The following is a 288358-nucleotide window of genomic DNA, read 5'->3' on the forward strand; positions in this document are numbered from 1 at the left end:
ACACAGACACACACAAGGTCAAGGGCTGTAAAGCTGAACCAGCTTTAGTGAAATACTGTGTCGTGAAGTGTGAGAGGCTGAGCCCCATCACTCTGAGTGTCACCCTGTCTCCCTCAATAGCGGCTCCTGTCTCCTGACAGTTATTTTAATCTGCACCCAGCGTGAAGCCGAGCTCGAGGCTGTCTTCGTTTTACCTCCTCAAAGCCAAGCACACGGGAGACTACGTAGCAGTTACTTCTCCTCCAAAAACCCCAGAACATTTGCTTTTGATTTTCAAATAGTGCTGATGTCTTCTTGCCTTTTTTTTTTCTCCTTTTCAGCGCTTCTACACCAAACTCCAGGAGTGCTGAACTTCTCTGTGTCCCAGAGAAAGAGAAGAGCAGGCAGCAAAACCACATAACCCAAGCAGAGGTGCAAACTGCTGGCTGGACGTTCAAACGCAGGGCTTGGCTCGGCGAAGCATTGCTCAGATCATCTTGGTGAAGGTGATGTTGGTATTAAAATGTTCTGTGAAGCTGGTATTCGGCTGTCAGAAGCTGGCACTCCATCACCAAGCCCTGGAGCTCCAGACAATCAGCCAGTGGACCTGGCATGTGAGAGGCCTTCAAAGGACCATAAACTCAAACCTCCTCTAGTCTGTCTGAGATTTAAAGTCCAGGCCTGCAATACACGCAAATACCTGAATCACATTTGATACTATTGCTTGATTGAAAGTGGATAATTTTCTTTCCAGTTTGGCATTTAATGTGCTGTTAAGGGTTCTTAAGGGCATTCGGACCATGCATGTGAACCTTTACAACCTCTGCTAAAATGTGTTTTTTTTTTCTGTGTGTCCCTAAGAAGCTTGAGCATGAAAGAATTCCAAGCATATTTCTGGTGAAAATTAAATGTCTAAAACAGATTTAGAAAGGATATGGGTGACCTATTCTTAGGGGAAAAAAATGTGCATACAGGAAGTGGAGAAGTAAGGTACAAAAATATAGTCCAATAAACAAAAAATAGAAGAGATTCTCATGTAATTCACTTACATCACACTGAAATGAGTCTCGGTCATTGCTATACGGGCAAAATCTTACATTTCTTCTTTTCTATGTGTCTTTCTTATAATTTGCTGATAGATTTTTATGTTTTGACTTTCACATATTTCCCAACACAATGCAGCTCAGATAACTGGTTTGTTTGAGATCAAAACAGTTGCTTGGTTTGGGACACAAGAATGAAATGAAGCCCACCTTAACTTATTTAACTGTCCTTAAATCTACTTTTTTGTTCAATGAAACATCTGATTGTGACATGAAGAAGCTCCATTCATCTGTACTGCAGCAGTTTTCTTATTCGTCGCAAAACCCTGCAGGTGAAACTTGCAGCGTTGCACTTCTTCTTTCAGATCTGTTTTTACTGAGCCAGCTGTGATACCGAGTTAAAATGAAGAAAACACGATGTTACAGATTTTATTTCAGGAACGCTTATCCACTTTTTTTTTTTTTTTTACAGGTGTGCAATATTACAAGCCCTTTTTATTACAAGATAAAATCACAGCTATCACTTACAATCCGTGTGCATTTTATTTGAATGAGCGTGTTTTTTATTTGTCATTAGTAATGTATCTCAGGTCAGTGGCAGTTATTTCAGTTGTAACCTACTGTGCTCATTTCCTGACTTATCATTGGTGCTATATTGTATAAAACTGATAAATTCCATTCATCAGTCAATCCAATATATATATATATATATATATATTTTGTTGATGTATTTTATTCATTTGTGGTTTTGTTTTGATAGGAAAGGAAAGAAAGCCATGAACCAAATAAATAACACATCCATGGACATCTTGCTTTTAACCGTCTATTTGTTGACGTGTGTGCTCTGAATGCAGCGTTGCATGGTATTGATTTCTGCGGTCCCTGACTGGGGGGGAGGGGAGCGGTAAGGTGTGGATGTGGAGAAGGGGGGCCGAGAGGTTCCAGCTGTCATGGAGAACTATGGGGTCCTGTGTGCATATTTGTGCGAGGCTACTACCAGGCATCTCTCATCAGCCGGGGAAGGGTCAAGCATTAAGGGCTCCCTGATGGAAGTGTGTGTGTGTGTGTGTGGGGGGGGGTGGGAGGTGTGGAGGGGCACCTGAGCAGGCTGCCACGGTGTTGTAAGGTGTGTGTGTTGGGTGTCGGCATCACAGTGCACTCTCCCCGAGGCATTTTTCAAGTGCACTGGAGCGTTTTTCCATCCTATTGGCCAAAGGCGGCCGTGGTCCGGCAGAGGCAGGCAGGTGCCTGGACCAAACTTGCACCCCCCATATTCCAGCATCCCTGGGGTGAGTGATGGGTGAGTGGGCTCACCAGCGGAGGACAGAGCCCCCTCCACCCCCACATACACACCCACTCTCCGGTGTGGCTGATGGATGGAGGAGCGCTCCGGCTCGCCCTGTGTTGTGACAAGCAGCAGATGTTCTCCAATAATGTTTATCGGCCGGGCCTTCATCTTCAGATGACACACACCTGTTTCCAGTCAAACAGGCCCAGAGAGGCCATTCATCCACCGAGCTCTGGGTGGCCACTGCACCGCTGTATCAGCCCGGCACACTAATGCTGGGTGCCACAAATGAGGAGCTGGCATGACCGAATGTATCCGAATGTGAAGATCAATAGTTAGTGGAAGCCAAACGTTCTGCCTCTTCACCACAATGCTGCACCGTTGGTCCAGTCTTCTTTGAGTTCACATAGTCATTCAAAAAGGAGCTGATTCAGATGTAATTTCGGTTGACTTGATGTGATCTCAGGACCTCAAAAGCCACATTTGTTTTATTGCAGTGAGTGAATAAAGATGGTCTTTGTGCTAAAAGACTCCTGGAAGGGAAGAAAATACTGTTAAATGCCTGCTGGCTTATCGGGAGAGAGAGAGGGCTGCAGGAAACTGCCGATGAAATAGCCCGTAAAAGGTGAGATCGCATCATGGGTACTTTTTCTCTGTAATTAAGCATACGCCACTCTTTGCGAAAGAGATTCTATCACTTTACTGCCACGGCGTCACGTTTTAGAGATAATTTCTGCCCCTCTGCGTTGAACCAGATCTCCCAGAAGGCCGCAGTGTTTTGAACTCCAGCTGACAAAGCTGTCTGTGCAGATAAAAGCAACGAGGGGGGAAATCATTTCAACACGTCCTGCACCATTTGTCTGGTTGTTGCCTGAAAAAATAAATGTTAAAATGTCCAGGCTGCAGAAAAGATGTGTATCGAGAAACTCTCCCACACTCTGAGCGTATCTTTGGTTTGAACGTGTCAGCTTGTTTGACTGCAGAAAAGCTGCCTGCATCATTTAGCAGAAGTTATCCTTGTTCTGACCAGAAACTGTATTTGAGGTTTGTTTTATTTAATTGGTGAGCTCTTCAAACCTACATGTGCAGGTAGGTGCATGTTTTTATTTCTACCACTAGGTGGAGCTCAGTGCAGAAAAGAGAAACCTCCTGAGCAGGAGTGCACATGAATGATTGCTTCACAATAATTCATTTTGATAGTCAAATTGTGTCGCACTGAAGCATATATTTTATGTAAAAGTTGGGCCAAAAGCACGAGAAGCTTCATCTTTGCACCACTCCTTTAAAAATTGAGCTGACGGCCCAATGAGTTATTTTCTAATCTACTCCAAGAGCAAAGAAAGAGATGATTTCAATAGCAGGCTCCGAGTGGTTCTGCCACCACGCCTATCCTGATTAGACTCGTCATATTAAAAACATGTGCACGGCTGCTCTGCTCTGTTCCCTGGGACTGTAGCGACTGTCCATCAATAACACTAATGACCCGTAGCCTCCAGGGAGAAAAACAAACAGTGTAATGAAGCCGCAGCCTTAAACTCTACTGCTTTCTACGAGGGAGCGGACAGAAAAAGACACAAAGATAAGCAGGGAAGAAGAAGAGGAAGAAGTTGGTCTGTTTGTCCTGTAAACACACAGGAGGCCACAAACAGAGTAGATGCTGCTGTCCAACATGATGTGGTGATTTGTGGAGTCTCCCCACCCAAACACTCTCTGCCAGCTGTTAGCGAGCACCCTCACCATGCACCATAGCAGCCCCCTCGAAGGATGCACCCCCACGCCCTCCGATGCCTCCCTCTTCGAAATGTTTCCCCTGGTGTCTGAGTCAGCAAGGGTGCCAAGTCAATCAGCGTGAGAGCTGCCAGCTGTAAAGGCCTCTTTCTCTCTGGGGGTGTGATGTATGTTCCTGCAAGCGGCCTGGTGGCAGTTACATGCCACACAGGGTTGGCTGGGTGGCAGAGGAAAGGAAGGAAGGAAGGGTTGGGGTGAGGAGGATGAAGAAGAAGAAGAAGAAGAAGAAGGAGGAGAGGGAAAAAAGTGGACGGTGGCTGAACAGGAGCTGTAATGAGGCCTGATGGATTCTGAGGCTGTGCCAGCTGCCCCATTAGCTGAGTGGCTCCGAGCCCCACCAAGCGCTGCCCACAGTGCCCACCACCACACACACACACACACACACACGCACACACACACACACACACACACTGCACGGAGATGGCAGCTTGGGGATCCAGCTCCCCTTTGAAACACACACGTTTCACATTTAACTAAAGCAGATTGCATTGACTAATGTATGCTCTCCTGTCCGACTTCCTCAGCTCTTTAAACACACACTTAGACACACGTCCGCGGCCCTGCCAGCCACACTTGGATACACACTGAGCCCTTTATGAAAGGCTGCGGGTTAATGATGGCAGCAACTCGTCCCAACGTGTTGATTAAGTGTGAGAGGATACATGGGTGACATTGGCATGTGCTAATCAACACTGATCAAACCAGCGTGCGCGCACACACACACACACACACACACACACACACACACACACACACACACACACACATGAGCTGCCAAACCCACCGCCTGCCCAGGCACAATGACTTTACACACCCTGCTGTCTATTCATAATATTTATATTTTGGTGTTCTTTCAAGATACAGAGGCCTTAGACTTTTGTCTAGGAGAAGCTTTTTTTTTTTATATATAGGTGATGTAATTACGTGGGCAATTTGAATTACTGTGGGGGTAAGGTCACTGAGAACTTGGCGGCTGCAGAAAAGCTAGTTAGTAGTCAAGGTGTAATTCCTGTCTGTTAAAACATTGTTTTACAGTTGCACCTGCGAAAGGATGCATTTTCTCCAAGTGCATAATCAATCTGTACCAGTACAGGGTGGTTGGAATTATCTCTGTGCTTGTTCCAGTTATTTAAAATGGAACATAGACAATCTAAAATATAGTTGAAGTTAAAGCACTGTTCCTTCACTGCTTTCTTCTCGGTTGCTTAAGTGACTCCATTAAAATGAGACAAAGACATATACTACAGTTGTTGAAGCTGCTTCAGTCAATACATACATACATACATACATACATACATACATACATACATACATACATACATACATATATATATAAAACAAAGGATTCAATGACTATGTGCAGTGTAAAAGAAGTAGGCTGTAGTTAAAAAACCGCTGAGAATTTAAATCCTAGTCTGCAGCTCCTCTCAGGCCCACAGAGTTTTATAGTGTCTTTCAGGTCATTGTTTTGGTTTTGCGGCCTGCAGCTTTACTGTTTTGGTTCACTCTCACTGATCCTACAGAGTTGGTTTTGGCAGCAGCATGTAACTATTGTCAATGAGAAACTTCTAAAAAACAATCCAACGATTGACTGATGAAAGTGTAGCATTTACCTGCTAAAGAGCCACAAATTTCCATCAGCAATAAGTGGAGACCAAAAACAAAGCGATTAAGCAGAGTGATTTCAGTTTGTCAAAAGCCTTGCAAGAACAGGACACAACATAGAGGTTGATGTTTCATAACAGCTGAAATTGTGACTAAGAAACTGTATGCTAATGCTATGTTCACAATATCAACTTAACAGGCATGTAATGTCAGCGTTGCCAAAATAATCCGTTCTTTCAGGATAGTGTAGGTACTGAATTAGCAGATACAAATCTTAAAGAGATGCAGCTGCTTTACTGCTAAGTCCCATAATCATATAAACTTAATTTGTCCAGTATAGGTGGCAAAATCCATACTCAGGACCAATATTGCTGCCACTTCATTCTGACTCCGGCCTACGCCATCACGACCATCACTGCAGCTGACCTCATCAAAGCTGGACGACCCATGCTGACCTCATCAACACTGCATGACCCTCTGTGACCTCATCAAAGCTGGACGCCCCACGGAGCCCTGAGGGCCGACGACAGGCCTTAAGAAAACAACCCATCCATTAGGGTGCCAAGAGCACTGTAAATGCGGAGCGTCAGCGCCAGCCATCTTCACTGTCATGCCCAATTCTGCAACCCCCCACTCCAGCTACTCGCCGGACAATGGAGCTGCTAAACCTCCAACCCTCCCAGCCACAATGTCCGCCCACGTTGGCTGGCAGCAGTGACAGAGGGGGGTGCCGGATGGGGAGGCCTGCTGCAGGATGGGACTCTTATTGAGTGTTTGAGCGATGAGCCAGGTCATCACATCTACCCACCTCATCCATCATGCCCCACAAACGGACACAAATAAAGAGGACACATTCCTGCCTCCGCTCCCACTACCACATTCAAGCCCTCTCCAGCCTTTTCTCTGCTTCCCTCTCTCTATGTGAGCCAAGGCCTCGAGAAAAAAACAAGAGGACCAGAGTTCAGGCTCTCCCTCGCTCTTGGAGGCCATGGGAGCGCCAGAAGAAAGCGCCAGGTGGTGTTCTGACTCATGTCTCTTAGTATAAATTTCAATTTGGGCTAAAATGATGGGCAGCCAGAAGGACTATATGGAGCGGGGAGGTGTGAGGGAGACGGAAGACAAAAGGTTGAGTGAAACATCTGAGGAGAAATAAAGAAAGAATGGAAAACATGTCAATCCACATTGTAATCCTTTATTTCTTAGTTGTTCCTCCCACAGTATTGAATTGAAATGCATAACAGTTACATTGTAGAAAGCATTAAAACAAAGTACCTCAACTTGCTGATTACTTTTTAAAATCGATTATAAACAAAACAACGACAGAAACAAACAGAAAAATCTGGTCCCTCAAAACGGGAGAATAAATGAAAGTAATCTGTTATTTATCATAAGTTTGGCACAAGGGATTAACATGAACCGAACATCACACAAGCTTGCAGACAACCGTAGAAAAGGTCAGATACAGATCTTACCAGACCAATCATGCGCTTATGAAGAAATTATACCTGGCTTTTTTATTATTCATTCTTTATAATGTTTTTCATTTTTTACAATTGAATCATTAAATTGTCATAGAAAAAAAACCCTAAGTAATATCTATTCATCGACCGGTTTCATTAGTAGAATAAGGGGTGAATTGTATGTTTAATACTATCCGGCACTCAAATGTAATCTACAAACCCCATTGAACTCTGGGATAGGCCCGGTTTTAGGAATCTCCCCTTCACCTGGGCTAAGAGCAGTGCTATTCAGTAAACAAACTACAGTTTGCCAAGAAATAAATACAATTCTCAAAATACAACAGCAAATAACAACAACAACACCAACGAAAAAAATGAAAACAAAAATCATGATTGTCTAAAAATGAAAGACACACGAGCATGGAGTAGCTAACGACTAGCATTCAGGCTATTTAGTGGTATTGTTGGTGGACTAGGATGGATTCAAGGGTTTTGAAAAAGACATATGCCCTTTACAGAACAACAATTAACTTCAGCACTGGCTACTTATCTCAGTAAAAAAAAAAACATTGTGTTTTTCTTCTCTTCCACTAAAAAGACAATCTATTTATATCCTTTCACAGATAGCGCAGGCGGGCAGGATGGAGTGCAGTGGAGAACAGTTGTTAGACACTTGTGTACAGTGCTATGATTGTGCAGACACACGCAGCTATGAAACGCAGATAGGAAACTGGCCTGATTTCAGTTTAACAATTACTTTTTTCCCCCCATTTGTTCTTCAATGACTTCAGTGATACTAAAGCGCTGCTAGTGCTGTCCTTACATGGAGCGGTTTTTCATTTGAACCAAGGCTGCTCACCCCACCTTTCAATTTTTATCATCAAGTACATGTATTTATGAGAAACACCTGTGGATCTCCGGGGGTTAAAGGGAATTCTTGTTCTGGTTCTTCTGCTTTACACACAGTGAAACATTCTAGGCTGAAACCAGCTGTCTTAGAGACACGACCAAACTCACTCTCAGCGTAAAATGTTCTCCTCGCCTTCTATGTGCTGGCCAGTCTAGCAGCGACAAATCAGCACCTCCACCTTCCAAATCTATCAGCTGCCGTTGCTGTGCAAAACACAGAAATTCAGAAGAATAAATACAGCTATTATTACTTTAGAATTATTATTTTCACCACATCCTGGTTGGTGTAAGAAATCAATTTTAAGGTCTCAGTGGGACGTTTTGCTCTCTATCTGCTGGAGGTTTTAGGGGCTGGGTGTGGGTCTGGGTTCTGCTTGGACAGTGACCCTGCTTTTGTGTGTAAGGCAGTCAGATGGGCCGTGGTTCTGCTCAGCAGTCACTCTGTGGACGATCGGGGGCCCCTGCAGATTAGCCCCCGCCATGGACTCCCAGTGCCATAGGTAGATCAGGGTCAGGAGGGGGGAGGTGAGAGGTGTAGGCGCAAATAGGGCATCATCATACATGGCTGAGGGATTGGATGGCACTGGATTCAGCAGCAGCCCGTGCCAGACTGTGCCACATGGTAGCGGGGGTGTGGGTGGCCGGGTGGAGAGAGTCCTTTTCAGCCAGAGACAGCATCATGGCATACGCCTGAGGAAGCAGAAGACGGATTACACTTAACTTTCAGGCTTAACTGTTGACATATATACACGTGGAGGTAAACAGGTGTGCATGCATGTGAAGTGAGACTTTTGTTTTTTTTAACCTGAGACTTAGATTTCCTAAAGAGGGGCTGTTTGACTGCCTCGGTCAGAGAGGGGGAGCCAAATGATCCATCGTCCTCGTCTCCGTCGCTCAGCTCACTCTCCTCCAGCTTGCGCATTTCAGAGAAACGATGAATATGATCCAAGGCTGAGTAGCTGCGCTGCTCCTCCTCGTCCTTATACCTGCAGGTCAAGCACAACATTAAAATGAGCCATTTTCACAGCAAAACATGATGCTGACAGAAAGATGTGTGTTTTAGATGTGTGTCCTTGTATCAAACTTACCTCCTAGGAGAGGTTTTACAGCTGAGGTTCAAGTCGTTTTGCTCACTGAAGTCCATTTCATCTTGCATTATGTCATCACCGAGGTTACCAGGAAGCACCTTTCCTTCCGGTTTCTCAGGGGTGTTGCTATTTTCTTCTCCTTCTTCTTCATCAGCTCCCAGCTCCTCCGCTTCCTCGTCTTCCAGGTCACGTGACCCGTGGCTGGCCATCAGGGGCTTCTCCTCTTCAAACGGACCACCGTTTAACCTGCAGACCAGGAACATGAATTAAATCAATAGACGAAGATATAGCCAAAGAAATGACCAAACAAGTGACAGCAGCCCTGTTAGCTGTACATTTTTGAAAAATGCTCCTCTAATGTTTCAGAAAACATCTTCTTCTGGTGCTTCTTTAATTAGTAACATAAAGAACAATACAAAAGAGTGAACACTGTACATATAGGATTTTGGTTTAGTTTTTGGTTTCTAACATGCTCTTCTAAAAGCCCTTCCCAGCTATATACAAAACAGCGGAACATATGGGACAAAAGGCAAGAAGAGATGGATCTGAGGCAGAACATGGCAGCTGGGATTGAGCAGAGCCGGAATCCCGTTTGTCATCGAGGCTTTGGGGCCCCTTTGGGCACAGCAGCACTGGGCTGATCAGCACAACACTTAAATGGAGTGCTCTGCCTCTCTCCTTGTTTATTTTCCCGACTATCTCGTATTCATCTAATAGGCAAAATATTTAGCTGACAGCCCCATTTGGTGGGAGAGTTATGAGAGTGCTGCCAACCGGCCCATTCCTCCATCCCTGTGGAGGGAGAGAGGGCCAGCTATCCAAACTGCCTGAGTCTTAATCTGTCCCTCTGTCTCAGCGCCACAGGAAACCACCATTTGGTAAATCATCTGGAACCACATTAAGACTGATTCACTAATTACACTCTGGGACATCTTTCGTCAGCTCCCAAAAATGCTGTTTCTTGCACAAAGGGTTCGAGGACTGAAAAGGGGACGGGGAGAAGTAGATGGACAAGGAACAAAACACATCAAGCACAACACCACATAATTATGGAATGTTTATAAGCGAGATACCTGCATTTGAAAGGGGCACATTTGAGCGTGCAGAAAACACAAAAGAGGGAATTCTTGCAGATTACATTTTCGCACATGAAGGATTTGCATCGTTTTGCCTCGTTTATCAGCAGCTGATAATACTGCGCTTTCAACAAAGTCCCCACAGGAGTGGAGAGTTCGGAGCAGGAAAGGTTGGTATTCGTGCCGTGTTCAGCTTTGCAGAGCGCGCTGGAGGAACTAGCTCCAAAAGAGAGAGCGAGAACTCTGTGATTAAGAAAACAGATTCGCTAATTACGCTTTCAAACGTGGTAATTTGCTGGGGATAAAGTATCTATCAGAAGTAGTCAGGAGCGCAGCACTTTGAAAGGAAACACAGGACGACCCTTTGACCCCACCCCCTCTACCCTCTTCCTGTAGGCAGACATGTTGGTTCCAGATGTGTTGGTGTAACTGCAGCACTCCCCCCGCCTCCCTCTGACGCTCTGCTCCCCCCCGGTCCTGCTCTCACAGGCCTTCTTCTGCACAATCACCAGTCAGTCTGCGAGATCTCTATCTGGCTTTTACAATCTGTCCTGTGATCACACCAACATGAGGCGCAAGAAAACAAACTTGGAGACCTGAGCAGACCTCTCAGCTGCTATCTGATCTGATCACAGCTACAAGAATTTATTTGCATAATGCTCAGACAAAGTTGCATGGATATCTTTTCTTACATGTGGCCGAAAGGCAACTGATATAAAGAGCTCCTTCACGTTTCCAAAACCTGCGATTATCTTAAGTGTCGGTACAGATGATTGCTCTCTACTCAAGACTTTGAGACCTGATGCGATTATTGGCGAAGGCTCACTGGGTGGTATGAAAAGTCAAAAGTGGGCTCATCGTCCCTGACCCATGGTACATGTATTCAAGTTCTCTCAGTCCATTTTAAATCCAGTGTTGGCAATAAAGTCACAGTCTGTAGTCATTTAATGTACATTAGTAAATATAGTTTCATGAACAGTCATCTGTATCTAATTTTCTGACACTGGTGGTCGAGAAACAATGATTATTAATGATAAGCATCTTCTTGATTGGCTCGCTAGATAGAGATCTGATCAGGAAAACAGACATGACCACATTTAAACTGCGCTTACCCTTCTTCAGAGGGATCCGGTGATGCCTGGTTCTGGCTCGTGTTGCTGATGAAATTTCTTATTTCATTAAAATAAGAGTCTTCTTTGTCATCCAATATGGCGCTGCCACTGTCCAGTTCAGACTGTGGGGACGACATTGCAGTTCCTGCAGAAAGACAGAATATTCCAGTTTTTATTTGTTGGGAGATTTCACCATGATTCTCTAAAACATTTCTGTACAATGATTGTTTGCTTATTTTAAATATCTCATATCCTGTATCTTCAAATAAAAAATAGATTATCCTCACATTGTACTGCAGTGTGATGCCTGTATCTGCTGGTTAAAGTGATAAAATAAATTCACAGTACGTGAAATCCAGTTTTTCCCTACTGATGTAATCCCATTACATCACAGGAAAAAACCTGGATTGTGCATCTTGTTATGCACATTTCCACTGAATTCTCCATGAAATATTTGGTATCTTTGGAGACCTCAGGACCCTGGCTACAATTGGAAATAAAGTTAAGTGAGATCTGAAAATGTTTGGCTGCACCAAAAGCATTTGTAATGATACACTTACCAAAGTGTCTGCGAGGTTGAAGAGGCCACAATTTTATTACGTTAGAGAAACAGCTGTTCTGCCTGACATTTTTCAGTCTATTATTTCTGTGTTGTGTGTTAGGGAACGCATTGTTTATTGCTTAAAAGCGAAAGCTTGGTCTGATAATTGATTTTGTATTTGATTGATTGCACATCGCGTCTGACTGAGTGGCAGCCTCCTGCTGCTGTCGGCTTGTGGCCAGGTGTCACCGCTCATTTTGCTGATTCAGAGCCAGAGTGATGCAACCTATCAAACCCGTGAGCTGTGAGCTGTGCTGCTGATGAAAGCAACTCATTCAAAAAATATTTTGCATGGTTGCAGAGGTTGATGACAGATTTATATAATTTAATTTCTCAGCCTCTAAGATCATCTCCAATCATGAGTAAATTATGTTTTATATTATTCAGCAGAAGGATTTATGAATCTGACCAACTAGCAAAGCAGCTCTTGTTTTTGCTGATAAAATATGGGGGAAAAAAACGGTGGAGAAAAGCAAATTTTTCTGTTATCTATTAAAGATTCCACAATCTGCAAAACCTGCCCCTCACCTGACAGGTTGCCATTCTCGTGCTTTTTGAGGTGACGGTCCAGGTTGGTTTGCTGACCGAAGCAACGGTCACACAGGTGGCACTTGAAGGGCTTCTCCTTATTGTGGATGTTGCGAATGTGACGCTGCAGGTTGGAGGAGATGCTGAAGGAACGGTCGCAGTATTTACACCTGCAGAAAAAGCGGAGGCTACTTTACTTAAACTATTTTAAATATCAAACAGAAGAAAAACAGCAAAATTCAACAAAAGCTGCAAGTCATAAATACAACTGCAGTGCATAATGAATCAGGAACCTGCGGTTTGTTCTGTGGGAAACATAATGGGATGCATAATGTATGACACACATAAACACACTCATACAGACAGTCCCAGAAGTCCCGCAGTCCCAGACATGATGGAGGAGCTTGTTTAAGGTGAAACAGCTCTGCCTCTTATCTCCAGCCAGCACAATAAAATTGCATTCTTCTCTCACAAAATAAGCACGCAACAGATTTGGTTCTAGCCCTGCAAAATTAGGGGCTCTTGCCAAGTTTCTTCATGCAAAATTATACGAGAAGATTACATCTTTTCTTCTGGTGGAATTAGCTCGCCCGATTGGCTGTCCCTCAGGAACCCCTCGGTTATCTCCACAAAAAATTACAATAAACAGCGGCGATCTTTAATGGCATGCCAGCGTGTAGAGTGCAGGCTATCAGACTGGGGCAGTAGAGGCCTGCATCTGTCTTTCTCTCTCCCCTGTGGTCAACAGGCCTCCACCAAACTTTGGGCCAACATTCCTCTACCTTAGTAACTACAAAGCTGAGCAGTGCTAGCCAGGGTACACTCATTATCCAAATGTAGTAAATGTACAAAATTCACTTTTGCATGTGTGCCGAAAATCTATTGCATTGTTACTTTTGCTTCTACCTCAGAAGCACCTGGAACAAAGTGCTGTGCTGACGTGGTGTGGAGCAGAGCAGGGAGACTTTGACAATGGTTACCAAAGTTCCCCAAACACAAAACAAAATTAGTAAGATTAGTGTTATTACCATAATTCCTAAACAAAAAGAACTTAATCTTATGATGGCAAGAAAGCTTTCCTTGGTGGGGCAAGTAGCCAAATGTTTGCAGATCACTTTGAGTCTGGCCTCATAAGCACAAGAGAAATGACCACAGCTGCCGGGTCTGGACATCTGCCCATGCTCCTCATCACCCCAATTTTTACCAAACTTCCTCCCTTCCTCTCGGCTCTTTTACTCCAAGCCCCCTCCCACCCCTCCTGTCGCCCAGGCAACGGACACCATTTTTCATCAGGCAAATTATTTAGCAGTAGAATAATTATTCCAGGCTTTAATGGCATAAGAAAACATACATAAACTCCGTTCTAAATGTAGACGAGTAATCCCTGGGAAAACATCCACAAGCTGTTAACAAATGAACGACGTCTATATGTCGGCTTCAGAATGCGCTGTGTGAAAGTGTGTTTGCTGCTTTCACTCATATTTGTGAGGAGAGAAAAGCAGTTCTTCATGGAGGAGTTAATGTGCTATTGCACAAATCAAATGTGTCTCTAGAGTTTTGTATCGAGTGAGGAGGACAGATGGAGGGATGCTGGCAGAACGCAAGAGAGGAGGATGATACTCAGGCAGCATATTTCTACAGGACTCTTTATAACAGCCCAGCGACATGAACCAAAAATAAACACCACAACAAACAGACACACACAACTCCAAAAGACAGTATAAAGAGCAATATATACTCTTGTAGAAATAGCCTGACCTATAGGGCTGCTCTCCCGTGTGAGTCCTGAGGTGGCGGGTCAGGTTGGCAGAGCGAGGGAATATTTTTCCACAGTATCTATAAAGGAGTAAAAAGACATTGTGAAGTGATTCACTGTCGCATTCCAAAAAGATCAGGAATAGGAATTCTTACTGTAAGTTGCTTTAGATACCATAAAAAAGCAACCACAAAAACACACACCAGTTTTAGAAAAGATTCACAAGAAAGCAATCAGAGAAAAGAGAGCAATATCTAAACTATTTTCAAAAGAGGAATGGTAAATTATTATTGATATGAGATTAAAAATGAGATAATATGTGCCAAAGGAGTTGCCGTAGTTACCTGCATGTGTAGCGCTCCTTGCCTTTGCGCAGCAGCGTCTCTGGAAGTGCAGAGGGTGGAGCTCTGAAGTCAAACATGGAGGGAACGGAGCGCAGCAGGTCACCAGACTCTGGCTTCAAGGAATTGAATGTTTCCAGCTTCTCTGCCATGTTCTCGATAGCCGTCATCTGAGGAGACAGCAGAGAGGAAGGACAGAGTGAGTTCAAATGTTCAACAGGCAAATCAAACAAATCGATGTTTTTTCAGTTTTGAAAGCAGCATTATTCATCATAATCATGCCGCTCATGAAGCTTTATCATGATTTTTTTTTTTAGGATTTTAAGGCAAAATACAACATTCAGTAGACACCTGGAGCCAGCAGATAGCCATGCTGTTATGCTGCAGGATGTGTTGGAAAGGTTTTTTTTGGTTTCTGATTGCAAGTTGCAATAAAAAGCAAAGAGCAAAATAAATGTAATAGTTCAGGCCATTATACAAATAGGGGTGGATGTTATTCACTTAAAGAAGTACAGAAATCACACATTTTTGCATTTGCTGTGAATTTCTTGGCATTAGGCGCAAATGTCAAATATTTATGTATATGATTCTGATTTACTGTTAAAAGTTTCTTACTGGAGATACGACTAATACTTGCTAAACAGGTTTGTTCATATTTTGTGTGATTGAGGATTCTTGTTTACAGGCATCGTACCAGTTGAAAAGAAGTGAAACAGGTATTGGGCGAATTCTTATTATGACGTTCATCAATGATTCATGCATCACAAGGTCAAATCCCTGGTATATGTGCATGACAGGTCCATTTGACACTGATTCATAACTTTGTTATTAAACAAAAACCAGTATGCTCACATTCACGGTCATTGGTGAACAGGTGTGGAGCTGTGAATGTTAAATGCAGCCAAGTCTCATATATACACATGTAAAGTAAGATAAACACAAACAAACACACAGACACACACATAGCATTAAGCACTGCAGCCAATCTGCTAATGAAGCTGAACATTTACTTTCATCAGATACTCTCAGAGGAGATATGTGTGTGTGTATGGATATGAGAAACCATGAGCTGCATGGTGGTCGTAGTTGATTAACTGCCTTCAATGCGTGTAAAAGGGAAAATATATGTATGTGTGTGAGAGAGAAGAATGTATTTGTAATGCATTTTTATGTGCTGGAGTGCGTGTGTGTCCAAAACGCCTGTGCTTACAGGGCATGTGCATTGTATGCGAGCGTGATTGTACGTGCTTAGTGTGTATCTGTGTGTTGTCAGATACGTGTCCGCGTGTGTGTGTTTGTATGTGTGTGTGTGTGGCAGAGGAGTGATTCATGTCCACTGCTGGGCTGTAAACCATTCTGTGCACAATGCGGGCAGACAGCACATTCGTCAATATGAAAGATGTTGACATTACTGATCAAGGGCCAGACACGGGTAATAATGATATCGCTGTGCTGAGAGGGGCGGGATGGGGGAGGAGCGGGGGAGTGAAGGGAGAACTAGAGGGAGGGGCGGGGGTCTCGGTAGGCCGCAGGGCCTGTCAGCCCATCTCACACACACACACACACACACACACACACACACACACACACACACACACACACACACACACACACACACACACACACACACACACACACACACACACACACACACACACACACACACACACACACAGACAGAGGAGTTTCTTTCCTTTTTTTTTAAAGGGGCCACACAAATTTGCATTATTTTGCGTGTATTGAATTTTCAGCCTGTTTCTTATTCTTATTTCAATAAGGCGACAAATCAATGGTGATTCGGGTCCTCCACCAGAGCCCTGCTCCGACTCTGACATTCCATCTCCTGCTTTCACCCTCTGTCACTCTCAGGCTTCACGCCAAGATTGAGCAGATGGAGGGAAAAGAAACAGAGGAGAAGAATTGGAGAAGAAGCACGATGAAGGACGAGATGATAGGGGAGAAAATAAGGAAGAGTGAGGAAAGAAGAAAGAAAAATATAAGAAGGAAAAGCATGCAAACAAGAAAGAAAGAAAGAAAGCCTGAACAGAGTCCGGAGAGAGAAGCACTGATGGATGGTGGTGGAGTCTGGTGTTGGGATCGGCTGATTAGGAGTGACGGCCGAGTGTAAAGTTCCTGCCGCAGCCGTCGACGTTCCCACTGAGGGAGGATGTGGAGTGTCAGGTCTGTTTGATTATGAATATGCCGTTGCTACACGCCATGAATCAAAGGCGAGTGAGGGACAGAGGTGGAGAGAAAGTAAGGAAGTGAGAAAAAGAAGGAGGGGAACGCATTGAAAGATAGGCGAGGGGTTGCGAAGATGACTGAGGTGAAACGCTTCTCATATTTCTTTTCAATATGCACTGTGTATTTCATTGGGTTTCTTTTCAGACACTGGAGTGAACGCTCAGTTTGTCTGCCGTGCTCAATGAGAAGCCATAACTCTTGGGAACACTGGGGCCCCTAAAGCTGTCAGCAGTATCGAACCTGTTCGATAAGACATTTTTAGAGCTGAAAACTACTCCATCTTGGCTCCATCTACTGGGGAATTCTGTTCCCACCTTAACCTACTCATTCTGCTGTTCAGGGTTTCTCCTGCATAGTTCTTGTTATAAAACTATGCACGATGAAACAAACAATTGTCTTTCGTTTTTTGAAGCATATCAGCTTTGTGCATGATTTAAATAAATATTTAATTTTTTTTAGGTAGTTCAAACCTGCTTTTATAATCCACTGTTGCATGTGAGAACAAAATAAGCCTTATAAATCTTTCATTATCTGGTCTCACACTTTGTTGCCTAAGTGTTCCAAAACAATTGAAAGTGACTTGGCAGTTTTTCTAAACCAGTTAAATGCTTTGTTTGCGATCACGCGGTAAATGATTCACACATCCAGTCCAATAGATTAGACCAGTAACCCTCAGTCTGCCACAGATTACACTTCAAAAACCTTCAGCTATTGAACTGTTTTTATGGATGGTGAGTCAGGTTCATTAGGCCACTGTTTGACAGTGCTGTGTGTGAAATGTTCGAATTAAAGGACGTGAGGATAAACGGCTCCACGTTTTGATCTAAAGTGATTTTTCAATGGTTTTATAGCCCTCCTACTCCTTTGTGTTAGAAACACTCCAAACCCACCCACACACATGTACATTCAGACACACACACACCTCCCGAAACCCCCTTGTCCTTCCCCGTGGGCAGTGTGTGTGCATCTGTAAACTTGCTTGTTGCTGTAGCGCCGCTCTGGGACCAGCAGTTGATTGGCTATCTTCAGATGTCAGTGATGCTGTTAGGGCCTTAATTAGCGAGATGCATTCTCAATTGTTGATCTTTATCGGGAACCAGATGTTTGGAGGGAGGAACTAACCTCCCACTCCCCCCGCCAGTGTCCCAAAGAGACTGTTACCCTTTCGCTGATGTAAAGCAGCTCCCCCCAAACGCCACCCACCACCCCACCTTCCACTCATCTCTCCCCCCGTGCCCATTTGCAAAAGCTCTGCTTCATTCTCCAAATAAGCAAACGTATATTCTGAGCTGCTGCACGGACAGGGTGTAGCTCAGCTGGAAATCCCCACCTAAACTCTTTCATGTGAAACAGAGAAGGGATAAGTGAAGATGTAAAGATAGGATGAAATAAAAGGCTCAGATGCTCATAATGTAATATGAGGTACAATATAATCATTGATATGGAATTTCTTTATCTTAATATACAGGGTAGTAAGTAGTAAGTGCTTCTATGACCAGTCTCATCAGTGCGTGATGGTGCCAGGTTAAAGCCATGCGAATGCTGGGTGATGTCAGTTATAAACTGTTATGCAGCCCATGCATTAATTATGGGATGAAGTCTGTTTGGTAGAGGTACAGACACATGGCAGTACTGTAGGTTAAAGAGGAACTTACCCAAGTTCTCTGATCTGGCAAACGAAACTGAAGGGCGGAAGAGAAGGAAAAGAAAAAGCAGTCAGAACCAGGAAGTGGTGCATGAATCAACAGCTTTTGATTGGACACATATGGGGGTGCAGAGGGGAATGATAGGTCTTGGTGCAATTAACTCTGAATGAGCAATGAGCTGCCTATCTGCAGAGTTATGGTACTGGAATTATAAGAGGCTCTAATAGTTCCCAAACACTTCCTGGTGTTCAATAAGCTCATTATAGAAGGCTACAAATACAATTCCAGTATGTAATCTAAGCCAGTATTGCCTAGCAGTAAAATTTCCTGCCAGGAAATAAAAAGCTGAATCACTAAAGGTTGAAAAGAAGTTCCAGTCCCCTCAGCTTTGCAGCCTCTTTTTTGATATATTGCTCAAGAGTGAGTCAGGTGACTGAAAACAAACCCCCTCAAAAGTATACAGAAGGGGCCCTGGCCTGGTGTGGCTTAGACCTACCCTGGTCTGGTATTTGTGGGAATGATTTGTGTGTCCAGACATCATAAAGTCATAAAGATGGCCTAAGCACTCTGTTAGTGTTTCTACTGATAGGACACCTCATTAGGGCGTGTGGGACGGCCATGTGGCTGCTGCAGGCAGGGCCCATGCAGCAGTCTGGACAGGGGACATAAATCAGACAAATGAAACAGCCTGTAAAAACCAGACCTGAAACGGCCCGAAAAGAGGGAAAAAAATCATATGCCTGAGAAAGTGGTGTTTTCACTTTCCGACGGACCGTTCTCACCCGCGGGGGAAGATTGAACAAATGAACGTCAATGCAACATGTCATCGACACACATACACATAGACTCGCGTGCATGCACGCACACACACACAGACATTATGTGGAACCTCACCCTGGAAATACTGGCACAGAAAACCCAGGGGCAGAAATCATTGCTTTAAGAGCATATCATTTTTTATATTGTAATCAAAGACACATTATGGGAAGACGTGTCACAATGTGCCCTTTCTTTCTGCCACATCTGTTTCAGATAGCCAACAATGGGCTTAACAGGCAGTAGCTTGGGTAAGACTGGAGCCGCATGCTAATCCTCATTAATCCAGTTTGGTCAGCCTGGCACAACCACTGTGAATAACTGAGCTGCCTATAGAACGAGTCATGATATACACTGACTGGTTAAATGTCAGGCTGCTGTCACATCTGTATACGGCCATCATGAATTCACAGTGATAGGATGCAACTAGAAATTGTGCTTGTCCTGTCAAATTAAGGCCTTACCTAAGAACAATCCACTGGAGAGGAAATATGTGCAGATGCACTTCTGACAATGCACAATTTAGTCATTCTTGCAAACAATGTACATGCCACCTTCTTATGTTCCCTTTAAATATCCCAGGTTCCCACAAACACCACAATCAGAACCTACCTGTGGATGGAAGAGGAAGCCTGGGGTTGGTCGCATGTACTTGTCTTTCAGAGTCTCAAACGGATCGCTCATTCTCCTCTTCTCAACCCTGCTAATAGTAGATTTCTATTAGCTCTTAATGCACGCACAGCAGAAAATACTGGTAGACCTATATTCAGTCACTACATGACAGTATCATACATCATACATGCAAAGTTCAACACACACATGGTTCTTAGTACAGTTTAAGTATATGAGACTGTTCACACATTATTTAAAACTACAGTAGTAACTTCAATTAAAGGTAAATGAGGTACTGGGAATAACAATACCTATAGATGGGGTCCATGAAGAAAGGTGTGGGCCTGGCATGCTGTAAGGAGGTGTCCGCTTTTGGGATCTCCATCACCCCCTTCTCATCTTCATAATTCAGGTTCTTCTTGGTGTCCTCCTCTCTCGCACTACGTCTACGGCCCCTGGATCCCAGACTCAGGTCTAGCGGCTGATCCTGACCAATAGCATGTGAGACCTCTGGTTTAGAGGGAGAAAATGGGGCCAACTTTTCTTCCTTTCGCTTGGTCGTGAGGTCAAATGGTGACTCAGACGAAGATTTGCCTTGGGCTTTCTTGCCGTCATCTGCTGGCGACTGTGGTTCACCCTTCAGGCCTGCAGGTCTGAGGTCCCTGTCTGGGAAGGGGTAAACAGGAGGAGAGAAAGCTGGGAAGAAAGGCAGTGGAAACATAGAAGGGTAGGGCAGAGACCCAACCTTCTTGTCCTGCAGGCCAGCTAGCCCTGTGGAGCCAAAGTACTTCTCAGCAATGGAGGCAATGGCCTTAATAGAGTCATTCACAGCCCCCGTTACAGCTGTGTGCTCGTCCAGTGAGGATGGAATGAGGGAAGGGCCTGGAAAGTCTTTTGCAGCACCGCTGCCCATCAGGCTGGGGCTTTGGGAGCCTCCTTCAGTGGCCTTCCTCTTGGGACCTTTGCCATTTTCTCGAGCTGCCCCCCTCTCCCTCTCACTGTCCATGTCGCTCTCAAGCTCGGAGCCTGATGTGCTCTCCAGATCACTGCCGCTGGGCGTGCTGACATCATCCAGGTCGCTGCTCTCAGACTGGTCACTTTGCTTGTTCTGCTGCTTGGTGGAGGATGAGGAGCCCTGGATGTGGAGCTCTGATCCTGGTATCTGATTTCCTGGCGAACCGCCGTCTTTACGGAGAGCTTTGAGGAGCTCTCGAGACTCCTGAGCACCAGGGCTTGGAGGCAGCAGTGGACTCTTACTCAGCTCTGCACCAGGCCCAGCCACAGGTGTGTGGGCTGGTTGTCTAACAGGAGAGGTGGTGGCAGGGATGAGCGGTGGCCGGTGATAGAGTCCAGAGGGGAACAGGCCAGGGAAGCTGAAAGGAAATGCTGGGGCAGCAGGGAATGTAAGTCCACTATGGTGGCGGCTTGCCCCAAAATAATCAGCCAGTCCAGCACTGCTGTGACCCATCGTAAGAGCTGATTTGTCCAAGCCAGGGGCGCCAGGGAGTGGCATTCCCTGAGCAAACAAACCCCCTGCTGTGAAATGGTTCTTTCCTTCACAGAAACGCCGGTGCTTGTTGAGGGAAGAGGTGGTGCTGAACATTTGCCCACAGTCTTTACACTTGATCTGTGTGCGGCAGTCAGCATGCATGCGTTTGTGGCGGCAAAGGTTAGAGAACTGGGTGTAGGACTTGTGGCAGACCTCACCTGCAGGGACATGGAGACAGATATGAAACATATCAGTATCCAACACACACTAATCTACCCGTACACACACAAAAATGACATCACATGATATGACATCTCTGGTTAGTCACTAAAGCTAAGGCAGGGGAAATACAGTATGAGTGATATGCTTGTGTTCCCATCAATACACTGACAATAGCTTTCCAGCAAAATAAAAAAGAAGAGGTGTGTCCAGATCCTGGCATTGTAAAGGAATCTGTTTGGTTGACGGTGTGAGTCACTTGCTGCCACTCATCACCTGCACATCAAACCAGATTCCCAGGCATCTCCAGCCCCATTGTCCTCCCAGGGACGCTCCCAGGGAGTCCATAAACAATCACACACAGACACACACATGGACATGCAGGCACATTCAGAAAATATTCACACAGCACAAAGAAATTGAATCACACACACACACACACGCACACAATCATGCAGACATGAAGATACACACACACGCATTCTCAGCCGCGTGCAGTACAATGGCTCTATTTTAAGTTTGTGAAGGAAGCGGAGTTGAATGAATCCTATCCTGCAGTCCGGTTCCCAGGGACAGGTCTCACGTCCTCTACTGCCCCTCTTCCCCCTTCCCCCCCATGCCTCTCCAGTCACCCCCTCGCAGCCCTCCCTCACCTTGCCCCCATAGCTAAGGCCCTGTCGTCCTGCCCTAAGTGACCTTCCCACAGTCAACCCCTGATGCTTGTCTGTCACTCTGTCTGACCCGGGGAGACGTACAGTGACAGCACTCGACCCCGAAACAAAACCTCAGCGTCTGATGTTATCTATCGTTATTATTAGTCTGTCAACTTTATCTGCTACAAATGGCTGATTTTGAAAGGGGAGTAGTAGTAGTATTGTTTTCCTGTGCTCTTGTCTCGTTTCTTTTTTACTCTTGTAGGAGTCAAAAATGCAGTTGATGTAATCATAGAGATATCCTTCTTTGTTTCCCACTCTCAGATTGGCACCACTACAACTTACGTTTCAATAAGACTTTGACTGTATAATACAAGAAAACAGTCAGAAGCATCTCTGGATGATTGATTTCACTCACATTGTTATTAGATCTTCAAAATGAGGATAAGGAAGTGGTTAGGCTTGCACTGTGATTACACTTCTGCATACTTTGGATGCCTTCCAGGCACAAGGTGCACAAGAGGCAATTCAAATAGATGGAGAGGAAGAGCAGGAAAAAGTATTTTGGAAACAGATTTGAATAAACAGCCCAGAGGAACTCCAAATGAGAAACCTCGAGCCAAAAGTGAATGTCATCGGGTAATTTTAATGAATAGAAATTAAATTGAACTGTATTTGTGGTTTGGCTTTGGTAGACACAATCAGGGCAGGACAGTAGTACAGAACATTTTGCAAACATCTGGAAAAAGAAACGAGTCTAATCCTAAGATTTTACAGGTGATGTTTCCTCTCTATAAATTGTGCATGTGTCTTGCAGCATGTTTCAGTTGTTTAAAATTAATCTAATCGAGTTTATGTTTCAGACACTGACAGTGAGGTAGGTAGTATATCAACTTGAAAACTAAAGTCAGAAATTCTGTCAAACAAAAACTCTAGCTGCCTCTTTTGCTCTGTCTTTGTGTGTCTTTTTACAAGCGGAGCCACATGGCCTCAGCAAACTACAAGAAAAAGCCCTTCACCATAAATCATGTAGTTGTGACATTTATAGACTAACAACACACATGTATTACACACTGAGCGTGAGATCTGATGCATTACACGCGTGTGTTCGTCAGCTCTTAATAAACTGAAACAAAATATTATAAACACATTCCTGAGAGGAGAGCGGCGGATAAGTAATAGTGAGTTAAGTGTAGGAATTAATAACTCAGCAGGTCTGAGTGCTTTCCTTTCACAGAGAAGCTCATACGCACACATCCTCGACACAGTGCCTGCACCAACATACAAACAGAATCATGTGTGCATTTCGTGCAGTACAGCAGTACTGTCCAAAACACATACATGTCCTTCAAGAGCACTTACACAAACATACACATAAGACACACACATGATCTCTCCTGAGCAGATGTCATGTTTGAAGCTGCTGTCTTTTTTTTTTTTTAACACAGCCATTAGTTGTTTTTAAACCTGCATATTTTCTGCTAATTACAGCAAATGAACTCCTATTCAGAGGTAGTGTGGGGAAGAAAGCTGTACATGTGGTTGCTATTTGTGAGGAATGGTGCATGTGGTGGAGGCAGAGAGGAGAGAGTGGTGAATCTGAGGTCTTCAGTGGAGATGCAATCTCTCCTCCTCATGTATATATACGTGTGTGTGTGTGTGTGTGTGTGTGTGTGTGTGTGTGTGTTTGCTTGAGAAGGAGAAGTACGGTGTGTATTTGGTGTGCAGACAGGTCTGTGTGAGCTCACATGTGTGAAATGGGGAAAGAGAGAAAGGTCAGAGGGTGAAGGTCAGAATGCTTTAGGGAAAGGAGATCAGATCTCTTGTGTGAGGTAGTGAAAGTGCGAAAGGTCAAAATGTGTCTTGCAGGAATTAGCGTTTTACTGAGAAGCAGGGACAGAAAAAGTGTGTGTGCAAGAGAGAAAAGGCAAAAGAAAAGTCTGTTGGCTGTAGCATCAACAGTAGATCAGGCTGGCGCACTGTGACAGGCAACAGTGAGGTTAGACCAACTGGGATTGAATGAAATTGCATGCTAGTTTAAATGTTGTTATTACCACATCAGCAGTGTGTGAGAGTGCTGATGCAGAAAAAACTGCATGACTCTTGTCTTAAAAGAAATTGTTTTGCTACACAGCCACTATATAATCTCATGTGAAAATCCTGTAGAACATAAAAAGCTCAATTCTCAAGAAGTGTATTTTTTGCAAAAACATCAGTTTTTCTATTAAAGGCAAGTCAAAGCATGTTATTATTATTATTATTATTATTATTATTATAATGTACTGAAGAGACTTACATAGGTAGGGTCTTAGTGACTTACACATGAAGGGCTTGACACTGCTGTGGATGTGCTTATGCTGCTTGAGGCCCGAAGACGTTGCGAACGTCTTGCCACAGTCAGAGCAGGCATGGGCACGAGCCCCAACGTGCTGAGAGCGAATGTGCCTCTGTAGGTTACTGGGGTCTGTGAACACCTGCTGGGGGAAGGAACCACACAGACACACGGGGGAGTTACTATCTGCTTCTAAAAAATATGCAATTTTTGAAAAAGCACACAAAAATGCTAATTTGTTAAGTAGCCCCCTTCAAAAGTCATCACTTTACCTTTGAGCAGTTTTCACATTCGTAGTGCTTGCCACTGTCGTGCGACATCTGATGTCGGATTAGGTTTGATTTCCAGTTGAAGGCCTTGGGACACTGGTCACATTTGTATTCCCGCTCCTCAGAGTGAGACAGTGTGTGGGCCTCCAGGCTGCAGGACATACAGAAAATAAAGCAACAATGAGGATTTATCACTTCATGGTAAGATTTGTTTGTGTCATACAGCTGTTAGTCTGCACTATTTCTCTGCATGCATCAATTAAAAACTTAGATTTATGCAGAAAAAAAAAAAATCCCCCAATACAGATTACGTGATTGAATTTGTCTGCCGTCCTCTTACCTCTGGACATCGGGGAAGACCTGATCACACTCCTTACAATCATGTAGTCCATGGGACATGTGGAGGGGTCGCAAGTCTTGAGGTTCTTGGGCCTTCAGGTCATTATCTCCTCCTAGATACACGAGAAAGGCTGTAAGCAATTTATACACCAAGGAAATTGTTTGATTTACCCTCCAAAAAAATCCAAAAATGTTGTAGGGGGTGTGCTGATATTGTATTGGTTGGGGCACATATCACAAGGTCACAGCATGCCTGGTTCAGATCCTGCTTTCAGGACCCTTGCTGTATATCATGCTTCTCTCTCCCTCCCCTCCTTTTCCGTCTGTCTCTGCACTGTATGCTGTCAAATAAAGGTCAAAATGTCCACGTCTTGAGGAATGTTTGCAGTCTTTAAGAGCTGCCTGTTACATTACTTAAATCATATTTGCATTGCTGCAGGCTCTGGTCAGTTACTGATTCCTCTCTAACAGAAATCACACTGCACGTCTTGTTGCACATAATGCATACATAATATTGCTTATTATATTAACGGGGGCGTAGTAGTGGTCAATCTGGCTCTGTGGCCTCAGGTACAGACAATGATCCACTGCCAGTCTGGATTGTAACTTCTTTTTTTTTTTTTTTTTTAAATCCCATTATTTTATTTTTTGCTCTCTCTTTGCATAAAATAAAACACAACGTAAGTCTGTTTGTAGACTCATCTTTCCACAGTGCATTACTGTATGATCTTATTTTCAGTGACTCCTCTGGGAAACAAAGCCCTCACATGATTAGTGTCAAGTTCTCCCGGTTCAGCTACACATCCTTCTCGTCACTCCTCACTACCCATAGTTTACAATGGCATAAAAAAAGCACATCTATTTAAAAATTTAAGTCTGACCTGGGTTCAGGAAGGAGGTGGGGGGCATCCCACATGGCTGCTTCTGGTGGTCCAGCAGCTGGTTGCGGGACTCAAAGTGCTGGTCACAATCCTCACAGCGGTACTGCCTCTCCTCTGCATGGTGGAAGGGAGGAAAATTATCATGCTGTGCATTTAAGTGAGGTGTACATGTTGACATATCTTAACAATGGACAGAGGTGTGTGTGTGTGTGTGTGTGTGTGTGTCTGGTGCAGACCATGAATATCAGGAGCCATCGTGTCACATGAATACTCCTCAGCCTTCATGAAAAGTAGCAGCTCCTGACCGGGAAAGATCTCTCTGGTGACTTTGTAGAAGATCTGCAACACACACAATAAATTAAAGGATTTAAAATGTGATTTTAGATCAAAGTTTATCACACAGATACAGATCAACACAGAGAATTTGGCTGTTTTGAATTAGTCCAGTTATGCAGTAGTTAGCTCTCCAAAGACACGCATGACCGGCTTAGTTTTAATTCTCCAGCCCAAGTCAGCTGGGAGAGGCTCCAGCGCCGTACAACCCTCAATAGGATAAAGCTGGTATAGCTGATGCAATTTTTGGTGTCCTGTAAGGATATTGCAACTGTTTGTTTTTAATCTGTATTTTCGTCTTACTTTTTCCTTAAACTGCATTACAATGTGTGCCAGGTTACCAAATTTTGAAACCAGCAGAGGTCACTTAGGGTAGCTCTTGGAAATGCACAAACATACACACACACACACATGCAAATCGGCACAGCATCGCACATGATTTTCATACCACTGCCATATATACAGGGAGGAGCCATATACATGAAAATACACACAGTCATTAACTTGTAATTAATCATCATTTAAGACATCCATCTTCCTGAATGCAAAATGAAAACACAAACAATCATATTGCAGAATAAATATACCGTCACCTAAAGAAGGCACTCGGAGAAAAGCTTGGAGTGGGCAGGAGGTGGTAAACGAATATCTGGAGAGCGTTCTCACTTTTTCAACAGCAAGCAAAACAAGCAAGTGGTTAAAAAAAGCAATGTGGTAATTTAGTATCTCAATGATTAAAGAAACTTATAATATTGACTTCAGTTTAAAAGCATGACCCACTTCTAGGTGTTCAACTCCATCTAAATTCACTTGCTTTTATTGCATTTCTACAAGCAATACAGGCAGATAATGAAAAGGTTCCCCTGCTAAGTATCATCATCATATTAAAGACTCAGCTGAGAGACCCTGGGACTGTGGTGCTTCCCATGGACACACAATAGTCTTTCTCTGTGAAACAATCGGACGTGGGGTTATTTCTGGCATGCTTTGGAGGTTTAACATATTACCTTCCTTTGCAGCGTCAACATGACAATGATTATAGAGGAATTATTAGAAATGCAACTGGGGGTCGAGGGGGTTGCTTCTGGGAAGGCCTGGGTCACAGACACTTCGCTTATGAATGGAATTCTTCCACCTTTGTAGAGCCACTACGGCTCCACAGACGGTTATGATAAATATCTTGGCCCCATTTAGGATCATGAGGTATTCTGTCGACTATTCTATAATTGTTTGTTTCATTGTTTTACTTCTGGCAAATGATGTAATGACTAAATATGACACGATTGAGTCACTGGAATAAAGGGAGCTTAGGACTAATGAAGAGTGACTGGTGCACAGTATCTGATGTAGTTTTGTGGTAGCATAAAAGCATGATTTAAATTCAGGCATTAGAAAATGTAAGCCGCCTATAAAATCAGTGATGGCAATGGCACTGCAAGTCTGACTCCCATTACAGGCCTAAACCAGTCATTACACTTATCTAGACCAGGAGAGACATATTACACATTAACCACTAAACTTAATCCACCAGTTTCTTTTGAGCATTTGAGCAATATTTTCAATTGCCTTCATTTAAACAGGAAAGTCTGTTGAAAAAAAGTTGGCCAACTGTTTTACTCATTTGTCAAAGAGAAATACAGTCCTGGTCAGCAGCAACACTGCTGTATGCAACCCCATTGTTTTTAAAAAATAATTAAGGGAACTGAACTGTGAGGGACAAGGGCTTTAATCCGTGACATACTCTACTTTAACCTCTTTGTATGCTATAAACACACACGCAGGAACATGGATTGCCCTCATAGAGCGGACATGCCCGTACAGACAAACACAAACAGGCTCTCACAGGCCGTCACCTCTGCAAGGCCACAAAAATATTGTGACTTAGAAACAATCAGACAGCAGTTTAAACAGACATGTGAGTCTGCAGGGATTCCGCTCTGAGAGACTGATACTGATGCTCTTTGGAAAGCTACCAGGGTGCCGACTAAGGCCTCGGAACATAAAAATTAATGGACACAGTCAAACCCACTTTGTTCATGAAAACAAGAGGTAAAATGCTATATAATTAAGAAACAAACAGCGAGAGGAAAATGCAGTTCGGCTTTCAAAACATCCAACTTATTTAAGTGCAACACACTCTTCTGGCTTTGAGTCTTATCTTTCAGGAATCAATCTGTATTCTTTCCACACAAAAAGATGCGTTTTGAGGTTACGTACAAGCAGGGTGGTTACGAACATGAGGGAAATTCCCCCAACTGCTCCACCTCTTCCCTGAGGGTCGCCACAGATAAACAGTGAAAACACACACACACAAACAAACAAACAGGGAGCGACTCATTCCAAAGACACAGTGTTTGTCACAGACAGACTAACAAGTACCTCAACACAGCAGTCTAACAGCAGCTTACAATAACGCTGTAGATAACACAGCCGGGGTGTCTGAGTTCACACTGTGAAATCCTGCAGCCTCAGTATCAAAGCTACCTCTTATTCACAATTCAGAAGAGATTATTGGAGAAAACATTCCATAAACATGAGCTTTTTAGAGGCATTTCATTAAAATTTTACTGTAGGATATGTGAATTCATTATGTTCTATCTGAGCATGATTATTTTCACCCGTGTATGTTAGTTTATCAGGTCACCACTTATCTTTCTCCCTCTCATTCACTCTCTGTCAAAGGTTACAACCACAGGAGGATCAGAGGCTATAATCTGACAACTTTGTTACCTTGACACCATTAGTCATTAGCAGAGTAAACAGTCACATTTTCCCCGGTCACACCCTGTTGGCCGACTCCTCGCTCACACAGAGCTCATTCAACAGGTATGCCATTCACTTGTGCTGTCCGGCCACAATGAACTCTCAGTCTCCACGCTGGTCTTGGTGCAACAACCTAAAATCGCACGCTACCTTAATATCTAAATGTTATGAAATAGAAGGATGCCCCGAGTCCACAATCTAATCTATCTCTGAAAGCAACAACAACAGATCTAAGAATCCAGTTCAAAAACTCCCCACAATGTTTATTTTTAAGCAAAAAGATTGCAAACTATCATTAAATTTAAGAAAAATGACCGCTGCATTGTTTACTTGTGCTCGCTCAGCAGTTGTGTAACAGCAACAGTAGATGTCCACGTTTTGCGACCTCCCTGTAGCTTCCAGGGTCATGCAACATGTACAGTATGTTTGGCAGTCACCATCCTTTGGCTCCCAAACAAAACCATTTCGTGACTTAGATAGCAATAAAGAGTATGAGCGCACAATGTGCAGCTGCTTCCAGCAAATTGGATGAACATGTAAGGAAGCCAGCATGGCTCTGTTCATGTTAGACTGAGCCAGCTGTGAGAGAGCAGCCTTAGAAGAAGAAGAACAACAACAAACTTTCTGGTGTCTCATTAATCATCAATGTAAGGTAAAAACTTTGCAAATTAAAGAGATTTTTAAATTGTTTTAATTTCCTAAAATTTTGAAAACTAGCATGAAATCTTGAGGAAAATGGAGGTGGAATAAAAATATGTAAATGTTTAATGTTGGAATTACGTTGTTTTCAAGTTTATACATGTGCAAGCTCAAATTTTTTGTCTGATTTGTTTTGACAACAAATTGCTGTTCATTCATCACAGTGGAATAAGCTTCAGGCTGTTATCTCAGAGAGTTACAATCACTTCATGACTTCAGCCTCCAGTGTCTCTACACGGTGAATGACCGTCAGTGTTTTGCTAATATGCCCCTGAGCCACTTCATCCCACTCAATACTGAGTGAGAATCAATAGAGCGAACGAGATTAACGCTCATATCCCTCTGCACTGTCTTATGAAAGGCTCTTCAGGGCCTCGTGGATGATGTTAATTACACTTTTAATCAATTTTCCCTTCAATTGAATCCTTAGAGTGAGGAGCTCAGTGGAGGGGTTTTAAGCACTAATTGCCCTAATTATCTTAACGACAAAACATGCTGATCACGGATGGATCTGTGCAAGGAGCGCCCAGACTGTGTTGTTCAGTGCATTAGCAAACAAATGAGGATATCAGGAGAGCTTGAGCACTGTGGCCTGGATGGTCAAAGGCTAAATTTGAACTCAAACACCAGGCTGCCAGTCACAGTTAAAGATATAATAATTACCAATTAACTTTAGTATGATTATTTGCCTTTGAATACTTTTAAAAAACTACCTATATGAGTTTGATTTTTAAAATGAAATAAAAACAACCACGGATACCATTTGGTTCTCTTCACAGAGCTGCTTTTATTGTGTAAAGGTCCTAATTTAAACCTGTGACTTGTAGCACGTTGAAGTAATTACTAATTTTGGTGTGACTCACAAAACTGCGACACCTGCCATCTCTTTCCTCTCCAGTCTTTCCTGTTGCTTTCCCCTCAGCAGTGTCAAATATATAAAGCAATAAAACAGAAAGGTCATAAAAAATGAAAGCTGTCCTTGTTACATTTTCTTAAAATACTGAATGCTAGTATCACATAAACACAAACTGAATCTATGACTTAAGTCCTGCTAAATTTAAACAGCAGGACATGCAGTGACATCTGGGCCACTGAAGTCACTAAATATCTGTTTCTTTTCCATTTTGGAATGGAAGAATCTCTGTTGTTAAATGCCAGATATGTGACAAATAAAAAAAAATAAAGCTAGAAATAAAGCCATTCTCATGTCCTCCATCATTATTATTTGTTTACATGACAGGTTTGTTTGTTCTCTGTAGATGCATTCACAACACAGACAGCAAATGTAGTAGAACAGATGAGAAAGAAAGAGGAAAAGGAGAGGTAGGATCCTAAACAGTTCTTCCAGTAAGAAAAAAAACAGGCCTTTTCTCTCTCTTGTTGCTCACTCATTCATTCCTCTCTCACTCCCTCGTTCTCCTGTGATTGCTCATAAACTTTTATGATAAACAGAACTGGGTCAGAAATGAGAGGATGGAGGCCAGTTTAACTATCACACACTGGCAGGGCTAAATTGGTGCTTGAAAAGAACCAGGACCGAAAAACGACCAACACACCTAGAAATTGCTGTCATTGTATGACATTGTCTTAAAATAAATCACAAAACAAATCATGTCTGTTCAAGGCATGGCATGAGCAGATTTATTTAAATTTGTTTCTGAGGGGAAGATTTAGCAGGAGGAGAAATATGTGGGCCCTGGGTAACTCAGTCAGGCAGTTCTATGGAAATGTGGTGATGGTACGCGTTCTGTGGCAAATGTGTAATATGCGGTTTGAGGCTGGGTTTAGACTCAGCACTTCTCCGTGGCAGTAAAAACCTGTTGGAATCAGGTACTGTGCACTTTAACGCTTCCAGCTCCGAATGAGGAGCGTGGGGAGTCATCTGAACCGCAATGAACGATTTGCGGTCCTGTAGAGTGTGTGCGTACACACAAACTAAAGTTCATGCATGCATACATGCAGAAACAACGGGCACTTGCAGGTGTGTGCACACACTTCAGGGACACAATGAAACACTTGACACACTCACAAGTCAATGCACATAAACGTCTGTGCACACAGACACAAAAAGCCTTCATAAGCAGAAGCACACATAGACAGACAGTACCCAAATCTGAGAGCGGCTTTACAAGACCACCCCATTTAGTCCATTCATTTTAAACACACAGACAGGCATTGTGAGACGCTACAGTGTGTTTTCAAAAACACCAGTGTTGGCCGGAAGGCTTAAAGACAGCACATTGTGCCGTGTTGTGACAGTGTGTAATACTTAACAATCACCTCATCATAGCCATGTCCGTGACCTGTCGGAGCCTTACACAGGCAGCCAAGCAGAACCACAGTGTTGACAGCGAGTCACACCTCGCATAGAGGGCAGCTCAGGAAAGCTCTCTCTGCTTGTTTGTCTCTCTGTGTCTTTTATAAGAGAGCGGGTAAGTACTTTTGGAAGGCTTCTCTTCTTTCTTCCCTCATTTTTTTTATGTAAAGTGCCTCAGCTATCCACTTTTGCTTTCTTGTTTACTGAAACCACAAGAGGAATGTAAGAGAACATACATGTGTGAAGGAAGAGCAGGAGATTTGTTTCTGGGAAGTTGCTTACTAAAACATTTCTAAAAGCAAACTAAATGCAACTTTAAAATTACAGTTTTTACAGAGTATGTTACTGAAAAGTAATTTTTGCTGAACTTTCAACGGGTGACACTCAACCAGTAATCCAAAAGGACCACCAGTGAGAAGTGATGACAAACATGCGCGCTAGATGATGTTTTTTATTCGGGTCAAGTGATGGTATGCTCCACACACGCGTCAAATAAAGTTGAGCCTCTTGTCTTCCTGCCCCACTGTGTGTTTTCACTGTGTTTCTGTGTAGGAGGAGCCCCTGGCTGTGGGATTACTGAGGTGAACGGGCCCCCATGTGTACAGCATGCACCTCTGTACAGCCAGGTGAGCAGCAAAAGGACTGCGGCATTCCTGGCATATCTAAGAGTTTATATCGCAAGCGTGACTGGGAAGTGTGTGGAACTATCATCCCGGCCGGCCGCCTCTGATCCTGCCGTGTGGTCTTTGCACGGCAGAAGCCAGTGCACAATTACAGAAGGAAAACACACGCAGATAGCGAGGAGTCTCTGCGGTGCGGCGTGGGAGAAGATCAGTGTGTGCGTAAAGCGAAGGCAGGGTGGGCCAGCCGCTCATGGGACTATCTGACTTGGATCACAATAACACCTTTTAACACAACAGCATGCAGACAGGACAGCCTACGGAAAATACAGGGAAACCTTCTGGCATTGGAGTTGTGTTTAGGGCTGAGTATAGTTTAAAAGCTTGATTCATCTTGCCAGACTGCAAGATCACCATTTGGGAGTTCAAAATCATGTTATCCACATGTTTTTTTTTTTCTCTTTTCTTTCTCCTCAGATCATATTCATCTTTTACTTTGTTGAGGCTGCTTTGCCAGGTGGGCTGCGAGTGTCATGTCATCACATACGTACCTGATCATCTATCTGGCACGCTCTCAGGTTATGCTGCCTGGCCGCAGGGGCAAACTGAATGTGCTTCAGCCAGCTCCCAATATCTGGTTTGCTGGCATCCACGCAGAATTTTACATGGCCTGACCCATCCAAGATCTGCAAAGAGTCAGAGAGACAGAAGAAAAAAAGAGAGATCAGACTTTGATCAGTATCAGTCTAGGTTACTGTGTCCAAACACTGACTAACCACATACCTCCCACAGAGAAATAAGACTCAAATGTGAACTGTGGTGCAACACACACACACACACACACACACACACACACACACACACACACACACACACAAAATGATTTATATATATATATGTATATATATATATATATATATATATATATATATATATATATATATATATACACACACACAGTATTTCATAGGAAGATTAGTGTATTTTTAAAACAAAATAACATAAAACATAATAAAATGCATTTTATATATATATATGTATATATATATATATATATATATTATATATATTTTTAAGAATTACATGGGTTCAATTTCAGTAAAAATAGTATCAATTATATAAATGTTATTTCATGATGTTAACTGACAACAATAAATCATTGTCCTCCCTAAATAAATCAAATAGAAAGAATAACATAAAATTCCAAATACAACTGTAAAAAAAGGACTGCAAAAATTTAAATTTGATTTTATTTTTTAGCTCAAATTCTGACTCTTTCTCACACATTAATTATTTTGATTTACTGAAAATAAAAATTTACAATGAAAAGACAAAGAAAAAACGAATTTTAAATCTACTACTAAATTATATTGGATTTAAACCGACTTCATCTGACGTTTAATTTCGTTTCTGAAAATGTAGTTTTAACGAATAAATGAACAAAACTACACTCGTTTTAATTATAATAATAATAAGCAATAATTAACGAAGAAAATTGCTCTGTTGTTGTCATTCACAATATCAACACACTTCTAAAGCAAACATCTCAAGAGCAAAATAACAATAAATTCAAAAGGACTGGATTAGTATGCAAATCATCACATCAGTCAGCTTCCATCGTTTACAAAATATTTGCACAGCGTGTCTTTTCAACGAATCGTAAACGATATGACGTTGTTTTAAGATGTTAATATTTATTATGCAGCAGCTGTAAACTTTGCTGGGAAACAAATCAATTGCAGGAAACCGCGAGTGATAAGAATTATGAAGACAAGCCGATTGTTGGGATGCAAAACGGAATCTCTCTCAGGGTCACAAATCTGTCTTTCTGCCTTTGTATAAGCTGCCACTGAATAAATATTTAGGTTGCATAAAGCTCTTTGTCTGGATCTACCCAAGTATCCTGCAAATTACCCTGCAGCCCTTTCAATTATTTAACCGGCAAACAGTTTATAACGACGACTGAGGAGTTGATTTTTACGTTTCTGCTTTAAATATAAACCGATTTTCCAAACAAAAGTTGAGTTTTTATCCATACAATCAGCTTCCTCTTACCGTTCAAACGCGGCAGTTAAACCCTCTTGGGATAATAACTGTGTGGGAAAAAAAGTGATGAAAACTCCGGTAAAAGATAAAAAATAAAAAAAATGAATGAGCAAAACTCGACTGCCAAATAAACAAAGCGACTAGTTTTTGCTGCGGTTTGTTCTCCAGGTTTTTGTCATGGTTAAAAAAAAAGAAGAAGAAGCAGCAGTGTGTTTCTGTCTATCGGTGTCTCTTCAGGTCTCCAAGCCGCAGGACGACTTTCCTCGCCGGTACGCTCTCGCTTCGCTGTCTCTAAGACACCAGCGTCGGTGGCTGGAAGTAAAAATCCTCTCACCGCTAGATTGTCTCTCAGACTCCGTTTCTCCTCCTCGCTGTCCTACAGACACCGCGGCTCGGAGCTGAATCCCCTCCGGTACGTTCAACTTGCTCCCAACTTTTCGCTGTGCGCGCTTCGTTTGGCTCGTCCGCTCCTCTCTTGTCACCCCTCCTGTCCTGACGCACCCAGGTGTCCTCTAGTAGCCATTCAACTTTTCATTTTTCTCTTCCTCTCAACACCCCCCCCCCCTCCCCCATTCTCCCCCCCAGCCCCCTCCTCAAGCCAGTCGGGATGTGTCGTCTATATGATAGCAGAGACATTCAAGTCAAAGAGGGGGGGCTTTCGTGTCTGGCATCGCCCCTCTTGTTTCTTTTTTTTTTTTTTTTTTTTTTTTTGCGCGTCGCGGACACTTTCTGTGATGTTTCTCATTCACGCGGTTTTCTCATACAGAAATATCCGGCGCGTCCATCCATGTAGCTGGCCCGAAAAGAGACTCCACAACACGGGACTGTCTTCGGCCGTGTCCCCCCGGTCGGAAGGGACTCCTCTCCGCAGTAAATTTTAAAGTGACAGGGGCCCGGGGTTGGAGAGGGTGAGCGGGGTCAGGGAGAGGTCGGGATGGGACTTCTACGGGGATGAACTGCACTCACACACACACACACACACACACACACACACACACACACACACACACACACACACACACACACACACACACACACACACACACACACACACACTCACACACGCAGGCAGCACGGTTTAATGAAGCAACACAAGCATCAAAGCGGCGCGTTATTATCCACGTGTTTCCAAACTTTTTCGCAACATGCCGCGCCAGCACGAACCGTTTTATGACATTATTAACCCGGAGATCAGAACTGAGAAAAAAGTTATGTTTTCATTTTATTTTATCTTTTACCCCGATTTGTAGATTTGAGTTGCATATGCGAGAGGAAGCGCGCGTAAAAGCAGCAAGAAAAGTGAGAGCTACAATTTAAAAAAAAAAAAAAAAACTGATTCACTAATTGTTTTTTGCGTTGAGTGAGTAAAGCAACTTCTGGAGTTAAGTGTTCCTCCTGAGGACCTCCAGGAAACTCCATATGGACCATTAGTAGTCCCCGTGCCACATTTTGAGACATTGACCTAATCACCTGCTTTTCTCTGACTTGAACATTAAAAAAGGCTGTAAAGTAGGCAGCTATAGGCTACTGCTCTCTTCCCCCCTTGTGCGTAAAAACGCAAAATATTTTCAAATGTTCATAATAAAACGGTTAAAAAAAAAATAAAACAACACAGATCGTTGGAGAAGATTCAATCTTGGAATTAAACTATTTAATCTGTGAGGGTTTCCTGCTCTCTCCTCTGTGCACCTGCCCACAAGAGGACACAAAATGTTGGAGATTTTATTCCCAGAGTGTTTTTTATCTAAATTTGGGAGTTTCAAAGCTGAAGCAGACACTGTGATCAAACGGACAAAGGGAGAGACTAATAAAGAAACGTCCTTGTTGTCAGTGAGCGGAGTTTATTAGGCAGATTATAAAGCCAGAGAGGACAGGGCTTTGGCTGATGAGAGCAGATGATGATGGATAACTCCTCACACTGTGACATTGACCTTCCATCCCAGATAATGCCCATTGTTTTACGAAATCGCGGCACAAATGTGCAGGAAGGACAGGAAAAATCATGTGTAAATAAGGCAGGACCCCGCCACCGATTCCCATCGTCTTTGCGCTCCTTGAGAACCGCGGAGAGACCCCGGTCCGCCCGGTCATTGATTTCCTGCCTCTCCTCGACTTGTCCATTGTTGGAACCCTTTTTAATTTAGCCATAAATTGGGAAAGCTCAAGTCGAATGAGCTGTTCTATTTTCTTCCTGTCAGGATGAGGGATTTGTTTTATGATGCATTGTGTATTAAATACAAGTAATCTGGGAAAGTGATTGCTTCATGGCCTCTCCGGGTCTGATCGAGGATCCTGATAGAGAGCGGTGTGAGGGGCTGTTTTTTTCGTTTTAACCGAAAAGGAGGAAATGTCTGAAAAACACGAGGATAAACGAGAAGAGGCTTTGTGGTATCAGCGGGGGTAAATTGGGGGTAAGAGTGGCTGCTGGACCCCCTTAAACGTGGCCACATGATGGGGAAACTGCAATTCTTTCCCCTGTCAGGAGATGGCGTGCTTAACTGAACTGAACTTTTTTTTTTTTTTTTTAAATTCTGATGCATTTGAACGTTTCAGATGACAGGGATTATTATGGGATTCCATTTGCTGCTGCTGTTGAGGAAACTAAACCGAATCTTGGTAGTTTCTCTTCATCACATAAAAAAAAACTTAAAAACTGCGCATCTGTGAAATATAAATGACTTAAATATCTGTTAGTGACTGATCAGAAATAAACTGTTGTACTATTTTATCTCCAGAGATGTAATAAATCCAAGCAGTTTTGTGTGTTATGGGGGTGTATTTTGGCACACGCAGCCAAAAACACTAAATAATAAATTGTAAAAATCGGGTTTTTGTCTATGGATCACGTTTTTTTTTTTTAATCTCGGTTTCTCTATCAGCCAGCTTTTTGACTCAAGATAGGGGCCATTTCTTTTATTGTGAACTGCAGCACCAAACATCTACATTAAGGCGTCAAACTGCTAGATGGGACATGAAAGATTCAGCTGTATGCGTTTGAATATATAATCACCTGAAGTAGGAGGCTATAAAGCTCCTGAATCCACGATGGGGGTGAATTTAAAACACTTGTTCATTTAATAAAGCACGAGAATGATCTGCAAGGCGTACAGCTCCAATTTATATTTGTTTGAGCAAAGCGCCATAAACAGCATTCTGATGTGCTCAGATTAAATAGATGTGTTTTATCTGAATTATGCCATGCCTTTGTCATAATGATTGTGACATACTAAACGGCGAGTGTGGAAAAGCTGTTTATCAACAAATTACAAACCAAACAGGCTTCGGGGGATGTTAGTTCCGACTATATCATGCTACACAGCGTTTCATACTTATTTAAGGGGACCCTAAAAACATACAGCATCCGGATAATGTTGCTTTAAAGTGCTGTGAAATTCTTTGAAAGGAGGTTAAATTGCTTTAAATGGGTCCCTGCTTATTTTGCTTGCGGCTTTCTTGTTTGTTTTGAGAGTTCAGTCACGCAAAAAGCAATTCATACATGAAGAATTTTTATGATCAAATGGCCCTCATATTATCTGAGGTTCACGGGATAACACTGCTCCGTTTTAATCATGTCGTCTTTTTTATCCGTTGGGTAACTTTGCAGCGATAGTTCTCAGCGTCTAAAAAAGTGATTTGGGTTTTGCTGTTCCGTCTAGAGAAGTCAGATGGGACAGGGCAGGAGAAGAGGGGGGGATTCCCGTGTGGGTTTGCAAACTGACTCCAAGCAGGCAGGCATGGAGCTGCAGAGCGGAGTCTGCACCGCTGCAGCCGAGGGGCCACATGGAAAACACTGTGGAAGGCCTGTGTGGCGCATTCCAGCACATCCTCCAGGAGAGCGCAAAAAAAAGAGAGGAGAGAAAGAAAATATCGCAGCCAAATCCACATGAAATAGCTCCACCATTCATTGCAAGACCTCCTATTGACACCGGCAAGAAAAAAAAAAAGCTGCGCCAAGTCTCCAAACCATGACTCTGTCTTTACGCACGACCCCCTGCGCATTCTGGTTTTGGCTCGATTCAATCAAGTGGTAAAAAACTCAAACGAAACGGTTGGCACAACTTTTTTCTTTAATCAAACGCACCCATCAAGAGATATTAGCGACACAATACAATAAGTGGCACAAAGTCTAAGCCCTAATATTGTAAGGACAGACTTCCATATATCCCAATTACCATTAAAACACAGCGAAGGAAATGAAAGGAGAAAATGTAAATAAAAAATTTCCTTGGGTCTGGAAGTAGGCCCGTTGTGAGCAGGCGTGTTAATCTCCACCTCAGTAATTTGGTTCTGCGGGAGAAGACAGAAGCCCTGCTGCTGTGCCCTGCACTTCATAAATCACTGCTTTATGTGGACAAGGTCAGCACCCTCCCTGCCTCCCCTCTCCTCACCCACCTCTCTCTCTCTCTCTGCTGGCCCCTCCCGGACCCTCCGCCATGTTTACCCGGCCGCCCGGGGGCTCTCAGGACCAGACCAGCTCACTTCTAATTACTTTGGATTATTTTCATTTGCCGGGGGTCAGCCAGGCATTCCGGCACAGAGAGAAAGAAAGAGAGGGAGAGAGAGAGAGGGATGATTTCTTGACAAATTCTGTGGCCTGTAAGGGAACAAGCCCTGCGTGTTTGCTGAATTAGCACCATGGTCATTTTGTTTTGGCACTGTCTCTTCCTCTCTCTCTGACAGCTCCTTGCACAGCATTGCATCTTAATGCTGTATTTTATCCCTGCACCAGATTGTTTTTTTGAGGGGGGGAGTAGAGGCCTCTTAATTCAATTTGCACTCATGCATTTGTTTGATCTGCTGTAAAGAGACAAGTGTCAATACTGGAACAAGGCAGGGCATCAGAGGACATGACGCTGGATTGACAGGATTTATGAGAAGACAAATTATCTCTGTTCAGTGAAGCAGGCTGTGAGAGAGTCCTGTTGCAATTTCTTAAATTAAGTATGCAAATTAATGAGAAAGAAAAAGAAAGAGAGAAGCAAACGAACAAAATTCCCAGAAAATACGACAAAACTGGGAAGAAAACTGTGCTGCAGAAACAGAAACACAAGACTGCACACGTGTGTCCAAAAAGTGCATGTATATCTGTATAATCCAATCTGCATAAAGGTAATATTTAATGCTTCCATAGTGTGAGCAACATGCAGTTTCTTGCGCTAAAATCCACACTGCCAGCAGCAGTGACACTGACTGGACTGTCAGGGCTCTATTTTTTAAAAATTATTTGAGGAGAGTGGGTGAGTTAATGTAAAGATAATTGGGTTTAAAGCAATCTGTGCAGAGGAGCAGTGGCTGGAATGTGGCTGATGGAGCGGGCTGCACGGGGGTCTTTGAGAGGCGCGAGAAGGTGGGGATGTGGGGTGGCAGCGATGTACACAAAGTAGTACAGGCTGTGGTAATCACAGACACTTCCTCCACAGAGCCTCAGCATATAGGGCCACACTGTATGTGGGCTATTGGGTGCGATAAAGCTGCACAGGAGTCAAAGGTCACGTTTTTGAAGCATAAATTCAGCGGGCACACAGCTCCTATATGCATGGGGCAGACTGGAAACTTAAACAACTCACTCCTCTCTCTCTCTCCGGCCCAGAGGAGAGAGGGGAGGGAGGTAATTAGAGCATGTTGCCTTTTGCCACAGGGAGAACAAATTGGCTCTAAAACGCTCATAGATATCATCTTTAAAAGACCTTTTTATGTACAAGAGGTAAAGTGGTATGGAACTGAACACGGCACTTCAGATGTTCAAGTGTCACACATTCATTACATTTATTGAGCTCTCGTCTCACGTTTAAAGTCGGGACTCGGCTGAAATGCTGCAACAATCTGCTTTTCATATACCATGTCCAATTGGAAGGCTAATATTTTAATGTTGGTGGATATCAGGCAAAGTCGTGCTCACTGGGACAGAAAGGAGTCACCGCAGAAAAAATGGACAGCTGATATCATATTAATGAAGGATGAAAACAAAGTTGTACAAAAGCTGGATGGAGGTTATTTTTATAACACATCTGAACAGGAAACCAGCTGAAAACTAGTTAAAACAACAGCTGATTGCTCACAGATACACTGACCCTTCTGTTTATTTATTTTTATTGGGTGTTTTCTTTTTTCTAAAGCAAAGAAAAAAGATTGTATTGTTGTGCCAAGTAGAAAAAAAAAGAAACATGAGTGGAACTAATGGCTATTTCTATATCCCACATTTACAAGTGGTCAAAGCTACAATGTGAGAAAGTGGGAAAATGTTATCATGAAAGCAGATTGTGAAAGTGTTTTCAGCGTGTCCATCATGACATATATTGAGACCCCTCACCACACACAACACACAGAGGTCAGCACGGCGTACGTGGACACGATTAAAGTCACAATTAACTCGCAAAACAACAAATCAGTTGCAACAACCCTAAAATGGAGCAAAGCCGAGCGGCTCACACATAACACAGGGACGTGGAGTGGCTCCCATTAAAGGCTTCACTGGCTTTCAGTAGCATCAAAGAGGCCCCTGAGTTAGACTGGGATTATATTTAACCCGGGAGCTTGTTGCGCTGCCGAGCACAGGGCACATGCCGATGCCGCTGCCAGTACACCATGCTTCTGGCATCGCTCTCATCCAAAGCTCTCATTAAAATGTGGCTTGGGCACAATTTCCTACAGGAACACACACATGGAATAATGTGCGGACACACACGAAAACACATAAACAAGAAAACAAAAGAAATCGGTGTCGTATGATCGTGCAATCTTCATATTTGAAACTCTTGACTCGTACTTTGCATCTTTCTAAAATGCATCATAGAGTACTAGTTGATTTAGCATCAAATTGAAAATGTGTGCAGACTGATGCTCAAAGCAATGAACTATGGTTTTCTGTGACACACTGCAGAAGAACAAATGTTAAAGATTATTTTGGGATAACTCAGTTTTGAGATGATATGCGGTTCTGTTGAAAGTTGTTAAATGTTCAAACTGACACATGCAGACTTGTAAAGTTCAAGAACAGATGCAAACAATCCAAGAAAAGTTCTCTGTCTATATGTCTCCAGAAGGCCCTGTGCTGAGACAATGCAATCTCACTGGGCACATTTCAGCAGTCAGACTTGATATGAACCATCAGACATGTCCGTCGATACTCCCCAGGTTTATTCAATTCCAAACCAATCATTCTAGTGTCATACACTTTTGGGTTAATATTCTAACCGTGAGGCCCAGCGCTAGGTGAAGATAAATCTGCTTTTATGATGGGTTGTTATGGTTTTTATGGCACTGGGGTTGTGAGGGACTGATTTGGGGATCAATCACCTGCAGGTGTCTGCTGGGGGCTGGGGTGCTGTGAGGATCGATTGAGGATCTAGAGCTGTGGTGATGGAATAGAGGTGTATTTCTGTGTGTGTGTGTGTGTGTGTGTGTGTGTGTGTGTGTGTGTGTGTGTGTGTGTGTGTGTATTGAGATTGTTGTTGGGTATGTGTATGAGTTTGTGAAGGCGAGAGAGAGACAAAGTGATGAAGGTGTGTATGTGAGTGCTTCAGAGACAGAGAGGAGATATATCTGGGGCTGCAGCAGTGATGAAGGGCTACTGGACTATGACCAGACCATCTTATCAGAGTCTCCCTCCTCCTCCTTCTCCCTCTCTCTCAATCCACTTCTTTATCTAGGTGGCACTTTGGAAAATCTCATTGTCACACAACATTTAACAAAGACAAAAGTCTCAGGCGGGCAGCTGGAGATGACTGGCCTGACAGCTAGTGTGCACAGTATCCCTCACACAGCCTCTTTCACTCACGTCTCGCGTGCTTTCCCCTGGGAGAGGCCGGCGATGTGGGCAAAACAGCGCCAAGACACACAAACAAGTGTGTGCATCAATGTGCACAGATGGCACGAGCGCCCATCAACACACAGACACATTCGAGGTTTGTCAGTTTCTGTCTCTCTGCATGGACACAGTGTTTATACACATTCAACGTCTCCCCTGACCGTCAGACGGCTGCTTCCTCCGTGCTGTCAGCGGAGCCCAGCTGAAACAAAAGAGATGGAGAGCGAGGCCTTACGGTTTCTGAATCAGAGGAAGCTGGGGCTGATTACGCTGCCACTGAAGAAGCATTCCGATCCTGTTAACCCGCGTGCCGGCTGCCAACTCTAAACCATGCAGCAAAGTGCCGGGACAGTGAACCACACACAGCCCCACCCTGAGTGCCCTCTCTCTGCCCAGGACAAACTCATTTGCTCCACATTTTCCCTTCCATAATGCTCTTCTTTCTCCTCTTATCCTAGATCTGTTGGCTTCCTTTCCTGTCTTCTCCAACCTCTGAGCCACCTTTTTTTTTTTTTTTTTTGCTTCTCCTCTCCTCTATCATCCCCTCCATGCAGGAATACAGCAGCAGGCTCTTGCAGGAGGAGAGCACATTCCACCTTCACACCCTTACCTCTCTATCCCTGATAAATGCCTTCACTCCACTTGTTTATAAGATAGAGGGGGTTATTCATAATCAAGCCCAAGAGAGTATGTACACACAGTGGACATCCTGATAGAAAGCAACGTATTAAATTTCTGTTTGTTTGACAGGAGCGCTGTCTCTCTCCTTCTCCTTGACAGGAAGACCCCCATCCATCCAAGCGGGGGCGCGACCCCAGCAGCACTCCCCTCTCTTTCTCTCTCTTCAAGTGCTAACACATATTAAGTAAATGAAGAGTCTCTTCAGGCCGGCAGGAGACAAACGAGCTCCTTAAACATTGCAGGAGTGGCAGTTTGATCTGGTGTCGGTGGGTGTTTACGACGTAACTGCGGCACAGTCGTGTTTGCGATGTTACCCATCTAAGTGTGTTTATACTGTAGCGGAGATTGTCCCGGTCTCCCAGCCAGGTGCTGAAGCTCTATGTCTGTTTGAGATGGAGAGCATGCTTATGATTTTGGTGTGTGTGTGTGCATTCGTTCCCTGTAGCTCTGTGTGTGTGTGGCAGCGTTTCTAGGCCAAATCCTGTCCACTCAGGCAGACAGTGTGCTTGTCCACATCCCAACCAGGAGCAGGTTCATGTTGTAGTGTCTGGTCTCATTCTCCTGCAAGGTTTTCCTCCTGTCTTTCTGTCTCATTCTCTTTTTCTATCTTTCTCTCAGTGATTATTGTCATTCTGGTTGTTTGGGGGGGGGTAAAAAAAAAAAGAAGAGGGGTGAAGCGGAGGAAAGCACGACTGAGCAGTGGTGGGCTGGTGGTGGCAGCGTTGAGGGGGGCTATAAGGCCCCCAGGGTGGGTATAGGGTTTTGGTGAGGGCTCGGGGGTTGGTGGTGAGGTGTGCTCGGAGAGAGGGCCCTGGTGTAATCTCGGTGCTGAATAGACGGAGCTCTTAATAGAATCCCGTCGTCCGGCTGCCACCGAGAGAAACAAGAGCTGTAATGGATGGGCTCAGCTCTGGCTCCCACTTTCCCCCCCGTGACCCCTGCGTTGGTCAGAAGTAAGAGCTAAAGAAGCATTGTAGCCCCGGGCCTGATTGAATGGGGAGGGAGGGAGGTGGCGGTGGTAGTGGTGGTAGTGGGGGTGGAGGGGTAGCCGCGCTGATAGACCAATTTCCCACTACTGCGAGCAGCAGGGCTTGATTGATGAGGGCTGGTGCTGGTGAGAGGAGGCCCATCACATGCGATCACATAAATACTTATTCAGCTCGAATTGGGCCTGACAAGCCTTACGACAGCTTTGTGCTGTCACAGATATCATTGGAAGGAAAACGCTCCATTAATCATGCGTAATTAACTTTTCCAAAGGGAGGTTCTGCTTGGAACCAGTGGTAACCCACTCAGTACTCAGATAAAAAATTCCAGCATCTTAACTGGGATTGGAGAGGGCCTTATTAAAAGCTAGAGCCAGTTTCCCCTGAGCCGCTCCGTTTGTACAGGAAACGGCTTCATTAGTATCGGTTTAGGGCTCTAATGGGCTCAATACAAAGCCTCCTCTCTCCAACCCAGCCGTGTTCAGTGGCCTTACAGTGCAATATCCTGTGAGCACGCACGCCCATAATGTTCCCTGTTTGAAGTCAGAGCAGAACCCATCTGAACGCCTGCCACTAGTTAACTACCTTGACCCTCCCATAAAGTAGTGTGGAGGAGTGAGTGTTGGAGAGCCCAACAAGCTACGTGGTGTCATTTTCTCTCTCCCTGTCTCTCTCTCTCTCCAGGCTAAAGGTAGTCTCCCCACGGGAGTAAACTGGACCAGAGCCCTTTTGTTTTAAAGCAGCAGACCAAATGATCTGCCACACATTCAGAATAACACAAACACACATACTCGCAAACTGACGAATGCACCGACCTACCACCAAATCTCATCTGACCAGCATTCCTCCTTCAGCTCTCTATTGCTGCTGTGCTGGTGGATACAATGCAAGCAGCTGGTACAGAGGAAGACAGAAAACAATGTGAACAAAACAACTGTTTACCTTATAGTGAAACCAAATTCCAAGGAAATCAAATATCATCTCCGAGTACACTGAATGACTACAGCGGCATTAGAAAGTACAGTATGTTCTACAACAAAGAACATGAGACAAATCCTACAGAAACAATCTAGTAAGCCATGTCATTACATGACATCCAGAATCAGTTTTCACAAAGTACAGAATGTGTAGCACAAACAGTGCAGCAAAAAAGTTGTTTTGAAAAAAACTGAGGCTGTTGAATTCAGGTGAAATGACAGCTGCAATAGCGTAAAAGAACTGTCTTTTGTAAAAATGTATAAGTCCCGCTGGTGTAGTGCTCAAATTGCAAGCATGGTCTATCATTCCACAACAGCCGCAGATCCCATTTTCTCAGCTGCAGCGTTGGTTCATGTGGGCATGCAAATTTCTCTGAGTCATTTCAGACCTAAGTTCAGACTTATTCATGACAACCTTTACTCTACACTGTTACAAGAAATTATATCATACGTCTGAGAGGAGAAGGCTGCACTGCAAATTTTCCATTTTGCCATACATGGTTGGCAATCAACATGGTGGATCACAGACACGTACACATGCCCACCCGGGTTCAGTCAGCTCGCCTCTTCAGTTGGTCATCCGCGGTCATTTCCTCTGAACATCATCCTCACTATTGCAGGGACTTGACTCATTTCCTGACTGTTAATTAGCTCTGTCTGGTCTGAGAGAGGAAAGATGACCCGCTGAAACAGAACAGTCATACTCCACACATAAACACAGTGACAGGGATGAATACAAGTACACATAATTCTTGAAGTGACTGTGTAAAAGATACAACAATAGCTTTGTGTGAGCTGAGGTGAAAAAGCTACAGGTCAAGTCTTTATCCAAGTTTTACTGAATCTGTTTTGTAGTTATTGCACGGCAGCCTGGCTGGCAACACATTTTAAGAAAGAACAACAAAAACAAAGTGACAGGTTTGCTGAAAACAGTCATAACGGTGGTTAATGGTATGAGCAGGGCACAGAAGATTGCAATCTTTGTCAAACACTTGGTGAGGAAAACGCCTGCCACTGTTGGCTGCTGAGGTCACCCCTGCAGAGGACAACTGAAATTGAAGTCCTTAAAGTAACTCAGAGTCAAAACCATAGAGAAAGGACCAATGATAGATGCATTTATCATTATGGACTATTACTTTTTTTATTCAGTCTCTTTGGGATAGTAAATTGCATTTTCTTTATGCTTGACTGCACAAAGAGTTCTACAACATGTTCATTTGTTATATGTTTGTAATCTGCACCGACAGAACTCAATAAAAAAAATACATAACAGAGCGTAGTTTGGATAAATTCAGCTTTAGAGAAAAGTGTGTAATAAATTTGGATGAAATGGATTGTACACTTACACTCAAATCTCTGCAGGGATAAACAGCTCAGGCCAGTAAAGCAGTCAAGAAACAGACCAGGTGTCGGGGAAACAAGGTTGTATTCATGTTAAGATGAGGGATGTCGAGAAGACTTGAGTCACCAACTCACAGGCCTAAATAATAGCAAAATTAATTCCCCAGTCTTGGGGAGAAACACACTTGAGTTGGTTCAAGTACGTGAAATCACATTCAATTATATACTAGCTAAGATATGGTCCAATCCAACAGACAGGTGGTTAAAGTGAGACCACACGCAGACAAGGAGAGAAGTGAAGAAGAGGAAGAGTGGAGGAGTGTGAGAGAAAAGAGGGAGTGGGTGAAGGGTCAAGTACATCCAGTCAGCTTAGTTTGACTTATATGCAGAGGGGAGAAAACAATAAGTGCTTGTGCTTTGGGGCCTTGAAGGCAGCACATCATTTCTGCTCTCACAATCGCCTGCTTCTCACTTCAGCATGGCCGGGCCTAAGCTCAGTTATTACTAACATCGCTCCTCTTTCTCCCAAAACTATATTTAATTGATGATTGTGATAACATGTCTGCTAAAACTCTTTAAAAACTGGTTAAATGATTCAAATTGCCAAATAACACCAACTATTTCCCATTGTAAACATCTGGACTTGGCCTTGGTTCTTGTAAGCCTTACTTGGCACAGTTGAAGAAAAGTGGCTATTGTGAAAAAGCCCTTAAAAATAAGCTGTCTGCTCTCAGCTTGGATCAGTTGCTGGAACTGATGATCGGCTGACAGGGATGTTGTTTTTGGTCTCATTCACAGATAGCATATTTTAAAGCAGCATATTGGCTATCTAGGTTTGTCGAACAACAGGTCACTGACCAAATTTAGAATTTAAGAGGAAACAACAATGAGCTCATGAAGAGCATTAAGCATTTAAAAAGTACACAAATTTTTTTAAAAAAGTCTTTTTAGAATCAAAACAAATCAGCAATCCACTAAACTAAGATTATGCTGACATTTTGCTGCTGAATCCGTTCAAACACAACTTGAATGTTGTGTCCTTTGTACGACCTAAATTTACTTCTATGGTCTTTAATTCTGGGTTCAAAGCCATGACTGCCACAAGATGATGGACATTCAGTAAGCAAAGGGCTGTTGAAGTTGAATAATGTTCGTCATCATCACGCATTTTTGTACAACAGAGAGTCTATCTCGGGTCCTCCTCCTGAGCCAGGCAGAACCCCCTCCAGAGGTCTGACTGATGCTAGCCAAACCTCAGGGGCATGTTGAACGCTAGAGAGAAGAGAGGAAAGGGAGGGAAAAGAGGGCCTTCTAAAAAAGGCCTCAGTGTTAATCAGAGATTTCCCAGAAGAGCCAGAGTCATCGCCTCAGGACAGAAGGAGCGAGAGAACGAGGGGTAGGCACAGAGGTGAGGAAACGAGAGATGACTTGCATGAGAGATAGACGGGGAGACGGAGTGGGAAGGAAGGAGGCAAGGAGGGCAGGCTGCATTCCTGTGGCCACAGCTGTGGGAGCTGCAATCACTAAAATGTAGCGCTGTCTCAATACCGGCAATTTCTGGCCATGTTACAAACGAAATAAAACAGCACGACATGTCTGTTTTTTGAATCAAAGAAGAGACTAGCAATCAACATGCTAGGGTTTACACTACCTCCCTCCCTCCTTCATTCTCGTCCTCCCTCCATCCTTCTCTCTGGCTGACTGTCATTCCCTCTGTGGCAGGGATGACCCCTTCTCTGTCTCTATATTTGCCCCTCTTTGTTCACCACTGGCCAGTTGAGGCAGGCATCTGAGACTGAGACCATCGATCATAGGCCTGACAGCGGGCCCCAGGCGGGGATGGCCCTGTTATTTGGGCTCTGTGATGACTTCCTCAAAAAGGGGCCCCTCCTTCCCTCATAGGCCTGGCATGGCTGAGGTTTGGTTTGGATACTCCATACCTTCCCTGTATGTCCACAGAAAACACATTGAATTCACTGGCCGCATGTTTGGGTCACGCTAGGGTGAGCAAGACAGATAGAGTGTGGAGTGGGAGTAAAATAGGTTGAAGGAGCACAAGCTGTGGTCCTGGAAGTTTCTCGGTAGCTTCTCCAGTCCCAAAGAGCGCTGCGATGAAGACTTTGGCAGTGGTAATAATAGAAGTAGGGGTTAACGGAGTACATGTGAAATAAGAAAACAGAAAGGAACAGCTGGAGTGCTTGATTTATCGACTTGATCTGTCTGCGATCTGTCAGACAAGATATAGCAACAGTACATTATAAAAGCTATCATTGGGATCTATGTGTTTATTTTATCTTGGTTTGCACCCCTACGTCTTCCCACACAATAGTGTGTGAACATCATTGGAAAAGATGAGCCTTAAATGTTTTTCTTCCTCCCATTCACTGTCTCCCTTTACTACTCTACTCCTCCAGTTCATCTCTTCACCTCATTCTGCATCGTTTCACTTTTCAGCTCAACACCTCCTCCCCTCTTTTCTCCCTCGTCTCTCCTCCTCACTCCCTCTCATGCACCAGACTGGGATTTAGTAAATGGGCAGTTGCACTATTGTCTTGCTGCTCACATCGCATTATCATTACAGCTGGCTATAATTGGAAACAGGAGTCTTTCTATTAGGCTACATGGTGACACGGGTATCTGTCTCTTCTGATATTCCCACACTGGCTAATTTCCTCCCTCATCTGCATTCAACAGAGCGCATGACGGCAGATATGGACTCTGATATCTCTATGCAGACATATCCCACACAGTGGTTTACACACACATACCAAGATATTTATTTTACAATGCAGACAATGTACGAAACTTACCATAGACATTTAAAACTGCCATACAAAAATCTTCTAACTCTCCCAACCCTTCTAGTTCTAAGAGGCTTAATTGTTGTTTGTGGTCTAAAAAAAGCACCAATACCATGTGACAGGATCAAATATATTTTATGGCCTGTGCTGTGGTTCATCCCTTCTATGTCTCTTGGCTGTCTCTTTGTGAAATATCTATCAAAAGACCTAAAATAACAACTTTCTGGCAAGATATCTATGCAATAAATGCTTGATGTAACCCTAAGTTGTTTGTGTAAAATCAGTCAAATCTGGAGTGTCTGTAAGAGAGCTTGGCCCAGTCTGAGGAGTCTGTCTAACAAAGGGTGCACACACTTCATTAGCACTGTCCGTGAGAAGGAAGGAATCTTACACATGGAATCACTCCTGATCTGCCGTCTCAGGCTACTGCTGTGCAGAGCCTGGACTCGCTGGCTTCCTTCCTTCGAAATCCTTCTGGCCCCTGCCTAAACACAATGCACAATTTGTTCATATCCAGCGCCAAAGAAAAGGGAGGCATACAATGCGTGGGAGATAAGGTTACAAACTGTCCTCACACCCACAGGTGTGGAACTCTCAAAGCCTTCAAAACATGGCCGACTCCCCCGCCCCATGCCACTACCTTCGCCACTGCCACCTCCTCCTGCTCTTCAGCTTTCTGGCAATGAAAAAAACTGGTTTGAAGGATGGACAGATGATGATGAGGAGGATGGTGAGGGATGAGTGTGCATTAATAATGGAGGGAGAGTTATAATAGAGCGGCTGGTGCTATTACAGAGAATTCAGTAATTTCTCCACACACTCATGTAAGTCCACACATGCAGAGAGAGAGAGAGCTCAGCTGCTATCTCACATTGCATCACGCTGCTCTGCACCTTCACACCAACGCTGGCCTTCGCTCTCACAAACTCTCCCTCTTGCTCGGTTTCAATGGCATCAAATGGCTGGAGTTGACAAAAGAAGAGAGGGAGTACTGCCAGCTGCCCCACTGAGGTCATGGAGGTTCATCCCACTACCATGAACATGGCATTGACCCCATCCCCTTCACAACAATTACTTTATTCTGCTAATTTGCACAAAGTAACTCCACTTGTCTTTTTAGAATCGCCCACTAGACACATCCAAAGCCATGCATTTAATCAACCTTTGTCCTTTGAAGCACATGGGGCTTTGGTGTCTTTTAAATGTATCTCGGAACATGGCATGCATCTGCTGTTCCCACCAAAACTGACAGTCAGATATTATAATCAGTCTTTTGATTTCGTTGAATCTGACATTGTTTTCCACTCTTAGTTTGGTTTTAGAAACACTCAACTTTAACTGCATTTATATAAAATACTGAAATACAAAGCAGTGAAAAAAAACCCCAGCAACGCATATTTGACTACTATATCTTACTATTGAAATATTTTTGTCAAAATGATTTGAGGTACAGAGTATAGATCTCAGACTAGAGAGCAATTTTCTATCGAGTTCCACATGGACTGATCACAAGACCTTGACTTTTTTTTATTATGATTATGGACTTTAATAGTATTTTTCTTTGTGTTTTTAGTGGTTTTATGTTCATTTGATCAGTGTTAGTTACTAAAATAAACTAGTGACTTCTGTTTTTTTTATTAATTTATCCTGTCTCTGTCATCTCAGTGTTGACTGACAATCTCATTTAAATCTGGTTCGACAGCTGAGTTGATTTTTACCACACAAGTAGTTGTTCTTATGTTTTTTGCAGCACAGTTTATGGTAGAAGCAATCAATTTTCTCTGACACAGTACTGTTCCTTCCTTACTTTCTGCCTGCCTCCTTTTTGGGTTCACCCCATCCATCTATCCATCCACTTGCTCATCTGTCCATCCATCTTTACCAACATGAAGGGCTCTAATATGATGAGTCCTTAGAGTGCCAGCAAGACTCTGTCATTTGCTGTCTCTTTCTCCATCACTCTTAGCTATTGGTCCCCTGGGTTGTCACAGTGGCTGCAGAAAGACTTTAATTGGTCGGCTGGGACGATTTTTTTCCTTCTTGTGAATAACTTGCTGTCAGTGGGGTGTGGAGAGTGTGCTGTTGTTTCTGTTTTCTCCTCTGCTGTTGTCATATAAGCCTTTTTTTACATTTGCACTGTAATTACACACAAGTGAGGTAAGTGTGTTGGAATGATCGCCATAGACTAAGTAAATAAAAAAACGCGTGAGTTCACTCCATCTCTTTCTCATAAAACCGCACATAATTTTGGCTAACGGGCACACCTGCTTTCCCCTTGACTAGGTCACTAAGTCCATATCTCTCCTCGGTGGTGTGAACCGTAGGTGAATCACTGTCAAATATTGTCTCAGGATTTTCTCCCTTTCTTTCCTCATCTTTCTGTGTCTTTTTCACTGAAAGACTCTTATCACTCTGCCATGAAGGTCTTTTCTTCCCCCGCTCATGTCCAAAAGAGAAGAAGAAAGAGAGCAGAGTGCCTTTCAAAAAACAGAACAATGACACTTCATTGAGCCTTCCTTGGCCTGTGTACATTCCACAAACTTGCACAATAACTTATCAGAGGTGAAAGGAGGAAGGGCAAAAAGAAAGATAGCTCATATGAAAGAAAGGATAAAAGCCAGAGGAGATAGGGGTAGGGAGGTGAAGAGGTGATCTGTGTGTATAAGAGATCCACTGAGTTTGCTTCCTAAAACCCTCTCAGTCCCTGAGGTCACCGTGAGGTTTCTTGAAAGGTGGGTGGGATGCAGATGTCAACAAACTTGGTGTGTGTGTCTGTGATGATTAAACATCACATACTTCCACACATATGAATGGATGCATGTGCTAATTGTTTGAAAATAAGAAGCCATCATGCATGGAGCCACCTGAAGTCTTTATTTTATGCCATCTTGGTGCCATTCAAAGATTCCCTCTATGGCAAAGGGCTATAAATTCACAAAAGCTACATGCAACTTAATCTGAAAGTAGAGCTTGTCAGCAAACTTGATATTACAATTTAAGGCTGCTTCTATTGGGTTGCAGTTCAAAAGAGATTAGGTATGCACCATTTAGTCATGCAGCTCTTGAGCCGGAATCAGTGGTGAGGGAGATCAGTCCAAAGGAAACAGGATCTCATCTGAGGAGATCCAGATCTGAGACCAGCTCGTAAAACTGTCCCTCCTAATGGATCACCTCATTGGAACACATACACTCACGCAGCACGTACATACATGCAAAGAAGTAGATCCACATTCGTACAGTACATCTGAATACACGTAAATCCGGGTGCAGACACAAACCAACACACTCCCCCGCCTCCATGTAAACCCACATACACACTTTAACACCCTTTCATCAACACAGCTGTCCTTCTTAGAAGACAAGTTGAAATTTAAGCTCATGAATCCATAATACACAAATTCATGTAAATTGTTTGCCTGAACCCTGTCATATTTGCATGTGTGTTTCAGGGCAAACAGAGCAGTGTGCACCGCTCCTATGATGTGGACTGGCTCTCTCAGGAGAGCACACACACACATTCACACCCACACACACACACACACACACACACACACACACACACCACAGCATTCCCTCCTGCCCCCTCCAGCCAAGCCTCCAGCTTGACCTCTCCGTGTCACTCAATCCAACAGGCAATATTTGCTTTCGTCATCATAAATATTAAATATGCGCAGAGGCAAATATTTGGGTTTGGCGACCTCGAAGTGGTAAATGAATTAATGTATTCACATGAGCGGAGCAGGGGAGTCAGGGTGTTCTTGCACACACACGGCCTTTCAGCTTCTCCAGCTCTTTACCGTAAAGGCCTGTCAGTGGTCACGCAGGGGAAGACCCACAACTCCAAAGGAATGGCACAAAAAAAAAAAAAAAGCCACGGTACATGACTGAAACTGAGAGGTCAAGGAGTGGTAAAATCTTTCTTTTGGACTTTTCTGCTGTAATACTGTGTGACAACCTACAGTGCATGCAAACAGAAAATTAACTTAAGAAACAGAAATACAACATAGCTCCACGTTTCCATGTAATAGCTTTAAATCATCTTGCACGGATGGCAAGGATAGATTGCCTGGGGAAGAGCTGTCATCCACAGTGCCGAGCCTATAACAACAATTAAACTCGGCCAAAAATTAGAAAGAACAGCAATTTTGTTCCTGACTCTACTTTTAAAAGCATAAAATTTGTCCCTATTCATACTGAAGGCACCAGTGTTCTCCCAAATCCTCTTAAAAAATTAAAAGTGAATAGGGATTATCAATTACAAATGATATCAATCCGTCAAATGTTTGCTGAGGAGGTGAAACGAGAACATACATTTTGCATGAAAAATTAAAATGATGGCATTTCTGTTTGTATGATGTTTATGTGCTGCTGGTTTAAAGACATCTGTTGATAGAGACATGGAGATGGGATGTGTGATTTTGTAGCCAGATACGACTTCCATTATATTGTCCAGTAGAATTCATAGTCCCAGAGCATTGATGTTGCATTACCAGTCAGTTATTGTGTTTATTACCTACATGTCTTCAGAAGTTAGACAACAAAATCTCTCTGGGTAACCATTACTGCACATATTATGAAAAAGTTCATTCGTGAGTTGTTAAAAAAACAATTCATACTTCGTATACACTTCTTTAAAACGACCCCGTTCTCCTGAGTTTTGCGAATATGAACAATATCCCGATCAGATCAATGCAAATCCTCACATGCACTGTGGGTGTATAATATGCAGAGTGTGATTGAGAAGGAAGGTGGGGGCCGAGCATCATGGGTAATCTGAGAGGAGTTGTCAGAAAGCCAATCCATAGCTGACCCCGGCCTCTGTGTATAATTGTGCCCCCTGACCCAGTGAACATCCTAAATCACCAATCCAAACAGTCAGACTCTCAAGTAAATACCCAGGGAGAAGCCCTGCACAGCACACTGCCCTACTGCTGGCCCGGTTCTCAGGCCTGTGCAGTCCCTCTGAAACGTTCACACACATGGCCTCGGGCATACGAACTGCTCTTGAGCTGCTCCCCTGTTCAGAGAAGATGTGCCATCAATCCATGCTTGATGTGATCATTTAGAAATGTAGAGTGCTGAATTACAAACTGATGCCAAGGTGTTTATTCTTCTTTCTCCTCATTTATTCCATCCATGCTACAACAGAATCCCGGTAAGGAAGAGAGAAACTAAAAGAAGTGAAGAAGGGATCTGAGATTTATTTCAGTAAAATGAAACACAGAATTTCAGGATGGTTTTCTGATTTATCTATCTACTCTCTGTTAGAATAAGATGCCCACTTTAATAGAATGAATGAATGGGCATTTGAGGCGTATGCAGAACGAATCACCTGGCCATCTCTAGTTTTCCTCTCTCTGAGGATCTCTGTGGATAGAAGGATGCATGCCAATTGTCTCTAATGACAAACAGGAGATTTGGGGGACACTCACTTCCCCTCTTGGTCTCCCCATGGGCAGGAGAGGATAGTAGCACTCAGAGGATGAGGAGGTTTTAAGGAGGCTGGGAGGCTCAAACATTGTTGTTGGAAGGGTCTGAAGTAATGGACCTCCTGGAGTGCCTGACAAAGAACCCAACAACAGAGAGATGCACTGCATCAAACCAGGGGGACAAGAGGGGTTCAAAAAGTGTTCTTCCCTGGGGCTTTTCAGCCTGGCATCCCTGCACCCTGGCCCAGCAGGGGAACAAGCTTCTTCATACAAACACAGTGGGAGGATGAGAGGATGGGACAGGGGAGTGCTACAATAGAGGGAATAAAGGGAAGCTCTGAAGGACAGTGTGAAAATGAGAAAACATGAGACACTGAATACTTTAGTTATTGTGCTGAAGAGCGTCCGTTGTCACTAACTGATAATGGTGTCAGCAGCTGCTCTACTTGAGTTCGCTGGGTTTGAAAGACGTACCTTTAATAACAATGTGCTGTGCTCATCAAACAGACTTTTATTTGTGCATAACATTATCTTGTGTTCTTCATCTCTGAATCGGTATCAAACTATATCAGTGAGCATTTCTGTGGTCGATTTTTTTCTGCTCAAAGATCATCATCACTGTAGCCACTGATGAGCACTGTGAATGTAGCTGCCATTCATTAAAATTCTGTATTGATGGAAACGCCAATCTGAGCAGCGCCAAGCCAAGCTGCGCTCTGCCAAGCCAAAAACTGCCTGCCGTTGTAACCCTTCCTGGCACGACATAGGAGAGCTTAATGTGAGTCAGGTCCAACCTCTCCTTTGGGTGCCAAGAAGAACTGCATGTAACCCAAAACACTGAAAAGGAGCCAGTCCAAATGTGAATGTCCTCAAAGAAAACCAATAAAACAAGACTGTCATTGTGGCATCCCAGAGACCAGACAGTGCACGAAGGACTTGAAAAATCCACTTTGTAGTGTATGCATCTGTCTTCGACTGAATTAGATGGCTTCCAACACATGCAATGATAATCTAAAAATACAACCAACAAGCAAATAAACTCTTGTTTATCTGTACTGTCAATGTGTTTCCTGTCATTCTGTCTTTTTGGTGTATCCGCTTGTCCGACTTACCATCTACCTGTAAATATTCACCAACCAAATACTGTGAAATTATTTAATGAAAACTTAAACAGATTCCCTTTCGTGCTCCTCTGATAAATAAAGATCTAACTTTCACTGGTGGTTGTGTGTCTGTGGAGCCCGACATGCTGTCATTGAGTTTATAGCCAAGCAGAAAAGTCTCTACATAAAACCAAACACACAAACGCATATCTCAGTCCCATGTGGGCAATGGACCTCATCTGGATCAGCTAGTTTTATGACATTTGCTCATCCACAAGAAATGGGAGACTAAGAAACACTGAGAGAGAAAATGAGTGAGAGAGTGAGATGAGTAGTTAAGTGTAAGCGTTTCTGCTTTAGCTTTTTAAATGACAGCATTTGGAGGAAACATAATCTGCTTTTTGTTTTAATAGAAACATTTAATTAAGCAAAATGATCCTAACAGGTTACAGCTGTGTTTCCCCTCCTCTTGCTTTCGCCTTTATTGCGTGTGGGAAATCCATTTCCACTTTATTCAGGCCGTCTCAGATTTATAGATTTTACAATTGTCTCCTCATACACTCAGCCCTTCCTATGACTTCTATCTTCTGCCAGTAGTCTGGCTGACAGTTGCAGAGCTTAACAGCAACAGTCTGAACTGTAACTCTTAATCAGCTAGTTAGATTTATAGTTGATTCTGAAAAATGACAGGAAAAATATACGTTCTAATTAATTCTGATGTGGGTATAAGCTGAACTCTGCATAAACTGCCTTTGGAAATATTGCATCATTGAGTAAATAGTAAACAAGTATGATTTTGATATTTTAAAGTAGTGCAGAATACTTTACAAAGAACATGCCTCACCTGCTTTTTAATTTATATCGATAATGACAGCTGTAACATGAGGAGGATATTAAATAATACAACAGCATATTTTAAAACACGTTTTAGATAAAGTGATCTACTTAAAAACCACAAACATGGCACATATTTACTGAGCACAAACACTGTAAAGCAGAATTTTTCTGTGTCTGTGTGTGTAAATCTTGATTTTACACCAGGCAAGACAGTACATTCTCCATCATAGTGGATTTGTGTGCTTCTAACCAGCACACACACACCAGCTCAGCTCAGCTCAGCTCAGCTCAGCTCAGCCTGGCCTGCTAGCCTCATGGCTGTAATTGAGAGTTAATGACGCAGTTGGATCTGTTCTTTACTTCATATTAAACAGAGCCTGCTGCTGCTGCCCGGCTGTAAAAGCAGCCCACCTCCCGTCCTCTTCTTCCTCCTCCTCTCAGCGTTCTCCCCAACCCCTTTATAACCCGACCTGCAGCCCTCCACACTCCCCAATATTTAAGCATCTGATTTAAGAAGTGATTGGATTGTTCAGCTTTAAGCTACTGTGTGTGCGCCCACTTGTCCGATCACATCTAACAAAAAAAGAACTAACTACACACACGGCCAAATGGCACATCAGCGAACAAAGACACCTATGTACAGCTGGATGACAAGAGCACGACCCACTCCACAGCTACCTGATAACAGATCAACTCCTTATTTTAGGTTTTTCCTCTCCCCTCTGTAAAAGACACTGCCGAAAGAGAAGCAGCAGAACCACCCCCTCCCAAATCTCCAGCGAGAGGGGGGCTCCTGCGACTGGCTGGCGCCAAGAACGGTGTACTGCCCACAGTGAGCAGGTCGCTCTGGGCCCTTCCTCTATCACTGACCAGAGCAGAGAGAGAGAGAGAGAGAGATGGGGAGAGGGGAAGAGGGGAAGAGGGGACCAATTGCGGAGATGTTAGAAAGAGAGAAGGAAAAGGGTGAGAGAGAGCCAGGCAGAGAAAACAAACAGGACAGAGGCTGCAGTGTGTGTCAGGTCAGCGGGGAGTTTCAGAATGTTCTCCACTGCTGTTCTCCAGAGCGAAAACTCCTGGAGGGTTATCTGCTCCTGGCGCTGTCATTTATCATCAGTCTGGAGAAGCTGGGCCACCTCTCTGGCCAGTGCAGCACACACACATACACACTAACAGATGTGCAAGGAGTATGCAAACACTAACCACCCATAGACATCCCAGAAATTACATGTGTGTCCTGGCACACATTCAAACATGCAAGGTCGACAGTAGCATTAAAAAAAAAGAGATGGGCAGCTATAAAATACATGTGGTGGATATATGCATGTCATTAAAAGTGACACACAAAAAAAGTCATAAAACGCATGTGGAATGAAATATAGGCTCATGAGGACATGCAAACAAAGTTGTGATCGTCAGGACCTCCCTGTGTTGGCCCAACAGACCAGCAGTGTCTTAATGGCCTCTCTTGTTCTCTGAAGCATGCTCTAACCATTAAAATATAAGCTGTGTTTTTGGATGTGCATGTGTGTGTAACCCTAAACCGGTCTCTGCACCCCACTGCCTATGTGGTGCGCACTGTTTCAACCAATTAACCTTGGAGATCGAGAAATGTGCACTCTGCCAGTAACAAGTAAGACACAAATTCCTGCATATGACAGCATGCTGAAGTGTGGGTTTTTTTGTATATTTTTTACATATTACAGTATGTCTCTGGTAAAAGTTGAACAAACTAATCAAGTTATACCAGAAAGTGTAACTAGAATTTGCAGCCACAAGATGAAGCCCTCTATTCAAGCTGTCTTTTTCACCCTTTCCTTAAAAAATGTCAATGGGTGCTTTCTCCTGCCTTCCTGTTGTTTTTTCGGGGAGGCAGAGTGCTGTGGAGTATTGCTCTTGTCAGCCACCGTGAAGGCATCCCCAAGGTGTCAGTAGGGCCACTGATTTGTGTGCTTCACTGTCCTAATAGCCTCTGTCTCTCGTTCTCTCTTTATCTGTCTCTCTCTGTTTTTCTCAAACCCCTGTCTCAGCAGGCTGGCCTTGCATAACCATTTATTTTACAGATTTTCTTCCCTCTAAAGTGCCTGAAGGGTTTAATTATGTACATAGACAACCCCTATAAACTTCTATTCTGAGGACTTTTTATTGACTTTCGAGCCAGGCTACCCTCCGGCATTTCAATTAACCATTTATAAGAGAAGAAACTACAATTAAATTAAAAGTTTCTATAAAGAGGCTGTCACATCATTTCCATTCTTTTTTGGAAGATGGCAGGCTTTATCTAAATGAGATGGTGTGGATATGTGAAACAGCTGGAGCAGGGTGCCTCATTTAAGGGGAAAACAGAAGGGAGAGATGAAGAGAAGGAAGGAGGAGAAGATAGAGAAAGAGGCAAGGAGAGAAAAAGGGAAGGAGCATGGGAGGAAAAAAGGAGACGTAATTAAAAAGTGAATGGGAAGGAAAGATTGAGAGCGAGATATAGCTGTAGCAGGGCAGGGCAGGAGGGGTGAGAGGGCCGGCCGCAGGGCCAGCCAACACTGACCTTGCTACTTAGGCCCTAATTACATGTTGTGAAACTTTAGTCGGTGCACAGTCATCTGGCCGCAATGGGCCTCCCGGACCATAGACAGACAGAGAAATTACAACACCATTACACACACTTTAAAAGAGACACAGAAGAGAGCAGGAGAGTGAAAGAGTGAAGGAGAAGTGTGGGGCGGGGGAAATTAAAGAGAGAGTGAGGGAGAGAGAAGGAAGGGAGGTTGATGTCATTTGGCGTTTTTGAGAGAGAGTAACAAAGCGCAAGGGCTCTCCTTTGTACGCTGCTTCTGAGTAGAGCCCTGGTATTTTTACAGGCCTAAAGATCTGTGCACTCATAACAATGTGGGTACACAGCACTCAGCAGGGGTGCCTCTGTGAAATATGCCCCTCTGCACCCTCCCTTCTTTTCTCTTAATATCCTCCATCCACAGTACTGCTAAACTCCCCCCTCCAACACACACAGACACTGAGCTTCTGTAGCCGTGAGGCTGCATTAAACAAGGCCTACAACCCCGAGCCATTTCAAACGCACACTTGCCACACACGTACAGTACATGCACGTGCACATGCGGCTCTTTAACACACAGACGCTTCGCAGCTCTGAAGTCACTGACTCACCTTTGAGCCCGGTGGGGGATTGTATGTGCTTTTGGGTGTCTGTTGACTTGGTGGTTGGAAAAGGTGACATCTGGGAGTCAGATTTGCCCCAAACTTTCATCGAGCTGCCCCATCTCCCTCCTCCTTCCACATCACCCACACAGTTTCATGTACTTGCCCTGTGACCTTCAGTCTCGCTAGCTGTGCCAACACACTGAAAACTCTGTCATCCTTTCTCCGTCTGTCTCACCTCTTCTACTTTCCCCTAGCACTCCTGACTGCTTTTCCCCTTCCCTCTGTTTTACCTTGACACAGTATGAGGGAATTGTTCCCCCTCAAGCAGTGCATTGTGGGAAATCTAGGTGGACCTCGAGGTGCAGAGGTGGGAAATCCAGCACGCAGCAGAAAACCATGGGGGGTGTAACCAGAGAACAAAAGTGTTTTACTCCACAGATTTTCACTTTTATTGGTTCAGCGTGCAGTGGGCTAGTCACACACACAGACATCTAAAAGCACACACACACATGTACAGAGTACTGCACACACATGCACACACTTGGTGCAGATTAGTTTACTGTAACAAACGAATGATACACTTCAATATTGTGGATTTCCCAAAAACCGCATTCATCAGGAAAACTTAGCGGTACTGGACTGTCCCGCTTTCTTTCCAGCACCTCAGTGTTCACATATGTTTTCACAAATACAGTCATTAAATTGTTAGTTTTAATGATGCTTTATATGCTGCAGTATGTGGTTTGTACTGCTGCTGCTGAGGCACCAAGGTGCTAATCTAACTGTTGACCTGCTCCATTCAGGCAAGTATGAAGGAAAATGTTTAAGATACTGTGGATGGAAATTGCTGCTTTCAAATATGCAAAACTAATGCTGTACACTCAGACGCTTTAATATCAAACGTGTGTTTACCTTCTCGGCAAATAAAGGCGAAGTAAGATAAAAAAAAAAGAATTAGATTGTTAATGTACACAGTCATTACTGACTGGAGAAATTCTCATAGGTGGGGCACTGATACTGAGTGCTTCAGGCAAATGGGTTCCTCTGTTGAAATGTCTTTAAGAACCAAAAGTTCAGTTGACTTCTGAAGCACTCAGGATTAAAATGACCTGGATGACTGAGAATCTACACCAACATACGAAAGTGATTATGATTACCACTGCTGCCAGCAAATGAAATCATTCAAAGCAGAAATTATGAAGTAATTAATTAAATGTCTAAACAAATTGTGAACTGGTTTGTCTTGAAATAACTGTAATCAGCTAGTTCTTTAAAATTGCAATATTTTTCAGCAGATACGATGTGAAAGAAAAAGTCAACTAAAAGTTATCAGTATCATTGCTGTCTTGGGAAAAGACCCTTAAATTTTAAGGTAATCATTGTTTAAATAAATGCACCATAGAAAGTTTTTCACTCAAGTTCTAAAAACACTGCGAGCCATTCCTCAAATCAAAGACATTCCCTTGACCAAACAGGCAAAAGAGTAACTGTGTGTTCATGAGTGTGCATTGATTAGCGCTTTACCGCTTGTACTCATTTCCTCTTATTAATTGGTGGGGTAGGGTCTTATCTCTGGCTGATTGCCTGTCTGGAGGCAAAGTGAAGCAGAGACACAAGCGGCAGAGTGCGAGACAAGACGAGTCACTGGAGTGGGCAGAACTGCTATCTGTAATCTGTGATCAATCTTGGCCGAAGTGGCTGGTATGAGAGGGAAGTGGGGTCGACCTCTGTGCCCCCACCTCCCCACCCCACCCTTCCACCCCCTCCCAGCTCCACCTCCCTCCTTTCTCAGCACCCCGTTCATCCCAGGGGTGGTTTGGTCAGCCCCGGGGGGAGAACATGCTGCAGAGCAGGCAGACAATTTTCAGGCTGACTGCTTTTACTTTCGTCCCGTCCATGGCCTCATGAAAACAAACTGACAAAACAAAGGACAGCAAATTAATGACCCATGCCCCCCTCAAACCCCCAATCCCTGACGATTGACTCCTGGCTTGGCACGTCCCTTCCTTCCCTTCTCCTCTCCCCTCCTTCCCTGACTTCTGATCCCCCTTCAAATCACGCATGCACAGACACATATCTGGACATTGACACACTGACACGCACACACATGCACACATTGCTACCACCATCGCCCTCTTCTTTAACTCCCTGACCCATAGCATCTGGTTTAGATTGTCACAGGAAGAGAGAGACAGAGACGTACAGGGGGAAAGAGTGAGTGTGAGTGCGAGAGAGAAAAGGCCTCTCTGTCTGTGTCTGGACCTTCATTATCATGTGTTAATATTAATGCAATTTGAAAAAGAAACAGACATGGAGACACACTGGGTGAAGAGGGGCTTGTCTGTGCTGAGTGGAACAGCATGCCCTCACAGGCCAGACATGCTTCCAACCCACAACTCTCGTGCAAGACTGCATTCCCTCAGACAGGCCTTCTTCATACATTGTCACGTCACCACAAGGCTTCAATCTACTATTAATGCACAGGATCTCATTTTGTATCGGCCTGCAGTTGCATTGGCCTTACAATGTCATTTAATATACTGTATTTGGAAAGCCACTATTTCATAAACATTTTCACTGAATTTGCTATTGGCCTTCCAAACCAGGTGCCTTTATTTAAAATTTTTGGATCTTTTTTGAGATCTGATGTGCTTTGAATAAAAATCGGCCATACTTTTAAAAACAGTGTCCACTGCACAAAAAGTGTGTGCTAAAACAAGGATTTGGTCTGCTAATGAAAATCATCTGATACTGAATTCATTAAGATTGGACAAAACGTTATTGATCCCTCACCGGGGCAGTTCACACATTACAGCAGCTAGATACAAATGAAGCATCGTAAGAAACAAGACAACAAATGCAAAAGTACAATACAGACAAAAATAATGATAGAATAAAGACTATTTACATTGACGGTTTAAGGTTCAAGTCAAAGAGCGTACAGTTGTGCCGTCTTACACTTGATGCTGCTGTTGTAAACTGCAGCTATACTTTCTATTGTCAACATGAATGCATAAACAATTCAAAAAAATAAGTATCTTGAGGATTAAGAAAACTAATTCCAACTTCAATGTTTGCACAGTTAAAGAGGCTGCAATACTGTGCATGTTGAGGTCACAGCAGACAAAAAACAAAACAAACAAAAAAAACCAGAAGTTTCTAAGCCAGCCAAAATGTATGAGTTTCTCTTCAAAATTCCTGCCCAAATGTGGTAACACAAAACTGCAGCTGATTTGCTTTCTGTAACATAACCCTGATCTTGTGCTGATCTGCATCTTGTGGATGTGACTCATTAATGTCTCAGGACATGCAAGAGCTGTTGCTCCTGAGGAACGGAAGACATATGAGGCAACCATCATGGTGTGCATGCATTTAAAAGCAAGAACACTGATACCAAAGCATTCAAGTATCGTGACATTAAATCTATCTTTTTTGTTAATGCGTTAAATCATGCAAGATACGACTAACACACTAATAACTGTGGTGGTATGATATAAATTGAGATCTGATAAAAGTAAAATTTAATTGAGATTCCTGGCTTGCCTAAATGACATGTGGTGAACTCGGTGGGAGTATCTTCAGGCCTTTCTCTGGGTTCACCGGAGCGAAGCCAGTGTCTGAATGCTAAGGTCAAACTGTCTGCTCATAGTTCTCATCATCGCCTCCCTTGTGTCGACAGAAAACAAATCTACAACGTTTTAAAACGAAGAGCTACAATCCCAAATAGGGTGCTCACCACTGTCTAGAAGTTGCTGACATATGTTGGGTGTTTTGCACATACTTGCACCTTCTTGTGAATTTGCAGAGCTACTTAGGGAACTCGTCCATATAGGTCAATCCACAATTGCACATAATTTGAATGCTGGCCCTTTCTGTGTAGAGTTTGGACACTCTCCCCACTTTCACAGGGGTTTTCCTCTGGGTGCTTTACTTTCCTCCCACAGTCCAAAGAAGTGTCAGTCACTTGATATTTGAAATTGTTCATTGTGATGCATGTGAGTATGGGTCAGAGGACAGAAATATTGATTAATCACTCATTTGCTTTGATTGATTGATTAATCATTTAGCCAATGGAATGTCGTAAAACAAACAGTAGCAAGTTATCAGTGAATGATGTGACGACTTGCATGATTTATTTCTTAACCATCAGTCCAAAAACCAGTGGGATCTGATTTACATTTCATTGCCCATGTTTGTTAAATACATTTAATGCAATCACATTTATATATTATCTGTGTCCAGTGGTAATCTTGCAATACAAATTGCTCTTATGGTTGTAGTTGATTAATTTAACTAGTTAGAAACATGTAAGAAATGAGTAACTTGTGTACAGATACTAAGGTTTTATTAGAAATATGTGAGAAGTGCACAGTGGAAATTTATAAATCACACGACAGCAATCACAATTTACTATACAAAAGTGTAATTATGGATTGTAAATAACTCTGCCATTTTCTATAATAAATTCTTGCTGATGGTATGTTAACTTTGGTGTGGACTACAAAACAGTATACTTAAGTTAATGATGTTGACAGATCTGATTCTGTGTGAGGAGGTGACAGGAGCAGAAAGAGTAAGGGCACACTCATGCACACACACACAAACACACACATTGACGTACACACGCATTCCTGTGGGATTAGTCAAAAGACTATGAGCATTTCATCAAGTGTTTCCCATTCAAACAGGCTCGAGAGCAGATCCCTGGAAAAGCTCAGGTCATCGCCCTGGCTTTTGGTTATGGCTTAATATTTAAACTGGGTGCTAGATGGATTGAAAGTGAGTGTTATCAGTCATCGCAGTATTAATAAGGCCTGGTAAGTCAGACTGTTCTGCCTCTGCTGTATCCACACACGGCCAAACACAAATACATTCATTCACTCAGCCTCCTCTCATGTCTGTCTTTCTGTCTGTCTGACCCCTATGAGGTAACTGGTCACTGAAGCAAGATTTATAGTTAATCAGTCTGTATCGGCAGCGGTCTGCCATGGACTAAGCCAACTTTAGAACATTACACATTACCACACAGAGAGAGAATGATGTCAGTATGAAGGGAGGGATAAGAAAGGGGGAGGAAAGGGAAGAAAGAAGTCACAAGGAGGAGAGGAATGAAAATACAGAGAAAAGGAAATGAGAATGAAGTGAAGATAAAAACGAGGGAGCTTTAAAAGAGATTTAAGGAGCAAAAGAAGGAGGTGGAGAATAGCGTATAGGTGACATGGAGGGGAACTTCCTCTGCCCCCCTCTTTCCTTACCATTAGACCCCTTGCTCATTACTCAGTCCTCGTCGCTGAGGCATTGACATCTCCCTCCATTCCATATAGAGCTATTGATCTCTCACAGTACTCACATAGGCAATTTAAATCACAACAAATATATTCCTTTAGCACTACTTATCTTACTCAGTGTGTGAGTGTGTGTGTGTTCATGTGTGTGCAGCAGTGAGACAGAGAGGAAAGGCAGGTGGATTTGCCTTCTTGGTGAATGAAGCTTATTCTTAAAAATTTCCACAGCACATGCATTTGAATTTGAATGTAGGATTGTGTCCTCTGTGGGTTGGTGCATGTCTTTATGTTCAACCCATAATGTTTCTCTTAAACTCATTGATATGTGCTGATACATCTGTCAATATTATTGACTATTAGCGTGAGAAAGAGGTCAAAGCTTTTGTCAAGTTGAGGTCACTGACCTCACAGCTCAGTTAATGAAAACATGACACAAGAAACGTGAGCAACACATGGGCATGATATTGCAACCAAGAAGGAAATCTGTCATTATTTTTGAATTTTTCTTTTTTCTTGCTAAACATACTGTGTCATTATTTTAGCCAATTTGGGGGAAAAAATTACAAACTGCATGATTTAATGCACCAAGCAGAGACTAAAATGTAGTTACAAATGGGATGATTCTTGTATACTGAAACGTAAAATTCTATTAATGAAGCTGCTTGAAAAAACAAACAAACAAAAAACTTACTGTCAATACTTTGACAGTAAGTGAAGAATCTGTTCTGTCCTTTGGTGACCAAAGTAATTAATAGTAATTGAGGAAACTCCTGATTTGTTTCTATTTGGCCACAATTCCTCTCATCTGTAATCACTTGCATTAACCCCTTTCCCCAGAGTAACTTCCAGTCACCCTAAAACCTCCTCAAACCAGCCTCCAGCTATCCCGACTACATTTCCATGCAAATTCTTCTGCAGAGTTGGACAAGCGGAGTCGCCACCATATATGCTACCGTATCTGCGCTGCCATGACGGCCTATGGTGACCGTGTCCCATTCTTTCATCTCGAATACCACTCTAACGCCACCGCAGCAGGCCAGTCTGCACGTCTGACTAAACCACAACCACACGGTCACAGCTGAATTCCTCTAAAGCCCCTACAGAACAGCCACCAACCGCCAGCTATCAACTTCCATCACCACATAACCACAAGCCAACCACTGAAAATGAAGGAGAGAGGGAAAATTGAAGAAGAAAGAGAAGAAACATGGAGGAAAGGGATAAAAAGATAGAAATGGGAAACAATCGCAATGCGATTACCAGAAGTGAGGATTTCTCCTCTCAGATTTGTATCTTTCTTTTTTCTCATATTTGAATTCAGTCTCTATTTCCCTCTTTCTGTTTTGCCTCTTGAACACATTCACAACTGCCACGATAAAAAGACAGAGCGAGCCTCAGAGAGCAGCACCGTCATCCCCATCCAAACAGCCAAACACCCAGGCAATATGCTAATGAGCTTCCTAATGATCGCCACCACTTAGGAACTGCTAATTAAAACCCATTTGATTCAGAGACACTTATCAGGCGCTAAGAAAAAAAAATGCTAAAATTTCCCAGGAAGACAAGCAGAGTTATGGCCACCTTTGGTATTTGTCAAAGCCCTCCCACTCCTTCCCCTCCTTTTCTGCCCTCCTGTCTGTCTCTGTCACTCTGTCCCCCGGCTCGATTGCCTCTAATGGACGTGCTTTATCTAGGCTGACCTAACCATTGTCACAGGGAGCAGAATTTGTGAGCTTTTAGAGTGGGTACACTCATCAATGCGCTGGGGGTTGGAGGGGAGAGGAGGCGGCCATGACTGGGAGTAAGCGGGTGGGGTGTTGCTTGGCAAGTGTCCATCCATGCACTCTCCAGGCCACTTCGTTAGCCTCCACATATACACCTCCCCGTCCCCCCTCATCTGTTCTCAGCTATGCAAATAGGATGCCAGTTAAACAGTGAATGAGGAGTGAGATATGAGCTTTTTACTCATCTGTGGAATGGACAGGACAGACGACAGAGGCAAATGCCCCTCTTTGGCCCCTTTGAAGCTCTCAGTGAAACAACTTTCAATTGGGATACATTCTAAAACGAGGGCATATTGTCTGTTTTTTCCCCTTCGTTGCTGCTTTGTCATTTTAATTCCTCAATTTAATAAAAGAAAAAAAAAAGGAAGAACGCGAGAGAGAGAGAGAGAAGCCCGGAATTGACCAAAGGAAAAACAATCTGGGAGAAAGTTAGAGATAGAGTGAGTTAGTGAGACTTTGCCCCCTCGGCCCAGAGGAGAAACCGGATAGGGCCACTTTAAAAATCGCTTAACATGCTCGACACAAAAGACAGCTGAGAAACTTGAGCCGTGTTTGATTTGAGTGTCAGGGTGGGAGGCACTAATCTGTGGACATGGCGGGCACAGGTGGTGAAACAATCAAACAGCCTTACACTTATATCACCCACACAGACACACAAAGGCGCGCACACACACACATATATATCTCACACATATGCAATATGCCAGATTGCCAGGGCATGAAAACAAAAATGGCAACAAGTAGAACTGTTTACATTAACACACTTTCATGCTCATAAATGCACTCAGGCATGTATGGAAATATACATATGGGCAATCACATGCACATACACACAGTCGTACACTAGAAGGAACACACAGAAGCCTACACGTGCATGTCCACAGCCAGCTGAATTGCTATGGAGCGTGGTGTTATTTTACTAGGCCAGATAAAGACAAGGTGGATCATATTCCCAGCTCCTGTTTCCCTTCTCTGCCTTTCACCTTCCTTTTTATGTGTCAGTGGCACACGCCCTGCCTCAGTGATGGAGCACTGATTGGAAAGGTGCATATATCTGAAAAGGGAAAGGGTCTTCAGGGTATATCATGGTGTTTTAAAAAGCTCATGGCATCACAGGGTTGTTCCTGTTCATCCTGTTCCGCCTATCTGATATTTACTGAAGCAGAAATTAATTTAACAGTTGGCACATGAGGTCTTTACATATTTCCCCACACATTTATAAGCATTTATTCTTAGAGAAACATCACCTACTTCTACCTACATCCTCCTCACCTCTGAACAGGCCCAGAGAACAAACACAAGCAAATGCACAACCAGTTAACACATCTCAGCCTGACTGTAATACATGCCTCTGCAATTCACGCAACTCGAAACCTATCATAGATTGTTAGGTGCAGTAACTCGAACGGCAGGTATTATTCGCTAATCTTACTTACCCTCTGAAAGTGAGCAGTGGAGTGTAAATCTTTAGTTGTATCTGAGCAGGCCTCCGCTTCACACGTAAGATTGTTGCTGCTAACACACTGACTTCGCTCAATAAAACGGAGCCAGCGATTTGCATTTCCGTTTGCTTTTTTAAGCAAATTGAGCTTGACATATTGGAAATGCACTGTGGTGCGCTGTGTAATGACCACACAAATCACAGTACATGATGTCCGATTCTCTAAAAAATTGATTGACTTAAATTTTTTGATTGATTACAGCTTTATCGTTATTTCTCACAGTGTGCCATTGAGAGAGATTGGATGTTGCACAAGAAGAGAAGGGGGTCTTCCCCAGAGGACCTACCCCCAACTCATACATTTACACTCACCATACTCACATATACACACACATTCTGCCCTTAGGCCAGTCTCTGTAATGGGATCCTCACTGTTATTTCTGCTGAATAAAATAAATCCCACTAATTAACATGTTAACATGATTGATGGGCTCTGATTCTGCAGGGAGCAGGGAACGTCTGTCTGCACTCAAGCTGCCCTGCTGCTGCCTGCACACAGACTGACACACAAAGAAAGATTCAGGGAATGAGACACACTAAGGAGGAAATGGAAATATGAAACATTTCAGACTTTCACAGGAAATCTAAAAAAAAAAGTGGACCCAGGTCCATATGAGTTATTATGAATGATTGATTACAATTTCTGTTTGCTCTTTCTTTGCAAAGTTTATAAAGTTGTAGCAGGACGTCGCTCAAAATACAGAATTAATACAATTTCCTGTGGTTAAACAGTTTTTGTTAAATATATTGCACAACATGTAAAAACAGTAGATCAACTGTTATTCGAGGAGCATGAGAAAAGGAAATAAATAACGACAAAGTGAAAGCTTAGCCCTGTTCACATGTTCGAGAACCAAACAAGGAAGTAAGATGTAACATTGTTCAGTACAGGGATGTGACGCGAGGAGCTTAACACGGGGGGAGCAATCAGAATCTAATCTGTCCACAAGACAACACAAACACTGAGGATACATACAAATGACCTGATAAAAAACATTCAATAGATGTTCAACATTCAAAGTCACCTTAAGAGGAAGTCGGTAATGGAAATGCGTGAATGTTAAATAACTGTGAGTCACAAGACATACATGTGCGCACCAGACAGCACAGGAAAACCATGTGAAAAAGAAAGAAAAGTTTCTTTTACTTTACTTGTGGGATGAAACTAAAAATATTGAAAAGTACTGCTATACAATTATGTCCAATCATGCTGGAGATTGTTGTCACTTACTTAAATTTGACTTCAGACTGATACCATCTGGGTGTCTTTGCCCACCATATATTTGACCTAATAGGTGAACAATCCATTGTGAGTTTCTGGGGCTAACTGGGTAGGTGAATAGAGCACTGTGTTGACAGTTGAGTACCGTACAATGTACCTGTCTGTCTGCCTCTGTTTCCCGCCAGCCTCCTTTTCTTTGAGCAGTTCTGGGAACACTGTGAAGTGGAAGGGCTGTCAGGGGGCTACGCCCGCTGTGCCCGCCCGTTCTTTATGAATGAATTAATCAGTAGTGACACTGCACTACATGCTTTTTCCTTCCTCATTATTTTAATTAGCCGTTTATATGGATGCCCCCCCTCCCTCCTCTTTTGCATTTCATTAATACATTAACATGCACTTGACAAAAAGAGCAAGGACGCAGACACAGTGGCGGTCGCTTGGCTGGTCACTTTGTAGTCTCCCACTCGTCTTGCCCGCTTCGCCTGCCCCGTCAACACTTTTCCTTCTTCTGTCCTACCTCAGGCTCTGCGAAATAACTTCTAGGAAAGTCATCAGTAATTACTGTTTTATTATGGTAATGAGCATCGGCTGAGACTTGCACGAAATGAGACACGGTACTTGGAGAGTGTTTCTAAAAACAGATGCACACATGGAGAGTTTGCAGTGGCCAAACAAAATGAAAAGTGTCTCCTGTTTTGCTATCGTACTGAGTCACTCAATCACACTGTTTTCACACACACAGTGAGTCGGTGTCATTAGTGTCAATTCCTTCACACAGCTCTTCTGCTGCAGCATGGGAAAAATGCGAAAGGAAAACAAATTTCCATCCTTTCCACTGGTCGCGGAGGAGAAAGGGGGCACAGAGGGTGTTAAGTGTGTGTGCGTGCTGTGAGCGCGCACCTGTGTGTATGAATGACAGGGTATGTGGAGGAGGAAAGCGTGGACGTGTGAGGGTGTGTGTTAGAGAGTGGGTACATGTGTGAGCGTGCAGTCGCTACGGTGATGAGGTGAGAATGATGAAGCCCATTCCTCAAACAAGGCACCATGTGCAGCTCATATGTTGGGTCTTTGTTAAAGAGTTGCTCATCAAAACCCCTAAACTAAACTAACACATACACACACAGTTTCTATACTTACTCCCTTCCCACTCTACACACACATGCACACAAGCACCCACCTCGGTCTGGTAACGCCTGCAGGCATGGAGTGATTGACAGTATCCAGATTGCCAGATTGTTTTCAGGAGCGTGGAGAAATGACATCACACTCATTACAACTTCTAAATATAAACAGTCCCACTGCTTGACTGACAAGTCCGTATACACGCATGTGTGCCCGTGTGTGTGTGTGTGTGTGTGTGTGTGTGTGTGTGTGTGTGTGTGTGTGTGTGTGTGTTTGCGAGTCTCCTATAACATGATTAGAGTGTCAAATTGTGTGTAGGCATGTGTCCTCTATACTAATCAATAATCACCCTCTACCTGCTGGTGACAGCTTTGATTGAGCATGTTCCTTGTGCATTATTGTTACCCTGTTCTGTTAATTACTTGGTTTCTGTTTTTGATTTTTAAGTTTCTGCTGGTTTATTGTATCTACTAACAGGTATGCAACCTTGCCTGTGTAAATAAAGGATACAAATTACACCTAGTATTCACCATAGCCTTAGGAATTAAACTCTGCTATGTGCTTTAAACATGTAATACAAAGTGGCTTTACAAAGACGTGCTGTTTAAAATCATCTAGTGGGTGTTAACACAGGCCTGAAAAGAGGAGGCGCAGTCAGAAGGAGTGGGTTGGGTGATCCGATGGCAAGGCTGAGGGAAGTTTTTACTGAAAAGAGTGGATTGGTGGTTTAGGAAAGGGGGAAGGGAAGCTTACATTACTGTAATAACTCAAGCTGGCACAGATGTTTTGGTAACTTTTCAGAGCCATATCAAGGAATAGAAAAGCATGAATAATAACGATGCGCAAAGAGCACTTGCAAATAGTAAGACTGGCCAACTGCATGCATAAACACGCAGTGGGATGCACGTAGACACATACACAATCGCAAACTCGCATACCATATGTTTGTGGGACTGCTGCTTAGTTCAAGGCTTCTCTAGCTTGTCTGGCTAGCACATTGTAATTTACAAGCACTCAGTGTCACGTTGAGATCTCAATTAAGCAGCTCGGCTACACACTCGGGCCCTCGGGGCTGGGTTGAGCTGGGCCCACATTCTGCCTCTCTGGCCAAGGCACACTGCAGAGTTGTGCGCTCCTCCAACCCTCCACCCGCCTGCTCCCTTGCCCGCCGCCAACAGACAACGCCAACAGTAAATATTTGAGGTTAGAGACAAAGAGGGGAGAAGGGATTCATTTAGCTCATTTGAAAACATGACATTGTGATTAAAAGTCAGGCGGTCTGGAAAGCAAGACGATTTCATTCTTTACTTTAGATGCTTCTCCATGAAGCTGCAGATGTTCTCCAAAACATTAAGCTCAGGTCTGCAAACAACTTATACAAGTTGTGTAATACATAAAATATTGACAAAATGATGGTTTTATATAGTTGTAAAATAGAAACCGAACCCGAAGGGAATGGATATAAAAAGAAATATTAGTATTATAGGAAAATAATATAGAGGAAGGGAGTAGAGAAACAGGAAGACAGATGTGTACACACTCACACTGAGGCACAACAGAAAAGAGAGGCAAGAGGACATATCCAGACATGCACGAAAACAGAGCTACTGACTTTAGGAACTAGAGAGACACCATGTGCTGGAATAAAGCAACAAAACCCCATAAGCTGCCACTACTGTTCTGTGATCAGATCCATATGGACCTTGGCCTTGGCCCTCCACCACCTGCCTCAAACATTCCCAGCACCTAACAAGCCAGCCAGCCTCCAACTGGTCTCAGACACATTTTACAAGCGGCCATATTGATGGCTATTGAGCTAAAGTGCCATTTAACTCACCAGAAATCTTAAATTATACACTAGCCATGTGCAGCTATATGCACCCCCACACAGGGACAGACGCCACATCAGAGCTTCCACTTCCAGGCCCGGATAAACCTGGCTCTGACTCAAACTCTACAACATGACACGCTGGGCATAAAGTGATGCCAGCCCAAACACAAATTTTATTTGAAAAGAAATGAATAAGCAATTTTCATCAATTTTTAGAGCTGAGGATATTTAAATCTATCAAAGAATGTGGCCTGTTACCACATTTTTCACCCTCAGTGTGAAAGAAATATGTTTTTTATTTGGCTGTAACTAGTAAGTAAAGCTAACTATTATTAAATAAAGCAAATACACTAAAATTCCTCTTTGACGCTAAAGAGTTAATTGAAATTGTGGTATTTTGCTAAATGGGCCAATAAAGCAAAATTCTAAGTCTCCTAACAACTGGGAAATAAAAGCAGCAAGTCAAACGATTGTGAAATGTCACTTAAACCTCAAAAATGGCTTCTTATAAATCAAAACATCATGCTGTATAAAATGTGTCCACTGAAGGGTTTTGTTTAACAGAAGATGTTACTGTTGCTGCACAAAGGGCCTGCAAGGAGGCCTTCAGGAACTCCAGGCCACAGTGAGTACACATGGGCGTTGAGTCAGGCCAAAGCTCCTGATTGGCATTATCCTAACAAGCTACAATTACAGCCCTGAAATTCACTCTTACTGCAGTGGCTTTAACGAGCAAGCCATCACGCAGCCCACAATTATCATCACCAGAACTATTAAACACGACGGCTACAGCCTTGTTAAATGCTTTCATATGTGGAGGCTGCACATTTTTCTCAGGACACTGTCTGACTGACGGACACAAACATGGGCAACACAAACAGGGATGAGGGACAGACAGTGAGCAAACAGGTAGAATGAGTTGATGTACAGTCATATATAGTAGCAGGCCGCTAGAGAAAGCCACAAATGGTAGCAGGATAGCTGCACTGTGCAGAATTTCATTTTACGGATGCACAACAATAAACCGCACTCTGAATTTCTCTGCGTTCACCTGTCCCTACTTCTTTTTATCTTCTTTTTCGTCCTTCTCTCGTTTTGAATGGCCTGCTCTATATGCTTCTTGACTGTGAGCAGGGACTAAGATCCCTCCTGTGAGTGACCACAGTAACTTAGTGGTCTCCTGAAGCTAAACAGCTTAGCTGTTGCGGCAACAGCTCCAGCAGCAGGCTGCTCCCTGGTGGGCATATCCCAGTCGGGGTTTACCCACTCTGGGCTTACTGTTGCTTCTGTGATCTCACAATATGAGAGGAAAGAAGGGGAAAGAAGAACGGGGAGGGTGGCACATCAAAAAGAACTTGGCTGGTTGGAGGAGTTGTATTTAGTGGAGCCTAACTGGGATGCAGGGTTAGATATCTAACTAACTAAACTAAGGTTAGAAGAATAATAGTTGTCACATTTACATTAATGTCTCTCACAGGTAGTATCTAAAAACATTTTAAAAGACTGAAACATTGTGGACAGGTGATAAAAAAGACTAAGTTCTCCTTAAATAAGTTATAAAAAGGCGAAAAAATAACAGAGACTACAAAGTGTTACCAGATTTGAAGCTGCTCAAGTGCTTTATCCAATATAACAATTGAACCAATTAGCAGACTAATATATGTAAAAAAAGGAAAGAGATTTATTTAATACAAGAGGGACAAAAATGTATTTCTCACAGTTCATTCTGATGTAATCAGACAGAAAGGGAAAAAAAGGAAAACGAAATATGGGAAAGGTGGGACCTTTGCCTCAGCAAATGAAAGAGCTCTCTTCACTTACTGGGACACGAAGAAAAAAGGAGTCTTAGAGAGTTGTAAATGAGGAGTGTAAAAGAGTTCACTATGACAACATGCAACACAACATAAAGTCATTTGTTCTGTTATTGGCATGAGTGTAGATGAGAGGGCTGCCAGTGTCAAATGACTTTGGATTGAATTTGTATGTAAAGCAGTGTCAGAAAAAGCAGCAGATAGAGAGAAATAAAAATATCAGCATCTGGCCTTGAAATGTAAGAAGAAGAAGAAGGTCACAGGGGGAGGTGGGTTGTGTTTGGGGTTAGCCTCTGCTTACAGTCAGGGCAGTGTGCCTGTCAGGTCATGCCTGGATTTGGTTGGGCAGTTGGAGTGTGTACTTGGCAAAACACAGCAGAGTGGTGCAGATCAGAGATGCAGTGATGCTCCTCGGGGATGTGGTGGTAGGTTTGGCAGGGCTCGGGACAAGCAGGCCCAGACCGAGGCCAAACTGAGGCCAGAGGGAAGGACCAGGGCCAAGAGCCAACTCAGAGAGTAGAGCCTCTGTGTAGGATACCAGTTCTGTAGGCCAACAGCTCAGTCTGAGGTTGCCAAGACCTATCATAGCAAGCTACTTAGACCTCCCTTCAAGCAATTTGATTTAGTAAAGAATTTTATGTAGCTTGTACTTACTGTGTATAGGTGGTATAGGGTAGATGTTTTGTGGCTGTAGCACAAAGAATGCTTAGACATTTTGGTAAAAATAAATTGCAAATAAATCAGAATGAGCACATTTCCTCCAAGCTACAGTTTGGGCCTTTTCCAGCAGCTCTTTGTATTTACTTGTGGTTGTACTAGATTTAATCTGGCAATCACTGCTGTTCTCCACAGGAGATGTGAAGTATGTCTCTGAGCGGGGCAGGTGAATTAGAGAGCAATACAAACACCAACACACATGCGCACACACACACACACACACACACACACACACACACACACACACACACACACACACACACACACACACACACACACACACACACACACACACACACACACACACACACACACACACACACACACACACACACACACACACACACACACACAAACGGGCACCTACGCACTTTGTGTGACATGGTTGTACGTCCTTGTGTATGATGTGAGTGTGTCTGTGTATGAGTGTATGCTTGGCTGCCAAGTGTGTGATTCTTGGTCACTGTGTATTTTGTCAGGATCGTGATTAATGACTCACCATCATGATAACATTGGAGGGTGAGACGCATTCATTCACACAAAGGCCCTCCTCGGGCCCTCTCTCCCTCTGCCACCTCATGTACTGAGAGGGCTAACAACTGGTCCTCACACCAGCCCTTTGTGCCTGTTAACCTCCACATTTATTTACCCTCCCACTTGTCCCTCTTTCACTTTCTCTAAATCCTTGCTTTCTAAATGCTCAATTCTTCTTTCCCCCACTAACATCTCAGAGTCTATTTTACTTTATTCAAATCTACTCTATCGTATTACTCACACTGCACTGCACACAGCTTGAAGGTGAACCAAATTTTTAAACAAGCCCTTCAGCGAATAAGTGAATGTCCTTCATCTTTATCTATAGCCAGATCAGCAAGGTGTGTGTGCATGTGTCTGTGTGTGCATGTTTGCATTTCTTCCTTGTACAAATACCAGAAAGGCACATGCTCTGTATTCACCTCTATCCTCCATTTTTCCACCCATGCACACTCACTCACACACACATGCACACTGGGTGGACTCTCTGATTAATGACAGTCATTTGTCAGGCAGAGGTGGATAAAACAGTGAATATTATCTTTGTGCTAAGGGCCAGAGAACATCACACTCTCCCCCTTGTGTCTTTCATAAGTGGTTGAACACAGCGGCACGCAGGGACACGCAGACAGCCAGGCAGCCAGCAGATCTATTCTCATTACTTCTCTATTAGGACATCAGCTTCCACTGATCAGGCCCTACGTCTTTATACCGACATGAGAGAGAAAGAAAGGTGGGTGAAGGGTAAAGAGGAGAAGAGGAATGGCATAGATGGAAGAAAATAGAAATGGGGGGAAAAAAGAGGGGGACTCTATAAAGTAGAGCTAAACTTGACATTTCTGAATTTGATTAATACAAGTCTAAATCATCCTATTTGGGGAGTCATACTGCAGTGCTCCCGTGGTAAATGGCATTTATCTGCCCTTATGCTGTCCTTCGGTGAGGAGATTAACGGATTTGCTTTGCAGATTGTTTAAGAGAACATGACATTCTGAATCAGAGGCAGAAAAGAGTGTGCTTAGGATTTTTTTAAAGCTAATTTGGAAAGAAATCTATCATTCAGATGATAAGATGACATTCTAGTGATATTTCTAAGCCCGAGAGTGAAGTTCAGCTAAAAATACACTTAGCATACAGCCTGCAAATTTTTTTTGGGAATGCAAGAAAAACCAATGCATCATTGGGTAAAGGCTTAAATATAAGCTTAGCACCGCAGGACGCTGCTGCCTGGTGATTGTCCTGCCTTTCTGAGACAAGTTCAACACAAATCAAAACATCGCTCATTTCCATGACAGCATTATCAATATCCTTTGTGTCCGAGATTACGATGACACACAGTGCACTTTCTATCTGACGTCCCAGCCTTAGCATACGCTGCATGAATGTTTGAACAGGACAAACATGATACTGAGTAAGTGAAGGCCCTATCACTGATAGAAAGCACAGAAAAATCTGGAAACAAATATTTAATGTTCCCCATCGTAAGTGGATCCATAATAAATGCCTCAAGGTGACAGAGTGTGACTTATTTAATCTGGCAAATAATAAGGTGAAGTGATTACAGCAAGGTCAGAGTATGAGGCAGATTTGTATGCATCAGTGTATCACCTGCGGAACAATATATTATTATAATGGTGATAAGTTAAGGGGAAAATGTTTCCAAGAGCCAGTTATTAGCCAAATATGAAGTGTCTAGTCCACATAAAACAAAGACCAGGCAACCAGAGCGATATAGTCAGTATGCATGGAATGATGTAGGACACAGATGCACTGAATAATGTCTCACAAAGTGATTTCTCTGCAAGGCAGCTTCATAATGTTACTGGATTTTGTTAACAGAACCATTTCATGCCATGTTGTATGAAAGTAAATCACTGAAAAATCATTTAAAATCAGCGCAGTGAAAGCAAGAAAGAAGCCAGAATCACAGTTTCATGTTTCAGCCAGTGAGGGTCAGTCAGCCTCCTGATCTGACCTCTACCCTCTGAGCCCTCTACTGATGTGAAAGACACAGGTATGATTTCTTGCTCCTATTCAGAGTAGGACAAAAAGAAACAAGAGCTGAAAAAAACACCACTCTTGTCTGCCTCCCATTCTCTGAACCCCTCTTTCTCTGTGTGTGTCTCCCAACTATGCAGACAATAAATAGCACAGCATGCTTAGTTATTTCCTCATTGGGGCAGACAGAGAATGAGAGGTGGGGCTGAATGCCACCGCCGATATATGCACCTGACTGCCGTAAATCACCGCCACAGCGGTCCCATCTTCATGCTGGAGATTTAATGAACTACTGCGGGCTTTTTATACCTCTTAAGGCTCGCTGAGTGACCACTTTGTACTTGTTCAGAAGAGAGGCGACGCTGCTTCTGCCCACTAAATCTTCCCTGTGCCACTGAGGATAAAATCTCCCTTTATTCATGGGCTATTTACCAGATCCAGATTTATTACGGGGGGTACTCTAACAAAAGGGTGGGGGGACGAGAGACAAAACCCTGACTTCCCTCTTCTCTCTCTACCCCAAGGCACGCTTTGATAAAAACCTCGGAGCCCGCCGACTCATCCGCACTGGCCTTGTTTGATGGCGAGGGGGTGCCTGTTATTTAAAGGGTAAAAGTGCAGGAGGGATGATGTGGCTTCTCTGCAGAGGCTGACACACAGATACAGATACTGTACTTGAAACACTCATTTTTACTATTATGGGGTACACAGCACATAGTGTATGCACATGCTACCTATACCCCATCTGGCCCTTCACTGACCCACTGCTATTATTACCATGGTAACACCGCTCCCTTGTTGCATTGGCTGGCTGAGGGGTCATGGGTGAAAGGTGAAAGTGATGCTGAAAGATACATGACCTTTGTGATGGCTTTGTCAAAAAGCCCTTAACAAACCTTTTCACGTCAAAAACTCACTCTGAGTGACTCGTGTATGCAAGCACAAATACACAAAGACAGTGTTTTGTGAAGTGGATTTACAATTAAATACGTGGCAGAGGATGGGCCTATGTTTTGCTGCCCTTAATCGGACACCTTTCTGCACTGAATTCCTCAGGCATTAGAGATGCTAATGGATAATGCTAACAGTTAACCTGTCTGTTCTGCAGAGTTAATGCTGCCTGCCACTACTTGTACCGTGCAGTTCATGGACTTTGTTGACCCAGCTTTGACCCTGATGCATTGTGTCTCCCTATTCGTTGTGAATGGATCCTTGCATTCTCCTCCTCCTCCCCAAGAAGGGAGGTGCTCTTTCCAGTTTTACAAACTCCAACTCCAGTGTTGTGCTACTGTGGTTCAACTCTGCCTCTGGCTGTTGGTAGCTCTCACCTGAAGCTCTATCCTGATTATAATTATTCACCATGTTTTTCTTTTTTTTAACTCTGTAATTTTTTTCCCCCTTACTCAATAAAATCAATTCCTTTTCCTCTCCAATAGAACTAAAATTGGTGGCCAATCTGCTTTTATTCACATGAGACTATGTTCAATCTGGAACTTAAACCCTAGAGGCAAGAAGACAACTAAACAACACTACCTCATTTTAGGACAAACACACAAATCAGTATACACTTCCTCACTGGTAATCCAAGAACAACAACATAACTTGAATGTTTCGAAGTGAAATAAGTCCTTACGGAGTTCAGCAGACCTTTCAAGGCTTCTCTGCCACTTTCTCATTAGTAGCATGAAAGAAGCCTGCCAGAACCTCCAATGGCGCATGGACACAGCTGTGAGCTTTTGAGTTTGAGGAAAAGTTTTTCTCAATAATAATTCATAAAAAAAGGCAAGCAGATTAATTACTGAATTTGATCTCACTGCAGAAACTCTCTGAGAATTTAAAGTTAGGAGAGATAAGGGGGACATCAAACAGCCACATGTGTTTGCTTATTTTTAAAAAGCTGGGACTTGTTATCAGGGCTGGGCAGGACTTTAGGCTCCACACATCTTGTTGTTGTGGAGCCTTTCTACTCTTGAGTGCTCTGAGGAGATGGGGGGGTAGTGGTGGTGGTTAATGGCAGCAGTGGTGTGTGTGCTGTGTGTGTGTATATATGATGGGGCTCGAACCCTGCTGCTAAACCCCCCCTGCACAGGCAGAGGCCGGTGTCTGGATGGGTGCCAAAAGTTCTGAACTAATATTCACAATAATGTTCCTGCTCCGAGGGCCCAGCGACAAAAAACACTGTGGAGTCGTGCCAGCTTTTGCCCCCCTCCTGTTCTCCTCTTTCCACTGGCCCACCACACCTCCCTCAGCACTGGGAGTCTCTTTCTGTAGTTTTACCCTTCTTACTCCCTCGATTTAACCATTTTTAAAGCTTATAGCAGACTGAAGTATGTTTGTACATGTTCTCTGTGTGTGTGCACGACTAACGGTCTAAGTATGACAGAACATTTAAGTCCATTTGTGTTTCTACATCCTGAGTCATTGGCATCCTGTGACTGACTGATATGCCAATGAATATACTATATTCCAATAGAAAGAATCAAGCAATTTTTGCTATATGCAGCAGTGAATATTGTTGCTACAGTCTTAAATGTAATGTTGTGTGTGCTTTTATATTTGACTTGAAGTTTGTATGCCATAATGGCAATGTATGACCAGGTAGATGCAACAAAATAACAAAATAAAATAGAAAAAGATGAAACAAGCTAACCAATGCCTCAAACACACTTATTTTTGACAGATGTTCCTCTTTGTTCAAGTTTGACCTGTTTTCTACAATTTTTCTTTAACCCTTTGCACCCCAAAAGCCTGCTGTCAGGTTTGAAAGGCAAGCTCTTTTTAGTAAAACACCAACAGGACACCATTTATCAGAATCATAAACTGTAAAGCAAAAAAAATAATTGTCAGATGTTCAACTCCCAGATAGAGTTTGAACATGCTGTTCTTTCAGGACGACTAATAAATCTGAGCTTCATATTAAGATAACTCATCAAAATATACTTATTCTTCATGTCTCATTTTAAATTTTGCCAAAACTAAAGTGCTTGGTCTAACCAGATTCTGCCGAAAACAACAAAACAACAAAAAGAAAAAATCAGCAAATCTGCATAAGCCATGAGTAAAACTGCTGCTACCCACAGTCTTGTGAAAACGTATTAAAACACATTAAAAATACAAGTGACCATTTTTTTTCCGGTATTAGTAACAGCTGGGGGTTAGGGTTCAGAGGGTTAAAGAGTTTCTTTTATTGAATGAAATAATAGAGCAGTTTTAAAACTGATATACCTTTCGCTATCTCGTTTTGCTTTAAATATCACCGACCATCAGACAGCTGCAATACAAGACCAATCGCTGCATTTGTATCTCAGGGTTCTTTTTCTAGATGTCTTCCTGTTACTTCTTCTCCCACTACAGAATGTATTGCATCGAGTAAAATCCCAAGGCACACCTAAGCCAGTCTCCGTGTCTCACAGTTCCTAAATTTTCATCTAATACAACTGAGGCTCATGTACTCATCTGACCTGACCAGTGATCCCTGAATGGTAATTCTGTCTCAGACTTGTATTGAATATGGCCTTTGGCTCACTTCACAGCACACTGGTGGAACACAAGTGTTTTACTCCGCTCTCCATGTATGTAAGCTGCTGTATGTAGAGCAGGGAGACAGAGATGTACTGAATCTCCTCTGAGCTATCTCCTCTTACTGCTCTTTATAGACCCTAATCACAGCGGTGGCATTTATCATAGCATCGTGTGTGTTTGCATGCATGTGGTATGTTTGTGTGTGCAGGTGCTATTATCTAGGTCTATGTGAGTCTTTATGTGTGGGACCATGGTTGAATATGTGTGAGGGTATTACATGTCAGCAGCATGCACCCACTGGCCCTCCCTCAACCATCCTGCTGATTGTTCCATTGATGACAGAATGCATCATACCCCCAGCACCCCAAAAACTGATGATGCTGTCGCCCCGAAATCTCTTTTGTAGCCTTACCATCAGGAATCACCATAAATAACCATGACATCACCCCATTCTTATCTATAGGACGTCCCATGCTGATCGATAGCATTGCTCCTGCAGTGTAAATAGCTTCTAATGCCCCATCTTCTCCTTCAAATAGGTCTACATTATTTATGATGGCTGTTAGGTTACCAGTCCAGGACACAATTTATTTCATCCCACCCCTGCTCCCATTATACCACTGCTTTTGAGTCTTGATGGGAGATTGGAGCATGGGGTGGGAGATCGGGGGGAAGCATTCATCGCACAGAGAAAAAAAAAAAAATACACATGCCTGTGTTCTTGGAAAGCACCCACAAATACACACACACTAATATGTAGTCATATTTAAACTCCTAGAGAGGTCCAAAACGCTCTTCACTGGAACTGAGAGAAGGGCGGAAGATGGAAAAATAAAACTGAGGAGGAGCGAAAGTGGACCTGAGTGCTGCCTGGTCCCACCCTGTGGTAACGATGGGACATTCGTTACTCAGATGACAGTGAGAGTGGCAGGCCTATTTGCGCGGCTGCTGGCGCGCTGTGACGGATTGGACAGACAGAGCGGTAGGAGGCTGCGTGGAAGTGACAGGCTGCATTTCCATTTGGGTGAAAAATCTGGCTAACGTGGCTAACATGGCTGGCTGGGTGAGGAGAAAAGGGGGCACATGGGCTGGCCGAAGCCCAGCATGTCTGCTCGCTTATTGGTTGGTCAGTGTGCTTTTCAGGCCAATTGTTTAATCAGGCCCTTTGCCTCAGTTTCACCTGTCTCTCAATGTGTCCATAGGACTACATGCCTGCGTTCTGCAAATTGGGTCAGACATACATATGATAGCACAGTTCAAACAACTAACCAAGTGAAAGATGAACGACTAAATGCCAGATACTTTAAGGAGTATTACAAAAAATGATTTTCAGTACGGTGGCATCCCAGCAAAAGTATTGTGACAGTGTGGTCGCAAATTTTGAAACTGTTGAAGCGAAAGTGTATAAAAACTGCATACCCACCACACACATAGCTTCATACATTGGAGTAATGAGTTGCCTAGATATGTTTAAGGATGTGAAAGATGGACTGCTTGTGTTTGCGGAGGTTTGCCAGTTCCATACTGTTGGCATTAAACAGACATGGCAGAGGATTATGGGAATTAGGTGTATCAACATGGGCAGTTTGTAATTGCTATACTGGAATAACACACCATCTCATATTCATCATTTAAAACAAACATAAGACCATTCACTAAGCAAGCAGCCTTCTTGTAAAAACTTTTTTTGGCTAAAAGGTTGCAGTTGGGGGACTTATTTCACCAGGGTTGAAAGACATACTTTTTGCTGAGGTGGACAGCTCACTAGTCAGCAGAGAGGGGCAGTGAGGTATTATTCTCCAAGCAAAACCCAGGGGTTTGTGTGTGAGAACGGGTTGAGGAATGTTCATCCTCACGCCTCATTGGTGTTCTCATTGCGGTGCGCAGATCGAGCAGAGGAGATGGGACACCCTAGATTTACGGGACGTGTCAGAAGCTTCACATCCTTGGCCCCCCTGGGGCCAATCTCCTGTCTTGATCTGGCCTGCAAGGAAAACAGCCGTCCCTCACAGCCTGACAGTGAGGTGGAGCCATCCAAACACACAGGGAGGACGGAGACTGGTGGAAATGAGGAATGTAAAGGAAGGAGGGAGGGATGGAGGGAGGGAAGGAGGCCACCTTTGGCGAGGGCCACCACAGCTCTGGCAGTCTGATTCTTCATATTAACAAAGATGAAATTGCCAGTTTGGGCTCCAGCAGAAACTGAAAGCTAATGACTTTATCTTAGTGAAGTAATGTCAGTGGGAGGTTTCCATGGCAACACATGTAAACAAACAGTGGCTCATCTAATCTAGGCCTGCTGTTCAACAGGTGTTCACATTCAGTTAGCTGCAGTTTAGTCATAGCCTCATTAAACTTACTTAATGACAGAGAAAGTAAGAGTATGTGTGGAAACTTTCTTCCTCACAATCTGCCTCAGCATCTCTCATAAACCTCAGACTCCTCAAAGAGAAGAGAGGTTCTTGCTGCCTAAAGCCCACAAAGGCCTTTTTGTCCCCTGCAGGAACTGGTAGCTGTTCAGGAAGTGGAGCCCGGTGCCAGCAGGATGATTTATGGCTCTGTGTCCTGGGTGGCAGTTGGACATGATCCCACTGTCACTCAGGCCGGAGAGAAGCTCTGTATGGGCCAATCAGAGGGTGCCCAGAACTCTAAAGACATTACAATGCCTGTCATAAAGTGGCCTTGGAGGCAATGGAAGCAGCCATTAAACAGCCTGGGGGACACAATAATCAGAGGAGAGAATATGGATGATACAAATCTTACTCTGAGAGAGTCTGCACTGGCCTGTCTCCTCTCCTCTCCTCTCCTCTCCTCTCCTCTCCTCTCCTCTCCTCTCCTCTCCTCTGCTTATGACAAAGCGTAATTCATCTGAGAAATTGATTTTGCAGGACTTTTTCTCATCTGTGCAGAAGACGCTAACTCGTTAGGACTTCACAGGGCTTGCCAGGGCTGGAGACAACAATTAGTTTGTTGGAGATGTCAGAAATGGCCACTGAGTTTTGCAGGAAGAAATCCTTTGTGACGGATTGGTGCTGACAATTCAGGCAGATGAGGAGGGAGCGACAGACTCCCAGAGCGCCCTGTGCAGTGGAGGAACCTTTGGGCTGCATTAACCCTTATCTGTGAGCTCCCATGAACAAAGTTCCCTCATAGACTACCTGCTGTAGCCTGGAAAATCCTATTACAGACTGCAGGGGGACACTTGGGAACACTCCACCGGGAAATCTGTCTCCCTCGGCACGTACCAGAGACAGGACATCGAGTTCCCTATCCACCTCCTCAGCTCATTCTTTCTCTCTTTCATTCACTCTGACTGATTTTCTCTCTCTCTTGTACTCTTCACTCCCCTTTATCTGTCTTTGTTTCTCTTCTGCCTCATCTATCACTCTTGTTTTTATCCTGTCTAGTTGTCTGGCTTTGCCTATCCTATCTTCTCACAGACTGCCCTCTCAGTTGCTATGCATAAGCATGTTTTAAGTCTCCTTTTCATCCCAGTCCCTCCTGCTCTTCCACTCTCTCTCAGCAGGAGAAGCACTATCTGTTGACCACTGATTGAATGAGTGGGTTTAAGGGTGTCTGCAACGCATGGAGTTCAATCTTCTACATCATGCTCAAGTTGAGAAAAATACAATACAAAAGAAATGAGCATACAGTATGTAGGAAGTCTAAACCAACACATCCAACAAGCATTTCCTTTTCATTGCTCAATATACGTCTTTAGAAAATTAACAATGCTAAGACAGCCAGCAAAACCTGTAATGTAGCTACAATAACATTCCTGGAGTCACTGCAAGTGTAAGCAAGGAATTCATGACATACAAATGAACTCTGATTTGCAACATATGTAACCCATAGCGCAGTATCACAGAAAAGTCGCATAAGAGAAGCATTTATTATGTTTTGTAGACTACATGTAATGTTGCCCAATAATTTCTGATTTTAAAGTTACAAATGAATCAGATCGCGAGTCAAGCAAAATTTTCCCTCCTTGCAAAAGACACAATCTATCATTTTTGAGAAGGCATGCATGTTTATTCTGAATATAATTAAACATCTCCTACAGTAATTACACAATGACGGGAACTGATTGACTGTATCATTATTATGCAACCTGAAAGCAATTAGAAAACAAATATTGACCATGGTGTGATCCTGGGTTATTACCAAAGTAATTAACCTCATTAACTATGAGAGCCATGCTGATTTAAAATGTGACCTTCAAACACTGTACAGACTATTAACAAATACACTGTTTGTTAATTGGCACTCAGTGCAACTGTAGGTACAAAAAAGACAAACCCCCCCCCCAAAAAAACTGCCTTTGATTGTAGAGTGATACCATCATGGGCAGCTGGTCTCAGGTGTATGGACTAAAACAAGTACTATGATGAAGAAAGAAGTATTTAGATCATTCAGAAATGTAGTAATATCATACTGTCAAAATACTGGCGTACAAAGTCCTAAAGTACCCACAAAACAAACTTCACATCCTAAAAAAAGTATTTCTTATGCTGACTAATCCTTTCAGAGTATTATATTTTCATATATTGTATTTTTTCATTATGTTTATATAGAATGTGCAGCATTTTAATGTTTTAACTGGTTGAGGTAGAACTGGATTTATCTTCTACTAGGTAATTGAACTTTATAGTAATGAATGTATCAAGTTCTATAAACTGATATGTTTCTATATTAATTTTTAATCTGAAAAAATGTTGTCAACTAAATATAGTGAGCTGAAGAAAATGTCCCAGCTAAAAAAAAAAAAAAAATAAAAAAAAAAATGCTGAAGTTGAAATTCTGGACCTAAAAATACAAAACAAAACAAAAAACAGTACAAGTGCCTATTTAAGTTTCGCTTTAGTGAAGTACTGGTGTAAATTTATTCTCATCATGTCAAAATGGACAAGTTTTTTGGTAGAGGTAAAGTCAAATATATAAATTCATTGTATATCACAGATGCTCTTTAGAATCTGTTGATTGATACTTAAAACTACTAAAAATCACTAACACTGATGTATGCTGCACACTAGTGTTGGCAGTAATTATACTGTCAATACTGGTAATCTTAAAGAGGTGATGGGTTTATCACCTTTCCAGTGACTACTACAACATCTGTGACATAATGCTGTATAGACTAAAGCGTCATTCCTGAGTAAACTGATGTCAATCAGTTGATCCTCAGCAGTTTTTGGCTTCTTACACTCACTCTCAGGCCACATCTGAGGGGAACAGACAGGGCCAGCTCACAAATATTGACTTTCCAATAACATAAGAGTGCACAGCAGCATATCATATGGCTCAAATTAAAGCATTATGACATAATAGAGCAAAGTCGGGGTTAAGACCTCATTACTGCCACCCCGGGCCTCTGCATTCGCTCTCTGTAGACCTGGCAGCTCACAGCTCCGGTTTTGGACCTGCTCTATTCTAACTGAAGCAGCAACATGGTGTAATTGAGATAGGAGTATGGTGTTACTATGCCGAATAGTGCTCGGCTTGCATTTTTTAGCGCTTAACCCAGTCATAAGCTCTCAAATCAGACCGCATCATACCATTACCCTTTGAACTGCAGTGCAGAGACAGAAGACAGATTTAAACATATGAGTGAATACATACGCTGCACACAGAGAGGTGCGCGCTCCATACAGGAAACATGGATACAGATGGAGACTGTGAATTTGTGTAGGTTATAATAGCCGTGAGAGAGAGAGAACGTGAGTCTGGCAGAGGCTAAGAGGACAGAGGGCCTTGGCTTGTGCCTGTTTGCACAGCTCTGACCACAGACACAGAGAAAGTGGTTTCGTAGAGCAGTATTAGCTCTTGATTATTTGCGTTAACCGGTAGTTAGATTTACTGCCTGGGTAATGCGATCTGACTGGTAGTTAAGCACTTGCAGCAACTCGGGGCAGGAAAGCCAGGACAAAGTTGCTGTTCCCTCTCCGTTTCCTCGAACTGGACCAATAAAAATCTTGCAAGCTCTGCCCCTGAGTCGCCGTCTCTCCCTCGCTCCAACCTACCCCATTGGGAAGACATTTGGAAACAATCAGTGGTGTGTTTTAAGGGAAGGCCCTTCCCCATCAATCCCCCTAGATAAGGTATCTATGAGCAGGGCTCTGCGGCCCCGCACACGGAATTCATCACCTCTGTTTCCTGTATGCTGTTTAGGGGTCCCCTCATTTTCACTTCTATCTGGTCAGAGTGCAGAGGGCACATTTTGTGTGTGTAAACCTATGGGGTTTACCGCGCTGGTATATGCGCTGGGAACTGTGAGTACATTTTTCAGACACGCAGCATTAATCTCTCTGTGTTTAAGTGAATAACAGCACTTCTTAGCATTTTTTGCCCAGGGGAGCTGCATCTGACGAGGTGAGTTTGATCTGACTGCTCACAACCCGGGTGGAGTCGGCAGCTCTTGAGTGTTCCTCTAACTATTTTTTCCAAATGTACAGTACTTTCTTCATATTTACTACCCAAAGGACTGTAAATTAATAGGAGGATGTGTCACATTTTTACACAAAAGTTCTGTCATTACAGTCTGGCCTTAAAAATATTTTTAAGGCCCTTTGATAGGCAATGTAAAAATCTAATTCTTGTTAAATTAATTCAAGCTCATAAATGTTGCTATATGTCAGCCTGTCTTCTCTCATTTCTTCTTTTACTTGTCCCTGTAAATCCTCTAATAACAGAGAAATGTTTTAAAAAATAATGGCTTTGAGGGCAGATGATGTAAATGTATGTTACAAGGCAGCAGCGTTTATATCCCGCCCATGAGTCAATGCACCTGCATATAAATTCCATTATATCTGTGGCTGTCTAGACGTGTGTCATTGTGTTATTGAGCTTGCACTGCGTGTGTTTTCGATCAGATCTGCCTCCCTTTCTTTCAGCTCGGAGTGTGCTATGTGTCTTTTCTGACTCCCACCATGAGCTATCAGCTAGACAAATTTTTGTCTGTGTCCTGATGGGGGGGGGGGGGGGGGGGGGGGGGGCAGATATAATGGGGGGGAGAAACGTGCCCCCTTCCTGAGCTTTTCAAACAGGTGGACTCCTCCTTCCACATCCCTTCTGTTCCTGACCTCCTTCTTCAATCAAACAAGTCCTTCCATTCACTTCAGATCTAATAAGGCCTGTGACCTTTGCCCTGCTTGTATGGACTCCTGACAAGAACCTCCTTCACCTGGTATTGTGCTGCTGGGCACACCTTCTGACTGGCATAGCCCCCACTCACGCCCGCCTTTGTCCTTCTTCAATTCACTCTGACTTTGTTCAGTTAGTTAACCTAGCTTCCCCTCCCTGCTGGGAACTCAGACAGAGAAAGAGGGAGGAGGAGGAGGGAGGACTGAGGAGAAGAACGTGGAGGAAAAGGGGGGGTTAGTGCTGAGAAATGAGAGGGAAATAAGAAATCTGTATTTTTTTTTTTTTTTGAATGAGAGTAGAGTAGCCTCTGGACAAAGTGGGGGATTTGGCTGACCCTGCACTCATGTAGGAGAATCATCTCACATTTTCTCTCTGTCTTCCACTCTCTCGAGGAATGTGTCTTGTCTAGCCTAGCGCATGAGATTAGAACGTCAGTAACCCCCCCTCCAAACCTGCAAAAAACACACACACAAACAGACACACACTAGCCGAAACCAGCGCCAACAAACAACAGATTAACCCAAAGAAAGGGATTATCAGTCAACTGAGAGGCAGGGAGATGGACCCCCGGCTTGTTTTGTCTTTGGAGGTTTTGAATGGGCATCGCTCCCACCCAAGACAATCAAGCTCCAGTTGGACGAGACTGGACGACAAGCTCATCTATCTTGCAGCCACCAGTAAAAACAAAGCCAGAGACTGATGCAAATGACTGAAGGCATTTCTGGGGCTGTGTTAACTAAGGGGAGGCTGCACATGCTGCACCATTGGAGCGAAGACAGAGGACATAAGTGTCTTATTAAGTCAACAGGTTAACACACAATACTGTATTGACTCATCCGTTCTTGAATTAAGATGATTAAATTGTTAGAAAACATTATAAACTGAGCCGAAGAGTACGGTTATAGAACCACTTAGTGTGCCTGGTTGTTGTGACAAACATCTGCAGAAAATAGTGTAAAAAATGAAAAATGAAATGAAAGAAATCAAGCTTTTACACAAACATTTGAGATGACTAAATTGATTTTCATACTGAAGGAATGATGTAATGCAGTGCTTTTTAACATGTACATGCAACAAGACTGATAATATTGGACGATTCACTGTCACTGCCGATAACATCTGTTCATGGCAAATGTAGTGTGGTTATACATGTAGAAAAGTTGGCTGTGACAAAGGTTGAGCGTTGGACAACTAAAACATTTGGATAAGATTAAAAAAGGACTAACGTTCCAGTTAGAGAAGAAACAAATAATAATTATAGATAATAATATTAATAAATATAGTCTCACACTGGTGTTAGACTTGTGTGAGGTGAAGATGTTTTATAAGAGTAAGGATTAATCCATATACTGTGAGCATCATGGGCTCATGTATTTCATCCTCAGGACTTTTCAACCACTAGTCATGCAGACACAGCTCAGTAGCATGGATGTAGTTGCAATTAATTAACGTGTAATTAAAGGATGCGTGTTTCCTCTGCAGCACAGGCCTCATGAGATCAGTCTCTTGTTCAGAACACTCACTCTACATAGTGACACATTTCCCTCTTCACACTATCTGGTCTCACACAGCAGATTTTAATGGTCTTTATTGTCTGCTTTACAATTCATTAAGTGCCAATGAGACAAGAGTGTATGCTATGAACTGCTCCTTCATTATCACACACAGTGTCTCAGCAGCCAGCCAGCGCTCTTCTCATCAGTTCCCACAATGTCAGCGCAGCCGTTGTGTTCGCGTGGCACAATGCATTGACAACCGCCATTCACGTCGTCTTTGTAGATGCAAGACGCTTTTCTTTTTTTTTCTTTTTTTTTACTTTAAATTTCTGGAAAGTATATGTGTGTGTACGTGTGTGAAAATGCGAAGATGTGTGTCCATTGAGAGACTGCATGAGTGACAGAGAGGTTCATCCCTAGTGCCTGCCTTTCTAAACGCTGCTGTGGGCAGGGCCATCTATGCTGACAGTAGATGGGATGTGGCAGGGGCCGGGGGATTAAGGGGCTTTTAGCCAGGACTGAGAGTGGCTCTTTCTCCCTGTGACAGAGAGAGGTGACAGGCCGTCAGCGCACAGGGGACAGGCGGACAGCCAGCCAGAGACATCTGCATTCATTCAGGACAGCGGCTTATCCGTGCACAAAAAACACGCCCTCTTGAAACACCCTCCATCTACACTCTCACACTCCGACTTACGCAGGCACACATGCACAAACAAGAGCATACGTCGACACACATGCAACGCACAAAACCCTGATTCCAGCATTGACCTTTCCTAGAGTTCATACTGACTGTGCAAATAGCAAAAGCAGCAACAGTGTACAGACTGCCTGGAAACTTTAGATGTTAGTGTTTTTTTGTTTCTTTTTTTCTGCTGTTTTCACCAGCCTCTGTAGCCTAATAGGATCTATGTGACTACCCCATAACCACAGGCTTTATACGCTAAAGTTTCATCATAAAATGTTTTGGAATCTGAAATTGTACACTTTCGATCCAAGACTTAGTTATGAAAAACACAGAAACACCAGATTTTCAGCTGACAACAATTGAAAGGATGGGTCTCCTCCTGGTCATGCATCTGCCAACTCCTCCTCTTCCATCCTCTCATGACTGGGAGGTTGAGAAGACAGGCAGAGCCAGGAAAGGCCCTGCCCAGCCATCTAATCCTCTATTCCCATTCACCATCTCTGCTAATCTCCCTCCCCACCTTCCCACCACCACTACTGCCAGCACTATCGCCTCCACCTCCACCTCCGACTCTCCCTCAAGAGGTGCACAAAGACCCTAAGCGCCCCAGTCCCGCCCCACTCACCATCCCACCCCTTCTCGTATCCCTAACCTGCTCCGCCCATCGCTCCTACAGCAGGAGGCACTCAGCTTTCTAAGCCCAGGACCCATAATCCCGTGGGGCTGCGAGTTTGGGTGAGCCCAAAGGCTCATTGAGTGCCGGATAACTCTCTCCCGGACTCTAACTCTCTGTCTTATTGTTGCTTCTGCTGAGAAGAGGACAGACAAAAATGGAGTTTGAATTTCAATGTGCCTAACGACTCAGAGAGAGAGACAGCAGAATATGGACTGGTGGGCATCCAGGCGTGAAGAGTATTTTCAAGGAGGCCACGGAGAAACACATGCAAAAACTGTCGGCAAGTGCAGGCCACCTTGTCCTGACACATGAAAGATGGAATACAGCATTTTGTAGTTCATCTTTTATTCACTTTTTTTCCAAAGTTAAAGAAACTCCAAATGGAAAACTTAACCTTGTGTTATTATTATTTTTTAGCTGATATGAATTTAAGGCACTAGGACCATATTCTAACATGGCAGTCAGCTTTATTCTGGGGGATCCCTGTGAAATTTGTAGCCATCACAAGAGTTAAAGGGACAATTCACATTTCATTTGGATATTTAAACTCATTTAGTGGTTTTTTTTTTGAAATCCATATTAATATATTAACAAATCCAATTTGATTTAATTTTACACTTAACTACTTAAACTAAGAACAAAAATCTTAAGTCAACAAGATGGTGTTTGTATTGGTTTTTGAGAAGAAAGATTACATATTGTGTCACTATTAAGTAAAAAAATATGCATCTATTATGGGGTAAAAAATGTTGATACCGCTAATGAACATGCTACTATTTTAATAATCTATAATAATAATAATATCAGATTAACAATTACACAGAAAAGCGTGATTTTACGAATATATTATGTATGTCCTATTTTTGCTTCAATAACAGTTTGTGGAAAACCTGATGACCCAGGTTATCCTAGCATGATTTAAAAAATGTTTCAAAGAGCTTCTCAAGATGTCAGGAATGCTTGGCTTTCTCAGTCTTCAAGTGCCCCCTTAAATGTTCATTGAGTTTAAGGTCTAGTGACTGTGGAGGAAAGTCCATGACTGTCAGAACTCCTTTGGTCCTCAAGTAGTTCTTGCAAAGCTTTGAGGTGCATTTGAACTCATAATGTCTCTCAGCAAAGATGCAAACCAGAGGGCATAGGATAGCTGGGAAGAATGTAGTGCTACTTCTTCTTGGTTAGGATGGAGTTGATTCGTTGCAGGTTTGTTTGACTTGCTCCAAAGTACCAAAACACCCCCAGACTTGAATATTCTCACCAAAACCATGTTTCGTTGTGGGTTTGTTACTTTGACAAAGTGCAGTATCATTTTCGGTCCTGCACATCTCCTTACATTCACTCCTCTGTTACTATCAATAATAAACTTGACACGAAAGTAAATAAGACCTTTTCCCAGGTATCCACTGCCCAAACCAAAGTTTGATCTTGTTTCCACACCTGTGAAGTGATTCAAAGATGCTACTTAACCTCTGAAACCACTGCCAGACAGCCTTATTTTAACAGTGTGCCTGTGGTGAAGTTGCTTTTCTATCGCTCAGCTAACAAAGCTTGATGTATTGATCCTTTGATGATATACTCACTTGTGGACTGTCCACCAGTGATGATCTAGTTTCCACAAAACAAGAGTGCCATACACTGCTCCTTAGAAACCTTCAGTCTCGCCACAATTTGACTGTGAGAAAGTCACTGTGTGCTTAGAATAACAACTTGATTCATAAAACTTTCACTGAGTTTTGATTCCATGTTTTCTACTATCAGTGCTATTGAGTAAGCAATACTCTGCTGGAAAGTTGAGACACAGCCTTAATTATAACAGGTCAACAACGGCTACGAGTCGATTTGACCCATGTAAGCCTCTGATGAGCATCATGATGAACATTATTTCAACAGGTGGATACAATTCAAGGAAATCGGACCTTATGTATGACACAGATAATGCCAATGATCTGCTTAAATTTGATTGCTCACTTATAATTCCTTTCAGGGATTATAAATGTTTCTAAATCCTTAAACCTCCTTCTTATTTCCAGGTTTACATGAAAATATGACAGATTTCACATGCACTCTCAGACTTTTGAACCCCACTCTATGCACACTCTCCCATATTTCACAAGCTTTAGCTTCAGTAAGAACATTCTCTTTTCGATAAGGCAGAACTCCTATTCACATTCTTAACTGATGCCTGACATTAGTATTTTATACTGATATAATCTAATGTTGATAATTAAATTCACAAACACATCCTTATCACAAACACAACTAACTCTCAGAAATATCAGCAGCTGGCTAAAGGCACTCACTAATATATTTGTCTCAGCTCACAAACACACTCAAGAACACCTATATGGACTCTTACGCAGTGTGCACACAATTGTTGGCACAGTCAGCACTTCATTTCTGCATACGACAGTATAGGTGAGCTTGACAGACCCCTCACTGCTGCTCTCCACCTCTTATTTACAGAAGCTATCTTTCCCATAAGTCACCATTCCTGTATTCATAAAGCATCATGGATGCCATAACTCACTCGTCCCCTTTATGAATAAAGCTCCCAAATTTATGGTGATGGCGCTGAGGAGTTGTGGCCTCCCTGGTGACAAACTTCCCCCAGTCTGTCACTACGGGCCTGGGCCGCTCAGGGCCCTACATCAAAAGCTCCAGATGGGAGCGCCACTTTATCGCTCCCCGGTCGGTGACATCACCTTGCCGCGCTGCACGGAATTGATGATGAAAGCAAACATATCTATCTTAACTCACATTTACCAAATCAATTTTATTTTTACAGACCCTCTGCAGGGTTATTGGCATATTGACGGTTTGCAGGCAGGAGGGGGGTGAGCAATGGCCAAGGGATGGTGAACGGGTGGGCATGGGAAAAGAGGGGGGAGGGTCAGTAGGGCTTAATGGCGTTTACCATATTTAATGCAGCGGGATGTCATCACTGAATATCCATTCTGAATAATGTGGCATTTCATCATAAATTCTTTACAACTTATTTACTTAATGGAAAGAGTTATGGCTCGCTGTCAGGGCGGTAATTAAACATTGTGATACAGTGCTGCCTCGCCAGGATCCCATCTTTCCCCTCAACCCCCCCACCCGCCTGCCCCCAGACACACACACACACACACACATGCACGCTCACATCCCAGCTCTTCAGCTTTTTAAATACATATTATTATTCAAGCTCGCCATAAATTACCACCAGATTAAAATTCATGAAACCTCTTTTTCCTTTATTTCTTTCCCTGGGAAAAAGAATAACCCAGAGCTTGTTCAACCAGCTGTAAATCTCTTCATGAGGGACAGAGACTTTTTATTAAAATTCTGTGTTATGAAAATGGGCTAAAATAAAGAGTTTTCTCTTGCTTCTATTTAACAGATATATTGTGTCTGGCTGCGCAATCACTCCGCAGTTGATAAAGATAGAAAAGTTGCTTCCTGGAGAAATGTAGTCTAAAGTAAAGGGAGAAAAAAATGGGAATTTATTTGGTTTTATCCAAGCCAAAACCACTGAGTCTGAACTGATGGGCTGGAGTAATGCTCTATGATGCAAACCCAATGAGCACCGGTCCAAATCCAAAACTATTTATATGAGCTGAATGTTGATATTTTACCAACATGTTCTCAGTTGGCTATAGCGTAGCATCAAACTAGACTCAGGGGTTAGAGGGTTAGACTATAAAAAGAGAAGGAATGCTGTTGTGAATCCTCTTTTTACTTAAACCTGTAACTTCTCACTTTATGAACTGCATGGTCAGCTGCTATTAATGAGCTTGGCTCTGTCCCACAAAGGGACAAAGCCACTGAATGTGGAGGACTAAACCTTCACGTTCAAATTAGAGAGGATTTATTCTGGGAGACTAAATGTGGCTGATACTCTGCCAGCCCCATCGTCCTGCTCCATAAAACCAAACTATCCTGACACTGACAGAGACCACATCTAACCTTTGACCTTGTCCTGTGACCCTGTCTTCGATTTTCTGAGTCTGCTGACCAATATGTGATTTGCCAATGGCCGCACTGGGTCCCTAACTGGGATGAAGAAGGGATTTATGGCTTTTCATTTTAATTGGGTTAAGAGCACAACCTCTACTCACTTTCTTTCAGTGGCACTGAGCTAACATTACATCACTGGGCAACAAACGGCAACAACAGCCTTGTGGTCACTGGGCTAAATGTGAACATGACGACATGGGAGGAAATAAAAAGAGGTCTGATGTGAATGGTACAGTGTATATTGGCCAAGGAAACCCCCCTGGTAAAGAAGTGGGCTACTACTGTTGCAGAAAATCCTTGCAACTACATTTTTTTATGTTTATACTTGGACTTAAGCTTAAGCTGCTCAGCTACAAGTAGTGCAAATTTCCTTAGTTGCCATGAAATCTATCCCAGTACCATTGAAAAATATGGTGGCCCCTGTAAAAATTCTCTTTTCTCCATCATTTCTTGATATTAAACAGTTTCAGTACACAAAATGAAACACGAATTTCTGCCTACATATATGAGGACATGGACTCTGCAAGGCAATAATTTTGGAACACTTTAAGAACATGCACATAAACTAATCTCGAACTATGTTTCAATGTGGGTGCCACAGTAACCTAACGGACCTCTGTCTTCTCTCACTACTTGTTTATGTGTGCTAGAGCTATCAAATAAAGGCAAAAAATGTCCATTGATACATATATGTTCCTACCTCCCAGCCTTGAGTGGGATCTTGGAGAAAAGGCCTGTGCTCTCCTTCATATGGTCCAAAGCGCTCTCCGACGTTCACCTTCCTGCGGCTCCAGATGCCTAGACCTCCACCTTCAACTGCAGACTCTCGCATTTCAAAGTCCAGGGGAATGGTCAGATCTTCTTGGGGTAAAAAGATGCTTGGATGTTGGAATGACAAGGGGTCCTGGGGTGAGGACTCGTCGTCGGAGAGTGGAGGGGACACTGGGTCCTCTGGTAGGGCTGAAGAAGGTGTAGGATCCCCATCAGAGCCACATACGTCGTCTAAGATGTCCGATGGATAAAGGGCGAACTCGTCATCGCCTTCACCTGTGAGAGAAACAGAAGGTCTCTATGTGAGGGTGATGATCAGTGACATCTTTTGTAATCACAGGACACTGTGTACACAGACAAAAGCAACAGACAAGCATACTGTCTTCATCTTAATTCAGTAATGGAGGAGAAATTACAGTAAGAAGTAACAGTGTTCATGTATTAACTTGAGTAGTTCACCAGCATAAGACAGAAGGTCCTATTGGTTTGAAACAGTAAGTCAGGGTGTGATATGACCAAGCGTGCTTTAATGAAGCTTGGTAGTAAAGAAAGGGAGATCTTGAAGTGAGTCCTCTTGTTTCTGCGTCACCCAGGACACATTTGAATGTATTTAACTTGTAAAATAGACTGTGAAAAGTCAAAAACAGGCTTCTGGCCCCAACAGCAAAAACATGTCATGTTTGCCACTTGGTTGAGCTGATGCCAACGTGGGCAAACAGGGTCGGCTCAGCATTGTACTGCTCTGACTGTTTTATATTTCCTTTTCCTGAACTCATTCTCCACTGTACAGTGAAAACAGAGGGAAGCACACCAGGGTTAATTGTGAATAGAGTGAAACAGGACATAGAAGTATGACCCTTGAACCCACACTGGGCTTCTTCAGAGTGGCACACGTGGCTGGTGTAGCTAAATGGTAGGAGAGAGAGTGATTGAATTATTCACAGTGTTAACAGTCTGCTGTGGAGCAAAGGAACACTGCTGTGAGGTCTTCGTCAAAACTACAGGTAAATAGAAAGAGGCACAGAAATCTGAAAAAAAAACAGGTATGTCTGTATGCTAAGGCAAATGATTTCCCATGCAAAGAGGTCACCAAACAAGAAAAAAAAGATGAGTATTAAGACAAATCAAAACAGCAAGGGAATGAAGAAGCCAGCTAGCACGAAAGACTGCCAGCCAGGTGTCACACGGTGAGACAGACAGACACTAAATGCCGGAAATGATCCACAGGAAGCTGCCGCTTTGTGGTGGGCTGTGCCTAACACAGGCTGACAGGTCACGGGGAGAAGGGGCTCTACTAATGAGGCTCAACAACCCATCCCTGGGCTGAGGAACATTCCTGAAGGGCTTCCTGTGTGACACTGTACCTCTGGTGCTGTCAGCCATGGACTCTTTGATCCACACAGATGCACACATGCCCTTGTTGTTCACTGGCCACAAATTAACTGTGCTTCTGATGGACTGAACGGGTCACTGTGATTGGCCACAGGTGGCCATGAACTAACCTGAGTGACTAACTCAGGATCTGGACAAAGTCACTGAACAACTTTTTGTATGACCCAACCTTAGAGGGCTGATACATTATGTGAGGTACAAGAAAAGCCAAAAAGTATTTAGTGTAGAATATGTGCAACTCTCATTAAGGCAAGGTCAAAGCACAATGTCTGGTAAAAAGGAGTGAAAAGCTGTCAGAGGCTGCATAAGCAGGTACATAAGCTGTTTTCCTCGGCCAGTTAAGAATCATAATTCCTGTCAAAATGTGTGTTTGCTGTGAGGAAGTAATCTACGCATGGACACACTGTGCTGAATCAGCTGTCTATTACAGACATATGCATTATGCAGTATCTGTGCGTGCGTATTTGTCGAAACATATCTACAACTTAAGCATTTCTCAGTCGTTCCCTGCGGCAAAACCTGATCACAGTGTCTGTGCAACTATTGTGTTTGACACACACACTGTGTGGGCCCAGCGTATTTGAGGGGAAAAGTCTTTTAAAGACTCTACTGAGCTGGGCCGGGCATGAAACCCAATGTGGCTCTGAGAGTAAACGTAATGATTTTCAGCACAGAGACTGTGTAACGTGGTTATAGGCTTGGATGTGAAGTTTGCCATATGGTAGAGGGACAAGGGCTTTTAAAGGTAACTGTATCCCTCCATTGCTGTTTCTCCTCTGACATTTCCCCTCACATGCTGGTCTCAAAGTTTATATTTGATTTAGGCCAGAAATTCTCCCGGTCCACTGCACTCAATGAGTGCATTTCAGCTCGTAAACATATATGTTTCTGTAAGGTAAATGTGAGCCAAAAACAAATATGCTATGTTCAGAGTTTAAAAAAATGTGGTTTCATGTGCAGTTGATTGATAAGTCAAAGACCGTGGCTCTGCTTAGACGTGTGGGGCGGCCTGGACACTGCACACCGATGATCAGATTGGTATGTGTGTATATGTGTGCATTTCTATGTCTCTGCCTATGTAAAGCAAATAGTCCTGTTTGTTTGTTCAGCAATGGACATTACTTCATCATTGCAAGCTGACGCCCTTCATCAAAGAAGGAGGCCTAAAAGAATTCTGATAGAGAAGGGGAACTCCAGCTGGGAGCAGCCTCATGACTTCAACTCCATTAATAACATAGATGGCACATCCTGATAGTACAGGAAAGCAAGTGTAAAGAGAAGCTGCAAAACTTTCATGTTGATGTATCCAAAAGACAACACAAAAGATTTAGTGCAAAACGGTAAGGAAAACAATATTATCTCCCCATCAAAATCAGCCATTAACACAGGAAAATATATCATGACACTTTGCATAAACACAGACATGCACGCACACATTTATACATCATGTATTCAAATGCTTGCGCTTGACGCCAAATTCATTAATTTTTATTAAGAGGGAAAACATTTGTTCCCAGGCTCGCTATCTGCATGGGTGGAATGATTTTCACCTCTGCCACAAGGTGTTGGGCGGACTCATACATCACATGATTACCCCGAGCAGCGAGCAGGGCCGCCATCATCAGGGAGTGAATTAAAGATGATAGAAAGAGCTATTAATCACTGTGACAAAGCCTCTAATGGAGGTGTGACCCAGCCACTGCTGACGGGACGCCAAGGGGACGCACCCACGGGACAAATGGATACATATGTTTACAGAGAGAATAACCTACCTGTGGACATAGTCAACCCCTCCTCGCTCAGGTTATTTTTTTTTCTGCACTGCTGTCTTTTCTTGGTCTTACTGGATTACTGTGTCTTTTGCAACGTTTATTCAGTTTGCTCAAATTCTCACCCATATAAATGTTTATACCACTTGGGTTTTAATCGGCTAAACCCCTATCCTGCTTGTCATAGGTGATGTTTATTTGCGGCCCTAAAGTTATCTTTTAAAAACTTGTGCATCACAGAAAAGAGGCACTGAAGTTAAAACTGTGATCATGTATATATACTCAAAAAATCTGGAGGAAATGGTTAACAATAGTATGAATTTATTACAACCTTATTTATGGAAATAACAAAAAAAAATTCTCATAGGTTTCCTGAACCGAATGTAAGTTGTATGTCTGAGTTCCTCCCCATCATCTCTGCTTATAGTGCACAATGCTGGACAGGCTATAATACTGCAAGGTGTAGGGTAGAAACATTATTTATCTACTTAGCCCGGAGCCAATTCACAGATCACTTAATTTAGCTAGATAGAGAGGTCTAACATTTGACTGATGGGGTCTTAGATCATGAAATATGGAAATAAACTCCTCACCTTTTGAGGACTGGCCCTCTAGCTTATCTGTAGACATCATTTGTTGCCTGTGATAACAGACAAATGGGACGGGGGGCTTACCCGCATAATACAGGTCAAACATAATCACACATGATCCCCTCCATTAGTCATCATCCAAATTCTGAAACTGCACTCTTCATCATTCCCCTGCTTTACATTTATATCTATATACGGAGAAAGTCATGAAAACGTGTTGGCACTGTTGTTCCAATCTCAAAACATAGGAAAAAAAATGGCTCTGCAACAACGGTAAGCGGTGGAAATCTAATGAAAATACATTGTTGAGAGTGGTTGAAGAGGCTGCTTGATTGTGGTTATTGTATTCTGAGTCTTTTGCCTGAAAAATTAAGATACTATGAGAGACTGTGACTGAATTCAAACCAAAATAAAAATAATTACTTTTGATTTGGTTAATTTTAAGCTCTCACAGCTACTGCCAATAAGAAAATGACTGCTGTTGATTTACTAAGTACTGTTAATCACAGTGCATCAGTGTGCGTCTACATTCCCTCAGCAGGGTGTATAGGAGAGTGTTTGGAGCCCCATGGCCTCGGGAGAGGCAATAAGCTTCCTAATTAACTCTGTCTTTGTGCTTAATGGAGGCCTTAACACCGCTTTTGGGAAGTCTTTTGGTTCCATGGGTCCATTGGGGTGACTGTGGAACTGACTGATACAAACCTTAGAAAAACATTCATATTTATAGGTAGCTCTAAACAGGCAGTTTTAGACAAATGTCTACAGTTTATCTCTTGATATTTGAATCTTCATCCAAGAGATATTTGTAAAGAGTGAAACTTCCAAATAAATTTATGTTTTGTTCAATATTGCTGTAAATATGTGTTAAAGCAAGCCTCGTACTATTATTTCAATAAATTAAAAAAATACAGATGAATATGTAAAGCTAAAATATCGTTAGAGAAGGTTTGAATGACTGTTTATCGAACAATGAACACTGTCAGTTAAAGTATTATTAGAGGGTAGAGCACTTGCATCAAAGAAAATTCAGCATAAACAACAGGCAATGCAGCAGCTTTTGAATATCCAAAAAAAAAAGCCATAAACATAGCTGTATTTGCCAACCTCCAAATGCATATTCTCACAAACTAGCATCTGTATTGTACGCACACACAGAGACACACATGCATGCACACGACAGTAACAAGAGCAGCGCTCTTAACACAGTCTTAATTAATGAGAGCATTGTCTATATTTTTTTCCACCCCTGTGTTAGTCAACTACTCTCCATTCCAAATGGAAAACACTCCATTAAGGGCCCTGGGCAGAGTTACCAATTAACATCGCACAACAAACTGAAACTTCGAGCTGGTCCCTCTGTGCACACACACACTCAGACACCTAATTAATTAGCATTAGTTGTGATTAATAATGAGCGTCCTTTAATGGTAAATCTGCAGCTCCGATGGCAGGCTGACACAACAAAGGAGTCTGTGTACGCGGCAGGATTTATCTGGGGAGCTGCTCGGGGATTTTAACATGTTTCTCACAGGCCTGACAAATGGCCTATTAATTATCTAATGTTGTCTGACAACAACCGCTTGATAAAGATGTATGTTTAGACAGGGTGAGGAGGGGACGATACAGCGGGGGGAGAAAGAGGTCTGTGCAAGAAATAGAGAAAGGGAGCAAGTATGTGTGTTTGCATAAAAGAATAAAAATAAAGTACGCAAGACTGAGGAAAGGCTGGCACTGTTTCTTAGAATTGCAGACTACTGAGCGATGCACACATGCATGTACACACAGTTAGCACCGCCTAGTGCAATTCTTCCTTTTTTACATTTGTATCAAAAGACTAATCACTGTGCTTGGATAATCAATACAGAGGATTAACAAACCACATGTACTGTTAATGAAATGCTAATGAATGAAGTCTTGATGAACACAGAGATGGATGTGCAACACATGCACACACATACACACAATTCAGACACGTCCTAAAACCACAATCAATATCATCAACAAGTAAGTCTCCACATCACCGCGACCACTTCATACCATTAAGTCTCCTACAACATGGAACATATGGGCATGTCTTTCTCTCACTCCTCCCTGATTCAATCTCACTCCTGACTCTAATTTGCAGAGTTTATCTTCCGCTTGTATGTTGACAGGTGTGCCTAAGTGGAATGCCAGTTGCCAAATGATTTTTATGATTGCTTTAGCCCCGCATTTGGCCTAATGAGATAGGATCCCAGTCGGACGCTAACTCAAAGCTGTCAAATGTAAAGCAAACAGAATAACAAGCCGGCACTCATTGTTTCCACAGGCCATACATCAGCTGCGGCATAGAGGGAGGGGCCTCTGGATCACACAGTGACCCCACGATAGAGAAGATGACAGGAGAGAGCGAGAGGAAATACAAAGAGGGACGGCAGGAATGAGGGGAAATAAGAGGGGCAAGATGAGTAAGTGATGCTAAGACGATACGGTAAGTGTATGAAATCTTCATCAATGTTCCGATTTAAAATTATGGAAAAGAAATAATCCTCAAATAGAACAATAACAGCAACTAATGAGCAGGCATTAATTTCTTCATGAGAGTTTATTGTGTGCTTGAATTAGTGGCATGGAGGTCGAAATTCACAAGCTTTTAAAGGTGTGATTTGTTGCGGTTTTCTCCTCTGAAGTGACATGGAGAGAGAATGTGTTGACAAAGGTCATTAACCCTATCATCTCCTCTGTCTTCGCCACAGATTCAATCCCGGCTCAGCGCACCCCAACATGTCACACATCCTAAGCTTTTTGATTTGTTTGCTCTGGTCACCTGTGCCATGCCTTTCATCTGTCTTCCTGCTCTTCCATCCTAATCTCTTCTATCTTTTTCAACCCTATTGAAAAAAGACAGAAAACTGCCACTGAAAGGTGACCATCTGGCAAATGAATGCCCTGTGTGGAAAGCCACGTTTTTTACTTAATCCTAAAGTTTAAAAACAATAACGTTTGTCTTCAGGTTTATATTCTTAACAATAACATACACGGCAAAGCAAACATGCATAGATAGGCATTCCCTCTCCACCTCCTTTCTCTCACCCCGCTTTCGCTTTCATGTCATGGCTAACTGCCATTGGGCCCTAATATAATTATGGCTCACAGTTGTGCACATTTGAGAAATTGATTCCTTTGATGAAATGTGAGTGAGGCAGGTCTGGGCAGAGCGGAGAGAGATGTATATCCAGAGTGGTTGCTGCCAGCCACCCCAGCCCTGTGGAAGGCCCCCTGGGTACCAAACCGCCAGCTCAACCCAGCCCAGTCTGGCCTAGTCGTTAAACGAAATGATAGCATATGTGCTTTGTTTGAGTTTGATGTCTTCATAATGCATTACACAATTAGATTGATTTGACAATTTCCATTATACTTGATAAAATATTTATGTAGGCCTGAGGATGGTAGTCCTTATCAAAGGGGGGTGATCTGCAGTGCAGATGGGAGCTCTGGTGTGCAGCAAGAAGGCCGTCAGTTAGTTAAAGCTGGGCAAATTTGTAGGCAAATAAAACCTGATGACTTGAAATTTGTATTTGTAATGCATTTTTTTAATTTTATTTTGTTAGTCATGTAACCAAGCTCGAGTATATTCAAGTGTTTGACATGAATAATCAGGCACACCTGATTGAGATCAAATGCACGAGGCCAAAGTGTATATCAGTGAATCAATAACCTTGTCCTCACATGTTTGCTTTGTGTGCTACACAAACACTGAATGCTAAAGAAATGAAAAGCCTGGTGGGCACTGAGCACATTAAGCCATTGGCTGCCCTCCCAACAGAAAATTTTCCATCGAAGACAATTTTTAGCTACACAAATTTTCCGCTATGGCACATTAGCTTTAGATTTGCTTCAGCTGAAACCTGGGAAGCCAGCGTCAACACATACGTTATACTGGCATCAGGCAGAAATATGTACTACCATTTGTTGTTAGCCCTGTAGCTTCATTTGTACGGTCAGGGATTGAATCACACAGGATACCACATATAAATCATATTACCTGCATAACTTGTGTGTCCAATGCCCTTACGAGATATCATACACTGCCTAAATCCAGCTCCAAACTTTTCTAACGTTTGACTCTATTTCTCCCCTAACTTTCTGTATTTTCCTAGAAATGCCAATAAATAAATCAATTTAAGCAATAAATTCAAACCACTCATGCTCAGAGGTGAGTCTCCTTCACCCTTCTTTTCTTCCCCATTCTCTCTCACATTGGATGTCCCCCTCTTTCTCCCTTTTCTCACCTGTCTCCCCCCATCTCTCTCTCTCCCCCATTCCCTTCACACCCTTCTACAAACCTCTCAGTGTGCACAGCCACCCCACATCCATCACAGCCCAGAAATTTAAGGAGCCAAATTGGCCTCATCTGTCTCAATGTTGGATGCAGATGGAGTTTCTTCTGCTGAGGGAGGTGCAGTTATTCACCCCTGCTGCCCCCCACCCCTTCAATCTACTGCCTTAAAGCCAAGCCAGTCTGCACCAGCTTTAACACTACAGAGTCACGTTATGAGGCCAGCTGCTGGGATAAAGAGGGCACAGCGCTGAAGTGACCACTGCACTGACCACACACGCATTCTCCGCTTCATTCAGTTTTCCCTCAATCAGATTTTTCTTTCTTTTTTTATTTTCCATCTTGCCCACTCGCTCACTCTTGCTTACTCATTCTGCCCGCACACACACACACACACACACACACACACACACACACACACACACACACACACACACACACACACACACACACACACACACACACACACACACACACACACACGCACACACACACACACACACACACCTACGCAAACACAAGCAGTGGTGGCCATTGCACAGCCTGCAGTATAGTCTCAAGCAGCTTGGTCAGATCTGGCTCGTTAATAAAGGCCCTAAATGAGGCAGCATGCATAAAACATGAAGCGCCGCGCGCTGCTGTAATGAACTGCTGCTCCATAATTGCATCTCAGAGCCGTAAAATGAAGACAAAATATTTGAAGAGGGATTCTGTCACCTCTCTGCAGACGCAACACTAATCACAGGCGTTCTGCAGGGCCCTGAGGGTCTCCCCCTGACAGAGAGCAGGGGCTAAACGCCCGGGGCGGTGACATTGGCAACACCCTCCAACTGATGGGACATAATTGAATAATTGCTGATTAGAAAATAGGAGAGAGGTAATAGCATAATAGTGTCCAGTGTGTTATCTGAAATGATCCCACTGGGAAGGACAATATGATAATATGGTGCAAGAAGGGTTCACAAAAATATATATCTGGTGTGCCTACTGGCATATTATCTCAGTAATTTAAGGGTCAGTTTATGAGCTTGAATTTATCATTAATGAATAACAGATGGCGCAAAACCAGGTAAATATGTTGTTTTAACCTGTTTGGGAAATGATATATAGTAGGATTAATATATTTGGATACTTCAACCAGAAAATCTGTTAGTCAGAGGTAGCTAAATCAACTTATGGCATTATGAAAATTTCTGAAATTGAAAGCTATTAATAAAAAAATACAAAAGACACACAAAAAAAGACACAAAGACCAGCATGTAAACACACAAACAACAGACACATACACATGCACAGTGACAAGCTCAGAGACAGGCAGGCCTCCAGATGAGAGATTGGACTCCCACCCAGGGGTGTCACCCAGACAGTTAGAGAGTTGCTGTAGTGACAGGGTGGCCGTGGTGACATAATGAAGGTGCTGTGGTTGTCACAGGAGGTCAGTGGTGATCACTATGCCCAGCTAGAGGGGGGTTAGGGATACGTATAATGAATCCCACCAATGACAAATGGCCCTCAACTCGGGGCTGAGGCACCTGACAAACTCAAACTCATCACTTGGACACACACACAGAAACAACAACACAAACACACAGAGATACTCTGAGAAAGCAACAGAAAAGCAAAGACATTGAACTTCTGGATGTACATCACGCTTCCATCTCTTACAAGTTTCTTTTTGTAGAGGAAGCTCTTGTCGATTTTAAAACCACAGCTTCTATTTCATCGCTAAGCTTCATTTCATGAATCTTTTCTCTCATCTCTGGCATTCTCTTGAAACTATTCAAAAACAGCCTTTAACTTTTGGTGTTGTGGCACTATAGTGGCAGGTCAGAGGTTATCAATGCAGGCATTGTTTAACATGCACAATGGACCACATAAATTCAGAAAACTCCCTCTAGAAGTATTTGGAAGCATGAGAATATACAGACCCCAAATATAAAAATGTCATGACAGGCCTGATACTCACTTAAAGAGCTGAATTCAATCACAACGAGGTCTGTGTTGGGTAAAGAAAGAAAAACTATTTGAAACTGGGGGTATTTTTAACGTGACAAGTTGACCACCTACTACCAACCTGACATCCTCCATTTAATATTTTTGGATATGAATAGACTTTGTCTGAGGGTTGCTTTTCCACTCTCAGGGTCTGCTTGCCTCGAGCATTACCACAGCAGCAGGCCAATTCCACCTTAACTTTGTTACAGAACTTGTTACATACAATAATGTCCACGGCTACAGAGACTTTCCAAACCACAGTGCGACATGTGGAATAGACCCAGGCATGGAAAGGTCCTGAAGAGGATGTTTGTTTAATGATTGTTGGAAGGCTAACATTCAGCCCCTGTGCCCCGAGCAACAAAATCCCCTTCGGAGCACTGAAGCTGTTTATGTTATTTGTTATGGATGTCAATTTCCCTCTATTTAGGAGGTGATTTAACTGGACAATACAGTAGGATTGTGGTCTTGTATGGGGATTGTTGTCTTCCTGTGTAACACACTACACAGCTCTGCGTGGGAGTGTGGACATAAACAGTCATTGTGAAGGCTGAGGGGGCAATCAGCTTTTACCACAGAAAAAGCTGCCACAAAGTTGTATTTTCACATTTGAACCCTAAGATCTGGTGATTCAAGTTGGTTTTTATTGTACTTCTTTGATTTTATATATTTTTCTTTACTTTTATTGCAATTAGTGTGAGTAAATGTTGAGGCTGAAATTTTGAAGAGACAATAAAAATACTGATTCATAACATATCTGACAAATTTGCATCACAAAAACATATTTTGCCCCATTCACATTCACATTTGGAATAAGACACACTGGATTTTTTTTATGCTGGAAAGAGGATAGTTGCGTGTGTGTGTGTGTGTCTGTGTGTGTGTGTGTGTGTGTCTGTGTGTGCTGGAGGAGAGCAGGACGTGAACATAAATGCAGACTGACAGCTGCCAAATGACAGTGAGATTAAGGTGGGAATGCAGGAGGACAATGAAGGAAGGAGAGGAACATGACAGTAACAGCAACTTAGATTAGTCCGAGATCACACATACACACACGCATATACGAACACACATTCACACAACGATCCAAAGCACATCACCAGCAATCCATCTCCACGCTCAGGGGGGCAGATGGGAAATGCGGGCCTGTAACGAGTGCTCAGTGTGTCATTCAGACAGATGAGAAGGATCACAGAAATCCCCTGTTTCTTCTTCCTAATTCAAACAAACAGGGACTCTAAGCAGAGCCACATGGCCTTCCTTAATGACTGACATTTTGTTTAAGAACCATCCATAATGACCTGGTTTGAATTTAAATACTACGCAATGAGCTGCCAATATTCACCAATGCAAAATTCCAAAGTGCTTGAGTGACTTGAGACTGTTGACTTCATGCATTTTTTTCTCTCTTTGGTTTTCCTGTTTTGTACATATTTGGAGTGGCATGACTGTGGAATTAATGACAGATTGCCTGAACATGGACACGTTAAACATAAAGTAAAACAGAGATCGCATTTGATATGGCATTATTCCTGTAAGCGGGACTAAACCCTTGCTTTAGTTTCACCAAAATGTAGTTGTATTTCTCAAGCTGCATTTACATTTCGGAGGTTCACTGACTGAAAAGATTGAATTAATCACAGCCTGTTATCTGTTTAATATGGTAAATTAATTATCTCCAACATCTTATTAGATTTGTGTAAAGAAACGACACTTAATTTCAGAATCAGTATATATGAAAATGAAGACATTGCAGGCACTGTGTGTGTATACTTCACACTAAAAAAGAGGCAATCCTTTAAGAACTATATTGACTTGGGAAATAAAGCAATTACAAATCACAACGGCACAAAGATTAAACTTCTTCTGAACTACTTGATACATCGACAATCCAGTAAAAAGGTCCAAAATGGAAAGCATCCCCCAAAGACATTAAAGTGTTGCTGGCAATTAATAATCACTTCATTTTAACCTACTGCATGCACTCATGCAGCCAAAAATCAATCAATGTCTACTTCTTTTTTTAATATTGATGAACTGAGAGAAAGAATGTTAACTCTAAACTAACAATGCCACAACCATGTACATAGATGGAAATCAATTGTAATTAAAACTGAACAAGTGTTCCGCTTTATTCACTCAAAGAGTGCATTGGTCATTAAATACATTTTCATCAGTTATCAATTCAAGGTTTTAGATGAAGCCCATAGCTTCTGCCTCCTTTGGGATAGCCCTCACACTAGCATAGCAAATTTACCCATGCTTGCTTTGCAATCAAAAGGCAGCCAAATTAAGTATTAAACAATTTAATGTTATGTGTCACTCTGCGAAACGATCTGTATTAGAAGCACTTAATTAAGCTTTCAAATTCAAATGTACTAATCAGTTTGCGGCAGAGCGGGCGCTTGCTTTTCCCACATGAAACACCACGGCTGGCCAGCCCGGTCCATTGCCTGCTCATTAACATGAAGGTGTGATTTGCATTTCCTGATGGACTGTTCCAGTTTTTAATATCCCTCTTTCTGTTCTTACATCAATCATGGAAGAGGTAGGCCACCATAGGCCACTATTAACCCTCCAAATCTGCCACAAAACAAATATTACAAGAGTTCACTAATTTGGAGATCAAAAAGCCACTTGTCCATTATATAATTGAAATGAAGGTGGAGTGTTGCACTTCTGAAGAGCTCTATAATTACCAGCTGTTAATTGCACACTTGTGGTGTCTCACTTTTAATTAAAAAGAGCGGCTCGTTGCTGGACGATAAGCAAGGGTGGAGAGGCAGCAGTTTAATCAACAAAGCCAGAGGAATTTGTTTCTGCTGTGGCCAGCAGCGGGCTGGAGAAATCTTCAAATAACCCAGGGAGATTAAAACATGTCCATTAGGACCAGTCAGGTTTTATTTGGGGTGGCAGGAGCGAGGTGCATTTGAAGTCGTCCCACAGCAGAGTCCTCAGAGAAGCGCGGCTGGGGGTGTGAGTCTAATCAGCCTGCTGCTGGCCCTGAGCGCTCAAGTGGAGGAATTGGACCCTGCTGGTGGTGAGAGAAGGAAGGGAGGAAAGAAGGGAGTAAAGGATGGATGGAGGGAGGGTGCAAAGGAGGCAGCAGGGAAGGAAAAGCACCTCCATCACTCTCCCTTTCCACTTCTCTCACTTTCTCTTTTCCTGCTTGCGCCTGTTACTTTATTTTGTGACTGGTGCAACAATGAGCCAAAAAAGTCTTTAAACTATACGTCTTGCTTTCCAAATCGGCTGTTTGCTTCGCGCATTAGTCACTGAAAGACAGCCTGGCAATCTGTACAAGCATGAGCTATCGCTCCAGGATGTGTCAGCGCCCTTAGACAATACACAAACAACCTCAGGTCCTTTGGACAGCCCTTCCACCTATTTCGTGACCTATCGAACCACAGCAGCGCACTATAAACCATGAAACAAAAACCAACTTCTGCACTTGATAGTCCCAACATGTGGCTATAACTCACACAATGTTTATATGAAAGAGACAGTTGCCTTGGTCAGCAACTTTGGGCAGTTGCCAAACTTCCAAAGACTCTCAGAGTTCCAGTCACATATAGTACATGACTACAAGAGTGTGATAACCTCATCCACCCTTTCTCTGACCCCTTCGCTCCCTCGCTGATAAAACTGTCTGCCAGGAAGTGTCCTTCACTGTGCTTCCTCCCTCTCATGCTCAATCAACACCTGTCACCACGGTGATCGGTACTGTGATGTGAACACACTGCCTGAAAAGGCAGCTGCACATCTTCCAGATGTGTGCCGATTAACTCACTCACAAAAAACTAAATATGCGTACATCGAATTCCATACAGTTTTGGATTAAACATGTAAAATGTAAATGTAAATCTAAGAAGTAATAACAGAATCGCTAGGGGCTTCCCAGACCCCCTGAGTGTCGCAACTCTTTTAGATAAAGGGCTCTGGGTTTATCTAAGGAAACAGTCGCTGGGGCGAGGATGGTCTGGCCTCACTGACAGATTAGTCCAGCCCAGGCCCACTTCCTGCCCGCTGAGGACACTAATTAGAAGGAAGGACTGACACCACAATAAGAGCTGACAGTTGAGTGCACTTAGTATGGCTTCACACAATCCACCGCTGTATTAGTACAGCAGCCACGCCAAGCCATAAATTTCATCACATTAGCCAGTGCTTATCTGATGTGACAAAGTCAACCTGGATGTTGTTTGGACAGAAAAGTACAAGGGCAGTTCTGGGGTGTTGATTTATCAGTGGAAGTATGCGAAGTGTTTTATTTGAAATTTTATCAACCTCAAACCCCCCCCACGCTCTTTCTCTGAGGCCCCCACCCTTACTCTGCTCAGGCTTTAGACACATACACACACCAGAAAGGAGACAAAAGTCATTGTGAGGCTGGCCAGTTCCCAGTGTTAATGACATCCTGTTTACAAACACGTCAAACAGTGTCGCAAGGGTCACGGTCACTCGCACCCTCACACTTCGCCTGTCCGACTCTTATATCTTATCCGTCTATTCAAATGACCTTTGACCTAATGAGCTATTCAATGTGGCTACCCCTGGGAAAAATATGAACGCTCAAATAAAAAGGATGTGGCTCCTCACCTTCCACGGCTACAGCTGAAATTAAAAGCGTGCATAAAACACAATGTAAAAAGTAAGTGTGAAAAGCACACACACACATACACCTGAATGAACCCAACCACATGCAAACACCACTATTATTATAATCCCAAAATCACCAAATGAAGGAAAAATGTGCTATTACCCAAAGGGCAAATTTACAGTATAGTTAGACGTACGTGCATGTAATAGGCTGAGCTGTTTTACAACACCAGCATGAGCTGAGCTATTGTTTTATTTTGAGAGGTGCTGGCTGTTATTGGATTGTTTTACACTAGCTGGGAGAATTTTATTCCAGAGGCGATCTGTGTGGTGTGGAGTGTGCTTGACTGACTCAGACGGAGAGAGGGAAAGAGAAGGCGAAGAGAGGTAGAGAGAGAAATGTGTAGGCACATGTGTGGCTGTCTTGAGCTTGTGTAACAACATTAGGAGTGTGTGTTGTGGCTGTTGAGCTTCTGTTGGTGTTTATTCATCAGGAAGCTAATGTCTTCCCTGCTGAGGTCAGCAGGGGATCTCAGATTCAGGTGGTAGTTCCTCACGCTAACCCAAAGCTACACCAAAAAAGTCTGCCCTGCTAAAAATTTGACATTGTTTTTAAAAAAATTCACAGGAATTAAAAATGTTTCAACACAATCCATTAGGATTCTTAGTCAATCCAGTATAATCTGATGTACAATCACGTCATACAGTAGTGGAGCTACATGGCATTGGTGTCTCTTGTGGCACTTTATGTGCTCACTGTAGCTATAACTTACTGTAAATTGCTCCATCTTTGTATCTGCATGACGTGAACATGCTTAATATAAAAGTGGGAAAGCGGGCATTTTCTGGTGCTCTCTGTGGCTGTGCCAGCGGGCGGAGCAGTACGTCAGCACGGGTCGAGTGCCACAATGTGCCTGTCAGTCTGTGGGACATCCCAAAGGAGAAGGGCAAGAGGCAGCCCCCGCCAACCTTGCCCATCCATCATCGTGACACCACAAGCTGCAGTCATGGGAAACCCACCACTGGCCAGTCGCTCTGGACCAGAGCTGGGAGGAGAAGGGGGGAGACGAGACTCGCCATCCATTAAAAACACATTGTTTTGTTTATTATAACTAGTTAATGAGGTTGAAGTGAAGTCTTGCTTTGTTTTTCAACCACTTCCAGAGGGGATCTGGAGGCAGAAGGCCCCATTGCTGGGTTTGGGCAAAGCAATTCATAAGGGCATGGGTGTTTTATAATGGATGTCTATAGATTTTATGAGAGTGGAGTTGGCCATGTTCGGAGTGAGATCCTTGGTTCTTGTAAAATGAATGGTTTTTAGGGCTTTTCTCCATATGCTGAGCTCACACTCATACTTTTTCTCCGGCTCGCAATCCCTCCTTCCTTTTCTCCAAACCGCTATGCTACATTTTCAGCTATCCCTCAGTTTATGAATCCAACAGAGGTCTTGTTTTTGACTCTACAGCCAAAATCAACAACAGACATGACTGTTTAACAATGGTGGCCAGCAACTGCAAATAAAGTATATGTTTAAAAGAAAACAAATATTGCATCTTTTGTCAGTGGCAACTGGCACTTCTGATCCATGGTAGATGTATTTTTACAAAGCAGAAGAAAAAATGGAAAGAAAGCAAAGACGATGGTTTCTCCTAAAGTAAGGGAATGAAAAGTAGTGTACGTTAGCAGCATCAGCGGTTTGTGGAGCCAGAGGCCCCCTGTCTCCCTGTCTGCTGGAGATAGGCGAGAGGGCCCACTCCCTGTCCGGCCACAGCGGGAGCCTGAGCCGCCTGCTGACATGTCTACTTTAATTGTTAGTATTAAATCACTTGCACTTTAACTCAAGATGCTATCTGCCAGGCGTTAAGATCTTTTACAGTAGCGAGTGCGCACCGCTCAAATGAGAAACACCCAAGAGTGACACGCATTTTCACGGCAAGCCTCACCCACACAGACACTGAAGTGTGAGCATGTACGCAGAACCTGTAGTCAGATTAAACAAATATTCATGCACGCACATACACAAACACAATAGAGTCCTGTGTTGGACTGATTGTCGGTGGAGTGGACAGACAGACTACAGGACTCCACCCCACCCATACTGCGGGCCACCCGTCAGTCACCAAGCACACCGCACCACCGGCTACACCACCAGCTGTTTGCTTTAGGAAGGCGGCTCAAAGCCAATTAAAATACACTTAGGGCCATGTCCGACTTGTGTTTGGAAAGATAATATATGTCCAGGAGTCCAGCGAACATGGTGTGTGCAGGCAGGCAAAGAGGGGAGAACTCTGCATCATTGTCTCAGAATGTACAGTGTCATTGTCTCACAGACAAGATACTTATCTACGACTCAAAGCTAAAACAGAAAAACAGGCACACACTCAATGCATTTTTATCCTCTCAAGTAAAAAAATAATATTATCTTTGATTTCATGGTTCAACGTGTGTTTACGTTGCATTAAAAATATCTGCCTGTGCATTAGGCAGTGTAAAGATATCACTTTAACCGTCAAAACAGGATCATTGGCACGCTGTACTTGCCATTTCTTCGAAAGCCTACAAAAAATGGGGCAGAAAGTGTGACTGAAAACATTAATCATCGCAAATTAGCAGCCTAATGCACAAATGTGAAACACATGGCCTCACCATTAAATGCGAAAATGCATACAGAGATGGACAATATTAAGGTAGTGAGAGAGTAACACATATACACACACACAAAGATGCAGAGGCAAAAGGGTGCTGATATGAGTGGTGGTGAGTGGTGAGCAGAGACGGGAGCTCTATGTCTGTTCAGTGTGTTTTAAGAGTGTTTAAATGAGTGAAAAGTCAGTTATAGCTTCCAGATGGGGGCCGGTTTGATCCGGATCATTCTGACAGGCCTGGACTTTGATGTGCTGCTGCCTATTACTGACATTACAGGGAGACAGGCATATTTCTCCCTAATCACTTCCAACTCCTCCACACCAGTCCTGCGTATGGCCTGCACTGGCTAGCCAAACCAGAACTACAGCGGGAGTCTGTGTGCATGTAAAAATGATGGTGTGTGTGTGTAAGTGTTTGAGCATGGATATGTGTGCTTTTGAGAGAGATTGTGTATTTGTTGTGCTGAATAAGAAAAGCTGCATGGCCCAATGACTACTATATGCGTGTCTTTAGAGTGCAGATCTACAACTGTCTAATGTAAAATAAGCATTAAAAATAGCAGTGCATATATATACATTCATAACAGAGCCCGCAGTGGCCCAGCATGTCTGCGTTTGTACTCAGCTTGTATTTCAACTTGATTTTGACTGTCCTCCTGACATTTTATCACCGACTCTCATATTCTAATGAAAAGCAAAGGAGACGACCAGAGAGGAGAGTATAATGGCTTCATTTATGCAAGGGGGAGCATTCTCTTGGAAACATCCATCTTCTCAGGCAGGTTAAATATAGTCCAGACAGACAGACAGAAGGGAATAATTCCTCCACTTCCCTCTCCACCCACACTCCCCAGTAAGCCCAGTGGAAGTCATTTCTCAGTGACCACAGAGGAGGAGGACCAAAGGGGAAAAGGAGCGCCACTCTGTTCCTCACTAATCACTCTGTGACCCTGAGACCACCCCTCTACTGCCCCTTGCAAGTCTCCTCCTCCTCATCTCCTGGTTTTTTGGGGGACCATGGAGAGGGATGAAGAGTGGAGGAGTGAATCGGCCGAAGTTCCCCCTCTTTATCTCCCAAAGGCAGGGGAATGCCAAGGGGCCGGCACTTTGGAATCCACTGTTTTGTCTGTTTCTTGGGGAGAGCTGGGCTGAGTCCACTTGGAGTAGCACAGGGAGGTATTCAGAGCAAGTCGGGAGGGCCCTTCAGCAGACAATGGTGCAAGCCGAGGACAATGTGAGTCCTTGATGAGGGATCTGTGGAGAGGTGCAGGTGTCTGAGGTGAAGAACAGTCTCTCAGGCTTGACCCACTTATCTCCAGCAGCTCTTCTCTTCTCTTCTTTCCCTTCTCTTCTCAATAATCCACGTTCTTAAAACATACATCTAAGACATCCGAACACTTTACTTTGCTATGCTTAGAAATGCTACACACCTATACATGGAACTACATGGGCACAGACATTGGTCCAACTTATGCCAGGGAGGGAGACAGGAAAAGGCCTTTGACCCCAGGGCTTCACTCCACATTCCTGGTAATTGCACTCCATCATACTTTGTGCCGGAAAAAGCAAACATCTAAATAAACCCTTGTCAACCCATGTTGTCCATCTGCCCGCAGATAAGATGAAGAAAATAAGCCATGTTCCATAAACACAAACATAAGAGGATCACAAATCAGTGGTCACAGTCACCACAACCATAAATTAGTCTCGGAACCATTTTTAGCATTCAAGTCCGAGAGGGAGAGGACAGTGGAAGCAGACAGCAACCCGCTCTTTAAAATCTCATCACTGTTGTCACTGTGGGCCCCGCACCATGAAACAGCACAGGGATAAGATCTACATGAGCTGGAGAGAGAAAACAACAAAGATGTGACCACTAAAATGCCAGATGGCTTATGGAGGCAGGGCTGGGTTAACCAGGAGGCAGCAGTGACTACAGTGAAGTGCAGAAGAGATGGAAGGAAAGAACAAGTCACAGCCCCCTAGTGGAAATACTTCAATTACTTCTCTTTCTTGCATATCCAAAAGTAGGGAGATTGCCACTAATGTAAGAGATTTATCTCATCAAAAACTTGCATGTAAAATCAGAATGGACAATTCAGTCTTTGTTCTTCGAAAAAAATGCAGAGTGATTTGTAGAGATGTACAGTTTACTTGGTGGCTGAACATCAAAAAGTTGATAAAAAGGAATAAAAATGACTGTGCTTTGTTTACAAATTTTCCTCTCTAAATTATACTTTAACTGTCCTGACATATTGCAGAATACATTATGCAGATAACAAATGAATTTCTCAGACATTCATTCTACAATGTTTTCCCATTCTATTACATGGATAGGAGCCTCTGGGAAGACATTACCTTTGTACAGGAGCTCTTGTAACATGAAATGACAAATTGGCAATAGCATGGCACCAGGGTCTCAGGAGCGTATGTGCACACTCTAACTCTCCTGGCTGGAACATGCTTGGCCTCCGAAATTTCACACCCAGCTTTATCTTATTTTCCCAACTTATCTTCATATCTATTTCCTTTTCTTTGTGGATTAGGCAGTAAATAAAGGGACGGGGCCCTGTGCATAGTAAAATCAGCTGGAATTGCCACATTAAAAAATGCAGGCGAGGTGTAGCCTGAGCCATCCTCCTGGATTTGGGCAAATTCAGCTGATGCAAAACAAGGAATTAATTTGAGGGGAGCGGCTTGCGTGCTGAGCTTGGCGCTCTGACAAAGATGAATGGCATCATTCCAAGCGAATGGTAATTTCACTTTTTGTGACAGTGCTTTAGAGCAAAAGCGACTCTGAACGCACAAAGCATTTGCAATCCCATTGAGGGCCCTTGGTACCTGCCTATCAGACACTGCACATTGTTTACCAATCATCTGATATTGATTGGTTTCAGACTAAAGTTTGAAGATGAATTAGAGTGGGAGAAGGTTAAGTCCTAACCTTGAAAGATTTAGTGTCTATTCAGCCCGCGTGTAGGACTCTCCTCAGCTCACTCGGAGAATAGGGAACTTTTAAATTCAATAGGGGGTGGGAGACACAAAACGTGTCACATTCACCAAGTGAATCCACTGGAAGAAACGCAGAAGAACACCCAAAAAGCATAATCTTTCTCCCCAGTTGATAGAAATGGTAATTGCATGTGTGGGATAATACTTTGAAGCCAAGGCCTCCGTCGGACAGACCGCCTATTTAGGTTAAAAAAGGGGCAACAAAACAGCTCCTTCTTAACGCTTTTGTTCTCTTCTCCACTCTTTTAAATGTTTACTGAAAAAGAACCTTCAAATCCACTCTCCATCTCCTTCACAATGTGGCACCTATCACTCTTGGGTGCATGGACACATTGTATTGTGTGAATCACTGATATGTAGCGATCATTCCCATGAATCATTTTCTATTTAACATTCAGATTCTCAGGAATCCGATTTTCATCCTCTTGAGGTGGACAAAAACATTTTGTGACATAAAGAACATAATTTGAATACTGTTACTTTGTTACACAACAGATTGCATGGAAATACGAGGGAATATCAGCCGCACAGTCAACACTATGGTCAAGCTGAAACTACTCTTTCAATCTAAACCCTCGCTATTCAGTTAGTCTGCATGTGCTTTAGTTGGTATTCTGAAGCTCTTGAAGCCACTAACAAATGATAGCGCACCACAGGATATAAGGAGCTTCCACTTTAACATGCTGCAGAAGTGATGTTCTGACAATTTGACATTCATATTTTGACGTTTTGATAGAGTCGAGAGCGCACTGGTACCACAGAGTCCCTTCAGCTTGTTGGGATGTACCATCTCCCAGCGTGAGTTTGGTGTTCTAAATGGACCACTGAGCCACCCATCACAGCTGGGCCACACCACTTAAAGTCCCCCTCCCATCCCCCTCCAGCCGACAACTCCTCTGGTCTACTCCGAGGCTCTCCAGCCCACTCGACCTCCCGACACAGCGCAGAATAGGCGCAGGCAGCACTAACCCCACAAGATGCCCAGGTCAGAGGTCGCATTTAGAGAGTGCACGCATGGCTCGTGGTCTGATGGGGAGAAGAGAGAGCAAACACCATCCCTGCGCTCATAAAGTGAAATGTCAACAGCTGTGAAGATGCAGCACCGAAGGAAAAAAACTTGTACAATTCAACCTAACTCCATAGTATTGACAGTGGGAAGAAAATACAAATTCAGTGTCATAAGCAGATTAGAGATACAGACATTGTATTTTCTAACAGCAATTTTAACAGATTTAAGTTTTCAGATCAAACGCACTTCTATTTATTGCACATCTCAGGAGTCCAGCAGTTTCTTTATATTACAGGGCCTCTGTTAACTATAGTGCCACTGCTGAGAGGAAGTGGACAGAGCTTATGAGTTAGAGTCGCTTGCTAAAGATGCAGGTGTGTCTGTCGTGACACAGAGACAGATGAGAAGAGCCCCAGAGGGCAGAAAGAACAGGACAGCAGGGCTCAGGGTCTGATGGCTCCTGTAAATCATCCTGAAAGCAATACGTGGGCCCGCTGGGGGAAACCCACGTGTGCCATGCCACAGCAGTGGCAGAGATCACGACAGATGTTCGATTACTCAACAAGTGGAGCATGTTGGCAAATCTAAGAGTAAAACCAGACTAGGGAGAACCAGAAAAGAATAGAAAAAAAACACAATTAAAGGGGTGTGGGAAAAACTGTCTAAGCAAATAGCATTTTAATTTTTCTTCTTTTTGCCTTGCTCTTCTTGTCATGTTGGTGAATTAAGAAACAATGCTAATTATTAATGCATAGCTTAAAAAATGATTTTCTTTGTCAAAAATATATAAATTACTTTGTATGAAAGTTAAAGGTTTTGAAGTCATAAAGAATTATGAAAACGCCGACCTCATGATTTGCGGTGCTATCTTAGAAAATTAAATGTATGGGGTAACGCAAGCCAATAAGAATCGGAAAATTGTGCATGGTATATGATATTGACAAAGGAACCTACAGTTATAATATGATAGTGCAAGCACACACACATACACACACACACACACTTTGAGGCCTCAAGGCTTAGCTAACCCTAGCAGCCTGGCCGTCAGCCCTCAGCTCTGAATACGAGCAGCACTTAAACTTTCCCCTTTTCAAACAGCACAACACAAAGAGAGGACCACATCAGTGGCCTGCTGATCATCCCCACAGACGGCTGAGCGCGGACAACAGGCAGGTCCCTGGGCACGTCCCCCACATAATGTCCTCATGTCCCCCCATCCTGCTCGCACCGGGTTAAGGCCTGCATGCCGCGTATACTGCGCTCCCTCTCATGTGAGACTAGATAAATGGCAATTCTTTCGAGAAGGGCAGTTTGAAGGAGTGAGAGCGGTTGGGGTAAAGGGGGAGTCCTGGTGCTGCAGCTGTCTCACTGGCCACGTCCACCCCCTGAATCCTCCAACCACCCACCACCACCCCCAGCAGCAGGTTTCTCCCTACAGAGTAAAAAAAAAAAAAAAAAAAAAAACACGCTTCATTACGTCCTCTCTCCCCAGAGCAGCTAGGGGCCTTTCAGTGCAGATAAGCCTCTTAGACATGAAGTAGCGCTCAGAGCAGCATTTGAGTGACAGCAGGAAGGTTTAGCCATTCAGTGGACAATGCTCACATTCTCTGGCTTTAATCTAGGAGGCGGACAATGATCTGTTTTTTAAGGCCTCATCTCCTCTGCTTTTCCCACAGCAGTAGGTGACTGGCACAAGGAAGAGAAAAAGAGACAGAGCGGGCTGAGGGCCGGCTGGGAGAGCACGCCACTATCTCCCAAGGCCTCGTGTTTCCTTGACAGTCCAGACTGAGGTGGGACCGAGAGGGGGTGAGGTGGGACCAAGAGGGGGTGAGGCGGGAGGGGGCGCAAAGTTGACGGAAGGCAAAGCGCATCAATCACACACAAATACGCACACACATGCATGGGCACAAACAATCAGTCGGTGATGGTTGAGTGCGTCTGTGTGACAGACAGGCAGGTGAGAGGCCTGCTGGTGACGTGGCTTAGTGTAGAGCTTTGTCATTCTTATCTGCTCTGACCACTGACATCCATCCCTCCTCAGCCATTGTGTGGGCTTCTATGATGTATTTATACAAACGCTAATGCACGGGCGACTGGGGGAAAAGAAGTTGGAGTGTGTGAAAGGATATCCAAACAAAATCATTTGTTTTGATTTAATGGTACAATGTAACCCTGTAACCTTCTGGATCCTAATGTGCTTTGATGACACAAAGCATTATATAATCTATGTCAGCCTATTCCAAAATTGAGAACGAGTGATTCCCGGTTAAACATAATAGCAGGAAAATAAACAGCTCATTTGATTAGTTTAGCGTGGTGCTTGTCAGCTGCTATGGCTTCACCAGAGTTCTATACACAATATGTTACAAACTGTATATTAAAACATATATTCCCAAGCAATGTGCCAGTTTTGTATGTAGGTGCTGTGGTTGTCACACCATATATCTACACCATTTACATTTTATAATCTACACTTACTCTATATTTGCTATGTATATTTTAACCAGAAAAAAAAATCACCCGTCAATAAACAAATGGACTTAGAGATACAGTAATAGATTTGTGCAACTGACATCATCCAGTTGAGTACAGCTGTGTAAGTAGATTTTTTGTTCATTTATGTGATAGGGAAAGGAGATCCCTCAGAGGAAGTGAATGAGTTGTCCAGGTACAAATAATACAAGTAGGACTGACACAGTGTCAGCGTGCCAAAGAGCTAAGGTGGATTATTTTAGAATCACCTCACACTTCAGACTGGTTTGTTTTGATCTGTAGAGAGTATAAACATCCACACTTCATCTACAATAAACAGACACTATGTACTACTGAGAGAGCAAGAGAAGCTAAGTTGTTCAAATCGACATCTGTGCATGTGTGCCTCTGTGTGAATGGGAGGCCAGCATTCGGAAACATGCCCTTCAAATGACATGCTGTAAAACCCCTTCAGTGTCAATCACTGGGCTACTTATTACTCCAATTGAATTATTACTACAGTTTAGCCCTCTGTATGTCTCTCTGTTTTGAAACATGGCAGTACTGGTTAGTCTAGCTGGTAAAAGTGAGAAGGAAAAAAAACTGAGCATTATAAAGAGTACAAAGCAGAAGCTGTACTTTAGATTTTGAAGGTGTCTGCTATATCAAAGTGTGATAATCTGAAACTCTGTTTAATACATCACTGTTCACTGACTCAGAGTTAGATGAGTTATATTGTCACTAACAGACTAAAGAAAAGAGTATTAGCTGCTGTTCATTGAGCTGGAGAGTGGCAACAAGCAAATAAAACAGTTCAGCAACATAAATAAACTTTGTCCTTCCTTTCAACACTTCAATACTGGCCTGTAAACTTCTCAATTCTGACATCTTAATACTTTCTGTCTCTCTGATTCTACACTTAACACATGCGTTTCTGCTGTAGAATGGAGCCTTACTGGGAAATGAATAAAACAGCCCAGTTTTGGACTTGACAGCCACACATTTTTCAAATTACACAATGGGATTTCGAGTTGATGTTACGGGGCGCCGGGTTAAGGATCTCAAGTCTCAAGATTCAGGTGAGAACATCACTAAAAATTTGAAATACGATTGTCTTCCCATCAGCAGTGAGCCAGTGCGAGCGTGCACAAAGGTTGTTCTCAAACCTACACACACATAGACAAAAATCCCCTGACAGCCACTCAGCATGTCCTCAGCACCTCACCCTGACTTTCCTCCCCTCTCTTGCAACTTTACTCCCATTAATCTCACACACCTCATCACAGTCCCAGCACCTCGAGCCCAAAAATCTCATATCCTCCACACACCTTTACCTCCTTTTCTGGGCTCAGCCGCAGCTCTGAAATCCCACAACTAATGACTCCCTTGCATGTTGTGTACCACTGGACTTAACAATCCCACCACCCACTGCTGTCCTTTTTGATACATATTAACACAGACATTTGTTGTCTTTTTCTTTGTGTATGTGTGTTGTTGCTAAATGCATATTCTTTTTTAAGATAAGGTGTGCTGAGACACTTGGTGTGCGATGTGCATCCTAAAGACTGACATGACTTGATTTGACAAGTAGCAGCAGAAAAAAACGTGCTAACAGCAAATGCATACACAAAACAGACAAAGCCAACCAGGAATTGGCAAATCATGCAGCAAACAGATATCTGCTTCGTGCCCAAAATGTAAATGTGAACGTAGACCAAAAAAAAGACTAGATGGACATATCAGAAGGCAGGCAGACAGACAGAAACAGATTGGGCAATTAGACAAACATACAGAGGCAGATCATTCCATTACACACAGAGACTGACATGGCGGTGAATGAGACAATGGGCCCCTTCAGCATACTACTGAGTGTTTATGTCCCCCGTCAGTCTGCATCACCAGTGTCCCCCTGACTGCTCGCAGCTGACGCCTCCTGACACACACACACACACACACACACACACACACACAGAGAAACACACACACACACAGGCACAGACACCTCCCTGACCTCCCAAGCTGAACTTGAACATGCACACACACAGACACACTCCTGCTTTGCTTTCTATCACATGTCAGCGTATCATGTCCCGTGCAGGCTCAGCACTGTATGGGAGTGTGTTTGGGAGAGAGAAAGACAGAGGGTTTGGGTGTGTGTGTGTGTGTGTGTGTGTGTGTGCGTGCGTGCGTGCGTGCGTGCGTGCGTGCGTGCGTGCGTGCGTGCGTGTGTGCGTGCGTGTGAGCAGAAGAGGATGAATGAATGAATGAATGAATGGGCTTCTGTTGGACTGCTCCTAATGACTTTATTTAGAGATGTGTTTAATGTCAGGAAACAGCAGTCATGTATGCTGCCAGCAGCATCTGTGGCAAGGGTAGTGTCAAAAACCCACATTTTCTTATCTTCTGACTAGACCATATTGATATGGTTTGCAGGTAAAAAGTGGAGTCAGCCAGCATTGCTACAAAGATGAAAAAGAAGTCTTCTTATTTTGTCCCACTACACTCCCAACCCTCTATTATTCATTCTCTTATTTCCCCCTAGAATCACATTAGTCTTCTTCATTATCTTTCGTTTCTATACCCCTTGTTCCCTCCATTTCCTCCTCTCATTTCCCTCCTCCTGCTTTCTGATACCAGTGCATAAAACACACCAAAAGTTTTCACTGGAGCTGGGTAATGAGGCAGACCTTTGACCTTGTCTTGATGACTTCCATACCTGTGAATGTGCAGGAATATGTGTGGTTGTGTGTATATGTGTGTGTGTCTGCAGCTGGCGGCTGACAGCGACATGACTAATGAGGGCTTGGGACAGAAATAATAGGTGGGAATTATAACACAAAAAGGCTACAAGTGCAAAGGAAAAGGAAGAACAAATGACAGAGCGGTGGACAGGATGAGAGGAAGGTGAAAGGAGAAAAAAAACAAAGAAGGAAAGAAAGTCTAAGATTTAGAGAAAAGTTGAAATAATTAGAAAAGTACAGCCACTAGGAGACAAAGGGTGGCCTATTCGCACAGAATCAGCAAATAAAGAAAAAGTTGAGTTGGGTAGGTGGGTTTTACACTGCTGGCACTGCTGTGATTACTTTTTAAAAAGTGAAACCAGGTGATTGTGAGTGATATTTAAACTTAGTGAGAGGTTTTTAAAGTTACTGCACCAAATCCAAAATTACTGTAATCATACTGTAGTAAATATTACTACAATGTACCTTGCTTCATAAAGTAACCTACCTTTTTAATGCACAGAATTGTAATCAACCTTTTACATTTGATAAAGTTCAACAATGTGTAAAATCTGCACATGGTTTGAATGTTCATTGTCAAATGTAACACAGAGATAATCTTGAGAAAACCATGACTTTTCCAGAACTATTTTAAGGTAAACAATTTAGGCTAAGGACCGATCTACATCTGCATTGAATCTGTTTTAGTATCGCTCAATTATTTCAAATTGTGCTCCAACTAACACACTCTGTTGAAAAGTGACTCACAAAGAAGCTTCTCAAATCGAAAGTCTTAGACAGAAGCACAAGCTAAGATATTTGATCCTGCAACGGAAACCAGACGTTGTGGAGTAGCAGAACCTGGACAGCGCATTTGGGTGTCTGGCAACACCAGCCTACAACTGTCACACTCGAGGTCAAGGGTCATCATGTGTAGACAGAGCAGAACTTCGTAATTATACATGATAAATGCAATCAAACACAGGAAACATTTCTCTCCACTATTTACTGGCTTAACCTTGTCAGATGTTCCAAGCTGCAGGCAAAATAGTCTCGAAGCATCATATCATGAAGGATGAAGGAGTGTATTTGCTGAGTTCAACGTAAAAATAAAGTACAGGGAAGACTTAATAATAATTCCAATCTAATGCCAATCAATTTCCTAAGAATTTGTAATTTTGTGTGGTATTTTTTGTATGGGAGCGCAAGGACAGACTTAAAGGGCCAGAAAAACCAAAGAAAACTTTTCCATCAGGCTGTGTGTTGTGATAATGATGCTGTCTGATCCAAAGAGATCTCTTCAGTGAACCCTGCTGGATCAGATCAGTGCCCATAATGGCCGACTGCAGCCAGAGGGTCTCGACCCACTGACACAAAACATGGCGCCGAGACAGAAGCAAGACAGATGGACAAATAGACAGACAGACATTCAGACAGACATCCTGTCTCAAACCACAAATAGATACAACAATTAAGTAAGGTCTGGCCATTTTCATTTCACTGACCTTCGCCCCTCACCTCCCACACATAAGGAGACAAATTACTACTGCTGCTGGATTTGGCCAACAACTCCGATGTAGGCGAACATGCAGTGTGAAGGCTGAGACAGCGGACATAAATCATACCTGTATTTGATCTGTGGGGCCCTGGGCGAGCTGACGGTGTGACAGCCAGCATGCACCCTATGTCTCTGAACCCCTAAGGGACTGAAATGGGTCACTTGTTTTGCAGGGCAGTTGAATTTTCTGCGGCGCATAAATCTGGGGACAACTGTAGTGAGTTTTCCTTTTAATGTGAGTGTGAGCAATCGAACAATAAAAGAACTTTGAAATCTCAAAATAATGCAGTCGTCTAATGGATGCTGAAAGAAGGAAAGGCAATTCCAGTCCTGTTGATATGATGTATCAGGTGATAACTCAAGACTGGCTGTGAAACTTTGTACTCTTGCAACTGTCATTCCCAGCAGTAGTTAATAAATAGGGAATAGATTATAAAGCAGATATTGCTTTGGTAAGTAGCTCAACTCAAGGTACTGTTTACTTAGTCTTATTTGCTACTCCTTCAAGGCGCACAGACCCAGCAACTTCAATGTAGGCTATAGGAAGAAAGCTTTGACAGCGGAGGATTTTGGCACTATCTTCGCACAAAGAGATAAAATCATGCTGTGGCTACTCTACTCTTACCAGAAACCCTCCGACCTCGGTCAAACAGCAATGTTTTTCTGTTTTCATCGGCTGTCATGTTACCAGTGCTTATGCCTGCTTACTCTTGTGGTATACAGCATGTTCAATTTCAAAGCCATGCAATGCACATGTCACTGGCTATGTTCACCGGCACTTTACAAGCTGCATGCACTATGCACACATACAACAATGCTCATTCCACAAAAACATCACCAAAATTATATAGCATCATTCTCTGGAGTTCCAAGGGAGATTACTATGTTACATTGGGAAGTGCCCTTCAAAGTTTCCACCATTGTAATTGTATGGTTTAGATTCAGACTTTGTTTTCTGCCTTTCAGAGCCAGTTTCAAAACCCCAGAGGTGGCTAGTCTCCAGGCTGGGCGAAATCAGAATTACATTAACACCCAAAGAGCATTTCATCAGAGCCAGCAGCGCCCCGTGGTCCAGGACACCTGTAATAGAGTTTCCCTTCTCACAGGCATAAAAACATTTAAACTCCTTTTGTATGGAAGGTTTACATGCTCCCGCCTGCAAGGAAATATGCTGCTGGAACTGATCAAATCAAGCCCTACAAATTGCATTTGTCAAGAAAAGGATCAAATACTAGCACCCACAACAAACATATTAGCAGCCTGATCTACACAGAATACTCTTGGCAGAGTGATAGTATTGGATTAACAAAGTCACACAGCATAAGAGAAAAATATGTCTAGAAATCCAAACTGACTTCTTTCCTCTGCTGCACTGCACCTCGGCACACTAAGGAATTACCCCAATCGTATGCAAAGAGATGTATTGGATTACTGTGAATTCAACTAAAGAGATGCTGCACGCCAAACTCAACATGGCAGGTTAGGATAAATAGATATAATTAATCATCTAAGCTACCACACCCTTGGATAAAAGACAACTTTGGAAGCACTTCTCAAATTCATCTTAAAGTGATCTTTGAACAAGTCAACACTTAAGTCCATTATTGTCACTGTGGAATACATGAAAACTATCATATTCAAACATTTGGTAATGGGAAAAGGAGATATTTTCCTGTTTGTTATTTAAATAAACAAAGACAGGGATGTCTGGGATGTATTGGTGTGTGAAACTCAGGGGAGAGAGAGAGAGAGGGAGAGAGACTAAGGGGCCTTACTGTCTGACAGACAGGCAGGCAGATGGACAGGAACTTGGCATTTGGGAATATAATTCTGCCAGAGAGTGATCCATAAAGACTGGAAGAGGTCGAAGGGCACTCTCTCTATAATGACTCATCATCACTCAGTGGTGTCCATGCTGGGATGACCCGTATGTGTGTGTGTGTGTGTGTGTGTGTGTGTGTGTGTGTGTGTGTGTGTGTGTGTGTGTGTGTGTGTGTGTGTGTGTGTGAATCGTTGTGGAGAGAACCAGTGGATCTGCTGAGAGATAGTGCAGTATAAACAACCAGTTCTGCTATTCTAGGCCTCTGGGGAGAAAAGAGAGCTCTCCCTGTTGTTTTACCAGAGCTCTGGCCAAACACTGTCACCCACAACGTCAATTAATCCCCTCATCAACATTTTTTTTCTTTAAGTCTGTGGAAAAACATGGGTGAGAAGGTGAAAATGACATTCACAGGGTTATGAAATATGATAAACGCTGTAAAGCCCATGGAATTCTTTCTGGTAGACGAAGACTGTGTTTGACTTCTTGGGGCTGGGTAAACACCACTGGACAGACCTTGCCATGGCAGCTGTTCCCATGGTAACATGGCGGGCAGCGGAGGCAGGGCCACAAGGGAGTTGTGGCGATTTCATGAACTGATTTTTTTTATTCACAGTCAGTCATTACTTTCACTACAGCACAGCTCGAAGTGACCACTAAAAGGGCGGCACAGACTGCCAACACCTTGTATATGGAATTCATAAAACAATGGCTCACACTAAATTCCCTTGCTGCATTCTCAATCAAGCTGCTATGGCAATGACTGTGTCTGTGCACATTTATGTGCATGCACGTGCAAGGGGCCATATTTTTTGTTGTGCAGCATTGGATGAATATCTCCATTTCTTGGCAGCTGACAGCCTGTTTGTCATCCACTCCACAACCAAGAACTGACCTTCAGCAGCATAACTACTATTATCCTCCCATACCTCTCCTCTCCCCACCCTTCATTTCCATTGCCTCTCTCACCCTATATCTTTCTCAACTGTACCTCCCTCCACTTCTCCTTCACTTTTTTGCTTTCGCCCCTTCTCCAGCTTTTGTCATTGATCGCTGATGCGATTGGCTGCCTCCATGCTCAGTAATGACCTGCACTGGTAACCAGCTGACTGCTCCTCTCGGCCTCTCAGAGATTGAACTGTCAGATGGCAGCGATTAATGGCTGGCCAGAGAGACACAGACTCACACCTGGAATGTCCCACCCTGCGCTGTCCTGCCAATCCTCTGTCCCATCTCAGCTCAGCCTGCACAGGTGTGCTGAGGTACATTCCCATATATGTAAATATGCTGTGTCCACATTTCCTGTAAGAATGGATAAATATTCAAATGTGTTGGTGCAAGTGTTTATGGGTTCTTATACACATTTTCTCTCTCACATGTATGGCCCTGAGGGAAGGCATTCATTCTGCCCTGCTGCAATGGCTGATGAGAAGCGCATAGTGAGAAAATGTGCACGACTGGCTGGGGATAACAGAAATAACAAGAAAAGAATGTAAATAACTCTCACAGCTCTTTTAGAACCTTGAAAAGTAGAAAAAGTTGTCAGTTTTGCCAAATAAGAGAATAACTAAACCTGACCGCATTTGGCTCTGCTGCCTAAATGACAGCATGTAATCATTATTTGTCTGCAGTGCTAGATTTTGTTGCCCCCTGCTCTTCTTTATTACTATATTAGTTATGATTGCACCCATAATCATCCACTTATTCTACTGTTCACACTTGAGCCACTTTGAGTAAGAGAATCAGAATAAATGGCTGAAATGCTAACATATGTTATTTCCTTGAACAGAGATGAGTGGGGTGTTTGGTCTGGTCTCGCTCTGTCTGTCTGTTGAGCTGAGGGCTGCAGGCCCACGCGGCTGTCCCGTGTTGTACTTGGCTGGCCGTCTGCTAACTGTCAGCGCAGTATCTCCTTACACTGATGAATGGGAAGTTTCCAGACGATTCCCAAAGCTTTCGTTCCCTTGTTCCTATGCTTATCCAGAGGAATGGCCGAGAAAACAGGGGCTCCTCCCCCTGCCTACCAACCTCCCTGAGGGGAAAAGCCGACATGGAGACAGGCATGGAAGCTATATTTACAGTAAATTCAGAAACTATTCAGATCCACATTTGCACACATTTAAATACAGAATATTGGCGTGTCCTCCATAAATCTATTCAATAACCCACAAAGACAAAGTGAAAACATGTTTTTAGAAAGGACACAAGACCCCAAACCATTCTGCATTGGCCTGGTATTCCTCAGGTTATATGCTGAAAATGGAACCATCACCAGCCTCAGGACTCTGCTGTGCTTTATTTTTGGCTATATTCACTCTCCCTTCATTTACCACAAGTCTCCCAGCCTCAGCTGCTGAGAAGCATCACCATAGCACGATGCTGCCGCCACCATGCTTCACCAGTGGTATGGAATGGTATTATTCAGGTGTCGTGCAGTACACAGATGTAGTGCTTGAAGTTCCACCTCTGCATCCCAGAGAAACCTTTTCCTAATGCTCACAGTCCTTCAGAAGCCATTTGGGAAACTCCAACCAGGTCATCATGTCATTTACTAAAGTAGACTGCCGTCTGCCACAAAGGCCTGACTGATCAAGTCCTGCTGAGAAAGACAACTAAACAGTGGCTGTTCCTCCCTGACTAAGGGATTTCTTTCTTTTTCTCTTCATTTGGCAGGATGACCATGTCTAGGAAAAGTCATGGTGGTTCCAAATTTGTTCCATTGCATATCGAGGCCATTGCACTCCTGGGAAAACTCAAAGAGAGCTTCAGAGATGATTGTCTGCCATTATCCTGACCTATGTTTCACCACATTTTATCACAGTGGTTAACAGAGTTCCTTGGACTTCATGGCTTGTCTTTTGTCCTGACATACAGTGCAAATGTGGCACTTTATATACATATATATATGTGTGCGTGTGTGTGTGTGTACACACGTGTGTGTGTCCCTATAACTTATATAGCATCAATTTAATTGGGGGCACTGGCGGTCACATTTAAGGATAATTAAAGCAACCAAGATTCCACTGAGCACAATTGGTAGTGGCATGGCAAAGATTCTGAGAAGTTTGTAAATGAGAGATTTCAGTTTGTTTTTGTTTGTTTAATTTGCAAAATGTTGTAAAATCATATTTTTACTATTTCCTTTTGGGTTATTGAGTGCTAAAACAGCAATTCCATCTGTTCAAATCTATTAAACAAAAATGTCTGTTGAAAACTTTCTTGAAGTAACTGTAAAATGTTCTGTCCAAAAGTGAGAGAACGAGATGAAAGCAAGGGAAATAGAGGCGGAGGAAAATAAAGATGATTGAAGATTGTAGACAAAACACAGCAGAAGAAAGACAAATCAGAAACAAAAGAAATGTGGTTGGAGAGAAAGTGAAAGAAACCAAGTGAGAAAAAAAGATAGACAGAAGATGGAAGGAGAATAATCCTCTGAACGGTGAACATGTGAATATCAGGCCAGTAGGGGTTTGGCGTGGTGTGTGAAACGGAGATAAAATCGATTAGCTTGTCCACTGACCCAGTGAGCAGAGGTGCCCCCCATTGCCCCAATCTTGCCACAGCCCTGACAGAGACATCCAGGCTTCGAGGTCTCTAGGGGTCGCCTCTGGACACTGAGGTGAACAAAGTGGTGCCCTCCTGTCAAACTAAAGCCCTCAAGCACAAGCAAAACAACAGACCATGCTGCAATGCTTCACTGCTCTCTGATTCCACAGGAGACAGAAAAGATGTAGTGTGGGCTGCAGAAAGAGCACGTTGTGAATAGGAGCCAGTGCTCAAGATACAGAACTGCTGTACTTATAGCGGAAAATATTGTAAGTTAATTAAGAATTGCAGCCAACTGAAAAACCTATTTTAGTTTAAAAAAATAAATAAATAAATAAAATCTGTTATTTAAGTGTTTAGTGTTGGTTCTGCAGCCAGCTGAATAATATCTGAAGTTGTTAGTGGAAGCTGTTTGCTCCTCACAATTATGTTGTTAAAAACAGCTTGGCAAGACAGTAAAAACATGATGATTGCTAGCTAATAAGGACAAATATCAGGTGGTTACCTACAAATATTTTTAGAGATGCCACCAGAAATTCCAGACACTGTCAGGTATTTCTTCGAAAATTCTTAAAGGTTGGGCCTGACAAACTCTCGACACCTGTTGGCAGGCCCTAAAACCTCTCCCTATCATTTTATCGCCTTGTTTTCCTCTCATGATTTCCTCAGTCAAATCACTGGGTGAGGAGCACCTTTGATTCCTGGCTCATTGTAGTGTATTTGACCCTGGAGGTCACTGAGTGGAAAGAAGTGGATGTGTCACCACTAAGCTCTTCTCCGTGTTAGAATAATATTCCTACGGTGCTTTTAGGATGCTAACGCTAATCAAAACAGGACATCCTGAGGAGGGCCGTGCTCTCTCTTCCCTGGCCCCGCTCACCGGCCGCTTTATGTTTTTGTGTTTGTGGAGGAGCGACAATCCCAGGAAGCTGTGAGAAGGGTTCATCAAAGCTCCAAGCAGGGGGCCCCGGCTGCAGGATCGCTGGAATGTGGCGTGGAAAGGAATCTCTACTGTCCTATTGTTCCCTTGTTTCCTCGGTCTCATCACATGCCGGCACGTCCAGTTCACTTACAGGTAAGCAGCGCTAATCAGCCCTGCATTCTTTTCCACAGCCGCATTCTTTCCTCTGCTGCGACCCTGGCCAGCCAGCAACACTGGAGCACACACATGAAGCGCACAGCTTATGCAGACACTCACATATGAGGGAAGTCATCAAGACAGCTCTCCGAGGACAGGGACATGGGGTTTCCTTTTCGCAGACAAGGGATTAGATGTGGAACATTAAAGCGAACAATGATGATGCAAGCATCACTAATAAATAAAATACATTACAGCTCCCAAACACTGGACCCAAAAAACTCAGAGGTGATGTCTAAGAAAAAATGAAGAACTGTGAGAGAGGGTACAATAAGAAAATTTGGTTGACATATTTTAAAAAGATTCCAAAGTCTCAATGTATTTGAAATGCTGTGCACCTGAAGAGTGAGTACATCATTTTTGAATCTCTAAGTTTACCAGCCTCAGTGCCTAGAAGTTAATAATGAATTCAAAGATGTCTTGTCACAGCTTTTCGTCTTTTTGTCTACACAGGCAAAGCAGCCGCTATCAGATCCAATCAGGAGAATGTGGTGCAGTCCAAACTTCATCAGGAAGGCCCCAGCTTTGATCACATCTCCTCTCATCTCTCCCGTCCTGTGGGGGCTGAGAGGTCACCCCTTAATGAGCTTCAGAGTGAAGAATGGAGGGAGGGCTTGTTGTGGTAGAGATAAAAGTTGTACAGGAATCATATATACATAGCACACAAACACACCTGACTGCATCTGCCCCTGCACTGCCTCCCCAGGTGACCTGATGCCCCGTTTTGCCTCTGTTAATCAGAAATGACTATCCTTTCTTCGACTCTCCCTGCCTTGCTCCTTCCATCGGGCCAGCCTGCTCCACCCAGGGAGATCCCCGAGCAGTGCTGGAACACACTGTTATCACCACATTCACAAAACGATTGTTGGGTAATTCCTGTTTATAGCTATGTGCTCCCTCCAGTGTGTAAGCACTGTTCTCTCTATCAACCCTCCAGGACAGCCATTAAAATGCAATGTCCACATTCCACTTCAGCACACCTGCCAGTACAATCACATTTATCACTGTTTTAGAAGAACTTTGGTGATATCCAAAATGAGCACAAGGCCCATCAAAATATGGGCAACTAGAATAAAATTTAGAAATAGCTTTGGGTTTACTACATGAGACAAAAAAACAGGCTTCCTAAAAAGATCATAGTGGCATGCAAAAAGGACATAATGTCTACAGTTCAAAGAACAATGCAGTACACACACTGTATATTGTCATCCAGCATAAAGTCAAATCAAAGCTCTTGTTTAGCCTTCCTCCCCATAAAAGCCCGCTACAATGTAGTAAAGTGACTAGAGGTAGTAAGTTGATGTGAGACATGAGGCCAGAGTGTCGGGCCCTGTTTCTACCACCTGCTCCAGGTAATTGATTGGAGTATATAAAATGATTGAGTTTCTTTAATTAGCTTAACAGACATCTCTCCTCAAAGCATGCCAACTTCACACTGCCTCATTAATAGCCCGGGTGAACTGCGCCATCAGCAATCTGTTGACATTATATCTCCTCAGACATCATAACGACACACAAATCAGTTTGATGTCTGGGTAAACTTTTCGACTCAGCAAAAATGCCATTTATCTCGGACTGATTTGTGATGAGAGGATGGCGACACGTCTCACATTTGACAACTGTGTACTCTGCAGAGTACCTTTGTTTTGCGTGCACACACTGAAACTCGCACGTACACACTCAGCCCGACCAAATAAGCACACACACATATGCTCACCTCCCTCTCAAGCAAAAAAATAACCCAACAAAACACTCACACATGCACCTTCACACACATAATCTATAAAAATATGCTTAGCTTGGGACTGCTCTGTTGATAATGACCTCAGACTTGGCACCGCACTGGGCCAGACCAGACTGCCGACAGACTGGAGGCTTTTGTGTGCACTCCCTATCTCTAACTCCCTGACCTTTAGGGGGAAGAAGAAAGCAGAAATGCCTTTTTTATTTAGAAGGGGTAAGGCTCGCTCATTGTTCTGTATTGGTACAGTTTCCCTGTGGTAAACACACAGCGGTTCCCAGGCTTGACATGTTGCTGCACACCCTCCTCCCTTCATCCATCCCTTGGTGTTCCCACACTGCCCTGTCTGAGCCGTTGCACCAGCACCCTCCTCCCAACACACACGCACACAAAACAGACACACACACCACCAGCATACAAACACCATGCTTAATGCATTATGAAATTCCTCACGTACGTGATAGTCCGAGATGGAGAAAAGCGGGGACTGCAGTTGGAAAAGAAGGAGCAGAAATGGGAGAGTAGCCCCTGGGACGGGGCCACTGTGTCAGGGCCTGAGAGGAGACCCCATGACAAGGCCTGGAAGCTCCCTAGTTGCTTGGGACAAGGGCCATCCTTCAAGTGGGTGACAACAGTGCATAAACAAACCACTAACCTCGTCAGCTCTCTGTTTACAGCCCTGAGACCGAGTCCTGGACGACTCATTAACATCAGAGACCTTCCAAAAGAGCCATTTTCTGAAGGGGGGGGGGGGGGGGGGGGGTGTAGACTTCTCCCATCATATGAGAGGAGGAAAGTAGACGACATGCAAGACAGATGGGGGCGTTGATAGATGAGAAAGCCTGGGTCACAGACAAACTGCCCCCCCACCCCCCACCCCCACCCCAGTAGCCTGTGTGCCACCGACACATACGCAGACAGACACGAATTTATGCCTCAAGACACAACTAATACACCCCAAAAAGGCTTTTTGTGTGTGTGTGGACATATATGATTGCAATATATTTTACAACTGGTATGACATGCATTCAGTAGCTTTCAGTTTCTTTTTAAACTGATCACATAATTCTTACACATCCATGATCATAATGTAGAATGTGGCCCTTCCAAAGGAGCAGAAACCTTTCACAGCTCAGCTATTCACACAGCATGAATTTAATGCATCTACTTTCAAGTTACAATATGCAACGTTTAGTCACATAAACAAAAAACGACTGAAAAGGCTCTGACAAAACATTTAGCCAAACACATATTGACAACTTAGGTTAAAAAGGCCTCCAGCACTCTGTCCTGACTATGATTCCTCTCTGACTGGAGTACAGCCAGAGAAAAAGCTGTTTTCAAAACTCTTCAGAATTCTTTTTATTAAGGAAGCTGACTGTTGTTCTGTCCTTATCCTCTTCACACAACTTTCTTCTAGTAATCAAGCTCAGAAGCTCAAAAATTATTATTTTTTGTTTAGAAATCCTTCAATCCTGCATCAAAATCTATAATAAAAACATTCCCGAACGATAATCTGCCACTTACGTTAAGTAATTCATTTTGTTTCAAATGCAATTTAAATGTTTTAAATTGTTAGTGACTGTTATTTGGCCTGTTTTTGCTTCAAGAAGTGCGTATTTTCTTTGAACTAATAATGATCTATAATTGTCATTTTTTAAAAGTTTTTTTGTCAATTGATGCTAAAAAAATATCAAGGTGGTTTGCAATTATTTAGTTGAATCAGAAAACAAGTTCAAAGCAACAGTTAACCAAGCAAGAAAAAACAAAACAAAACAGAGGGTGGGGGGTTAACTTCTGCACGGGGCCCCAATGATTCTTGACCCAGTCCATTACTGAAGGAGATACAGGACATTTGTATACGCAGCTTTGGCACCAAGCGGAGCGCAGGCAAAGAGCGCCGCTCCGGGACAACAAGGGCCGTTTAATGGGGTCTCTATTTCACTTTCCTCGCGCCGGCTCGCTCCCTCTCACCTTTTAAATGGGCCGATCTATTAACCGTTTTAATGAGCTTCGCCAGACAAACGCGAGATGCATGGCCCATTGCACAATGTGAGGAGGACGACGACGCACTTTTGAGCTGCGGAGAGGAGAGGCGCTGACGGCCACAGACACTGAGGCGCACGAGGCCTCGCGCACGCACGCACGCGCACGCACGCACGCACGCACGCACACACACACACACACACACACACACACACACACACACACACACACACAGAGCTGCCCTCGTGCCAATCAGAGGTGTCAATTTGTACGATACCGCATCTCCAAAGTGACTCCACTCTTCTGGAGACAGGCGGATAAATGAGTGATGACTGACAGAACACTGGTAAATGTGAAAATGATTATCAAATAGTGTGCGCCTTGGGACGCAAGCTGCATTTCAATGCCCCATTGCTACTTGTTAAGCTTCCAAATATTTCTATTTTTTTTCGTGGAACTTTCCATTTACATTTTTTCCCCCGTCCAGAATTTAGATACATGCAAGTGTTACTCTAAGCGAGATTAATCGTCGCTGTAATGATTCCTAACAAATTATCAAAGCACTCCAAACACATTATAATGAAAAGGTTTTTATTAAGACACAAGTATGCTAAGTGGATCTTTAATTAGGCCTACGCCGAGCTAGTTTGGATCACCAAAGCCCCCCTCCTCCTTCATCTTTCTGCGGCCAACTCTTCACCACGGGGTGCGGCCTGTGCGCCTTGGCTATACGTATTTGGGAGTTTTTGTGGCGCACCGCATTACATCTGGACGTGCGGACTAATCAGTCAGCCTCCATCAATCACTCTTACGTTTACCACCTCTCCATCACCTCCTCTATTACATGCACCCCCCCTTTTTTTTTTTTTTTTTTTTTTATCACACGACTGTTCTGCAAGGAGGGAGGCACACACTGAACGCATTTACCAGCAGAGCCCTTATGAGGGGTCTGGGAATTTAAATATTCACTGTTGACACTGTGCAGATCTGGCTGGGGGCCAGGGTGGGCCCGCTTCTGCAGGGGCCCAAAGCATCCCCGTGTTCTGACTGAAGGGGCAGAAATGTTTCTCTTCGATCTTCAAAATAATCATCTAAACAGAGCAGAAATTACAAGTCTTCTAACTTCTCAGAATGACTCTCATGTTGTGCGAAAATATGAAAAAGAAAAAAGTGGGTGCAGTTGTTGCTTGTTCTGCTTCACGTCCATTTACACAAAAATAAAAATTCTTTGCTCAAACAAACTTTTATGTTTTAACACTCAAAGCAGACATGCAGGGGCTGCAAAGAAAACAAGTGTTTTCTGTCCTGTTAATGAGGATGATGTCGTCTCTGTGTTAGTGTGTACATAGTCTAAGTGTGCTCCATTTTCCTTATTGCACGTCATAATATTTAATAAACATCTAAGAGAATGCCAATAAAGTAATTTATGCATTTATGCTTGATATGTTCATTAAACTTCACCAGGATGTCTGCAGGTTATTATGCTGTATTTCTGTGCAGTAAACTTGCTCTTACCTGATCACATATTGTTCTAAATCTACTCTGGAGCCTGCTGCTTATTGGCCTGAGCTGTTCTGATCATTTCAGACATTTGTTGCAGCTGACCTGATTTCGTTTGTGTTGAATTTTAATGCAAACATACAGGTAGCCTAGTTTCAAAACGGGATTTACTCCAAAAACTGGTCACTGATTTGACTGAAGCTAAATAATATTTCTGCAAAAAGTAAAATATTGCAGGCCTGGGTTTTACTCTGACATCAATGTGGAGTTTCTTTAAAAACTGCTTTACAATTCCAGATTAATAGTATGCATTTTACACTTAAAGTTAAACAGTCAATACTAAAACTAAAACTCAAGAGAAAAGCAATAAAGCACAGAAATACACTCAAAACACAAATGAAAAATCTGACATGTAGACTAGAACTTGATTGAAACAAATTTTCAATAAAGAATACAATTCTTGATAGTTTATAGTAGCAGATCAATGTAGGAATAGCCGTATCAATCATCTCCTTGCATATAGCTGATTGCGTTCAAGTAATTAAAATTGATTTGATGACAAAAGTGCAACTTAATTTAATCGAACTCATTGAATATTTTAAGTTATTATTTTATGCTGTATGAATTTTATCACCGGTGTAAGAAAGCTGCGTCCTACGAGACTGAATTTACATGCAATTTAAGTCCATAACCTGGAACATTAGGATTAAAAAAAGGATTTAAACATCACAGTTTGAATTCGTTTTTTCCCCCCAGTGTGCCATATAATTAAACAATCACCACATACTACACATTAGTAAGAGCTCGGAATGAACTGCATGACTCACATTCACAAACAAGAGTTTCAAAAAACAAGATGCCCCTTCCCTGAAACATTCACCATGCCTGTCTAAATCCTCGTTCTCTCCTTATTTCTCTCCATCAACCTGCTTATTTTTTTTCCTCCTCCAAAGTTTCTCCCGGCAAACTGAAGTGACCAGCAGCCCAAACAGCAGCACTGTGCAGCAATTGCAATACAACTGTCGATGCACAGGACAAGGGATTTTAACTTGCAATACACGACGTTACACTAGAGCGCCCACTACATGCAACGAACAATTCCAATAGTGGAGCGGACGCCTCGCAGAAAGTTCCTCCATCGCTCACTCAAACTTTAAACTTTACGCTCTTCTCGGGAGCGCGTCGAATTATTTTTCTTCGCGACAATCTCACCATTTGCCGCCCCTCGTCGGAGCTGACAGTGAGGACTATACGGTCTTCTGGTGGAAATTAAATCGTTGCAGAAACTATTAACAGGCGCAGTGATAACAGCGACAGTTTTTATGTATATAAGATGGCATGTTTCAAAAGGAAAAAAAAGAAAGGGATGTTGCACCTACTCGTGGCCAGTTTCCGTGCCCTGCCTTTGGACCTCATGGTGCCAGTCTCTCGGCGCGGGGGTTTGTTTGGATTTTTTCTTGAATCTTTTTTCCTCCTTTTTGTTTTTTCTCTGTCCTTTTTCTCGGGGTTTCTCAATCCAAACGCGCTATCTCTCCAGCATTGTCAGTCTGGACACCTTCGCACATGCGCACAGCCACGAGATCTGCCGGCAGCAAGTGCCAGAAAAAGTTTGGGGACGATTTATCACTTAGATATGAACCTGATCTGGTCGAGATGAGGTGAATCGCGGACATCTCCCTTTCGTGTCCGATTTTCAAACTGAGTGAGAAAGAGGGGCACACTGAAAAAAATGTCCAAAGTTGATGTGGTGTCGGATTTAGTGGTGCGTTCTTATTGAACACGTTTGGAAACTTTGCAGCTGAGGTGTTTCCAGTGCATGTTAGACTTCTGTTGCAATTAAAAGAGGAGTCTTCATCTCACTTATACGTTAAAATAAGTCAGGACAGGCTGATTTAACTGCAAAATAAGTAAGAATAAAGATAACTTCCCCAACAAGTCCACCCAAATAAGTCACTTTACGCAGCAGATTATATTCCAGTCGTTTAAAAAAATAATTTAAAGACAACCTTTTGAGCACTAAATGCTTTGTCAGGACGGATATTTTTTGCAGTGCAGTCAGCGCCCCGGACCTAGTGTGGAGAACATTAATTATAACGATCCTTTATTCTCAATCCTCAGTGCGCACCTTTTTCTCTTTAAATGAAGCCACATTCATCAATGTTCACTTAAATTACCGATGCTGAGTGTAGTCATTAAAGATTTTCTATATTTTAATTGTGTTTTCACCATTATACCGAGCACTGGAAAATGAATGAAAAAGTTTCCCTCCCCGCTCCATCCCCTCCCCTCTCTCGGTTGGGCACCCGACTGACAGCTTTAATATGAGAGTGCCCAGGGTTTTTTTTCCTCCCCCTTCTTCTGTCTCTCTCTTTGTGCTGACAATTATTAATATGTTAAGTGCTCGGTATTAATGCCTGTTTGAGACGTTTCTGTTACAGTGCGTGAATTTCATCACTTGGTAATTGCTGAGGGCTCGAAAATGGATGTTTTTACTTGATCTAACTTGGAAGGAGAGCGCCTCCATCAAGTAGGGAAAAGAGACTTTTGTCCAAAGCTTCATCTCAGCGGGTGGAATTCAATTTTCTTTTTTGCTTTGGCATTTTTAAGAAAAAGGCCCACACTTTATAAAAGCCATGCAATCCATGCTCTAAAAGTCAATACAATTCCTACATGTCTTGTGTTATCACAAACATTTTATAGAGGCAGATACAACGGATACAAAAACAGAAGATTGCTACTTAATTTATTAATAAAACATTCAGATCTGGCCCATATCATAAAGCTGCACCCTATTTGTCCCCTGTTGCTGCCTGTGAGCATAATTAAAGTAATTGGCAATTAATTAGATCCGCAGGAGATCATGCTGACCTTGCAGATGAACTCTAATGGCTTGTGAACTACAGCTATCGATTCCAAAGTGTGTCGAAACTGACTGAAGTCGTGACATCATGCCATGAAAAAAAAGTACAGGCTGACCAAAAATCCAGGCGTCATATTACCAAAGTATGGTGGCATGAAAAGGCCAGTTTCAGATCAACTCAGTCGAGATACCGAATAGATTTAACTTATTACTGCATGATATCAACCATAAAGTGATGTCTGGAATTTCAGTGCAAAAAAATGAAAATACACACGATTTATGCTCAGCAACGCCCCAAAAGGTATTTCACTGGACTCATTCTCTCATCAAATGAACTTTTTTTTTTTTTTTTAAGACTTTCTTAAAATTCCACTGAACTAAACTGGGACATCCTTGCATTGCTATCCTTCATTTAAACGGCCGAGTTAAGAGAGGTTAATACTGATACTTTATTGTGGTTGTACCTCACTCTACCTCTACTGTAATGACATAAATGGTGCTATTAAGTGGGTTGCGCCTATACACCGTGCCGGAGAAGGTGGCGCGCCGGGGGTACGCACAAACACACGCAGGCGTGCGCGCACACATACACACCGAGAGAGAGAAAGCTGCAGGCAAAGCTGCTCAATTAGCCTAAATGGAAACAGTTTTCATTCACCGCAATAACTCACTCTTCTCTCCTTCCTTCTGAGGCACTTTCTCGGTCCATATTTTATTATGATCCGCTGAACCCGGTGGCGGAGCGGAGGAGCGCGCACGGATCCTCGCGGCCCCATGGGTTGTAATTATTAGAAATTAATTGGGTTCGAGCCCCCCACGGCTGCAAGCATAAACTAAAACACTGCCTCACTTCTGCACTTAGGGTTATCCACATAGAGGCAAATGAGAGTGGGATTTAAAATTGTTTAAAGAAATTTTCATTCAGTGCGCACGTTTTTTGGTTGATTTTTCATTTTTTTTTTTTTTTTTTTTACTGTATTACAGTAGCGCACTGAGCTGTGAAGGGGTTAAAAAAAACATGATCTGTATAGGGGGCTGTGGAGGCAGACTAAAAGTGAAAAGGGAGCCTCCGGCGCAAGGAAATTACCAGCGCCCGTGTGACCTTTGAGCAAGGTAATCAATCAAGTGATCAACAGGGATATTTATCACCGCTTTGTCCAACCAAACCGTTTTTTTTCTAGAAACAAAACACAAGATGTGAAATGAGGATAATTATAATCTGGCATGTTCATATAACAGATATATCTATGAGACTTTCCTTAGACATAATAACAGCAACAACAATAATAATAATAATAATAATAATAATAATAATAAGGTGTAAATAAGCAACAACATACCTATAATTACTAATACAAAATAAAGTCCCGTTTCAATGACTTAGGCCTGCATTTTGTCTTGCTTTTCTGTCCTACATATGATAGGCCTGCACTGTATTCCTCATTAAATGAGAAAAATATATCAGTATGATCAGTGGGCGTTGTATTTTATTTTTTTTGTTACAATATATTTCATCTATTAATCACATCTAATACTACAGTTGTTACTTGATTTTCGTAACAGTGTGTGCTGTAAAGTAGAAGGAAAAAAAAAACTGCAACGATTTATTTGGCCCAGTGCGTGCTGCCCCTGTGTGGAGAATTATCGACTCAATCAAACGCAGAAGCTTCCAATGAACAGCTAATGCAATGAAATAATACTCCGCCGGAGACATTAATCCATCTTCACTGGGCAAAGAGTTGAGAATTCAGACTGTTAAAATAATCAAACAGATATGTATTTCTAAAGCAGATAACATGAGGCTGCAAGAGTACATGAGGAGGTATTTCTAATTCAACATCCATGTTTAACTTTTTTATTAGATGTGTTTTTGTGTTGTATTTTTGACAGCAGATCAGTCTAAAAAATACGGGCGATTTCAGCGGAATGAAATGGATAAAAACACGCTTTAAACGCCTGGTTAGTTTTAATGTAAGAATTTTTAAAAATGGGTGAAAAAGACATCGGTGCTGCAGAATTTGGATGTTAAACAGACATTTTATACACACAGTATTTCGATCATAAAAACTGCCAATCAATCAATCAATATCTATGTGTGTGTGCGTATATATATATATATATGTGTGCATATATATATATATATATATATATGTACACACCCTATGCTGCTTACGTTTCCATAATTTCACATAACTAAATATCATATTTACTTTTTTACATGAAGACACCGAATCAGTCAAAAACTACTCATGCAGATGTTTAGCAGAAATATGTTCATAGCATTTCAGGATAAAAGTTAAGTAATTAAATAACAATAAATTCTCCAAACAACGCTAAAAGAATTTGATTTTTTTAGTTTTTCTTTTCTGAGAGTTACTAAGGTGCATTAACTTTATAAAATACAGTTACTGTGCATTTAAACTCATTTTGGCTGCATGTTTCAGAATAATAAATATAATAAAGATCTCCAAATATGAAGCACCAAGACCACAAAATGCCGCATTTTTATGGATCAGTGCTTGATCTCTTATTTATTGCATGAGGCTAAAAAGAGGACAGAACTGAAAATTGGTTATACTATGGCCCCCTCTAGTGGATGTCAGGCTGCAGTGTTTGAGATGAAGTGGCTGATGAGTGACTTCAATGTAAAGTCATGGAGGATTTAAACATCAGACCTATTAGAATACATACCTATATATGGATCATTGGAAACAAACTTTATGCACAAGGCAGGGAAAACCTGTTCTAACTGGTTGTGTGACATTTGAAGGCTTGGTATGGATGAAATCAAAAAACTGAAAAGCACTGACAGATTAATGAGCTGGTCCAGCTTGTACTGAAGCAAAGTGCATTTTAACAACCGCTTCTGGACTCAGTATCCAGTATGGGAGAAAGATTACGATGCGCTCCTGAGACAATTTGTGGAAGTAGTATTGATAGGGGATGGTGTTGGCGGCGGACGTATTTATCTGTGAGGACTGCTTGATGGGAGGATCTTACCCACACAGACACACACACTCGTGACCCAAGATACAAACTCATCCCATCAATTTTCAACTGATGCTCCCCCTGCACCAGTCACGTCAACAGAGAGATTTGACAAGTAATCAATGGGACAGTCAATCAGGTTTATTTATTTCCATTTCCAGTAACAGCAGACAGTAGGATCCTTGTCAGGTTCCCGGTTGCAGGGCAATTAAAGGAACACACAGATGGATGGGATGCTTAGGACACACAGAGTGAATAACCTACGATAGTGCATCCCTGCTGCTGAATGCTTACAACACAGCTCATCTGAACTTCAGACGGTAAAGATAAAAATAAATATGGCTCCACGTGAAGATTTTCAGTGTAGATACTGACATCAGTTTGCCAAAATTGAACTTAACAGGGTTAATCCTATTGTGAAATCCCCGCATCATCACATGCTGTCTCAGTTGCACAGACGCTATCATGATCTTCTCTCAGAAACCTGAACACAAATGCCATGATAATGTTCGGTGTAAACACTACTTAGTGGTAAGCCTCAGTCACTTATGATGTTACAAGGGTTAGAGATGATGACATGAAGCATCAATAACCAACTAAGGTGTTATGTGAACATACACAGTTTGTCTTTTAATGGACATGATGATAAGAAAATGATCAATACAATATTTTCTGTCATGTCACTGTCAACATCTGTTATCTCATTGACATACTACCAGCTGTAAACGTGAGATGTGTTCTTTAAACCTGGCTGAACTAATTCAGGCTGACATGCTGTTACCAGACTAAAATAATTTGACACCAGACTGGCAGAAAATGATACTGGGTCTGATTGATGAGGTTCTCCTGCTAGAAACTTGGGATAATCTATGAATGCTTGCGGCAAAAATTAGACCTCGGTAAGATCTCTTCAAACGCTGCGTCAATCTCATGAACCATTTTTGAATTCACAAATTTTTAATGCTGAAATGACAAATTACGAAATTAATGCAAAAATTTAATGTCATGCAATCTAGCTGTATAATCTTTTCATTGAATCTTTCAGATACATTTTGTGTCTTTTTCTTCATAGAATCAGAAATTAAATTTGGCCTGTTTCTAATTTAATACACACATTTATTACATTGCATATTTTATCATCTATACATTAATTGTAAGTCGGTCTTCTTTGTGATTATCACACCGACAGATCACAGCAATTTCTTAACTATTGGCAACATTCTTTCATGAGAAATCTAAGCCATTTGTACTTCATAATTGTTTTAAGTGTCCGATAAATTAAAGTAATTTAAGGAGCTGACCCTAAAATGTCTTTGTCAGGATACTATATAGGCTTGCACATTTGCAAGTTTGGACTTGTTCCTCTGACAACAGTAATGAATTCTAAACTTATCTAAATTATCTTACAAAATAAAATAAATTCCAGACTCATGTCAAATCATCAGCATTTGTTATCTGCAAAATAACAGCACAAACTTGGGGTGAACAATTAAGTTTTGAAGCATGTTAGCAAAAGTCTGACAACAATAATACCAATACTACTACGAATAATGATGATAATAATCATAATCCTCCTCCTCATTATCAGCACAGTAGGAAAAAGCACTGGTAAATAACATCATTGATGTCTGCACTCTAATCAGCTGCCTCAGTTTTAGAATCCTGTTTAGAATATTTTCACAGCAGACATTTTATCAGATCATAGCAAGAAAATCACAGGTGTAACTGATAACACTAATAATGGCTGCATTCCATTTCAGTGAATCCTCTCCTGGCACCTTGTATTCTGCATGCTTGCTGACTGACAGGTTAAAGCAACACTAGATGGAATTCAGCCATAGTTAAGATTTATTAATTACACTTGTGTTTTTCCTGTTCTGAACAAACATCTGCTGTGCATGCTGACGCACTGTCTCACCGTCATGATGTACTGGAACACTTGGATAAAATAGAGCCTTCACAGTTATTCATCTTTACTTTTCCTACTATTTGAGCAAACATGGGCACCACATGGCAATATGCTAACAGTTCCGTGGGCTATTTTGTCGGCAGAATAATATATGTTTGTTCAAAATGTTAAGCTGTAAGAGAACAGGCCTCCAGGACAAAACATATGAAAGAACAAAAGAAATACCTAATATAACTTTTTCCCCATCACCAAACACCGTTAGGTACACCTAGTAAGTAGTATTTGAAAAACGGCCAACTTTTAAAAAACTAGTCATGCAAAATCTGAGGTCATCCCACACATACTTAGCCTAGATATCATAATACATACCAATGCAGGTGTGGTGGATTCAGTTCTCTTTACATCAGTGCCTCTATGTCCTGTTAACACATCTGCAAATGAAATTTCTAGTTAGTTTGTAAGCAGATAACATATCCTATTTTGTCTACTGTAAAATACTTAATTTGCTGTGTTGTATTACCATATGGATAGCTGCACAATGACACATCCAAACCCACTTTGAACAGATTTGGGCTCAATTCTTAGAAATAGCAACTAGTAGCAAAGATGTCACTTAGCCTCTGAATTGAAACAACCTGAACATAATATCAATGCAGCGTGTAAATGATCTTTATATCAGACTTGGAGCAAAAGATAACAATAGAATTTTTACTGTTCTGATAAGAAAATTGTACACAAAACGTTTTGAGCTGTGGAGACAAATTCTAGACCACTGAGTTAATCCAGAGCCTAGTTAGGTGTGGTTTTATAGAACGAAGATCAAATAACATGACCAGTACAGACACTCCTTTGATCGGTGATTATATAAGGCCTTCATAAAATGCAGATTTAGTCAAATGACAGTGCCACAGATGACAAGAGAAACTTAAGAACGTTACTGACATGATGGATGCTGGCATGTCCATTAGAACTGCAGCCAGACACTTGAATGTCCACATCTACAAGAAGAAATAGTTTCTGACAGCTCTGGGTGGACGTGTCTGACAAAATGACCTTGTTCCCCAAAATGTCTGGCAACTGCACCAATCCCCTCTGTAAGAATGGGACAACATGGAGAACCAAATTCTGTGGCACTACACAATAAAAATAGTGGATATGGTGACTTTTGATTGTCTAGGACCCCACTCCCCAGTGGAATTTAACAAAATACTACATGCTGCATTTATTTTTGTCCAGAATGTGTATCATTTTAACATTTAGTTCACAAAAAAAACAATTTTGCTGTACTCACATTAATCCACATGTTTGCAATAATGTTTAAAACTCCATGAAATCTGTAATTTCATTCAACTTAATGGAGACTCCCACTGTGGTCACCTGTACGTGGCATTATATCCCCTTTACAGCCTGTCGCCGCGGAAACACGGTTCAGACCGGAGTGCGGACGGAGGAAAAGAAGTTAGCAAACTAGCTAGTTAGTTTGTCAGTTTGTTTACTTTTTCGTATCGCTTACTCGTGATGGAATACAGTTATTTTTATTTCCAACCACGGATAACAGCGCTGGGATACTACACGACTGGACTGGTCACATAATGTTAGCTACATTAGCCGTGTGGCTCGTTGACTCAGGTAATGTAAGTTAGCAATTAACATCTTATTAGCTAACGTTTCGTCGTGCAGGAGTTTTATTAGAATGATGTGACACAACGTGAATGCACCGAGACAAACCAAACACCTTAAATAGCACAAATATAGGTCTAAAGGTGGCAAACAATAAAACATTAATACGTTACCTTGTCCGTTACTACTTTCTGTTGTAATTTCTTCTGCGACGGTGGTGAAAGACAACAACTCCCATGATCCCACGCTTCACAAAGTCACCAATTAGGACACCTGGCAAATGTAGACAGGTGAACTTTGCAATGAGTATTTTGTCGATGATTGCAATAACTCAAAATCACTGTTTTGCCCTGCTTTAAAGGAATTTGATGAACAATCACAGTGGCCAAGCATTTTGTTAGTGTCCCATTTTGCTGGTTGCATATCGTTTTAACCAAAGGTTGTGCTTTTATTTTAAGAGGCATGTGCGTAGGAGAGGCATGAGCCTGTCCAAAACTTTTAATCAGACTAACTCACATTGTTTAACTTGCAAAAATACCTTTGTTAGCGTGACGTTTGTTGCTAAGACCGTCATCTGGCAAACAGTTTGGCGCAAAGAGAGAAGCCATTTTAAAAAGGGAGTGGCTGCAACTCCAGGACCAATCAACAGAGTCAGGAGGCAGGAAATAATAATGATTATAAATAAATAAATAAATCCATTAAACGACAATTTTCAAGACTATACAAAGAGAAAGAGAGAGAATCACAAGTATCATATAAAAAATATGGCAGAGGTAAAAGTCTATCATTAGAATATTCAGTCTACCCCAAATACCCCAAAGCACATATTTCCAGTGAAAAACATTACACACAGCAAAGAGGAAATGTGAACATCAGTTATAAAACATCACAGCAATACATTTCACATTCCCCGGTGCAATATGCTCAGGAAAAAAAACATTTATTTCTTTACAAAACATGTATGTACAGTCAGTCTAAGCTTCCATGTTCCCTTCAACATTATATATATATATATATATATATATATATATATATATATATATATATATATATATATATATATATATATATATATATGAGAAACTCTGTATGGTACTGAAAAAAGATAAAACAAGATAGCTAATGAGGTCTTTTTCAGACACTGACAATACCTGCACCTCAGAGTTCACAGCTGTAATAAAGACCTGTACAGAAAACCAGAATAGAAGAGGGATAACACATAGATATGGATATGATATATGGATATCATATTGTGCCCTGAATATGGCTATAACCAGGATAATTGTTAGAGTGCAACAGGGACATTAGTGTGTATGAAAACATACAAACCAAGAAACTATTTGATGATAAATAGACCATTATTAAATTATTTTGCAGTGAAACAATCCGATCCCATGCCCTGCACCATGCCTGAAATAAACGAGTATGAATTTGAGGCCTGTTGGTGCCCTGTAGTGACAGAACCTGCTCACTGGCAGCTGCATACTTGACTTCTTTTTTGCCCTGCCTTGCCACTCTCTTGTACTCATCCTCCCTCTGTCTGTCAGCCTGCAGCTCCAGCTGAAAACACACTGAAGCAGAAAAGTTCTCGCAAGTCCTCCTGTGATTTGCAAGGTGTACTGATCACATCCTGGGAAAAATCTGTAGGCTGCTATGGGCTGCCTGACTGCACATTGGCTGCAGGGTGCTTGACAGGAGGAGCTGGATATTGCAAAGTTGTGAAGCACAAACAAAATAAAACACTGCAGTACATGACAATGAGAGAACAAGAAATACAGCTTATAATGATGATGTCGTTGGTTATGCAGCATCTTAGAAATGCATACCTTCATTAAGGATGATGTCTTCTTGGAACGCATCTAGGATGTGAGATACACACAGAAGAGGTGTGGGTAGTGTGCATATTATACAGTAAACATGTGCTTAAGATATCCCGTCTGATAGGCTGTAAGACAATAAAATGCTTACATTAGAAGAGGTGGAGCTGCTGTGATCTCAGGCATGAAAGAAGAATCGTGGGAGAGTGATTCTCTGTGTGCTTTCAGAAAAAAAATCGCACCAGATCTGTACAGTACTAAACATTAGCACACAATTACTATAGCTATGTAACACACTGAAGGAATGAAACAGATATTCATGCAAGACACACTGGTAGTATAGGAGGATTACATGTGAACATGCCTGGTCTCAGTACACTTGATGCCTGATTTTCTATCCCAGGTTGTGAGGGAATGGCAGGCAGCTGAGAGGGAAACTGGCATTGGGGTCTTCACTGCTCTCCTGCTGGAGATGGACCCTGCCCTACCTTCCCTAAGTTTCATTGTCATTCTTCCTAGAAAGAAGCTGGCTTCTTCTTCAAGTCTTTAATGTGCTAAGAGAAATGTGGTTTCTCAGCCCCTGCAAATACTTCACAGATCACAGAAAATAGCATAAACATAGATAAACAGGTGTGTCAGTGTAATGGCTATTAAAGTCCAGTAATAAGTAAATCATGACACTCAAGCTTTAACCAAAATACAAAATAAACATTTTAAATTTAGTAAAATATGCACACTTAGAATCAATTTACTTATGCAATGATGACATAATAGGCCTCAACGATATCTGATGACTTACTGATGAAACACTTTTTAAGTTATGGCACTGACCAGCTAAAGTACTTGATACTTAATACTTGATGTTATGAGTCCGTCTTACTTACTTCAGCAACGTTACTTACTGTATGTGCATGTGCGTGAAGCTGCTACAGTACCGCTGCCACTCAATCCCATTTTACTCATATAGAAAAGAGGTGAACTACATCCCTCAAATCCCACTCGTGGCCACAGATATATTACATTCGTAGTAATAAGGACTACCGTAGAAAATAAATTGGAAAAGTTAAGAAAATAAAAGCAGAAAGTCACACTAGTCAGATGTTCTACACTAAAAAAAATGCCTGTGCCGTCGTGAGACGGTAGCCAGTTCCCGTCGTGTAGTGGTTATCACGTTCGCCTAACACGCGAAAGGTCCTCGGTTCGAAACCGGGCGGGAACAGCGGCATAGATTTTTATTTTTTAAATTATTTTTTTTCCTTCTAAAGTTTTCTGTATCTCCTAAAATTTAAACCACGCCCTCTCATAGCTCGCAAGTTGATTTTTTTTTAAAGTGGTGGCACGTCTGCTTTAAAGCGGTGACACTCCCGTTCATGACAGTATTAAAAAGCTGTACGTCATTATATTTGAGGATGGAAATTAATGTAAATCAATTTTAAAACACCACGGGAAAAATATGTAACCCATGTGCAGACTGAAATTAGGCCTTTGTTGTGGGCACAGTAGTCCACACTGAAAAGACTCCACTTAAACCAACGTGACGTACTTCTGCAAACCCTCCACGGGATGGCAGTATAGAGCAAGCCAACGTTTTGGATAACTCTTCTTTTGCGTTCTAAAATCAGAAAATGCTAGATTAACAACAAACTTTGCCATGGTTTTATTTTTTTTTAAAAAAGTTATATAAATTAATTTCTACTTAATATGAGAATAAATCCCTCAGTAAAAACCTCCAGAATATATATAGGAATTAAAGTGGGCCGTTTATTGTAGGAAAAATCTAATTATGAGAAAACAGCCAATGTGTATTTACATTTATAATAGAAATGTAGGCAACTACACAAAGTGCGATGAACATCTTAATGTATATTTTGGATGTTTTGCTTCTATTAGTTCGAAAAAAGACACGATATGGAAACAAAATGCCAACATCCTATCATTGCCAAATTAATGAAAAAAATGACGTATTTGCCAATCGTGGCTTACCTTGTTTCCCGTTCCTCTATTAATTTTACAAGTAGCATAAAAACTTAGTCAGAAAATTGCATTAGCAGTTTAATGCATGTGGCCCCAAATATGCTTTTAAATCAGAGAGTGAAATACTAAATGTCTTATTTAAACGTTCCTTGTTCAGAATGATTCCAGCCTGAATGTGTGTAGCTCTATAGCTGTGTTGAGTTACGTCTTTTGCTTATGTTGTTTGTTTTATATTGTGAACAGCTGTTTGTTAAGATTGTCAGCTGACTTCCATGTCAGCTGACAGTGATGGTAGGGGAGAAGTTTTGAAAAAGAGGCGGAAGTCTGGAGAAAGACACGCAGGTGACAAGATCAGGGAGACATGGGCACTTCTTGGACTAAAAATGCACTAAAAGCGGCTCTTTAAAGGGGGAATTGCGAGCTCAATCACCGGAGAAAGAGGTACAGCAGGGATCTGATGATGTCTGTAAACTGGGGAGATCGATCATTGATTGGGACAGTCTAAACTGTGTTTGCTGAAATGCTGTGTAGCATGTTTTGGTGAGAGTTGCCTTCATTACATCCTGGCCCTTAGTATTTTTGTTATTTTTTTTTTTATTTTTATAAAATCCGATTTACCACAATCAAAGCACTTCAATAGCGTCTTAAAGTCTAATCATATTTTACCCATGTATTTGGTAACGCAGTTTTTCTGAATTGCTAAAACTCCGAACCCTTTTCTTTAACCAAACTCCACGTGACCTTTATTAAATTAGTCAGTCTTTTAGCAAAACCATAAGAAATTTTCACCAAGTCAGACAGTATTTACAGATCTTATTGACTGTCTTTCAAAACTCAAACTAACTCATTAAAACATTTTTTTGATGCAGTTGTGATGCTTAAAGTGAAACACGGTAAAAACAGAGGTATCAGATGTTGCACAGCGACTCATCATTGATCGCACTTGTTGCTAATGATGTCAATCAACCGATATAAGTCAGTTTAGAGTGCACAGGTTGTTGGAGGCTGACAGTCCTCACATATGTGGGTGGTCCATGGGATGTCTTGTTTGGTCGAGAGCAGCAGAATCATGAGCAGGCAGAGCATCCTGTCTGTCATAGTCTGGGATAAGGAGAATTTTCACTGTGCTGGTTGCAATTCATAAATATTTATCTGTAAAATTAAGAGTTTTTGTCTGCATGGCAGTGGAAAGAATAAGACCGACAACCCTCCTACAGGGAACATCTCCGACATGCTGTGGAATTGGCCTATAATGACATTGATGTGGAGTCTTTCCAAGGCTGGATCCAATGAGCTGTGCATAGATTATTTTGGTTATATTTACTCAATTCTGTATCAGCAATAAACTTTCTTTTCTTTTCTTTGCTTGTTTTTGTCTGATGCTGTGTGCATATGTAGTGCATAGTGAATACTCGCTAGTGTTTTTGTAGTGTTTTTTTGTGCTAATACGTTTTTGAGGCGAGTGATTTTGCATGAACAGTCAGGGGACTTGGTGAATAGAGTATGAAAACTGAGTTTTTTGTTTACAGTTTTGAGAAAAAGGGTGGAATGTTTCAAGCAATGTGTTTTAGCAGTTGTGAAAAACTGTAGTCAGTATTTACATGCCTGATTGTTCTAAGCATAATAACCCAAGAATTGTTAATGTCGAAATAGTCTTCAAAAGTCGCTTTACTTCCTTAGTTACATATCACATGCTGTTTTTGAATAAGACTATGGCTCTTGTGCAGTTATCTAGCAATAACTGCAGATATTTAATTGGAGATATTTTCAGCAACAGCCACATTTGGAGACAATGGGAAAAAAGTATTCTTGAGTATTTTACTTTTCTGCCATGTGCTGTGTACTCTTAAGGAACAGATTTAGGCATAAAGCTGCAGGTGAAAAGAATTATGTTAACTTTGCTGGTTGTAAGTGATGAGTGAATAGGATGGTGGAACTAGTATTGTTACTGAAAACTAGTGGGAAAAAATACTGGTATGTCACAAGGATTATAAAGGGTTCAGAGAACACTGAATTATTTCTTATTCAGGGTAACATGTCAGCACTCTTTTACACTTTAAATGCTATGTACAGTGTACTGTTTCAGTTGGATTTCTGGATTTTTGTCCCAGTAGGAATCATCGTGAGGGAAATACTGATTGGAATCAGTATCAATCAGTTCCTATTGTTCTTTCCTCTGTCCTCATTTCTCACTGTCATTTAATGTAGTGATTTACCACTACATTATAATGTAAACACACACACAAAATCACTTCTATCCAGAAACTGAGTGATTTGATTCTAGGACCTGTTGAAGTGGTTGCTTCATCAACATTCTCTGAAAGCTGTACAAAGACACAGTGAGACTTGACAGTGATCTGGGAAATTCAATCAACATTTTATTTTCAGTATGTAGTTTTTAACAAGTCAAAAGTTTGTGGTGCATAGTCATGAAGGGAGCATGAGCAACATGGTCACAAACACAAGACAAACAGCTGAAACATTCACAGGAAAGTTGATCCAGGAAAACTGGGGTTGCAGAACGGTTTTGCATGTGTGCGTGTCGAGTACATTGTGGTGATGTAAGCAAAATATAGAAATCTGCTGCAAGATGTCAACTTACTATAAAATCCTATAATTTGTATAACATCAGTGTCCTTAGATCGGTTAAGATAAAATGTGTAGATATGAGTTAGTTGCTTTGATTAAAATACAATTATGTTTTACAGCCCCTGGGTGTGTAAAAATACTGAGTAAAAAATAAAGTTTAAAATGCAGGACTGTAGTGAGAAATGGTGGAGAGGTCAGTGTCAGGCTGTGCTTATAATTCAAATCTGTAGCTAGCTAGCCTTGGTCTATAAGATAATCTCTTTCAAGGGTTATAGGAAGCAGTTTGCTAGATAATATTGACACGTAATACATCACAACATGCATCATAGGTTGGAATCACTATCGATAATTTGAATATAGTTAACTGATTAAAAATTCGTATAATGGAAACGTGTTTGTGCCAAAATAAGGACACATTTCTCCTGTTTCAACTTATTTCATTTCTCATCTCCTCAAGTCAGGATTGCTGTGAAGTTAACTTCTCACTTCACTGAAGTTCAGTGGTTTGAACTTTAAATTTGCATGGAATAGAACTGCAACTAACCATCATTTTATTAATCCGTTTTATTTAAGTTTCTCCAATGATGGTTTGGTCTATAAAATGTCAGAAAATAGTAAAAAAATAAATAAATAAAATAAAAGCCCATCACAATTCCTTGAAGCACAATTTGACATTATTAATTTTCTTGTACTTTTACTGTTGTGTAAACTAGGAAAGAAGTGGCAAATTGTCACATTTGAAAACACAGAACCATCAAACTTTTGGCATTTTGCTCAAAAACTCAAACAGTTAAACTTTTATTTAAAACGTGTACAATTCGTTTTCCTTTAATTGACTAATTGAGTAATTGACTAATCGTTGCAGCTCTGGTGTGGAATGTGGGAGGAAGAGAGCAGACGTCAGACTCTTGGCTTGGCAGTGTGAGTTTCTGCTGCTAGAAATACAGATGTAGTACAGAGCTCTATCATATACAGTTGAGTACTGAAATGCCATTAATACAGCTATAGACAGTAATACAACATGTAAGTGTGAGTTGTGTGTCATTGTAATAGTGTTGTAACAACAGCAGACATGAGACTCTTGGATTGGCAGTATGAGTTTCAGCCGCTCTGGCAGTAAGAGCAATACTAACTCTAAGGAATCATATTGGTCAATCAGAACACTTTGCTATTGTAGTGAGTAATCTTGACGTAATGCTAAACACTATCTGTAAGTGTTTAAATCTTACTATCAGCTGGCAAACTCTGATAAAGGATCAACATTTGTACAAATTGTTTCATGGATTCTTGTCCTTATAGATTTTGTGTAAACCTACATATCTCCTCTGATTGAATGTAAATATCCCGTTAATTCGGCACAGGGATTCTTTTTTTTTTTTTTTTAAACAAACTATCTATTAGCATTATATAAAGCAGTAGCAACAACTGCAGCACTGTACTTTAGTTTAGTAATATATTGTTTTAACCATGAAAACTGTGGCATTTATTGTATCACAGCTGCATGAAATTATAATTCAGCTTGCGTTAAATGACAGCTCTTTTTTAAAACTATGCTGTCCTTATAGTCCCAATCAAAATGCAGTGAATGCATGTTGCACGAGAGGGGAATTTATCTGATGTGTTAGATATTTACCACTGGGTGGCAGACATTTATTGTACTGTATTGCACCACTGCAAAGTAGTTTTCTACACTCTACAGCACACACTCTGTACTGCAGCAATCACTGCAAGCAGCTGGCTGGCCTCAAGACTTATGTGAGGTTCAGGACTGGTGTTTCTTGGAGGACAACAAGACAGATCAGAATACCAAGAAGAAAGCAAAAATCAGATTTTTAAAAGCTACTAGAACTATGAAGGCAACTGTACCGCAACTAGATCTGAATTAATGCATTAAATCAGGCAGCAATAGTTCATCTGTCACACATAAACCTGGTTGTTATTAAAACAGAGCATCACTCCTACGCCCTCTTCGTTTTCATATGTCTGGTTTGCTGGGCAGATTTTTTATATTGAGGTTTTTCATTTTATAATTTTGTACTGGCAGAGAGAAGAAACACTTTTTCTGGCAAGGTTAATGGGCTTCACTTCAGAAAACATAAAAATAAAATTAGGGATGACAGAAAAAAAATGTGGATCAAACAATGGGAGCTGTGGCCACAAATCTATAGTCTGGAGTTATGCATCACAATCCCTACATGAAACCATCTACTGTGTTGTTGTAATGCTATGTCGAGGTTTAAAGGTATGGGGGGAAGGAAAGTACACTAACAGACAGATCAACTCCACAATGTTGCTTTTTCCTACAGGAAGACTTTGGATGTATATCCCCTCTTTACAGAGGGATCTGCAGATGACTGGTTAGACGTGTGTGTGTGCATGCGGGTGTGTGTGTGTGTGGTGTGTGTGTGTGTGTGCATGTGTGCTTGTAGTGCTTCCCTATATCCATAACATTCACATTTTTACAGCATAACAAAGATACTGTATCACTTCTAACACTGCACACTTACAGTTACAGTGTTAGTAGCTGTTACAGTACTCACAGTAGTACATCACATATTTATCGCTATCTAAGTTCTATGAACACAGACCATTCCTAATCCCATTTACACCCAGCAATAAAATGCCATTTGAGACTTAGTAAGCACCTAAATTGCCCAGCGAGTGACATTTCAAACCAATGTATAACCAGATTTACATTGTGTTGTTTCATGAATGCTACTGCGTTGTATCTGTTCATTGAATAAAATCTGATTGCCTGAAAGAATTCAGAAAGCTATCTGAGACACATTTATGCAGACGGTGTTCAAGTGAATGCATCGATCTTCCAAAGACATTCATGACAAACAGAGGTTGTCTCAGTGCATAACATCACTGAAATGGCAATCACAAGTGTCGAGTGCACATATGATAGTGAAGTAATAATGTTTTCAATGGTTGCGACAAGAGTTGCTGTAAAGATTAACTCAGAAAAAATGCAATGCATTCATGAAAGGAGAAACACAGAACATTATTGTGTCCTGCATGGTGTTTTATAGGTGCCAAATAGCAATCAGACTTCAATCAGGCTTTTTGGAACCGATTAGTGTGGTAGCGCTGAGAGCAAAAACATGCTCTATTTTAGGAAACCCATTCAAATAGCCAAAACACAAGATAATATCATCAATCCAATGTACAATGTTTTAAAAATACAGTGCACTGCAACCACAGAAAAGCTGTGCATTTCAATATTTGTGTGGGTTATCTTCGCAGCATTTTGTCTTCCTGCAGCACATATATTATCTTGTAAGATTTTTTTTCTAACTTGATACAGAGAGCCACCATGCATCACTAAATATTGAAGCCATATGGTTAAATGAGTACTATCGGAATTCAGTCTAGATCCAGAAGTTTCACATAATAGGTTCAAATGGGCCATGATGTCAAAGATGTTGTATAATGGATCTAATGTAGATTGATCCAATGCAGGAAAAACTGTCTAATGTAGATATATGATCCTAATATCAATACATTAGTCCAACTAAGATACATTTGTGTAGTGTAGATACATCCATTGGTACAATGATCTGTGCCTTGGACAGACGGTTACCAGCCAGTCCAGGCACATCTATAAAGTGCCTTATAACAGGTTATTGCATAATCTGATGTCTGTCTTATTGCTTCCATTGAAAGCAAGAAAGCAAATGCACCCCAATATTACAGAGCGGCAGGCTGACAGAAGTGAACAAATAGAAAAAGAACATAAAATTTCACCGTAGAGTTCTGTTCCAGTAAGACAACATGTCGACACAGTGCTGTTGTCAGGTATCAGTCAAAATTACAATGTTAAAATGTTCTTTTTTAAAACTCTCGTAATATAATATCAGATAATGACGACTGTGAGGTCACTTCTATTATTTGTTGTTCCATGAAGTCACTCTGACCACCAGTAAAGTGCTGTATTGTTTGCATGCAAGGCCAGTGTGCTACCCTCTAGTATCAAAGTGGCTCGTTGTAGCTGAGTATACATGTAGGTGTATGTTTGCGTGTGTGTTTGCGTGTAGCTTTCAGCTGTTGTAGCTATTCACGCTGTGTACTAAGGTATGTGGGTGTAGCAGGTCATGTCTGGCAGCTTCACAAAAGTGACTTCTCTTATGGAGAGTCACATGAGGAGGGTGTTCTTGGTTTCATTGGCCATTTTAGCACTGAGCTCATCCCTGTTGACTTATCACAGGGTGAAGTGGAGACGTGATATTATCCAGACTTTGTTGACTTTTCCTGTTTTGTTTCTGCTAAGCAAAAAAAAATGTTAAATGTTGTTTAAATTGGATGTGTTCTTCCATGTGCATTTTAATATATGTACAGAAAGTGTGGATTTTTTCATTTGTCAGTTTGCTCTCATCAGCGCCCACCAAACTCTTGCATACCTGTTATAATTTTAAGTGCTAATACACTGCTTCTCCTTGAAAACTCAAATCAATCTTCCTATTATCTTCAATGGCCAAAGTTTTAAATACAGTCAATAGCTAGAGACTTACATAGAATATTATAGTGGGCCAACAAAACTGCACAACTGCTCTTTAGGGATATTCACACATTCACTTTATAATGATACTGACATTGGATATAATTTCTTTGTAAAGAATTAAAATGTACTTTTTGGACAATATTTTACACGTTTTCCCTGACAGTCTTTACATTCTTTTGCAGTGATCTGTCCCACTGCTGGGCTACCTGCACCACTGAGGCTTTATCAATGGACTTGTTTGGCCTATAGCACAATTACAAATATATATATGTATTGTATTGTCAAGGTGTTTTCTTCAGGTTATCATCAAGTTTGCATTGGAATGCAGTTTGATTCCACATACAAGTGTGGAAACGGGAAATAAGCATCTGGAGAGGTGCATTTGTTGCTGTCTTCACTTGCAATATATTCTAGTGCACCATGAAAAAAAGTGCCAACTTCTTAAGCTCCTTTCGCAAAGTTGTTCAACTGTATGACTCAAACTTAGAGTTAATAAAGCATTCTTACATTCGGAGTAAGTGTAAAATGTCTCTCACCCTATCTTTACCAGTAATACCTGCAGGCCAATACCTAAAAGTTTCCATCCCTGACCTGGTTAAAGGGGTTAAAAAAAGGTTGTAGCAGTGTTGGAAGGGGCGTTGACAGGTCTTCAGACACTTCAGGCTGATTTGGAGGATTAAATGGGACCAGACGGACACACAAGGAAATGTTCCTGTACTGTGGTACAACATATACTTATATGAAGTTCTACAAAATGCGCACATGCTAAAAATGCATTGGTTATTAGTCAGAAGCAGCATGATTAAGTTCATTCCTTTCTATAGGGAGCTGAGTAGGCTGGGGATTGTCTTTGATGAGGGTTAGGGTTGTTTGTTTTTTTTTTTGTTTGTTTTGTTTTGTTTTTATACATTTTCTGTGTTTTTATCCTCCCACCAGCAGACGGAGCAGAAGCAGAACAGGCACCTGTGTTTATCTAAAGCAAAACAATAAAACCTGTGCAGAACTGGATCCTTCAGTCACCTTTGGAAAGCCCAGTTGTCAGCCTTAGTTAACCTGCGCTCTATCAGAATCTCCTGTCAGCATTAATGAACCAAACACCCCAACAGTGTGTCTAACCTGGACCCAGCAGTAAACATTAAACTTCAGACTGGCATTGTAGAAGTTAAGGCCAGTTGATCAGGACGAAAAGGTCAGGAAAAAATAGCATTGAAGACCCCTGGAAAGCCAACACAAGAGTAAGTTCACCCTCAATCAGTACTCTAGAACCAGATCCTTAAACGTTAAAATGCCATTTTATAAGCAGCATTAAAAGTGTATATTTACCTGTGTTATTTACAGATCATTTTACTTCAGAGTGACTGAAAAATATTGGCTTTCACTTCTGAAAAAACAATCTTGGTTAATGGTCCTCTGGCTTGTGTTCACAGGTGGATTTACATCAGTGTCATGTGACGGTTAGAAAGAAGCATGTCAGCATTTAGGTGATGTTCAGTGAACATCATGGCAGTTCATAGATTATGGCAATTCATCGTGGTATCAAAGTGTGGTTAGCTTAGTTTGGGTCCAAGTTTGACGAAGAGTTCTGGAGAAGATGAGAACCGTGGGAATTTTAAACCAAGAATCAAACTTATGGTAGCTTGTCAACTGAGACTGTAAAGTATATTTTAAGTGGAAGTTAAAAGCTTAAATTTGTTCTGTAAAAAATATCTTAATGCACTGGAGGATCAGCTTTGTGCAAAGTCCGTCCTCTAAATTCACGTAATAGTTAAAACATGCATAGAAAAAATAAACAACATGAATAATATTTTTTTAGGACATACCTTCAGTTAAACAAAGGTTATAGTGGAAGTTGTGGAAACCTCAAGTGTGTGAAACTGGAGGCTGTATATCAGAGAAAGTGTTAGGTTCAGTAAGATGTAGAGCTGAATTCAATAACAGGCTGTGCACTGTGTAACAATTGGGCTGCCATGTAAATGAGAGAGTGATCCAGGCCTATGCACACTTCACACTTCCCAAATCTCAAGCATGATTTAAAATAGACATTTACAAGTTGTATTAGTTAGCCACTAGTAAGATAAAACAGTCCACTGATAACAATTTTTTCTCTGAGCGTGTACATTTGTCTAACATATATACAAACATACAGACATACTATGCATCTTGCTCAAGCCTTTGGTGTTCCTTTGTTGTCAGCTTTGGCTCCTGAAAGTCCATTTTCTGTGTTGTCATTCCCTGAGGAGCTCACCAAGCACTCTTTACTGCAGGGAACAGACAAACAAAAGGTTAAGGTTCTGTAGAATCCCAAATAATGTTGTGTTTGACACAAATTAGACATAAGTCATTAAGATTTTATTGAAACATGTCAAAGAGAACTTGATGCTTCTTGGCAAAGTCATTGGTAACATTTTGTAGAGATTTATCATAGAAATCTGTCATATTTCATTCATAAAAATCTACCACTTTTGCGCTTTTTGCTTAATGCTCTCCGTTTGTTGGCTGCAGTCTACATGTAGTAGCCAAACATTATTTTCATGATAGGTGGGCAGCTGTACAAATTACAGCATGTCACATTTATTGCTAAATTGTACAAAAACATCCTATTATCATCTATTGTTTTAACCCAATTAGGATGACAGTTTAAATCAAAAATTGATATGCAAACTGCATTTCTGACTTCTGAATCCATATACAGCAGCTGACATTGTAAGACATTAAATTTTTCTGTTCGAGTGACAATATTTTAGGTTATTTTTGCGCCGTGATATGCTTATTGGAAAGCAAAATCAGAGATGGACCAATGTATTTCTCTCACTGTGAGTGTCACAGCATTTTGCAACACATTACATAACAATTACCCTGATTGATGATGCACACCACTGTCTGAGGTTAGGCACATTTTTGTCATAAAATAACAGCTTGAATCAAATAAGTTAAGCAAAATTTATGTGTTAATTGTCAAAAATATATATGCAACTCACTGTCACATTCAGTCATCATGAATAGACAGTAATATATATGACAAGCTTATTGCTGTCTATAACCATGTACATTGCTAATTTGTCCCCAGTGCCCTTATTTACCATAGTCAGGGATCTACTCACTTCTTCTCATCATCCTTCAGCAGGAAGTGAACAACCAAGGCCTTTATCACCATGACGATGATAACTAAGCCAATGACTCCACCCAGCACTGAGACAATAATAACTGTCAAAGTATTGTCAACCTCCTTCACTGAAAAGGAGGAGAGAGGGGAAGACATTGTGAGGGTGACAGACAAGGACAAGGAGACAATAATGTAGACAATGCAGAGGAGTAACAAGAGTGTTCTAAAATACTAGCAGCAGAACACCCAGCTTTGTTGTCAGTCTAAGGGTATAAATCATCATAAAATTGTGTATTTGTGTTCCAAGTGCATGTAAGGTTGTGCTTCTGTCACATACTTTGGTCCACCACTCTAAGAGTGAAGACAGCGCTGTGGTTGCGGTTTTTCTCTTTCGGGTTCCTGGCAAAACAGATGTACTCTCCTTCATCTTCAAACGTGATGTTCCACAGCAAGATGGAAATGTTGTTAGACTTTGAGGACCCGACAAACTCCACTCGCTCATGGTACACCTTGACATCCGGCTCCACACCCTCCATAGGAATATGTCCTTCACATAACTACACACACACGTGCTTCCTTAGATACACAATGTAGTTAGCTAAGTACATTTCCATGTGCTCACAGATCTATATCAGCATGTGTTAGCCTACAATTTATCTGATACATGCAACACACAGTAAGTCTTTAAAGGCTGTTTTTGTGTTTGTCTACGAGGTATGTCTATGTTGCTTATACTTTCAGGTGTGCGTGCAGGTGTGTGCATGTTGTACCTTTGGAAAGGTTCCATTGTCATTATACTGCCAGTTGAAGTAGAGGTTTTTGATGCCAATACAAGAGGAGTAGGTACAGGGCAGCAGAACTGTGGAGCCATTCATTGCTTCAATCTGAGACACTTTACCTGTCGAAACCTCCAGTCCACCAACAGTCCATACACCTGAACCAATGGAGAAGGAAAAAGGTAAAAAAAAAAAATCTGAAAAGCATAGAAAATGCTGTTTTTGATAAATATCAGAAAAACACAGAGCATATTTCAGCATATATACAGTACGGACCAAAAACAAAGCACAAGGTCAAGTCCAGTAAAGGTCAAAATGTTTTCAGGGCAAAAATAACAAGAGGTAAAGGAATGTTTGTACACTAGGACTTGACTGGCTGGCTACTGTTGCTGTAAAAGATGAAAGCAACTTATGAGTAATGGCATATTGTACTCTCGCAACTAATTAAATGACAGCTTTCATGGCTTAATTTTATCTTTACTAATAATTTCAACTAAATATGATATTGTGTCATAATTTTTTTAAATGAATTAAAATCAGATTTTAAGCAATATAATCATACAGATTCAGACAAATGTTGTGGTCAAATACTCAAAAACAAATCCATTCTGCTTCTTGTCTTTACTGAAAGCACAAACTGTGCGTTATTACTGTGTTGTTTCATGCAGACTGTATAAACATGGACAACCTGGTGAAAAAATAGAGTTTCATTATATTCAAGGTTGGAATCAAAATTGAAAATGTAAATAGGCTACCAGTCACGAGAAATAGACAAAATGATTGCCACACTGAGAATGGTTGATCAAATTCACCCTCTTGTCTACTCATATTAATGGACATAAATCCAAGTTGGTGTAATTGGGTTAAAATAACTATTAAATACATGCAAGATAGGAATAATGTTCAACATACATGTCTGCTACTGTACTTATAATTCTCAAGCTTCAGATAGATACTTAATTACTCCTGAGGAAAATTCAAGAACTGTGCTAACAAAAAAACCAAAATATCATCCAGCTAAAAATATCTCATATCCCCATTTCTTGAAAGCCAGACTTGTTATGTGTTATGGTTAATATGCTGGTTCTGCTCTGATTGTACACCTATGCATATAGTAGCTTTAGAACCAACACATTACTCAGTGAGCACCTTGAAATGTTGACATGATTATCCTTTGAAGTGGCTATGACTGATACAGGATGTGTAATGTGACAAAAATAGTTGATTCCCCAATGAGATTACTATCAGATAATCAAGGACCCAACACTGCTATGCTCAATTAATAGCGAGTCGCTTTGAATGTTGCTGCCACAAGGAATTTTGGAACAGCATTGTTATCTTTGCTTTTGTAACAGATGGTAGAGTGTAGCCTGTGCTAAAGGAAATAAGAAAGGAAGTGATGATGATGAAACATATTTCCTCAGCATTTCAAGAACTTTACCAGCTGTTTTCATGGTTTCCACAGAGATATTTCCAGGTTATTTCCCCCACTTAGGAATTAATCAAGAATGTCATCAGATTTCATGTGACACAAGTTCCCATTTTGGTAAATTCTCCATAGTTCTGCTCATTTATTCATTGCTAGCAGTTCTTTATTGCTTCCCTGCATAATGAGCCAAGTGGCCAGATTACGTCTGAGCCTGAGGTGGGCAATTGACCAATTGACCGACTGCCTGACGTACTGGGAATGATTGACAGACTAGCAAGAGATAGCAGTACAGAAACACTTCCAAATCAAAACACAAATATCAAGCCACTTTATGACAAATTATTCTTGTTGTTCTGTGATGTTGTTGTGCAAAGCAGAAACTACATGGTACCTCTTCCACTTCAAAAGAGACAGCTCATCTTTATTGATATTTGGGTCTTGCAGGGCAGATTATGTTGGTTGTGCAATGACAGCTGCTGTAATTCTCAGACTGTTGCTCTGGTGTCTGTCACACTTGGGGTCTATTTATAAATGCTTTCGGCCACACTGACCTGTTCAGGATCAAATTGCGCTTGGACATGGTGCAGACAGGGTTAGAGTACATGTATGCCTATGTTTTTATGAAGGACTTACATCCAGTTGTATATTACAATTAATAATTCTAATTATTTTCCATAGTATTTTAAGGTCTAGATTTTAGTGGCAAAGTGGTCTAGCCCAAATATAGTGTCAATTTGAACCCATTTTTCTCAAAAACTAAGAAAGTGTGTTGGACCACTCTACTTCCAAGCCTTTCAGTTGGTGTTACTTTCTGTAAAAGTGCCATGAATTTCCATTATCCTGCCCTAAAATCTCACAACTGACTAAGCAGCTAATTAAAATCTATGTCACAACAGAATAAAGCAGGTGTCAAGCAGGATAAAGTCTTGATCACTCAATTTGTAAGGGTGATAAATAATGGTAAAAGCAGGTGTTAGGGAAGCTGTGTCATCTGATTTTCTTTATCACAAAATGAGTTAGGTCATAAAGTGCTGGACTTCAGCTGAAAGCCCTCTGGTCATCCCAGATTCTGACATTAACAGGTGTGTTTTAAATGCAAATTTATTAATATGGGTGAATGGAGCCTTCACAGACCTGATCATCAAATATACTGTTAATTCATTACTTGATGAAACAGCATGAGGCCACCATGCGCTGCCAGAACAGCTGCCATGCACCCTGGCACTGAGTCTCTGTAACTTGGCTGGAGGGATGAACACCACTCTTTAAAATGATATTCCTTCATTTGGTCTTTTATGTCTATTTTGATGATAGGGCTGGAGATCGCTGTGCAACATGTCAGGTGTTCAATAGGGTTGAGATTTAGTGGCTATGAAGGCCATAGCATATGATTTACATCATTTTCAAACTCGTCAAACCATCTAGTATAGCTCCTTGTGCCCTATGGATAGTGACATTGCTACTATAGAAGAGACTACTCCCATCAGAATAGAAAGGTTTCATCATAGGATAAAGGGGAATAACTTTGTGTTGATTAGCAGTGACCCCTCCATCTGAGGAAAAAGCACCCAGTGGACCTAAACCATGCCAGCAAAATGCCCCACAAAATGTAACAGACCCAGCAGATCTGCTCACTGTAGGGTTAGAGGTTCAGGATTTTCCTTTAATTTGTCACTCATCTGTACATATGATGTGCACATAAGTAAACCACAGACAATTGTTTGGATAACTGGGAAGTCTCCTCCCACACATCATATACAGAATGATTCAAGTTGAATACAAACACTGATACACCGGTAAAATATATAGTTAGTATAGATGTTATAACTGTGGTGGCAATATGTGAATATATTTATAAAATAAATCTTTAATATCTGATTGTTGCTTTAAAAGCACAGGATTTGACATTAAGGAACTATTAGCTGTCTGGCTGCATTTTCTTTGCTCAGTTTCCTGCATTTGTTCATTTGTCTTTTCAGTCTCATCCCTTCTTCTTGGCTTCTTTCACCTGACATTTCTACCTCTCTGTTGCCATTTTTGATTCGTCTCCTTTTGGCAGCAACATGGGACATTTGCGTTCTGCTTGTTCTTTGCTGTTTCTGGTTTTGCTCTTTTAATGGACTCGTACTATTCTCTTTTTGCAGCACTGGGCACTTTCTCTCTCACTCTGTTTTATTTTTTCAATCCTTCTGTCTTCTGTCTTGCTCTCAGAACTTGCTCCTCTGGGACGCTATAACTAAATAAGAACAGGAGCAATGTGGAGAGCTAGTCTGTGCATGTCTGTGTGTTTGTGTTTTGGTGTGGTAGAATCGATGACGGCTTAGAGGCTGGAAACATTAGACTGCTGCTTAAACTCTGTGATAAGTACAATAATGAATAAACTTTTACCCTTTATCAATAATTACTGACTAGTGAGCAGTTTTTGAATCAGAGTGCTCCACAGGGATAAATGCTGCTCAGGAAAACAAGTGAGAATGCAAGTGAGAAGCTCCCTTCTTAATGGTTTACGTGATGTTTCCTCATCATCTCTGGAAGTATAATGATGGTTTACATATCAGAGAGGAGTGTCCCCTCTCATGGCCAGAAATAGATTTCACACCTCCCTCGCGTTACACCTCTGCTCTCTACTATCACTTCTCTCTTCATCCCCTTGCTCTTCTCTCTCTGTACTCTGCTTCTGTCCTTACAGTTTTTCCTGACAACACCCACAGATCCACATCCTGTAATAATATACTACACTAGCTATACACTGCAGACATGATTGTCTTTGTGCGTCTGTGGTTATATGTGCGTGTGAGCTTGTGTCCGTGCATATTTATGTACATACTTGTGAATGCCCATGAATGTGTACATGAGTAATAGGCTGGAATATAAGATATTTTTAGATCCATTATCAAATATCTCTTTGTCCCAGTTGGGAAACATCAATATGTGAATCACTGATGGGAGGAAAAGCAACTGGCTGTGCGTGTGTGTCCTTGGCTGACTGTCAAGGTGAAGTGTTTTTTTTTCTTTCTTTTTTTTTTAAAAGTAGGCCAGAGATTGAAGGGTTAATGTATTTCTGAGTGAACCCATAGAGAACTGACCGAGGACACTATTACCTCTATGAAAGAGAGAGAGGGAGGGAGAGGGAAGTGATGGGAAAGGTGGGAGAGAAGGGAGGAGGAGAAGAGAGAAGACCGGGAAACAGAGGTAATGGAGGAGCTACAATGTGTAGGAGGTGATGGAGGGAGTTGCCAGGGAAGAAGAGAGGAGTGGGTATGAGAGAGTTAAAGGAAGTAAGACATCCTCTCCAAGGTGAATGACTGACAGCAGGGTAGAAAATTACGGCAGCAGCAAAGTAACTCGATCAACGGAGCTGCTGGTGTTGGTGGACAAGGTGGGTTGGTGTTAACACTTCGCATGAACATATGCCTACACTGTTATGTTACATGATAGCCACACAAACAAGCAACAACATGCAGTGTAATTAGCACACTTACATGCTAAGTATTGATGAAATGTTACTGGTAATTTCTGTACTATAGCCTGACCTCCCTGTATCTGTTAGCTTTGGGTTTTTTTGGTTTGTTTTTCTTGTACCACAACTCTTATGTTGTTGGCTGTTTGCTGTTTATTCTTTACAACAAGGTGTTGCATAATTCCTTGAGTTAATATATGTCATAATAGATCATTCAAGTGGTTTGGTTCAAGGGTTGAAGTGATGTTCTGTATGTTTGCATATCTCGGAAATTTTTGAATCTCTTATTATTGATGTTTGTTTTCTGAAGTCCATAATGTTCACCTGTTAAAATGAAGCTTCTCAATATGAATAATGACCTATACCTTTGAGAATGCATAATTTAGCTCCATGGGCATCATCATGTTCTTTGATTGGATCAATGTGACAACGAGCTACTGTCATGTTTTGCATGTTGTGTCAAAAACTGTATTCAAGTACTATAGGGAATTTATTTTTAAGAAATTTAAAAGGCTTTTTCTTAGTTATAGATAAATACTCAAAATTTGTAGTTTAAACATGTTCTCTTGATTCCACATCTGGCTTTGATTAGGGCCTTGCTTCACTTGTGTTTTCCCCTTCTCTTGCCAAAAAATCTCTTGTGAGACATTGCTGGAATGTGTTGGCAAATATTATAATCTCAGAAAAGAAACAGATGTTTGTTCCTGCACATGCATGGAATTACAACAAATAGCCATATGCTGTACAATATTACAGAATACAGATGAAACACAGGCAGTGATGTTCTAGTAGGAGATGGGCAGTGCTACCACAAATAAGATTGGAGTTGAGTGGAGGCATGAACCGGATGTCTTAGTGATGGGAATTCATCAGGATGTAGTGGACATTCTGTACACTTGTAGCCGGCTGATCGATTGATTGGGTAGTATGCTATCCTCCAACCGAATTCTCATTGGTCAAACACTCAGCAGTGTTACTTTCCCAGGAGAGAAAACTGCTACATGATTTTTGGCGATGCAAGAACAGACTACCTGTGAACACCTTCGCGTTTTCACCACTTTGAACTCAACCTAGCAGAATCTAATAGAGGTGACTAAGTCTAACTCATCTCATCTTGACTAAACCTTTTTTGAGAATCGGCTTCAAACTAATTGATGACATGTCAAGGATATAGTCATTGTAGCAGCATTTTGGTAAAACAGATGACCAACAAGTAAAGTGAAAACTTTGCAGCAGCAGTTTTCATATCACAGCTTAAAAAACAGCTTGGTGTATCTCTAAGTCGGTTGGCTAACTCATCTGTAATATCCACACTGCAAATCTGCTGTTTTCATTTCAGTGTACAATGATAAGGTTTAGTTCATTGAATATGCAGCACATAGTAGCTTTTTATGTCTACATGTAGATTTTCCCCCTACAACCATTCATTTGATTAAAGAGTAGGTATGAGTTCAGTTGACCAAGACTTTTCTTTGGTTTACCAAACCTTGCAGATATATTGATTAAGTCTACAACTAAACACTTAAATAACAAATCAAAGTGTCATTTGACTCACATCCTGAGATGGTCTTTAGCATTAATTTCCAAGGTTTTTAGAAATTCAGTACAAAAATAAGGTAATGATGATAACTTAATGACAGTAAGGAAGAGGTTCAGTTGCTACCACTGGGACATGAGCTGTATTCAGATGAAAAAGTTTTAGATCTAGAGCACTGATAGCTACAGAGCCACAGCAGCATCTAATTCAAGAGGAAAATGTTATGAAGGCCTTACAACTAAAACCACGTAATGTTCAAAAGACAATGCACACAGTGATTTGGTAAAATTTGCTTTATAAAATCTAGAAGACCCTAAAATCTGTAATATAGACTATTTATGATAGAACTGCTCTGTGTTTTAAAAAAAACCCTTGGGTTTATGGTACAGTATTCTCAATTGAAGTCCAAGCAGGTGCTTTTCTATCAGTAATTGTCAGTTTGTAATTTTAAATATTTTATTTTTTATTTATTTTTATTTTTACTTGATTAAATAGTTTTCATGAATAGTCAGCTTATTTTACTTACATCAAAAAGGCAGCTTACATCTACAGTCACTTCCAAACCACCACTCGAGTCTTTGTTTTTAAAACTAATGCTGCTTTTTCTGGTATGTATGACATTTTATTAACTGACTTTTAAAGACGAGTGTGACTGACATTTCAGCACTGTGGTCTTAGCCATCCTTAATAAAGCATTATGTCAAAATGTAGAATGCCACATAAATGACAAGATAGTGTGGTGATTCTGCTGTTTTTCAATAACTTTCTATATATGATTTAATCCCCATGACTTGTATTTTTTCTTCTTTCTTGGTTATTTAGTTGTCATTTTTTGTTACATTTTACATGTTCAACATTCATGTTCAATACTTAAAAAGCAAACTCGTTTCTCATTATTTTAGCTCCTGACAGTCATTTGTGATAAACTGTAACTAGATTGGCCTCACTGGGACTATTGTGACAAATGACACACTGGTTAAGTGACTGTAGTATCCTGGACTGTGTTATTTAGGTCTTACCTTGACCAAAATGCATTGTTATGAGTTTTATCCAACTAAAGTCATGTGCTATGATGTGATTAAAATGTTTTCTTAATGTCTTGGTTGGACAGCATAAACAGTATAAATTGTACTGGTTACAGAATAAAATATATGAATGAAAGTAAGAAATTTAACTAACTGAAGCATATTTAATTTCATATTGATGCTAAAGATATTTCTGCATGTGATTTTTGGGTGAAGAATGAGCAGCTTGATATGATACATCCTGTAGGATAGTTCACCTAAGCATGGCACTGAAACAATAATCTTCACATGCACCCCTCGATCTTGTTTTTGTAGTATAAGGATTGACTGTACTCAACTTTCAAAACAACTGAGAGCAGGGAGGGAATTGTGAGGCATGGGGGCACTATTGGGTGCTAGAATAAAACCAGGGAGGGTATGAGCAAAAGCACAGATCACCACTGCACCACTACGTCACTACCAGTAATACTATGATCACACATATGCATGCACTGTACAAGAACTGGAGCTATACCAAATCTGACCCAGAAGTTTTTCTTCTGTTTGATTCCCCCTTTTAATTATTTTTTGTACAAAAAGACACCTTATTAGGTACATGCACAAAGAATCATTTAGCGAGCCACTCCAGCCCAAAAACCAGATATCCAACATGTCCAAAATGAGAGCAGCCAAAGGCTGGATGTTATTGACCTTGATGCCCTCAGTATAGCAACAAGTAAATATCACCTGTGAAGCAGTGTACATTTTAGTCGTCAGTTTTTGAAAAAGGAGGATTAGACATGAGAGCTGAAGTAGAGGCAACAAAAAAAGCAAATGGTAATGTGGAATAATAAAAAAAAGGTATGGATTTACTGTGACAGTAGTGAACCACCCACCCAGAGTGGTATAAAAAATTAAACATTAAAACAAAAGGGAGCAAAAGCAGCAAATGAGGAGGGTGTAGAGGGCATGGGAACAAGTTTAGATTTATAGGGCAATGAAAGGAATTAACCCAAACACAAGCTGCCATGGAGGCATTTTACAGAAGGATAGAAGGACAGTGATCTGGTGTGATGTAGAGATATAGTGGAAGACAGCGGAATGACATGGCACCTAAAGCCACATAGAGAAGTATAACTCACCCAGCAGCAGTGCAACTGCCAGACCAGCATGAAGTAGATCCCCTGATCTCAGCCGACCAGAGACACTCGAACCGGTGCTGTCCACTGACGCCATGACACCGACACCACCTGTCTGTCTGTCTGTGGTCCTGTCTGTCCTTCTGTGTGTACAGAATGTGTGTCTGTCAATCTGTCTTCAGGTCTGCCAGCAACTGTGTGTGTGTTTGACTTATGTGCCTCTGGAGCAAGGTGGGACACTGAGCTGTGTAGCCGAAGGCAGAGTCTCAAGTCCTGATCTCAGTCCCTCCCTCTTCTCTCCTCCTCTTCACTCTGTCCCAGGAATGAACAGAGGGAGGAAGCGCAAAAGAGAGGAGGATAGATTCCTTCTGGGAGCTCTCTCCTGTCCAGTTGTTCCCTGCACTGCTCTCCAGCAGCCCAGGAAGGCAGAGGGAAAAAGACAGACTGAAGAATGCAGCAGTTGATTGAAGAGTGCAGGCTCTCGATATCTTTGCCTCCCTCCGTTCCTGTCCTCTGTCGCTGTCTCTGGCAGACTCAGTGGTGATTATCCAGCAAAGCAGAGTGTGAGGCGAAAGGCAGAGAGGAGAAGCGAGGCAGAGCGGTAGCGGTGCAGCAGCGTAGTGTCAAACAGCTCCACTGCTCCAGCAGCAGCAGCAGCAGCAGCAGCAAGAGCCAGGGTAGCAGGCTGACCGGCAAACCCCATAGGGGGGAGACATAGGCTGGAGGGGGGAGGAGAACACACAAGAGGCACAGACGGATGCTGGAGCAGCGCCAGCAGCCAGGCAGAAAAGCAGAAAGTACGTGTCTCCCTAGCCGGCACAGGGAGGAATGGGCGAGAGAGAGGTACTGCAGAGGTAGAGGTGAAGAGAGAGTGAGGGAGAGAGAGAGAGAGAGAGAGAAGGAGGGGATAGAATGAATTGGGGAGTGAGTGGGGGTGAGGGGTGGGGGAGTGATGTCTGCTGCCACATGGATGCACACAAGCATATGCAGCCAGCACAGTCAGGCTGAGTCAGCCTTACTTAAGAATATCTTGGAGTCGGACAAGAGCTGGGTGCTTCCCCCATAGCACATACCCCTGTCTTTGCTGCATCCGTTACTCCTGTCTCCACTTTCATGCTGCTCATATTTCATGCTTCTGCTATACCTCTGTGTTGGCAAGCCAATGCATCGGCAAGATCTGATTTTGTCCTGTGGCATGTTTTCTATCCAATGACTCATGTTTTATCTGTCTGTCTAGTAGGAGATGGGCAGTGCTACCACAAATAAGATTGGAGTTGAGTGGAGGCATGAACCGGATGTCTTAGTGATGGGAATTCATCAGGATGTAGTGGACATTCTGTACACTTGTAGCCGGCTGATCGATTGATTGGGTAGTATGCTATCCTCCAACTGAATTCTCATTGGTCAAACAATCAGCAGTGTTACTTTCACAGGAGAGAAAACCGCTACATGATTTTTGGCGACGCAAGAACAGACTACCTGTGAACACCTTCGCGTTTTCACCACTTTGAACTCAACCTTGCAGAATCTAATAGAGGCGACTAAGTCTAACTCATCTCATCTTGACTAAACCTTTTTTGAGAATCGGCTTCAAACTAATTGATGACATGTCAAGGATATAGTCATTGTAGCAGCATTTTGGTAAAACACATGACCAACAAGTAAAGTGAAAACTTTGCAGCAGCAGTTTTCATATCACAGCTTAAAAAACAGCTTGGTGTATCTCTAAGTCGGTTGGCTAACTCATCTGTAATATCCACACTGCAAATCTGCTGTTTTCATTTCAGTGTACAATGATAAGGTTTAGTTCATTGAATATGCAGCACATAGTAGCTTTTTATGTCTACATGTAGATTTTCCCCCTACAACCATTCATTTGATTAAAGAGTAGGTATGAGTTCAGTTGACCAAGACTTTTCTTTGGTTTACCAAACCTTGCAGATATAGTGATTAAGTCCACAACTAAACACTTAAGTAATAAATCAAAGTGTCATTTGACTCACATCCTGAGATGGTCTTTAGCATTAATTTCCAAGGTTTTTAGAAATTCAGTACAAAAATAAGGTAATGATGATAACTTAATGACAGTAAGGAAGGGGTTCAGTTGCTACCACTGGGACATGAGCTGTTTTCGCTTCCTCCCTCTGTTCATTCCTGGGACAGAGTGCAGAGGAGGAGAGAAGAGGGAGGGACTGAGATCAGGACTTGAGACTCTGCCTTCGGCTACACAGCTCAGTGTCCCACCTTGCTCCAGAGGCACATAAGTCAAACACACACACAGTTGCTGGCCTAATCAAGCCACCTGTCCTGCATTACCTGTTCTTCAATTCTATACAATTTTATATATATAAAAAAGCTTCTACAAACAGTCCTGTCTCTGAAAATATTATATTCCCATACAATTAAACTGGATTGTCATTTACATAAACCTTTTTCTCCTTGTCACGTACAATATGACATAGTAGGAAAACTCCCAGTATGAAAGAGCAAAAATTCCATGTTTAAAGGTTGGAGAGAAGGTAGATGGCCAAAGGACTTTAAATCAGAAGACTTGTTGTTTACTTTCATTTTTAAAAGGTATTTGATTAGGGTTTGGTAGCAAAACTGCTTAGGTTTAGAAAAATGTGCATTAAAATACAACCCCTTCACAATATGTTTGAAGCTTCTCCTCCCACCCCATCAAATTTATGAATGGTTGGCTGAAATGGAGTGAAGGTAAAGCAATAAAATAAATGTAAAAGTGCTGATCACATATGTATTTGTAAAAATATGTTTCTGTCAAAACATAATTAAGAATATTATTTTTTACCATTTTTTTGAGTCAGGGCTGCCATAACAGGCAGATACCTTTTCTAGTTTCCGTGCCTCACAGGTTGCCTGCGAGGGCACAGAGGCAATAATGTGTCCTTCACACCACGTTACAAAACATGCAACCACCAGGACATTACACAATCACAGCCTAGCTTTCATCAATCTCAGCTCAGCCTTCAGCACAATCCTATAGCAGTGAAGGATCACCAAAGTCCACAACCTGAATGTGGAGACTGACCTTCTTCACACAATTCATGACTTCCTCACCACTCGTCAAATACATTAACAGTGTCATCACCAGCGTCAGAGCCCTGCAGGGCCCCATCTGAGGGCCATTTCTCTCAGTGATGTAAAGACACGTAAAACTTAAAGCAAGCAGGACATTTTGCCTCTTACTCATGTCAAGGTCTAGTAGGCTTCACCTGCCATGATCACCGTTAGTAGCATGAGTTGGCTGGCATTGGTGGATGGCTTGACTTTTCAACAACATAAGGAACTTTTAATCATCTGCAAACCGCTAGCTTTTCTGGACATTCACATCTCACAGAAAATTATTCATCCATCAGAGTAGTCGTACACAATGTCCCCACAAACACTTCAGACTCATCCCTAGTTCTGCTTCTCTGTCTGCAGATAACAAGATGGTAGGACATGTTTTTCCCATTGCTGATCGAAACAGTTGAGATGTATGAATTTTCTACTAGCTAGCCACTAAAATTTATATGCCCCAACTTATAGAGTTGGCATAGAGTATTCCTTCTGTTTGTTGAATGGCTTCCTTTCTTGATTTTCTCTTGTGTGGCTGTAGATATTTCATGTTTACCTGTCCTGTTTGTGAAAACCCATATAACATTGCAAGTAAATAAATCTATAAATTTCACTCATACCTCTCATGCAATCCAAACAATAATTCTATTTACTACAAATTGCCTAATTGCCTTTCTAAATTTGCACTGATATAATAATTTCTGTGTGATGCTTTGACATCACTTTTGTGTCCTGTAGTGTTGGCACATTGTTGGTTGTAGATTAAATGATAACCACACAGTTTTTTTTACTTTTTTTATACAGGTTTCTCAATAGGCACAGTATAGTATAATGGGAATTTGTTTTATTATGCATCTCGGTCTCAGATGTGAATCTGATTTGTTACCTTTTCCTAGTTTTCATTTCCTGTATGTTTTGCCCTTCTTTTCCATTACTATCCTCACAAACATGATGGATGCTTGACCTCCCCACACATCCACATGCTGTCAGGTGATCTGTCTCTTGAAATTTGATGTCATTTCCAAGTTCAAGTGTGTGTGGGGGAGCTGTGATAGAGAGTGATATATGTGCTGTCCCTTAATGTAGCAAGCCATGTGTCGGCAACTATGTAGATGCTAGCGCTAAATACACGCTACATACACACATGCATATGACGGGAAGGGGAATGAGATGCATACATGAACACATGTGCCTTTGCATATGCACGTCAATACACGGTCACATGTGAGCACATGCACACACACACACACACCTGCCTCTGGACAGGGTGACCTTGGATGCTGTGTATAGAAGGAAGGCGGCGCAAAAGAGGATGTTAGTCTGATGAGAGGCAAACATTAGGGATCAGGAGTGGAGGATAGGGGTGAGAGGAAAGAGAAGTTCAAGGGGAGGAAAGGAGGGACGACAGGAGAGAAGGAGGGGAGGGGACGACAGGAGCTATGGGAGGAGAGATGACAGGAGGCAAAGGAGGGAGGTGAGATGAGAGGCGGAGAAAGGGAGGGAGTGGAGGATCTGTTTCTGGGACGGCCAAGGCAGTGAAATGCTGCAGTGAAGCCACACAGCTGAGGTGGTCCGAACACAGCTACTGAGAGATACTGAGCTCTCAGCCCCTTTTCTGCTCTCTTTTTTTTCACACCTCCATCTTCTCCCACCCACCACTTTCACCTTCCTGATTAACCTTCATCTCACCCCACACTTCAACCTGCTCTACCCTCCCTCCCTCCCCTTCCTTTCTCCCTCCCTCCCCTTCCTTTCTCCCTCCCTCTCTCTCTCTCTCTCTCTCTCTCCCTCTTTCTCTCTGCACCAGCCGGTGAGTGAGCAGATTTCAGAACGCATCTGAGTGGAGGAGGACAAGTGGGGTGGGCCTCTCACCACCTCTCCTTTTCATCTGTCCTTCCTCTTTCTTCTTTACCTGAGTGGGTCAATCTGCCTCTATTTCTTTCTCCAATCCCCATCCTATTTTTGCCTTCTTTTTCTGTTGTTTTTCTAATGCTTGACTCTGTTCTTTGTCTGTTGTCTTGGCGTCCTTTTCCTCTATTTCTGTCTGACTTATTCCCGTAGTTTGTGGTCCTGTTGTTTTTGTTGTCTGTCCGTCCATCTGTCTGTCGGTGGGGAACAGCATCCATCTAAAGGTGAGTCCTGTCTAAAGTTAACAGCAGGTCTGCAGCACATACAGACACACACATACACACACCTACTGTGGAAGTAAGAGTTGTTAAGTACCAGATGTCAGTGCCGATGTGTAATGAAACCTGTGCTGAACATGCAACTGGCCTCTTGTTGGAGATTTTGTGTTGGAGGTTTGTCGTTGCGCAGCCTTATGTGGTCCTCGTGAGTTGGATGTTAGGAGGGTAGTTTGAAAATTAATGTGATTAGCTCAGTGTTGGCAAGACTTTAGTAAGACGATGGTTTGGAATTGCAAGTTCTTTGGTCTGTGTGTATGAGTGTGCGCGGGTAGTAGCACTTTATCTGGAACGTTTACACCATTGTGGTACATGTCTTCTATTTTTCCATGTGTCTTATTGCCACATGCTCTTACTCTGACCTCATAAGAACATTTCATATTAACCCAATATAATATTCTGTGTTAAGTGCATGGAAAATATTTCATACATTAACACAGCCATCACTAACTACACTTTGTTGTTGTTTTTATTTTGGTTGTGTTTTGATTGAAGATTTTTATCAGAATCCAAGCTACACAACTTACATGGGGAGTAAATACTAACTTTAAAATTAGTTCCATTTTTTGTTATGTAAGTCAGGTAATTTGCATATAAATTAGATGCATGACAATTATTGTTTTGTGTCTCAAACTGACTTTCTGTTCTGTGTGGCCTACTTCTGTCTAGTGACATATCCAGAATGATGCACCACTGTCCACTAAAGCAGGTGTAAATGCACAGCTGGTAGATTTCTTTCTATTCTGAAGGTCGTATTTCTATTGTTCGCCTCACAAATGCTGCAATAAAGGATTAAATTATTCCCACCTCGATAAGTGTTCCTGAGTTGTAAAATCCTATCTCAGAGCACTGCAAAGAGACTTGAACTATTTGGCATCTGATAAGCCTTCAGACTTAGATTAATTACCCAAATTGCTCCTTCTGGGTCGTATTTCATTGTTTAATCTACAATAGGCTTCTTCCAGCATTGTCTTGTTTTGATGCAGCATTGCTTTTGGTTTGGGCTTTAGTTCAGGACCAAAATGAATCTTGTTTGGCTGCAAAAGCTGAAAATACATACTCTACATTCACAAAGTCACCTCTGACTGAGTCTCAGTGGAGTAGCTCCAGGTTGTCCTCCCTGATGAGATCGGTTGCAGCTTTGCTTCCTTTTCTGTGAGACTGGTTAATGCTCACGTGTGGTACATGCAATACTTTAGCTATCATAGAGTGAATTTCTTTGAAATAGTCAAAAGTAATGATAGTCTACGATACCAAAGTAGCAAAAATGAATAGACTTATGTGATGCATCAGAGGACGTTTTGTGAAACTGAATAAGACACAGTAGGTTTGAAAAACATGATGAGGGTTATAAGGCAACATAGTGGTTTAGCTGTTGATGCTGCTACAGCAAGAAGGGTTTGAATCCACTGAGCAGCCAAGACCCAGCAAAGGAATTGCTGTGGACCCTCTTTGTAGAGTTTATATGTAGCCCATAGACTGTATGTATAAGTGACGTCACCCGTAGGTTTCCTGAGCACTGGTTTTGAAGCTTAGCGTGGTGGATCCGTCACCATTTTGTAACTTGATTTCTCCTGACTCCTGACTAATCTAGAAATGAGCAAAAAGATGGGAGTTGAGACAGGCCATGGACTGTCCTGACATTATCCACCTGTCATTTAAACACCCATGCTTTTAAACAGGTCAATTATATAGAAATTTATTTAAAAAAAATAAATAAATAAATCAAACACAGTTATTATGAACAGGGAAATGAGTTATGGAGACTAAAATTGTTTTTGTACCAGGCTGTAATCATCTTCCTTTTTGTTTAGTTGACATTTTTACATGGGAGTCTATGGGGACTGACTCTGTTTTGGAGCCAGGCTCAGGTAGACATTTGTGAGGAACTTTTTGGCACATCCGCCTTGGCTTCATTTATTTAGCCACGGGGGTTACCTCTTGATGTAGCCCCATGTCTTTGTTGATTACTCTTTGGTTTTTTTTTGCTTACTTCTTACAGTGGAGAGACATGCTAGTGAGGTAATGTGAGAAGTCTAAATTGCCCATTTGTAAATAGTTTTCTTTCTGTAAATGTCAGCCCCATGTTTCCTACTTGACTGGTTTTAGTTGGGATAAATTCCAACCCTCGGCAACACTGAACAGGATTATCATGTATGGATAATGAATGGATACAGAAAAAAAGCACAAAAACCAGATATTTTCCTGAATCTTTATTTAAAATACAGAATGTAATGAAGGCTGCGTGTTCATAGGCAGCGCTGTGCAAGCATAAGTTTGGCATCCACTAACATTTAAAGTGATACAAGATACAACTATTCAGGGCAAATTCATAGCTGGAGGTGGGAAACAGTAAAGCAATAAATCCATTTACCACATGATATCAATATTTTTGATTGTTTAATTGTCACTGATTGAGAGATACAGTATAAACAAAATGCAGTAATATACATGACACCACATTGCCCACAAAACCTTCCTGGTAATAACTGCTCTAAATTTGCCCCAAATGTTAACCTGCCATCACCTTATGGGTCTACAAACCCTGCAAATTAAACATGCATGATTACACACAGACAGCAGTGTCCCAGGAAATGTGACAACCAAACAACTCTGCAATTGAAAGCATTTTGTCAACTATTTTAATATATCAACAAATTACCCCTACCGCTAAAGATGTGCTTTTTATATTTCATGAAATTACACAGTACATCATCCATAACGTTGGATAACAAATTCTAGTCATTAAAAAATGCCCTAATTGAGGCCTAAGACCCTAAGAGGTCTAAACACAGACCTGCACACAGTTTATTTGAAGTCAGATACCAGGAATAGTCAATTGGAAGGACTAATCATCCTCCAGTATTCCAGGTATCATAGAGACATCGCACTGTGACAGAGCTGGCCTGTTACATCAACATAGTTAAAACATAGAACATTCAAAAATTAGCTCACATGCTGGATGTACATTAAAGTGATCAAGTATTTTACTATGTAGACTTTTTTTTTTTTAACATTGATGGTGCTCCAACCAAATTTATCATCAAATACACAACCAACAACCACACATTCCAAAAAGATCACTTAAAAAAAACAAAAAAAAAACAGGGTACCAGTTGAACTCCAGTTGGCAGTAATAATAAAAAGATAAATATTCTAAGAGTCCGTGCGGAGCCTTTGTCCAGGACATGATATATTTAAGATTTAGTTGTTCATTTGATATTTCACAGGAGGCAAATAAAATATACCAAAGTGCAACAAAATACCTCTGACACTATAAATTAAATATACAAGTTAATATGTATATGCATGGATGAAAAGATCAAAATGAAATTTAAGTTTTACAACATTTGATGAATGGCGCCATCTGATTGCTACAGAAAGTGAAAGCTTAAACATGCCTGAAAAGCATTACAGTGATTTTCTGAGAAACTTAAGAGAACAAAATTAAGATTTCTTTTCTGCTATATTTCTTTATGATATGCAATGGTTGACATGCATCCATGGCAGTATAGTACACTGTACATGCTTTAGTTGCCAAAATAGCAAATTCTACTTATTTTGGTGGATAATTACACTTTATTGATAAACCAAAGTTTGCAGTCAGTGGTTATTGTAAACATCTTCTATTTTAATGTGGATCATTTGGTATTAGTTCCTAAATCGCTGTCTGCTGGGACTCAGCACTTAATCAGCGTGTGATATGGTTAATGGCTTTAATTAGTTTATAACTGTTGGTCTCTGTTTTGACAACCTTTATTAAATTCTACCATAAATATTAACAAAGGCTAGCATGAACATAATTATATGATTGTGGGTGCAATGTTAGTTTTTCGTTTTAAATTGTCTTTGATATGTTTTCGACTTCAACAAAATATGTGTTTTTTTGTATTATATGGACAAATTCTAAGAGAAAAACTGCACACTGTCACTGACAAATATTCCTATGAACATATGTTATGTGTAAATGACTGTACACTGATATGCAGTCACAGATATCAAGTATTGCACACTCCAATACTAAAACTCATGTTAATCCCATGAATAACTGCAACTGAACTCTGTTCAGGCACTCTAACATGTCTTTCCTTTATACAGTGCCAGGCTTGATGGACAAGTGTCTATCACAGGGGTGGACGGTATGACATGCAGTAGGAATATAAAAATTTGGCTATGCTGTTGATAACAGTATACAAAGTAAAACACGTAAAGTGCTCTGAAAAGCAACTAATACTGTTAATCAGTGCAGTCTTCAATTTATGCCACTGACAGGCCAAGAAAAACTTAAGTGTATCTCTTTCCTTTTATACCAAAAAACAATAACAAAGCAGCTTACAAAGAAAAATGGATGGAGAAATAAGACAGATAAGAGGACAGATACAGGTCAAAATAATACAAATGTGGTGCTTTGGTTGCCTTTTTCACAGAAGATATTTTGATATGTCACAGTAGATAAAGCACAACTGTAAATAACATTAATCATGGCTCTGTCTGTCTGTCTGTCTGTCTGTCTAGGTACAGGTAACACATTGTAGTAATTTTCATGTCCAAGCTGCTTACTAGTATCTTACAATGCTAGTGCAATTTTTTTCAGTTGGAAGAATTGTGAGTGCACAGAAATTCAGGCATTTGTATCTTTCAGACTTGATCACTATAGTGCCCTTTCCTCTGCTCTTCCTAGTTGTGCTACTACAAGTCTTGAACACGTTCAGAATGCTTCAGCTGGAGTCCTGACAAAAACCACAAAAATGATAATTAAACACCCTCTCTAGCCCAGAGCTGACTTGAAGGTTCTTCTTTGACTATACAAGACCTTGAACTCAGTTGATTTCAGACTTCATTTTTTTCCTATGCCCCTTCTCTCTGGAATTGACTTGAAATAACATGTTAAAGAACCACCTGATTGATTGATTGATTGATTGATTGATTGATTGATTGATTGGCTATCAAGTGCACAAACTTTACACATAAAAAATGAAGACACTCAAGCCAAATGTAAATATAGTGCACTATATAGGAAATAGGGAGTGATCTTTGACAGAGCTACTGCCCGGACTACTGGGACACTTCAATAGAACGGAGCCATCATTTAATGTGATCGGCAGCACATGTGCTTTTCCCCACTGAGACAGACCAAAATGTCTGCTATGGAAAAGGTCAAACGAAGTGAATAAAATTACAATATCTGTAGAGCACTCAGGGCAACTGTTTTGTCAAAACTCCACAGTTGTAAGGAATGTTTAAGAATGCTCTTCGGCTCAGACACAAGTAGACATCATCGGCACATGTAAACATCGTTTGGTTGAGTCACTGACTAGTTGTTGTCCTTATGATAAGAAAATCCAGCTGTGGAAGGACATTACACTTGTACTACATGCATCTATGTTAAGACATGGTGCCGGTATGGGCAGTTTAAAGACATGGTTTTAAGGCAATGTTGCAAAATGCTAACAATATGGTAAACCTGAACATGTTAACCAAAAAAATACAAAAGTAACATTGGACATATGAGACAGTGGAACTAACAGCACAGTGTCCTGCTATATAACTGATACACACACATCTGCCTTGCAGTGTGATAGTTAAGATAGTTTTAACTTCCATCAAGCACGACAAGTTTATTAATAGTTTGCTGCAGGCGATTTGTATGTTTTCTTCCAAGGCTTTGGACAAAATTTAAAGTCACATTTATTCAAAGTGTAAGAGCAAAAATGACACACTAGTAATGTTGTGTTTTTGTTAAAAGTCTCATATTCAAAATATACCGTGGTATAAATTTTTAGGTCATACCGCCCAGCCCTAGCCTGTCGTATAGTGTGCTATGAAACGGCAGTCTGTATTATAAGAAAGACGTCTAATGCTATTGACATTGACTGGAGGCTATGAATGAAGTAATGAGTGTTTAGTGGTTAAGTCCCTGGATTACTTCAAGGAAAAAGACACATCTTACATTTAGAAATTCGCACACACACATAGACACATTCAGCACACATTTAGCACACACACGCGTGCACGCACACACACTCAGGCACACATGCAGAGGGGATGGAAGTTTCAGTGGACAATGGTTCAAGCAGTGGTCACTATAGATCTTCAGGAAGGGGTGCGCATGTCTGAAAGAAAAGAGAGAAAGGGAGAACAATATTTTGACTTAAGCTAGAGTAATATGCTAGTAGATGCCCCATTAAATAAATCTCTCATGAGATAAAGCCAGGATTTAGAGAGATCTGGGGCACAACACAAAGAAGCATTTATACTTGCATGCAGGTGCACATACACACTGTTCAGCCACAATATTAAAACATCTGCCTCATATTATGTGGTTCCTCCTCATGCTGCCAAAACAGCTCTGACCCATTGAGACTCCTCAAGATCCCTGAAGATGTCTTGAGTTATTGTGCACCAAGATGTTTGCAGCAGATCCTTAAAGCCCTACTAAGTTTTTAGGTGGGTCCTTCATGAATCAGGCTTATTTTTTCAACACATCCCACAGACACTTGAGGGGACTAAGATCGACCGAATTTGATGGCTGAATCAACACCTTTGCCATGTTCTTAATACCATTCCTGAAACATTTTTACAGTCTGATAGGTTGCAATATCCTGCTGAAAGAGGCCACTGCCAACAAAGAATACCTCTGCTGTCATGGGTTGCACACAGTCTGCAACAATGTTTAGGTCAGTGGTTTGTATCAAAGTAACATCCCTATGAATGCTAGGATGCTTAGTTTCCCAGCAGATCATTGCCCAGAGCATTACACTGCCTCAGCTGGCTTGCCTTCTTTACATAATGCATATTGTTGCCATTTCTTCTCTAGGCAAATGACACAAATGTTGACATCAAGTAAAGGGAAACTGTATTTATCAGACCACACGACCTTCTTCCAGTGGTCCTGTTTTGACACTCATGCCCATTGTAGATGCTTTTATTGGACATCGTGTTCATTCTGACTGGTTGGTGGCTATTTAACCCCATATACAGCAAGCTACAGTGAACGGTATGTTGTGACACCTGTCTGTCGTAGTCAGATCCAACCACATAGGCCAGCCTTCACTCCACACCAGCATCAATGACTGTTGGGTACTCATGACTCTGTTGCATGTTCACCGCTTGTCCTTCCTTGAACCACTTTTAGTAGACACTAATCTCTTATTTCTGGGAACACCTCAGAACTTGCTGTTTTGGAGATTATTTTTGCCCTGTTTTCTTGCCATCATACTCTGGCCCTTGACAAAGTCGTTCAGATCCTTACACTTTCCATTCTTCCTACTTTCAACACATCTACTTCAACAACTGACTGTCGACTTGCTGCCTAATGTATCCCATCCCTGGATAGGTGCCATTGTAATGACACAATCAATGTTATATATTTCAGCTATCAGTAGTTTTAATGTTGTGGCTTTTTGATTCACATCATCGACATTTATCTTTTTTTACCACTTTTGAGAATACTGCACATCCATAGTTCATTCGAGAGAGGATTTGGTAAACACATTGCAAAATCCAAGTTTTCATTCCGTTCATGACTGAATCATTTCAATTTCTGTTTTAATGAAACTCTTGATGTAGTAAGCAACAAAGTGTGAAAAGCTAACATTGCTAAGATAGCAGTGCCAAGTCAGTTTGGTTTGACTTGGACTGGTACTGATATGTAGCTTAGTTGTATTTTATGTTTTTCTTTATACTGTTCAGGTAAAGGTAACCTCCACATGTGTTCGCAGGGTGTTCGCAACAGACAAGAACTGGATGACATGAGCAGGTACTTACAAGATGAGATGTTGGGGGTAGGAGCATCACAGATTCAGTCATATGATCCACTATGGTTGTCTGCAAATGTAGGAGAAGGGGGACCCAACAACATGACAACAAGTTAGCTTTCAATAGAATGATTTTGAAGTGCTTAATCCATTGACACAGTTGTCTTCACTGTAGTGTTTTTCTTTTGTGTTCGTAAAACTCCTTGTGTACACCAACAATTAGCCAAATTGTAAACCTACGCTATAACAAATTACAAAAATGACTAAAGTCCTATTTGTTCTACACACAAAAAGAACTGGTGTGTTTTTATTACACTGCATGCCAGCTTAAGACAGTTATGTATTACCATTGTTACCATATTGTCATGATTGTTATCATTTGGCCATACTCACAAAAGCTGATCTGTCTCTAGTGAACTTAAGTTTCCTGACTCCTGGTCGATGCTTTAGAATTTGGTTTTTAAGGACTCCAGAACATGGGTGTTAATGAGTCTTAATTCACTGACACATGGTGATTATTATTGGCTCTTCCACTGTCACTGTCCATTAGCGAAAACCACTTACACTGGCACTTCTTACTGCCACATTCCACTGCTGACTCAGTGCAGTGTAAAACTCAGAGCTGTACACTTAAATGTGGAGGCTAAGCCAGCATAGCAACTATCACTCTGGCACTCAGGGATGGTATATCACAATCAGCAATGGAATATGCCAGTAGCAGTCAGTGCATGCTGGAGGGGGAGTGGTATCAGCCAGAACTAAAATGAAATGCTGTTTGTAAGTGGCATATGCCATTAGAACAGCTGCTGCATCCTAATAAGTGTTACCATTATGAATCAGCATATGCCACTAAAACAGGACTGGCATACCATTAGCTACTTTTTGATCTCGGCACTGCTGGTAGTTCCTAATTGAGGATTAATGCCGTAATGTCACAGCAAGATTTCTTACTTGGTCCCCTCCTCCGCTACACCTTCTGCCTCCAGTTTCCCCTCCTCCTCCATTTTTTCCTCTGAAATCAGTTCCTGTTTCCGATGTCGACGGAGACATTTCACCACTACCATTGACAGGATCAGCAGAGCTAATGCTCCGCCCACTGATGCTCCAATCGCAACTGCAATGGTGGAGTCTCTTGGAGGGGGAACTGAGGAAAGGAAAGGAGAGGGTTAACTAGTTTGTAGACAAAGACTGAGAGACAAGTGCAGTGCTGGCTAAAAGCTCTACTGGGCTGATTAAACAGAGTGGAAAGAAAGAAAGTGCTGCTGAGTTAGCCTGTGTCATATATGTGTGTGTGTGTGTGTGTGTGTGTGTGTGTGTGTGTGTGTGTGTGTGTGTGTGTGTGTGTGTGTGTGTGAGAGAGAGAGAGAGCGAGTGCGAGAGAGATGCTGAGAGACTAAGTTCAACCTCTTGTTGGCCATTAATAAGTAAAAAGCTGACTCATCACCAGTAGGTCCTCATGCTCTAGGAAACACACACACAGACATTCATGCAGTCAGTTATATATGATCATTAGGCATGCAAGCATGCCTGTCACACTTTTATTATTGCTAAAATATGGCACCGCATTTCATCCATTTGTAGCTTGTATCCGCTTGTATTATTATTCACAACAGTGTAAACAGCTACCTTGACACAGCCTCATATGGAGTGACATCTTTTAGTGTACATGTGGAAATTATTCGTCAGAAACAACTGCCATTAGCTTGCAATTCAAGTAGTACTGCCACTTCATGTAACATTTTTGAAATCATCAGGAGTACTACTTTGTGGCAGAAGTAGTATCACTTGCTGGAAAATCTAGTCTTTAATAGAAAAACTCTCTCTTAAAAATACACTTCCTGAATTTCTGAAATATAGGAATGAAATTGTGAGCTATAAGAAAATCAGGGAGTGTACGGCACACAGCTAGTAATTGTGTATCTGCAGAAGGAAGGTAGGGTTAGTATCTTACGTTCTGTGACAACATGGAGCTGTATGATTCCGTGTCCCTGGATGCGGTCTGGAGGGTTTCTCACGTAGCAGTTGTAAATCCCCTCATCCTCCAACTGAACATCCGACAGGGTGATTGAAAGATCGTTCTTATCCAGGTTCCCAGCAAACATGACCCTCTCTCCAAACCGATCTGAACGCAGAGCCACCATTCCTTTTTTCCTATAGTATGCCATAAACTATAGAGAGACAGTAAGTGTTTAAAACTGACAGAATTTTAAGATTTAAAACTGTTAGACAGGTAAAGACTAGCCATTTTACCATCTCCTCTGTATCGTTGAATGATTCTTGATAGGTCCAATTCATGACAAACTTGGTGGCGTCCATCTTGTAGCAGGAAGTGAATGTGCAGGTGATTTTGACAGTTGTTCCATTTAGTGCATTAATGTTATTGGCTACAAGCACATCCATGCATGAACAACCTGTAAATAAAAACATCAGCTTCAGTAATGCTAATACAACAACAAATAATATATATTTTCTCAGTTTGTATGGATTTTAAGCAAATGTGAACACAATTGTTAAAAATAATGAATGTGTAATTTCATGTTTTAAATCAAGTGTAACAGTAAATTTGGTGCATGTTGTTCATTTAAGATGTATTTCAGGTCAAAACCTCATGTTCATGTTTCATTGGGCAGTCTGACAATCATGCATTGATCTTAATTTTGCACAAAAGCTGTTTCTAGAAAAATTGTGCAGATCACATGATTAAAGTCCAGGTTCTGGTAAACACCTATTCACAGTATGTCCTTAATGTCCTCTGCAGTGAGTCTCTCCTCCTGTAGACAGACTTCAAATTACTGTCTTGGACTACAGCTGGTGAGAGAATTGGTCCATGTACTGCTGCACCAAGCTCACCAAGGCAAAGACGCCATATACTCTGGCTTATTAAGACAGTCAACTACTTTTATCAGCTGCAGTCCAAGAGAAATATGACTGAATGCCATTGAAGACTGCATCAACAGTGACCTTCAGAGAAACACGAGACGGGACAGGCTAGGACTAGCTAGCTTGCTGCATCGTAACTTTCAGAATAAAATACATATAGCATTTTGAAAAAAATAAACAACAGCACTCGCTAAACTTTCCTCCTTCATATGAATTAAGCAAAAGAGTGACTGGTTGGGAAACAGGTAAGACAATGCTAGGTGGATACATGTTGTGATCTTGGATGCTATTTCGCAAACAGACAACAGCATTATGTCTACTTTCTAAATCACAGTGGCAGAGATGAATGACTACTGAGTTGGGCCTTTGCCCTGGAGTGGAAGTGATAGGTTTTATATCCTAGCAGTTGTATGTACAACTAATCAAGTAGCCACATGAGTTCAAGGAAATCTGTGGTGACAATTGTGATTCAGTCAGGGGGGCATTACTGTGCCTCAAAAGATCATGATATGGTTGTTTGACCAATTTGCCCACCCCAAGATTAAGAAAGGCCACAAGGCACTGATGTGAATGTCAGCATCCAGTACCGAGCATTTGTTAAGCATTTGTCAAATCAGGTTTGTTAATCTACTGAAATCATCAAGCAAATCAAGTCAAGGCCTGTATCCTGTTGCCACCACAGTCCTTCATTTAGCACTATTGACAGGTATATGATTCCATACATAATCAGTAATGCTCAAAACAAAAGCTAAAAAGTGCAATCCCTCAGCAGTTTCAACTTTCCAATATGTATTGGAGATGTGTTTTTCTGCTAACGCCTCTTCTGTACTCCATCTGGAGAGTGCTGTCTTTCAGTCTGACAGTCATTTGATGTGACCTCCTCAACTCACATAACAGATTTAAATGCAGGCATCCAGAGCAAAGTGACTGTAGAGCCAGAAATACACTGAACATTTCCACTGCTCTGTTCAATACCTAAACAGTACCCAGGAAATGGTGATTCAAGCAGGTTAGTTTAATTCATATATATATATATATATATATATATATATATATGTGTGTGTGTGTGTGTGCAATCAATCCCTGTATGTGTACAAAATATGTTTTGGTTTGCATTTTACAGAGTGATGATAACTGTCAATCTTTTCTTTTATATTTCAAATATCACTGATGTGATTGTACAACTGGAAGATGATGCATTTTGGCACTGTGGGTGGTCTTTACAAAGTTAGCCTGATGCAATGGTGGAAATAAGTTGAATTATTGATTGTCACTTTGGTATTGTGTTAATCTGATTTATAAATGTGTGGTTTGCTCGACTGAAGGAGTATGTTAAACAGACAGTGAAAATCAAGTGTTAACTAGTTATTATTGATTTTGTTGTATGTCAACATCATGAGCGACACCATGGTTGGGCATTTCCACGTTGAAACTGCAGCATACCGACAGTCTGTGTCTGTGTAACAAATCCAAGGAACCAATGCTGTCTATTTGACTACATTGCTCCAATAATACAAGTTGCTATTGTGAAGCGTAGAGTAGTTTTATTGTGTTTGAGCAGACTAGTAGGTAGCTGGTGTGCTCTAGCTGCACGGGTGGAGAGAGGTGGGAATTTCATATGTCTGCACATTTCAGAGTAGGCAGCAGTGTAGATTTATATGTAAGTGATTTTAAAGTAGGAAGGATTATTTTCATGGAAGAAACTTAAAAATATGTAACTTTGATAGAAAGAGATGGGTTTTTAAGGGTTTAATGAGGGACTGGGGAGGGACTTTTGTTTATTATGTGGAGTGTATTCATGTCATGTACAATCACTGCAGCTGATAAGGTCATCACGAGGGGTGGCAGGATTGCCAAAACGCTTTTGTCCCCTTCTCGGATCTGTTGATCATGATAGGTTTTGTTGACCTGTATACAAGAAGCTATAGACCATGTACATGGTTCAGTGGAGCATTACGCATGTAAATGGTGCTCCGCTAAGCCACTTTACGCAGTATTTTGAGTTTAGCATTGTAAACTGTGAGTCAAATACACATAACTGCGCATAATATAGCTTGAAATGAAATTAAAGTCTCGTTTAGGTTTCTCAAGTTCGGTCCTGCCCTCTCACATTATGTCTCAGCATGGGCTCACACTCCCCAGACAGAATCTGTGCCGTTCTCTCAGTATGCGTGTGTGTGTGTGTGTGTGTGTGTGTGTGTGTGTGTGTGTGTGTGTGTGTGTGTGTGTGTGTGTGTGTGTGTGTGTGTGTTTGAGCGTGCGTGCGTGATGGGACTCTGCACCATTCTCTCCTCTGCAGTCGAGTGTTTCTGGCTCCCTTCCCACTGCTGCTGCACCACTCCACAGGCCTGCCTCTCTGCACCACACACACACACACACACACACACACACACACACACACACACCAACACATGCAATTTCTACACTACACCTCTCACTGTCCATATATATAATTTACACACATGCACGCACACAGCTCTCCCATGTGCACAGCCCACCCCAGTCAGGTGTCTTGTGATGCAGCGCAGCACCTGCTTCATGCTCTCGCTAATAAACACACACATGCGTACACACACTCTGCTACAAGGTGTGCATTGTCAGCAGCGAGCTAAGCCCGCTAGCTGTGCTAAGTCAATGTCATCCCTGCATACTGACCTATCTGTAGGCACAGCTAACGGCAGCGCATCCTAGCAGACACCGCTGCCACTGATGCACACATGTGAGCAAAGCGTACACGTATGTGCCTGTGTACACAGATTTACAGCATGAGAAGCAGTTTGATACAGGCTCCTGCTGACTCAGCAGTCCCGTAGATAGTGAGAAAGAGAGGCAGATGCAGAGACTTGCTAACAGATGAAATACTGCAGTGAAGCACCCTCATGCGACTCCTCCCTCTCCCTGCCCCTCCCTCTTTCCTCTCCCATCTTTGTCCACCTCCCTTGTCTCCTCTCACGCCTCTTTCCTAGTACCTCTTCTTTCCAACCCATATACCACCCTTAAAATAACTGCTTTGCTCTGCTTCTCTCCATCTTTACTTCCCACTACTGCATGCTTTTCTCTCTCCCTTGCCTCCTTCTGTTCCCCTCAGTTGTGCCCTTGTATCGCAAGGTCAAGAGAGAAAAGAAAGATAAAAACAAAGGTGGGCCTGTTACATCACCTTTCCTCTGCCCTCTCCATTCCTTTTATTCAACTCTGTGTGGCCACTTTTTAATTAGGTTTGACTTATTCATACAATCCTATTCACATGTTAGTAAAAATATCAGCTTTAATTTAATAGAACGTCTGCCTTGCATCACATATTAGCGGGAAAAATACGCTTAAAGAATGTAAAGCTTATAATTTTACAAAAATGAAAATGACAACCACATTATGTTCCGGTTTGTGTTAAAAGGGGGATAAAGGCTATACAGGATTACAGAGTTGGAGAGGCAGCGCTATATATCTTAGCAACACTGTCAAGCAGATGCAGTTTTTCAGAGTATGCACAAATGTCTTTCCCTTTCAACAGGAAAGAGGGTTCCTAAAACTAAAATCCTTGGATTATCCAGGAAATTTTCAAAAAATATGACAGTGATTTTTTTGTTTTTTTCACTCTAGTCTGGACTAAACCCTCCCACTTCCAGATCTCAATCCAATTAAGCATCTGTGGGAGAGGCTATCTCAAAAATGTTTGCTGATTTTTATGGCAATCATTTATGAGGAGAGTGTGGTGGAATCCCTAAAAGTATCACCACTCACTGAAGACAAAAGACTGAATTTGAACTGATGCTCCTTTGACTGTGGCCTCTGACCTTTACATTCTTCAGAGCCTGTCAAGTTCACCACAATGCAGTTAAAACCCACTTTAACTGGGTTTTAAATTCGATCTATATGTCTCCAGGGCAATATTAGCTGCCATCACAAGATGCTAGGTAGAAAAAGCAGATCTGGTTTCAGATTAGTTCCTTCAGTTTCTGGTGGACAAATTATTCTGTTCTGTGTGGCATTCGGGCAGTCAGGATCTGCTGGTGGGGAGATGGTTATTTGTTTCTCTCTGCCGCAGGGAAAATATTACGTGCACTGAAGATTTGTTAGATTACGGTGGGACAAGACATTTGTTATTCACTTAGCCTCCACTTCTGCTGCTGCTTGGGATCTCAACCCTTGATTGTGTCACTACATGTAACCTTTTAGCGTGAGACAAATGTTACAAGTGACAAATTACAAGTGACTTGCTGCAAATTTGACTACAAGTTTAAAGCAGTTGGGGTCAGTAATGCTCACGAGGCGCAGAGCAGGTTTGGTGTCAAGTGTTACGCTTGTTTTAAATAACACATCCACATTTTTGTGGATTATATTTCAGCCATAGCTTGCCGTCTTTAAATTCTTAACACTTGATTTAGTCTGTTTCTGTCTTCTCTCTAGTGCCCCCTGCTTTGGATACAGCTATATTAAATCCTGCACTGCAGCAGCCAGAATATAACCAATTCAGATAGACTACAAATATAAGTCTATAGAGAACTCTTTGGGGAGTTGGAGGAATCCTGTGGGATAGAGAAGCTTTACTCTGATTATATAATGGCCAGACTAAATAGGGATCACTCTCTGAATTCTGTAAAATAACACATAGAACCAGTGCTGTGTGAGCGTACAGCATCACATATGTCACTACCTTGTTAGTGTTTTGTGAACACCACTACATCTAACAGACAGAAACACAGTGCCACAGGCAGGGACACATTGTCCATTCTACTTCCCTGCAGTATTGTATGCATAATAAGCCCTACTACTTTTCAGGTCAAACTAATATCAAATGGGGAAAATATTGACCAGTGGCTTGAGCTTGATAGTTTAAAAGCTACTTCCTGTTCCATGTCCTCTTCTCCCCTCTGCCTTTTTACTATTATGTATTATTGACAACTATGTCTACTTACAGTAGAGTCACAAAGTCTGGTTGTTTTAAGGTACACTCTATAGGTGGTGGATGTTAAACCTTCAAATGGCACTTAGTAGGTTTCATTAAATTCTACAGCAGCTGTCCAAAGCACGTAACATATACATAATATACATACATCAATAAACAGCTCTGTTGCAAATTTTTTCTGTTTTCTCCGGGTACTCCAGCTTCCTCCCACAGTCCAAAAATATGCTGAGGTTAATTGATTATTCTAAATTGCCCGTAGGTGTGAATGTGAGAGTGATTGTTTGTATGTTCTATATATGTAGCCCTGCGACAGACTGGCGACCTGTCTAGGGTGTCCCCTGCCTTCGCCCAAGTCAGCTGGGATAGACTCCAGCCCCCCCCGCGACCCTAGTGAGGATTAAGCGGTGTATAGATAATGGATGGATGGATGGTTTCTAAAATATGTTTCAGAGACTACAGTTTTTTTTCATTCATTATAATTTCCCTTATCTGTAACCCTTTCTTATTTAGGTGTTTTAGTGCTATATACATTTTAAATGTTAAGCAAAGTTGCTAGATCTCAATCCTGGATCATAAATTTTAAAGACATTCTAGCAAATAGGAACCTTCAGGGATTGCTCACTGAAGGTTTTCTGTGATTGTTATTTACGGTTTAAATCTCCAATTGACAGCCATGTTTGCACATTTTCAATGAAGAAAATGTTATTTACAGGCGACTACAGTTATTGTTGATTACAGTTGCAACACTATATAAATTTTGTAAAGTCTAGTTACAGTATTAAACAGTAAACCTCCTATTCTACTATCGAGTACTGCAATCAATTATACAATAATGAATTGTTTCAGTCAATTATGACTGCAACACTGTAAAAATACAGCAAAATATTGGCAACCACAGCTGGCTGTATTTTAGTTTTACAGGACAATTTCTACCGTGATTTCTTTAGCACTTTCAGTTTACTCCTATAAAAGAAAAAAATCTTTGTCATTTTCTGTTACAAAGGTGCCAAGAGATACACTGCACTAAAATTAAATTAAATTAATATTTGTTGCAATCACCCACTTTCTTTAAAGCAGTAATATGTCTCCTGGGTACAATTACTGTTACAGTTTTTCATGGTACTCCGCAAATGGGTTATTCCAAACACCATGAATGTCTTACCGCAGTTTTGTGTGGGTTCAGACTCAGACCTTGAATCATTGTTCTTTTTGTGTGTGGATGGTGGTATTTGTGACTTTGACTGAACATTTGGCATCACTGTGATGCAGCAAAATGAAGCTCCCTGGTGTTATTTTGTGATATTTTGATATATAATTGACCAAAATCTACCAAAATATAAAAAATTGTTTAAGTTGTGGAAAACACTTAAGGTCTTGTTTGTACTGCATATATATTCTTATCACTATGTCTACTGTTACATAAGCTGCTGTAGCAATGTAAATTTCCCCTGGCGTGGGGAGAAATAAAGAACTTTATCTTTATCTTATCTTAATAGACAGTACTTTCAGTCAATGACACTTTACGATATTTTACTCTGTTGATATATACTGGAAGAACTTATTACCTGCTGTTAATTAATTTGTTATGTAAGTCAGTATTTTTGAGTGAAAAGGCACTGCTGGGATTCGAACCCAGGATCTCCTGTTTACTAGACAGGCGCTTTAACCAACTAAGCCACAGCGCCCATAAGAACAACAGTTCTGTATGCATTTCTTGCAGCTCACAAGTCTTATATCACGTTTGGAATAGTTGCTCCATTTGGGATCCACACAGAATACACTGCTGTCACACTGATATTTTGTGGTAATTTGATGCTTCTGTATTTGCTAATGCTGCTTAAGGTTGCACTTCGGCCTGTTTGAAGTCAGTGCCAGTGCTTTTACGGAACATCCTCCTCTTCTCTTTGTGTTGCTGCCCTCTAGTGCCTCTCTGTGGGAACTGTAACTGTGCGGTGGCTGAGCAGAGGTAAAACGCTGATGGGCAAAGGAGTAAGTGCAACTGAATACATACTGTCAGTCTGGCAGATTTGCCTGATCTATAGTTGGTATTCTTCCAAATGACAATACACACACACACCACACATGAAAATCTGTAACTGTATTACTAAAAGCTGCATTACTGATCATGTTCTGGTCTGAATCAAATACCCTTAAATGCAATGCGCATGTGTGTGTTTGTGGGAAATGAATCAATAAACCCTTGCTTGGTCAGTGGGTAAACCTTTTCTTCCTTTCTCCGATGTGTGCAGTGTTAGCTGTACTGGCATTAGTGTACTCAGGGTGTGGCAGCTCATCTTTTACTCAACACGCTGCATGCAGGTATATATATTAGTCTGTAAGCCACCTAACATGTGGGTGATAATACAAAATGATGTAGATTTTGGCTGATTAGGTCAGATATGTAAGGTTTTGTTTTTGATTTGTGGGGTATCTCAAAATAATAAGCCTAAACACATTTTATGTTTTACTATAATATTTAGCCACTTACACAGAGATAAAGAAACAGATTTGTTTATTTGTGTTTGTTTTTCTTCTTTACTTCAGCATAGGCTACATTCTTAAGAAATGAAAGAACAAAGCAACTATTACTTAGTTGCATCTCTATGCAACAAGCTTCCCAGCAAATGGTAAACTTTTGGATATCTCCATTTAGGTGGAAAAAACAAAGGGTAATGACATCATCTAAAAATACACTAGTGTTAGCTTTCTCATCTAATTTGCAAACCAATAAACATGGTTTTAACTAATATACCTGCCTCAAAAAAGCCCTTTGCCTTCTGGTTACTATGAGTGCCTGAAGAATGTTTTTTATTTAATGCAAAATTTGGTAAGACTAGAAGACCAAAAACATAGCTGGTATGATTGAGTGTCATGGCTATGAGTTCTGCATGTAGCAATTTTATTCTCATTTCAGAAAAATGAAGATAATCATATCTACACATTGAGAAACCTGGATATGCTACCTAGAGTACACCGATAGAAATTGGGATACTGTTGCAATAAAACACTTTCCCAGGTTTCTGAACATTCTGCTTTGGCAAAGAATACAGTGGTTAAGATGGTAAGAAATCATGACACAACTCCACACAGATGATCCAGAAACCTGGATACTGTAATGATCACGTGGCCAGAGATAGGAATAACCAGGTTTGCCATGTACCACGTGAATGATTTATCCCAAATATCACAGAAAGCAGAAAAATGGTAATAGTCCCAGTAAAAAAAAAAAAAAGGGGGGGGGGTAGTCTTGTGCATGTAAACAGTCATTATCACTCATGTGACTAATTAGTCTTCTTCAGTATGGTTTGAAAATGACAATGAAATTGGATGAAATTGAAATTTTCCAAAATATGCGGAACACATTTCTTCTCCCATTACTTCTAGATCAATGAAAACCCAATCTTCTGTGATTTCAACATTGCTTGCACAGTATATAAAGCACTACAGATATTGGAATGAAGAAAAACACTGGGTTCTCTCTGTAATGGATAAAACCACTGAATGATCTCTCCTTGCTTAATGATCCAGCCTTGTTTGTTGTTCAGCTTAAGCACAAAATCCAAGTGAAGGGGGCCTCAATAAATTTAAAAAGAAAAACTGAATAAATAATCAGTAAATGCTGTTTTCTACTCCATATGTTATTTCTTCATGGAGTAGGCAAACAGTGAAGGTGTCTATCCAAGTAAAAGATAGCCTACTGATTTATTTGTTGAGAGTTACACATACACACGTTACAGTTTAATCATTGATAACCTGTGGGTTCCATTATGTTGCAGCTCCATTTAAAAAAAATTTTTTTTTGGCTTTATAATGCTCTCGTGATGCAAAAAGTTATCTTACATCCACTGGAGAGCGCAGACTTCTGCATATTTGGGCTTTTTTTTCTTCATTCTCAGTTTGTGTAATGTTGCCTGGGATCTGTTGAGATGTGGGTCACACTGTGAGGAAGCATGTTGTGACTTTTTCTTCCAACCACTCTGGACGCCACATCCCCCCCCCTGCTCTGTTTTCATGCAATCATAGCTTAATATAAATTTATGTGCTATTCCGATGGCACCCATATGGACGTTTGTGTCTGCTCGGGGCTGTAAACGCCAATGACACTCTGTTAGCAGCTCATTAAAAGGCCTCTTTCTACCCATTGCTTCCAACGCTGAGTCACTCAGACCTATGAATACTATCATCGCTGGATGTGCGCAGTCTAAGCCAGTATTTATAGTGCATCGTAGTCCCTTTTACACACCACAACACCAATTTGGCTGGCATCAGAGGCTAAACAGAGCCGCAAGAGGGGGAAATAAGTGGTTGCAGAATTACCAGTTTTTTATTTTTTTTTTTGATGAAGGCGGTGGAAGTCTAATGGACGGCCTCCTTAAAGTGGGAAAACGCTGGCTTCAACAATTAGCCTTCGTTATCTCACATTACACCCATTTATCCTGAAACCTCTATCCGTCACCACACACTCAGATGTGAGAGCAGATGGGATATTAACCCATCGTACTTTTGATCGCTCTATCAATGCACCAGAGCATCGATCGGTTTTGGCTGTTTTTGTTTCTTACCGGAGAGCAGCAGCAGCGGCAGCAGCGCGCTCCCCAGCTGAACGCCAGAGCTCCTCTCCTGCGCCCGGGAAGACATTTTTTAATCTCCTTCTGGTTTAAAAAAAAAAAAAAAGATCTGTATATCTCTAGAAAAATATAGTAAAAATTGAAAAAAAGCCAGCAGCAAATCTGCTCTTGATGTGTGCGTTAAAAGGCTAAAAAACAGTAAATTTTTCTTGTTTTAGAGGCAGGACATGGATGGCAGTGTCTGTAGCCTTATGACGGTTGGTCTTATGGTTGTCGGCTTGTTTTTGCGGTGGAGGCGGTAAGCAGGAGAGAAAACGCTGGAATTAAAGGAGGATGTATCAGTCAGCTAGGTTAGAGGCAAATACTTTTTAAATAAGTGGGGGAAATGTACTCAAAAGCAGCAAATCATGTCAGGTGATGTACCAGAAAAACAGACACTGGGTGAGAAAAGCACACTTGGATAAATGAATGATCAAACACGCTTCTGTTTTAGTTTTCCTCTATATATTGTATAAGATTCATCAAAATCTGGTGAAAGATGATATAATTTTGACTCATTCGTAGGCCCACTTTCCCAATTTTGTACTCCAGTTTTACAGTTGCATATGAAAATCACTGGACAGGCGCATCAGCGGCTTTGTGTTTCAATATGATTCAAATAAAACTGAAATTGGTTGCCTTCTCTCATTCAAACAAAAGCTAACAGTGACAAAAATAAGCCTCAAAAAGAAGAAACTACAACACCTCCTTCAGAGAAGATTCAGGCTGCCGTGCCGACAAGCGAAAAATTAAGCAGAGACCATCCTCAACCTCCCTCCTTTAATCCATTCCTCCATCCATTCTTCCTGGGTGGGAGGCAGGAGGAGAGGATGGTGGGAAATAAAAGAGGCAAACACTAGCTGGTAGTCACAGGTTTCACCCTTCATCTTTTCACTTGTTACTTGCAGGAGGCAGAGATGGGGAGACTAGCTAACAAGTGGGACGTATGTTGGGTTGGAGGGATGTGAGCAAAGAGGCCTCAGAAATTCCTCTAAGCAGCCACAAGCCTCATCTTAGCTTTCAGAAAAATGGGTGATGTCAGGATAGAGGATAGAGGAGAATCAGAGAAAATGTTGAGTGAGCTGGGGGGTGTTAGGTTCAGACAGGAAGAGAGGGAAAGCAAGATGTAAGAAGGACTTAGGAGAGTGGTTTGAAAGCATTAAGCCATTAGGAGGAGAGAGGAGGCAGAGGAAGAGGGTGGGCCGGTCGCCACTCTGTGGTAAGCAAAACAACACTGCTGACTACATCAAGAAAGAGCTTTCAAATTTACTGTCAGCGTGGAAAGTAGACATAAACATAGTCCACTGAAAGTATCTTGTCGGTCTTTGCTGCTGATACCAGTTCTGGTACATATTTACTGCCCCAGTGGCCTCAGTTCCTGTCGGTAAACCACAGGCAGGATGTTACTGCCCAATCCACTGACTGCCTCTAAGTGTTCATGTTGCATTTTGATTCCATTTTGCGATGAAATTAATATATGCTGAGCCAAAAATATGCAAGCAGTATGAAATGTTTTATTAAATCTGTCTTTTGTTTTTAAAACAGTGAAATAAGTTGTTGTTTCAACACATGGTACCTCTACATTTGGAAAGATGCCATGAAGCAAGTGCTTACAAGTACACACTATATAAGAAATGATAATGGGCAGATTGAGAGTGGGGTCACAAACCAAAAGTCACAAGTCAGTAGCACGTGTATCCACCATTTGTATTGCGTAGTTCCACATATCTGTGAAGAATAGTGTTAATGAGGTTGTTGCTGCAGGCTTGTGGAATGTTGTCCTAATTTTCCTGAAGGACTCAGTGAAGTTGATGGGCATTTCTGGGGCAGGATCATGTTGTCGGACCTCCAGAATATCAGGTGGCTGCCGTACTATAATCATCTGATGTAGGATCTGAGAATAAGCCACTGCTTATTTTAATGGCCCGTCCTTCTCTCTACTATCTGTGTGTTACCATTTTCTTCACAACTGGAGACAACAATAACAGCCTCCCCAGGATCAACCTACCACTGTAAAAAATGTAAAGTTTTGTAGAGGATTTGTATCATGCAGTAAGGGAGCCCTTGTAGTATTTTTTTTGCAGTGCATGCATGCAAATGTTCCATCGCAACAATTCCCCTGTGGCTATTTTCCAGAAAGCACCGAAGCTTCATCCTCCTCTTAGCGTCACCTACTATGACTGTGATTGGTTTAAAGAAATAAAAGCAATTCAGGGTGTTTTCCCATATAGCACAGTGGTAGTGTGGTGAAGCCAGGCCATTATGTTCTACAGAATGGGCTGGCAAAGTGATTAGTGGCACTATGCTGTCTGGAATAATTTTTTTGACCAGAAATGAGGCAGATTTGGACAGTGCCTGGGCTGTGACCATACGGAAATGCAGCATCCGGTATGCCAACAGCTCTCTCTAATCTTTCTCTTGTCATCTGTGGCGTCTTGTAGTCCGTGGTCAAAGGAATCTTTGTACTGGTCACACTATCTTCTATCATTGTGGATGAACTCAGTGGTTGAAAAAGTGTTGGCCACCACTTGAACAGCTCAAAATTTTTTTGTGAACAGTTGGCTAAAATTAACTACTTTCTAATGTCCCGATAGAAATTACCTGTTTAAGTTTTAAGAGTCACAAAAGTAGACCATTTGTATGCTGCATTGTTATTTTTGTTCAGCGTACTTGCAAGTTGATAAAAGTTGTTTATGTACTGTGAAAATAATACAAATGTAACATCAACGCAAAAATAATGAAATAATTTTCCATTATTTATTAGCTATTTTAGCCTACAGATTATATTTTGGGAGGCTAATGAAGCATATTATTGCATTTAACTTACAATTTAATACCAAACTATCTTCTTACTGCAACCTGCAGTCTGTAGCCTGAAAGGTGCACAACACCCAATACTCAAAAACTTGAAATATAGAGGTAAAAAAATAAAATAAAATAAAAACATTTGAATCTCCTGACATTAACTGACAAACTGTGTATGATTTCATTTTATATCAACATGCAGTTCAATTCCCCCTTCTTGCCAGAAGCTGTAGCAAAACAGAAACTATGTGTTTATATTTGTTCATAAGTGACAGAGGAATATATCAAGGTCACTGTAATTTCACTCTATATAAACAATATGGAGGCCTGCAGACCATCTGTGTTCTCTCATTTTTACAGGATGATGCTGATGTAAGTCACTGTTTTACCTCATGACTGTGTTGCTGGGGCTAAAATGATGCATGAAGCTGAGGACTCAGCCATGGACTGTTGGAAACAAACTGTCACAGCACACACAGCAGTGTGTGTTGCCCACCATTGAGTGTATAAATCATTATCACCTTGTTTACTGGGTTAGCAGCAGCTGCCTCACTGATTCCACTGCTGTGGGGGAACCTGGAAAACAACCTGTGTGTGTGTGTGTGTGTGTGTGTGTGATTCCATTTTAAATCTTTTTCGCCTGCCATTTATCCTGAGACTCTGACAACAGCTGGAGGTTGACACCTCTACATGTTACCCCGAGTTATTTCTCTGCTTGTGTTGTCAGTTTGTTTACTCAACAGCCCTTTATTTACTCTTGTTTACTCTTAAATGCCCTGACAACCTATTATTTCGTTGTGCTCCTTACTTTGCGATGGGAGCCTACCAACCTGAACATTTTATGCCAAAGTTCTAACAGTTTTTTAGACTGGAGATTTTTGTATTTGTGCTGTTTCTATGCTCTGTTCAGTGGTGAACGTTAGAAATGTTCAGTTCAAAAATGGCAACTTCATATATTTCCATTGAGCACAGTTAAACAGCACATCTCAAAATTTTGCTTTTCTTGCCAGCATTGTCAATTAAACCTGTTCCTGCATCCATTTAGTCCTGAAGAAACAGATGAACAAGCATTTTTTTAAACGAAGAAGATTTTTTCTTTCAATTTTGGCCTTTAGTTACAAATATGTTATATTATAAACAAATACTTATGATTTTAAACCAACTTTGAATGTGCTTTAAAGGGCTGAGACGTTATATGCAGGAATGGCATAAAGGAAAATCATTTAAATAATAAAGTCAACATAATATTTAGTCCACTACTCAGGATGTGAAGTGAAGTTGTGTGTCCTGCATTGTCAACTTGACTCTTAAAGTCAGGGGTTCCCATACTTTCAGCCTCCCAAAATAACATTGCCAGAGACTGGCAGTTGAAACAACAAACGTTGCAAGCAGCAGTGCATATGTACTAACAGGCCTCTCCAAACACAGGCAAAATGACAACACAAAAGAACACAGCAGGCTGACAAACCATAATATTATTTTAACATAGGCTAGTGGCAGAATAAATCAGTCAAATTAACCTCCATGTATAAACTGTACTAGTAAATCAATCTATAATATTGTCTCTATGTAGCAGAATCACAGGTGATGTCTCTGAGTGTTGAACAAGCAACAGACGTACACGTTGGAGTTGTCTTCTGAAAAGCTACATTGAAAGGATTTTAACTCTTTATTTTGATTTCAGTGTTAACCTCACTTAATGAGATGGGTGGACAGTGTGCTTGTAGCACAGTAGCTCATTCTGGGTGAATTCTGGAGACAGCCAGGTTTCTTCTGTATTACTGACCTGCTGAAATCTGCTCTAATCATCTCAGGTGTCACGTGAAAACAAATAAAATCTGACAGGTGATAAAATTTTTTTTAAATATTCATAGTTATATTTTAAATTTCACGAGTTTTCTTAGCATTTGTCTCGACAATAGAGCTACAACTATTATACTAATAAACTTTACTGGTGGAGTGCACACTGGGGCCAAAACATTTGCATTTTGAACACACTGAATAAAAAACAAATTGCAAAATAGCACAAGAAATAGCACCCGTCAGTTATTGGTTTTCCTTTTGGACACTTTATGAGGTTCCATGCAGCAGCAGCAGCAGCAGCCTCAGGTCACAATGTAAAACTAACACACATTCTTTATTCCAATTCTTTTGCATGTTTCAGTGTATCATAGCAGCTGCTTAGAGACAATATACTAGTCTGTAATTTGAAACGTTCAGGCTAGATTTGAACAGAAGCAATAAAAGCAATGCAGAAGCAGTTTCTCTTGCTGACTACTGACATAAATCTCATACTTATCTTTTTTAAAATGGGAATTGCTGTGGTGGGTTCAAGTGTAGGTTATGTTGTTTTGTTGGATTGCATCACATTGTAAAACTGTCAATTTTATCATGGTTGGAAAAATCCATCCATCTTAGTGCTGAATGTCTGTTAGGAGCACGTCACTGTCCATGGAGCTGCACTTCAACGCTCAGTGTCAATGTTCTTGCCAGTATTTGTTCTTCACAACACCAACCTAACTACTGAAGATTTCCCAGTGTGAAAACTCTTACCGCACATACACACATTTAGTAGAAAACTTGGATGTTACACACATTTGTTTCCAGAGCTACAAAAATAATGAGAACTTTTGAGACAAACTGTTAAAGCAAATCAGCAGAATGATGAAAGAAAGAATTGTTCTCTTTCCCTGTGTTTCTCTTTCTACAGAGGAAAGAAGCATTGCTGCAAAGAGTGGCCCTTTGTTGCTAGGCACCAGGCATATTGTACAAGAATGCATCCCTGCTGTACTGGTTGTTGGTGATTTTAAATACATCAAAGGTAAGAGATCTGTGAAGGTAATAGAGCTGAAACATCCTATAGTAGACATAATCTTTAATTCATCATCAATTATAATAGTACAATACACTAGTTTGTCTCTAGTACTTCTGACTCATCAGCACAGTGTGTGGAGTGTGTTTTTGTGTGCTTGTGGAAATTATATATTTCCTTGACTTGGGTAAATTGGCTCTTTAAGTATTCAAGATTCAAGACCCTTCATTTGCCACATGTAACATGCAGCATAGTGTCCAGTCTACAGGTGTTTAGAGCAAAAAAGACATACAATATATAGACATACATTATCTACAATTATGCACCGATCAGCCACAACATTATGACCAATGACAGGTGAAGTGAATAACATCGATCATCTTGTTATAATGCAATGTTCTGCTGGGAAACCTTGAGTCCTGGCATTCATATGGGTGTTTGACATGTACCACCCACCTAAACATTGCAGGTCAAGCAACCCCTAACTCCCCATGGCAACAGTAGTCCTTGATGCCATTTGTCCCCCTTAGCAGGACAATGCACCCCAACAACACACAGCAAAAACTGCTCAGGAGTGGCCCAGGGAACACGACAAAGGTAAGGTGTTCACCCAGGTAACACACTCCCCAGATCCAAACCTTATTGAGCATCTGTGGGATGTGCCAGGATGAGCCTGATCTAGATAGGTCCCACCCTGCAACCTACAGAACCCACAGAATTCACTGCCATCATCCCGATGTCATTTCATAAAATTTGGTGAACAAAGGTGACCAATATGTATGTCTATCTGTGTATTCAGTTGTCAATGATAAATGTCTTATGTGAGCTTTAATCAATAGAAGCAAGGCATGAACAATATTTGTTGCTCCTGTTAACAGTCTACCCGGACATGCAGGGCTATACAGATAACAGAAGTTAACCCAGTATTAACATCGAACACTATTCCCTGCCATTGTGCATTCCTAAAACGTAACAACCTGTCCTTTGAAGACAAGTATCACAAAACTTGCCCTGCAATTTGTTGGCTGTTAAACATGGAAATGTTTGACTTTACAAGCTCAGAGAGAAGCATCCAGGTTTACTATTAATTCTGAACTGCACTGTTTAATTTGTGGAGGCTGGGCAGGTCCAGCGTGGGCTTCATCTCCACTGAAGGACCCACCTTGGACCACAAGATTCAGCTAACCCAGCATCTGAGTTAGTACTCAGTAAGTGTATTGTATGAGGTAATCAATGATACACTGTGTTTGTAGTGTTTGAAGTGCACCTCTCAGTAAAGGCACCTTGAATGAAAGAGACATCTCTAATCCTTCACAGCTTCACAACAGGAAACAAATGTGTAATCTTACACACTGACAGCATTGACAGATCACCACTTGTGTTCTGTAGTATTATTTTCAAAGAAGGACAAAGAAAATGTTGAATTAAGATACAAGTAAGTTATTAAAGTTTTGGTCAGAGGAACTGTACATGGTCAAGATCTGTTGGTTGCGCTGAAGGGTTTTCAATTCAATGATACCTAACTAAAGGGTAGACAGGTGATGAGATTGGTCACTCAGATATTGGGATATTACCAACATAAATGTCACTGCTGACATAGAACCTTCCTGTGTGCAGCTGGAGGATTTGAGAAGGACAGAGAAAGAAGAGCCAGGCAAGGATAGTTAGCTGTTGAACAGATCAGAAGTAAAAGCACAATTTGTCATTCTCATACTATGTATGTAGTTTTGTTTAGTTTGTATCTTGGATACTGCAGAAGTAAAATGAGCTTTTATCAGATTTATGTTGGTCCTAATCTTTCACAGGTTTGACATGGTGGTTAGAATACATATTTTCTTAAGTAAAATTTAACAAAAGGACATGATTTTGCCAGAGGTATTACACACACATTAAAAAAAAACCTTAATTGGTAATGTATTTCTCTGTGTCTCCAGCAGAGGGTGCTGTGACTTCACAGTTCACACAGCCTGGCTTTGGAATAAAACTGTCACCATTTCAGCATTATTAATTTGACTTCTTTCCGAGCAAGCTTACTCTACAAATTTTTCTTGAGCTTATTAAGCACCAGTATCAGCATTCAAGCCAAAGATAAAATGTTCCTAAAAAACTGGGCGAAAAAGAGAGTTTTTACTGAGTGAGTTAGTTAATGGTGGAATTAAATTTGGTCTAGGGTTGTTTTCCCTGATGAATGTACTTTTCATTTCCCTTCATAGCAGATTAGACTTGAAGACAAGCACAGCTAGATTGGCTTCCTGACTTTTATGCTATTTTAGCTGACAGACGGTTTGTCAGAATTTTAGTGTTAATGTACCTTTTGTTAAATGAGAAAGAGGGAAAATGATAATTTTTCTCTTAACATGGTACTCATGATTATTTTATTAAATTCATTCATAGTGTAGTTTCTCAGGAGAAAGCATAGTCAGGTCAACATCTACCAACATTCATCAATATTTCTGCACATTTTTGGGCCCTTAAATGTGCACATAAAGAAGCACCCAGAATGGCAACAGAACAGGAGCTCTGATCATATGCTGATGGTCCTTCCAGGTGAGCTCAGAAGTCCACAGGTGTGCAAATGGGATACAAGCTCCACCGAGTTTGATAGATTGTTTGATTGACGGCTCTGTTCCCCTGCCTTCTTCCCTCATCTCGTCTTCCACACACGTCCAACTTGTCCCTCGCTTCTGACACCCCAGACTCTTTGATCACTCTGCATGTTTGTACTGCACTGCAGAGAACTACTGAAGACTACAGCGAGAGGAGGAGAGCAAGAGAAGGAAAGGGGAGGATAGAGAGAAAACATTCCATGTCTTTGTTTTTCTCTCTGTGGCATCTTGCCTTGTGGGAGCGAGGCTCTTTGAGGGGAATTTGAGAGCTTAACACTGGTGTGTGTGATTGAATTTGCGAGCGTGTGTTTGTGTGCACGTGCGGGAACCTGGGAGACTGTGACAGTCTCTCTCTTGTTGACTTCTAAAAGTCCTCCAGTGGCCTGAGACATGACGCCGTACCACGTCCTCAAATAACCAAAAAAGATGTGAGGACAAAAGCACAGAGAACAAAGAAGGAGAGAAAGAGAAACAGAAGAAGTGAGAAAAAAATACCCAGAAAACCAAAAGGCATTTGAGAAGAAAAAAAATTAAAAACGTACAAGAAAGAATTCATTAGAGCTAGAACACGAGTGAGACCCAGTGCAAGACACAAAAATAAAGACAAATGAGAACAGAGGTAAAGGGGATAAGACGGAGGTAGAAAAATGATGAAAGCAAAGATGTTCAATGGGATAACAAGGAGACGTGTCATTCATCTGTCAAGGTGACAAGAAGTACAGCTGCCAGTTTCCTTCACTGAACATGCCGTTGCTGATTTATTGACTTTGTGTCTTTCCGAGTTCAAACTGCGGTTAACTGCTGAGTTTAGAGTGGCAATGGGCGAGGCTGCAGAGGCCTTTAAGGTGGATCAAAACATCACAACAAATTCTTAACATGCTCATCTTGCAGTGACAAACTAACAGCTTGCTCACCACTATGACAAAAAATAAAATCAATCGAAAAATATAAGAAAAAATGACATGACACAATACATTTATGCAATATAACCAGCTCTGTGCAGCATGTTCACCAACACACACAGCACTGATGATCTGTTCAGCCAAATGGGAAGCTAGAAGAGACAGAAATAGAGAGAGGGGAAGCATTTTGACTTATGCTAATATGGGGGAAGATCATCCTGTCCTTCACAAGAGAGCAGCTGTGAATTATCATGTCATGATTTCCAAGATGTTCTCCCTCCATCCTTGACGGCTTAGAAGACTAAAGGACAACAGCAACAGCACCAACATCAGTGTTGGGAATCTAGCAAACTGTCTTGGTTTTTCTACTTGAATGCTGTTGAAATTTGAAGATTAAGTTAAAGAGTTGTAATTTAGACTGCACTGACATTACTGCCTACATTTAGCCACAGATGGTTTATACCGATGAGCCCAAACATTATGACCACCCCTGACCACCAAAACAGTTCTGAACTATTGTCACATAGACTCTCGGATAGTTGGTCAGTAAACACCATTGCAAACTGGGAGCACTCGACAAGGCTTAGCATTTCAGTGCAGCGCCAACCCTGTCATCTGGCCATACCAGTCTCTCCTGCATCCATGATGTTGACTAAGAGGACTGATTTTTACTGCAATTATTGTAAGATGATAAGTGCTCAGATCAGATTGCTTCTGCCTTGCATTTCCTGCTCTAAAATCGGCATAAATATGGGTTTTGCCTATTAGCTGTAAGCAGTTTAGTAACTGCCAAAAAAGTTCTGATACAAATATCCCACTGAGCCTCAAAGCTCTTTAGCAGTGTTTTCGGTCTCTCTTTTGTCATGTTAGTCTTTGCAGTGAAAGCATATGACTCTCTCCCGGATGCACACTATATAGCAGCATAACTTTGAAGTGTCTTTAATTATCTTTACATGAAGTTAAGGTGATGCATAAAAAGTGGGTTGGCTAGGGCTTCTGATAAGCCCAGTGAGAGCATTTTCCATAGCAAGGCTAAAACAGTCTGCTTAGATTTACATATTGAATTAATGGCAAATCAGTGAAAATAATTATGTTACAGGAAAACATACATAAATATCCAAAGCCGGTGTGGAAACAAAGCTCAGGGATCTTTACAGCTCCCCACACCCTGCATATTATGAAGCCATTCGAATACTCAATTAAGCCAAACATGACAGAGCAAGAATCTAAAATTTCATGCAAAACCCCAGTAGCTACTTTCATTCTTTCCGTTTCCAAGCTCATTGTCACTTCTTGTCATCTCATGCATATCTCATAATTTTATAACTTCCCTTATGGTTGTATTTCTTTCCCTAATTAACCATGTCTCTTCTCTTCTCTTCTCTTCTCTTCTCTTCTCTTCTCTTCTCTTCTCTTCTCTTCTCTTCTCTTCTCTTCTCTTCTCTTCTCTTCTCTTCTCTTCTCTTCTCTTCTCTTCTCTTCTCTTCTCTTCTCTGATGATGACTCGAGCAGAGGGATAGAGGCTGTAATCAAATATGAAGCTCACCCTGTGCTCCATTCTTTTAAATCTGGCCCCAAAGAAGAGGGATCTAATTACTTCTTTGCCATGCAGAGAGCGAGGGTAAAACCAGGACTACCCAGCTTTGTCGGTTTAGCAGAGAAACTGTACAATCTCACATTTCTTCACTTCTAAACAGTGCAAAGGAAAGCTTAATCTTATTACTAGTGGGATTCCAAGTAAGCCCAATTTACTGTATTGTAAAACATCAAGGTAATCTAATGGCTCTTTAAAGGATACAAGACAGATTACCCAATAAAAGCTCCAGCATCCAGATAATGAGGACTGCCTAAAAAAGACATAAAGCTGTAGAGCCGTTATTGCTAACTAAGATGCATGCAGGACACAAAGAAAACCCTGCACTGCCTGATTTGTCCATGTACTGTATGCGTAGTATCTACACAATGACAGGGGAAAAAAACAGACACATACACATACAGTCACATACAAATGGATACACAAAATGCCCACAGTCTTTGCAGAGAGATTAGCAAATGAACCAAACTCCCTCTTCGAAAAACTCTGCATCTATCAAAGAGGTCTCAGCAGGAGTTGGCCGGCGCTCGTCTCTTCATCTCTTTCTTTGCCTGCGTTGTCCTTCTTTACTCTTCTTCAGGGATTTTCCTCAACAAAATTCAAAGTGAAAGGATTTTAGAGGCTAACATTCACAGCTTTGTTTGGAGATTAGTCATGTAGAATAAAGACGATAAGTGTGTGTGTGTGTGTGTGTGTGTGTGTGTGTGTGTGTGTGTGTGTGAACAAGTACTGTGGCCCTTTGTTGACAGCTGATGCATAGTTAATGTGATAATGACAAGCAGAGATGCAATTTGTTTCCTAGGGAGCTGCGTCATTCAGCCATTGTGGGGGGTTAAAAGGTCCATGGCGAAGCAGCATCATCAAACTGTACATCAGCATTTTATATTTACTGCCAATCACATCGACTTTGCCGCAGATTATGTCACCTATCTCTGCTGTGACTGTCAGTCTACACATTTACTCCTCCATTTCGACCTGTCTGTCGCTCAAGCTGTTATTAACTGTTCAAGACTGGATTTCCCTAAAGGACGACTCCTCCCGACATCTATGACTAGAGTACCAAAAACTCACTGCCTGTAGGTTTCAAAGACTGAAAGATACCATTTTGTGGTAGCTTGGATTCACAATGAATTCAAATGGTGATTAAAAAAACAAAACAAAACAATCTTCTGCAGCATAAACAGCTTCTTTGTTATGTTCAAAACAATCACCACTGCTCAAACAAATGATCAAATATGCTACTTTTTGTTGACCTTTGAATCATATTAGTGTGTGCAGAGTGGTGCATTTGGCGGAATCTGTGGTTCTTAACCTTGGGTTTATGACTATTTGGGGGGTTGCAAAATTGTTTTCACCCAAAACTTTGAGTTGTATAACAATGGCAGTGTCCTATGAATGTCAACTATTTTATTGGGTCATCCAAGTGTTTCCTTGGAAGATGAGGGAGACCCATATTATCTCTCTCTATCATATCACTTAGCATAAGTAAATGCCGGTGTGGTTCGAATGACAGAACGCCATCGTCTATGGTCAACAGCAGCTCTAGTAGCCTCCGCAATTCCAGTTCCTGCGATCTCTTTGCTGTCGTCAAGCCAACTCTCTGCAGGTCTACCTTTCTTTCTCTTTCCGTTAAGCATCCTTTGAATGATTGTTTTCTCAGGCAGTGATGTCTGGTAGCATGACCAAAGTAGCTGAGTTTCCTTACGATGTTATTAGATTTTACATATTATACTATATTACAGAAAAAAAATATTGTGGATAGTGGAACTGTACTAACAGAGCAGACAGTGCACTTTGCACTACAGACTCTCAGTAAATGAATGTGACTGCAGCCCTGGAATCGGAAACATCTGTAGAAAGATGTTCTTTCTGGTGTAAGCTTTCTTTTGCTGAAGTTCTCTCATTACTTCATGCCCCTGACTTGAAAGCAGAAGTAGAAGCTTTTATCATCTGGGTTGTCATGGCTTTTGGTTGACTTTGGTTGGATAACTTAACTAACGACGAATGAAGTATCATGAATTTTGAAAGATGTGCGTGCTTTGCTCCACACAGACCAGGTGTGTATTGATGAAAGCACGTTTATAGGTGCTGAAAGATGTAGTCGCAACCACACGTACAAACACGTACTCCATGGGTCAGACAGTAATTAAAAAGTGTTCTGTTCTTGGAGTCACAAGGTTGTAGCTGCCTGCAGTCCTGAGGACTGCATAATGAGAGGCAAAGAGCAGCAGTCTAATCTCCACTTACCTTCTGTAGTTTAACGCTCTGTCAGACACTTTTCATTCTCCTTCTGAATTTCTCTTGTTTCACAGTCAAATTGTCATTTTCTACTTTTTTCTCAGTTAACTAAATGAAAAGAATTGAATAAAATGATTTATTAATATAATTTTATGAATATAATTTATTAATATATTTTGAAAAATGTTGCACTCCCATATTTTCAGGTATCATTTGCGTTGTGTCAACAGTAGTGTAGTATTAATGAGATCAATAACACTCAAGATGAGAGACCACAAAAAGAGCAGACCACAAAGCTATTCCAAAACAAAAATAACAGTTTGCATGGAAACACAAAGTGAGCTCTGAGAGACTGGTCTGTCTGAAGTTAGAGTACACAGACAGAAAATTCATTCAGCTTTTGCTTTAAAGACGACAGATTGTGTTTTCCACCCCTAATGGTGGAGAAATGATCAACTATATAGAGCAGAATTTTAATTTTGTGACCAAATGTCCACACTGTAGGAATGCATAGCTGGAGGGGATCAGGAATCTTTTGTACTGATGCATAGTGCTTTGTTTTACCCACATTTTACCTTGCATAATGCTTGTCTCTATTGTACGTATACATAAACTTTATTTTTATAAACTTTTAAAAATGTTTTCCTATCTGTATTAAGAGGCTTTCATATATTGTTTCCTGGATTTGTAAGTTTTACTGCTACTGATACTGACTTTTTGACACACCGCAGTAGGAAAAGCAGATATTACCAATGACAACAATTTCTCTTGTGTCCAATCAGGACCCTTTATACTGAAACCTTTTCATGAATGACACCTGTGCTTTTTCTGTTGCAACACATAAAAACAACTTTTACACCTAATTTCGTCATAATGTGTTTTTTTTTTTTTTATGCATGATTAGGTATACTGTGGTTCAAAAGTCTGAACCTGCTCGTGAAGATGCATTGATTTTGCGTTTGCATCAAATATAATCAAATTTATTGACTAAAAAGGACAACACCAGTTTACCAGTCTCTAATCAACATCAACCTAAATTTCAGAATACCTTGGATCTGCCCTCTATTTGTCTAATGACAGCAGCAGTCATGTTGGCATGGACTCCACCAATTTGTACAAAACCCGATGACCCATGTTATCCCTGCATGACCTGACTATAGTCCCAACAGCTTATTTTCATGGCAGGAATGTTCAGTAAATGCTCAGTGGGGTTGAGGTCAGGTGACTATGGAGGAAGGTCCATGACAGTCAGCTCTTCTTTTTTGGTCCTCCACTAGTTCTTGCAAGGCTTTGAGTTGTGTTTGAGCTCATTATCCTGCTGCGGATTGAATCCTTCTGTACATACAGTGTAGCATGTGCCTGAAGAATGGAGTGCTACCTCTCCTTGCTCAGTTCAGTGCAGGTGTCCAACTCCAGAGCAGACAGAACCCCCAAACTACCAACCACTAACCTCCTTTTGACAGTACTTTTGCTGATTGGAATCACATGTTTAGCAAATTAATTGAGCCAAGCTTGACTTATATGTCCTCTGATTGTGTGGTATTTTTTTTGTTTTCCTGATTGTGCCTTGAGTACAACTGATCCAGGTTCATTTTCGTGCATTTTAGAAAACCATGCACTTCCCCCTTAGAAACCTTTAGTCTCGCTATGATTTGATGGTGAGAAAGCCCCTATTTGCTTGGAGTAACAATTTGAATTCGAGACTTTCACTTACTAACACAATCCTACTCAGTAGTTCTGCTGGGACCTTGAGCCACAGCTGCATTTATGACAACAATAGCTGAGAGTTGATTTACTTTGAACGAACCTCTGGGGATGCATCACATCCACCAGAGTGTCATAAGAATGCAGCTTCAATAGTCCTTTTCACAGCAGACAATTTGACTTGTGACAGTAGGGAGAGCGCAGATGTATTAATGAAGGGTGCATTGCGCTCAGGGGAGGCCCCGTTTTGGACGTGCTGGTTCACTGTTGTGGCTTGCTGGCACACATTTTGGAACCAGCCATCATGTATTCCACCTGTTATTTCCCCACTGTGACAAGTTGAAATGCCTGCAGTGAAAAAAAAGCTCAATGGAAGGAAACCAACTCAGAATGTGACCTTTTACACAAATGAGTAAACATTGTCAGCGACACAAATTTGATCCTGAAGGTACAAAATGTGAGATTTTAAGCATGAATATAGCATCAATGTAGCGACAAACACCTGCAATGTAATGAATAAACTAGCATACGTGTCCTTAGCAGATAATAAAGTCACATTCAGGGCGCCCGTATAGCTCAACGCGTTGAGCGGGCGACCCATGTACAGGGCTGGTTCCCGACGCAGCTGGCCCGGGTTCGATTCCCGCTCGCGGCCCTTTGCTGCATGTCTTCCCCTGACTCTTCTCCCCTGTTTCCTGTCTCTCTCTCACTGTGCCTATCCAATAAAAAAAGCTGACAAAAAGGCCAAAAAAATAACTTTAAAAAAAAAAAAAAGTCACATTCTTCATTTTATTTATGCTATTCACCAAATTTTTATACGCTTGTTTCATTTTTGTTTAGTGTGAGAGGCTAGACTGCTGTTTTGCTACTTTCCTCTGCTTCTTCTCCACTCGTGTCTATCCTGCTCTGGTTCCATGTGTGGAAACAGACACACATAGAGTGGACTGGAACAAACACAGCAGAGTTGAGAACAACTCATTGTGGTCAATCATATATTTTAACTTGTTAGGTGTATTGTGGTTGTAAATGACATAGGAAGGGAGGGGGGATGTGTGGCTGGCAAGCTTGTTTGATTTAATCTAAAACACAAGTGCTCTATAAACATCTAGAGGTTCTGAAAATTGCATATTATGAATGTTCCTTTCTTGTTCATTTCACAGTGAAGGAAATAAGATCCCTTGATCAACTGGAAATTATTTTATAACAGTTAGATAATGTGCTTTTCTGGATTTTTTTTGTAGATACTCTGTCTCTTACAGTTAAAATAAACCTACTATTAAAATTATAGACTGCTCATTTTATGTATGTGGCTGAAATCATGAAATATGCAGCTGACCCAATGCTTATTTCCCTCACTGTACATGCCCTAATTTTTGTTTTTGAAAAATGTTTCTAAATCATCAAGTTTCAGATTTTTTTTCAGGCTCATATATGACAAGTTCATTATGTGGTCATATTTTTTGACCCCACTGTGTGTTTATATCATGTTATTAAGTCCAAACCACATATACACATATGGATTTGATCTGATAACAGTGCTATAGCTTCTGCTACTCACACTGTCATGCTGGTATCTTACAGCTGGCCCTCATATTTTATTCAGCTTTCATTTTTTCCTGATCGCTATTTTTTTTCTCACCAAGTTAACAAGACTAGTGTCTATTACTGGATCTTTGGCTTAAGATCTAATAAACAGAGCTCCTCCAGCATGTTTGTATTCTCGCCTTTCTATAACAGCACTCATAACATGGTCCAGAGATGGCAAGTGGGAAGTTACATGCTGCAACACTCTTGGGAACAGTGCCGGGCAAGTGTGCTCCACTTAGTGTTCTGCCAGAACAACTCTGACAGCATGTTAATGTTAGTGAGGCGACGGGTGCCAATACTTTACCCCATATTAAGGTTTTCCACTAGAGCAGATGCCATATGTTCTTTTTTGCCACAGCCATGTCTCCTTCCCTTTCAGCTTCGCCTTAAAGGGACCCAGTGCAAATGAGGGAAGAATCTACAGATTCTCGTGCATCTTTCTGTTGCTAATGCATTTCTGTGTTCAAAAGCCAGCGCAGGCAGGAAAAGAACAGTCTTAACAGAAATAAATATAAAATAAGAAACATCCCCATTCTTTTCTTCCCCTTCACAGTAAAAGCACGCTGTTTTTACATTGAAACCAGCTTCCTAGATTCATCTTTTCTTTCTCGAGGAATGGATTTCCATATGGCAGATGATCTTTGGTGTATATCACAATTCTAACTTACACTGAAGGCAACTTTTTTTCTGTTGGAATGTTTGTAAGCCGGATCAAATGCAACTGTACAACTGTGTTTGTGTGTGTGCTAAATAAAAGGAAGTGATATAAGATGGAGTGAGGCGAATGAAACACAGAATAAGTGAAAAAATAACTCGCTCTGGAACACAAATAAATAAAAAAATTTACACATGAAATCAGTGTCTGTCTTTTTCATTCACTTTTTTCTTGTTTTTGACTGTTTTTCTTGAGCTGGAACAGAGTTTGTATATGTAAGTTTGACAGAAAAAGTGAATTTTGTTTTGCAGTAGAACAGTGCAGGCTTTTGCACTATAAGGCAAACTTGATCACACATCATCAGCTCATACTAATGTGCAGGTCATAGGCAGTTACACGGACATGTATGATACAATACACTTACACAAACCAAATTATGGTCATTCGTGTGTTTGTTAAAAATGAAATCTAAATATGAACCATTTTTAGATTTCATGTCACCAACATTGACGGACAGAACAAGTTAGCTGGTTAGTTTTCTTTTGAGAGTAAAAACGTGCATTTGAAAGTTCCAAATTTCTACATGTAATAAACAGCGCACCGTTCACCCTAGTTCTTTTTTTACAAAAGCACTTTGATCAGCCACATTAGTAAAAGCATAGGCATAAGTTCTAAAACTAATGCCGGCTGAATTCCATTTGCTCCTTTGTGGCCTCACTGTCAGACTGTCACGTCCCACTCGGACATTGACATCAAGCCATTGTTCATGTTAGCCGTAATACCTGTAAAAATGTTTGCTGTGACAGAGGCCTGTTGCTCTCCTGGCCATTGCCTTTGTGCTTAACAAATCAGACTCCACACCCGCATGCATGACATCAGTATTGACCTGCCAATCTCTTTGCAAGTCATTCTTCTTACAGTAGTTATCCCGGCTGACTTCACACTCTCTATTGCCTCCTGTCTCACCATTTTTGCACTTCTCTTTTACTCGTTTTACATTTGCTTTTGTTCTTTTCCTCACATCTCTACTTCCCTCTCACTCACATGCAGAGTATTGGGTATAGTTTTTGTTGCCACCATGTCTCTAACTCTGTCAAAGTGAGCTGGGATCATCATTTATTGGGCAGATTTCTTGTCTTTTTATTTTTTTCTCCTTGCTCTTTCCTACCGGTGCTCATATTTATCCGACATTATCCCCATCTGAACCAAACCAACTTGTTTTGGATTCCATTTTGTATGACAAGATTTTTCCTGGCACCTCATAATGAAGAGAGGGATGAGTTTGTTTACTCAATTTACCAACTTATCCATCAGACTCCGTTTGGATTAGTCTTTATTTTGGGGATGGATTTACTTTTCCTATCAATCTATGTCTTGCTCCCTCCGTCTCCTACTCATACGCAGCTCTCTCTTGCTGTCTCTGTGTGCATCTTCCTCTCTTTGCCTCACTGTTTAATGTTCATGTTTTTATTGAGAAGGATGCTCATAAGAAAAAAAAATCTGCTAAAGCATGGCAATAAATGCCACCTTTACTTTAAATCCTTTCTCCCGTGTATTTGTGTTTGAGCTGATCAGGCAGTGAAACACCTTGTTTGTCTTTCCCCAACTTTAAGATTAATCTCTGTTTTATGAGGTTTTGTTCAGTGGTGTTTTCATCATTTTTTTTTTAACTGATTAAAGTTTTTTTAATGGTACATTGTACTGTTCTCATCAATTTGTACCATTTAAAGAAGTCATCCATCAAGTGTTTGCATGCAGATGCATTCAGGGACTCATTTATCAACTGTTCGTATACACTGTTTTAGACTTAAACCATGCATACTCTACACTCTGCGCAAACAATCTATTTTATTAAAATCAGTTTCTTCTCCTGACCAGCTATAGCTGACCAACAACACTAGTGGTAGACAAATATAGACACAGAGAATCTAAATCCTAAATTACATGTATGTAAATGCTTATGTTGCAAATCTTTCAATTTGTCAGTGGCCTTTCTTATTACTGTCTTTTTACTGTCTATTTTTATTTTTCCTTGGGCACAAACACACTGCTCCCAATGGACCGCACACCAAAAAACTGTCACACTTCTCTTTGGTGCATTATCAACACATTGCTGTGAATTATGAATATTTTGTACATTTACAACCATGTGCAATATCTATTTTTCTGCATATGCTAGAATGTGTGCTATGTCATTAGGGTCCGAGCACCAAGAAGTGGTGCGAGGAACCTATTGAAACCCTAGGAATTATTATTATTAGGGTCCGAGCACCGAATGGTGCGAAGACCCTATTGAAACCCGAGGGTTTATTATTATACTTTCTTTTCCCGCTTTTTGAATTGCATTTTTGGCGGCCTTATCATACCCCAAAACGCGTCAAACTTGGCATGCTCATCAGGACTGGCGAAAAATTTGATATTTTAGGGGAGTTGCACATGTGTGTGGGAAAATGGCTCCATAGCGCCCCCTGGAAAATTGAAAATTTGGTCATTAGGCCAACTTGCACGACGTTTCATCTACAGCTACAAAATTTTGTATGCATATTCAGCACATCAGGAAACCCAAAAAAGTCAATCACGGCCATACTGTAAATCCAACAGGAAGTCGGCCATCTTGAATTAGCTGTAAATTTTTTGAGATTAATAACTCCGTGAGGGTAAGTCCGAGAGATGCCAAATTTGGCCAGTATATGCAACAGCCCAACCTGATAAAAAGTTATCAAAATGCTCTGCAAAAGTCAAAGGGCGTGGCCATGGCGACCCCCAGAAATATTGATCCTTCGCCATGAAACAGGAAGTGGTGTCTAACTCAGCTGTACATGCTCCAATCTACCTGAAATTTTACATGTATGATCAGAGTCCGGCCCTAATCACATCTTTGCACCACTTGGCGGCCATTTTGGATTTCTCGCCATGAAACAGGAAGTGCTGTGTAAGTAGCCTGTACATGCTCCAATCTGCCTGAAATTTTACTCTCTCAGTTGCAGCGCCTCCTGGTGGATATGCGTGGGCCAGTCGGGCCGCTCGGATGCGAGGACTCGTCCAACGCTGCTTGCAGCTTTTATTGGTTTAGTGGTTGGAAGTCAATAAAACATTAGCGTCAGTCAAATTGAATGCGTCAGTGGATGGAAGTGGTGGTTGCCTTGTGCTGCTCTTCACTTCACTGCAGCTCCATGGCTCCATCTGCTGGACGGACAGAAGTGCAGCAGCTGATGGCAGCTTCTTTGACCTCACGCTGCTGTCAGACCCCAGATTAGGGTTTATTTCAGATATATATAATAGAAAATAGTAATTAAAAAATAAGCTGATGTTGTATTTTTGCAGCAGTGAGTTTTACAGGGTTAAGAGCAACCAGTCAAAGGTTATTACTGAGGATTTTAAACAAAAACATTCAGGCAAACAGTTAACATCATAGGGTGCCTGACATGTTTGTTTTTTTTTCCGGGTCGATACAGATTTTTTTTGTAATCAAGGAGATCAATAACCAAGATTTGGAATCACTACACATTTGCAGAAAAAATAAAGTTTTTGAACAGCACATAAAGTTAAGTTAAAATTAAAATAATCACGAGTTGCAGCCTTTGCTTATTTATGTTTTACATGCTGAAGTTGTCCTTCAGTGTTTCACTGATCAGATTGTGCTGTGGGCAGGAACAAGATCAGAGGGAGGCAGCTGCAGCAGACCCAAAGTAGTTTCACATTCATTTATCTGATCAGATTTCAGGGGGCTTTTTTTTTTTTTTTTTTTTTTTTTAAGAAATGGGACCAATAATTGAAAACATGCTAAATATCAGATGGGATCATTGGTGTCACAGGACATCTGCAGACACAGGTCAAAGATTACAAGGAGTTTATTTAACGAATGAAACTAAAACCAACACAGAAAGGATAACTAAACCAAGGTGAAAACAAAAAGGGGAAACCAGACTAATTGTAGGAGAAAGGTTCTGGTTTCAAAGTCTCTGGTCTGGCAGAGAGCGGAAGAATGAAGAACCGGGCCTTCGTGGATTAAGGTGATTGAGAACAGGTGAATCAACCCCGACACCTGTGAGAGAGATGGATGGATGGATGGATGGATGGATGGATAGATAGGTAGGGAGGTAGATGGACCATAGATAGATGGATGGATAGGTAGATTCTGCAGTGGGGAAATTTTCAGCGTGGCAGTAGCAGATAGGAAAAAAAGTAAAAAGAACAGCAGCACTCAGTGCACAGATATAAATAGATGCTTTCTCCTTAGAGAAGAAATAGAAATGCTTGTAAAAAAAAAAAACCTTGTGAAATTGCACATATTGACTTATTTACATTTTATTGCAGTTACTTCATGGGTGATCTGAACTACTGGGAGCAGGTTTGATTGAACACAGTCTGACTGCTGCAGGAAGGAAGGACCTCCTTCAAACATTGTGGGTGAAGCAGTCTGTCCCTGAAGGAGCTGCCGGTGATGGTCCTGTTTCCTGCAGGGGGTGGGAGATGTCCTCCATGATAGACAACAGCTTTGTCATCATCCTCCTGTCTAACACCAGCCCAGGACAGAGCTTGCTTTCTTAACCAGTTTCTTTAGTCTCTTCCTGTCTGCAGCCGTGATGCTGCTGCTCCAGCAGACCACTCCATACAGGATGGCTGATACCACCACACAACCATAAAAGGTCCTCAGAATTGCTCCCTGCACCCCAAAGGACCTCAGTTTCCTGAGCAGGTGAAGTCTGTTCTGACCTTTCTTACACCGTGCGTTGGTGTTCTATCTCTAGACATGTTTGAATGTCTTTATCAATAAATGGTCAAACACATGTTGAGTGTCAGTTCAGCTCTTTGTTCCACACATGTATATGTTCCTATGTGATTGGTGTCTTGCAGTCAGAGTGTAAAGAATTGAAGCTGTCAGAGGCTTTCTGTGGTGAAGAGGCTGCAGGACATCAGCTGCTCCAACAGGTGACGCCTTTGTTCTTTGGCTCCAACCAGAACCAGCAATAAATCAGCATGAGCTGCAGCTTATCCACCTCATAGAGTGTATAATAAAGAAACCAAGAGGTTTTAGTTGATAGCTGTCTCTAGTGAATGACCAGCAGTGTCTTGTTCCGGTTGTGAGGAGAAGTAAAAAGCTTACAGCAGCTGGTATTCCCAGGTAGTCTCCCATCCAAATACTAACCAGGCCCAACCCTGCTTAGCTTTGCAGATCAGATGAGATTGGGTGTATTCAGTCTCAGAAACAAACCTACAATGTAAGTTCTGTACCTCACATGATTCAAATCTCCACTCACACCTTTTATTTGTCCTTTGATTGCTCCAGTACTGATTGATGCCATCATTTAAGCCAATTTACAACAACACCTTGTAGGAAATGTGGTGCAGAGGTAAGTTCTGTGCCTCACATGTTGAAGGTCCATGGTTCAAATCCCCACTCACACTTTTTATGTGTCCTTTGGATGCTCCAGTACTAATTGCTAGCATCATTTAAGCAAAGTTAGAGCAGCATCTTGTAGGACAGGTGGTGTAGAGGTAAGTTTTTTGCCTGGCATGTTGAAGGTCCCCGGTTGAAATCCACCTTAGTACCTTTATTATCTTCACCTCCTTAATAGTTTTGTGTACCATCATTTACAAAAACTAACAGTTGCACCCAGTAGGAAGGATAGTGCAGTGGTAAGTTATCTGCCTCTCATCCAGGAGGTTTTTGGTTCGAATCCAGCCCAGGGCTCTTTTGACACTTTTTAAGATAAGATAAAGATAAGATAAAGTTCTTTATTTCTCCCCACTCCAGGGGAAATTTACATTGTTACAGCAGCTTTATTTACAATATATACATACTTTGGCTGTATGACAACCTCTTTCAACCATCATTACAACAAAGTCCATGAAGGACCTTGTGTGAAAGATAGCTCACACATAGGTTGTGTGTCTGTCATGTGGAGGGTCACGGTTCGAATCCCCACTGGGAACCTTGTGGAGGATGATAGTGGAGTGGAAAGGTTGTGGTCTGTGGTGTGGAGTGTCAGTGGATTGGAGTTGAAGGGTGGTTCCTGCAAAACTAATAAGTTGCTGGAAGAGCGCAAAGAGCGCAAAGAGCGCAAATCACATCCTTTTGCCACTTGGTGGCCATTTTGGATTTCTCGCCATGAAACAGGAAGTGCTGTGTAACCAGCCTGTACATGCTCCAATCTGGCTGAAACTTTACATGTATCATCAGAGTCCGGCCCTAATCATATCTATGCGCCACTTGGCGGCCATTTTGGATTTCTCGCCATGAAACAGGAAGTGCTGTGTAAGTAGCCTGTACATGGTGCAATCTGCCTGAAACTTTAGTCTCTCAGGTGCAGCGCCTCCTGGTGGATATGTGTGGGCCAGCCGGGCCGCTCGGATGCGAGGACCCGTCCAACGCTGCTTGCAGCTTTAATTATTTTTATGCTTACAAACAAACCTGCGCAATACAGATAAAAATTGGTGCAATAAAAACACTTCTCTCACTCAGTATTTCTATTCATGAAAGAATCTGTGCAATACAACTGATATGTGCAATACTGTTATTTCTAGAACTAGTATTTAAGACAAAACTAAAAATCCAGCTCTTCACTGAGCACCTTTGCACTTGACAGACTGCAAAAACAAACAAACAAAAAAAAAATCTTATTCCTTCTCGCACTGCCTGTAGGCACCAAGGTCCTATTATCGCACTTGAACTTTGTTTTTATTTTTTTCTCCTGACTACATCCTTGCTTGTGTTGTATCTACTATCAGATGTACGTCGCTTTGGATAAAAGTGTCTGCTAAAAGAAAATGTAGAATTGTAGAACTAGAACTTACAAATGTTTTGGTTTATTTTTTGATTTTTGTACCGATATTCCTTATTTGTTTGCACGATCCCCTTTGCAGCTGTAAAAATTCAAATTCCCCCACTGTGGAATGATTAAAGACTTACCTTCGCTTAGTTTAGCTTAAACCAGGTGTCAATTACATGTTTTGGCTCAGTGGAATTTCATTTATTCTTATGGTCATCTCAGGTTCTCACCTACAAGATGTTACTGGAGCAAAAGTCGGACATCATACACTATAGTTAATGTGTAAACAAGAGGTGCAACATCATTTCAGACACGCACTGGATCTGGCGGTGCGAGGAGATCATTAATAATCAGTGCACATCACATCACTCACACCAGTTGTATGACAAGCAGTGAGGTGTGGAGGTAGCGGGAACATCATGGGGCATAATGTAAAAAACATCACCAGTGACAATGCAGGAACACATGTAAATGAGACACATTTCCATTAGTCCATTACCCAGGTGCATGCTGAGACACCTTCCTACATGTCTGCTGCTGAGATGCAAAAGGAATGTTTTTAAAGACAATATTTTAACCTTGTTGTCTGTCAAGTTTTTCCACATTTATCCTTCTTTTTTGCTACTTTTGTTCACAATAAAGAAGTTGCATCAAGGCTGCTGGGACTTGAGAATAGAAGTGGTTGAACATGTTTAATAATCTCGTGACTTTTGTGTTGTGAAGGCCACTCATACACAACCATGACCAGCCTGTCAGCCTCGCTCACAATCCAGCATCTAACTCTTCAACTGTATCATTACATTAACTTTGCCTCCGGCATCATCCAGTGGGTATTGCCAAGTATATATTTATGACTGTTTATTTTTGTTGTTTCCCTCTCTGCCTGGGCAAGCCCAGACTGTAAGCCTTATCAAACATTCTGTCTGATCAAGACCTATGAATTATAAATAGAGGAACAAACAAATGTATGTGTGACTGGGAGTGTGTGAGAGAGAAAGAAGGAGAGGAGGAAACACAGACAGTGAAGAACATAGTGTGATTGAGTCTGATCAGGATTAATGAGTTATGATAATGAGAACAAACAATTGTTTGATAGTAGAAGAGGAAGCCCTGCAGATATTTTCAGTCGAGCGCTTGAGAGAGGGAGAAATACAGACGCCAAGTGTTTGGTGCTCTTATTTTGCTCTGAGCAAGTTGTATGATCCTGCTGTGCTGCATGTGTGCATTTGTGCTGCTATCTGTCTTAAAAACGCATGCACTCTAAGTCTGTGTGTTTATTTACATTTGTCTTTGTTAATATTTAACTTTTTTTGTTTATTTGCCGTGTCATCAACATCACGATTGTGTTCCCAAGTCATTTATCATTTGCATGTAAATACATTCACTGACCACACCTCTCATTTATCACGCATGCATATGCATTGTTTTGCACTTCTACCATGCATACTCTAATTTCTACACACAGAATCTGTTTTATTTCAGTAGATTTAGAGCCAGCCAACAATCCTTGCAATTGCTAAGTTGCATGTATGCAAATGCTGTTTGCAGTCGTTCTGTATCTCTTCTGACATTCGCTGAAATCTCAGTGTACAACAGAGCTATAGGTAATGGTTAAAATAAAAAAGCATATATGAATAAAAATAACAAATTAACACACAAACAACATAATTGATTTTCTTAATTAAAGAAAATGATCTGCACAACTACCTGACAGCAATCCTTCATGTTTTCTGGGAATGTGGGGTTTTTTACATCTCTTTTCACACTGTATGACAATTATTTCCTTGTTCTATTACACCTCTTATCACTGAGGATTATTTTTTATCATACAGGACCATGAGCTAAAAAGAACAAAACTGTCAAAAATGAGACAAGACATCTTAAAACCTCCAGTCCATCAAATTGTTGCACTCAGAATTAACAGCGTGTGATATGTGCAGCATGTTTTTGAGAGTTGCTCTTTTCAAGACAGCTGGTGGGCCCTCTGAGGTTTGACTAACTCTCTTTCTCATCCTCAGAAGTAGTCAGGTACTTTAGCCGCACAGCTATGACTGTTCTACAGTTCAGATGACCCTTTAAACATTGCACTGATAAACTGGCAGTGCTTAGACAAGCTGTAGTCGTCATCTGCAGCAGGGTGTGCACAGTGGGTTTGTGTCCTCTTTGAACACTGTGCCCATCGTATGAGTCTGCCAAGGCTTACTTCCACCCACACAACTGGATGGCCACCTGGTAAGTCCATCAGGAGCATTACAGCACATTACACACACACAGACACACAGACACACACACACACACACACACACACACACACACACACACACACACACACACACACACACACACTCACTCCAAACTCTCCTTGACGACTGATGTGTGTGTAACATCATGAGCTGAGCTGTTCACTTAGAAGAGGAATAGATTCGCCTTATGTTCAGGTCAAGTATTGATTCCTCTCTCTCCTCATCTCCCTCTTTCAAGCCTGGCCTTTAAAACGTTGTAAATTGTCTCATGCACAGACATGGTTTCCTTTGCATACACAATCATGGGAATAAGGCAAAATTAACAACAAATGGCAGTAATATTCTATTCTTTACTATAAAGATTATAAGTAGCACTTTGATGGAAGTAGCTTGAAACATCGTCAGATACTTGCTGGCAGACAGCAGTGCCAGTACTAAAGACTGATGAAAATAATAAAGCCATAAGATGAATCTGCACCAGGTCTATGGTGTTACAGTTTGTTTTTTGTACCAGGTATGAGGAAAGAAACAATGTAGAGGAGCTTTCAAAGGCATGCTGTCCTTCTCCTTGAGAGGAGATGAAAAATGTTACTTTGCTTTAAAACTCTGAGGAACTTTACAAGTGATAAACTCACTGTTTTATATCTGTTAGGACGAGCCTGTGTTGTTTGCTGAAAACTACGTGCCTTTCAGGTATTTGACCAAGTGCCACGCAGCATGCATCGTCCTTACCGTCGGGCTTCTAGCTCAGTCTTGAAAGGACTTCGATGAGCCCTGTAGCAGAACGAAGAAGTTGGTCTCCGCAAATGAAGCCCTGAGGGAAGAGACTGGCAAAAAGCAAGGAGCTCAGTTGTTAGGATGAACAAAAGGAACTGTGAAAATACGTCTTCAGTGAATACCGACTAAACAAAATGTCAAAAATGTGGAGGCTTTGGAGAACAAAGAATGCAAACAAGACTAATTTTACATCAAACACAGGTAGAAGGAGGAGATAAATCAAGTCAAATAAAAGGAAATCCCGTCTCTCTTGAAAACTCTTAGAGAAGGGGACAAACAACTCTTTTTGGAGCTGCCTGGAAAGAGGATGGTGACAAAGTCAGAGCTGCATCCTGAAAACTAACTGCAAGAACCAGAGAGGAGGAAAAGATACAAATCTGACTGAAATGGATGAAAATGGTGGGCAGAAGGTGAAATACATGCAAAAAGCGAAGAAGATAAACCTTTTAAGCAAAGTCAGGACATAAAATAAGACTTGCATGAACAGACATCTCTTGAAAAAGAGCTGAACAGGAGGAAGATCGAATGGAAAATCAAACAGGAGGCAAGATGAACAGGCTGGTAGAAAGTATGTGACGTGTCCTCCAGCACTGACATAACATGTCTGCTACATATTATTTTCAGTTCTTTTAAACTGAAGGACAGTCATTTTTGGACATTTTTTTTCTTTTCTTTTCTTTTTTTTTTTTTTTTTTTACAAGTAAACAACATCTTTACATTCTAGATTATTATTATTTTTCTCCATTGGAACCTGTTGGGTATCATCTAAACAGGAGGCCACTCAGATAACAGCCCTAACAGCACAGCATTTCCGAACTGGGGCGAGGCAGGATTGCATATTGATATATAATGCATGCTGCTGGCTGGACGGGAGCAGAATTGGATTCCCCAGATAGAGAAATGACGATAGAATTGGCAACCTCCGGCTTCTTGATCTTCCTGTTTTGCATATGCACCCTCAATCAGTGCATGAGAAAATACCTGCTCATGTTCAGTGAAGTTAAATCTGAACATTTAGACAGGGCTGCATAATGGAACAATGGTTGCTCGAATTGAATTCCTTGAAATATTGATAGACAATAAAAGCTGCTGCTCTGTTGGGACCACTGAAGAAGGAGTGGAGGATATAGCTTTGCCGATGCATACGACTCACACATTCACCGACACTGCAATAAAAAGAAAAGCAAAATATGGTCTGTTATCTACACAAACAGCTGAAGTTTTCTATCCGGGACTTTAAATATGGTAGCAATTCGTGGTGTTTTTATTTGTTTGTTTATTACATGTATAAAGTTTAGTCAAAGAAGTATAAAAGACTCAAACTTTTTTATTTTTAGGATAGTGTGAAAGCATTTCAGCCAAGGCAATTTTTGTTTTTTGATGCCTTTATTATGAAGAGTTCCAGTGCACAGTCGCTGCTATCAGTAAAACCCGACAAAGACATGGAAAAGGAGAGCTTTCATTTTTGATTTGGTTTTGGCAACAGAACACTTTTTAGCATTATCTAACCTTGCTATCTGTGCTGAATAAGAAAGGTGTGCACCATACAGGATTTTACTAACTGCTAAGTATTGTGTTTTTATACAAATTTACTCAGTTGAGTCATTTAGGCCAAGGCTGATCAAACGCTCAACTGAGAGGTTCTAGGTGTTAATGGAATTTGCTTTGATGTAAACTACAGACTGTGTACCATTCTGATAAATAGTTTTAGCAATGACAGCTCATCTATTCACTAGGTTAAGTCCTATGAAGCTGCTGCCTCTTGGCTCTCCACGTCTGCACAGATTTCCTCTTCCATGACACCCAAAGACCAGCGATGGTGGAGAAGCCAGTGTTTAGTTTCCTGAGTTTGTCTAAAAATCCATCTGTGTGCCATCATAATCAGACGCAAATAATGTGCAGTACTTAAGCAAGATCTGCTTTCAGGAATTATTTATACCGAACCTCTGAAATAAACAAAGATAAAAACCTCAGAGCAGTCAGTAATCATAATTGGAAGAAGGAGCTGATTCTCACTGGCAGGAAAAGTCAGAGGAGGAGGATATTTAAAAAAGATGACACTTTGCCAACATCCTCAAAACCTTGTGTATGCATTAAAAATTAAATTCTTCTCTCCACAGAGTCAAGCCTCAGATCTATGTGTAATAAAGGGTCTTATTTTTGTAATCTCTTCTCCTGATGATTTTCTTTCCACTACATTATATCACACTTGGGTGTTTTGGTGCATCCCTTGGTTTCTTAAGCAACTTGTTTAGCCAAAAATGCTCATGCTGTGTCTGTGGATGAGGACACGGTCGAACCAGCGAAGAATGTTACCACTAGTAGCGGCTGCTTAATGGTAAGGACCTCATGACTAGGTATATTTAGAGTTAAGTGTAGTATAAAGAAACAGAGGTTGTGGGTACCCGGCTTTCCTCAGAAGGGTTGGCTGTTTGGACGTTTTGTTGCAATCTTGATGCAATATCTCCACTGGCTAAAGAACAACCTCAGTTGTGGTGCTGTCCTCTTCTTGAACACTTCCATCTGTGTCTATAACTACAGACAAAGAGTTGTGACAGTCGTGTCCGTAGCACTCATTGTGACTCTTTTGCAGGACTTGTACCCATATCTTTTGACATATACATATATCATGTTTTTGCCTAAACCGTGAAGCTGAGACTGTCATTTTCTGTAGCTATGTTTGTGTGTGTCCATAAAAGTTTAGTAACTTGATATTTTACAGGATTGTTATCTCTCAAAATATAAATGTAATCATAAGTGCAGCGAAAATTGTTAAATATTTATAGCAAGAACTGGAAACAGCAGTGTAGAACAACAGTCTGTCACACTTGCTGGAGTTGCAGCTTTGTGACTGAAGAATCCGATCTGACAGTAAAGCACATTTGTGGCTACTGTGAATGGCCTTTACCATTTGTGCCTATTTTAACAGAATCACATAACCGAGCTCAGACATTATGATGTTTAGAGTCCATTTATCAAACAAGTAACGCAAGAACAGTGGAGCAAGCAAGTTTTGAAAGGAATGAAGCAGAGACGTGTGGGATTTGGGGAGATGAGGGGTAGAAAAAGAAAAAAAGAGAAAGTGCTTTAGACAGAGAGCAATAGGGGCTACGCTGAAAGAAAGATATTTTTAAGGCAGGAAAAAAGATAGAAGTGAGATTCAAATTCAAGCGGCCTGTTTTGTAGTACTAAGGCATAAACTGATGCAAGGCCTTGTAATGTGGGCACCCCAGCACCCAAACACATACATACGCATGCACACAAACCTACACACAAAAAATTATTTATTTATGTCCGTATCCTCAGCAAAAAATAAACCTCAAGCTTAAAGATCACAGAAGGAAATGTTTACAAAACGCTGCAACTTTGCACGGGTCGGTGACACGTGTCAATATAAGGTCAATGCATCTAAACACACTATACTGCCTCCGCCTCAGCAGCCCCACAATCAGTCTGCATCCCACAGAGATGCCGATAATAATTGACGACAAACAACATGCGACAAACAGGTGATCAGCCCTCAGTGTCAGCAGACCTACTCCACCCTAAAACCTGATCACTAAACCCTGACAGACTAAACTGATGTCACCTGGTAAGACATTGAGTTTGAGAGGCTGCAAGAGGGTCAAAATGGCATAAATAAGAATGGGACAGCACTTTGCAGCATAGCACGTTACCTTAATGACGCCAAAATGTGTTTCATACCATTGTGGGTTTTTCTTTTTTTTCTTTTCTTCATGGCCAACACATTAAATGAAAAGCAGATTTGGAATTCATCCTTATGCCATCAAGGCTGGCTAACAGCACACAGCTCTGGCAATGAATCACTACTGAGCTATGTGTGGTTTTACCTAACATGTAAACCTCTGTTTTTTCTTGTAACATTGGAGCTGTTTACCACTTTTATCCTGGTGGTTAATTCCCTCTAGCAGAGTCAGAAAGGCAGACTTATGGAAACTGTGCATAAAAGGGCTCAAAATGTCTGCAATGGAGCTCCCATGTCACTGAAAGACTTGACAGTGGGACAGCTATAAGCCCTTATAGACTTAGTGAGAACACGCCTCAAGGTCTGCGAGTCTGAGTGTGGACTTAGGGATTGGGCCTATGTCATTTTGTGGGTAAATCATTTTAAGCCACTGACTTACAATGTATTGTTCGGGGCCTAATGCTTAATCTACTAACTGTATCTGTTTGCCCGTGTCACAAAAAAGACAAAAATGACCTCAAAATATGAAGGAAAAGCTGTTTTCTCTCTGCACACATTTTTTTTCACAATGAGTTTTGGAAATATGTGAGCATTGAACTTAACTTGACTGGAAATACCTTAAAAAATGATATCCACTCAGTCAGTCCCATGAAAATCAGTACATTTTTTAGCTGAGGAGAAAATAGAAAGCTGGAAAAGCATCAACAGCATATTGGTTTGTTGACTTTAAATGCATGAAGAAGTTTTCAGGATGTCTTTAAAAGAAGAGGTTATGCAAGTCGTGGAGGTGTCGTGTGTATAAAATACCTGATATACTGCAGTTCTGAAGCACAGCGCCAAACTAAGGAGAAAAAGTCAGACTGTGGGTGTTGTCTGTTTACTAAAAGCTCCAATTAAGATGCCTCTTTATGAGGTGAGGAGTATGAAAACAGAAGAGAGGGAACCATGAAGGCAAATGTCACACACAGTCTAGGAAAATTTACTCAAGCTTGAGATTAGGTGTAATAAAATCCACAAAGATATCCAAATACCATGCCCTAATTATGTTATCAACGTATGCCTCTAACATCAAAGTGAGCTTTTCATTAAAAAAAAAAAAAAAAAAAAGCACATTGGTGCCCTTTTTCCTGTCTCTTATTCAAGAGTGATCCAATCAAACACCTCTTATCAATTAGTTGCTGTTCTGAAAAGTTGGGGCAAACTTGGAAACTTTGCTTGGGCTCATTTGTGCTGTTCTTGAACATTTGCACATAAAACACAGCTAAAAGCTGTGCATATGCACCACAAGACAATAAATACATCAGATAATATCAAGAGCGCTGGATAGAGCGTGCAGTTATAGATGATATTTCGCGTCATAATAGAATCCCCTCTTTGTTTTCTCGACGTCCAAACACTTTCACAAAGAAGACAAAGAAAAATTATTATTGTTGCGCAGTTTTCCATTTAAGGTCTGGAGACACTTTCACATTTTTTTTCCGGCTTTTCCTCTCGTGCAGAGTTATAGCCTCTTTAGCTTCACCATCATTTGTCAAAGCTTTAAGCATATGCTAACTGCATCAATAATGGTGGTGGTTTTCCAGACCTTCTTGCCTGTGATTCCTTGTCACAAGCTGGTTGTGAGCAGCACAACCAAGGACAAATTTTCTGCCTTAGAATACCGCATTTGAATAATATTAAAAGGCTCAAACAGACAAATTACCCCTTTAAAACCCTGAAAAATAAACATAATTTTGCGAGGCAGGAAGATATGTTTTATCCTCCTTCCTTTGCCATTAATCATTTTACCAGCCTTCAAATTTATCTTGTAACCTCTGGGAGCGTCCTGCCCCACCGGCTGGGAACAACTGCTTTAGAGAATGGTAAAACACATGCAGGTGTCACGTACTGACAGATGGAAAAAAAAAAGCAGTATTTTTTTTTTTTTTTTGCTAAAGCTGTGAGGGAAAACAACTTACCTAATATTGGCATAAGTGCTATTGATCATGAAGTGCCCCACAGGGGTTTCAGGCACTTTGACTTTGCTGTGGAAGTATGTCTGTTGTGTTTCACTTTGGGGTCATTTATTGATCATTTATGCAGCTTACAAAACTCACACAACACTATTGAGTTTCCTTCTCTGCAAGGTTAGACATTTTGGTATTTATGGTCCCTCTCTCCATACATCCAAATGAGGAGACTGTGTGTGTGTGCGTTTTTATGAATGAGATGTGTGTGTCAGTAGATGCATGTGGGTGTGTTGCTGTCAGAAGACACAGAGAGGCTTCCTGACAGACACAGAGAGGCTGACAGTGACTGAGCGGAATGTCTTAAAGCATTGGGCTTTCAGTCTAAGGTCAGCGTTTGGTGGAAGTTTGTCTTCCACATGTGGCCTGTAGAGGTCCCTGTTGTACTATGGCAGCGGTCAGATGTGTGAGGCAGCAGGTAGGTGCAGTTTCAAGGGCTGCTGCAACAATCTGCATGAGTCCTACTTCCAGCTTCTTTGGCTAAAGGTGACATTGGGCAAATGTTGAGATGTCGAAAAGGTAAATGTTATGCATATAAGGAATTACATTTACCTCCTTTTAAAGTCAGTGCACCAAGAGAATAAACTCATAGATGGGATGAAGAAAGCAGATAAACTGTGCAACTTTAATCTGTTTGTTTGTGTGAATGTGCCTTTTCGCAGTTGTGTTGCATGTTGGAGAGGCAAAGAAAAAGAGGTAGCAGGGCGTTCACAGTTAAATTATAAGTGTGAGTTTGGCACGCAAGTTGATTCTGTGTGAATAAGGACTCCCATCATCCGACAATATGTTGGTATTCAACAGTTACTTTTTTTTAATGAACTTGAGAATATATTATATAAAAATATCTTACTTTAATTGTAACTTATTTAAAAGTTTGCTATCACTACTCAGTACCTCCTTTGGCAGGTATTGCACATGTCTTGTACACACAGAAGCTTCCCTCAGATTTTCAATAATATTCAAGCCCAGTCAGTTGTTTTGCTTCATCTGTTGCTCAGTTTTTGTGGTTTTTGGGATCTCGTCTTGACTCCCCCGGTTCCTTTAGCTGCCATTTCTCAATGATATTTCAGACAGTGGAAATTGCAAGCTACAAGAGCTTTGATATCTTTTTATAGCCTTTGCCTGCTTTGTAGGAACCAATTTGCTTCATTTTCAGATCCTCAGTCGGTTGCTCAAAGACACCCAGGGTTGTTGAGAGTTACCATAAGGTTTGAAGAGTCAGAGAAATTATCAAGCTCTGGAGTTGTCATCAGCAAGTCATAATAGGTCAATTACGGCCTAGCGAGTTAGGGATTTTTTGATACATGCCACAATTACTGCATGTTTTTTTTTTCTATTTCTTTCACATTTATGAAAAAAGTTAATATTTGAAGAAAGGTCCACATTAATCTGGCTGCTACAGAGACAAAATATCCTTCTTTTCACGTCAGCAAAATATGTAATTTGTCCAGGGCTGTCCAAAGGTATCCATACATGCATGTGGTATCTTACACTGAGGTTAAGGACATGGCCATGGCTGGAATAAAAGAAAAAAATCATCCTGAAGTCAGTCAGCTGACTCACATGGAATGGATAATTTTGTGAATGCAGAATATGTACAGCTTTGAGGTTGGATGTCTAGAGCTTTGACCTCACTGCTCTCCGCAAGAAAACACCAAGCTCAGCGCAGCAGGGAGTGGGGAGTAATGATAATAACTTCCCTTCTAGGAAAAAGACGAACTTCCAGCTTACAAGCAGATACTAAAGGGGAGGAGGGGCTTTCTATAATGTTATGTATAAAGAAGCTGTGATTGCAGTGAATGGCAGCATAGCTGTTAGGCAAGTGGCATGGTAACAGGCAAGCAGCAAATAAATGAGGAGAGCATTGGCACTGAAATACACTGCCAGAATCAAAAATATTTATTGGATAGACAGTATATTGCATTGAAAAGAGGTTCCCACGGGAGGGTACTGGAATTACATTGATAGCCTGAAGTAACCCACAACATTTGCTTCTTTTATTAAAGACTCTTACCAGTGCAAATCCATTTACTCTGTCATATGGTATTTTTTTATGCTGGAAGACATATCATGAGCAAAATAAGCAGTCAATACCATGCGCTGAGCAATTCCAACTTCAAACTACAATGTACCATGGCAGTCTCAAAAGCACTAATTCCGACTTCCAGGGTTTCCTTCACAGGAGTTGGGAGTTACCTGAGCATGCGTCAAAGCTGAGCTGCTCGGAGTAACGCCAAGCTCAACACAAAAAGCGAAAATATTGTGGTAGCAGAGAGTATTTATGTGCTGTAACCACGGCCACTCGAGTATGAAAGGGGTTTAAATTTGGAGCGTGATTTGTGATATGCCTCCAAAGAGAACAAAGCCTCAAACAAAGCAAAGTGGACTAGACCTCGCTGAACAGGTGCGTGTGATTGACAATATCAGCTCAGCGGACCTATCTGCGTTGATCAGAACCATTATAAGAGAAAAAATAAGCCCACCGATCGAGAAACTTCAGCCGCAACTTGATGCTGTGAAGAAAGATATTTCTACGTGTCATAATAAGGTTGCTGCTTTAGAGGAATGTATGAATGCCATGGAAGGCCGGATCACTGGCTGGAGGAATCAGACGCTAGTCTGCCTAAAGAGAACAAGGAACTTCGCGAAAGAGCCGACCGTATGGAGAATCACAGTCGGAAACATAACATCCGAATCCTCGGCTTGACACCAGGTGCTGAGAAGGGAAATCCGACAGGCTATGTGTCTACTTTGCTGAATGAACTATTCAGGGATAAACTCCAGCATGCGCCTGAGGTGGACAATGCGCACCGCGTCGGACCTGTGGCCAAATCTGGGCAGCGCGCAGTGATCGTAAGGATGCACAGGCTGGCTACTAGAGAAGAGATTGTACGTATTGCGAAGAGCGAAAAAGTATTGAACATCCGTGGAATGAAGATGCGCATCTTTGCTGATTTGACTGCAGAGGCGGCGAAGGCCAGAGCGAGTTTCCGTGAGGTGAGAAATAAACTGTGGAAGGCAGGGGTGAAACACGGGATCATTCACCCGGCTACACTGATTTTGACCTATAAAGAAGAAACGAAGAAGTTCACTGACCATCTTGCAGCGGAGACATTCTACAAGACTGTGATTGAACCGGACACACAAAACCAAGGAGATGAACGTTGATGATTAAGGTATGAATTTTTGCACTTGGCTGTAGCCTGTTAATAAAAGACTGTTTTCTGAGTTTCAAATACAGTCTTAAGTGCTTGTGGGAATCTTGGTTCAGACTGTTAGATGTGATGGACAATTTAGAAGAGCATGATTGGCATGGATTGTGAATTTGAGACCACAGATTAATAAAAATTAGGGTTGGGATGGCCTTACATAACATGGGTTGTCACAGACAAATGTTGGCAAAATGGATGTGTATGTGTGGAAATGTGTGTGAGTTATTGTCCTTGTATGTTTGTCTTTTTTATGTTTTATTTTGTTTATTTTGTCAAATCGATAGCTCTTTAACTGATATTTTGTTACGTAATAGGTACTAGTTGAGTTTAATATGTCATGGTGATAGATAAAACATTATTGAGTAAAGGATTAGAAATAGCCTTAAAAATAGCCTCTTGCCATTTCTGACAATAAGAAAGATTCTTGGCATGATGTTACTAGGAATCAGATTGGAACAAAATTTGTGGAATCACACACCCCTACCATCCACCACTACACTTGTCTTTCACTTTGCCACATTTACTCCTGCACATTGAATATTGACACTGAGCATGCTGCTAAGTTATCTCTAATAGACGTAAGTCATTTTGGGGGGAAACTAAAACTAGTCTACGCGGTGTGTGTGACTTTACAGTTAAACTGGATAAAAGGGGTGGAATGACAAGGAATTGAAAAGGGGCCTCACAATGTGTGAAGTTAAAGTACATGACTGAGTGTACTGAGAGAGTGTGCCCACTTCAGAATCTGAAGTGTTCTTGTTGCTGTCTGTGTGTGAACATGCTCTATTAACAGCGACAGCACGTGGCCCTGTGAATATACCCGCTTGGACAGAGTGCGAAAGGTTTTACAGATAAATAAATTATACTCTAATAGCCCCTCTGCCACTCTCCCACTGAGGACGCCTGTTGGTTTTCCTCAATCTACTCTGACTACGACCCCATGTGATTGTGTGCGCTTTGCGTGAGACCTGATAATGTACGACATGTGCTGAACTGAGTCGCAATTCAACTTAACTAACCGGAGACACAGATGGGAAGGGAAAAGACAGAGGAACTTTAGAAGGACACTGAGTGACAGGAAGATGGCGTCAGATTAGAGCGAGGACCAGATAAGTGTGTTGGAAGCTGCAGAAGAAGGGAGGAGAGAGATTGGAGATGTTGTGACAGAGATATGTAAATGACAGTAGAGAGGAGAGCCGAGAGTGGATGCTCGAGATGGTCGGAGTGGAAATGTCTATCTGGTGGCATGTGCATTAGCATCTTGTGAGAAGGAGAAGGCCGTGACGTTGAGTGGAAGTGACACAGCACGATGTGTAGTAGCCTAGTAAACCACTACAAGTTCCTCTCTAGTCTCTTTTCCCCGCTATCACCTTCATATAGCCTGTCAGTCTTCCTATCTCTGTGACCCCTCATCCCGGCCCTATCTCCGTCTTTCTCTCTGCTTCTGCTGTCACTATGTTTTCTTTTTCTCTCTCTCTCTCAAAGGAATAAGCACCAGTCCATTAACCTAGAGCCACGTCCTCTTACATAAGATTATTGTCAGTTCAGCCTGCAAAAACAAATCCCAAGTTTCCGCCTCTTCTGCTTAACCTCAGACTGTGTACGCTGGTGCTGGCATGTGTGGTTAATGCAATATTGTGCATGTTACAGTAGCAACAGGCAGAATTTCTATCACCAATGCAGGACACTAAAGAAGAAGAAAGAAACTTGTTCATTGAAGATGTAAAGATGTAAAGGAGGATTGTAAAAGTTCTGACTGTTGCTTCTCGCAGCCAAGTAACTATAGCAGGTGTTGGCATCTGGATTGAGGCATAAGAAAAGATGGAAGAAAAAGTGTAAGAAACAACTGTAAAAATCCTAATTTTAAACACAAAAACAGTCTCAGTGCTGCAGTACAACAGAGGCAGTAAAACACTCTGTTGTATAAATAATTCGGCAGGTTTTCTTACTAATCTAGAAGTGTAATGTTGGTTTTAAACCCCCTTAAGTGCGCTCACGCTTGAGCAAATGCCTATCCGAGGTTCATGCTGGTTCTGCCTCGGTTTCTATCACTCTCCATCCTTGCTTTCTTTGCCTCTTCCAGCAGCAGGACCCGCTTTCTTTCGTCGCGTTTCCACAGTTACTTCTGTTGCTCCACTGTTCACCACTTCAGCTACCTGGGGAAAACAAATGCAGCATCCTCTTCCTGTTTCCGCTGCACAGTTGCACTTCCTTTGTGAAACGTTCATTTTCCCTGGAGTTAACCGGTGGCAGACAGATTTGCACAGAGAAAGAGAAGCTTACAGGGAACCAATCAGATGGTGTCATTACTCTATAGCAATTACATTCACTTTATAAAGATTAGTTAAAGCAAAAAAAAAAAAAAAAACAAACCCAAAAAATACTTGAGTACCATGTTATTCTCCCACTAGACTTTATTTTATTGAAGCTCAAAATAGTTTCCCATTCATTTTTCTGGTAATTTGTCACTGGATCTCATTGCTTCATTGATGGGTGTTATGTACTAATTTGACTGTTATTATTATTATTATTATTATTATTATTATTATTATTATTATTATTATTATTATTATTATTATTATTATTATTATTATTACTCCAATATTTTTAAAGGCAACATTCATGCTCAGTTAAGAAGAATATGTAGAAACACAATTTCCCCTGCAAATATCTGGACATGATCCCACTGCTGGAATACTAGGAACATTGAGTGATTTCTCCTTGGACATGGTGGTGAGATAATATTGTGTATATAAAGGTGATTAGAATGTAATGTATTACGATACGACGTATGGTCTGTAGAGGGGAAAAAAAGAAAACAAACCAGCTCTAAGCAACACATACAACACTCATTTTCTATGTGTGTGTGTGTGTGTGTGTGTGTGTCAAGTATTATGGGATGTAGGAGGCTCCAGCACAGACACAGCAGCAGATGCCTGGGCAGCCTGGCTTGGCCTCTCTGCTCGCCCACAAACAGGCTCCATATTGACAGTCTAAATTCAGCGTGACAGTAGTCATAGCAAATGATTTATTAACGGCACTTCACAGAGTAATGCAGGTCTTTATTTGCCCAATCTACCGCGTGTGAGAGAAAGAAGGAGAGAATGCTTTTATTGCCTGTTTTTAAAGAGCGAACAGTTAAAACCGCTCGAGCTAAATGCAGTATTTTCATGACACATATATGAAACAAGAAAGGTCATTTAGAGCTCTGAGATATATTAAGACACGCTCAGAAAAGGAGACAAATATACAGAAGAGGAGAATTTGGTGGGGGTATCGTGGATAGATTGTGTTCATTTCTTTTCCTCCCATTTCCCTTATTCCCTCTACCACAGCTGGAGAAGCAAATGTCAGTGTGGTGTTAATTGCTGCCGCCTCGTCTCTCAATCCCTGATGCACTAAAAGCACAGGAGCATGGCTGTGGGTGTGCATGAGACAGATGAGTAACTGAGTCTTCGGTAAAATAAGTAAGGGTAATGTGATTCAGTGGCATATAACACCTCGTAAGGAGTGAGACACGTGGTCGCCTTGTGAAAAACAGCATTCCACTGTCACGTGCGTCTCCTCTCTCTTGAACCTTTTTCAGTTTTCTTTCCTGAGTTGAGTTGAGGTGACGCCGTGCGATGTTTCCTTTCCTTTTCCTGTGCTCTCGTCACACACACTACCTCATCTCTGTGTGTCTTGTACAGAGACAAACAGCTCTCTTTCCATGTGACCCTGTGTGACATCAGCATAACACTGTTAGGTGATTACTTGCCGAGGGAGCGAGATGTAACCGGTTACAGAATATCATGCACCACCGCCTGATTAACAATCTGTCCGAGACGTGTTGTGCGGCGGCTGCTTTCCTCCAGTGGTTTTGGCTGCTGCCTCAGAGGACAGCAAAGGGACAATGACTGGGGTCCAAGAGCACTAATGGAATCAGTGGCAGTCAGCGGCGTGCACGTGAAAGTGCATGAGTGTGTGTGGAAAAGAGAGAGGGGAGTAGTCGGGAAGGGCACGGCGCTCATTGTTGCTCCGAGACCGGCACTGAACAAGGAAGAGGCTGAAAAATCCCAGTCAATAACCGAGACACTCAAACAGATACAGATGCATACACATTTTTGTCTTCCTCGCTCTCATTCTCTTTGTTCTTTACATCTCACTGACTCAAACACTCCTTCTCTCTCGCCGTCTGTGGTTCTCTCTCAGCCTCCTCCACTGTTCACCTTCATGTGCACATGAATGATGGTGAGTAGGACCTGATGTGCCTCAGTCTCACCTACACTAAAAGGCAAACAGTGACAAGATCCAGCCCAGTATGAAACATAACACACACATTCTAACAAATGCATTCCTTAAAAGGAAAAAAAAAAAAAAAACCTTTCCAAAAGGTTCATGACTCTGTGAGAGGAAAGCATGTGGAAAGGAAAACTGTGTTTTGTGGAAATATTGGTTGTGAGAGCTTTGCTTTTTGCCTGAGAGTACAGGACTTGTAGAGAACAAGACACAAGGCAAGAGAGAGACAGAGACAAAAAAAAGCAGACAAATGGAGGCAAACACAGAGAGACAAGGTACAGGCAGAGAATGAGCATGACAGAGCATTGGTGTCTACATACTCCCCCACAAGTGAGAGCGATAACGAAAGACGGAGAGATGCAGAAAAAGAGGCCAAAAGTGGATGCATTCTTCTTCCTCTCAATTAAGTGGCACACTTTATCTATGGTTACTTTTCACTGCCTCAATCCTCAAGCGCTCAGTCTGCTGAGGGTGTTTTTTTATCAACTTGTCCCGATGACTGGGTGAAACAGATGAAACCAATCCTGCTTGTTGTCGGAGTGCTATTTCCATGTCAGCGCTTCTTGTTCTGTTTTCTCAGGGTTTGTGTTGTTTTTGTTTTGTCGACACTTACAGATGAGGAACTTTGCCCCCTCCGGTACTGTTCCAATTCTATATCCCCAGTATGCTCATCAGCGTTTGTGTGGGTGTGTACTTCCTTGTGCATGGATATTTGTGTATGTGTGCATGTATATAATGTGTTTGCGAGTCATGCATTTCAAAATGGATAGATTGAAGCAGAAGGAGAAACAACAGCAAGTTATCTTTAAAGCAACTTAAAGAATCCTAATCAGGAGCGAGCAATGCTTTTCCATTGCCACAGTTCTGCCTGTCTCTCTGACTCTTACTCTCTGCCTATATATGCACGTGCATTAATGCAAAATATGATAACCTTTGGCTACTAAAAAGCATCTTGGTATGAGTCAACCTGGGGACTTTTTGCATGAAGTGCAGGAGGCAGAAATCCTTGTGGTTTTTTTTTCACAGCTATGGTTTGAAAGGAGTTCTTTGATTGCATAACTTTTTTTTTTTTTTTTAAAGATTTTTTTTTAAAAAAGTATGTGTACTCTTTATTCATTTTGCCAGCTCAAGCCTCAGTCTGGATTGTGTCTGGTGTCTTGGACATGTGTATCACAATCTTGTTCCTGTAGAAAACATTGGCAAGAGGAGGCAGAAGTTTTAGAGAGAAGTTTAAAGTATGCACCCACCAGCTTAGTCACCATAGTTATGTAAAACACAACAAATATGATGCAATGACAACAACAAAACTGGTGGAGTTAACGATGTGAAGGCAGAGCAGTGATAACTGTCACTGATGCAACTGTGAATGTGAGTGTACACTCTAATCAGTATGATAAAGATTACATTGACAAGTGACACAGATGACCACATGAATTAGGATTTTCTTTTTGGATGTGAATGCACCTGCATGTATTGAAGCAGCAATCAGTACTTAGGGCGACTTATCCCTTTGGGTGGATAAAAATCTAGGCTGAAAAAGCCAGAAGTCATGCCTCACTATCATAATGTAATCTTATTAGTATGAGGGCATTTACTGAGGGCACCGATCTTTTCGGCTGTATTTGGCAGCAGCACAAAGGTGCAACAAGGTGACTGAGGATGTAACCTGATGTTCAGCTGGTCAGTGGTGCCACCAGCTGTGGACTCATTAAGCTTCCAGAAAAAAAAAAGGTAAGAAGCACCTACTTAGCTATTGTGTCTGAAATGCTCAGTGTCTTTTCTACTGTTTATATTTCACTGGCAAGCCGCCACCTGACGGAAAGATCCTATTTCCAACTCTCAGAGCCACTGAATGCATGAAACAGAAACAAAAAGCACTTCAGCTATAGCAGAATGAATGAACAGGAGAACTAACGAACAATGATATAAAGATTTAAATACTTTATGCAGCAGAGAGTGTTGATGTTTTTACAGGCAAAACCAAGATGTTCCTTTTTAGATTGATTTGTTTGATTTAATGGATTTCTTTTATTACTCTTCTTAAATGTTTTTTTATAGATATCGCCATGTATTCACATATTTTAGGCTATTCCATGTATTGTTTATTACTGTATTTCCGTTATTTCTATTGTTTTTTGCTGTTGTAATTTTTCTTTCTATTTTGCCCGTCACCTATATATATATATATATTTTAATAATAGATATTTTAGTTTTTTTTTTTTTTTTTAAATTTCACTTTGCGTCATCTGGTGTTTCTTCATTTTCTTATTTAGCTTAGCATTTCCTCAGTTATTCAATCCCTGTGCTTTAGACTCCCTCATGTATAACATGATGTTGGAGGTGGGGAGTTGTTTGTGTAGTTTTATTGCATTTATATTCCTTGAAAGCCTTTCATGTTACATTTCATTTGTATGAAAAGTGCTATATATAATTAAAGTGTCATTGATTGATTGGTACACACGTGTGTGCTGCATGATACAACTCTGTTTCTACTTGTCTGCTCTTGTTCAATCAGGTAAAGTGACAACGGCGTAATCGGTTACCTCACTTCTGACATGTCACTGAGCTGTAATTGATTCGTACACCCACAGCCTTCCCAGCAATCCAATTGTCACCAGGAAACCTGCAACAGCCATGTTTTTCTGACCGAGTGTTTGAGTGGGCGTTTGTATTTACCTGTTTGTGTTCATGTGGGTGTGCTTATTGTTTACATCATTAAGGTTTACTTCAGTGTCAGACAATATGTGTAGTGAGCCTGTCTACACATACAAGTGTTTACTCTCTCCGCTGACCCTAAGGGTGAAGTGTATCTAAATGTGGAAGTGCTTGACAGGTCGATATCTCCACTTCTTGACACACAGGGATAATCTCCACTTTTGTGTGTGTGTGTGCGTGTGTGTTTAGGGTCACACTGTCCATTAAGGAAACCGAGTCAATCACTTGGCTCAGTAACTTGGGGTTACAAATCATCTGTTGTGCAGAAATATAGGATTCTAAGCAATGCTACCTAATCCCAAGTTGACAAACTGAGGGTTGTGCCATTGAAGTGCATCATATTTTCTATTAATATAAACTATATATAGTGGTGCTTATGTTTGTTCCCAATTCATTCTTTTAAAATTGTTCAGCTATATTTTTGAAAGTGGTAAAATAGTTTGATGTTGGAAATGTAACCGCATAGATATTGTTAACACTACCTTTTCAGTTTGCTCTATGCTGAAAAATTCCTCAGCACATATGGGAATGTTGTAATATGACATTTATATATGTTTGTGTTTGCATATACATCTGTATGTGGTCACCTACTGAGATTGTAAGCTTAAAAAATGCCATTAGGTGATTATTAATACATGCACCTTGTATTTATTAATGTGCATTTGTGTGCAACTGGGTATTTTTTTAAACAGAAAAAGTTATTCAGGTGTTAACAGCGTTGCTTTGTGAGCTATTATCACAATCAAACATATGACAAATGGTGACACACAAGCCTAACAGCAATGAGGCAAAGAGATATCAGCAACAAAAGGCAGATAAATAAAACCAGGTGTGGTGTTGCATATAAAAATAGGTTGGAAGTATTACACTGGTGTCTGGGCAGCTCCTTGCTGTTCATCCTCAATGTTTAGCTACTTAGTTGTTTTTTCAGATATCTCAGATGATCCATTAGTACAAGACCATGTTAAGGTAAAGACTGGTTATTACTTCATAAGGGAACAGCTCGAGTGTGGATGTTTACATGTACAGAAATCTTGCAAATGAACTTTGTGTATGGCGACAGAAACCACCTTGCCAGACATCTTCCATTCTCTTAATGATGCATCTACACTGACTCAAGACTGGCAGTAAGGCCATTAAGAAAGAACACTGATTTGGTCTATGTGCACATAATTCTAGGGTTTACATATATCATCACTGTACTTGGTCTGCTCTAAGTATGTTCTTTGGTAGGCAAGTTGGTAAGCGAACTCTGCCATCATTTAAAAAAGAACATAATTTAAAAAGGGTAAAGAAAGGACAACCAGTGAACTGGTTAAAAGGTCATTGCAGTACAAGGGGAGTGAAGGCTAGTCAATGTGGTCTGATTCCACTATTGCACAAATAGCTGAAAACTTTAATGTTGGCTATAAAAGAAACAGTGCATTGCAGCTTGCTGTATATGGGCTGTAGCTGCAGAAAATGGCTCGCGAGCATCACAACTGGACCTAGACCATGAAGTAAAAGAAGAACGTGGTCTGGTCTAATGAATCACATTTTTATATTGTACCTCATGTGAATGGATAATGCAATGTGCCACACTACAAAAAATGTTCAGTACTGGTTTGAGGAACAGAACAAAACTCCAGGATGTTGATTTGGCCTCCAAATTCTCAAGATCTCATGGAGGCCTCATTAAAGCTACAGTAGCCAGAAATCTGCAAAATGCAAATAAACCCAAGAGAATCTGAAAATACACAGCCCTCCTCATGTAGCTCCTCCTTTTTCCTCCTTATACCAGTCCACACACACCAAACACACAATGACAGTCAAGCTAAAACTCAACATTTATTTGTTGCTTCATCCAGGATTCAAACACTGACCTCACAGGTCAAAATCCTTCATCTACCCATTGTGTTGCCATTTCTGATTCTCTCTGTGGATTCTGTTACTATTTATACTATTTCAGTTGATTGGTCAAAAATCCTATGATTAGTTGAAATGTCCTGTCATGGAATAGATTTTCTAAAGTGTGAAACAGAGTTGGGTGGAGGTGCAGAAGTCTAGTTCTACTCAGACAAAATGCTGAAATTCCACTAAGGATTTTTTTTCCAAAGATGCCCCAAAACACTGCTTAACCCAGCTTCAAAGAAGCTAACATGTTGATGCTACTGGACCCTTTCAGAGGTCATCTGGACACTATGGCTCAACAAGTCAGAGCTGCTTTGAGTTATATTTTGAGGTATTTTCTCAATGTTTGGCAGGTGGTTTTATTGTTGTGGCCGATCGGTCTAACTTCCTAGCTGAGATAAATAAAATGGTGAAAACTAAGACTGAGTATTTTCCTTTGCTCTTCCCGTTTACCAGAATCATCTCCTCAGCACAAGTCAAATGAACCAGACTCTTAGTCTTAATTCCTGAAAAATAAGTAGAGTTGATGACACTTCAGCCTAGGCGTATTAAGAGGGCATTACTCTTGTCATTGCACATCTGATGAATGTTGCTTTCTGCTCCTTAGATCTGGAAACAGAAAAATGTGCAACCAAAAGTTATGAATCTTGGCTAGTGAATGGTGATCTATCTCCAATGCTTCTTACTTCTTGTGTTGGGAAATTTCAGGAGGAGAGGAATTTATAGCGACAAGGCTAATACTTCATGTCCTCACTCCGAGTAAAAATCTGTATGCCTATTTACAGCACGGCAGCAGAGCTGTTCAGGGAAATCCATACCTGGCTTAGTGAAACTGAATCAAAGCCAACAGTGGCGACGCTTTTTTTGGCTGGCATGGCTGGCAAGTCTTTTGATTGAATGTATCATACTAAATTAATGCAGCATATCCTGGACAGTGAACTGTGCCTTGAGTTGACTGACTGGCTGCACTGCTAGTTCTCTCACACTGAGAGGAGAAAGCACGGTGACATGTGCAGCTCTTGGGCTGATGTGATCATGTGGGATTCAACACATGACCACCTGAAACACCTGACAGTAAATGTAATTATGATATAAAACTGGCACATTTTTTTTTTCTTTTGTCGGAGCGGCAAGAGACACACCTGGAGAGCACATTATCTGCTCTGTCGTCCAGTTTTAATAGTGCACCTCCTGTGTTCCTGCCCGCATGCTCCACCTCTAAACCAGGTTTAGTAAAACGGAGTTCAAGGTTTTTGCTTAATCTTCCTAATAGACTGATGAATGGGCATACAAACATCGAACAGCCCTGATCACCTCCCTAGCTCTTGCCTTGGCAAAGGAACAGTCACCAATATGAACAGACTGAGATACCGAGAATGTGTCTTGTACAGATCGAGTCACATCATTCCCTGACGCTGGGGGCCAAGAGCTACATTGCTATCCACAGCCAATTACCTTGGCTACTGTATGGACTTAAGAACTTGAGACAATTGTATTGAAGAGGCACTAAGTAGAATCTCCAAGTGGCTACACTCTCTAATAGCTCTGGCTAGACTTGTCTGCTCCGCCGATGACTTGACCATGGCCTACACAACCCCTAATAGCCCAAAAAAACTTGTTTCATTACTTTTTAAGGCCCTTGGTGTTAAATTCTGCAGAGATTCAGTGCAAATGGAAAGCATTAGTTTAAAAGTTTAAAGTCATCCATTTAGCCTTCTGCCATACACTTTAATGAAATCTATTTAAATCAACAGGCTGAGAGAGACAGGCAAAGAGAAAGGAATGGTTCCCACTTGTCCTCTTTGATGGTGGTGTGAAGTTTGGACAACATTACTATTGTACTGCAATAATATAATCAAACATGAGGTCAGTGGAACAGACAGTTCAACTCAAGGGTGAACAAAGTGGCAAGCAGAGCAAGGACTTGTTTTACTTCTAGGACTGTTGTCAAAATATACATGCAATACATGAAAAAAAGCAGTGCTGTTTAGGAAATATTAGTGTGCTTCACTGGCAAACTAAGTTGCACATACAGTACACTGTCAGCATGTTAGTGTACTGATTTTAGCATCTCTGTGTCCAAATATAGTCTCACAGGCATGGCCAAAGCAGCACTTTAGATGCACAGCAGCAGCTTCAGGATCTATAGTTTACAGCATGTAATCTATAACACTGTAACATTACAAAGTATGTGTGTAATAGCACTCGTGTTTCTGTGTGTGTGTGTGTGTGTGTGTGTGTGTGTGTGTGTGTTCAACAAAAATGGTGTGATATGACTGCACCAAACCTTGTTTATCATCCTTGAAAATATCCTTGAATGTTACTGTTCTTGTGATCATAATAAGCTGGCATCCTGTGTTTCAGGCATCTTCCCAATACACTGTGAAGGACATATGAAAATTAAAGAAGTTAAACAACAGTGTTCCAGAAACTTCTTTCAGGCTTGTCCCGCCACGGTGAGCTTAAGGAAAGACACAAACATGTGATCAAAAACATTCAAAAGTAAGCAAGCAAAATAAAGGTCAATGCATTTACATGGAAACGTCCCCATAATGTATTGTCATTACTGGCATGTCTGTCTGTATATGTATGTGCATGCACAGTCTTGATTTATGTCCTTATAATTGCACAGGTTCACTGCGTTAATTTAGATTTAGCTTAGAGGTTTAGAGCGGCTTCAAACGGATGGAAAATCTTTGAAAGCAAAGTAAAACAAATTTGTGTTTAAGTGTGTTTGCGTGTGTGAGATAGTTTGCTAATCTGCATCTGTTAAAGCAAATGAATGTTATCTCAGCGTTTTCCGTGAATATAGATCACTGAGCTAAACAGGGACAACAGTGGTTGTATTCCACCTCATACGTAGCAACACAATCTCAATTACCCGCACTAGTGGGCATAATATGAATGGAGAATTTATGCAAACATTTTAATGCACTATATTTTTTTTATCACTGCTCTGTTTATGCACTGGATGTGTACGGGTGTGTGCGTGTTTATGTGTGGATGCGTGTAGTTAAAAGTTTGTGGAAGATTCTTCTTTTCTTGCATCAAGGTTGAATTACAATGAGATTTGCTGTGGGGGAAAATGTTTTGTAACGCATCTTGTCTCCCTTGATGTGCAGCAGAGCAGACCACTGAATCTTCTGAGGAGAAATTCAATGTCACAACAAAACAAAAGACAACCGTATTTTTTACGTCAGAGTAAACAAGAATCCCGAATGAATGAGAAAAGACGGAGAATAAATACAGAAGAAGCGGATGGACCCCCATCCTCTTGAGTCTTTTAATCCTTCTTCCCCACTGTGGAACAAAAGGGAAACTAGGGTGAAAAGTTTGTTTAAACCGTTTCTCTGAAGATTAGCCAATCTAAGAAGAAAAAAAAATGAGGAAAAAATGACACAGCTGGAGGCACCCTCTTGAATGGTGACCTGTTTACATCTGCTCTTGAGATGTGGAGAAAGCTCTTGTCTCTCTCTGGCACTATCACAATCTCTGTTTAGTCAAAAGATGGCACTAGCACCACACCTTGGCCTCTTGTTTAACAGACAGCAAGAAAAAGAGAAAGAGAGGGAAAAGGGAGAAACTCAAGAGCAGCAAAAAATGATGGAGAAACTGACACATGGAACACAAGTGTGAGCGGGAAGAAATGAAGAATACGACTGTAGGAGAGAGACACTGGGAGACAGAAAAAGAAAGCCGTGTGTTGTTGTGTAGGAGCCTGATTAAGCAGGTAGTATAATTGATTTAGCATAGCAGAGTGAGCCTAAACCTGGGCTCATTTCTCAGACAGGGGGTAGGAACTAATCTTCCACTGCCAGTGGGAGAAGAGGAATCATTTTACACTGCCGCTCCCCCAGGACTCCTTCCTAAAAATCTGGAGAGACTGAAACTCCTCATCTACAATCTAGCCAACGCAGTGGTGCGAGGAAACGCATTCCTACTAGGCATAAGTGCTGTCAGGATCACTTAGTATGTTTGGTGCTGTTGGGGGACAGTAAGTGGGGGTGGAGAAGGTCCTCGTGACAGATGGAGTCCCTGATTGTTTTCACTTACATACTGGATAGAATGACAACTGCTATAACCCGAAGAGCTTTCAAAACTAGGAAAATGTTGACATGACTTTACTCCCTAACATGTCTTTTCAATCTAGTCTTATAATGGTATATATAATGCTATGTAAAAAAAATGCACACTATCAGTCTCTATGTAAAATCTTAACTATGTTGTACACGACAATGAAAACCATTTAACGCACAAGCGTCTCAGACCATAGAGCCAGTTCTATGTTCAACACGTACTCTGTGGGCCTTGATTGTCCCAGCACATGATTTCCCAGTATTTGATTTTTCCATGATGGTATCAAGAAACTCTGTGGCTGGTGTCTCTCTTCATCCTGCCCTCCTTGTCTCCTGAGCTTGTACCCAAGACTGTTTCTCCGAGTTTTCTCCCCAAGTGTATTTCTCTCAGTTGTCAGCTTGAGCGTATTAGTCTTAGCTCTTCACCCAAGCCTGTTACTCTCAGTTCAGTGCTCGGGCAGACAACTCCCTCTGGCCAAGAGCCGTTTCCCCTAGCATGTGTTCTCTTTTTCCTCCCTGAGCTCTGTGATTCTTCCTCTGAGCTTGGTCGTTCAACATCCACTTCCTTTGAATCACTGTCCAGTATGTTTGGTCATTCCCCTTCCAGATTACTGAACTTCAGTTTACCGGTACAACTTCGTAAATGTGGATGGGGCTATGACATTTCACTCCTCAGCTTCCCTGTTCCTTATATTGGTCAGACATCCTACATTGCTCATGTTACCTTACAATTCAAACAGTGCCTGAAATACTTCTACCTGACCCTTTCTCTCATCTCTGTCTCGTTGTGGTGTCCGTTTCTGGATCCATCGTCTGAATGTTACTTTCTCATATGTTACTGTAGCATCTATTGATGAGAAGTCTACAAATAAACAGTTTGCCAGTAATAGTTTCACAGCTTCAAGGGCTTCCGCTTCTAGGGGGGTCGTCTGATTAGTTTCCCTACAGAGGCGCCATGATCAGGAGACAATGTCGTCGAAAGGGAAGATGAGGGAGACGAATAAAGTGGCATCTGTGTTTGTGATGCTAATAATGACAGTTTAATGAGTGCGATAATGATAATCTAATTTGACGACGCACTCATTTGTGACTGCAGGGACATGTTCTCTTCTTTTCCCCTTAGCTTCTCTTTCTCTTCAAATTTTGCAGCATTTCCAACCTCTGTTCCCCACTTTTGCATTTCTACCCTGTTTTGTTTCCTCTCATAACTTATTCCCCTTTAAAGCACCCAACTTGACTTTTCTTCATCTAGTTTACCTCTCTGCATTTACAATCAATCTGTTCTCTTTAACCGTTTGATTTATTCTCCTCTACTCCATGCACCCTGGTACTTTTCTTCAACTGTTGGCAAATAAACCCTGTGAACCCACTTGATTTCTTTTCCTCATTCCACTCTCTCCTCCTCTATTTTGTCTCTACTTCTTTAACCCCCTCTACTTCTCCTACTGCTTTCTCCCATTTTGTCAGTACCTCCTGACCACTTCAAAGTCCAATTTCTGTGTTACAAAACTTTAGCAAATAGGTCTCTTAGTACACTCTCTGTCTGGAAACTATCAGCCCCCTGGAAGTCAGCGAGTATTTTAACACAATTTACTCAGTTGGCAGCTCAGGTGTCCCCAAATTTGAGTTTTGGAAACACCTGCTGTTTGAAGGTCTATTTGTTCACCCTCTGTTCATTTTCCCTTTTCGCCCTGTTCTTAAATACTTCAGTTTCCACACAAAAATACAGTGAAATCCAGCTCCCCCCTCCCCCCGCCGCTCTTGCCATTTTCCTCCCTCACCAGTCTTTTTCTCATTTTAACGTTGTTATGTTTTTCTCCACTATTCATCCTTCTTTCCTTTTGTCACTTAATGTGATCTCCTCAAAATTTGGTTTCTGTGCCTGCCATCCCTCCCACATCCTCTCATTCATTTTCAGCTGTGTAGTTTGGATCAAATACTCAATAATGGCATGATGACCTAAAGGCAAAGGATTATTGTAAAATGTAGGTCAGTGCTAGACTAAGCTTTTCAAAATTACAAAAGTAATCAGACGTACAATACTTCATTTTGTAGATCAAAATGTGAAGTTCAAAGCAATCATTACTTAAGCTACAGGAGTTACTTTTCTGAACACCAACAGTTTATATTGATATTCAGTGTCTGGGCAAAACCTCCTTTTGATCAGGAGGTCAAACCTACATTATGCTGCTGTAGCTGTTTGTGAACCTCTCCCTGTCTTCTCTTTCTTATTCAGAGTGTCTCCTTCCCATCCTCATTGTCTTTATGGGGGACAGTGATCGATGTGCTGCTCTAGCAGACTGTGACGAGGTTAGGAACTCTGGCCTCCGGGGGGATGTGTGTGTGTGATGAACTCAACAGTTGATTGCATGGGTGTGCACTTGTTTGTACGTGGGCTGTGCATGTACGCCACAGGAAGGAATTCATCTGATATCAAGCTGACTGTGAAGAATGCATGAGGCATGTTATTCTGAAGAGTGTTTTATGTTATTTTGTCTGTCTGCATTCGGGTTTGTGATTGTGTGTACTTGCAAGACTGTGTGTGCGTGCGAATGTGTGTGCGGAGAGGGTGTTTGTAACTGTCAAAATAATGATTCCACTACTCAGTTTCTTGCTGCTGTTGCAGTGAACTGAGTCAATAACTATGACAAATCCAGGGGCCGGTTGTGTCTCGCTGTGTGCGTGCACACACACACACACACACATGCACACACTCGCACACGCACACACACGCACACACACACACACACACACACACACACACAAACATATAACTGTCATACTTGTGCTCTCTCTGTTTGAACCAGCCGTATTGATTGCTCTGCTATCGAAACTCCTGTTAGGAGTTTGTCATGGTTTTTTGTACTTTGCTTCCACCCCTGACAGTTCAAAAAGCTGTTCAGCTTTTGTTTCTCTGGGCTCTGAGGCGAACATACACATTTACAGGCACACACACATGCGCAGGCCCACACATCAGGTAAACAACTTGTGAAGTGTGATGGAGACATCATGAGGAAATTGAAAAACACTTCATGATGTCTGACACCCTGCATCCACGCGTCTTGGCAACAAAGTGTTACAATGGCGATGGAGTTGACAATGGTGATAACATTATGACATCAACTGATTATGCTAATGGTGACAAAAATGAGGAAATGATGAATATGGCAATGACATTGTGATAATAACGGCTCCCAAATGCTGATGATAACTCTCTGTATATTTAGGTGTGCTTCCTTCATCCATGCTTTTTTACTCGGCCCTCCTTCAGGATGTTCAGGTTGCAGAACATTACCCCTCATGGTTAGGAGTTTGTCAGTGCTGTGTTCAAGGGCACTTCAGCAGGGGAGATGCTTAGTGACACAGCAAGAAAGAACAGCAACACATCAGAGACCAAAGCCCTGTGGTTAAACAACAATCTTTCTCTGCACTGCTGCACCACCTCACCCTTACATACAAATTAGAAGGACGAAATGCCCAGTAGCACTTATTATTTCCTCTGATTGCTTTTTCCTTTTATTTTTTGCCAGTAAAGAGGGAGATGCAAATATGACGCACATGGTTTCATACAACATTCAACACACGTCTCTGGCTGGAATCAGACTGTGCATGTTATGGTTATTTGGCACTGACTCACCATTTGGCAACCGAGGCGCTCCTGCCTGATTGTTCTTGGCCTGAGAGGTGTGAGTCTGCAGGTTGAACTCTAAAAGGCTTGGCTGGATCACACTTTTTTCATTTGTCTTTTTTGAAACAATGTGTTGTGTTATGAATATGCGCTAAGAAGGCCCAATATCTGCTGAACCACTGCAGTAGCTTTAGCAAACTGAAAGGAAAATTAAGGGATGAGACAACATATGAATGTTGGAGTGTTTCACATGTTAACACTAGGACAAAATGCAAAACTACAAGAAGTGAGAATAACAAAGTTTTGTGTCTTTACAAACAATTCCTATCACTGTTCTTTTTTGTGCTGTATTATAGCATGTAAGACTTGAACACTCAGTATGAGTAACACAATTCCAATTCCACTTTCCAGTGGTATGATAGATTCACATTCACAGTCACAGCTAAGAAAAATAACACTTTTACTTAGAGCAGCATTGTTATAAACCTGGTAAACTAAAAAGGAACAGAAACAGAAATTTCTATTTCACTTCAAAGTGTTAAATAGCAATCAAATCTGATAAAAGACCTTGTAGGTGGCCAAGAACATTGTCGCAAAGAACAGGTAATGCATACAAAACTGTGCACTGATTTGAATCACGTGCAAAGAGAAGCACTTTCAGCTTTGCATACAAAAGCTAATAAAGACTGTGCAAAACCTGTGTTCTCTAATCATGGGCTACTCGTCCACTTTTCGGCCTTGCTACAAAAAAGCTGATACTGATCAGTTTAAAAAATGTTTTAATTTGCCTCGATTCCAATCATTGAGATTGGATCCCCACCTACAACTGATTATTAATATTTTATTAATGCACAACGGGCCTTGTGGTTGTGTCGGTGGCAGATGCAGATGGAAGCCACCCTCTCCTCGCAGATGTTTTAAATTAGCAACATGGAACCGACTCAGTTTGGCAGTACTTTGATCAAGGAAATTAAATGCGGTTCTGTGTCAGACTAAACCACATGACCAGAGCAATGTGGGATCCTAATGCAGCACAGGAATGTGGAAGTTAACCTGCAGGCGAAGATCACTGCTGGTGTTACCACTGTTAACATCAGTAACTCAGCAAACTGATATGATATTATTTACTCGCTTTGATCCTACTTGCTTTGAAAAGATAAAGTACTTCTAGATAACACAACTTCATGAAGGCTTCTGAAAGTTAATGTAAGATATTGTGTCCAAATATACAGTGCCAAAGTGTAAATGATCACATCCAGATTGAAGTACAACCTGCTTTTTCTTGCTGTTAAACTAGCTGACTATGTCTGTTTAATCGACAGGGACATTAGTCGCTTGGACCATGAGAATAAAATATGCAAAATGTCATAGTGTATTGGAGGTGTATCTCATATGTGAATCTTGACTCTCCTGTTCCATCTCAAAACAAATCTTTGCCAGTTGCTATGCATACCCTGACAGAAACACTGGATAGAGACAAAAAAGAAAAAAAGAGGGAGAGATTAAGATGTGAAGGTCTCAATGTACTGTACGGACAAAGAAAAAGACACATTTTAAATGATGGCTGAGATCATTTTAAAAAAAAAAGATAAAAACCCTCTAAAATCACTTGCTATCAATAACAATAAGATTTATTTCCTCCTTGAATGCCATCAGAGTTGCAATTAAACCGCGCTGTCAAAACCTCTGCCACAAAAAATCCTTCTTTGTTTCTCTCATTTCTCTGACCTAGGACTCTCTTTTTATGGGGAGAATGTTCTTTTCTGGCATACGAGCGACTGAATGGCACACAAGAAATAATGAATAATCTTTGAGTGTGGAATGGTTTTTCTATCTCCCTTAAATGGAGTGTTGGCTTTTCAATGTCCTTATGTAATTCCATTAGTTCTTTGATATAGACTATAGAGTGAATATGAGCAGGAGTGTGTGTGGAGAGATGACTTTGACAGAATGTTATGAGCTGATATTCATAGCCGAGGACAAAAGGGGCCTAAGCACTGCTGGAAAAAAAGTCTCTGTAGAGGGATATGAGGCAGAAAAATAGGAAAAGTCAGTATAGCTCTTATTCATTCTCATATTGTGTTTTATGATACCAAGTTAGCAGTAATTTATGAATTTAGATTACCATAGTAGATTGTATGACATCAGCCTGCTGGGATCTTTATGTATAAAGCACAATCTGTTATGTATTTACTCTATGACTACGTTTAACATGTAGAGCTGATGAAATAGAAACTGTCTCTCATAGCCTTGTGATCAAGGGTGTAACCTGCCTCCCACCCAACGCAAACTGGGCTCGATTCCAGACGCTTTCAAGTCTGGATGACTGGATTCATTTCACTGCGGCTTTGTCTTTCTGATGCTGGTTTGACCTGTTTCTCTGTGCGTTTGTGGGCTTTTTGATTGTTTGAAAGTACGGGAATTATGGATAATACAATACAGCACATGCATTTTGGTAGAAGAAAATACATTTGTGAATCTAGAATTGCAGTGAACGCAATATTGCTGTCACTCTATATGACACGTATTTCCACCAGGGACAACTGCAAAAATATGCAGGCAGGTGCAGACATACACAAGCGCACAGTTAATCTAGGCAGGGACAGAAGATCAAATAATTGTCGGTGAGGTGAGATCAAAGGGGAAGTGGAAAAGGCATGAAATTATTCCTTTGACAAATAATGAATGCCGTGTATGTGTGTGCATGAGCGCGAGGTTCAGATGCTTTAGATGTTAAGTGTTTAATAGAGTGCAGTTTTGCAGGTCAGCTGTGCCAAATTGTGTTCCAAATTGAGTTCAATCCAAGTAACTTTTCAATATATTTACATGGTACAAAATGTACCATTGTTGGAAGTCTACAATCCCACCTGGTGATACAGAAAGCTATGAAATAACCTTTGAGCTTAGAAACAAACACTTTATGTGCATATATGTTGCTAGCTTGTGAAAGAAAGGATAGATTCTTAAAATTAAACTTTACAGCCATCACTTGCTCAGTACTCAAGGATCTGTTTTATTTGTTATCATGCTGCATTCATGAAAAAGAACTGATTTCACATGCAGTAAATATGTCCACTTATCACCCAGTGCTTCACCAGTTATTAACCTAACTGGCTGCTGACCCCTGCTAACATGTCCATATGGTGTTTTTTAGAAGCTGGAAGACACATCATGAGTATCATGAGCAGCACTCAGCGCCAAGCATTTCCACCTTGAAACTGAAATGTACCAATGACAGTCTGAAAAACATGGATTCAGACAGTCAAGGTTTCATATATAACAGGCTGAAGAAACCAAATCTGTCAACTTGTGGACTGTAGTTTTTGCATCATGCTTCTTATTCAGTTTCCAGTTTGAACATGCACACTTGAATTACTCTAATACTACAACTTGCCATTGACTAGAATAGGTTAGTTTTAAAATGTTTGAGCCCAGTTGAAGGTAAGCTGGTGTGCTCAAGCTGAAGGTGAGCAATGAAGGCTTGGATGGAGAGAAGCTGGGACCAAATATATATTCAAAGATCCATTGCATAGTAAAGAAACCAATGGTGCACAGTTACATCTAAACCACATGAAAGCATGGAGGTATGGTTTTGATAATAAAAGTTGAGTATTTAGGGGTTTAATCAATACCAGGACATAACTTGAAGGGAAAGCTGCAGTTTTACCTGTGGTCAAGTCAAAAGTCCCTAAAGAGAAGGTCATTTCATCAGTTACTGTAAAGTGAAATGCTTTAATGAAGTGACCAAAGAGAAGAAAATATTTGTCATCACAGCAATCTGACAACATGAAATTGGAATATAAGAGTCTCTTTTATAGAGATAATCAAAGTGCACCTGCAGAGACATGAGAATAAATAAATAATATTAAACTGCTGACAGCTGCTATGCTGTCAGTATGTATCAGACCTGTACAGCACCAGATGAATAACAAAGTTATTGTAAGTTTGCCAATTTAAACTTACAATAAGTAGATAAAATGTTCTGTGATGGCAAACAAATCAATCGCAGATGATGCATCTCCTCAGAAGTAAGTTCCCTCTCAGAAGTAAAGCTCCAGATAGCTAATCATCTCCATGCTATTTCATAGTTCTGGATAATAACCCCAAATAATAGGTGATTTGTTTGGGGTTTTATGTTTAGCAATCATTTTGTAGGAACAGGTGTCACATTTCATAAACGGTGGTTATCTCCCGTGGAATGAAAGTCTTCAATTACACAGTGCTTCAAGCTGACACACTTTATTGTACACTTCTAATTGCTTCAGTTCATTTTCATCTTCTTGTTCACTCATAAATTGCCCCCTCTTTCTACTTTCTAAAGCAGTTTGAAATCATTGTTAGCAATAGCTTATTAACAATGTCACACACCAGAATATTAATACCTAATGTAGTTCTGTTTTTAACTGATTAAACTAAAAATGGAACTGGTGCTGCCCATGTCTAGTCCAACTGTCTGAAACAATGGAAATTGGCTCCACAGAATGTGTGAAAAATAACTTTATAATAATCATATCATTTTTTAACATCTGTAAGATTTTGAGCAAACCTCAGTGTGTCTCTCTAATGCTGTCCTTACTGCAGTGTTGTCAGTAGGGCTTGGAAATGTGTGTCAGAGTGGGGTTTTGATGCATTTTTGCACGAGAAACAGTGTTGCACTTTCTATCATTTTCTTTTTTGGTTCATACATTGTTAGACTTCCTACAGTAGGAGCTCCCTCACTCTCCTCTATCTTCTGAGCTGCTTCTGTGGTGCTTTAATTGTTGTAGCAGTGCAACTTTGATGGATAGTGGGGATTACTCCTTGAGTGATAAAAAGAGCAGAGCTGGAGTGGGAACCTGTGGTCCTTGGAAGGAGAAACGCAGTTTAATCTTGCTTCATCAGCTCTCTTTAATTTATTTTTTCACTTAAAACTCCTTCTCTACTCACTTCCTTCTGTTCATATCGAGACACTTGATATGTGCTTTGAAGCATAAGGAAATAATCCTTATCCTAAGACAATGAAACTACATTATTGACAAACTTTTGATTTTTATATGCTGTAAGGATCAACACTGTCTCCTGCTTTGAATGCAGAAAAAGATCCAATCATTTGTTGAAGGATGAAAAATCAATCTTTTGCGATGAAAAACTGCCCGTACTTTACTTTATGTCAAGCTGAAATTTAACTTTCCCCACCGGCATCCTGCTGAGTTGGCTGTCGAAAGTGAGAGTCGGTGGACTGCTCACAGTGAGGGACTGGCTGTGAGGTGAGTCAAGAGGCAGGAGGCTAACAAGGTCCTGCTAGAAACAAGAGAGCTGTCTGTTGAACTGTGATAGGCCTGACCTTTTATTTTATACTGTGAGAGGCTTTCATGGGGGTAGAGTGAGACTGCATGTGTGTTTGTGTGCGTGTCTGCTCCCACCGTGTGTACACGTGTGCACAAATGCCATAGCCCATCAGATTGTGTAATAAGAGGACGTGCTAATGTTTCTATTGCGTGATTGACAGCCAGAGAAGCTGGGTGCAATTTGGCATCTTATTCTAAGAGCACCTCATAGTGTGTGTCATCAGTGTGTGTGTGTGTGTGTGTGTGTGTGTGTGTGTGTGTGTGTGTGTGTGTGTGTGTGTGTATGTGTGTGTGTGTGTGTGTGTGTGTGTGTGTGTAGCCTCATTAATGATTGAGTCTGAAGAGAGAGTTCTTCGGATCAAACATTTAGCTGAATCAACAACTCCTGAGCTCATCACACACACACGCACGCACGCACACACACACACACACACACACACACACACACACACACACACACACACACACACACACACACACACACACACACACACACACGCAAGGCAAGAATATTATAGCTATCTCCCATGTCTTGATCCCTAAATCCAGGAGACTTGTCAGTGCCAAACAGAGCTTATGAAAAAAAAAGCTGTTAAGTTTTGAAGGAAGTACTGAAAAAAAGTGTATTTGGGCCCTACTGTATTCATGCATTTTTCTGTGTGTGCATATCCTCCAAGTTCTTCTCTACCACAAAAAGCATAGATGCCTAAGTGTTTTTGTGCCATATTAAACCAAATAAATGTTTAAAAAAAGGTATTTAGGTGATGTATCAGACAAAACAAAACAATAATAAAAAAGCCAAGCTAATGAAACAGCTGATTAACAACTAAAAGTAAGTGGAAATTGATCAATAAGGTGAACCTGGACAGGGCAAAAATCAAGTATGCACTTTTTCTTTTGTTAAGGAGTAATTCTTGTGGATGTTAACAGTAGTGGCAACAGATAGAAGATATAATAATTCTAAGTTATTTTACCAATAAAGACATTTCTAAGCTACATAGAAATGCATAAACTGAATTAGAAAGCAAAGCTAGATGACTTTACATCGATACCTCGACTGTTCTAATATCGGTATCTAACATCGCTTGGTAACTATGGTAATCTCAACACTTGAGTTTTAGTTAGATTTTCATCAAAAACTGTAATATTCTACTCCAGATTTTTTCACATTGACATTTTATATCATCTAAGCACTTTGAGGCCTCAGCTGCCACCATCTTTGTGTACAGTAACCATGGTTACACTCATTATTCTTGTCTATGATGAGGTTAGTGGAATAGTGTCAATGTCCCTCTTCTCTGCAGTAATAAAACAGACAGACTGTCCTCAGTAAACCCAGCTGACGTCATCATTTTCAAACTCTGACCTCTCTTTGTCCTGCTCACCTAGCATTAGCATTAACACAACTACATGCTGTTCTCCACTAAAGAGCAGCAACTCATTAAGTAGATGAGTCACTCACTTGTTCACTCAGGTCCTGTTTACGCTCTGCTTTTAAATGGTTGAACAACGTTAATACATGGATCTATCAGTGCTTCACTTAGCAAACAGGGAGGTTTAGCTGGAGGACTGTCATTAATCCTGGAACTGACTCCTTCTGACAGCAACATGACAGATATCCAGTTGAAAGAAACATTAACATTACATCTACGTCACCTGTGTTACATTAGCAATGTTTCATCAACTTGAGCACACCTTTTTATAAATGTTGGTTGCTGCCTGTGTGATCATAGTAGTCTATCTGCCATTTCATGTAGTAATTTGTAGATAAGTTTGTTTATCAGTCCATCTGTTTTCATGAGCTACCATATAGCATTACTGCCTGACATGTTACTGAATGTACAAAGCTTCTTATTAATGACAGCACAACAGGTTAAACTGATGATCTACCGATCTACTCAACAATAGAAATACTGAGTGGGAAGAGGAAAATGTGATTGCCATTTATTATTATCATTATCTTCTAATCTTATTTTAGAAAGGTAAAAGATTTTCTCATAGCTCCCATCTTGAAATATATTATAGAAATATACATATTTTTTTGTTTGTGTCCATTGACAAAATTAATGTTATCTTTTTTGTTTTTTTTTTTGTTTGTTTTTTTCTAACAACAAAACACTGTTCCCAAGTGCAATTGAGAGCATCCTTTGCTGCCATAACTTATACTAACCTCGAGTTAATGTTAGGGGACAGGTTAGTTTGGCAAAATAAAATAAAATAAAATAATCAAAAACCAACCAAAAAAACTAGCATGAACATGTTTCTTTTTTTTCAGGTAGTTCAGGTAATCAACATACAGTATATTTTCAATGAATCTCAAAATTGTTGGTGAAATTAATAGACATTTGACTTTAAGTACAATAGGCCAGCCTTCTTTCACAAATAATGATAGAAAACAATGTGAAAGAAACATAAAACAAAACGGATACTGTAGCTGGATCAGGTGAAAGTGATCCCTGGATTTGTTGACCGAAGTCCATTGACCACTTGACATATTTTCTTCAGTGTAGCATTTACACCTCCATATATTCCTATTAAAGCACAAACAGGATTACAACTAAACTTGAAAAGCTGTAATAATAGTCCACGAGGTGATATTTTTACATTTTCTGAATATGATTACAACCACTCAAACATTTTCTAAAGAACTTTGTACTTAACAACTGTTCCGCTTGAAATGGAGTTAATAAATAATATCTTTGAAGAATAAATTTTGGAGTCAGGGTTGCTGTGTTAACCTGTTCATGGCATTACATGAAATTAAAGTTATGATTATACTCTACACTGTATTATTTTCCAAAGTGATGCCCTCTGTCAAGTGTCAATTCAGTAACTTCTAAAGTGGAAACCTGCGAAATGAATTAGTGCCATTGTTTCATAAATATAATGAGAGTCTTATAATTTGAATGCTGCAAGATCATTAGGCTAATGGACTTGAATATAGTGAAGCGTTAACAAAGGGAAGCCAGAGAGAATGGAAAAACACAACCAGGAAAATCTTTTAATAATTCAATAATACTTACAAAGCAATGTGGATAATGTTTGCTTCTTTATTATTTCTCCAGGCAATAGTATCACCTGTGGGACCCACAACAGTCAGTAGATCGTAGCAATATTAGCACGTTTACAAATACTCCAAGATTAAATGAGATATTGTAGCATTAAGCATTTACTATCAGGTATACCATTTGGTATACATACTGTTAAATGTTAATAATTAAGTAAATTCTGGCTCATTTTATTAAATTCTGGCTCAATTTATTAACCCAAGATGACAACAAAATCTAATAAGTCATAAACTCGAGCTCTTCTAACTATAAATTAAATGTGTGTGATTCGTCTATTTTACAAACAGAACACATTCCTGTTGTTACAATAAATCATTAATTTATTCATATATTTGATCTCTTTTGTAAAGATTCTCTCCAGTCACTAGGTTGCGTATTGCAATTTACATATTTTGTATTGTCGCATCCGTCTTTGCATTTATGAAGTGGAGACGGCATTAATTCACTTTCACACACTCCAATACACACAAATGCAGTGGGTAAAGGTGGCCTCGCTGTGTTTACATCCTATTGATGAAAGGCCGCCTCACAGTCTTGTAACTGTTATATATCTGTTCTTGTGTTTTGTTGCCACGCAGAACAGTAAAAATTTAAAGGGTAAAAACATTTATGGCCTTTGTAAGTTAAAGGTTTTCCTACTGCAAGTGGGTTTATTTGACTGATTCTTAGTGGCAAACTTCTGGCCTCACATACACACACAGTGCATTCAAAGTATTCAGACTTCTTCACTTTTCTTCACATTTTGTTATGCTGCAACTCCGCCATAACTAAACTTTCAGACTGAAATTGCACTTGTTTACAAGGTCACCAATCGCACTCTTCTCTGGGAAAAATCTGTTAATAATATTTCAGATTTAATATTAACAAAACTGATCAAAACTAATCGTATTAATCTGTGTAATGTTTAGAAGCTGTAAATTCTGATGTCATTGACCTCCGGTTTCCAAACACAGAAGGGCAGCATCAGTTATACATGCATTAGACATTTACTGCTACTAACAAGTAATGACACAACAACTCAACAGACAATGAATGAATGAATGAATGCAGGGCTGAAGTTTGGTCATGAAAATGTGCAACAGAATAATAGCTGTGATTGTCAGTGGGAACAGCTGGGAAGAGAAAAAGACTCATTTAGAATCACTTTGGAATTGAAGAGCCAATTGTGATTTCTAAATTTCTCAATCCTTTTAACGGAAAAAAAGTGTTGCTTTTGAAAAAGCCTCTGGGCCATCAGTGTCATGAAAGGGTGAGAGCTGTAGCTGTGCAGGGGTGTGATGCGGTGAAGATCTGCTGGTGTAAAGCTGCAGAGGCAAGAAGGTCGCATTTGGACAGCAAGGCAAAGAAAAATAGAACTGGTAGAGAACCCCGTGTTAAAAAGAAGAAAGACGGCAGCAACAGACGAGAAGCCTACTAAAGAGAGCCCCAAGCAAAAGTTGCATTGCAGCGACTGTCTCTTATAAGGACGGTTTTGGAGCAAAATTCAGATCAGCATCTAACCAATCATGGACGTGCGCTTCTGAGGGTCGGCTTTTAAGCTGTTCCTCTAGATACATATTGCACGAGAAATCAAGGGGCTGTACTATGAACCGAGATTCGTGGGTTACAATACCATGTTTAGATATATGAAATATAAAGTTTAATAGTTTTATTGTGCAGCTCCCTGTTAGAAACAAGCAGCTGCATTGATGGGTAAAATAAATATATTAACGCACCTTTAACAGTTTTCTGTCTTACATTATTTGCAGTAGCTGCACTTTATACCATTAACAAATAAAGTTGATAACCACCTTTGTGATACCCATTATCTCTGACTGGGGTTTCAGTTTTTGTTGAGCTGACTTATGCAAAGAAAGCTCATCTATGTCAGACTTGCATCGCAGTACAGCCTAGATCGAGATTTTATAGAATTACAATTAATAAAAATTTGACATTCTGATGTCAAGGTGATAAAAATGAGATCAAACATAAGATGTTAAATGTGTTTTAGTAAAATGTGGCTTTTAACATACTGATAACACAAACATGCAGATTAAAACAATAAGGAGAACAGGATTTTTGTCTTTTGTGAACATGTCAGAGAAAAGCAGGGTTGTTTGTGTTTCCACCTTCTACACAAACTCAGATTCCAGGGTGTTTTCTTCGGCACTGGTTGTGATAACAGTGTCTTGGTTTACTGAGTCCAGACTTTGGGCAATCCCTCCAGGGGTGTTAAAGTTTCTTCATTTTAGATTAAAACTGTTCAGTTCATTCTTATATATAAAGTTCTGTGTGCTTGTGGGAGAGGAGGGTCAAGAGATCTCAGCAAGACATGCAGTTTCTCTGCTCCTGAGTGCTGCAAAGTCTCAGAAATAATGCTTTGAGACCTATTTTGGTTGGCATAGGAGACATCCCCTGTTGTCTCCAAGAGGGCATTAAATTGCTTTTTTGGCTGCAAACATCTGTCAGGTTTGTTACCTGATGCAAGGAAGGACTATTAAGTCTTTGTTGGTTGCCTTTTTTAAATGGTCTCCCACTAAATTTACGGCTGTGAGAAATGGCCCTTGGATTTTGCGAGTGGTTGTTCTTGGGTGCATCATTAACTTAACTTGTTCCTCTGCTCTTTGTCACGCTACACAACCTTATGCCAAACCTATTTAAATCCATTTTTGCCTTATTAGTCCACATTCAATACCCCATACTGGCCAAGTGAAAGCAGAATTTTAGAATTATTTATCAAATTTGTTACATAGGAAAACTAGCATTCGCTCCCTTTGCTATGAAGGTGACTGAATACTTTCTGAAAATACAGTAAATGTTGATGCTGTATGTGTTTATGTAAATGGACTCTTCCACGTCTCAGGTCTCCCTCTCTGTGTGCGATGGTGCGTTGACCTGCTGTGACATTGATAGAAGTGCAGTCACAGATGGGGTGATAAATTGGTCACACTCTACAAAATGTGTCACAAACTGGTAAACTCATCCCTCGGTTGCCATAGAAACAGCTTTGAGTGACAGTCAAGATAGTAGTGAGGAGATTCCAAAACAAGACCACTGCTTGTGCATTCTGTGTTTTCCCTCCTCGTGTCTCCATTTCTTCTCTTTCCTTGTGGTATGTTTGTTTATACCTCAAGTTTCATTGGAACCGAGTTAGAGGAAAACATGGCCAAAGTTGCTTCAGTTCTATAGATAGATTAGTTAAAGTTCTGTAACACTAAGCAGAAATAAGGACACATTTTTTGCCAGCAAATAACTTCCCCTATGAAGACACGCTGTCTGGATTCATAGTGAAGAGTTACAGTTGCTGACAAATACACAAATACACACATATATCTGATTAAAAGTACATTTTAATGTCAGCATAATGAAAGGGAATTGTGTTTGAAACTCTCTTTTAGAGCCATACACATGTTGGGTGGCAATAAAAAAAACAATTCTCATTATTTGGTTTAGAAAGTAATGATGATTAGTATGTCTGTCTTCATCTCCTTGTGTCTCGCTAATTTCAGGATGATGAATTATTTGTATTTAGTATTGAGCTGATTTTCTTTAGTTACAGCGATGTAGAGTTAATTGGCTTGGGCTCTTAATGATTGCATGTCAGTAATCAGTTTTATATAATATAACCAGGAAACCATAGTTTGTCCTGCTCAATGTTCATCGTTCAATATCTCTGGTTGTGTTGTCTTACCTCAGCATTTTTCATTTCTCTAAGTCTCTCTTTCTCTATTTTCCCTTCCCCTCACACACACACACACACACACACACACACACACACACACACACACACACACACACACACACACACACACACACAGACACACACACACACACATTGGGCTGTCTTCCAAGGAGATTGTATGTGGTGCTGTCTATGTCTCTAATTGACCCTGACAGGACATTCATCATTAGTCACAGCCTTTAGTGCTGCAACGCTGTTTGGGAATCTGCTTCCCCTCAAGAACTGTGATGTGGTCCATCAATATATATTTCTAGACAACAAAATATGTCCAAGTCTTCTTGGAACTCCTCTCACATTCAGGAGAACCTCCTGAAAGTGCAGCACCTTGCGGAAATCACCTGTTAAACTTTGCATGTAATTTGCAAAAAAAATCCCACCTGAGCAAGTTAAGAGAAATTATAAAAAAGCTGAAGAAGTCAGGCTAACTTTAGCGTCGTGGCACACATCTCCCTGTGGAAAATAATTCACTTTAAAACACCAACAGACAAGTTTTCAAATGGCTGCAAATAAAATATAAATAACTGGCATAAGCAGTTTGACTTCATAATGCAGATTTTTTGAATTGAGCACTTTTCTGAAGAGTCCATCAGTAGGAATTAAATCCATCAAACACAGGTCCAATGAAGCTTCATCTTGGCTCTCTTTGCTGTGGATCGCTGGTTGTACTCACTCGTCAGGGCTGTTTGTCTCCTCCATTCATCCCCCGTACTGATTATTCACTTTAGGATGCTGGTGCCTCCACGCCTAAATAATTCGTACAGCATATTCTGCTGCCAGTTTCAGATTTGTATTAGTTGCTCACAAACACACACACACACACACACACACACACACACAAGATGAAAACAGACTGAGCACATATGCTTTAAGCACATGGATAAATCTGGATTGCACGTATACTGCACATACGCCCAATTGACAGACTCCACCGCGCATATCCACTAAACCTTTCTCTGTCTGAAGGCAGGCAAACTATTAACCTGAAACTACTGCACACACTACGTGAATATTTGAGTATACTCCTCTAGTGTGAGTGGAGTGTTTGACTAATTATTTAAACCACAAGTGTCCAGGGTCACTCCCTGCCATCTTCAGCTCTTTCTCAGTTAATACATTCCTAATAAGAAGTAATTTTTCCATTGTGTCTTTCAATGCTCCCCCACTGTGCAGACAGATGAGGTGTTTGACATTTTTTCAGCTTTTACGACAATAAATTGAGGATAGGCTTTTTTTTTTCTTTCCACTTTTGGATATCTGCAGGGGTGCTGCTGCCAATTAATTTATATTATCAACTCGTTTCGGCCTCAAACGTCTCGTTACCTATTGCAGCCTACTTTTCTAAATATGTTTGTCTGCTTCACTGGAAACTGTCAACTCTTGCTCTGTGCTTTACATTAATCCATAGTTTATCCTCTCTTCTCCGTCCCTATCATCATTCTAAGTGCTGCATCTCATTTAAAGGAGGGAAGGATGGCAGAGACAATAAAAAGGACAGCGGAGGACAAGGAAGAGAAAAAGGTGAGGCAGATAAGAGAAGGAAAATAACACAATAATGAGGATACGGTAATTGGGCAACTCTATCTCTCTCATACTCGCACTGACTCACTCGTATATGCACACACACACACACACACACACACACACACACACACACACACACACACACACACACACTTTTAAATCAGACCCCGTTCATACTTTTTCTTAATGATTCTCTACACTCTATGCGCTGATCTCTTGGCAGTTAATGAAATTAACCTTGAGACGCTCAGAGATTCTGCACGAAAGTCATTCTGAGACACATAAACATGCCTTCAAAATAATCTTAAGAGCTAAAATTGGAAACCGGAACTTCTGGATTCCGTTCCACAAGTAAGAAAATTTCATTCAAAATCCCATCAGTATTTGTTACTCTGCTATTCGCTAAAAATACAGCCCTGGAATGGAACTTTTTTCTATGTATCATTTGGTTTACTTCATATGTTTTGATGAGAACAGTAGATATTAAAAAAAAACTATTGTGTTTATTCCACAGTTCTATCTTTTGCAGCTTTTTACAAACATTTTTGATCAGCCTTTTGATATTTGTGCAGAGATTTCAACTGGAAAGTTGAAAATGACTGTGGAAGAAAGTGCCACTGCACTTTGTGGATGTGGAAACCAAACTGTGTTTTTTCATGTGAAATGTATAGTTTTCTAAGTTCAAAAAGCAAATGGTGTTCAACTTCTGTACTGGATACTGATTTGTCTGAACAAATAAAGTAAACCTCATGAACATGCTTCATTTTTTTCCCCCAAGAAAGTCCAAGAAAAGAAATACTGAATGAGACTGCAGTGAGCACCAGAAGCTAGTGGAACAGTTTTGCCCAGACGTGACAAAAGGCCATTTTCTGCTGCAGAACTTGCAGGTCATTTTAGGGCAGTCTTTGTGTGGGTGTTCCGAGTGAAGCAAGTTGGTTATATTTTGGTTTTGTAAAATAGAGTTACAGTGATACCTTTGACATGAATGCAAAGAAGCTGAACACAGTAGAATATAAAGCAGTAGAGCAGAATCACGTCTGTGAATCATAAAGTTATAGTAGGAACAAATTAGCTGTATGCCTTTACATAAACACAACTGCTTGCTATAAGAGTAAGTTACAACTGCTTGCATGTGCAGCTGTGTTACAATGAAAACACTCATTTGTTTTGTTCTCATTTTGGCATTGCTAAGGCATTAGAATTATGCACTGATCTCACTGCATGTGTCATTCATCATACATAAACATGAGAAAACTACTTCAGCCAGTGAGATTGTATCGTTTGGAACGCATTTGATTTTGAATGTCAAAACCTAAAATTTGTCCTCTTAGGAAGTGACATCATACTCTAATTACCATTTAGAGTGATATATGAAGAATAACCATTTAAAATTAGCAGTTTATGTCACGTGGCAAGACATCAGCAACTCTGCACTGACTCTAAGCTCAAAATATGGTGAACCAGCTGTTGGTTCACCTGTTTTCATCCCATTTTACATACTACATACAGTAGGTAGCGGCTTGCACCTAAAAATTGGTCATTACTGGAGCTAGTCATGCTTGTAACTGAACTCTCAATCTTGATTGCACTCTGAGTACATTTCTCGTGATACCTTCGATGTGAACAGCTGTGCATTAAAGTCACAAACAGAATATGTGAAGTTACTGCTGTTGTTTTTCATGACACATCCAATCAGAACAAGCCATTGATCTACCAACACCTTCAACAACATTATCCCGTTTTACTAACACAAACACCACCTTGTTTGTAATATTGTAAATGATAACTTTTCACTGAAAACAAGGAAACATTGCAGCCACAAGGTGATTAATATCTTCATTAATGTTAAAATATTTCCTCCTTTGTTCATCTGGCAGCGCTTTTAAGGCAGAAAATAGGAGTTGATCAGACTGGCCAAGACTAAACACACCCTCCGATAATATCATAATGGGTTGTGTTAAGTTCTACACATTGCATACCCAAACCCATCATTGTACACCATATCTCACAACCAATGGAAATGTCCAAAATGCATCACCACCCACACTGACAATAAACATGGTATACTTGACTACACTCTAAGTCAGCTTCACAGCTATAGGCTGCGACACTTGCGCATGGCCTTTGCACGTGAAAGCTGGTAAAGCCTTAAAGCAAGTGTCTTATCAAGTCATAAGTGGTACTGACAGGCAAGCGTTTACATTACGTGTGCATGTTTGTGGATATGTCCTAACATATACTGTATGTTCATGTTACGTCATCATGTTTCTCCCACTGGTGTTGTGGCATAAAGGTCAGATATCCAACATGGATGTGTCAGATCTTATCAATGACTTAGAACAGATTGTGTACCCTTGTGGTCACAACAACTTGTGTTATCTGTAAGTGGAACAACAACATGACCTTGCTTTCCGTATTTTGACATTAAACAGTGCTGAGATCTTTCTTCAGCGTTTTGCCACATTGCCAAACAAAGCCATACTTGCAGTGATGTTGTTTCTTTTGAAGTATGATACAGACCTTCAGAATATGACTCTACGTCTGTATCGGATCAGCATTATAGCCATGGAACAGCTATGTAAGATTTTATAAGAAAAGCAGACCACATGATCATATATTTTCAAGATTACAGTAAAAAGGAATAGATAATGGATTCACAATAATCATGTATTTCCTTTCAGTAGGACAGTTAAATAGTTCTATGGAAGTACTGCTTAAAGACAACAATTACAAAGCTTTAGAAAAATGTCTATTTATTTTGAAATGTGGCTGCGTAAAAATGTAAGCACCTCAAGTGAGGACCCCATGCCTTTCTCTCTCTGTAGTGGTTCTCTGTACTGGATGACCTGAAAGGCGATTAAAACTGAATCATGACTGCTAAATTCAGATCAGTGTGACTTCAGGAAGGAGGCAGGGAGTAGACAAAATGACTGAATAGAGTGGAGAAATGGGAGCAAAGAGAGGTTTTCAAAATGCATCCTGGCAGAACGGATCCAGCTTTCAAGGGAGTACTGCACTCGCAAATGGCCACATAAGCGGAGATGGTCACTTGTGGGGTGGGTTTGATTTCTGAAAGAGACAGGGCAGGGAGTAGACCGTCCAAAGTGGAATGAAGGAGGACATGCATGATGAAAGATAAAGTATTTAGGTCAAGCATTTACAGGGGGATTCTTACCTTCATGTAATATCCACAGAGTTCAGGAAGAAGCCTTATTGCGCTTTCCTTCTAGAGAAGAGAAAAAAAGACAGCAGAAGAAGAAAGTGTGCAAATGGAGGGAAGGAAGAGAAGAGCTCGGAATCTAATCAAACCAAGGACACTTTGCTGATTGCCTCTTCAAAAACAACAGGGAGAAAATTGGTTTGGTTTGTTTCTGTCATGAAGGCAAGAGACAATTGATACTAAAAATGGTTAAAATGTTGCTGGGGAGAAATGAAAGGAGCTTAAAGTGAAATAACTAAATTACTCGTTCATAGACCAGCGATGGGGGAATGGGTAATCTGTAGCGTCAATCCCATTCTCTTCTCTCGCCTCTTCCTCCAGTCCGTTCCTCCCTCCAACAATTACTGAGCTTTTCTAAATCCATCCTTCTCCTCTCCTCTCTGCCTTCAACTCTCTCTGTCACTTCCTTATTCATGCAAAGATGCTAAGGGCCCAGAAAATGGAAAAGCCACCACATAATGGGTTTGCTTGCAAGATATGCTGACCACTGATGTAGGGATATGCTGTGCTCCATTCACTGCATTAGACACACCACATGCACTAAAATAAGCTACATTTCCCCTTGTGGGTTCATTTTACACTTTAAGAAATAAACGTCAGTGAATCTCAGTGGGATGAACATGATGAAATGGGGTTGATTCAGCCCACATTTACTTACTGGCAAATCAGCTACCTGCCAGATGTCTCAATTATAGTTATATGTTATCAATAAAGGTTACCAAATTCCCACTTAGTCAAAAAGCCAGGCTGGTGCATGACTGAGTGTATTGGAGGTCTGAGAGTCAACAGTGCGGCTATGAAGAGCAGATTGATGGCCTCTTGAGTATACCATGCTCAGCCAAGTGCAACAATCCAACATCCGCCGCATTAGCAACAACAACAACCACCTACACCAGCACAAGGACATTGTCGGTAACGCAAAGTGTGGCGCCAGCTAATTAAAACATAAGTAAATCAGAGCTTAATGCGTTGTAATTGTAGATAATTGCAGAGTTGTTAATGTATCATGTCTAATTGGCTCGCATTGCTGAGATAATGAGAAAAGTTTGATTACTTTATGCTAAACGTGTTAGCAAGGTAGCAGGTGTTGTTTCGAGGAGGTGTCACAGGCAATCCCATACCTCACATCTCAATCTCATCACTCAAGCTCTACAGAGAAGGAGAGGGGAAGGGTCTTTACCTCGATGCGTAACCCGAGCCTCTAATTATACTCATGAGCCAATGGAACTGGCTTTGTTCCTCTTCTGTCCCATTTAAAACACTTCTGTCAAGTGCCAGTGATTTGAAAGTGGTTGTTTTCATTGATTTTGCATTCAGGTCATATGTTGATTCTTTGCAAATGTTTGATGCTGATTTGGAGAAAAACAAATATCAGGTGGTTTTCTACAACAAAGGCAGTCAAACTGGACAGAACTTCATTGTACAGGTTTTTTCTTCTTTGTAGTCTTGGTCCATGTTAAGTTCAGTCCTGGGGTTTAATTATCAGGACACTTTCTTCTTTTCCCTTTTGATCTCCTTTCATCCTCACCATTGTCTCTGAAAAGCCAAAACTAATTATCTTCACATTTTATCAATATGCTCGACTACGATCCTCGGGATGAGTGTTACTCATATTCCAAGCCTGTCATCTTATAGCCTAAATTTTGTTACTTCATACTGCCATTGTCTTTAAGTCCTCTCATTTAACGCTCACTTTATCTGTTCGTCACGTCGCTTCTAGCTATCAAAAGCAGTTAGAACACATTTAAGCTTCAATATTCACATTGTTTGATCCAAAGCAGAGGACAAAAGGAAATAAAAATAACAATGAAAAAATAAGGAGCAGAGGAATAGGGTGAAAGTGAGTAATGGCATAAAAAAATCCTAACAAGTACAATACAAAAATGCTCTGAGAACGTTAATTCTAGTAATTGATCTCTACAAAGTATTTGTGTGGTGTGTGAGCATGATTTTGTGTGTGTGTGTCCTGAAGGGAATCATGTCGATGTGGCCAGCCATGCAAGTGATTAGAATTAAAGTCAGATTATGGCCTCAGGATACAAAACCTGTTTATGTTCCGTGACCTGTATCTGCTTAAGAGCACGTGTGTGCACATAAACAGTGACAGCCTGGACAGGCAGCTAGCAGAGCCATGAATTAGTTTGTACGAATAATTTAGTTTACGGGGAGAATTTACCCCAGAAAAAAATGGTTTACGTGAAAATGAAAATAAAATAAATTCAGTTATTTGTCTTTAGGTGATTGTGCAATTCTACATAGAGCTGAAGTAGCCTTGAGCACACATAAAGCTAAGCTAAATATGTGATTTTCATTACACTCTTGTCACACCCATAATGAGAAGGACGTGAAATTAATCTTTAGACACTGAAATAAATGTTAGGAGAGCTGGAGAGCTTTGTCTTGCACATGCTTATCTAATCTCTGTTTTATTGAAAGAATATGCAAATGGTGGTAAATGTAGGCAAGATAAAGTTTTTCACTTAACAGTTTGCCAGGGATCAGAAAATGTGGAGTCCACTGAATAGTTTTTTATGGATTTTTTTTTTTAAATTAATGTTGTGCAATTTTTCTCTTATTTTTTTTCTTTTTTGATAACAGGTCCCAAAAGAACAGATGTATAAACAGTTCTTTAAAAATTAGGCAAATCCCACACCATCGCATACCCAGATGGAGGCAGTTAATAGCAGATGACTGTGTGCAACATGTCAAAATGACTCAAACTTGTGGTCTTTTTTTTTTTTTTTAACCACTGCTTAAAATAGATATAGATGATTTGTCTTCATTTTTGCCTTATACTGGTTTAATAGTGCTTCTGCTAGTGGCTTCCATAGGCATGAGAACATCTGAAAGAGACAAGACGTGTAAAGAAATCCTTCTACTCCTTCTCCTCCTTCCATCTATGTCTCTTTTAGCCTGAGGTATCAAACCCACAAGTGCATACATGCTCATGCACACATACAGTATGCAGTGTGAAGTGCACCTTGTGGCCCATCCATTTGCTGCCTGCCCTTATATTCAGATGTTAACTTAATAAGCTGCTGCATATGAATTTGCAAGTAGAACCAGAAGATCCTTCATCAGCATTAATGGGATTGGAGGTGATATTGTATCCCAGGTGAACTGATCTTACTGCTGATAATGCTGATTATCAGGCTTCTCTGGAGGCATATGTGGGCCCTGCTATCAGTGCGTATATCAAAGTCTCGCTGCACACCTTTGATAAAAGCTACCTGAACTCTGATTCATCGATTGATGCAGATGTGCAATGATAAGATAAATAAAAGATTTTTATAACCTTCAGAAGCCAGATTTACAGATTGCAGAGCCAATCATGACACTCATGAATATGCAGTGCTAATGCAAAGTTTTTAAAGCTTATGGAAACTTGAACAGTGTGTTCCCCCGTTCGCGTTTGGTGCAAGACATTAACTCTCTCAGATTTCCTTGAAACTTTCAGTGGCTTGTATCTAATACTATAAAGCTGATTAGCTTGCTCTGCTGCGCTCACTGCACCCAGCCATGCTGTTGCATCTTTTCCTCCTACACTACGAGCACCATGAAACAAATACAGTCTAAAACATGCCACAATAACTGGATGGGGGATGCAAATGATGAAAAGAAAGAAAGCAGCACAATCATGGGACATAAAGGGACAAAGGGAAGAGAGATTAAAATGGAGCAAGCTGGATGGAAAGCCACAGTATGGCAAACTTTCAGTTTAATTTTTTTCTCTCTGCCCACCGTCCAACGCTAGCCTTCCCTCCAACTCCCCTCTCTTGCCTCCCTGCTTGGTTGGGTAATTGGATTTCAGTGGTGAGCCAGGGGTCTGCTCTCTTAGAACTTTCTGGAAGGTCAGAGGTGGCAGGGCAACACCGTGTCACAGCTAATCTGTCCCTGGACAGCTCTGGGTAAGTCAGGAGAAATGGCACTGTGTGTGTGTGTGTGTGTGTGTGTGTGACAGAGTAAGGTTTTGTGTGTGGCAGGTAAGGGCCATCCTGCCTGTGCAGTCCTACTATTGCTGGATGGCAGCAGGGAGGAAGCGAGGGAGGGGAGACAGAAACAGATATTCTGCCTTAGTCATTTATTAGGAGGTGACCCTGAAGAAGCGCCTCTCCACAGACTGCAGGAGGCACTGAAGAGGAATCTCACTCACACTGACAAGCATTACCTACACTTACCTAACATATTCTCGGATAACAGGCGATACTCACGGTCACTTAAGGCCATATATACCCCTATGTGAGATTGGTTGTCCTTGAAAGGATAAAACCTGCAGTTGCTCAAAGTCGATTTATGTCTAACAGTTTGATCGTTTCCAGTACTATTTTTTTGTGGACAGTGCTTCTTATGGACAGTTTAAATAATAGATAGACAGCTAGATTAGCCATCTACATCTTACACCACTGACTCTCCACTTTTTTCTCATTTTTCTTTTGCTATGACAGCCACTCAATTTGAGAGTTTATATTAATGAATGGGAGCATAGTAGATACTGTAAATCCCAAAGGGGAGTTGGCTATGGCAGGATGGCAAAACTTACATGACTCTCCCACCTGTGCTTTTAGCATCGTGGGTGCTGTGGGAGAACTTGTACAGAGACATATGATTGGACATCGGCTAATCTGTTAAAGGGACACAGGGGAGATGTTAACTGTGGCCTGTGTGAGAAGCATCTCAGCTCGCAGCATGTACAGGTTTAGCAGTCAATCAGTAAGAAAAGTCTGTGAAGGTTTGCTAGATATACACCAAGTTTATTTAGTTTATTTTGCAGTTCTGTCATGTTTTCTGGCTCACAGTGGAGGTGTTTTCTGCATTTTTTCCTTCTGTATACACTATTGACATGAATCTTGTGCCACTTTTAGAATGTATTGCAATGTGGTTTTGTGTTCAAAGTCTGTGGGCCGCTGCCTTCTGGTAACTTTAAAAAAAAATGCATTATTTGTCCAATTTCAAAGGTTTCATCTTTACACCATTGCCGCAAGATTTGTTTTGTAGTGCATGCATGCCCGTGTGTGTTTCTCATTAGAAACTGGGTGGAATATTTAGGAGGGCCTGGGAGATTTATCATACTAATGAACATTATCCAGAGGGGAAGGGATACAATTTTGGTCTAGGGAGGACAGAACTCCAATAGAATAGGGAGAGAGACTTGAACAGTAGCAGAGGAAAGGACCAGTAGAGGGAGGATGAAGGTTAGGGTTTTACTTTTTGACAGGTCAAACTAGGACCAGTCTCAAGAGTAGGAGCCATTGTCCACGATGACATTGTGCCTTAATATTCATTGGTGTTGAAACACATCTTTTCTCATCATTACCTTACATTTCCTTGGAGACTAGACTGTTTGTTTCACCTCATATTACTTTGGGTGAAGGTAAAAAAAACAGAAAATGCCATAGTATTATGGCGCATGATGCTCTCATGCTGAGCACAGCTGGATAGATGAATTACTGAGCCACATAGTCACATGAAACAAACAAATCTCATTCACCCAACAAGGAGACGTGGATGTAAGGTTTCTGTTCTGAATATTAAAACAAGAAGAGGGAAACATAAAGATGACAAGTTGTTGAGCGGAGCACTCACTGCATGTGCTCCATTCTGAATGACTGTTTCACGGTCACGATTTCTCACAGATGCAGGAGCTTTTGCGCACAACGCAATAATGTGAAGAATTGTTCATGCCCCAGTGAGAGAGCGTGGACATGTGTATACTCCGAATACACTACATACGACGCAGGCACGCATACAGTCATCGTCACGCTGAAGGGCACTGGTGCTCATCACAAAATGAGTTTAACAGAGAAGAGCATGGAGAAGGCAGCCAAAGATGACTGACTCTGAAAAATAAAATAAGCGAGTGAGGCGGACAGAGGGCATCTTGGGACAGGAAGCTGAGATATGAGACAACTTATTGCTGGCCTTGCTTTAACTCCAGTTTCTGTTTTCACTGCAGTGTTGCTGTATTCTTTCCTTGCAGTGACGCATTGTTCACAAAGCAGTGTTGCATTTTTTTCTTCTTTTTATCATAAGAAGTGGTATAGTGGCCTGGTGGTTACAGAGACATCTCTGGATTGAGGTTTAATCACCTCATCCAGCCTCTGAACCTTCCCCCAGGATCATGCTCAACATTTTTCAAATGGAATATAACATTACTGTTATATATATATACTGAATGAAGTTGCAATTACAGGCTGTGTAGTGTGAGAAGGAAATTTGTGTGGATCAATAAAGCATTACGCATTTAAAAAGGACATGTGAACTGCCTTTAATAACAGGCGAAGCACTAAAAACCACTTGACTGTCCTCTGTAAAGGCTAAGTGCTATAAGAAACACCACATTGGTTCAGCATAACTGCTTTTTGCAGTTTGCAGGGAAAATATAGTATGTTCTCAATGTGTGCACACACACACCTACACACACACCTACACTCTCATACACACTCTGACAACAGCATTGCGTGGTATAAAGAGAAAAGGTGTCACCTTTCACTATGAGTGAGTATATATATATATTATATTATCTTGTTGGCATGATGTTTTTATTGTACGTTCATATTTCATATTGTAGCTTTTAGATATGTATAAACCTGTTCTAATTCAGTTTAAACTAATGAAGTACTTTTGCTGTCTGCTGAAACAAAAACATCTTTTTGTGACAGTGCAGTTTTCAGTTAACTCAATAGATTTATTTTGGCCTTTATTAAGTGGAAGATAAGGTTTCTCAAACCATGAAAGGTGTTTTATCCTTAAGGTCATCTGAAAATTCGAAAACCGCTAAATTCAGAGTAAATACATTTCTCTTCATCTTTGACTTCATCCTGTGTTAATGTTAACATTCTCAGCGCTGTCAACCAAGCGGTTGCTCTAGCCGTCTTTGACCTCGATATTCTTTCATCCATCTATCCATCCATCCTTCAGCACCTATGCTTTCATATCCCTGTTTTCAACCCATCCCTCCTGACCTCATTCTTTATCTGAGAATTATTTGTCAAAATCATCCCCCCCTAGCATCCATCATATTAATTAGCTTCTGTGTCATTGTTCTCATCATCATTCACATGTCTATCATTGATCTCTATCTGTTTCTGTGAAGGATGTTTAATTGTCCCCATTCATTATTCGCATTAAATGAATACATATGCAGTAGAGTTACTGCTCATTATATATTCTCTTGTGGACAGAACTGTAAGAGAGACACTGTTTATAAACCATTTCATCATTATAATGTAGCAATGCATAGTGTATTGAAACAAAGTGTAAATGTACACTCAAAACGTGTAACGTAAAATAATTTCTCTTTAATCCTTTTGTTACACAGTTTGCTTTTCGTGTCTGGAATGTGCCCTTAAGTCTTCACTGGTGCATATTATTTTCCACTGAGGCATATTCTCTTTCAAGCATCTGTAAGTTATGCTACCTGCTGTTCTTTACTGTGTCTGAATGAAATTCAGAACATTTCATCCCATTTCATTTTTTAAAAAATAAAACCATTCTCAATCTCTCAGACTGGAAGCTGACACCCTGTAACTGCCGCTGAAACTCCCTTCTTCCTCCGCCTTGATGCAAAAGTGTGAGTGTAGAGCCTTTTTAAAAAAAATTGAAATCCATATCAACAAAGTTTCTTTGGCAAAAACGTCATTTTCCAAAAAGTTTATTATGACTTTAACTGTCTATGTTGTCTTGTTTATCTCATTTAACTTCATTCCCAACATTGTCCTAAACATCAGGTTGTGCAGCTTTCAATGCATAAAAAGTTTAAGCCACATATTGGTACATCAGCCACATACACCTGTAGACACTTTCTCATACACATGAACACACACAGAGACACATCCCTTTCCCCTCAGAGCAGCAGGAGTGGTAATCTGGGTGGATAATGCAGCTTTCCGATGGTTTCACAGATTAATCCCTGTCCTCATCGTCACTCCAGGTCCCTCTTTGAAGCTTGAAGGGGAAATCAGATGCAAGTATGTGTATATATTTTGTCTTTGAGGGACATACGGAAACAGAGGAAGAAAGAGAATGAGAAGTGTGTATCTGTGCTTTATGGGACTGTTTGTAGATGTGCGTTATATGTCAGTCTACTTGATCCACTGAGACAATAACAGTCTAAATAGAAGGCTTTGATCTGAATGTGCCCTTTTGATGACTGTGGGTATCACTTTTCAATGTTCCCTTTTTTACGCGGTGTGTTTTGTTATTGAGACCTGACAAGGATGAGCCACTGCCATAAGCACAGATGGAAAATAGTAAATGGAGGACAAATGGGAATTTTACATTAGACATGGAAGGATTTTTATGTTTTAGCTCCTTGTATTGTTCCTTCTCTTGTGGAAATTCATAAGACTCCTTCGGGGAATTTTTCTAGTCAGTCGTGCCGAGAACTCCTTCAAAGAGAAAGTTCCTGGTCTCAGGGCTACCAGGTATCCAAAACCTAAACACATTACTCTCAATGTGATGTTGGTTGTGTGGTCTCCTCACTCACCACCCCCCCCTTCAGGAAAACCTCATCTTGGTCCAATTTAGCCACAGTTTCACCCTTTGATTTCTTACTCACCATATGTGATTGAAGATAGCTGGAAGAAAAATTGGACAGAAAATTAGGAGCTTTGCTTTATAGCTCAGCTCTCTCTTTACCACCTCAGCCAACATTACTGCAGCAATAGTCCTAACCTGTTCTCAGTTTCACACTGCTACTTATCACATATGCATAGGACCCCAAGAAACCTGAATTAATCAAACACTCGCCTACTTTGAGAGCCATGGTCTCAGAATTTCAGGTAGGTGGCTTTGCAGTCAGCTACAATCCTCTCCAGTGCATACAGGAGATCACAGTATCATGTTTTTTTTGGCACTGTGACCTACTGATTCTGCTTCATGTGGTAACACATGAACACACACGAGTGGAGCTGAATGCAATTGTATGTCTGTATCTTGCAGGTTTCATTGCAGTGTCTTTTCTGTGGCCCTTCAAGGCTCAGTTTTCTGGTGTCGCACCAGTTTCATTGACTCTTTCATTATGTCTTAAATTCCTTTACCAACTCAACCGTACCTCAGTGGCCTGTCCTTTGACCCACACAGATTCACATAGAATGGATCCAAGCATTCATAGATGACATCTCCGCATCAAAGTCTTTCTTACCTGAGCTTCAGTCTCTTCTGTGCTCTGCAGTCGGCAGTCCTGTTTCTCTGCATCACCACTGGGCTAAACAATTAAACAATTCACCCAAGCTGCCAAAAAGCTAGTTGTGAGCCTTGACAACCATTTCATTATGCTCACACAGTAGTCAGTGATTGAGCTGAACTGTCTCTAGCATCCATCAAACCAGTCCCAGCCCAGCAAAGGGTCTGCAGAGCTGCCTGGTTTCCCTGCATCTGCTGCTAGAACCAAAACCTCTTAGATTAGGCTGTTTAAAGTTGTTAAATTCTCAGTCACAAACACCCTGTTTTTCTGTATTCTGCTGGCTGAGTGAATAAGTTTCAGTCATTAACTTCATATTACCAAGATGCCAGCAAAATATAAAGCGTATTTTGAAACGTTATTGCTATCGGTTGAGGGTTGTGAAAGCTGGATCTATTATAACAATGTTCTACACGTGTGTCCAGCATGTTTTAGATTTTAGATTTAAGTTTAGTAATTTGAATTGTTTTTCTCCCACTGGTAGAATGATCTTCTGTCATTTGTCTATGGCTATTCAGTCTTTTTTGGTCCAGTTGTGGAAGTACAAGTACAAAGCAGTAAGTCATAATTTCATGGACTGTTTGAGCATCTACAGTTCTACAATTTAATTTAGTAGATGCTTTTATCCAAAGCGACGTACATCTGAGAAAAAAAAAATCTCAGATGCATCTCCAAGTGCACCTGTGATTTTGGCTCACGTCGTTCTAAGAGGTGCTGGATGAAATGGAATATAAATTACACTGATGTCGTGATTAATAAATTCACTCTTAGCCAGTCACATCACTGGTGTCACTGCTCTCAAACAGCTATGCTAGTCAAAGTGATGCATGATGACAACAGCTGAACAAATGGATGCACAGCACCAAAAATCTGCTGCCAGAGGGAGACAATGTGTTTTTTTTTATTTGACTTGAACAATGATGAATGAAATGAATAATAAAACTGATGAAGCTTTTATATGGCTGCTATTACAGTTTTATTTCAACTGTATCTCACATCAGAAGATGGTCACATCATCCTGTAAAATTTGACACAATAGTTTTTCCACTGCAATCCATTTCGGGAATAAAACATGAAATTCTACTTTGGCTAAAGAAGAAAGTGGTAAATGAGGCAGTGACACATAATAGATGTGTCATTGTATTCCAGCATGTCCCACGTAAAAGACAGAATATCAAGTCATGAAAGACAGTCTGATCTGTGTCATACTGAACGGGTTTTCTTTGTAGCAGCCTGTTGTCATTGGCACATGATTCAGCAAAGGTTGTGGACAGTTGTGCGTAATGGCTCTGCACTTGGCACGACTCAGATTTATCAATATGCATGTGTTCTTGCACTCAGATGACTGCAGGGATTTAATAAACTGAAGGAGAAGCTTTCCACATAGTATACTGCAGCTGCAGGTAACAGCTGCTGTTGGAATCAATTATGCAAATTTATAAATTAACAAAGATCCAACATTCTTGCTTCATACACAACAAATGGTTATTTTTTAATGTTGTTTTAAACCCATTTGCTGTACTTGAGTTGAAGGTCTTGCGACTGATTGTGACACTTGCTGTGCATTTGCTTCAAGTATTTAGCCTGGTGTTACTGTAAGCATCAGCAACACAACATACTGTTGCACCATCTATTGTCATTGCAGTCTGTGGCACATGTTCCACTAAAAACCAACAACGCCTTGTGCTGGTTCATTTGAAAGGACCTCCCACCTGCTTGCAACTCTCCACGTATGTGTTCACTTTGCAGCAAAATACCACTATGAATTACAAGATTAGGAACATACCAACATCCTATTGCCACTTTTTTTTTTTTTTTTTTTTTTTTTACAATAATAATATCATGTAGACCTGTAGAGCCATTTTTAGTTTTATTTTCTGTTCCCTAACCCCTTAGATCCAAACCTAAATATTTTTTCCTGGACCAGGGTGACTTTTTGAACTGTTCAACAAGTTACAAATTCTTATCGAGGTAGCCTGTTGAGAGCCTGTTGGGATAATCTGCACCCTGGTCAGGTGTTGTTTTAAAGGACAATGGTCATGTAGAGTGATCAGTACACAGGCACTCTTTCAAACAGTGACAATAAAAGGCCACTTTAAAATGCAGATTTATTGAAATGACAATGCTAGAGATGACAAGAGGGAAACGAGAATTTATTGTTTGCATGGTGGATGCTGCATATCAGTCTTAGCCCAAATATGCCATTGTCGTGTAAGAAATTGTTTCGGATAGCATGTTACCCCAGATAACCTGCCATATGACCAAAGACCAAATGTCACAGCCCAGGATCATCAGATCTGAGAAATCATTTGCAATCACCTTCAGATACTGCTGATACAGTAGTTGGTGTTCTCAGCCAAAGAATACCTGCTCAAAGTGTGGAAAGAGAGGGAAGGGATATGCAGTCTTGCTAACTCATACCAAGGCCTTGAGAGGGAGGCCAAGAGGGAGAACTCTTTCACTTTTGGGTCTCATTTTCAGCTATAGAAAGCTGATAGTGGATGACACATTTTGTGTCGTACAGGCCTATGGAAGCAGAGGAGTGATGGTTTAGGCAGGGATATTCCACAAAGAATGTCAGCATTTCATTGATGGCAATCTCAATACCTAAGAATATGGAGATGAAATCCTCACACCCATTGTTATCCTGTCCTTTCGGCTCCATCACCTTCCAATATAGTGTGCACTTAGTTGTTTCATGACTTTGATTCTATTGCAGAGATGCCAAACAAATACGTATTCCATTATGATAGGGGAATAGGTTGGACAAAGTATAATGAAATATTACCTGCTGCATTTATATTCTTGTTCAGTTTAAGTTAAAAACAGTGTACGGTTATTTAACTTTTGTCAGTAAAAGAAGTAGAATTTTTCCTGTTGATGTTTGAGGAATGTTTACTTCTCCCTTCACTGTGTCTGTTAAATTAATACATTCTAATTGCTCCTCAAGGGTCTGCAGAGGTGTAATTCTGGAACAATTTCTGGCGCAAGGCATCATTGGCCAGCAAAATGAAGCACTGCATCTTCTTTAAGTAATTTAAAGGTTGGCTCCACTGTATGTGCTGCCTATTTTACAAATCTCACCTAAAATGGCATAGAAGCAATGATGCTGCTGAGTGCTATGAAGAATAGAATGTTTTTTTCCTCTGTTCTACATTGAAAACAGTGGTGTGACATTGTTACTTGTGTAATTGTAAACAAACTGTAGAAGTGTATGTCAATCTTCCAATGTAACATGTAAAGAAAAGAAGAAAAAAACCAAAGGAAAAGAACAAAATAAAAAAAGCAAGGATTTGAAATATAGAGCTTGACACAATCAATCCCTTAGCTTTTGTCTCACTGTTTCTCCTTCCAACAAGCACACAAATATAGGTTCAAGTGCTGGCATTGAATAAGCCGCTGCTGCCCGCAGGTATGATAATAAGATGGCTTTTCACCCTTGGCATTTATGTACAATAAAACCGACAGTACAGCGCTGAAGTGGCAGCACAAATACACACCAATGAAGGCTGAAACACACATTCAAAAAGCACATTTATTCTTATGCAGACTTTAAGAGCTTTATCTATGTAGCATTTGCTTTATTTTTCTTCGCCCGCTTTCTCATTTTCTCTGTTTGTCTCTTCTTCTGTCTCTTTCTCTGTGTCTTCACGTACCTTCAGGTGTGTGAGATAGATGAGAAGTGACTGTGGTGTCTCCAGGTGTCATAGATGGAAACGGGGCGATGACTCTCCTAAATGGACAGCCTGCAGCGACGTTCATCCAGACGCTCATTTGCATTCAAATTCATAACTTGTTTGTCTAAGTGTATGTGTGTATATGTGCATGTGAAGGTGTGTGTAGCCTACGAATCTACAGGTCTTGTGCATATTCAGTGTAATATATATACTATGTGGCATCCGTGTGCTTCGTTAGCTCTGCATATGTGCATACAGAAGTGTTGGAGTTGAACGTGTGTCTGCGTTATATGGTTTGGGAAACAGGTGAGAAGTTGTGGACATTCATCATGCACACACTCACACAGACTCACACGTCACAAGGTGTCAGCTTGCAAATTGGTTTCTCTCCTCTGGGCTGACAGAGTTGACAAGCCCTTTATGAGAGGCATAAACAAGGCTGCTTTACCCCCCTCCCTCCCAACCCTCTCTCCATGCTTTCAACTTAAAGCTTCAAATCTCCTTTTAAACTGATGAACCTAATGCTACTCCGCTCTGAGTGCCCACTTATCTGTGAGACTCGTACTTCAAATTACTCCGATTTCACCACCACCTTGTTTGTGGGTGTTATCATTCTAAAACATAAAGTCAATGTCATTCTATGAAGACACACAAATAATGCAGCGGTTGAGCACTTAATGATTTTGAACGCTGATACCGGTGGATTACACTGTGGGCTGTCAAGGCTAAAAGTGAGGGGTGATGGGATTTGTGAATGTGTACATAGCAATAGTCTGGCCGTGGACAGAGTCAAAAAATAAGAATAATAACTAATAGAAAAGCTCAGTGATAGAAGAAACACACTTACTGTTGCTAATTGTTTGAGAAGAAGATTCAAATCTTGCTAATGAAGCTACTACTAGCAGCCTGCAAAGGTAGCTTAGCAACGAAATTGGGGGAAAAAGTTGATTACCAGGCCACTGGTATCAGATGAAAAATAGTTCAACCCTTCACTCATGATTTGGTTGGTTTCACACTTTTGGTTCAAGAGATGCTGATAGGCAGAGTTGGTTAACCTTGGGAAGCACCAGGCTGTTTCCCCTCTTGTTTCCCAATTTTTATGCAAAGCATAGTCCACCAGCTGCTGGTTCAAGCAAATGTGCATTTCCAAAAATGTTAAACTTGTCCTTTAAACTGCAAAGAAAACAAGCTGCCTTTACAATGCCTAGCATGAATCCTTACCTTACTCAATTAAGTTTTAATTATATAACCTCAACTCTGACCTGAAAAGATACTCATCTTCATTAGTGGAGGAAACAAATGACACATTCTTCATATTTTTTTCATGTCTTAAGCACTTAATCAGCATTCCACACTTGCTGGTCATTTTAGGAAATATTTTGAGGCCGATTTAATAATTGCAGATGTGTATACGTCTGTATACGGTGTGTGATCACTGGAAGTGAGTGTGTGCATTTGTGCGTGCACTTGCGAGTGTGCATACTTGCATGTTCCTGCGCTGGTGTGCCCATCCCTCTATCCATCAGTAATGAACAGCCAGTTAATGAAGGGGCCCTTGCTCCTTCCATTCCAGCAGCCAGGAAATAATTACCTTGTGTCTGAAGCCATTCTCCATCTGTACCACACTCTACAGCTTCATTTAGCTGCCATCTCGCTAAAAATCCAATTCTTTCTCTTCCTCTCTTTCTTTCTCTCCCTCCCCGATTGCTTCTCTTACCATTTTGCTACACCTTCACACCCCACCTACCTGTCTCTCTTTTGCTTTAAATATGATGAATTAATTTACTCCATTAAGTGGCAGATGATTGTAAGAGGGATCTGACTATTGATGGTCTAATAAAGCTTTTTAATAGAGTTTTCTATCTTCAGACCCTTGTGTGTGTGTGTGTGTGTGTGTGTGTGTGTGTGTGCGTGTCCGTGTGTGTGTGTTTGGTCTCACGTGGACATATTCATTATAAAAAGATATCCCCCACACCCCAGAGGCTCAACATGGCTCTATTCACTCCCCTTCTCTGTCTTTTTATCAGTTTCCTCAGTCATTAAATATAGCTTTACAGTATAACCATTTGACCTCTCCATAACTTTCACTCCAATTTTTGTGCACTCTTCTTCTGACAACTCAGTCTCTTTGTTTCAAGCCATTACTTCAATTTATCCTACTTGTGGCCCCTCATTCTTTGTTTATCAGCTTGTTCACTTTCATTTACAAGTCGGGATTATGACATATGTGTCTGGTTTATATGTTTAGGATACGCGCAAGGATGGTTCCATACCTTAGCGTATGTTTACTTTCTCTCAGGGTTTAACCTCTTTGCACAGATCTCTTTGGATTCATTCATGCCTGCACACTTTCAAAATCTATCCACAGAGACAAAAAATATGCCCATTCGTAATATAATGCCATATTGTCACAGTCATTCTCGGTAACGGTCATTAAACAAAGAACATATTTCCTGCTGAAGACGTTCAAACTCATTACGCTTGCATCTGGAGAAGTGAATACCATAGAGATGCTTACAGTTTATGTTCATGCTCAAGTAGAGAAATCCGATGGAGAGAAGGAGACTGAAATACAGATGGAGGGAAATAGTGAAAAATGTGCATCTGCATGTGAGTGCATGAAGAATTTCTTCCTTACTCTGTCAGACAGGATGAAGGAGGCTGGAACTGATGCCAAAAATGAAGAATTAGAGGCAAACAGAAGGTGGCACTGGTGTTATGCTAATAGAAAGGTGAAGTAAAGCATGTGGTACAGTCAGAGTTAGGAAGACGGCTGGCCTGCAGTGGAGTAAACTGACAGGTATCAATGGTGGCAAATCCTTAATTTTTATACTTGTGAAGTGATTTTGTTTGTGAGGTTTCCTGAGCAAACTCTTCCTCAAACTTGGAATTTAGTACTCTGAAGTGCAAACCAGCCTTTAGCAGCAGGGTTCAAATTAGTTAAATAACTAGCTAGCAGCAGGCAGCAGTTCATTGCTGCAGTTGAATGGAATGGTTGCCGTGTTATTTATACATATTTATACCATATAATTATACCCTTTATTTCAATCATGTGTAGCACACACACACACACACACACACACACACACACACACACACACACACACACACACACACACACACACACACACACACACACACACACACATACACACACGCACATATAATGGATTTCAGTGAAAACAAGCTGCTAAGCTAAACCAATTACACACAATAAGCAGTGACAGACAAACAGAGTGTGTATATGTGAGGTAATGTTTTGGTAGAGAAAGTACAATAGGTTGAATGAATACCTCCTGTAGAGTTGTTTTGGATCTGCAGATGCAGTAATTGAGAAAAAGACTGAACTGCAGTCTTTGCTTTTGAGATTGTAGTGAATACTATGAAAAGCTTTGGCAACAGCCTGGATTCATACATCTGTTATGAAGTGGGCTGTCAGTTGTGGGCCTCCTAAAGTGCTTTCTGCATTTGGTTACCCTCTTCCATTTTCACACTCCCACCCTCATTCCTGCTTTGTATTCAAAGTTTGATTGAAGTTTGTGCTGTTTCATATGGGGCTCACTATGTCCACAAATATTTGTGTTATTTTGTGGCAATGGCACTATCATTCACTAGACAAAAGGATCCCCAGGCTATTTCTAAGACAGTACATTGTCATGGCCTTGCCAACCACGCTACCAAACTACACAAAATGGCTGACTGTAGTCCAGTCTGCAACATCACCACTGTTACTGTCTGTTCTAGTGCACAAATTTCAAATGCAACTATTCTCCCTTAACTGCTTATATCTACATTGGAAATGTTCAGTTCCAGGGATTCTATTAGACTATGCAGAGAGTTGCTGAAAACTATGCCAATATAACAATTAATAAATCACATCCTGATATACCTGTGTCTTTTTTCACAAAGGTTACCAATTAGCTGATGTGCCTAGACTAATAGTAATTCACTCTTCGTCCTTCTCACAGCAGCACAGAAAGTATCCACCTCAAAGAAACATTAACATTTCATCCCCATCACTCGTTATACATTAGCAGTGTTAGATTCATGTCAAGTAGCAACCTCCAAAAACTGCACTTCTTCAAATGGCCACTTGAGGCTGACTTTCAAATAGAGTCAATCCCCATAGGTTTCCATGTTAAAATGTTTAACTTTCAGCAGGAATAAACATGTTGACAGCCTTATACATAAGATACTTTGTTGCTTATTTTCTCATTTCTGACAACTGTATAGGTATGAGTTTTTGGAAAACTCACTGTTTAAATGGTATCTAAGCTTGAAACTATGCACAATTAAAAGTGTAGTTTTTTTTTTAATGATAAGTGGTTATTGTCACCAGGTAGCCCATGGCCCAGAGACATTTACATGACCTGTCTCAGTTCCACTAAGGCTCTGCCTCTTTGATCATTTTAAGATAAAGTCAGAATTAGTCAAGCACTGCCAAGGTGGTGCTGGGGTTCAAAACTATTTTTTTTAGGAAATCTATGGGTGGCATCAGTGAAGGATTTTCCCTCTGTATTTACTGTCAATGATCAACATCAGCTTACTTATTTAGAAATATCAGCTGTTACCTCCATGTTTGTAGTTGTTGAAGTTGTAGTTTCAGCTGTTTTGCTTATTTGGTGTAAGGTGTCTAATCAGTAAATTTTTAAATTGGAAATTTTCTTCAGCACCCTGGACAGCGACAGTAAAAAGCTCATTTCTGACTGGTCTGACTTTTCTGGGAACAAAGATCTTCAAAGCACTTTAAAAGAGACCTAACTCTAATATAGTTTGTTAGAACCCAGAACTATCAGCGGTGATTTAAACTCTCAATGTTTAAAGTCCCTGCTGCCATTCATGGTCAAAGTAAACTATGAATCAACTGTTCTTTTCTCTGTCATTGTCATGGCGACAGTAGTTCCACTTACCACACCATACCCACAAGTAAATTAGGATAAATACATTCAAGCATCTTCAGCGAGTGCATTATTAAGCCTTTTACTGTTATGAAACTGATGAACATTAAAAAAAATGAGAAAACTTTCATTCTTTTGAAAAAATATGATGTACTAATCTGTTAGCAATTGAGCTATAATTGATATATAATTGGTAATAATGAGCTTTTCATTTATCCTCCACAGGCTCATTATTAATATGCCTGGGATCCATTTCTTACTGAAGGCTTATGATGAAGTGTGGAACTATGACTAATAACGATGTATTGTTTGGCAACAGGTGCCGAATACAGATCTGTCTTTACACTTTTTACCTAGATAAGAAAAAAAAAACATCTTTATGATTCACTCTGTTTCTGCCGCCATCAGTGTCGCACATCATTTGCTTTAAGTTGGATTATGAGACTCTGACTCACCAGGTGAGTTTTGTTTTTGGTTTGAGCGCATCCGTGTACATGAATGATGAGCTGGTGTATGTGAATTTGTCATAATAATTTGCTGATGAGCTTAAATGAACTGTTAGCAACTTATTCTAGAATTTTAAATAGTAGGTAAACATGAAGAGCTATTTTCGGCCCAAGTTTTTTTTTTTTTTTCCCAGAAGTAAAAATCCCATTTCTAATCAGACGGCAAGTGTTTTGAATTTCGTGCTGCTCTGACTCACATCTGTGACTTGCTTCTTCTCCAAAGTAGTAGTTTTGGGTATTGTAGTGCTCAGACCCAGCGGTTACGCCAAAATGACAGAGCAAACTTGATTTTTTTTTTGGAACAAATATGAAATAAAATAAAACTGGTGACTACAGCATAAACCCATACAGTTTGTTACATTATTCAGAAGAGCTCAGGGTTTCTGTGCCCTGTAATAGTAATGATTTTGTGAATAGACAGAAAAATTATTAAAAAGAAAGCAGAATTGGGTAAAATGCAAAACCAGCAGTCTCTTCCACTCTTTGGAGCAGCACACAGGAATGAAAGCATAATCCCCTGTCAGGATTATAAACATTTGTGATACCGTTTGCATTTTTTGTGTGTCTGTGTGTGAAAATTTGATTGTTAAACATGTTCAAGTTAGCAGTGGAAAATGTATTTTATGAGAAAATCTCAAAGAAAAGTTATGCAATATTACTTAGATATACAATTAATGTTGAATGTTTCAGTGGGATTTTCTATGGAAGAGAAAAGTTATAGAGATTCTGAAGTTGAGCTTAACCTTATCCTATCCCTCATTTTTATCAGTTCATTCATTTCGTACTTCATTATTTATTTCTGACCTTGGCCCTGCAATGCAGAGGCTGCAAAAATCTCCTCAACCCCTCTTTCACCTCCACATCTCTCCCTCACTGCTTCATCCCTCCCTATATCACTCCTACTGCTGTGCTGCTGCCATATCCAACTCCTCACCAGCACAAACCAATGTTTACCACTCTCGTTTTCCATCCCATTCGCCCTCTGTTTTCATTTTTATCCCCCTTTTTTCTCTTTAAATAACCTCCCTTATTTTTATGAACCTCCGTTTTCCTTCAGACTACACCTCCCTCAGATCCCTCCACTAATGTCCATAAAACCTCCCACCGAAATTAAACTCGGGGGACACTTGTGGGGGAGCTCTGTGTGTTTGATGTATGTGTGTGTGTGTGTGTGTGTGTGTAGGTGTTTAGGGGGGCGTTCGCATTTCTATTTCAGCACATGATTTACAGTGTGTTGGACCTCTTTGTGAGAGCAAGCACACGTGTCTACAAGCACGCTCAATGCTGGAGAATGAATCGGTGTGTGCTGAAAGCAAGAATAAATTTAACAAGTACGAACAAAGGTTTGGCAACAAAGTAAAATTTCTGATGCAACAGTTAATGGTAGTTGCATTTTGATGTTTTTGAGATGAGTCATTCCACAGTTTGAAGGTGTGTTGGTGTTTGTTGTGCCCTTTTTCAGATACTGGAGGAGAAACAGGTTGTGTTTACCAAATGCTTGTCCTTGATTTCTGTTATAAAACAACATTAACAGCGTGTTATGCCTCTTACACCTGTTTACCATCAACTCTGTCAATGTATGAAGTTATCCTGAATCTTGGAAGCTGTTTCCACGCAGCATCTTTGCCTTTTTTCTTCACACACCATTGTGATTACCGCCCGTCTTGTTGACAAGTGGGTAATGCAATTTGTGAGCAATCAATTCTATGTACCAAGTGGCATGTGATGGAATCAATGAAAGGTCAGAAGTCATGGCCTTAATGCGTTCTCTCACACTCGGGATCAGCCGGTGCAGCCATGTCGTCGAGGTGAATCGGGTCACTTCACCTCCAAATCAGCCTGTTTCAGTTCAGCTTGACAGCTCTGCAACTCAGCACTAAAGTAATAGTCCCTCATCAACTGAAGGACAGATGATAATAAACTTCATTTATGTATGGCATTATAATCTTTAAAAAAAGATAAAAGAAGTACAGGGTGCAAATGCACCAAAGGAGGAACAGAAGCCAATTTTCCTAAATCCCTTTTTAATGTTTTTTTGGAAAATCAGGCCCATTTCTCTTCACAGTGATTCATATTTTGGTCTCATTTCATCCACATTGCTGTATTAATATTTTACATGTTCTAAATCTATTTTAATTACACCGTACTACTGTCTCTCTAATTACTGTTTTTCAAACCCAATTAAAGATTGATCACAGAAAAAAAAGTGCATTTTGTGCCTCACTAAAGAGGCTTAGTTCTGTCTTCAGCATGAAATACTGGTTTAACAGGTATGAACAGGTCAGTTTGAAAGAAAATAATAAATATGCTTTAAAAGTTTAATATGCTCAGGGACCATCATACTGGAGCTGCATTGACTTTGAATTCCAGTTTTAGCTTTGGAGATTCTATTATCACTGCAAAGCACAGTGCAGAAAAATGTGTTCCTTTTGAAAATGGCTGCAACAACAAAAACTAATAGCATGATGAATAAGCTAACACTGTGCCAATATTGTTTAGTGCATGTATTACCTTTTGCAAATGCAGTCCCATCTTCAATCATTTTCTTACGTAGTATCAAATATAGATATTTGCTGATCAGATGTCTTAAAGTGTAAACTCAGTCTGTCGTGTGCTACCTAAATGAGTGTCAAAAAAAGGAAAATAGCATTGTTTCGTGACAGCTGTGAAGGCAAAAACAATGCATAAACCACATATAAAAAAAACCCAAGCAAAACAATTAGCTGGATAAAGAACTGAAAGAGAACAGATGTGATGTTCTGTTTTATTTTTCCTTAATACATTAACTGCAAACATATGGTTTGAAGGGACGAAAAGCACAATGATGTTCTGTTTTCTTTCTAGAAAAAGTCAAAGAGCAGACTCCTCATGAATATTCTTGTGTTGCTTTCATTTATATTGGTGTGGATAATAATTGATGAATTGATTAACTGATTGCAAACTTCCAATGCAGGATAGATCAGAAGACAAAGAACTAATAACATTACACTCATGCTGGCATAGATACACTGAACACATGATTTATCATTTATTTAATTATATATTTATTTTGTTCATACTTGTGATTAAAAAAACAATCCTTTTAGAAGTAATATTAATGTGAGTAATGCAGCAAAAGGACACAGTCTGTGGCAGTTTGGGACAAAAATGCATTCTATTGTTCACTAATATAAGGCCTCAGCTGTCTTCATTTGGCAGATCAAGCAGATATCCTCTAAAGTCACTGCCTTTTTAGTCAGAAATTTCCTCTGTGCATTCATTTGTCGTGGCTCAACAAGCATACACTGCATGTGGAAGCAGAAAAAAAGAAATTTCATATCAACACACTGTTATTCAATAGGTATTCACTCACTTAATTTGTCAAGCTTAGGCTGCCAAAATCTCATATTATCTTTAGCTGCACCTCACAATGCATTTTGCAGCTGCTGATAACCCCTCAGTGTACACATGGGCATGTGGGTGCTGTTTTAAAAGCTATTCTTTAAAGGTTTTTTTTTTCTTCTCTTAACCTTTTATGCAGGCACAGACCTTGCAGTATTTAATTTGTAATGGATTGTGATGAAATTCTGAGCTAACCTTGACAAACTAAATAGTAGTTTAAAGTTTTCAGCCTAACATATCTGTGTGAACCAGTAAGTCCCAAGTAGCATAGAAAGTACTTCTTCTTTGTGAGTGAAGGACTGCAAACAGGCTTTGTCTGAATAACTCTTTACCTTTCTTATCAAGGCTGTAAAATTAGATTTTTTTCTAAAAGGTTATACGAACAAACTGGACAAGCTTTTACTGTAATTCTGTTTTATGATATTTCTGACAAATTAAGAAAGCTTTATAATTTTTACATAGCTTATGGAGAAGTAATCTTGTTCACTTAGCGATATATTCAGACAGATGTAATAAGGATAATGAGACAACATTACCGTGACTGCTCACAAAGTGCCTTAACAGAGCTGATGGATGATAATTCTGGTATTTTTAAAACCTGAACCCTATTTCCCCACATTTTGGGATCTGTGTAAATGAATAATAAGGGTAAAAAAAAAGTTTGGAATTGGTCCAATAGTGAGAGAGAACACAACAACTGACCACCGTAAAGGGCTGCACTGTAATCACATTTGGCATTTTCACATACAAGTGGCTTTTTGAGTGATTATTTTTGCTGTTATTGTGACTGGCTTTTGTGTCTTCTGATGCCAGATCAACAAAATAACTTGGCTAATAGCCTTCACTCTGTCAGCAGCAGGTCTCTCTGCCTTTGGTATTTTTCTTTTAAAAAAAAGGTGCTTTGTTGGAGGAATTCTTCTTTAGTAGACATTTCATTCAAAATGGTCATTGCAAACATGATGTCCTCTGCAAGGTGCAGTTTATGGACATGAGTGTTGTCCTCTTGTTTTAGCACAACTAGCCACAATTTCAGTGTGTCTCTTAAAATTGAAGCTTCCTACAGTGTGGTCTGATTTCGTTGCCAGAATTAGGAAATGGCCAAACCATTATCTTATGAACCTTATTTATTTCTGTTGCCTTCCTGTAACAGCTCCTCCTTCAGTGCAAGACTTCTCTCTAAGTGAGACTCCTGTTACATGTCAGACACACGTCTCTTCTAGAAATTTAAAATAACAATCTGAGCCTCTTAGAAGCTAAAACAAGTACTTTGATTTGGACACACATTAATGGCCAGTGGATTGCATTGTAGCCATTTTGTAGATGTCGGTTACATCTTCCTGTCTTACTACTGGACTGACTCAAAACAGTTGCATCCCTATTAGTCATATGAATCATATGATTTAAAAAGTAAACAGAAGACCAAAAATATAGACATAAAAAGGACAATGTAATGATAGGTGCAATTGCGTATTCCAACCAGCATAGAGGAACAACATATGTGAAATTACATACATGCAGAATGCAGAAGAAGATGAGCAACTTGGAATGCATGTATGCTTTTAATGAGAGCTGCTGAATATAAGTTAAACTACTCAAACCCAGTTTCTTCATTATATTAAAGACAGCACAGAAAACAGCTGTGGAAAATAAGTAAGTATCACATTTTATCCGTTCAGGGGAAGGTCTCTAAGGAGGGTATGTAAGGCATCAACTGGTCACTGAATTAGGCCACAACAAGACCCACAGGAGGAGGTTTTACCCACTGGAAGTGCCAGGTTTTCCTTTGTGAGCTTCTCCTGGGCCACTAAGGAGGACAAGCCAATTCATCCATCCACTCCTTTTTCTGGTTGGGAAGCCCAGGGACCCACTAGACAACCAAACCCCCCACTAAGGAAGGGACACACTTTGTGAAGAAAGTACAGCAATAATATTAATCATTGGTTATTTCCAACAACCCTCCCTGACTCTGGCTTGTTTGTCTCCTGCTCGTTAAAATTCTCGGCTGCACATGTTGTTGACTTTTTAAAGTGTATTACTGACCATCAGCTCTCTTTATATGAATGAGCGGAGCCATCCTACCTGTGAACGTCACCGTTCTGTTGGACATTCACGGGTCAGTCAACAGGTTTTTTAGAAATGCTGGGAGACATCGTCTCAACAGGTTGAGGTGACGTCACTCCCTCTGCTCTGCTGCAGGCACTGCAATAACCTAAAAACCCATCTGGCTGTGTGTGTATGTGTCTAAAAGGCATTTAACCAGATAATTTGAGAGGGAACATTTCCTGTCTAAGAGCATGTGTGCAGTTTTTATGAGCATTTGTGCATCTGTCTGTGTTTGTGAATGTGTGCATGCATCCTTCTCCATATCCACTTCCATGCAGGTATATATATTATCAATTTTTTACAGTCTGATACATCCCACTGAGCTTCATTCTTCACAATAAACTGATGTATTCTTGCAGATATGATTTTTTTCCACTTCAGAAACCATGAGACTGGACCATTGTTCTTAATCCTCTTACTATCCACAGGCAAATGCCATTCATTCTATTTCACCCAAGAAGTTATTTTTTATATTACATTTTTTTCTTTTTGTAAATAAGAACAACATACAACACACTTGGGCAACAGTCAAGTTAGTGAACCTTTAAAAGCCAAACATCAGATTAGATCGTTCAGATTATTCATTTCATACTCGCTGTCTCTCACCTGCTCCTAAGAGATTCAGCTTCTTCAGCCTTGGAAGTGCAGAAACAAAATAGCCTGACAGACTCTGCTTATTTTTATAAACTGGGAAAAGAAAAAGCATGTCACACGGGCTCAATGATGGGACAATAATATTTGACTCTGTTGGTAGAAAAAGCTTAAAGAATTTTTGCGACATTAGCAAATTCAAGGCTACAAGTTTGTCCTTGTTTTGTCGAGAGGTGAGGCATGGGATGCATTAGGTTTAAATGTGACTTTATGTTGGTGTCTTTTCATCTCTGGGAGATGTGAGTCCCAGATGCATGCATAAGGTTTAGTACAATGACTAATTCTGGAGGACACAATGCCTAACATTGTAAAGGATGTGCTGCAGTTTTATTTCAAAAACCAAATTGAACTAAATTTCTCTGATATTATTTGATGTGATCATTTTCTAGTGTTTGAGTTTGAATGACGCCATTTATCCCTCAAATCTGAATCTGATTTAAGCCTGAAAGTTTTGAAGGCCATGATAAAAGAACAAATGTTTACAAAATCTGGCAAAAACTCTCAAGTTGGTTGGTTTAATTTAATCAAATCCACTGGGTTTTAAGGAGGTGGGGAGGCTGATGGACGCTCAGCGCGGATTTTGGGTGTAAACAAACAGAAAAGAGGCTATCTTTGTAAATCTGGACGGTAGATCCTGAAACAAACACAATCCATCACTGTCGCCAGAGGTGTTTGATGGCCCTGGAGAGGACCAAGTTGAATGCAAAAGTGGTTTCTTATCACATTATATGTAAGTAATATAAGTTATACCATTAAGGAGACAAGCAGAACTTCAAGTACTCTGCCACAATTCTGCCAACTTTGCTGCATTGATCTGACTGGCTAAAAGTGAGGCTTAACTTATACAGCTGAAGTTTTGAGACACAAACCCCTAAATCTGAGTCCTTGCAGTATTTGTGGGTTGCCCAAAATTGTC

The 288358-nt window shown here is 41.2% G+C and overlaps 4 protein-coding genes, 1 long non-coding RNA gene and 2 other non-coding genes across 22 annotated transcripts in view; 3 read left to right on the plus strand and 4 right to left on the minus strand.

Annotated features, from left to right (window-relative positions):
- megf6 (multiple EGF like domains 6) overlaps nt 1-1827 on the plus strand; it is a 61282-nt gene extending 59455 nt beyond the window's left edge. The window contains exon 38 of the mRNA XM_023276937.3: nt 321-1827. Within this exon, the coding sequence (XP_023132705.2) occupies nt 321-400 (80 nt within the window). The 3' untranslated portion in view covers nt 401-1827. The remainder of the gene's footprint in view (nt 1-320) is intronic.
- A 5048-nt stretch (nt 1828-6875) lies between these two features.
- mecom (MDS1 and EVI1 complex locus) lies at nt 6876-137538 on the minus strand. 14 transcript variants are annotated; one of them, XM_023276952.3, is made up of 18 exons: nt 137244-137538; nt 95985-96331; nt 33358-33492; nt 26311-26413; nt 26075-26188; nt 25195-25306; nt 24858-25005; nt 24550-24727; nt 20204-21599; nt 19893-19983; nt 18474-18500; nt 14578-14744; nt 14236-14313; nt 12478-12647; nt 11349-11493; nt 9161-9406; nt 8878-9058; nt 6876-8762 (listed from the first exon to the last, which is right to left on the minus strand). In XM_023276952.3, exons 1-18 carry the CDS (start codon nt 137278-137280, stop codon nt 8628-8630), a joined length of 3810 nt encoding a protein of 1269 aa, XP_023132720.2. In that variant the 5' UTR covers nt 137281-137538; the 3' UTR covers nt 6876-8627. The 14 variants fall into 14 exon arrangements, with proteins under 14 accessions (XP_023132720.2, XP_023132719.2, XP_023132718.2 ...); XM_023276951.3 differs by having other exon boundaries at nt 19893-19980; nt 24550-24730; nt 137244-137537; XM_023276950.3 differs by having other exon boundaries at nt 24550-24730; nt 137244-137537.
- A 10666-nt stretch (nt 137539-148204) lies between these two features.
- trnav-aac (transfer RNA valine (anticodon AAC)) lies at nt 148205-148277 on the plus strand. The gene has a single exon. It is a non-coding gene; the product is annotated as a tRNA-Val (tRNA).
- A 3113-nt stretch (nt 148278-151390) lies between these two features.
- Nucleotides 151391-169406, minus strand: scn4ba (sodium channel, voltage-gated, type IV, beta a). The gene is made up of 5 exons (XM_023276969.3): nt 168577-169406; nt 159999-160162; nt 159566-159785; nt 159227-159356; nt 151391-158383 (listed from the first exon to the last, which is right to left on the minus strand). Exons 1-5 carry the CDS (start codon nt 168668-168670, stop codon nt 158290-158292), a joined length of 702 nt encoding a protein of 233 aa, XP_023132737.1. The 5' UTR covers nt 168671-169406; the 3' UTR covers nt 151391-158289.
- A 3855-nt stretch (nt 169407-173261) lies between these two features.
- LOC118470758 (uncharacterized) lies at nt 173262-209427 on the plus strand. Of its 2 annotated transcripts, XR_004847901.2 has the most exons (3): nt 173262-173567; nt 173713-173783; nt 199497-209427. It is a non-coding gene; the product is annotated as an uncharacterized LOC118470758 (long non-coding RNA). The 2 variants fall into 2 exon arrangements; XR_008602284.1 differs by having other exon boundaries at nt 173262-173783.
- On the minus strand, nt 176033-194207 carry scn2b (sodium channel, voltage-gated, type II, beta). 2 transcript variants are annotated; one of them, XM_023276974.3, is made up of 6 exons: nt 193937-194206; nt 183842-184002; nt 183543-183759; nt 182543-182735; nt 181602-181661; nt 176033-179947 (listed from the first exon to the last, which is right to left on the minus strand). In XM_023276974.3, exons 1-5 carry the CDS (start codon nt 194010-194012, stop codon nt 181652-181654), a joined length of 657 nt encoding a protein of 218 aa, XP_023132742.1. In that variant the 5' UTR covers nt 194013-194206; the 3' UTR covers nt 176033-179947; nt 181602-181651. The 2 variants fall into 2 exon arrangements, with proteins under 2 accessions (XP_023132742.1, XP_054868227.1); XM_055012252.1 differs by lacking the exons at nt 176033-179947; nt 181602-181661 and having other exon boundaries at nt 182539-182735; nt 193937-194207.
- Nucleotides 190986-191059, minus strand: trnat-agu (transfer RNA threonine (anticodon AGU)). The gene has a single exon. It is a non-coding gene; the product is annotated as a tRNA-Thr (tRNA).
- Nucleotides 209428-288358: the final 78931 nt, after the last annotated feature.

The sequence above is a fragment of the Amphiprion ocellaris genome, chromosome 7 (genome assembly GCF_022539595.1).
Source record: "Amphiprion ocellaris isolate individual 3 ecotype Okinawa chromosome 7, ASM2253959v1, whole genome shotgun sequence".
Classification (NCBI taxonomy): domain Eukaryota; kingdom Metazoa; phylum Chordata; class Actinopteri; family Pomacentridae; genus Amphiprion; species Amphiprion ocellaris.

Excerpts from the sequence above, each read along its gene's own strand:
- mecom (XM_023276950.3), bottom strand. The coding sequence starts at position 137,280 with ATGAGGTCCAAAGGCAGGGCACGGAAACTGGCCACGA. Across the intron at positions 26,189-26,310 it reads GATGGCTCCTGATATTCATG|AGGAGAGGCAGTACCGCTGT; the intron begins GTCTGCACCAGA and ends TCCACCATGCAG. Across the intron at positions 18,501-19,892 it reads GCTTCCTCTTCCATCCACAG|TTTCGTTTGCCAGATCAGAG; the intron begins GTAGGTTCTGAT and ends TCCGCCCTTCAG.
- scn4ba (XM_023276969.3), bottom strand. The coding sequence starts at position 168,670 with ATGGCGTCAGTGGACAGCACCGGTTCGAGTGTCTCTGGTCGGCTGAGA. Across the intron at positions 159,786-159,998 it reads ACAATGGAACCTTTCCAAAG|TTATGTGAAGGACATATTCC; the intron begins GTACAACATGCA and ends GTGTGTGTGTAG. Across the intron at positions 158,384-159,226 it reads CTGAAGGATGATGAGAAGAA|TAAAGAGTGCTTGGTGAGCT; the intron begins GTGAGTAGATCC and ends TGTTCCCTGCAG.
- scn2b (XM_023276974.3), bottom strand. The coding sequence starts at position 194,012 with ATGTCTTCCCGGGCGCAGGAGAGGAGCTCTGGCGTTCAGCTGGGGAGC. Across the intron at positions 184,003-193,936 it reads GCCGCTGCTGCTGCTCTCCG|GTTGTTCATGCATGGATGTG; the intron begins GTAAGAAACAAA and ends TTTTATTTACAG. Across the intron at positions 182,736-183,542 it reads GCTCCATGTTGTCACAGAAC|TTCCCCCTCCAAGAGACTCC; the intron begins GTAAGATACTAA and ends TCCTTTCCTCAG.